The sequence below is a fragment of the Hemiscyllium ocellatum genome, chromosome 7, assembly GCF_020745735.1.
Source record: "Hemiscyllium ocellatum isolate sHemOce1 chromosome 7, sHemOce1.pat.X.cur, whole genome shotgun sequence".
In the NCBI taxonomy this organism is placed as follows: domain Eukaryota; kingdom Metazoa; phylum Chordata; class Chondrichthyes; order Orectolobiformes; family Hemiscylliidae; genus Hemiscyllium; species Hemiscyllium ocellatum.
Window position 1 is genome coordinate 92,033,131 of NC_083407.1, and position 288,358 is coordinate 92,321,488.

At 41.5% G+C, this 288,358-nt stretch overlaps 2 protein-coding genes across 6 annotated transcripts; one reads left to right on the forward strand and one right to left on the reverse strand.

Annotated features, from left to right (window-relative positions):
- Nucleotides 1-15,315: 15,315 nt before the first annotated feature.
- Nucleotides 15,316-31,866, reverse strand: LOC132817210 (atypical chemokine receptor 3-like). Of its 2 annotated transcripts, none has more exons than XM_060827504.1 (2): nucleotides 31,203-31,403; nucleotides 15,316-20,694 (listed from the first exon to the last, which is right to left on the reverse strand). In XM_060827504.1, exon 2 carries the CDS (start codon nucleotides 20,660-20,662, stop codon nucleotides 19,565-19,567), a length of 1,098 nt encoding a protein of 365 aa, XP_060683487.1. In that variant the 5' UTR covers nucleotides 20,663-20,694; nucleotides 31,203-31,403; the 3' UTR covers nucleotides 15,316-19,564. The 2 variants fall into 2 exon arrangements, with proteins under 2 accessions (XP_060683487.1, XP_060683486.1); XM_060827503.1 differs by lacking the exon at nucleotides 31,203-31,403 and adding an exon at nucleotides 31,659-31,866 and having other exon boundaries at nucleotides 15,317-20,694.
- Nucleotides 31,405-225,075, forward strand: iqca1 (IQ motif containing with AAA domain 1). 4 transcript variants are annotated; one of them, XM_060827500.1, is made up of 21 exons: nucleotides 31,405-31,766; nucleotides 32,057-32,275; nucleotides 42,037-42,080; nucleotides 88,877-89,204; nucleotides 91,966-92,082; nucleotides 98,792-98,983; nucleotides 99,567-99,638; nucleotides 114,089-114,294; nucleotides 122,462-122,546; nucleotides 123,656-123,763; nucleotides 143,972-144,047; nucleotides 152,990-153,096; nucleotides 167,159-167,245; nucleotides 172,630-172,685; nucleotides 176,530-176,612; nucleotides 180,773-180,880; nucleotides 185,761-185,960; nucleotides 209,393-209,479; nucleotides 212,816-212,993; nucleotides 222,108-222,346; nucleotides 224,618-225,075. In XM_060827500.1, the coding sequence occupies exons 4-21, from the start codon at nucleotides 88,890-88,892 to the stop codon at nucleotides 224,744-224,746; spliced, it is 2,445 nt and encodes an 814-aa protein (XP_060683483.1). In that variant the 5' UTR covers nucleotides 31,405-31,766; nucleotides 32,057-32,275; nucleotides 42,037-42,080; nucleotides 88,877-88,889; the 3' UTR covers nucleotides 224,747-225,075. The 4 variants fall into 4 exon arrangements, with proteins under 4 accessions (XP_060683483.1, XP_060683482.1, XP_060683485.1 ...); XM_060827499.1 differs by lacking the exons at nucleotides 31,405-31,766; nucleotides 32,057-32,275; nucleotides 42,037-42,080 and adding an exon at nucleotides 55,209-55,481; XM_060827501.1 differs by lacking the exons at nucleotides 31,405-31,766; nucleotides 32,057-32,275; nucleotides 42,037-42,080 and adding an exon at nucleotides 67,274-67,324.
- Nucleotides 225,076-288,358: the final 63,283 nt, after the last annotated feature.

A 288,358-nucleotide genomic window follows, 5' to 3' on the forward strand; every position in this document is an offset into this window, starting at 1 on the left:
GGATTTCAGTACATGAGTTGCAGCTGTCAGAGTGATAAAATTCCCTTGTAATAAAGTAATATGGCTGTACCTGTTACACTTTAAAAATCATGGCATTGGGTTCACTGAGATGTCAGGGCACGTGTTTCAGGGCATTTCAGACAAGACGTTCAGAGAGGCTGTTGGGGCAAGAGCTTCAAAGAGGATGTCAGGGCAAACGTTTAGAAGAGGATTTTAAAAATGTCTTTGGCATCTCTGGCTAGACCAGAATTAAATGCCCATCTATAGTAATCTGGAGAACATGGTGGTGAGCAGCCTTCATAAACTGCTACAGTTCTTGGTGTGTATGGAAGGGAGTTCAAGGCTATTCAAACAACAACAGTGAAGGAATACTGTTGTAGATCCAAACGATTTGGAGGAGACCTTGCAGGTGGTGTTTCTATCCATCTGCTATCCTTGTCATAGAGTCATAGAGATGCACAGCATGGAAACAGACTCTTTGGTCCAACTCGTTCATACTGCCAGATATCCTGAATTAATTTAGCCCCATATGCCAGCACTTGGCCCATATTCCTCTAAACCCTTCCTATTAATATACCCATCCAGATGCCTTTTAGATGTTGTAACCATACCAGCCTCCACCATTTCCTCTGGCAGCTCATTCCATACACGCACCACACTCTGCTTGAAAAAGTTACCCCTCAGGTCCCTTTTACATTTTTCCCCTCCCACCCTAAACCTATGTCCTCTCGTTCTGGACTGCCCCACTTCAGGGAAAAGACCTTGTCTGCTTACCCTCTCCATGCCCCCTATGATTTTATAAACCTCTATAAGGCCATCCCTCAGTTTCTACACTCCAGGGAAAACAGCCCCAGCCTATTCAGCCTCTCCCAAAAGCTCAAATCCTTTCAAGTCCTTCCAAAGGGAGAAGTTGCAGGTTGGAGGGTGCTGTCAGAGGTCCCTTGGTAAGTTACTACAGTGCATCTTGGAGATGGTAGACCCTGCAAATACAGTGTATTGATCTTGAAGGGAGTGAATGTTGAAGGTGGTATTTGAGTATAAATTATGTGGAATGCTTTGAAATGAACACTATCAAGCCTCTGCACCAAACCAGGAAAGTGGAAAGTATTCGAACACATTCCAGACTTCCATCTTCTGGATGATGACATGCTTTGGGCTAACAATACAATTTACTGACTGCATAATCCCTAGCCTCTGACTTACTCTTGTAGCCACAGTATTTACATGGTTTGTCCAGTTCAGCTCTGGGTAAATGGTAACTCCATGAAATTGATTGTGGTCTACTCAGTGATGGTAATATCATTGAACATTATGGGGTGATTGATAGATTCTCTTTTATTGAAGATTGTCATTGCCTGGCACTTGTGTGGTGCACTGTTACTTGCCCCTTATCTGCTAAGCCTAGATGCTCTCAATATTTTACTGAATGTGGATGGTGACTGTTTCAGTATCTGAGGAGTTGCAAATGGTGTTGAACATCAGCAAACATCTCATTTCTGCACTTATGATGGAGAAAAGATCATTGATGAAGCAGCTGAAGATGGCTGAGCCTAGGAAATCATCCTGAGGAATTTCTGCAGAGATTCTTGGTGCTTTGATGATTGGCCTTCAACAATCACAACTACCTTCCTTTGTTAAAAATCACACAACACCAGGTTATAGTCCAATAGGTTTAATTGGAAGCACACTAACTTTTGGAGCGACGCTCCTTCATCAGGTGATAGTGGAGGGCTCGATCGTAACACAGAATTTATAGCAAAAATTTGCAGTGTGATGTAACTGAAATTATACATTGAAAAATTGATTGTCTGTTAAGCCTTTCATTTGTTAGAATGCAGTGATAGTTTCACTTCTTTCATGTGTAAATCACAAAACCCTTCTTTTTAAAGTTGCATTCGCGGGTTAGCTGCTAACAATGATAGCTAGACAATATGTTGAAGGTGTTAGCCCCCTGTGTTCTCTGTCTATGACCTGATGTTTAGATTGATTCTAATCTAATAAGTGAGATAACACTGTTTTACATAAATTCCTGCAGTTTTTGAGCTCAGAGTTCTACATGAATATATGCAGTTTTTGAACTGAACAACCAGGAACACTATAGGCAACTACCAGCTGATCCGACAATGCTCCATTAGTATTGGCTGCCAAGCTCATTTGGTGATGGTTCCCTCATTCAGAGTATATCTGTGCCCTTGTCACTTTTGATGCTTCCTCCAAATGTTGTTCAATGTGGAGAAGTATGAATTCTTCAGCTTGAGGGTTGTGGGACGGAGTCAATAGGAGGTTTCCTTGCCTCTTTTGGATTTGATGCAAAATTTTCAGAGCGGAATGTCAAAATCATTATTTTGGAGAGGAATGTTGGGATGAGTTTTTCAGAGTGGAATGTTGGGATGAGTGTTTCCGAGTGAATGTTGAGGCTGCTGCCCATGGACAGTCGGATTTTTCCGGAAGCCAAAGCTAAGGTGTGACAACATAAGAAAATTGTGAATTGGTTGCTGGGTTATGCTGCTTAGGAACTATGTCAAAACATCTGGCAGGTGAAGTGCAACAGTAGAATTAACAGTCAGCCATTAGTGAGTAGTTGGTGAGGATTTTCTTTTAACTTTATTTTCAAAAAAAGGGTATTGCTACAAGCAAGAAAAGTTCAATTTAAGTCGGATTTATCAGTATTGATAAGGTTTATGAATGGTGGTGAGGCTTATTAATATTGGTAAGGTTTTGTTTTAGAAGAAACAAGTTTAGCTGATAAGTAAGTAACAGGGCTACGCCAGCCTCTAGAATGCATATCATATGCCGTGTCAGAAGAATGGCAGCATATCTATGTGACTGTGAACTTGGTGGATTCTGCACATATAGAGGTGGTCACCCCACAGCTTAACAGCATGGAGGAAGGGAAGCAGAGACCACATCAAATGCAATGTTTGCATTCATTTCAAGAGGACTAAATTCAATAGCAGTGAGGTAGTGCTGCTGCTGTATAAGGCTCTGGTCAGACTGTGTTCGGAATATTTTGAGTGATTTTGGACTCCATATGTAAGGAAGGATGCGATGGCACAGGAGAGGTCCAGAGGAGGTTTACAAGAATGACCCCAGGAATTAAAGGATTGTTATATGATGAGCAACTGAGAACTCTGGGTGTCTACTTTAGAAGCTGGAGGGGGAATCTGATTGAAACTTACAGAATATTGAGAGGCCTGGATAGAATGGGCATGGAAATAGATGGTTCCACTCGTAGCAGAGTCTAAGGGTACTGCCTTGGAGTGAAAGGGTGACCCTTTAGAGATGAGGATGAATTTCTTCAGCCAGAGGGTGATGAATAAGTGGAACTCATTGCCACCGAGAGTAGTGGAGGCCAAGTCATTGAGTGTACTGAAGACAGAGATTGATAGGTTCTTGATTACTGAGGGAATCAAGGGTTATGGGGAGAAAGCAAGAAAATGGGGTTGAGAAACATATCAGTCATGATCAAATGGTGGAGCAGACTTTATGGTCAAATGGCCGAATACTCCTTCTATATCTTATAGTCTAAGGGGTTATACTGAAATTTCATATGATATTAGCTGGGTCTCAGCTGGTTTAATGAGCATGACACATTAGGAAAGATATGAAGGCATTAGAGAGAGCGCTGAAAGGATTCAATTACAAAGATAGCTGGGGAAGTGAAGACTGTTATTCTTGGGGAAAGGAAGGCCAAGAGGAGTTTTGATAGAGATATTTAAAATTATGAATGGTCTGGGCAGAGTAAATGGAAAGAAAATGTTCCCACCCATGATAGGGTTAAGAAAGAGAGAACATTGAGAAACAAAGCAAATGCGACACAACGAAAAACATTCTTGTCCAGCAGTAGTTAAAGTGTGGAAACTTCTTCCTGAAATTATGGTGGAGACATGGTTCAATTGAAGCATTCAGAAGGAAATTAGACTGATATCCAAAAGGGAAGAGTGTGCAGAGTTGCAGGGAGAAGGAAGGAGAATTGCACAAAGTGAATTGCTAATTCAGAGACTGGTTCAGACTCGGGGCTAAGTGGTTCTCCATCTGTTCTGTAATAATCCTGTGACTCTGTGAATAGCTAACAATGTCAGCAAAAATTTGATCCATTGGTCATAACAACTAAAAATTGTGGGAACTGTGCATTGTGTTGGAATTGTCCTGTTGGTCATAGATGTTGCGGTACTTAGCAGATTGAGGGGCATATGAACAATGAGCTTGTAAGCATATCTTAAGTTGCTGTATTTCTTAAATATCCATAGCAAGACTGATATAGTCTCCATCTCTTAGAGCAAGCACATTGTTGCTCACAGAATGCTTGCTTTAAGCAGTAGGTAGTAAAACCATGAAGAATGAGTAGCCATTTTAGGTTCCAGCTCTAACCTTGTTAATATAACATTCATCAAAATCTGAAAAAGGAGAGGAACTACAGTTGTTTGAAAACAATAAAAACCTTTTCACTGTGTGAGGGTTGATAAATACTAATATTTAATTACTTATTTGAGTTAATACAAACAGTGTTGCTGTAGTACTGAAGCACGCAGCTTAGGTAAGTAGTACATAATACAATAACACATTGAGTAAGCACTTTAATTTACCTGATATCAGTGGATCTTTTAACAACAGGTAAAGATGATTATTATCACTTATTATTGAGGCTACTAATGAGGTGCAAAGAGCTTACTGTATTCTCTAAAATCTGTTATAATCTGAACGATTTCAATTGAAAAAGTTAATCAGCGCCATTTGCCTGATGTAGCAGTTGCCAATAAACACAAATGGTGTTCATGTTGGGGACTGTTCCTTACCATACAGGGTGATGTGTGACTGAGCTATGGCAGTACTTTCTGCATTAGTTTGTAGATATTTTTATTCAAGCAGTTCAGAAATGTTATTGTGCATGTCCGGAGGAGGTAGGACTTGAACTCAGACCTCCTGGATCAAAAATAGGATATTACCACAATGCCACAACAGTCCTGCAGTGATTTTTAATTATCTTTCTATTTAACCTTTTTTTTAATCAATCTGTTATTACACACCTCTGGAGCAGGGCAGACTTGAACCTAGGCCTCTCGTCTGCAGTGATTTTTACTTCATGGTGATGAATACACTCAGCTGAACACTGCTTAGACAGTAACATTGTTTTAGAGTCAGCAACGTGCAGAAGTGGAATTTTGAGGAACCTTGAATGGTGGCAAACTGGTTTCTGGCTGCTAACAGGAAATTATACGAAACTTCAACGCTCCCATGCTGCTTGTTCTGTGGACATAGAAATCACAGGAGGAAATGGTTGTGATTTAATCATTTATTCAGCAAGCAGATTTAATCCTCAAAATGAACTGTTATTAATGTTTGAAGGAAGTTTGACGAAAAAGACCGGTTGAAATTTGAGAGGTTGATACAGTCCATTGGTTAGATATTAAAGCTTATGGTTTGAATCTCTTCATTAACAAATATATTGTCTCAGTGAACAATACATCTGCATAAGGGTAAGTAACAAATTAAGAACACTTGCAAATGAAAAAAAAACTTTGAAACAGGAAATACTGATAACGCTTTGCCAGTATCCTTAGTAGTCAGCTCCGTTGGGGCATTGCAATGTAACCTGACAGATTTAATTCCATCTTAAGCATTGTCAGCAGGAAAACTGTTGAAATCTATCTTATAACATGATCTAATTCCATGGAGCAATTAAAATGGAGAACCGTGAGAGAGGAACTAATTTTTTTCTTTTATATAAGGTTGGTTGCAACTGGATAAGACAATCCACAGGAAATTGGGTTGTTCATGGACAAAATACAGAAGATTGATGCTTAAGAAAAATGTGAAGCACTATACCCTAAGAGGCAAGAACCCTGTCCGACAAAATGGATAGCCATGGAACAAGTAATGAGATAAAAGACAACAATAAAGCTAAAAAAAATTTCAAAATACAATAATGGACAGATCCTGGTCAAATGGGAAAGATACAAAGAACAGCAAAGGGTGACAAAACACAGTATGTACAATAAAAAGGGAGTGTGAAAAGAAACTTGAAAGGGATATCAAAAGCAAAACAAATTTTAATTACATTTGTAAAAAGGTGGTCAGGAGTGATGCAGCTGCTTTGTAATCTAATAATGGCGATATTGTCAATGAAATCAGAAAACTGATATTCGGAGATGTGGAACAATTACTTTGCATCAATATTTGCTGTAAAGGGGAAAGGTCAGCATGCCAGACATCAGGGATTGACAAACAAAGTAATAGTAATGAAAAAAATGGCACTAAACAATTACAGATCCCCAGAACCAGATGGCTTCAATCTCAGGGTTTTAAAGGAAGTAGGGCAAAAGCCTTAATTACAAATTTCCAAAGTTTTCTCAATTTTCGAGCTGTTCTTTCAGATCAGAAAATTGCATATTTCATTCTGCTATTTAACGAAGGTGGAAGAGGGAAACTGGGGATTTGCCGTGTTAAACATCTGTTGTTGGAAAATTCATGAAGTCTATAGTTAAGCATTGTGTGACTGAACATTTTGAACTTTTCAATAATCAGAGGGAATGTGGACTGGTAAAAGGTTGGTCATTCTTAATGAATGCGATTGCATTTTTTTGAAGAGTTGATTAAAGCAATAAAGAGTAAAATATCTCTGGCTATCATTTACATGAGCTTTCAGAAGGTATTTGGTAAAGATCCTCATAAGAGATTACTAGCTCCACTTCCTGTTCATGAAACTGAAGACAAATTTTTAACTGAGTGAGAAAAAGCCATTGATCTTCAGTTGTGGAATATCTTATGGTAAAAGATCTTTCAGTACAAAGGGAAATGGGGATAATGTGGAAAATACAATCAAGGGAAAAGATCAGCTCTGACCTTGTTGATTGGCAAGAGGAGACAGAGTGTCAGGATAATGGATGGCTGCTCTAATTGAGGGGATATGACCGAGTGGGAAGGAATTTTACACTAATCAGGTTAGTGATGGCAAGAGAAACTGAAATATGCAGTGTACATACTTGGCCCTGTTCTGTGGTCTCCCCCCTCCCTCACAATTATCCGCTGGATGGTTAATTCATGGTCGGCAAATTAGCGGCTCACATTAGGACAGGAACCAGGCAAAGAGACACAGATCAGTCAGAGGGAAGCTCTTATTTGGCGAGTTAATGGTTCTATCCAAAGAGCTGAGGAGAAAGTGAGGCCTGCAGATGCTGGAGATCAGAGCTGAAAATGTGTTGCTGGAAAAGCGCAACAGGTCAGGCAGCATCCAAGGAACAGGAGATTCGACGTTTCGGGCATAAGGCCTTCTTCAGGATTCCTGAAGAAGGGCTTATGCCCGAAACGTCGAATCTCCTGTTCCGATTTCTGAAGAAGTGCTTATGCCTGAAACGTCGAATCTCCTGTTCCTTGGATGCTGCCTGACCTGCTGCGCTTTTCCAGCAACACATTTTCAGCTCTATCCAAAGAGCCAACAGGGGGCCAAGGTCAGGACAGCAATGAGCATTGCAGACTCACTGACTGAGTAACAACTACAGACAAACTTTGACAGACCAAGTCCTCCTCAAGTGCTAACCACATTACATCCATTTCCACTTTATCAACCACTAGTCCAGTGAGCAAAACGTGCATTCAACAGTGTTCCTGGAGTAAAGGAATGTTGCAGTTATAGTCATAATGGAGTCATAGAGATGTACAGCATGGAAACAGACCCTTCGGTCCAACTCGTCCATGCTGACCAGATATCCTAACCTAATCTAGTCCCAGTTGCCAGCACTTGGCCCATATCCTCTAAACCCTTTCCATTCATATATCCATCCAGATGCCTTTTAAATGCTGCAATTGTACCAGCCCACACCACTTTGTCTGGCAGCTCATTCCATAGACGTACCATTCTCTGCGTGAAAAAGTTGCCCCTTAGGTCTCTTTTATATCTTTCCCCTCTCACCCTCTTGTTCTGGACTCCCCCACTGCAGGGGAAAGACTTTGTCTATTTATCCTATCCATGCCCCTCATGATTTTACAAACCTCTTCAGGCCAGCCCTCAGCCTCCGACGCTCCAGGGAAAAACAGCTCCAGCCTATCCAGCCTTTCTCTCGAGCTCAAATCCTCCTACCCTGGCAACATCCTTGTAAATCTTTATGAACCTTTCAAGTTTCACAACATCCTTTCGATAAGAAGGAGACCAGAAATGAACACAATAGTCAACTGCTTTGGTCCATGGTGACTCTCTGCATGTCCTCCTCCAGTTTGTGAGTAAACGGTAGGAGGTTCTCATTCCAAAAGGTGGAAAGAGGAGATGTCCCTGCCTGACCAAGAAGGCATGGGTAGAGTTGGCAGAGCAGATCAGTGGTTGTGGGGACATCTGTAAGAACTGGCTCCAGTAGCGCAAAAATTGACTGTCTCAAATTGAACTCAGATCAATTTCCACAGCTGCCTTGTGGATGACCTTTGTCTTCTCATTCAGCCTTATGTTTCACCTTTTGTGCTACTTGGTCAACGCTGTTGCATACCCTTATCCCAACAGCACCCACAATTGAGCTCATGAGGCCAGCATTAATGTTTTGAGAAGCAATAGTTTGTGATCAGTTGGGGTCTATAATTGACTCAAATGCTATTTAATTGGTGGGAAACAGCAATCTCCCAGCTTTATGGCCCATTTATCTTCCACATTTCAGCACTGGGAAATTTTATTCTACAGCAAGATGGAAAGCTATCTGAGTTCTGAATGTAAAAAAAAATCTCCCCATGGTGCCTCATGATGATTTGTGTTTCACCCTCAACTATGAGAAACAGAAATCATACAATATAGGAGCAGGAAGAAGACATTCAGCCCTTTATTCTTGCTGCACCACTCAATATGATCATTGCTGATCATCCAACCTGACTCCCTGTTCTTGCTTTCTCTGCATACTTTTTGATCCCTTCAGTCCTAAGAACTGTATCAAAGTTATAGTCATGGAGTCATAGAGATGTACAGCACGGAAACAGACCCTTCGATCCGACTTGTCCATGCCAACCAGATATCGCAATCCAACCTAGTCCCACCTGCCAGCATCCAGCCCATATCCCTTCAAACCCTTCCTGTTCATATACCTACCCTGATGTCTTTTAAATGTTGCAATTATACTCACCTCCACCACTTACTCTGGCAGCTCATTCCATACGGGTACCATTTCCGGCATGAAGAAATTGCCCCTTAGATCTCTATTATATCTTTGCCCTTTCATCCTAAAACTACACCCTCTAGTTCTGGACTCCCCAACCCCAGGGGCGAGACTATGTCTATTTATCCTAGCCATGCCCCTCATGATTTTGTAAACCTCTATAAGGTTACCCCTCAGCCTCTGCTACTCCTGCGAAAACAGCCCCAGCCTATTCAACCTCTCCCTATAGCTCAAATCCTCCAACCATGGCAACTTCCTTGTAAATCTTTTCTGAACCCTTTCAAGTTTCACAACATCCTTCCAATTGGAAAGAGACCAGAATTGCACGCAATATTCCAATAGTGGCCTAACCAATGTCCTGTTTAGTTATAACATGGCCTCCCAACTCCTGGTATTTAATACTCTGACTGATAAAGGAAGGCATACCAAACACTTTCTTCACTATCATATCTAGCTGTGACTCCACTTTCAAGGAGCTATGAACCTGCACTCCAAGGTCTCTTTGTTCAGCAATACTCCCTAAGACCTTACCATTAAGTGTGTAAATCCTGCTAAGGTTTGCTTTCCCAAAATGCAGCACCTCACATTTATCTGAATTAAACTCCATCTGTAACTTCTCAGCCCATTGGCCCATTTGATCAAGATCTCATTGAATCTGAGGTAACCTTCATTGCTGTTCACCACACCTCCAATTTTGGTGTCAACTACAAACTTACCAACTACACCTCTTATGCTCACATCCAAATCATTTGTATAAATGATGAAAAGTACTGATCCTTGTGGCACTCCATTGGTCACAATCTTCCAGTCTGAAAAACAACGCTCCACCACCACCCTCTGTCTTCTACCTTTGAGCCAGTTCTATATCCAAATGGCTAGTTCTCCCTGTATTCCATGAGTTCTAACCCTGCTAACCCATCTCCCATGGGGAACCTTGTCGAATGCCTTACCGAAGTCCATATAGATCACATCTACCACTCTGCCCTCATCAATCCTCTTTGTTACTTCTTCAAAAAACTCAATCAAGTTTGTGAGGCATAATTTCCCACGCAAAAAGCCATGCCTTTCCAAATACATGTACATCCTGTCCCTCAGGATTCCCTCCAACAACTTACCCACCGCCGACGTCAGGCTCACTGGTCTATAGATCCCCCAGCTTGTCCTTACCACCTTTCTTAAACAATGGCACCACGTTTGATCTCCAGTCTTCCGACACCTCACCTGAGACTATTGATGATATAAATATCTCAGTTAGAGGCCCAGCAATCACTTCCCTAGCTTCCCACAGAGTTCTAGGGTATACCTGAGCAGGTCTTGAAAACAATCAATGTTTTGGCCTTGACTACTTTCTATGGCAGAGAATTCCACAGGCTCACTTGGGTGAAGAAAATTTTCATCTCAGTTCCAAATGGCCTATCCCGAATCCATAATCCATCAGGAACATCCTGCAATTATCCTGTCCAGTCCTGTTAAAACTTTGCAGGTTTCTGAGATCCTTCCTCAATATTCTAAATTCCAATGAATATCATCCTAACCAATCCAGTCTCTCTTCATATGCCAGTCCTGCTATCCCAAGCATCAGTATGGTAAACCTTTGCTGCATTCCCTCCAAGGCTAGAAATTTCTTCCTCAGATTAGGAAACCAAAACTGGACACAATGCCCCAGGCGTGGTCTCACCAAGGCCCTGTACAACTGCAGCAAGACATCCCTGCTCCTGTACTCTAATCTTCTCATTATGATGACCAACATACCATTTGCTTTTTTTGTTGCCCATTGTAGATTTCTGCTTGCTTTTAGTATTTGATGTATAAGGGCACCCAGGTCTCATTGCACTTCATGTGGTGTGAGTAATAGGGAGGACAAAGAGGCTACAACAAAATTTAGAAAGATTGAGTGAATGAAGCATATACATGGCAGATGCAGTATAACATGGATAAATGTGAAGGTATCCACTTCGGTAGGAAAAACAGAATGGCATATTATTATTTAAACGGTAATAGATTGGGAAATATTGATTGTCAAAGGGACTTGGGTACCAGATACTGAAAGCAAGCAAGAAAGCAAGAATGCTACATTAGCCTTCATCAGAAAAAGATTTGTTTTGAGCATAGGGACAGGGACGTCTTGCCTGCAGCCTCACCAAGTCTTACCTTGGTGGGAACACACCTGAAGCACTGTGTGCAGTTGTGGTTTCCTTGCCTCAGAAATGATATACTTGGCACAGAGAAATGCCAGCGAAGGTTCACCAGATTGATTCCTTGCGTGAGACTTTTGTCATATGAGGAGAAATTTGCTGAGTGAACCTGTGTTCACTACAGCTTAGCGGAATCACAGGGGATCTCACTGAAGCATTTAAATTCTGACAGGGCTGAATTATCTGGATGCAGGGACAATGTTTCCCCTGTCTGGAAGTTCCAGATCAAGGGGTCACAATCTCAAAATATCCGTGATTTGAAGGAGTTGGTGTTGGACTGGGGTGCACAAAGTTAAAATCACACAACACCAGGTTATAGACCAACAGGTTTATTTGGAGGCAATAGCTTTCAAAATGCTGCTTTTTCATCAGGTGGGTGTGGAGCAGAATCATACAACACAGAATTTATAGCAACAGGATTGCAGTGTCATGGAGTGTAACATTAAACAAATTTAGCTCGTGCCTTTCATCTTTTAGAATTACTATGTTAGTTTTGATTCCTTCATAGGTAAATCCTGGAACTTTTTTAAAGTTACATTCTCAGGATAGCTTTTAATAATAGGTGCCATCTCATCTCAGCTCAGGTAATGCATTGAAGGTGTGGAGTTAAAATCTGTGTCCCAACTTTAGATCAGACTGATTCTATTTCTAAAGTTGGGTTACATGGATTTATGCAGTTTTTGAACAAATTAAAATATAATTCTGCAAGTACAAATTCACCCCACATGTGTGTACAGGAGAGACCGAGTGTGTTCATGTGGGTGTGTGTGTGTGTGGGGGTGGGATGGGGGTGTGAGTGTCTATGAGAGAATGTGTGTTAGTGTAATGGGGTATAAGTCTGTGAGAGGGTGCACGTGTGGATGTGAGTGGGGGGGTGTGTGTGTGAACATTTGAGAGAGCTTGTGTATGAGAGAGGGTCTGCGTGCTGTGTGCGTCTATAGGAGTCTGTATGTGTGCGCATGCTTGTGTGTATAGTGCAGTGGGGTCACCTGTGGTGTGACATGAACCCCTGACATTCTGACACTGCAATCCTGTTGCTATCAATTCTTTGTCATATGATTCTGCTCCACAACCACCTGAAAAAGAAGCAGCAGTTTGAAAGCTAGTGACTCAAAATGTACGACAGGTCATTTCTTCACCCAGAGTATGGTGAGCCTGTGGAATTTTCTACCACAGAAGGTGATGGAGCTAATGTCACCGAATTTAGTTAAGAAAGAAATACAGATTTCTAGAAGGTAAGGGCGTTGAGGGGTATGTGGAAAGTTCGGGAATATTACACTGAGGCAAAAGATCAGTCACAATCACACTGAATTGCAGAGTGGACTCATTGGGCCAAATGGCCTAATTCTGCTCTTTTTTCCTGTTTCATATGACTTGCACTTGTGACTTGTCACAGTCTCTACAGACACTGGGATAACACTGCTTCCAAAACAGTATTCAGTTAACTCAAAACCTTGCTGCCCAAACCCCATCCCACACTAACCAGAACCAGATCCAATGACTTTACCTACCTTAACATACATAGAACATAGAACAATACAGCACAGAACAGGCCCTTTGGCCCACGATGCACCTATCCATGTACTTATCCAATTGCCGCTTAAAGGTCACCAATGATTCATAGTCTGCCACTCCCACAGGCAGCACATTCCAAGCCCCCAACACTCTCTGGGTAAAGAACCTACCCCTGACATCCCCCCCTATACCTTTCACCCTTCACCTTAAATTTATGTCCACTTGTAACACTCTGTTGTACCTGGGGAAAAAGTCTCTGACTGTCTACTCTACCTATTCCCCTGATCCTCTTATAAACCTCTATCAAGTCACCCCTCTTCCTTTGCCGTTCCAATAAGAAAAGGCCTAGCACTTTCAACCTATCCTCGTACGACCTATTCTCCATTCCAGGCAACATTCTGGTAAATCCCCCCTGCACTCTCTCCAAACCTTCCACGTCTTTCCTAAAGTGAGGCGACCAGAACTGCACACAGTACTCCAAATGTGGCCATACCAAGGTCTTGTACACCTTGGTTGCCTTGTTCCCCAATATCCCCAGCTTAAAATTCTCATTCTCAGTTTTAAATTTACTTAGTATTGTTCTGACTCAAAACACTCTTGGCTGGCCTCCATTGTTGCATTCTCCTCCAATCCCAATTTCTGAAGAACTTTCCTGCATGTAGTTCGGCTTAGGCCTCACTACAGCTCTTGCTGACTTACTTTGAATTGATTTTGTTGTCTGCAGTTACTCACTTTGTTGCTAAGTTGGAAGGAGAGCTTTCAGCAGGTTCTTTTTTGTGCTGAAGTGCAGCATCTGTTATCCTTGTGTTTTTTTTCTATGAAATGCTTTGAAATGTTCTTTGCATTAATGGTACTTTAAAAATTACATTGATCAATAATAAAACTAATATTAAAACAGAACAGAAGCAGTAGGAAGTCCTTTTTTAAGAGCTATAGGAACAGAGGGACTCCTTGTTAGATCATTGTTTTCCGTCAGACTCCTTACTAGAGGTGGGAATGTTTCTAATTCTGTGGAACTCAAGCATGTAATGCCAAACTCCAGTTCCCCTGTTTAAGATTGTAATCTCATGCCTGCATATGCTGGTATTTATTATAAATTGTGTTGGAGATTGAAAGAAAACAAGAGACTGAGGCAAAAACACAGTGCTTGTCGTTTGCACAGGAATTCTTTGAAAGCTAGGCCATGATCCTCCAATGATTCCACAGTTTGTTGGGCTAGCTGATCCTAACCTGGATAATGGAATGGCCTCAGTGCCTTTTGTTGTTGAACGGAAAATTGGCCATGTTTTCTGTTCATCAATGATCATGGCTAGGAGGTTGATGTAAATAAAAGTTAGGTAACCTTATCAGAAAAAGAATAACGTCAAGGAAACTAAAAGAGGGAGGAAGGGAACAAGACTAATCCTGCACCTTAAAAACAGGACTGTCACAGGTACTGGGATAACACTGCTTCTACATCCATATTCAGTTTGCAAAATTGAAGATGATTGATGAATCAAGGAAAAAGGTGACAGTAAATCATAAATAATTGGGGTTAATCCATCATACTCCTCCATCCGTCCCATGAATATTTGCTTTCCTGGAACACGAACACTGCGCATGCAAAGTGGGCTTCCAGCAATCTACTCGCTGTTTAAGGTGCACCTGGTAAACTCCAGAAGGTCTACCGCAGTATTTGAAGAGGCAGTAAGGGACATTAAGTGGCAAGTTTCACTCCAAAGAGTGGATTCAGTGATTCATTGAAAGGTTTAGCCAAAACAAGATTAAATCTTTGAGACCAGCTGCTCCACCAAAGCCCCCACCCCAACCCTCACCACCCCTTTCTTTGGAGGAATTCCAGCCTTTACTTTCCAAAGACTTTCATAAGGCAGTTACAGAAAATTATGTCAAGTGGTGTAACCTTAAACTAGGATTTTTCAGCTACTAATTCCCCATATAATATGAAATCTTCCTAGAGTAAGATAAAGCCGTCAGGCTTATAACTGGAATTCTTGCACTCAGGTGGGAACAGCCATAATCTTTTTAAATGGGCTGTTAGAACAATAGAATTCTATGCTACCTTAAAATAGCCCAACATCCTCCTCAGAAGATGAGCAACAGATAAAAGTTAAGAGTTCCTCTTGAAAATTGTATTTTCTTCTAATTCAACTGAATAACGATACTCTTACAAACTATTCTCAAAGGTGAAATTATGAAGAATCACTTCTGTAATCCAACACTGCTAGTGGGAAGCTAGATTCACAAGCAGCAACTTGCAAGAAATTTGTACTAAATACTAGAAGGCGAGGTCAGAGATGTGATACATTCTTGCATATTATAAAGTGGAGGAAACTCTCTAGAAGCTTGTACTTGACACAGTGGGATTCATATTTGCATGGACAGTCATAATGACTTTATTAGGATGTTAGTTGTTTATAAGTTGGCAATAGTTCTTTAAAACTTAACAATGCATTTACAAAAATTAATTGCTGTATTGTATTATTTATTGAAAGACCACTTGTATGAAATTGGTACAGTTTATACATTTTAACATCAATGCAAGACAGACATATTAATGCATTGTCAGTGCAACTAATACCTTTACATTCAGTGATGTTTTACTGCAGGAAAATCTGTTTACCTTGGCAATAGTGTTTAATGAAAACAAAGACGGATTATGAATTGCTAAACTGCTACATGGATATATATTATAACATATTATGTATATTGAATACTATGGCTGTTAAATCCTGGGCTATCTTGAACAGCACAGCTTAAAATCAAAGTTCTTCGTAATTTACAGTGTTTCCAACACATCTGAAATCTTAGTCTGGATTCTAACCTCTTTATACCCCAAATCCATTATTCTCATTAGGATAAATCTTCCAAAGGTTTCTGCCTTTAGTTTACTCTGGTTTATCCAGTTTTCCATAGAGAAGCCATATGAACCCTTTGACATTAAAACGTAAGACAAATCTTAGACATGTGTAATTTTACTTACAAAAGTACAGCAGATTTTACAGTGTACTGTTCTCAACAAAATATGTTTTGATTGTGCACAGCAAAAATGATAAATAATGGAGCAAAGCCTGGACCCGCTAACAGAAAACATAATGCAGCTTTTTCACAATTGCAACTGGGAGATTTGTGCCGTACAATGTGCACTTCCAAAAATATGTCAGTGCAGTGATTCAGGTGCATAAAAGTTACGAGCTATGAACTTTTGATACCAGCCTCATGGTACAAGGCTGTGCAGCAAACAGAAACCAGGCCTTTTCCAATGGAGAATAAATCAAAACTGGGAGTCAAGATTCTATGTGTGAGGAATCAAATTGTAAGCAAATCAGCGCTTGCATTTATCTGGAGTATTTCAGAACCTCAGGTCATTCCAAAATTCTTTACAATCAACAAATTACTTTTGAAGTATAATCATTAGTGTAATATAAAAAACGTGTTGACCAATTTGCACTTAGCAATGCTCTGAAAACTGCAATAATGAGGACATGATCTGTTCTAATGATGCTGGTTGAAAAACAGATTTTGGCCAAGATAGCAGGTAAAAACCCTAATTCTTATTTGAACAGTACCATGCAAAATTTACACCATTTGAGGAGTACACCTAATCTCAGTTAACAGCTCATTGGGGTGGCATGGTGGTTCAGTGGTTAGCACAGCTGTCTCATAGCTCCACGGACCCAAGTCGAATCCCAGCTTCAGGCGACTGGCTGTGTGGTGTTTATATATTCTCCCTGTGTCTGTGTGGGCTTCCTCCCACAATCCAAAAATGGGCAAGTTAGGTGAATTGGCCATGCTAAATTGCCTATATTGTTCAGGGATGTGTAGGTTAGGTGAATTGGTGAAGGGTAAACATAGGATAGGGGAATGGATCTGGGTGGGCTACTCTTCGAAGGGCTAGTGTGGACTTGTTGGGCCGAAGGACCTGTTTCACACTGTAGGGATTATGTGAATGTCTCTAACTGTGCGGCACTGCCTCACTATTAAACAGAGGTGTCATGTAGTTTGCATATACAAGGATCAAAGATGTGGCACAAATCCATGACCTTCTGACATTGAAATGGGGGTGCTACCACTCAGCCACATCTCACACCTTAGGGAGTTGTGTTTCTTTTAGCTTTGGAGTATAGTTGCAGATGACCTCGTCCTAGAATCATAGAGCCCCAACAGCATAGATGGTAACTATCAGCTAAGCGAGTACATGTCCACATAGTAATGCAGTTAGTGCAAGTCCTCCATTCTATCCCCAGAGTTCTACAGGTGTCCCTCAGATGTCCTTACAATTTCTTTTTGAAATCATTTTATCCACTTGTAATCATTTTATTAGCAATAGGGATGATTGAAGCTTAAGGTTATTGCCAAGATTCATTACGCAACATAGTTATGTGTCCAAGGAGACATAAATAAAATTTCTGAGTAAGAAAGCAAGCTCTTTCAAACAAGAAAAGTTGTTGACTAAGTTACCGAAAAAGCCACTGAAGCGAGCAGTTCACATTACTCACTGCAACAATCATAATTTGCATTTATGTATCAACTTTATTTATAAAATCATGAGGGGCATGGATAGGGTAAATAGACAAAGTCTTTTCCCTGGGGTAGGGGAGTCCAGAACTAGAAGGCATAGGTTTAGGTTGATAGAGGAAAGATATAAAAAAAACCTAAGGGACAACTTTTTCACACAGAGGGTGGTGCACGTGTGGAATAAGCTGTTAGAGGAAGTGGTTGAGGCTGTACAATTGCAGCATTTAAGAGGCATTTGGATGGGTATATGAATAGGAAGGGTTTGGAGGGATATGGGCCGGGTGCTGGCAGGTGGGACTAGATTGGGTTGGGATATCTGGTTGGCATGGATGGGTTGGATTGAAGGGTCTGTTTCCATGCTGTACATCTCTATGACTTGATGACTCAAAGCATCTTTGGACATGTTGACAGGTTTGCCAAACCAAAGAAGAAAATGTTAGGAGGAGTAGCTGAACTCAGAAGCACTGGGTTTTGTGGAGGGAGTCCTGGAGTAGGCAGCCTTAATAGTTGAAAGTTTGGTCATCATTGTTTCTGTGAAAGGTTGCTGGAAGCACAAGAGGTTGAGGCCAGATGAATAAGGGTATCAGTAGAGTTATAGATCTGGACTAGGTGACAGTGGTAAGCAGCAACCCCATGGAATGATTTAACTGCAATAATGAGAGGTTAAAAGTGAAGGAATTCTGGGAGTCAGGCCACATAAGATATGCATGATAGTTGAATTGGGCAGTGCTTGCTTTGGGATAGGAAACTGGAGGCAGGGTTTTGAATGAACCTAGATTTCTTGTACCAAAAGATGAGAGACTGGCCAAGGGAACGTTGAGGAAATTGAGCTAGAAATGACAAAGAAGAGTTCCAACAGCACGTGAGCTGTCAGGGAAATGGAGCAAGTAATATTGCAGAGTCCGAAATAGGCAGTACTTGTAGTATAGTCAGTTCTGATGTAACGTGATGTTTCCTTCTCACGCAATGTCGCATTGTAAGAAAATCGTGCATTGCCATGCCATTAAAACTAATGAGTTTCAATAACTAATAACTAATAACTGTCTAAATTCTTCAATCGCGTTAAAGCCAATTTGCATTGAAGAAACACACGTTATAGCAAAACTGACTACACTGGGAATGTGGGGTTTGAGGCTGAGCTTAGGTCAAATTGGATATTGCATCATGTACATGTCAATGTGTGCAACAACACTGTCAACAAGAAGCAAGATGGGAACAGCTTATCTCCCTGCTCTTTTAACTGCCAAATGGAAGATGACACCACAGGAATCTGGAAAATCATAGATGCAAATACTTTTTACATGGTGAGAATTATCATTAAAATTCTCCTGTGGATATTATCTTCTGTGCTGGTGTTGTTTCAACATAAAAGGCTCCATTTGAATTCTTTACAGTTTTTTTGAGTTGCCTTAACTGAAATGTTATCATAATTTGAAAAAACAGAATAATTATAGTGATAGTTACCATAGTCCCATAAGGCTGCTCTCCTTTATTACAGAGAGATGGCAGGTGGTGCACTTAATCTGAGGGTCACCACGCTGCCGGTGATGGGCAGAGTCAAGACCTCAGCATTTGCAAGGAATTGAACCCCTACTTTTGGCATCACTCCGCCTCACAATCCAACTGTCCAGTCAGCTGAGGTCATAGAGTCCCATAATAATTATCCAGTGAGGTTTAACTGCAATAATGACAGTGGTAGTGTTCCCACCTCTGAACCAGGAAGCCTGGGTAAAACTCCCACCTGCTGCAGAGGTGTACAAAAATATCTTTGAACAGGTTGTTTAGAAAATATCTACAAATGCGAAGTCAGATTAGTACCACCACACTCAATATGAACTCCCTCATTACTGTGTAGGAAATGTTCAAAAGAGAAGATTAAACAATTATAGTCTACACCCCAAGAACATCTGATCTTATGCCTGTTTGAAAAAAACAGTTTCATGTGGCCCTATTATAATTAATTATGGGGCATATTTGTGCACACTAGGCTCACTGACTTTAAATCAACTTGCTCAATCCTACAACCTTGGAAGTCCAAATTCTCCCAGTTAGAAAAATACTTGCACCCAAAATATTCTACAGGCTCCACTGAATATTTAAGCACTTGGCTATAAGAGCAATTATACTATTTAATCAAACACTGCACTTGCTATTGCAGTTTAATAGGTATTTGAGAAGGTAATGCTTCTGCTCAAAAGAGTGGAGATTATATTAAGCGACTGCCTCTAACATGGAGCACTCTGTTTCTGTGGTGTCCTTAAGTCTCGTGATACCAGACTTCACAGAATATTTGACGATGAAAGCTTTCATGAGATCGTATCTATAGTTTTTATTGATGAAGCTATAAAGTATGGGATTGGCACAGCAGTGTACTAGGGATAGACACTGAGTGATATGGAAAGCCATATATACGAAATTTTCCAGTTCACAGCTGAAAGATAAAAAGTTTAGAAACCACAAAAAATCAAGAAATAAAATTGAGTGATAGGGGAGCCAACAGATCAGGAAAATAATCACATAGACAAATATTATCTTCCGGCTATTTTTTCTTTCTGGGTCAATTGTGACTGGAATGGCTGTTGCTAGGAGAAAGTAGAAAATTGCAATTATGGCAAATGGAATAATAAAGCCTACGATGATGCAGATCATTTCCATCCCAGCCATCCATTCTCTAAAGTTTTCTTCAGGATAAGCCAAATGGCAAATGGGTTTATTTTGATAATTGAGAGTCACTTTCAAGAAGAAGAAATCTGGAAGTGATATGAGAAAGGCAAAAATCCAAACAAACATGCAGATAATCTTACGGATCAAATCTTTCTTATGGTCAATGGAATCTCGGAACCACACCATTGATATGTACCTGTCCACACTCATGCAGGTTAGAAAAAAGATGCTCCCAAACAGATTGACACTGAAGATGAGGTGAGTACTTTTGCACATAAATTCCCCAAATGGCCATGTGCCGTGCTGAATGAGAGATGTGACCCAGAAAGGGAGAGTGACGACCACACACAAGTCTGCAATGGCTAGGTTTAGGATGTAGAAGTGGGTTTCGTATCTTGATCGTTTTGCCTTCACGTTCACGTAGACCACCACGATGTTGGCCACCAAACCGATGACAAAAATCAGGATATAAAAGAAAGATATGGTGTGCAGGATCGCATTCTTAGAGAAATTGTGCAGACAGTGGAAAATCTCCCAGGTCAAACAGTCAGAGTCATTTACACAAGTGGTCCAGGTCTGGTTCATTGTGGTGAGGTTTTGTTCATCCCAGTAATCCCAGAGGCTGATTAAATCAGCAGCTGTCATGGTGATCAGATATAATCAGATTTCAGAGAGATCTGTAAAAACAAAGAAACGTCTAAAGATTTCATCTTTTTGATTCACTGAAATAATTTTAAATGCTTAGCTCAATTACCAGCATTCCTCCTATATAATTTCATATCCCAGTCCTTAAGGAAAGCTGACAGGAGGGATGGGAGGAATGATAATGCAGTAGATAATCATGAACTGGCCCCCCCAAAAGTGTGACAAAATAGTGCAACCATCGTATATTATCTCACCAAAACATATCTTCAACCTGATCAGTGCAATTAGTTAGTAACATCAAATTTAAAATCTGAAAGATAAACATAACATTAGGTTCACAACATTCCAGAAACAAACTAGGGAAAAAAGCTGTTTTCAATAAGCCATGTCTCTGACTGGACTGAAACTCTTTCCAGACTGATTCTCATCGCTTTTCTTAAGGCTGACTTATTTCACTTTAAAAAGAAACCCCTAAATTTCTGTACTCTTTTTCAAAAAAAAAATTCTCTGGATGTGGGTGTTACTGGCAAGTCCAGAATTTGTTCCCAATTCCTAATCCCGAGTAGAGTTAACTGAGTGGCTTGCCAGACCACTGTTTAAAGGCAGTTAAGAGTCAAGTATGTTGTGCGGAGCTGTAATGACTTTTAGGTCAGATTAGGTAACGACAGCAGACTTTCCTCCTTAAAGTACACAAGTTAAGATGTTCTTTTTTCAGACAACTTAACAGTTTCAGTGTCAAGTTTATTGTTATCAACTATATCTTTCCTGACTTTTTTAAAAAAAACTTAACTTAAATTCTCAGACTGCAATGGTGTGATTTGAACACACATATCCTAAATAATTGGTTTAGGTCCTCTTGATTCCGAGAACCCTCCAGTACTATTTCTGCCTTAAAGAAAATGCAAAATTGGTTTCATTAGAAAATACTGTACAGTAGTTCTAACCACATATTATACCATGTTAATGTCCATCACAGTGGAACAATTTGCTTCATAGTATGTTTTGTTTGTGCATGTTAAGTTGATAAATTTTTAGTCTATTCTGTGTCAGCTTTAGCTTAGTTAGTGACTAAAAAACTGCAAATGCTGGAATCCAAAGCAGACAGGCAGGAGGCTGGAAGAACATAGCAAGCCAGGCAACATCAGGCGGTGGAGAAGGGTTACAGTTCTGAAGAAGGGTTACACCCGAAACGTTGACTTCTCCACCTTCTGATGCTGCCTGGCTTGCTGTGCTCATCCAGCCTCCTGCCTGTCTGCTTTGGCTTAGTTAGGAGCATGCATACTTGTACATCATAAGATCTGGGCTCAAGTCCCACCTCAGAGCTCAAGCACAGAAATCGAAGCTGGTGCTCAATTGCAATTTAAAGGGACTGCTGCAAGTTATTTACACTTCATTCACAAGATCAGTATTTATTGTCTAATTCTAAATGATTGGAAGTGATAGTGAGCGGGTTTCTTGAACTGCTGGCTTCCATGTATTAGGCATACCCATCGTGACATTAGGGAGGGAATTCCAGGATTTTATCCTGGTGATGCTGATTGAATGATTGCACAATTCCAGGTTAGAATGGTGTGCAGCTTGGATGGGAACTTTCAGGGGGTGGTCTCCCATGCATTTATTGTCCTTGTCCTTTTAGGTGGTAGAGATCATGGGTTTGGAAAATGTCATTGCAAAAGCCTGACTGAGTTAATGCAGTGTACCTTGTAAATTATAGGCACTGCTGTCATTGTGTGTCAGTGGTGAAGGATTGAATATTGAAGCTGGTGGACAAGATGCCAATCAAGTGGGCTGCTTTATCCTCGTTGTCATGCTACACTCATCCAGGCAGGTGGAGAGTATTCCATCACCCTCCTGACTTGTGTCTTCTAGATGGTGGACAGGCTTTCAGAAGTCAGGAAGTGAGTTACTCACTATAAGGTGTTGGTTAGCTCAATTGGCTGGAAACTGTTTTGCCAGCAGTGTGAGTTCAATTCCCACACTGACTGAGATTACTGTGAAGGACTTTCCTTCTCAATCTCTTCCTTCATCTGAGGTGTGGTGACCCTCAGATTAAACCACCACTAGTTTTTTCGCTCTTTAATGCAAGAGTCTGGTAGGACTATGCTGAATTTACCTTACTTACAATAGAATTTCTAGCCACTGTTTTAGACGGAACCTCCTGTTGTAGACACAATATTTATACTATTATTTCTGATCAAAGGTAACACCAACGTGTTGATAGTGAATGATTCAATGATGGTAATATCAGTAAATGTTAAGGGAAATGGTTGGATTCTCCCTTGTTGAAGATGGTCATTGCCTAACACTTGTATGGTATAAATGTTTCTTGCCACTTATCAGCCCAGCCTGAATTTTGTCTAGGTCTTGTTGTAATTGGAAATGGACTGCTTCAACATTTGAGGAGGAGTCACGAATGGTGCTGAATTTTGTGCAGTCATCAGCCCACCTCTGACCTTACGAAGAAAGGAAGATTACTGATAAAGCAGTTGAAGATGGTTAGGACTCAAACACAACCTGAGGACCTTCTGCAGTGATGTCCTGCGGATCAGATAATTATCATCCAGAACCACAACCACATTCCTATGTGTCACATATCAATAATGGGGAGTTTTTTCCCCTGATTCACATTGACTCCAGTTCTGTTGGAATAATTGATCTTACACCCTCTCAAGTGATGTCTTAATGTCAAGGGCAGTCACCCTCACTTTCACATTTGATATTAGCATATATTGCCTATGATTGGCCCAAGGCCCTTTCAAGGTGAGGACCTAAGTGGCCCTAGCAAGTGAGTTGCAGTGCCAAGATTATTACTAAGCAAGTGCCACTTGAAGACATGATCAATGACATTTTCCATTGCTTTGCTGATGCCTGAGGGAAGCTGGAACAGCAATTGGTCAGGTTGGATTTAAAATTAGAATTAGGTTTTAATGTCATATGTACTCAAGCACAGGGGCACATGACTGTGAAAGGTATACAAAGTTGCCATTTCCACGCCATCTTAGGCGCAAAGGTTCCTAGGTATCAAAAGCTTTGGTTTAAATTTGGAAAGAAATTAAGTTAAAGGTTGAGCATTGCTGGCCTAAAGCGGAGAAGGCGAGAAAATAAAAGCAGACAGAGCAGACAAGTCCACACTGGGCTCCAACTCAGATCTGCATTGGGGTTCATCTCAAAGCCGGGAGTGCTTAGGTCCATGCAAGGCTTCACCATGAGGCCATGCTGGCTTAACATGTCACCACCGATGCTGTCTGAGGACAGGAAGTAAGTAGAAATGGAAAAAAAAGCCATGAAAGGAGAATGGGGGATTTATCCTGCTTTTTGTGTATAGGATATACCTGACTAATTTTCCAATTGTTGGGTATTTGCCACAGTTTGGTAACTGTGCTGGAAGAGCTGGGCTGTGGGCATAGCTAGTTCTGGAGCACATGTTTTCAGATATTATTGCTGGAACGCTGTCAGGGCCCATAGCCTTTGCAGTATCCAGTGTCTTCAACTGCTTCTTATTATCAGAGGGAGTCAATCAAACATGAAGACTGGCACTTGTGATGCTAGGGACCTGAGAAAGAGATCAGCATGGATCATTCAGTTGGCAAATCTTGTTGAAGATGTATCCACTTCAGCTTTATTTTTTGCACTGATGTGCTGGGCTCCCCCATCAGGGACTATAGGGAATAGCAAAACTGCAGTGATTAGACCTGATCAGTTGTTTCAGGGTTTGCTTGTCCCGATCTATTGCTTGTTGCTTACACTGTTTGAATTACGTATAGTCCTGTCTCACAGTTTCACCAGTTGGGTGGAACACATTTTGAGAGATGCCTAGTGGTACTCCTGACATGCCTTCCTGCACTCTTTATTGAACATAGAACATTGAACATCACAGCACAGTACAGGCTATTCGGCCCTTGATGTTGCGCCAATCTGTGGAACCAATCTGAAGCCTATCTATCCCACACTACTCCATTTTCATCCAAATGTTCATCCAATGACCATTTAAATGCCTTAAAGTTGGTGAGTCTACTACTGTACTAGGGCTGATCATCCAGTTAGATGGTAAGGGCAGAGTGTGGGATTTGCCAGCCACAAGGTTGCAATTTGTGTTTGAGTACAATTCTGCTGCTGCTGCTGATGGCCCACAGCACCTCATGGATGCCAAATCTTAAGTTGTTAGTTCTTTTCAATGCCCATTCCACTTAGAATGGTAATAGTGCCACATAACATGCTGGAGGACTGTGCAGTCGTTAGTCCTAATACTGTCATGAGCAGATGCATCTGTAGCTAGATTGGTTAGGATGAGATCAAGCAAGTTTTTCCCACTTTTGTTTCCTTCACCACCTACCACAATAACCTTTAGCACCTAACCACTCCAATTGGGAGTGATGCTGCTGAGCCACTCTTGGTGATGGACATTGAATCTCCAACATGAAGGAGTGTTGCTGCATCAGTGGAGGGTGAGCGGCAGATGGCACTCAGTAGAGGATTTCCTTGCCCATGCTTGAACTGATACCTCAAGACTTTATAAGGTCCAGAGTCAATGATGAGGCAATCCTACTTGTGTTCCACTGTGCCAATGGGTGATCTGTCCAGTTCATTCATTTTAACAGATTTCATAAGGGTAGATACAACTAAGAAGTTTGGTAGGCCATTCCAGAAGGCATTTAAGTATCAACCACAATGCTGTGGACCTGGTGTCACATGTAAGTTATAGAAGGTGAGATTTTCCTTCCCAAATGGACATGACTGAAGTGATGGGTTTTATAAAAATCAACAATGGTTTCATTCAACCATACAATTTTTTTGTGGTCATCAGTAGGATAGCTTTTGTTTTAAAAGAAAAATCTAGACTAATTGAGCTCAAAATCTACCATAGTGTAATTTTAACCCTTTCTCACTAGCCAAGTGATCATACCGCAATACTACCTAAAGGGAACCGGTTAACAAATGGTTCTTTGTGACAGTAAATGATAGTTCCATGGCAATTACTTCTGATACTAGTATTCAATTCCAAATTGATTAATCAAATAAATTGCAATGGTTGGCTTTGAACCAATGCCCCAGAATATCAAGCTATTGATCTTCTAGTCCAGCAGTATTACCACTACTGCACAACCTTTCATTATCAATACCTAACGAATGATGAATGAGAGCCATTTGCTATAGGGAGAGGATGAATAGGCTGGGCTGTTTTCCCTGGAGCATCAGAGATTGAGGGGTGACCTTATAGAGGTTTATAAAGTCATGAGGGGCATGAATAGGATAAATAGACAAGGTGGGGACTCCAGTACTAGAGGGCATAAACTGAGAGTGAGAGGGGAAAGATTTAAAAGGGACCTAAGGGGCAACTTTTTCATGCAAAAGGTGGTGTGTGTAAGGAATGAGTTGCCAGAAGAAGCTGTGGAGGCTGGTACTATTACAACATCCAAAAGGCATCTGGATGGGTATATGAATAGAAAAGGTTAGAGGGATATGGGCCAAGAGTTGGCAAATGGGAGTGGATTAATTTAGGCTATCTGGTCGGCTTGGATGAGTGTAATTGTTGACAATTAATATTAATATTTGCTGTATATCTCTATAACTCTATGACATATATTGTAGTGCTTCAACAACTCATAAAAGCAAAATTCAATGACTATGTTCGGTAGGTAACAGAACAGACATGTCTTGCCTGCTGTGACATGTGAGATAAGTGGTTAGTGAGTTTATTCTTTTGTGAAAATATGAAATGGCAGCCAGGAATATTGCTATGGGAGTGTTTTAACCTTCACTTGAACCATTGGAGGAGACAAATTGAACCTCAGTTTAAACTTTCATTCAATGGAAGTATCTGCAGCATCATAGGACTCCCTCAGCTCTGCACTGTAATATCAACCAAGACCATGTGCTCAAGTCTTGGAATGGAACTTGAAACAATAAATATCTGATTTAAACATTTGGAAGAGAGGTAATGTGACCAAGGAAAAGCCAGGTAAAAAATGGTAGAATTAAATAGTTCCACAGACAGAAAAATCTCAAGTAAATTTACAATTAATTGTCATATAAACAATGGAAATGAAAATTAAAAATGCAATTTATCTGTTTATTGCACTCTAGAAAGAGTTAAATATGAATATGTCACAATAAATAATATATGCCATTGACAAATCACAAAGACACTAAATATTCTTAAGGATCACAGAATGATGAAGTGAAAAGATTTCTCAAGGGCAAATCAATAGATTAAAAAAATTGGGAATTGTCTTTAAAAGTCTTATCAAGAAAAAATAGAAAATACAAGCAGGTGTTCAACTGAGAGAATATGAGTATTTAATAATGCATATGATATTTCTGAGAATTTCAAAATGAACAGATGTGCGATGTAAGGGTACATTTCCAAATGTTTCAGTGCTCTGGCAAGCACACTGGAAATTTGGCTACAAGCCAAAGTTTGCATGGGTATGATTCTCCTTTCATGAAAAGCAATGGATAAAAAAAAATGTTTGCCTGTGAATTGGGTGTGGTCCCACATTCCTCATGTGGTGTTGACTTGCAATGATTTATACTAAGAGAGTCAAATAAGTATTTTAGAGTTCTTTTTATCATTCTGGTTGAGTCCGGTTGTCAGCATTTTATGGAATATATATCAAAGTGTCCTGAAAAAGAGTTATAGAGTCATAGATGCATCAAAATGTACAGACCCTTCGATCCAACTCGTCCATGCAGACCAGATATCCTAAATTAATCTAGTCCCATTTTCCAGCAATTGGCACATATTCCTCTAAACCCTTCCCATTCATATCTCCATCCAGATGCCCTTTAAATGCTGTTATTGTATAAGCCTCCAAAACTTCTTCTGGCAGCTCATTCCATACATGCACCACCCACCGCATGAACAAAATGCCAATTAGGTCCTTTTAAAATCTTTCCTTTTAAATCTCACTCTAAACCTATGCCCTCTAGTTCTGGACCCCAAAAAAGACTTTGTCTATTTATCCCATCCTTGCCCCTCATGATTTTATAAACCTCTATGAGGTCACCCCTCAGTCTTCAATGCTCCAGGGCTAGGAGCCCCAGTTTATTCGATCTCTCCCTATAGCTCAAACACTCCAACCATGTCAATATCCTTATAAATCTTTTCTGAACCCTTTCAAGTTTCACAATATTCTTCCAATAGGAGGGAGACCAGATGTACATGCAATATTCCAAAAGTGACCTAACCAAAGTCCCATACAGCCACAACGTGACCTATTAACTCTTATACTCTTTTTTATGAATGGCTAAGGAGGATCTCAACAGCAACCAATTAAGTGGCAAGTGCCAAGGCTGCCATTCTAGTATGGATGGTTGATGGACCAATCACATGTAAGTAGCTTCAGGAGCAACGTGAAGGAGTACACCTTCAGGATAAGGGTGCATTGACGGCCCTGCACATTCCAAACTGGTTAGACTAGGGTTGTGCAGACCTGGCTGGTGGACCTAGGTGATCAGGATGTGTGGGGGAGGGGCTGATTGAGGGCTAGCAATATTACTGATGTGGTGAATGCCACAACCATCAAGGAGCCCCTCTCTCAGCCGTGCCTCAACTGTAAAGAAAAGGGACCCCACACTCCTACCTATTGGGCCGCTGCCTGAGTCTCCTCAGGGAGCAGCGAAAGCCCTCCCTATTCCCACTTCAACACTGGCAGAGGTGGGAAGTGGTCCTTAATTGAGCATTTAACTAGCTCAAAAGGGCCCTTGGCGAGCAATGCTTCTGCCATCCATCCTACCATAACGCGACAATGCAAAAACATTATGTCGATCATATGCTGCTTTACTGCCCTTTTTTGACAATCTTCCTAACTCCCAGGCTGATCTCAAAGGAATGGTAAAATGCAGATTTTACTCGATTCTAACAAAAGCCCAAATTTTCCCATGAGAGCAGAGAAATCTGGGTTCAAGCTGGCACACCGCACACTGTAATTGTTGACAAAGTTGGGACGTCCGACAAGCTGATTTGCACTGTTCAGGATACTACGTAAAAGTCTCCAGTACTGAACTCAGGGTGAAAGACTACAGGTGGATGAAGGGACATACCTGGAAATGCTATGCTGGTTAACCTTTTGTCTAATTCAGAGATTTCCTGGTGTAAATGACTACCCTTACTGACCTGAACACACTCCAACTGACCATCAATGGCTGATGAGACCACAGCTCAACCCAACTGTTCAACTCATGCACCCACTCAGGCTGGATTTTACATTTCTCACTGGGGTGAGGGAGACCAAATGGAATATGAATGCTCCACTTGTTCCTTCTCCAGCCATCCCAGCTTGTCCACTCAGAAGTTAGATTGCTAATGCTGTCTTTCCAGTGGGAAGAAGGCCAATGTACAACAGCAAAACGTGGGTGGACAGACTCTACACCCCACCGGGATGGTAGGCCGGGACAGTCTGCAAAAGAGGGGTAATGTTGTCAACAAGGAAGTTGGTCAGTTACAAATTTAAGATCCACCTCCTCTCTAAATGTCTGCACTTTATCTGAAAGGTTCAAAGAAGCTCAACTTTTTTAAAAAAATTACAGATGTTATCACCTACCCTAATGGAATCCTCTATTACATGAAACCATTTTCCCAGCAGCCGTCATTATTTTGTCTTTGTGCTATCCTGCCATTACTGTCATAAATGACTTCCAAACTTTCTCAAATCCCATGCTTGGAAAATGCAGCAGGCAACAATTTTTTTTTAAATCCAGTTGATGGACCCATTGAGGAGCTAAGTGGCTCATTAACTGGTGATTTCAAAATGCTGGATGGGATGCCCATTTCCAACCTACCCCTCCCAACCCAACTCTCTCACCAATTTCACAGACTGCTACGATAACCTTGATCACAGCCTTTATTTTGTTCAAATGGGACGACAGCTGGTTCTGATTTGTGCACTGAAAATCCAAATGTGTCTCCTCACTCTTCCATATACATTCACAAAAAGAGTAGAGACCTTTATAAACTTAACCGAAAAGGCAACTCCATTTCCTTCAACTCTGCTGCAATTGTGGGACTGACCTTGGAGCGGCTGCATTGGTCGCTTTTGTGCTTCAACTGAGATCAAAGACTTGGCTGAAAATTGGAGCTGTTCCATCATGAAACAGAAAGCTTTGCAGTGTACCTATTGTTCGAAGAGAAAGTGAGGACTGCAGATGCTGGAGATCAGAGCTGAAAATGTGTTGCTGGAAAAGCGCAGCAGGTCAGGCAGCATCCAAGGAACAGGAAATTCGACGTTTCGGGCATAAGCCCTTCATCAGGAATGATGAAGGGCTTATGCCCGAAACGTCGATTCTCCTGTTCCTTGGATGCTGCCTGACCTGCTGCACTTTTCCAGCAACACATTTTCAGCAGTGTACCTAATGTACCTAACATTGTCATCAACATGGAAGATCTGAGCTGAAAAGTGGGAGTGGGAATACAAATACATTTTATATGTACTGTAAAACACAAGATAGAACTCAAGAGAAGCATATTTGCCTCAAGAACGGTTAGAAATTGGAACTCCTGACCACAAGGAGCAGATACTTTTTCAATGTGATGGACAGCATGGGTAACCAACCTTGTTTTGGCACTGCAGAGAGTAGTTAAGGGGCAACTATATTATTGAGGATCTGGAGTCACGTGCAAATCAAACTAGGCAGGTATATCATACTTCCTAGTTCCATGGACGCTAATTTGCATTTTGTAAAGTGCGATTTGAATTCCACCACCTGACATGTTGGGATTGCAACCCATGTGTGTAAAGCATGACGGCAGGCAGCTGGATGGCCTGTCTAGCGACATTGCCACTACTTCTGTGCTTTCCTTTAGGGCATGAATTCTTCTCCCTGAGCGGGAAAGGTTGTGCTAATCGTGTTGAGAAGGGATGAGAGAGAGAGAGCTCGTGCGGAGCCTAAGTCCCAACGAGAACCTGTTGGGGCCGAGTATCTTGTTTACCCCCCACCCCCATCGTTCAGTGCAATAAAGACTAAAATAATGCCTCAGTGAGACGATAGTGTTCCAGTTCCCCTTTACTGATCCCAGCAACAATGTAACCTTAGTCAGTCAAGGATGTAAAGAAATCAACTCTGCTCCCGCTCCCGATCAAAACTCACTGATTCTGACTGGAAAACGTGAACATCGTCTCAGTGTTGAGGTACAAGCAACTCGGAGATTTCAGTCGACAAAAAAAAGACTCCGGTTACTGGCCGGCACTTGTCTTTTCTTTCCTGGACTGTGGCACCCCACCCACATTTCATGAAGAAGCACTAAAGGAGAAAACACGCAAGAAGAGGTCAGGTCTCCGACCCCAGCAATTCCAAAGCAAACAGCAGAGTCTGTTTTTCAACCGACAGCTATATTAACCGTGAAGGAAAATGAGCCCCAAAAGTCCATGCATCTGAGAAACGCGCGATCGAACATTTTTACAAGCTATTAGCACTTGAATCCAAAACTTAGGTTCAGAAAGGGTTTGATCTTGAGCCTATTTGTTAATAGTGTAAACATGGTGTGGTGGCCTCAGGCAATGTGCTTTGGGCTGAGTCTGCACTGATGGCACAGAGATCTTACCTGGGGGGAGAGTACAGAGCCTGGCTTGTCTCTCAATAAGCCAGACCGGCTGCAGTTCAATGACTTGTTGACTGACCAAGAGCTTGCACATGAAGCATGGTAATTTTGCAGGAAGATGCCGACCGGTCACTTATAAAGCCCCAAGTTAATTACCGAGGAGAGAGGAGTTATCAGCTTTCACTCTCGCACGAATGAACCTGCAGCGCTTGATATCAGTCATTTCTGAGACACTTTTAATATCAATAAGCAGTCCAACTGCTGGGAGCTATCAAGGCTCGCCCACAACAGCTCCAGTTGATAACAGCAGTCAGTTCTACACAACTTTTCTTTCGCCGGTGTTTACACACAAGCAGGCTTTACACACACACAATGCCACGGCTATCGTTGAGGACGGAACATGTCTAGAGTTTAGTTTCGGTTAAATGGATCAAAGAAAAATAAAAGCTCACACGTTACCTGCAATTCGCCGCTCTCGCTCTTCAGAGCTGTTACTGGCAATTCCCTCTGCTGCGTCGCACGGATTCCGTGTTCCGAGGAAGACGCCTCCAAACGGAACTTACAGGGGTTAGTAAATGGGCAGTTCCCTCTTAGAGAAATTAGTGGATCTGGTTATCACGTTTTTCGGCATCCAGCAGTTATCCATGCTTGTGTAATATCCAGAGTTATTATTACGAACCGAAAACGCTGAAACTGTGTTTATCCACTCGGTTGTTATTTTAATGCAAAAGCGAACAGTTGAAAGATGAGTTCAAAGAAAAGCCTACTCATTTTACTTCTTTGCAAATTGCAGTGATAAATATGCAACTCGCTTGTAAAATTCCAGGTTAAAACGACATCTTCTTGTTATTATCTAGAGACAAACATAAAACCAGAAATGGAATCCCACAGGGAATGTCCAATTGAAAGGTTGGGAAGTTCGATGTCATCATGTTGTGACTGGATATTAAAGATTGGCATGAAGAGTTGACCGCTGGCCATTGTGAGGAACCCCAGCATAAATGTTGAGGAGAGAGACTAAAGGTGGCAATTTCACAAGCTGAGTCACCAGTGAGCAGGCCAGAGGACTTCTGAAGGTGAGACGCCTGGATAGGTCCTGTGGAGGAGAAAGTGAGGACTGCAGATGCAGGAGATCAGAGCTGAAAATGTGTTGCTGGAAAAGCGCAGCAGGTCAGGCAGCATCCAAGGAGCAGGAGAATCGACGTTTCGGGCATGAGCCCTTCTTCAGGAATTCTGATTCCTGAAGAAGGGCTCATGCCCGAAACATCGATTCTCCTGCTCCGTAGATCCTGTGGAGCTTGTCAGTATATCTCAATAAGGATCTTGCATTTACCATGATGGTGTGGCACAACAGCAAGGATAAGCCTTGAGCAACAGGACATTCAGGAGGGCACTGCCCCCTCCAGTGATGAGGATATGAAAAGAGAATGGTGACCAGGCACGATGGAATGAAGCTTCTGAGGGACAGCAGGCAATGTGCAGTGATATATGCTGTAATAGGACTTGTGCCGTAATACTGACACATTTCACCTCAACCTTACTCAAATACACCAATAAACTTTTCCCTTATCTGCTAACATCACCTTGATTGTCCTGATCATTTCCCAGGTGACATCATCATGGCAATGGTGGCGACCTCACTGAAAGTGCATCTTGCTATCATGACCTTTCTGAGAACCAGCAAACTGTTAGTGGTTCAGCAATGTTTAAAAAGCAAAGGATTCTTTCATTGGTACAGCCACACAATTCATTTCATGCAAATGTGACTTCCGATCACTAGATCTAACTTCATGCGACCTAAGTGCAACTAGGTGGACTTTTAATTATATATTGCTCCTGTGCATTGCTCCCCCGTGCCGTCAACTTTTGATGAGTATGATAGCCATCCTCAAGCTGTCTGAGGCCTGAACGATCAGAGAACCATAGAAAATAGGTGCAGAAGTAAGTCATTCAGCCTTTCCAGCCTGCACCACCATTCAATATGATCATGGCTGATCATGCAATCTCAGTATCTCATTCCCACCCTCTCCCCATACCCCTTGATCCCTTTAGCCACCAGGGCCACATCCAGCTCCTTCTTGAGTATATATCTAATGAACTAGCCCCAACAGCTTCGTGTGGGAGACAATTCCAGAGATTCACAACTCTCTGAGTGAAGGAATTCTTTCTCATCTCAGTCCTGAATTGCTTACCTCTTATTCTTAGACTGTGACCCCTTGTCCTGGACTTCCCCAACATTGGGAATATTTTTCCCACATCTAGCCTGCCCAATCCCATCAGGATTTTATATGTTTCCACAAGATTCCCTCTCATTCTTCTAAATTCAAGTGAATACAAGCCCATTCGATCCAATATTTCCTCATGTCAGTCCTGCCATCCCAGGAATCAGCCTGGTGAACCTTTGCTGTAAGTAAGAATGCCCTTCCACAGCCTAGAAGACCAAAACTGCACACAATACTTAGGGTGCGACTCACCAAGAACCTGTATAACTGCAGCAAGACGTCCTTACTCTGATATTCAAATCCTCTTGTTATGAAGGAGAGCATGTCATTAGCTTTCCTCACCACCTTGCTGCACCTGCATGCCAACACTCAGGTCTCATTGCACCTCACTTTTTCCTAAACTGCCATCATTCAGATAACATTCTGCCTTCCTCTTTTTTTGACCAAAGTGGATACCCTCATGTTTGTCCACTCAGTCAATCTGTCCACGTTGCCCTACAACCTCTTAGCATTCTCCTCATAGCACACACTGCCATCCAGCTTAGTGTCATCTGCAAATTTGGAGATATTGCTTCAATTCCTTCGTCTAAATCATTAATGTATATTGTGAACAGCTGCAGTCCCAGCACTGAACCCTATAGCACCCCACTCATCACTGCTTGCCATGCTGAAAAGGACCCCTTTATTCCAACTCTGTGCTTCCTGCCTGCCAACTAGTTCTCTATCCATGGCAATACATTACCTCTGATACCATGAGTTTTAACTTTCCTTACCAATCTCTTATGTGGAACCTTGTCAAAGCTTTTTGAAAGTCAAGATATACAACATCTACTGGTTCACGATTGAGTATTTTACTGGTCATATCTCAAACAAATCCAGAAGATTTGTCAAGCATGATTTCCCTGAGTGAATCAATGCCTACTAGATTCAATTCTGTTGCCATTTCCAAGTGTTCTGTTATTGCATCATTAATGATTAACTCCAGCATTTTCACCACCACCAACGGGATTAATGCTAACCAGCCTATAATTCCCCATTTTCTGTCTCCCTCCTTTCTTAAAGAGTGGAGTTACATTAGCTATCCTCCAGTCTATTGGAACTCTTCCAGAGTCTACAGAATGCTGGAAAATGATCGCCAGTGCATCTGCTGTTTCTCAGGCCACTTCCTTAAGTACTCTGAGATACAGAGCATCAGGCCCTGGAGACTTATTGGGTTTTAATCCCATCATTTCCCCAATATAATTTCCTGACTATGAAGGAGTTCCTTCAGTTCCTTGTTCATGCTTGACCCCATGTTCCCTCACATTTCCTGAAGGTTATTGGTGTCCTCCTTAGTGATAACAGATTCTAAGTATTTGTTCACCTGGTCTGCCATCTCTTTGTTGTCCATTATGAATTCACCTGATTCTAACTTTGTCTTCACCAGTTGTTTTCTTTTCACACATCTACAGAAATGTTTGCAGTCAGTTTTTATATTCTGTGCAAGCTTACTTTCATATTCTACTTTCCCTTTTTGAACTAATCGTTTTGTCCTCCTCTGCTGAATTTTAAATTTCTCCCAGTCCTTGGATTTGCTGCTTTTTCTGGCTAATTTATGTGCTTCTTCTTTGACTTTAATGCTTGTTTTCCCTTGTTAGCCATGGTTGAGCTAGCTTCCTGGTTTTACACTTATGCCAGACAGGGATGTACTATTCTTGAAGTTCATCCATGTGTTCTTTAAATGTCTGCCATTGCCTATCATCAACCGTCAACCCCTTAAGTATCCATGTCCAGTTTATCCTAGCCAGTGCATGCCTCATACAATCCAAGTTAGCTTTCTTTAAGTTCAGAACCCTAGTTTCAGATTTAATCGTGTCACTCTCCATCTTAATATTATGTCCACTCTTCCCCAAAGGATCTCACATCACAATGTTGCTAATTAATCCTCTCTCATTACACAAAACCCACTCTCGGATGTCCCCAACATCACAACTACTGTTTGGAGGCATGTACACAACGCCCACTTATGTCTATTTCCCTTTGGTGTTCCGCAACTCCACCCATACAGATTCCACATCATCCAGGCTCATGTCCTCCCTTACTATTGTGTTAATCTCCTCCTCAACAAGCAACACTATTCCCACCTCCCATTCCTTTCCATCTGTTTTTTTTTCTGAAAATTGAACAACCCAGGACTTTGAGTTCCCAACCTTGGTGACCCAAGTCTATTGAGAGCATCCAGTACAAATGCAGCAGTCCCCTATTTGCAGAATTGTGAGGCACTGTTGTCAGCATCAGAATGTCTCTGGGGCTGTGACCACACCAGGAGCTGATTGATAGGATTTCCAAAATACAGCAGATAACTATTTCTTCACACTTTCCCTGTTTAACCAAAGAGTCCAATGACACCAGGCACCTCATTCTCCTTTCACTCAGTTATTGCTCCACAAGCTCAAGGAGGTGGTGATAATATGCAGGTCCCTATATGCAGCCGGCATCAATAGGGTGATATCCTAGAAAATTCAACCTGCTGCTTCCATTTATATACTTGTTACAAAAAAGTACAGAATTGTTTTGTTGCAGCACAGGCTCTCTGAATGAGCATTGGGACTTGGTGATATTTTCTCACTCTTTCCCCATAACCCTGCCCATTTTTATTTAACTGATAATATAAAGTCTTTTTGAATGCCTCAATTGAATGTGCCTCCACTACAGTTCCAGATAGTACATTCCAAACCTGAACACCTCACAGAGTGAAAACATTTTTTTCACATTGCACGTGCTTCTTTTGCAAATCTGTGGCAATTTTGTTGTTACTCCATCTACAAGTGGGAACAGATTCTCTGGCTGCCTGTCCAATCCTCTGAGCACTTCGTAAATTTCCACCAACGCTCTCTGGTCACAGGATTGGCTGATCAGAACACTACTTTCCCTGTCTTTCTTTCCCAAGCTGCTTTCATTGGTTTGCAGGAGACAGAAAGTGACTTGTGATGATTCTGTCCATTTAAGAGGTTATGTTGTCCCGGTGTTTTTGTTTTGCAGAGATGTTGTAAGGCAGAGATGCTGAACTGCCTACTGAAGATGACTTGAGTAAACAAATTGGGAGGTCTTGAGTTTTTTTTAAACAGCCTGAATGAGTGTGGCCAGCTCTTACAGATCCAGATTTCTGGGTTTCAGCTTTTTCAGTAATATCAGAAGCTATTGGGGACTCAGAAAAGTTGGAATCTTCAGTGAATGCCTCCTGGCTGCCACACTCTCTGAATTTTCTCTTGACTTTTTTCCCTCTTGGATTGGAGAACTGCATATGAAAATCGGTGTCTGAATTTTCCTTTTTGCCAAGGAGTGTGTTTATGTGGTGTTACTATATTGGAACATTTAATTAGTAATGGGTACTGTAATTCTGTTAATTTTCCAATCTGTTAATTTACTCTAAATTCCTCTTTTTTAACTACAGTGTGTAAATAATTTGTGTTTTGCTTAACACCGAGTAGTTGACCAGTCATATTGCACCTGAAACACTTTACGTTTGCCTTTTAAAATAAGAAATAGTTAGGGTTTAGTCCACCTTCTTAAAATATTCGTGAGAAGACCTGGTCTGGTTCATAACAGGCAGGTTCACACTTATTAAAACTTATTTTAACTTATTAATGAAAAGCCTCAGCATACAACAACTGCTGACGGAAAGGTGAACTGTTTTCTTCAGACTTAAAGTGGCTTTTACTGCAGAGAGCAGAGAGAACACCTCAGCTGATGGAGATCTAATGGCTTCTCCCTGTCTTGTTCAGAGCCCTAGCTGTTCAGCTACCGGGAAACCAATCACATTGTTGTTTGAAAGCAGAAGGCCTTTGTTATCAATAAGTGGTTGCTAGTCCACAGATAAATTAGCAATTTGTTTTTGGATGATTCTCCAGCTGGACTGGCTCCACCTCCTCTCTGCCTTCTCCTCCTACAGCAGTTGTGTAAACAGTGTTTACTATGAATGTCAGGTTATTTTGCTTTTAAAACTTACAGTAATCTTTTGGCAATCTTTGGCATTAAAATAGTCCACAATTAAAAATACAGCAAAATAAAAAAAAGGCTGTCTTTCACTCCAGGGAAGATTGAAATATTGTGGCGAGTTCCTCTGAAATTCCACTCTGAGCTCATAGAACATATGTTCTATGTTTTAATCTTGCATTTTATCTGGTCATGTTGTCTTGTCAACCTCAAGTACCAACAGTTTACCTAATACCATCTCCTTATTAATTTTGAACCATTTTTGTAACTGAATTTCCTCCTCTATCCCCATGGGCTGAGAAACCTCTGCTTCCTTGGTAAAGATATATCCAAAACATTCATTTTGTACCTCAGCCATGCTGTAGCCTTCACGTGTAAATTGAAGTTTGGTCTGTAATCAATTCCACTCTGCCTTTCACCACTTTTTGGGGATTTCCCTTTAAGTTAACGCCCAGTCCTTTTTCGTAATCTTTCTTTACTTACCATTTATTTTTCTCAACTCCCATCTGTAGCTCACCAATCTTATTTATTATACTTGGTTCAGTCACATGCATGGAATGTAACCCTGACACAGAAAGTTTTAATTTATTCCTTACTTCAACTTCCTCTATTAATTTACTATTCTTTATTCTAGTGCTACCACCTGTCCCAGTACCCTGATATTACTATCTAATATTCTCTTCTAGTTCCCACATTCCAATTGTTAGTTTAAAGCTTCCCAAACAAGCAGAATTCCCTACCAGAAGCTCAGTCCTGGCTCATTTCAGATTCAACCTGTTTGGGTTGTACAGATATCATCTCCCTCAGAGCTAGTCTCAGTTCTCCAAGAATTTGATGCCTACACCACTGCACGATCTTTCATTCATCTGCCTTATTATTCTCTTCCTGGATTCAGTTGCATGTAGGGTGGCATGGTGGCTCAGTAATTAGCACGGCTGTCTCACAGCACCAGGGTCCAGGTTTGATTCAAGCCTTGGGTGACTGTCTGTGTGGAGTTTGCACATTTTCCCCATGTCTGTGTGGGTTTTCTCCAGGAAATGGGTCTGGTTGGGTTACTCTTCAGAGGGTTGGTGTGGACGTGTTGGGCTGAAGGACCTGTTTCCACACTGTAGAATCTCATCTAATCATAGCACAGGGAGTGATCCAGAGACTAGTACTTTTGAGGTACTGCTTGCTCATCTTTGACAACTGCTTAAATTGTGATTGTAGGATCACAGTCTCCTTCCTATCTTTATCATTGGTAATGTGTAGGAGATTCCGTACCTGACACCTGTATGACATCTTTTTAGTAGATGGTAGCCCAACCATAAAGAACTATAGTAGATTATTCAGCAAAATATATGGCTGCTCTGGTGAAATTGTGACATAACTATGATAGGAGCTAGATATCCCGAGTCCTGGCGGAGCATTTTCACTTTTACCTGCTGCATTAATTGGCACCAGTGCAGGAGGGGATTGGAGCTGGGACCTGATATGTTAAACAGGCAGACCTTCAGCCTTCAAAGAAGGACTGTTGAGAACAGGCATACCTGATTGATGATTAGAGTGGAATTTGGTTTGCAGACCTGCGTTATAGCCTTGATCTAATGAAGTTTTAAAAAAATGAAACTTAAATGACCTTATCTTTACTCAGAGAGTTGTGGGTGTACGGAATGCAATGCCAGCAGTGGTTGTATAGTCAGATATATTATGGTCTTTTAAGTGACTCTAGGATAGACACATGGAAATTAATACATTGAAGGGTATGTAGGTTAGTCTGATCTTCGTGTGGGATAAAAGGCCAGCACAACATTGGGGGCCAAAGGGCCTGTACTATTCTGCACTATGTTCCTAAGCTTTCTTTTAATCTATATCCGGAATCCACGTCTTTCCTAGACATTACCAGCTAGTTGGAAGTGCAATACCTCAATGAGCAAATTAGATATTTCTTTCTGAACCTGTACAAATTCATGGGGTTATGGTTGTGGTGGTGTTGGGAGAGAATGGAGACAGATAGAGAGTGAGAGTGAGAGTGACAGGTCTTGGTTCTGAGATTTCTTTTTGCCCTGAAGTTATGAAGAAAAGCTTATACTGATTTTGTCATCTGTAAATGAAAAAAACAGAGAAATTAAGCTAACTAGAATTAGCACTAACATGTAGTGTTTAAGGTGTTTTCAGCATAATATCAAGTGGTGCTACACAGTAATAATTGGCTCACTAATTCTCAGTTGAGGTGTTGCCTGGGATACTCAGCTTCTGATCTCATTACTACCTTGGCCCAAGCACAGACAAATGAGCTGAACTCGGGAAGTGAGGCAGAAATGACTGTCTTCAACATCACGGCAGGCATTTGACAGAGTGTGGCATCAAGGAGACCCAGCAAAATTCAAATCAATGGGAATTGGTGAGTGGGGTCAATTCTCCACTGGTTTGAGTCTCTAGCACAAACGAAGATGGTTGTAATTATTGGAGATCAATGATATTAGCTCCAGAAGATCACTGTAGGAGTTCCAACCATCTTCAGTTACTTAATCAATGACACTGAAGTCTGAAGTGAGGACATTCACTGACTACAGTATTGAGTACTACTCATAGTTCTTCATGCAGCATGGATGACCTGGACAACATTGAAGCTTTGGCTGATAATGGGCAAGTAATATTCATGCCACACTATTTCCAGACGGTAATAATTTCTAATATATGAGAATTTAACAATTTCCATCAATATTCAATGACATTATAATCTCTAAATCTTCAGCTATGAATGTCCTGTTGGGTTACCATTGACCAGAAAATGAAGTGGACCAGTCAAATAAATACTATCATCTGGAATTGTGCAGTGAGTAACTCACCTCATGACTCTCAAAGCCAGTCTGCCATTGACAAAGCATATTTCAGGACTGTGATTGAATATTCAACACTTATCTTTATGAATATAGCCGCCACAACATAAAAAAAAGCTCAATACAATCCAGGTCAAAACAGTCTGCTTGAAAAGTGTCTCTACGACTGAGTGGCAGTTATGTATATAATGTACCAGGTGCACTGCAAAAGCTCACAATGTCTCCTACAACAGCACAGCAACATAATTAAAAATGACAGCCCCACTAAAAGGCACTGCAACAAAACATCGACAGAAACATATCAAATTAAATGAAAATGTTATCTTTGTAGGGGATGCTTGCACTCTTGTCAAGTAACCCCCCGAAAAAGATGCCTACCAGTCACAGAAGGCAACACGGCTACTGGAAGACACAGTGCGCTCTGTCTCCATAGGCAACTCGGTGCACAAAACTAAAGAAGAGAGGTCAATCTCATGCTGCCTGAATCTGTTAATGGTTTCTTTGGCAAGACTCCCCAAATTATATACTCAGTTCTGTCTTGCATTTTTTACTGTTGTGCGATAGTTAGCCTTTTTTGTTCAGAATATCAATCCCAATGACCGTGTAAGGAGTACTGTACTATTTGTCACTGAATGGTTGGAAAGATAAGTTGTTCTTAACTGGTGTATGGAGCAATGAATAGGTAGATAATACTCTGAGGTCATCTGTGATGTCACTTTGACAGCAGTAATTACGTCCCCATGTCCTACTAAGAGGCTGGCCCCTGCACAGATCAGAGCATGTTGTTCTATCGCCTTATCATCATGTACAGTGTAACAATAAACATAGATTAACAGTTCTATGAAGTCTGACCAAAGCTTGTATTACAGTACAACAAAATCATACTAGATGCAAATGAATCAACTTACTAAAAATTAGTTTAAAAATTCAGTGGGTCTGGCAGCATCTATGGCGAGAAAGTGGAATTAATGTTTCTCCTCTCAGAATGTTCTGAAGAAGAGTTGTTGGACCCTAAACATTAACACTGCTTTCTCTCCACAGATGCTGCCAGACCTGTTTTTCCAGCAATTTGTATTTCTGATTTCCAGAATGCACAGTCCTTATTTTTGCTTAAGAAATGTTAATGATCAAAGTGCCTTGCAATGTTCCAGTATGTTGATTCATTGCCCTCTACTGGTTATTTATATGAACACATAGGACAAATATTACAATATCCTTTCAAGAACTTCATCTGTTAGAAATACATGCTGGGAGGTCAATACCTTGAAGAGTAAGTTTGCTTTCTTGAAATACATGACTAGTGAGTCAGATTGAGTGACAGAAGCCTGCATTTGGAAAATCTGAATTAATAGCTGATCTTATGCATGAACTAAAAATGAATGAAAGCCCGGTCAGGTAAAGAGCTTTGACAGCTATCTTGATGAGCTGAAAATGTATTGCTGGAAAAGCGCAGCAGGTCAGGCAGCATCCAAGGAACAGGAGATTCAACATTTCGGGCATAAGCCCTTCTTCAGGTTCCTGAAGAAGGGCTTATGCCCAAATTGTCGAATCTCCTGTTCCTTGGATGCTGCCTGACCTGTTGTGCTTTCCAGCAACACATTTTCAGCTCTGATCTCCAGCATCTGCAGACCTCACTTTCTACTCGAAGAGCTATCTTGATGAGGTTGGTTTCAGCAATGGATTCTCCCTAGGGCCACAATATGTTAAAAATGATCATAGGTGAAGCAAAACAAGCTAAGTAGGGCTGCATCGTTTACTAAGTTTACTGCTCGGATTTCCTGTGGTCAACCCTGATTACTTATTCTCAATTCATTTCAGCATTGTGTTGGGCTGGACGTGTCAAAACAAAGGCAAGAGTTTGGGTGAGTTAAGAGCTGCTGAATAAACCATGACATTCTGTTTGCACTTAACGACCAAGTGGCAAAAGATTCTGTTGTATATTTTTGCCTTTCATTTTATTTTATTCTCTTGTGGGATATGGATGTCACTGGCTGGCCAGCGTTAATTGCCAGCCCCTAATTGGTCTTGGTGAGCTGCCTTCTTTAACCACTGCAGTCCACATGGTGTAGGTAGACCCACAATGTCCTTAGGAGGGGAATTCCAGTAACTGGACTCAGCAACAGTGAAGGAACACCAATTATTTCCAAGTCAGGACGTTGAGTGGCTTGGAGGGGAACTTGCAGTTGACAATTTTACCATGTACGTCCTGCTCATGTCTTTCAAGATGGAAATGGTCATGGGTTTGGATGGTTTTATCTCAGTATATTTTGTGAATTACTTCAATACATTGATTGCTGTTTAAGAACAAAGCCACATAGCTTATCTATCCTTAGCCACATCCCATCTTACAACCCTGTCTAAGTCAGTGCTACTTTTTCCCAATAGCCTGTGTACCTCAGCACCTTGTCACTATTCAATGCGGGACTGTCACGTACAGGAAATCTTTAAAATGCTTCAATGCATTCATGTTCATTCAGCAAACTGAAGCTGCCTTTGATGTCAGATCCAAAACAGACTGCTAAACATTTGGACAAATATATTGTCACTGAATCCAGCTCTCATCTTCTACAACTGGGTGTGAATTAAGTCCCATATAGCTTGTTATTTTTTTTAGATTAGATTACTTACAGTGAGGAAACAGGCCCTTCGGCCCTTCAAGTCCACACCGACCCGCCGAAGCGCAACCCACCCATACCCCTACATATACCCCTTACCTAACGCTACGGGCAATTTAGTATGGCCAATTCACCTGACCCGCACACCTTTGGACTGTGGGAGGAAACCGGAGCACCCGGAGGAAACCCACGCAGACACGGGGAGAACGTGCAATCTCCACACAGTCAGTCACCTGAGGCGGGAATTGAACCCAGGTCCCTGGCGCTGTGAGGCAGCAGTGCTAACCACTGTGCCACCGTGCCGCCCAAATGTTATGCTTAACATTGCTGCACTGTATCATGCAGGGTTAATGTTCCTCCTGCTCAATGTCCTCATTTTCCTCTGCAGAATACTATTCTTGCTCTCATTACTCTTCAGCTTTAATGACATCTCCCACTTGTCTGTTGCAATTGTGAAGAGCACAGCATGCATTGATTATACAGCAAGGCTGCTGAGACACATCCAAGCATCTGAAGTTTATCTTCAGCACACCTCTCTTTCAGTCCACTATGGTCTTTGTTGAAGAATAGGCAGTGTTGCATCTAATTTTGGATTCAGTCATGCAATTGTGTAACTGAGTCATCAGCCATAGTCATCAGCCTTGTCTCCCAGTCACCATCCATATAAGAAATCGAGCCCTTTAGGTGCAGCAGGATCATAAAAGTTCTCAAGAGTATGGACATCATAACAACTCCCAGGCTACCTTGTGCAAACTTCTAATAAATGATCACAGATCATTTGCCCCTTTTCTAGTTATGCTATGATATGGCCCTCTCAATGAGATGTGTATACAGTCTGTCCCACCTTGTGCCAGGGAGAAAGCAGCTATGTTGCCACAGTGTACTGTCAGGGCTGTAGCAATGACTTTGCCATGAGGATATGTGATAAAGTTGAATGATCTGGCAGAAATTGCATCAGTGTTGGTCTTTGTATACTTGTGGGTCGAGGACTGAGAAAACCCACACAGGGGCCAATTATGTAAACCATTAGCACACTTGTCACCCAGCTAGGATAGTCACCTACTCCTTCCATGTGCACGCCCTGCTTCAGCAGTCGGTACAGTCCTGTGATAGTGTATTCCTACAGTGGGACGAGGAACACTCTGACAAGGACAGCCATGGAATACTTCTGCATGGAACTGCGACATGGGACCTCATTCTGATGAATGCAGCAGTCGTCATGTCGCAAAGAGATAGTAGGAGATTGTAAATGCTTTGTGGTACTGAGACCTTGCTCTCCTAGCTCCACATTGCCCAAGAAAGACATCACTGCATGTTGGTGAATACTAATAGGTCAAAGAGAGAAGGAATTATTTCCAGGCCTTTGTGCAGCCAACTGCAGAGATACTGCAGAATCTTTGTGCTTTATGCTCTGAAAATGCTACTTTCGAGGTCACCACTTTCGAGGTCACTTCTATTCCACAGAGATTAGACCTTCTATCTGCAATGGCTAATTACATGGTGAAGTTTGCTTGTAACCAGCATTTGCATCCCACACAGTTTGACATTGCATACATTTCACATGCATAATGTGATGATTACAGATGACCTCAATCTGTACTGTGAAAGAGACATTGAAAGTCTCAGCTCAGCCTGGTAAAGAAGTTCAACCCTAACTGACTCCCCTGACTGTAGTGCTGGTAATGTCCATCCCAAGCAGTTGATGGACTGCCCAAGGCCCTGTAATGAGATTGAATAATGTCCTTTATTTATTGTATCAAGATGCCGAGGCTGGCAGCAAACCACGCCCCCCCCCCACCCCCACCTTGATTTAACTGAGGACTGCTCCCCTTAGACTATGAGTCTGAGGCATTTGGTTGATGCATGTGGAATGTGTTTCCGATATTGGTTTTTGGAATATGCTGTAGCTGTGAGATAGTTGCTGTACCGCATGACTGACAAACATGATAAGGTGAGTGTGTTAAAGAGCAAGGTCAGATGGAATTACTGAGACGTAAGATCTGGCTGAATGGGCAAAGTGCCAAAGGACAAGGCAAGGCAGCGATGCTGTGGGCATCAAAAGACTCACAAAGTGAACAGAGTGAACGAGCAGTCCTGAGATGCAGCATCGAATACATGAGATGGGTGCCTGTGTGCAAAATGTCCTTGCAGCAGCATTCTAATAAAAAGCGCCAGTGTGCTCCAAAGTGTAGCATTTAAATGAAAAATCTTACCGTAAGTGGATCAGAGATTTGCCATGATGCTGTGTTGAGGCTAGCATGTGTCAGATGCAAAAGTCTCTGGGTGCCAGATGTGTACCGCTGCTGCCTGTGGAGTCTGCTAGGAGATGTTGGTGCCTGGTGTCCAAAATGGAGATGTGCAGAAGCATGTGGTGAGATGGCATAGCCAGGTAACTGTTTTGAATTTCGTTTTCAGAATTGTTGCTCTTTCATAGCTGTCCGGAGGATGGAAGCATGGGAAACTGCATATTAATGAAGCAAGATTAATTAATAATGCAATAACAATACAGAGCAACCTCGGTTATCCGAAAGTCAATTGTCTGAATTTCGGATTATCCAAACCAGATCTCAAGGGCTGATAAAAAATGTTATCTGTTATCTGAACAATCAGTTAGCCAAACAAAATACTGTTCGCCCATTTCATTCAGATAATCGAGGTTGTTCTGTACATGCAAATAGGCCTCTTGTGCTCACGTGTAAGAGTTGCTTTCAACACTTAGTTTGAAAGTGGGACTTCACACTCTTCACATCGAGAAGCTCTTCACTGGCAATCTCATGAGTTTTTCCAATTTCTTAGCCATTGCCTATATCCTTTACAATTTCCTTTTAGCCGTATGTACAAAATCTTTACTGAAAATTCTCAGTTGTCTATTCACAGCACAACTTAGTGTAACTTGAACTACTAGCAAACACACTAACCCGTAAGGGTCACAGTTGGTTTGTAACCACCCTGCTTGTGTATGCAATGTCAGGCAAAACACAAACATGTTTTTGTTTTGCCCAGAGCTACCTTTCTTTCAAATCACATCATATTTTTAATCTGGGACACAACCCATAGGACATCAACATTCAGCTTTTTGAACAGCATCCTTTCCTTTGAAGTGACGCTGCCTGATGTTCCCTTGACATTCTGATGTGACACTTCCTAGGGATTTTAGAAAGCCATTGAATTTACATTATCAGCCAGTGTTTCATGTTGTTTCCTTTTTTTAAAAAAAACACATGTTTCACTTAAAGTTCAATAATCCATAAGTAACTTGAGGTTGTGGTCCGTTTTCATAACTGTAGCCAATATTTACTTAAAGAAACTGATGGAAAATGCACTATGGTGATTGGAAACAACCCATCACTAGTAGCTGCTGATTCCTCTTCATGCTTTTATTAACATTTGTATCTATCTTGCATGAAATACGATGATTGCAAAATTTCAAAAGTAATGCCCAATATTCACTTGCTGGTTTACATGGGATTTTGACATAGATAACCCATGAAAGTTTGAGTTGTAAGCACTTTTACTTTTTTTTAGTTCATCCTGTTGTGCTAAAATGCCTTAAAATTAAAGTTGGCTTTGTCTTTAATTCACACACAATATTTCACAATAGTAGATATCACCCAATCTGTTAGGAGAAAAAGAAACATTGAAATCAACTATAATAAGTCTGTGGTAAACATCTGCTGAAAAACAACAAACAATGAAATAACAAAATGTTTCAGCCTCTTTAAGAGCCACAAAAGTTCTCTAATTTCTCTGTGGTCCATTCCAGATGGGAAAAGTAAGGAGCCAGCTTAGTTCTTACCTTCTATTTGTCTGAGAGTGGGACTCATTCTGAATCATACTATTTTGAAACAATCTAAAATATCAGCCTCAATCCAGGATTTCTAATGAAATGGATGAGGTCAAATTTTCCAGTTTTCAGTGTCTGCCCCGAGCCATTGGCTTCGGGTTTTGTGAAATTTCTGCTTTGTGACACTGACAAATGCATTCCTACCACATGCTAAAAAAAGCCAGATGTCCAAAGTTGAGCTTAAAATGTAGATGGACAAAATTTCCATTAATTGCAAAATTGCATTGTCAAATATTTTGGATTGTTCTTCAAGCATCTTCAAGCTCTGATAAAACCTGTGACAGATGAGGCCTCTGACCTGACCATACAATGTGCCAGAACCTTTCCCGTTCTTTATCTGATGTGAAGCCAGTTTACCATCTCAAACTGAAACCCAGATGCTGCAGCAATGAGCAGTGGCTTTAGTATCTGGAGGGAATTGACAATTTTTGTTGTCCAGTTGTGGAGAAAATTTTTGCAATTCTTTCCATGTCATATTTTAAAAAAGGGTGGTTGCAGTAAATAAGAAATCACAGTCCCAGTAATAACACTAATTTATTGCCAAAAAGTTTGGCAGCTTTTCTTTAGCATGTGTTGAACAAACACAAGAAACTGATGGAAAATGCGCAAGATGATTTTTTTTTCATTTTGTTCATTTTTTTTCTTGACACAACTGGCATTTATTGCCCATCTTTAATCGTCCTTGAAATAATGGCAACAAGCCGCTGCCTTGAACTGTGAGTCTATGTAAGGTTACGGTACTCCTAAATCACTGTTAATTAAGGAGTTACAGGGTTTTGATCCGACGACGATGAAGGAGTGGCAGTGATATGCTTCCAGGAAGTCAGGAATGTGTGTGATTTCAAATTATGATGTCTCTAATTTCCAGCTGCCTTGGTCTTTCTAAATAGCCAAGGTTGTGGGTTTGGAAGACGTTGTCAAAGTAGCCATGGTGAGTTACAAAAACATTAAGAATTGCAAAACATAAGGGCACCGTTTAGTCTGTTTCTTCCAATGTTGTTTCTTTGCAAGAGTCAGGTCGAGCCTTCCATGATTCTCTGTCAAAGGAGCTGTGGCGATTGCTGCAATAGGTCTGAAAGATGCTGTCGCTGCCAAACCACTGGCCAACCCAAACAGATTGCTTGATAAACAATACAATCAGAAAAAAGAAACTCAGAGAAACAATTGTGAGTAGTCCCATTTTGAGAAAACTTTACCTTTGTGGAACTGGCTGTTGGTCTCGAACCCTAGAATTAAAAATGGGCAAATCTGCCAGGATGGATAGCATCCCATCAGACTTTCTGGACCAAATTGGCCCATTGGCAAAACAATAGCTGGAGAATGGCCAGCTAGATGGCTAAAATCTGGTGCAAGGCAATGCTAATAGCCAGGCCTAAACCAAGAAAGTCAGAAAATGACCCTGGGAGCTACATTTTGCTGCTTTCTGCAACTTATGTAACCTTCTTAAATGGCTCATCCTTTTAACAATTCAATGGCTTATGAACTCTTGCCTCTCCTAAAAGTAGGCTGGCTTTACGCTCTACTGAAGATGGGAATTCCAAGTACTACTGGCCGTTTGAGAGATGAAATCCTTTCTAATTTCCATCTTAAATGTTACACTCCTTATTTTGAAAATATGCCCCTAGTTTCTCCCATAAGGAGGTACTTCTTCTCAGCATTTACTCTGTCAAGTCCCCTTCAGAATCTTATATATTTCTGAGTGCTGAAATGACTAAATAATCCAATGCTGGATCCATAAGTGCTGGTAAGGGTGGGACAAGTGGTGTTCGTTTAAGTGTGTGGGTAGAATATTTGGGGTTTTGCATGCTCCTTCTGCTGTTTGCATTTGGTGTCCATCAAGGAATGTCGGAAACGTTCAAAATGTTGGTTCCTTCCTCTTCAGCTTGGGTGGTCTTGGATTTGATATTCCCACGAGTTACATATTTCCAGAGAGGCCTTGAGGATATCCTTGAAGTTTTTCCACTGCACTCTCAGTAACCACTTCATTTGCTGAAATGGAACAGCTTGTTTGAAAGACTTGTGTGAGGCATGCAGATAATATGGCTTACCCACCAAACACAATTGATCACAACTGGTGCCTAATGCTGAGGCTGTTGCCTGAAAAATGACACTGATGTTGAAGTAGGAGATAGTGAGGACTGCAGATACTGGAGATCAGTGTCGAAAGTGTGTTGCTGGAAAAGCACAGCAGGTCAGGCAACATCCGAGGAGCTGGAGAATCGACATTTTGGGCATAAGCTTTCATCAGGTCTCAGCAGGAGAATCAAAATTTTGGGCATAAGCCCTTCATCAGGATTCCTGAAACATTGATTCTCCTGTTCCTCGGATGCTGCCTGACCTGCTGTGCTTTTCCAGCATCACACTCTCGACACTGATGTTGGAGTGCCTACATAACCCGTGGATTTACAGGATTTTGCAATGCCTTTGCAAGTGATATTTCCCAAGGGGTTTAAAGTATCTGCTGTACATTGATTATGTGGGACTCAGGTGGAAGGGTTAGTTTGTAACACTACTATTCCTGAAGATCATGAACTTTGTGACAGTTTTAAGGTCTTTGTCATCATTTTTGTCCTCAGATAGACAAATGGAAGCAATGTTGAATGTCATTGTTGATGTCTACTAACTAGGGTGAGGGGAGGTTCCTGATATTTGGGAATTAGTCTACTTTATCCAGTGCTGAAAATGTGTTGCTGGTTAAAGCACAGCAGGTCAGGCAGCATCAAAGGAACAGGAAATTCGACGTTTCGGGCCAGAGCCCTTCATCAGGAATGAGGAGAGTGTGCCAGGCAGGCTAAGATAAAAGGTAGGGAGGAGGGACTTGGGGGAGGGGCAATGGAGATGTGATAGGTGGAAGGAGGTCAAGGTGAGGGTGATAGGCTGGAGTGGGGTGGGGGCGGAGAGGTCAGGAAGAAGATTGCAGGTTAAGAGGGCGGTGCTGAGTTCGAGGGAATCGACTGAGACAAGGTGGGGGGAGGGGAAATGAGGAAACTGGAGAAATCTGAGTTCATCCCTTGTGGTTGGAGGGTTCCCAGGCGGAAGATGAGGCGCTCTTCCTCCAACCATCATGTTGTTATGTTCTGCCGATGGAGGAGTCCAAGGACCTGCATGTCCTCGGTGGAGTGGGAGGGAGAGTTAAAGTGTTGAGCCACTGGGTGGTTGGGTTGGTTGGTCCGGGCGTCCCAGAGGTGTTCCCTGAAGCGTTCCGCAAGTAGGCGGCCCGTCTCCCCAATATAGAGGAGGCCACATCAGGTGTAGCGGATGCAATAGATGATGTGTGTGGATCCCTCTATGACCCCCACTTTAATGAATTTCAGGCATGACGTAATGTCAAACTCTTCCTCAGTTGTCTTCACCTCTGTGCCCATTTCTTTGGACAAAAGTCCTCTCCCTGTCCCACAGACTTCTTTGCCCAGCTCCAATACTCTCCCTCCACCTGGATGCCTCCCTCTGGCTTTTTACCTGCACTCAATCTGTTCATTGAGAACTGTTGATGTGACATTGGTTCCCTCAATTTCTCTGTCCCCATCACCCAATCCAACCTGTACTTACTTTAAACTGACTGCACTCCATGTGCTTAGATACAACCCTGACTTTGTTATTAAGCCTGTTGATAAGGGTGGTGCTGTTGTAGTCTGGTGTACTAAACTCTACATTGCAGAGGCTGAGCGCTAGCTCTCAGATACCTCCTCCTATCTTCCCCTGGACCATGAACCTAGCATAGCACATCAGTCTACCCTATCAACTACAGTCACTCACCGCATTTCATCTAATCATCTCCCCCCAACTGCCTCTAAGCTGATAGACCCCAGACCCACACAGCTCACATTTACCTCCTTCCAAAAATTCATAAACAGGACAGCCCGGGCAGACCCACTGTTTCAGCCTGCTCCTGCCTCACAGAACTCATCTCTTCTCACCTTGACTCAGTCTTTTCTCAGAGGAGAAAGTGAGGACTGCAGATACTGGATATCAGAGTCAAGAGTGTGGTTCTGGAAAAGCACGGCAGGTCAGGCAGTATCCGAGGAGCAGGAGAGTTGATGTTTCAGACATAAGCCCGTCATCAAGAATCCTGAAGGGCTTATGCCTGAAATGTCAATTCTCCTGCTCCTCGGATGCTACTGACCTGCTGTGCTTTTTCAGCACCACACTCTCGACTCAGTCTTTCCTCCCCGATACAGTCCCTACCCATTGCATCCATGATTCCTCTGACACTTTACACCAGTTTACAGTTTCCAGCCGCCTCCTCTTTACTATGGACGTGCAATCCTTTTACATATCCATTCCCCATCTGATGGTCTCACAGCTCTCTGCTTCTTCCTGGAGCAAAGGCCAGATCTGTCCCCATAACAATCCTCCTCCTCTACTTGGCTGAGCTCATCCTCACCCTCAACTACTTCTCTTTTAACCCGTCTCATTTTCTTCAGGTCAGAGGGGTGACCACAGCCCAAGTTATGCCTGTCTCTTTGTGGGGTATGTGGAACATTCCTTATTCCAGTCCCATTCTGGCCCCACATTCACAACTGTTTTTCCAATATATCGATGATATAATCAGTGCTGCTAAGTTGACCGATTTAGCTTCCAATTTCCACTCTGCCCTCACCTGGTCTATCACCGACTCTTCCCTTCCCTTCTTCGATATCTCTGTTTCCATTTCTGGGGACGGGCTGACTACTATTATCCACTATAAACTCACCAACTCCCACAGCTACCTGGACTATACATCCTCACACCCCGCTTTCTGTAAATATTCCATTCCATTCTCCCAGTTCTTCTGTCTCTGTCACATATTCCAATGAGGCCAACTTCAAAAAGGGAGCCTCCAAAATATCCACCTTCTTCCTCAAACAAGGATTCCCAGAACTGTTATCGGTAGAGCCTTCAATTGGGTCCGACCCATCTCCTTCACTTCTGCCCTCACACCCTCTTTCCTTCCACAACAGTGATAGGGTTCTCTGTATCCTTATCTACCAGGATCCACATTCAGAAGATCATCAGCCACTATTTCCACCAACCCCAGCAAGATGCCACCACTAGACACATATTCCCCTTCCCTCCCTTGTCCACTGTCCACAGGGATCATTCTCTCTGGGACACCCTGGCCCACTCATCCTTCACTCCCAACAACCCCACACCCCCCTAACATCCCCACAGTGCTTCCCCTTTCAACCACTGAAGGTGTAGCACCTGATCATTTACTTCCTCCCTCTTCAATATCCAAGGGCCCAAACATACCTTCCATTTTACATGCACTTCTCACAATCTAGTCTACTACATTTACTGCTCACAATCTGGTCTCCTCTACATTGGGGAAATGAAGCATAGACAGAGTGACTGCTTCACAGAACATCTGTGGTCTGTTTGTAAAAATGACCCTGAGCTTCTAGTTATCAGCCACTTTAACACATCACCTTATTCCCTGATCATCTCTGTGTCAGACTTGCTGCAGTTTTCCAGCAAAGCTCAGCGCAAGCTGTAAGAACAACACCTCATTTTCCACTTGGGGACTCTGCAGCCCTCTGGACTCAATATCGAGTTCAATAATTTGAGGGCCTGAACTTTCCCATATCCTAGCCTTCCACCCCACACACCAGGTCTTGATATCACATAGTCTGCCATTACACACTACCTATTGTTAGCCACTAAGAGCCTCCATTAACAGCTATTCGGCCTCTTTGCTAGATTGTTTTTGACTTCTTTTTCTGTCCAACTGTTCTTCTCTCTCTTTGGGCTCTTTCTCCATCTATTGTTCACTCCTCACTCCCTCCCTCCACCCTATCTTCGGCGTATTTCTACATTTTCTGAGCTACCATCAGTTCTGAGAAAGGCTCACCAGACCCGAAACTTTAACTCTGAGTTCTCTTCACGGATACTGGCAGATCTGCTGAGCTTTTCCAACAACTTCCGTGTTTGTGTTTGAGGTTGAGGTCTCTCATGTTGAGGACTTAGTTTTGTTTGAAGATATTCTTGAAGTGCTCCTTCCAAGGAGCATTCATTGTGTTCATGTCCTTGGCAATGTCATTCCATTCTTATCTCTGTTTTCCTGCTTTTTGTCTCCTTCTTTTCTTGAACAAAAGTGCAATATTTACAGTTTTCCATTACAATGGAACCTTTTCAGAATGTACGGAATTTTGGAATACAGCAACTTGTGTCTCATTGAGGAAAAGCTTTAAAGAGTCAGAAGATAAATCACTCATGACAGAATAACCAAGCTCTAACCAAAACCTGTAGTCACGGTATGTTAAACCCCTGGTCAATAGGGACAGCCAGGTTGCTGCTAATGAGGCATTCTATGATGTCAATGCTAAGGGAAAGTGGTTAAACTCTGATTTTTGGAACTGGCTATTGCCTGATATGTATGTGGCTCAAACGTTATCAGGCAATATCACCATCTTATTGTCTTAGCATTTTCTAATTTGGCAAAGTTTAATCTCTGATACTCTGCAAAATTGTATTTTTCTGCATGCTTGCAGGTTAGGTAAGTGTTTGTACAGTTATAAAGAGACAGGATACGTTTCTACATTTTAGTATTTTTAATATTTTCTGTATGATTTTAACATAATGGAACAAACTGTTTTCATAATAACTGAGAAATACTTGTCTGGGTTAATTCTTCCAAATGGCACAAAGCCAAGTACATACTGAATTACAAAGAGAGCATCCTATTTAAAAATAAAAAAAAACTTGCTGTCAAACAAGGAGGTGGAGAAGACGAAAGGGTTACTTCTCTTCATTAGATTTAACAATAACAACATTCACTCGTCCTTTGCCTTTTTAATAAAAATATGGTTTACCATTCTTATTAATTAAATTGTTAATTTCACTTGCTGCATTATGCATGATCTGCTGCAGTCTCACCCAATTTTCTGGGCAAAAGTGGGGACTACAGATGTTGGAAATTAGAGTCTAGATTAGCGTAGTGCTGGAAAAGCACAGCAGGTTAGACAGCATCGGAGGAGCAGAAAAATCGACGTTTCAGGCCTTCAGGACTTCATCAATTACGAATCTGGTCCATCTTCTTTTGCATACTCCTTCAGATGAAATTTCCTTGATGGAGATAGCTTTGAAAGTGGGGGTTGTGGGGGTGGAGGCTTTGTAGGAAATTTAAAAATTGGTACAAATCCATCTTCTGCACATGTTCCCAACTCCCTGGTCTGCCAATCTAATTGGAAGTGACAGGGAAGCCATGAGAAGCTTGTAACAAGCCACTTACATTCCACTTCACAGCTGATATTCTTTATTTTCCTCACCCCCCTCCCCAACTAGATATATATAAATACCGTCTTGTAGGTCTAAGAGATGCCTTTGGTTTTTTTGGATAGAGTCAAGCTCCAATGTTTGTTTCCTTGATATGCCACTATACAGAACCGAACTGCGTTTGTGACTGGTTATATATACTTTATTTTTTTAAATAAACAGAGTAAATTTTTGAAATAAACTACAAAGTATGAGTCAACGCGATGTGTCAGGAATATGAACAAATCCTCTGGGTTTCCCCCCACAATCCAAAGATGTGCAGGTTAGCCGAATTGGCCATGCTAAATTGCCCATAGTGCTCACGGATGTGTAGATTTGGTGAATTAGAGTCAAGATTAGAGTGTGCTGGAAAAGCACAGCAGGTCAGGCAGCATCCAAGGAGCAAGAAAATCCTTGGACATTTCGGGCAGGAGCCCTTCATCAGGAATGAGCTTCATTCCTGATGAAGGGCTCAGTAAGGCATTCGAAAAGGTTCCCCATGGGAGACTGGTTAGCAAGGTTTGATCTCACAGAATACAGGGAGAACAAGTTGTTTGGATACAGAACTGGCTCAAAGGTAGAAGACAAAGGGTGGTGGTGTGGGGCTGTTTTTCAGACTGATGGCTCTATGACTCCTGCCAGTGACCTGCTGTGCTTTTCCAGCACCACCCTAACCTGACTCTGATCTCCAGCATCTGCAGTCCTCACTTTCGGTGCAGGCTCGGTGCATTAGTCAGGAGTAAATGTAGAGTAATGGGGCAGGGGAATGGGTCTGGGTGGGTTACTCTTCGGAGGGTCGGTGTGGACTTGTTGGGCTGAAGGGCCTGTTCCCAGACTGTAGGGATTCTGTGAAACAGATGAGAGGCCACTTGGCTGCAGGAGGTTCAAGTTGCAACTCATCCTGACTGTGGTGCAATGGTAGTGTCCCTACCTCCGAGTCAGGAGGCCCGGGTTCAAGTCCCATCCGCTCCACAGGTGTGTAATAACACCTCGGAGCAGGCTGACTGGTGAGATCTCGGCCGACAACGATTCAAAGTGAGATGGTCAAAACCTGGATCAGCCCCTGGTTGCCTAGGCGATGCTGAAATGAGCGGTGCAGAGCACGCATGCGTCTCCTGGCCATTCCCTCAGGCTGTCCATCGGTGCGAAAACTGCGCATGCGTTGTGTGGCCGTACCCCCATGCCACCCGCTGCGCATGCGCATTACGGCCGCATCTTCACGCCGTCCGTCAGCGCTGGAACCGCGCATGCGCCAGCGTCCTGGTTGCCCTGGAGTTTGGAGGAGCAACTGGGAGAGACACTGAGCTTTGAAAGAAAGTTCAAGAGCTCCTAAAAACAAAGCCAAAAGGCACGCACACGATTGTTTCGTAAATCAGTAAAATTTGCTACAGGGAGATTGGAAGAGTGGGTGTCCAGGCTTGCAGGAAACCCACCTGGAATTCCTGGAGGATCTGATACAGTGTGGAGGATGAAATCAAACAGTCTGTAACACCGACCACCCCTTCCAGCTCAGGGGAAGTCCAAGCACCCATAAGCTACCCTTCCCACACTGCTGGCATCATGTCAAACAGGTAAGCAAGGAGTTAATTTGTGTAGATTAAATATGCATCAAAGTATGTAGCGAGAGGAAATAAGGGAAATTGAGCATTTCAACAGAACATATTGCAATGCTATAGACTTCGTTAGAAATAGTGATTGAACTAAGATTAGATTATGCCCCAGGCTGAACAGGATTGTAGCATATTCATTTAGTTGTAGCATGATATTCTGAAGTTCCTTTTGGACAGAAAATCAATCTTCACTGAGCTTTTTAAAATCAGAATTGCATGTTAATTGAAATTGATTTGCAATAGACCAGTCGCATTATTGCTTTTCAATTGGGCGGCACGGTGGCACAGTGGCACAGTGGTTAGCACTGCTGCCTCATAGCGCCAGGGACCTGGGTTCAATTCCCGCCTCAGGCGACTGACTGTGGAGTTTGCACGTTCTCCCCGTGTCTGCGTGGGTTTCCTCCGGGTGCTCCAGTTTCCTCCCACAGTCCAAAGATGTGTGGGTCAGGTGAATTGGCCATGCTAAATTGCCTGTAGTGTTAGGTAAGGGGTATATGTAGGGATATGGGTGGGTTGCGCTTCGGCGGGTCGGTGTGGACTTGTTGGGCCGAAGGGCCTGTTTCTACACTGTAAGTAATCTAATCTAATCTAATTGTGAAATGGAAGTAATTTGTAATGCGAATTACATAATGCAATTATCAGTGACCTCAAGGTACAATTAAAAAATGTGAAATGGGTTTCCAAATTTTAGAATTAAGATTCATTAGTTTTTTCATTTTTGTTTTGAGCCAAAATGTATTCCATTTGGTGATTTGAGTAAAAACAGAAACATCATCATAAAAATCTAATATCCCTCTTTAGTATTACTTTATTTATAAAATTGTAATACTACAGTGATCCATTCAAGTTTTGGGAAAACCTTCTAAAAGTGATACAATATTCTAGAAGGTGCAAAAGTCAGTAATCTGAATATTGCAATCTGTCAGATTTTGCACTGCAGTATTGCACTGTAGCTTGTTAAGTTACTTTGGTGTTCTACTGTCTACAATAACACTACAATTGAAAGGAGAACACATAAATGATGCTGAGCACAGGTTAATGATAGCTGGCATAACATGAGGTGTAGTACAATTTGACATTAGAGTCATAGAGATGTACAACACTGAAACAGACCCTTCGGTCCAACTCGTCCATGGCAACTAGATATCCTAACCTAATCTAGTCCCATTTGGCAGCACTTGTCTCCTATCCCTCTAAAACCTTCCTATTCATATACCCACCAGATGACTTTTAAATGTTGTTGATGTACCAGCCTCTACCATTTCCTCTGGCAGTTCATTCCATACACACACCATCCCCTGCGTGAAGAAGTTGTCCCTTAGGTCCCTTTTAAATCTTTCCTCTTTCACCTTAAAGCTATGCTCTCTAGTTTTTGACTCCCCCACCCCAGTGGAAAGACCTTGCCACTTTACCCTATCCATGCCCCTTGTGATTTTATAAATCTCTATAAGGTCACCCCTTAGCTTCCAACTTTCCAGAGTAAACGCTCCCTGCCTATTGCTAAGTCATTATAGAAGAAACATCTCATCCACTCTTGGATACTTAAATGAGACCTCATGGAAAGTAAGAATGCCTAGAAATAGCGGCACGGTGGCACAGTGGTTAGCACTGTTGCCTCAGTGCCAGAGACCCGGGTTCAATTCCCGACTCAGGCGACTGACTGCATGGAGTTTGCACTTTATCCCCGTGTCTGTGTGGGTTTGCTCTGGTTTTTTCCCACTGTCCAAAGATGTGCAGATCAGGTGAGTTGACCATTTAGGTTCTACATAAGATATCTATAGACAGTATCAAATTCATTTCATGTTTTGTCTAAGTGATGCCAATTAATGCAGTAATAAATCCAGCACAATTGATCGGAACAAAAATTCATCCCATAATAACCATCCATTGGCCCATTGACTGGAAAGGTGTTTGTGTGATGAAGACAGTAGCTAAACTACGCTCAATCTTATTGTCAAATAAGTTGCCAGCTTTTACCCATTTATTGAAGGGTTACCACATGGTTATTAAACCTGACTAGAACAATTAAAAAATGTGAATTAAAATATTTTCTGTAATGCTTAAAAAAATGAATGTGTTGTCATTTCTCCAAATAGTGACTTACTTGACATTGAAATTACTATGAAGCCAATATTGTCATAACTTTAATAAATCTTAAATTGTATGGCATGGCAGACAGTTGGTACATAAGAACAGAAGTCGGCCTTTCAGCCAGTTGAGCCTGCCAAACCATTCAATCTGGTTATGGATGATAGAATACTTCGATGCTTTTTACCCACCCCATTGCTGTCAATGTATTTTGTAAGTTTCCATGAGATCACCACCCCACATCCTTTGAAACTCTAGGGAATACAGGCCCAGTTTACCCAATGTATCTTCACAGGACAGTCCTTCCATCTCAGGGACAAGTCAAGTGAACCTTTGTTGCACTCCCTTATGGGAATAATATCTTTCTTGAGATAAGGAGATCAAAACTGCACACAGTACTTCATGTGCTGTGTAACCAAGCTCCCATGCAGTTGAAGCAAGGCTTCATTACTCCTGTACTCAGAATCTTTTGCAATAAAGACCAACTTTCCAAGAGCTTTCCTAATAGCTTGCTGCACTTGCACGTTAGGCTTCAGACATTAATTGACAATGATACCGAGGTTCCTTTTTACATCAACACATGCCAATCCCTGCCATTTAAGAGATATTCTGCGCATCTGTTCCTCTTACTAAAGCGGATAATTTCACTTTTTTCTATATTATATTCCATCTGCGGTGTTCTTGCCCCTTCATTAAACTGTTCAAAGCCCCATGATACAACTTTACATCTTTCTCACAACACACATTCTCATTTAGCTTTGTATCGCTTGGAAATACTATACTTAATCCCCACTTCCAAATCACCCTCATATTTGTGAGTGACTGGGGAACAACTACTGATCCTTGCAGTATCCCACTAGTCATGGCTGCCTAAGAATTCCCCTCTTGTTTCCACTCTGCTTTCTGTTTATCAGTCAGTCATTAATTACATTACCTCCTATCCCATCTGCTTTTATTTTTCTGAACAGCCCCCTATGGGTGACTGCATTAAAATCCTTCTGAAAATCTAAGTAGAATATGCAACTTGATGCACTTGTATAGTATGATCTGCTTGTAAAGCTCGTAAGACAAAACTTTTCATTGTACCTCAGTACACGTGACAGTAATAAATCAAATCAAATCAAATCCATCATCTCTCGTTCATCAATTTAGTTTGTAACAATTTTAAAACAAAACTCATTGGTGCATCAAACATGATTTTTATTCATGAACCCGTGCTGACTATACCTAATCAGATTTTTATCAGCTTGGTTGTTTATCACAGCCTTTATAATCGATTCTAGCCTTTTCACTTCTTCTGATATTAGGCTAATGGTCTGCAATTCCCTGTTTCTCTGTCTGACTCCCTTCTTCAATAATAGGATGACATTTGCTAACTTTATTATCCTCAGGAAGCATTTCAGAATCTGTACAATTTGAGAAGATAACCATTGGTGCATTGTCTGTTTCTAAAGCTAATACCATCAGAGACTTATTAACTTTCAGTCCCAATAATTCCTCCAGTTCAAACTTTTATTGATGCTAATTTCCTTCACCTCTTCATTCTCCCTAGTTGTTTGGATACTGAAGAAGGACATTCAACCCCTTGAGCCTGCATCACCATTTAATACGATCATACCTAACAAACTCTTCAATTCCTTTTACCCACTCTCCCCCCACAACACTGTACATCATGCATAATTGGAAATCTATCAATCTCTATGTTAAACATATTCAAAAGACTGAACTTCCACAGTACTCTGTAGTAGAGAATTCCAAAGGTTCACAATCCTCTGAGTAAAAAAAATTCTCCTCATCCCATAGTATTTTATATTTATACAGTTCTACATATTGTAGCATATGTTTCTTATACTGAAGCTCAAAGTGAAGATTTTAAGTTATCCCATCTCATCCATTCCTTCCAAAACAGTTGTTGTCCAGACCAGTGACAACAAAAAATATTTTGCCCTCGTTGCCTATGAAATTGTGATAATGAAGACAATCTTACTGCCTTCTACAATCCTCAAGGGTGAGACATGTGTTGCATGGGATGGCATCATTAGGCAGGATGGGAAATGTTAATTTCCCGAAGTTGGGTTGAGATGCAGAGATTTAAGTTGCTTGTGTGCTTTTAGTACATCGAGGATTCTGCGAGCTTATAGTGGAGTCTTTTTTTGTATTCAGTACTCATGATTGTAAACCCTTTTGTTATGGTGAAAATCACAGCCTCAGAGTCAGAATCGGGATTCAACGACGAGTTTATTGTACAAAGAAACCGGAGCTCTGGGGAGAGAGGCAACTGCCAGCACGGCTGTCAGTAGCGAGCCTTCTCTCACCCTTGGAGCATGTCATGATATTTTATACATTTCATGGTATAATATTTCAAGTATCGAGTCTTTGTTTATACAGCATGATTTGTTTCCAGAAAACATTACAGAGTCATTGTCAGGTTCAGCAGCTACTCGGAAGTCGATTGTTGCAGTAATTGATCGTGATCGTTTTTCCTGAGAAGGAAAATCGTTTTCCATTACTGCAAATCTGAAGTATGAACACCTATTTCCAAGCAGTCTTAGGTAGTTAACATTTCAACTGAAGGTGGTGGCTGGACTCAGACAAGTTTGCTGATGACACCAAAATTGGAGGTGTAGTGGACAGCGAAAAAGGTTACCTCAGATTACAACGGGATCTTGATCAGATGGGCCAATGGGCTGAGAAGTGACAGATGAAGTTTAATTTTAGATAAATGTGAGGTGCTGCATTTTGGGAAAGCAAATCTTAGCAGGACTTATGCACTTAATGGTAAGGTCCAAGGGAGTGTTGCTGAACAAAGAGACCTTGGAGTGCAGGTTCATAGCTCCTTGAAAGTGGAGTCGCAGGTATAGGATAGTGAAGAAGGACTTGATATGCTTTCCTTTATCGGTCAGGAGTTGGGAGGTCATGTTGCTGCTATACAGGACATTGGTTAGGCCACTGTTGGAATATTGGGTGCAATTCTGGTCTCCTTCCTATCAGAAAGATGTTGTGAAACTTGACAGGATTCAGAAAAGATTTGCAAGGTTGTTGCCAGGTTTGGAGGATTTGAGCTATAGGGAGAGGTTCAATAGGCTGTTTTCCCTGGAACGTTGGAGGCTGAGGGATGACATTATAGCGGTTTATAAAATCATGGGGGGGGGCTTGGATAGGATAAATAGACAAAGTCTTTTCTCTGGGATGGGGGAGTCCAGAACTAGAGGGCATAGGTTTAGGGTGAGAGGGGAAAGATATAAAAGACGTAAGGGGCAACCTTTCATTCAGAGGGTGGCATGTGTATAGAATGAGCTGCCAGAGGATGTAGTGGTGGCTGGTACAATTGCAACATTTAAAAGGCATCTGGATGGGTATGTGAATAGGAAGGGTTTGGAGGGATATGGGCCAGGTGCTGCCAGGTGGGACTAGATTGGATTGGGATATCTGGTTGGCATGGACGAGTTGGATCGAAGGGTCTGTTTCAGTGCTGTACATCTCTATGACTCTATGACCTCGGTGGGAGTGGACGTTACTGATGTGTATTCTCTCCCCACCCGCCTTAAACTAATCATCTATGTTCTGTGTCTTTTGCTGGCATCCTGTTAGCCTCAGGCAGTATCTGTGTATGCTTTGCTGTAGTTTTCCATGTAATGGCTCAGTAGCCATCTTGTGTGCTAAGTGACCAACTTATGGCTCAGTGGCTATCTTGTATCTGTGTGCGCCATGTCAGCATGCCCTGTGTCAACTCCCACTTCACTCCCCACTTTGTGGTCAAGGAGGCGACTTTAGAGATCTCCAATAGACCACCCAACTCACATCTAGACCTTTGTTAAGGTCTCCTCATCCCGAGGGGTATCAAGGAACGTGAGTTTCGTTGAGGGCTCTTCTGTGGTGACTCTTGCTCCTGGCATGGCCCACATCAGTAGCACCTTACCGCAAAGCGTTAAACACCCGAGGCCTAGGCAAAATACCAGTATGAGTGAAATAAGGAGAACAATCCCGTGTGTCAAATAGCGTCCCCAGGATTTACCTACCAGCCATTCTAGCCAGCTATCTCCTCCTGTGGCACCTTGTCTGAAGTCATCTAGCTGGTCCCGAATGTTTTTGATGTCTGTGTAACATTGTAAGCATCGTTAATGACATAGGTTATACACTTGTCAACAATGATTGCACATACTCCCCTTTGCTGGGCTAACTGATAATCCACCACGTAATGTGTCTGAAGTGTGTAAAGTCTGAGTTCAGCCAATTCACCATTGATTGCTTGTAGAGCCTTTGATGTATTGTTCCTGATGAAGGGCTTATGCCCGAAACGTCGAATTTCCTGTTCCTTGGATGCTGCCTGACCTGCTGCGCTTTTCCAGCAACACACTTTCAGCTCTGATCTCCAGCATCTGCAGACCTCACTTTCTCCTGTTCCCTGAGATTGTCAATCCACACACAATATAGTTTTGATTTAGTCCCTGCCCTCCCCTTCACTGTTTGATCAAACAGCATTGCCCTTTGAGATGTGAAGGGCACTGCTTGTCACAGGCCACTCCGGTGGTTCTTTTCTTCCTGGTGGTGAAAATTTGAATAAAGATTTGTGCACTTTGTGTCTTTCACTGTCTCACACCTGCACACACACCACATGGGTGCTGAGGGAAAAATAACCACTACCGCAGTTAGGCTTAGTGTGTGTGAGGGCGCGGGCGGGGGGAGGGGGGGGTGGTGTTGGAGGGAGGGTGGTAAAGCAAAATGAAAAGACTGTCAGAGGTTCTGTTCACTTTGAGAGCTGGCTCTTGAGCGAGCTGGATCAGTGTGTGTGTGTGTGTGTGTGTGTGTGTGTGTGTGTGTGTGTGTGTGTCCAAGGACTCTCCTCCTTGACTGTGTCAGAGGGGAAGTGGGAAAAAATATATAGTTTTGGTTTTTAGCGCTGATAACCCTTGCCGGCCCCTCAAAGACAGAGATCCCCAAAACCCGTACTGCAATGATGATCTGCCAATCAGCGCAGGATTCCTGGCTGATGGAGCGGGTCACTATCCTTCTCCGAACATATCCCCTGCTGGGGCATGGTACAGCGAGGAGTCCTATCATTCCTACTGCGAAAAGATTCAGGAGGTTTGGTGTGTCAGGAGTGTAAATCCCCTTAAAATAAGAAAACGAATCCCCTCCCTGCCCAAATGCACACAGTGTCCTGTTCCTGTGCCTGCTTGTCTTTCCATCTTGCCTCTGACTCCCCGTTTGCTCCCCCCAGCTGGTAGGTATCAAACTGGTATGTCCATGTGGCAGAGTGTCATTGCACTGTCTGCATATAAACTGCCTTCCCGCGGTCACGTTCAAGCATGCCTGTTCGCTGCAGGTGCAGGTAGGTTGTCTCTGGGTGATTGTACAGTGCTGGTGAGTACGTTGTGTCTGCACACATGAACTATTTCTCGGTACCAGGGCATAAACACATCTCCATCCCTGCCCCGGTGAAACAGAGTGGGTAATCAGCGATGTTTAAGTAGGTCTTCCCCCCCGTTGGTGTGCCCAACCCCATGGGCCGGTGGGTTTGACCAATTCCACACACCTACCCTGGAGTCCCCTTTTGTATTTCCCTGGCTGTCCCTTCCATGGCACGCCCGAGCTGTCTATTGTGTATAAGTCGTGAGGGGTCCACACAGGGGTGGCCACAAATATGGATTTGACTGATTGCACCAGTAGGTAATTCCCATGTCAACTTAGCTGGGTTTTTAAAAGAGGTTGTTCTCAAATCCTGACAGGCTTCCGAAACAGTAGTACATACTCTCGTATGTACATGATTAAAGTTAAATGATGTTAATAGTCAGTGTCCCTTTTTTTTAAAACAATGGTACCCGGAGGTAGGCAACCGTAGGTGATTTCTGTGCCTTATCAGCAGTTTTACCCATGCCTCTGGGTGGTTTGCTTGGTTGTGGTCACGGTGCTCTCCCCTTGGTCACTGTCTTGCTCTCAGTTCCTGTCTGTGCCTGGGGTTATGGCCAATCATATTAGTTCGTTCATAGGAGTCCTTATACGGTTCGAGTTGGGTCCGGTGATTGACTCCACGTTCCTTTTTCCCTAATGTCTATATAGGCGCAGAGGTGTCACCACTGATTATCACTTTGTACGAACGATTCCATTTTGGGGAAAAGCCGAGTTTGTCAGGCCCGGTTTGTAGGAGGATGCGGCTCCCAGCTGCTGGGACCTCAGGGAAGATTTTGAGTTCCCCTGCCTTGTCCTTTTGGTCTTGTCTCTCATTTACCAATTTACCATCTCTTTTAGTTGGGTGCTTAATTCTAGTACATATTTTAGCGGTACATATATCGGTCCCACCCATTATAGTGGTGTTGGTAATTGCATTGCTCGCCTAGTCATTAATTCGTAGGATGTTAGTCTGGTTGGCCTATTCGTGGTGTCTCTTAATTTCATTAGTATGGCTGGCAGCACTTTGGCCCATGTCCTCCCTGATGTCTGCATGGCCTTAGCTAAAGCATTTTTAAGGGTTTTCTTCATTCTCGTTACCATCCCTAAGCTCTGGGGGTGATAGAGGATACAAAAGTTTTGTTTTATCCCTATTAGCTGGCATCCTGTTTTCATAACTTTGCCTGTGAAACGTATCTCTTGATCGGAGTTGGTCTGTAGAGATACTCCACTTCGGGGTTACCTCCTATGCTAGAATCCTGGCTCCAGTGGCAGTGGTACAGTTCTTGGTGGAGAATGCATCTGCCCATCGGGTGAACTGGTCTATGATGACCACGCAGCACATTTCCCACGGGAAGGTGGTAGTTGGTGTTCCCAGGGTCCCCTTGACCTCGGTTGGTGTCCCATCTTAACTTTCATGGGCCTACCTGGGTTGTGTTGTGTGCAAATCATGCATCTGCGGCAGTGTTTGGCTATATCTCTTCCCATTCCCTTCCACCACCACTCTCCCTAGACTTGCTATCATAGCTTCCCTGCCTGTATGTGAGAGCCGGTGGTGCAGCTCAAACAAGGTGTTTTGTATGCACGCTGATGCTACCATCTTGTCTGCTTTCCTCCAGGCACCATCCTCCCCTTTAAGTGCTCCCTGCATTTTCCATCTCTCTCTCTGCCTGTGGGGTGTCCTCCTGCAGCTGCTGTATGTGAATCGCATCTTCCGTTAGTTCAATTGTCGCTGTTGGAACCTCATCAATTGTTTCCTGCTCTAAGGTTCTCTGGGCTACTCAGTCTGCGGCTTGGTTCCCTTTGAATTTCAGCCATCCTGGACTATCCTTCCCTGGCTCCTTTGGTGCGCTTTGATTTTTATTACTACAGCCTGTTTTGGCTGTTTGCTGGTGCTCAGCAGTGCGTGGATTCTCAACTGGTGTTTGATGGGGGTTCCCCATGCTTTTCCCAGCGCACTGCCTCTGTATGACTTGCTCTATTTCAGTGGCTGCAGTACTTTCCTTGTCCTATTCCTTGCCTGTGGGGCCCTATAGTCTCTGGCAAGGTGTCCCTGTCGGCCACAGTTGTGGCAGAATAGTTTGGTTCTGCCTTCGCCTCCATTCCAGTTGACTTCGCTGTTGGGTTTTGATTTCATTGTGGGAGCTTCTGCCTCCTGCACCCTGCTAGGCCACTCTACCAGGTCATCATAATTTTGGGGCATTATCACTCCCATTTTCAGGCTGGATTAATGGGTGCCAGAAAGCCCGTCTCTAAACGCCTGAATGAATGCCTGGTCCCCATGATCTGGGTTTGCTTGACCTGAGCACTCCTGCTATACCCTAAATAATCATTCCCTGTATTCAGAGGCTCCTTCCCTTTTAGGCTGTTGAGTGATTGTGATTTTGCTCTAGCTCGTGAGAGCATTTCCTCATACCCGCTGGATCTCTTCTTTAAAATAGGCGAAGGGTGCCTGCTGGCCATCTATCTCAGCTGTAAGGGCAACAACATGTGTCCACCCCAAAAGTCACGGGCTGCTGTGGCTTCAGGTCCGCCAGCTCCCTGTCTCCATTTGTCTGCTGGGCAGGCTGCCAGGACCAGCTGGTGCATATCCCTCAAGTGCAGTTGGTGCTCAACCCATATACTGTCTAGCTCTTCCCAGGATCTTGTGTTTGCACTTCGGGGCTGTAATTTGCTCACGGAGGCCATGATCGGTTGCCCTTCTCCCAGGGTAAAGGGTTATACTTTGCTTTTGGCTACAACTCTGTTCCCCCCTCTAGTGACTGGCGCTAGATTATATTCTTGCACCCTCTGCTGAGGGAGCAGTTGATCCCTGCTGTACAGTTTCGTAGGAGGGGAAAAAGTCAGTCTCCCTTTCCTCCTGTACTTTTTGTAATCTTTGTTTCAGCTGCTTTATCCCATCCCCCAGCTCCTCATTTCATTCTTGGCCTTTTCTCCACCTGCTAGTGGAGGCACCTACTTGTTCAGTTAGGCCTGCTAATTGGTACACTGATATTACACCTTTTTAGTTTTCTTTTGTTTTGCTTTATTAATCAAATTCCGCTGCTGTTCTAATGTCTGGGATGGGTCCCAACCCCTTTTCTTCATCTAGTCTGTCAGCACTAGTCTGTTTGTTTTGTATTTCTCAATAAGGGTACCTGCAGCATCCCCTTTAAAATCTTGATCTGCCATCTCGGCGATTGTGTACCCCTGGATACCACCAACAGTAAAGTGTCCTTATCCAGTGGGACTTCTCTACCCACTGACCACTAAGACTGCCCCAGCACCTGTGTGGCCGTAGCAGCCTCCTAGCAAGGTATGTTCTCTGCCGGCGGGACTTCTCTACCCTCCTGGCCACCACTACTAGTTGCTACTTACCAATCGGCTGGGAATTTTGATTCATTACGGTGTGCTGTCTACTAGCACTCCTCTACCCTCCCGGCCACCTCTACTGTTCCAATGCCATCCGATAGGCCCAGAAACCTACCTCTACCCCGGTGTGCTCTCTACTGGGGGGATTTTTACCCTCCTAGCCACTGTCGCTATTCAAGCTCTGCTGTTCTACTACAGACTGACAGGATATGATGGTTACTCACAGTGTCCACACTTCCCACCTCAGCAACGTGCTGCTCCACTGGAGGTTTGGTCAGAGTGATCAGCTTCTTTTCCTCACCACTTCAATTGAAAACACAATAACAGATAGCACCTAACCTTCGACTAGGCTCTAACTGGACTCTGCAATTCTCACCCCTACAGAGTCCAACATTACTCGCATTTGCCACTTGTGCTTCACAACTCCTAGTGCCCTTGATGCTTCAATTCCCACTTCAATTCCCAACTATCGTGTGGGGGGCTACTCCTCTGAACAACCATTTGGGGCAGGCAGTACCTCGTCCTCTGGTCGTTTCAACACAAGCAGCTGGTTATCACGCCAGTTAGTACACTTTCTCACTTATGCTCCACGGGCATGCACTTATACACAACCCAGTACTATCGCACAGGTTATACGTCACAATGGTATACCCTTTTAAACTGTGTCTTTGGCCCGATCTGACTCTTCCCATTTTCAAATTCAAAGTGTTTCTTACACTGGCTCCCTGATCACGCCCTTTGATCAGAGCACCAGGAATAGGAGACCCTGCTAGCAGTGCCAGTTGTTGTGGGGAATATCACCAGCATCAGAATCAGAATAGGGAATCATCAACAGAGTTTATGGTACAAGGAAATACTGGAGCTCCGGGGAGAGAGAGAGAGAGAGAGAGAGAGAGAGACGTCCGCCAGCACAGCTGTCAGCAGCGAGCCTTCTCTCCCCCTCGGAGCACATGTCATGATATTTTATACATTTCATGGTATACTATTTCAAGTATCGAGTCTTTGTTTGTACAGCATAGTTTGTTTACAGAAAACATTACAGAATCATTGCCAGTTTCTGCTACTCGGAAGTCCATTGCTGCAGTAATTGGTCGTGATTGTTCTTCCTGAGAAGGAAAATCGTTTCCATTACTGCAAATCTGGAGTATTAACACTTGTATACAAGCAGTCTTAGGTAGTTAACATTTCTATTGGAGGTGGTAGCTGGACTCAGAATCTTTGGCGGGCAGTAGACATTACTGATGTGTATTCTCTCCCCAACCGCCTAAACTAATCATTTATGTTCTGTGTCTATTGTGCTGGTATCCTGTTAGCCTCAGGCAGTATCTGTGTATGCTTTGCTGTGCTTTCCTAAATAATGGCTCAGCGGCCATCTTGTGTGCTAAGTGACCAACTTCTGGCTCAGCAGCCATCTTGTTTATGTGTGCCCATGTTATGTTATTCAGGTGGATATCCTCAATAGGTATGGGTTACTACCGGATTAAACTACAGTACCTCGGGCATATACCTGAGGCCGTTACCTGTCAAGTTTACCAGTGGTCCCTATTGACTGTATGGTCCTGATAGCTACAAACTCGGCTGGGTTTATCGCAGGTCTCTAGGTCCCTTCAGTTTATCCTTTCACCTAGGAGTGAGAGGGATTCACTTTAAGTCAATCCTAATGCCTTCTCAGCTAAGTTCTAGACTTAACATACCAACACAAAGGTAAACATATCTTATCAAATAAAGGTTCGGCGAATACGAAGTGTGTGGTGTAAAATATAATAGAAATTTATCAATATAATAAGTTGAATACTCACAATCAGATGTTTTCAGTTAATCACAATCGTTACAGCCTTTTTGAATGTTCTTAAAAGATACCTAGGATAAAAGCAGAGCTTAATACCTGAGTGTCCCAAATGGGATCTTCTTAGACTAGTGTGTTTCAGCTAGTTGGTTCAGATTGTATCTTCTTCAGGCTAGAATGCAGTGCCTCAACCGAGAATCTTTTAGGCAGGCGTATTTCAGCAAGCTCTTAGCCGTTCGTATGTTTCATCCGATCGGTCCGTATTTTGCACAAATGTGTCTTTTCTGCAAGCCTGGTGGTTCAGAGGATGGTTGGGTGACTCATTGTCTGTGTTTCAAGACAAGAGTGAGTTCTGTCTGTTTTAGCTCTGCTTTTATATCCCTTACAGTCTAAGTTAAGCAATTACATCATTTGTTTAAAGAACTGGAATCTCAAACTGTGCCTCGGTCAGCATTGTTTAAAGGTCGCGTTAAACACTTAATTAGCTGAGAAAACAATAAGTAGCTGATAAGTAGCTGGTAGAGAGCAGTTGCCACATAGTCATAGTTATACTTAATTGTTGCTAGGCTAAAATACAATAAAGAGTTAATAGTATCATTGTTGCTACAATCTAATATAATCAGGTAAAATTCCACAGAAGAATTGAGTCTTTTCATGAAGAAGTAGACAGATCCCATGACACTTAACGAGTTAATAGCATCATTGCTGTTAAGCTTAATCTTATACAATATAATATAATCAGGTAAAATTCCACAGAGGAATCGAGTCTTTTCATGAAGAAGTAGACGGATCCCATGACACTTAACGAGTTAATAGCACCATTGTTGTTAAGCTTAATCTTATACAATATAATATAATCAGGTAAAATTCCACAGAGGAATCGAGTCTTTTCATGAAGAAGTAATGGATCCCGTGACATCCCCCTCTTGAAAAGCGAGATTTCCCCATGTGTCTTTAAAAAGTTCAAATGATAGCTGAACAGAGTTCTACAATGATTGTTGTACCAATAGCAGCATGTATCAGGAGTTTTTCGTTTTTCTGCGCTCCATTATTATTATCTTCACTTTATTCATCAGCGGTGTAGTTTGTTGCAGTTGACGCTCTTATTATGAGAGCTATTGTGAGTAAAGCAGAAAAGGCAACATTAAATCAACGCATACATTTCATTTAATTATGCGAAATTATTCTGAGTCAGACTTCCCATGGCGGGTTTCATGATCAGATTCAGTTGTTGGGGTTCCGACGAATTTCATCAGTGGATTTCGTTTCCAATCATGTTGGTGGTCAAAGAGCCGGACCTCTGGTTTCCATGTTGGTTTTGGTTCGGGGCCTTGACAGCCATCGTGTTTCCAACTGTACCATGAAGTTTGTTGGACCATCCGTTTTGGTCTTTCATTCAGAATCCTCATTTTGTACTCATGGTAGTCTTTGGGATCCTGTTTGCGGTCTCTTTCGCATGCCATGTAGGGGGATATTTTGTGTTTTCTCCGGAGTTCCCTCAGGAGGCAGTCATTGTATCCAGGTGGGTTCTTATATTCTCTTTCCGTCCATTTCCAATCATGGGTCGGTGATGTATAAGTTACCACCGTTTCTATGGCTTTAGGTGACCATGTCCATTTTGACCATTCGGTTATCATATCGATTTGTGGATGAGGTAACGGTCTGTTGGCTTCTCTGGTTACGTAATTAAACTCGTCTTGTTTTATGTTGGATCGGAGCATGTTTAGGTCAGTTAGGTTTTCTTCATTCCGCTTTTGTAGTTTTGCAACATAGTTCAGACAGTCCACAAAGGTATATTTTCCTTTGGAGAGTATCATTAAGTGTTCAGCCAGGTTATGGCCTCTTCTACGGTCATACTGTACCATATATTCTTTTGAAAGGGGTGTTTGTCGAATGCGTTCCCCTTTGATCAAATCTGGGTCTGGCAACATCTTTGTTGGTTTGCATACAGAAAGTAATATGTTCATATTCAATTCTTCGAATAGCATTGAGCAAAATGTGCATATTAGTCTCTGTGCCTTTTTACGTCCATTACAATTTAAACATTGTCCAATGTTGTGTTCTTTTAGAACTGTTCTTGGCTCAGTCCACCATCCGTATTCCGTGTGGTGTTGGTTTCCTTCTTTCTAGTTACCCATTCTTTAATTTTTGGATATTGATAAAGGAATATTGAGGTTGTTTTTTTTTCGCATAGATGCAGAGGGTTTGTTGAGTTCCAGTAATGTAAGTTTTTGGTTCCATTTTGGTACGCAGGTTTTCTGTGGTTTTGGTTTCTTCCAAGGTGGTAGCTGCTTGGACTTATTTTGTTTTTCTGATTTAGCGTCACCCAAAGACGGGTCGTGTCTGTGTTTCAAAGGTTTGGTTTGGTTTTTGGTTTGGACAAACGAAGGTTTATCCTGGTTTGAGGTCTGTGTTAAGACCGAATGACAGACAATTAATGTCTTTAGAATCAAGTGAATGGTAGCACAAGAAATGGCCCATTCTGGTTCATAATTAAAAGATATGATTATGGTTGAGGAGATCAGTGTTAAAAACGATCCCCATTCTCCCTTAGTAATTTCAAATTTTCTTCGTTTAAATTCAAAGCCAATCATAATTGTGAGAATTAGTCCTATACCTAGGGTCAAATGGACCCATTTATATTCTACCAAGCCCCAAAGGAGCTGGAGTCCTTTCAGAATGTTTCCTCCTATAATGGGTAGGTGGTGGCAGTAGGCGTCCCATAGACTTACGGGCATGACTACAGGGCTAAATTGTTCTTTCATGTGGGAGAAAATATCACATTGGTTCGAGAAATTCCCGTTCCTTCACAATAGTTCAGAGTCCCAAGTAAGTCTTGGTTTTGTTTTCCCAGGAAGTCTAGGACTTCTTGGTATTTGGTTGTGGTTTCATCCATGCTTGCCGGTCGAGGAAGCAGAATGTGGTTTATTTTCGTTCTGGAATCAATCCTTTGATTAATGGCTTGAGAAATGGCCAAATTACGACCACAAACACCCAGAGTAGGATAAGTCCCACTAAGAGCGGTGTATATTGTTCTAGGCCAAGTCATGATAGAATCCAAATGTTTGCAGTAGTTTGTAATACTGACATAGTCCCTGCATTAATATGCAAGTTATCATACCAATTTTTTCTTGATTCTTCTACACATATTTTTATCTCTTCCTGTAGAGTTTTTTGGTCAGCCTTCCTTTCTTTTGATATTAGGTTCTGGAGGGTCTTTAGCTTCTCGTCATCCGTTGGGCCCGAGAAGGTTATCTCCATCCATTGCTTTTCTGAATAGATGGTTAGCATTCTTTCAAAATGTTCTAGGTCAGGTTTGGGTTTTTCTATTTTTAGATTAATTTTTTTCTGCCGGGTTCTTATAAGTTTCTCTGTTTTGTCTCATAATTTTGCCATTACATCCGACATGTCCTGTCGTAACATTAAATTCTCCTGACTGGTTTGTTAGCCAGGTATTTCCAGATGGGAAGTACTCTATCTGGCAATCTTTTTTTTTTAACATATTGAACCGTGTTATTATCACAGGGTTTTAATAGGATTAAATTAGAGAATTCGATCAGTTGAGGCTGATTGTTAATTTGAATACATTTTTCCTTTTTCAGCCACCCATTTTTTAGGCTTTGCCAAATTGGTTGTTTTATTTTAGTTTCGTAATTTTCGTTTGCGAGGATGGATTTGATCTCTACTAGTGAGATCTTTAGTTGTTGATCTTTGTTTTCCACGTGGGATCTGTATACCCTTGAGGTTAAATCAGCTATTGTCCTGTTTTCTGTTCTTACGGTGTTATGCAACCATCGTCTAGTTATTACATTTAATTGATTTCTAAGGTCATTAAAGGCAATTTGCCAGGCTTGGTCTTTTTTGATTGTTATCACTTCTATTATTAGGTTTTTTGAGTTTTCCCATTGTATTTTCTGATTTTTGAATAAATCCTTAATATATGCTTCTGCCTGTTGTTGTCTATTATTATTATTATTATTATCATTATCGTTGCTGTTACTGCTTTTTTTGATTTGTGGTTATCACCAGCCATCTATCAGGAGAAGATTGTTCCCAAAAGGTGGCATTCTGCTTTGTTTTGTAGCAGTACATCCTGCCCCAATGGTAGCAGTACAGAGTTGTATTTTCTACTTTTATTTCAGTTCCCTGTCTTTGTGGGTCTTTTAAGAAGTATTTTAATTTTTTCCAGTCTTGATATACTGATTTCCATTTAGATGTTTGATTTCCATCTGGGTTTTCTGCCTCAGTGTTATACTTTTTGGTATTATTTTCATAGTAATTATCCTAAGGAACTTCATAAGTGTATCCACATTTAAATCTACCGTGTTCTATATATACTACTTTTCCTGAGTTGGGAATTTTTGCAGGACCATGGTCCATGGGTTTCATTTCTTTTTGCTCTATTATCATTTGGGCAGTTTTGGAGGAGAGCGGTATTGTATCCTGATGGGCTATAACATTGTGTGGCTTTATCGGTGCATCCAATTATATGGGTGTTATTTTTATAATAATAGGATAGGAGCAGTTATAGTGGTTTTTTGATCCTGGATCTGATAGTCTGAACGGTTATACGTTTTGTATAAACAGTAGAGCCATCTATCTCTCTCTGAGGTTTCTTCATTTGTTGTAACATTTTGTATACTATAAGATAGTAATTCGTCTATCCAATTTTGTATAAGATTATCTATTCTTTGATCTTGTTCTTGGTTTTCATTCACAAGCTCCTGTTTTAAGACTATTATGTCTAAGGTGTATGTGTGTCCTATAATTTCTTCTCCTATTATTTCTGCTGAGGGTCTTGGATCTGTCCAAGTTTCATATTTTTGAGCTTGCGCAACATTTATCGTAATTAGTCCTAACATTACTGGGGCCATGTTGGATAGGGTTAATCCTCCTATTATTAGAGGCATTCCTGCTGAATTTGTCGAGTTACTGTTGCTGTCGGGGTTATTACCTGTGTTACATTCCAGGCTGCGCTTTATTACTGCCTGAAGTATCCATCCTATAGTTAGAAAGGCTAATACTATAAATAGTAGGGTGTGTTGAACTATATTACACTTAGAGCAGCGTTCTGCCGTGAGTTTCTTTTGTTTAATCGTCTTAGTCTCTTCTTTCTTGGGTTTTTTTTTAAGTTTAGGAGGGTTTTTTACTTTTGGTATCCTTTTGCCTTTCCCTAATTGTCCTAACTCCATATTGTTCTGTTTTTGTTTTTTTTTCTTTAAATATTTGTTTCCAATTTTTTTTCATTTCTGCTGTTTACATCTCTCTTGGAGGTTAAAAATCCCTCCATTTGTTCCCTGTGTTTCTCTTCTTCTCCTAAATATACAGCCATCCAATCTGCCATGTTCTTAGTCTTTGTTAACTGGTCTTATATTATCTACAGATAAAGTCCTTTCTTTACCTTCCTTCCCGACTGTCACTGTCCTATTTCCTACTTGGATTATCTGTTGAGGCAAATGATAGCGGGCTTTAAAGGCTCTTCCTGATTTATTTTGTTTTTTCTCTTGTACCCAATCTCCTACTTTAGGTTGCCAAAATTTTCTGTCTTCTTGAATTTTCTGTTCCCTTTGTTGTCTTAATTCTTCTTTTTTAGTTTTTAGGAGATCTATCTATTCTTTTTTAAGTTTAGTTTGGGTTTCTATTTCAGGCTTATTTTCTGTATTCATTTGTACTCCATATCTCAAATAGTGCGGAGTTATATGGTTCTCTGCTCCTAAGAGATCTATGGGTGTGTTATTGATGGCCAGCTGCACCTCCTTCAACCATTGACTCCAACTACCACCGCGAGTGCACAATAATTTTGCCAAGGCTAGTTTGACATCTTGGTTTCTCCGTTCTACCTTTCCTGCCGATTCAGGATGGTAAGGTGTGCTAAACTCAAGCTGTATCCCATGAGCGGTACACCACATGTTAAAGTCCTGGTTTTTAAAGCCAGGTCCTTGGTCTGTATGAATTACTCTGGGAGGCCCGTTAGCGACCAGAATCAACTCACTAGCTTCTATAGCATCTTGTGTCCTACAACTCTTTGTTGGGATCAGGGTGGTGAATCCGGTACATTCATCAATACATACTAGGCAATATTTATTCGGTCTTTTAAATGGCTTTTTCCCGTGAGAGGTCGGCAATGGGCCGATAAAATCCATTATCCATTTATCCCCGGGCTCCATATTTTGTGACTGAATAATTTTCGGTTCTTTTTTAGTTCCTCCCTTGATATTATATTTTAGGCAAGTTTTGCATTCATTACAATATCTTTTAACTTCTGCATTCATCCCAGGCCACCAGTATTTCTGCTTTAGGTGTGACTGAGTGGTTTTTATTCCTGGATGCACGGCCCCTAAGCCTTCGTGGGCCGTCTTGATAAGTTCTCTTCTCCCTTTTCTAGGGGGTATTATCTTAGCCTGTTCTGTGGTTTGATCTTTAAATTTGGTTTTGACTACCCCATCAGATTCTTCCCAGTAGTCCTGATTTTTAGGGTATCCTTTTACTTCCTTGCCCTGAAGTAAGTCTTCCAATTCTTTGTCCTGATTCTCTTTTTGCATTTGCCTAGTTATTACTCTTATTTTATATTCTTTTCCCAAACTTGCGGCTTTGGCTGCTCGGTCAGCTAGATCATTTCCTTTTTTGTGTTCACCTTCTTTCTGGTGTCCTCTGACATGTATTACTTTTACATTTGGGAGGTTTTCTTTTAATCTAGCTATTTCTTCCCATATTTGTCTATATTGTATGGGGTGATTCCTACAATCATGGAATCCTTTTTCACTCCATTTATCTAGTTCCTCGTTATAGCCTCTACTGGCATAAAAGCTATCTGTACAAACGAGAATTTGGAGTTCTGCAGGAAATTGGCTTGCTTCTTTTAAGGCTAATTCTAACGCCTTTACTTCTGTTTTCTGGGCTGAACCTCCCAGTGGTCCTTTTATTTCTAAGACCTTTTCTTCTTGGAACTCATTGTTTAGTTTTGTACCAATTACTATTCCTATTCCTGTTAATTTTTCTTCTTTACCTTGTTTATCCAGGCCTCTTTGGGCACTACCATCTGTATAGATGTACATATCTGGATTGAATTCAGTTTTTTCTTCAGTAGCAGCTAGTTTATATTTCGGTGTCCACCAAGTATCTGTTTTTCCTGTAAGGGGCTATATTTCTATAGTGGGGTCAGCTAGTAGGATATCCCATTTTTCATACCTGGCCGAGTGGACCCTTTGGCTCCTTTCTATTTTTTGTTGTTTGGATTGTAATTCTGCCAATTCCGTGAGGATAATTATCTTTCCTTCCCCTTGGATTTTTCTGATGGGTTCCACTGCTCTAGTTATGGCTACCCATGTTTTTTCTATTTTTGGGTATTTCCTCTCTGTTTCTGTAAAGTTTAAAGAGATATATTGGAAGGGTTTGTTCTGTCCTTGACTGGTTACTCTTACGGTGGCACTTTCTTGCCCTATAATTACTTCTAGTGTAATGTGTTTCCCTGGTTCATGCTTTCCCATGTTTTCTGCTTTATTTAATTGGTTGATTAGTTCATTTAGGTTATTTTGATCTTCTTCAGTCCATGAGAATACTTTCTCGGTTAGTTTTTTGTACAGGGGTTTAGATATTTCTGCATATCCTGGGACAAAGTCTCTGGCATAGTTACATAGGCCTAATATTGCTTGTAATTCTTTAATTTTGGTAGGAGGTTGAATATCAGCTATTTTTTCACTGTATTCTTCCGTTAGTCCTTTTCCTTCATTGGTTAGTTCCACTCCTAAGTATTTTACATTTTCTCTGGCGATCTGGGATTTTGCTAGTCCAATTATATATCCCTTATGGTACAGGTGTTCCATTATTCTATGTAGGCAGGCAAAATGTTCTTCTAGGTCACCATGAGTGATATAAATATCATCTACATAGCATTCTATTTGTCCTGGCGGAGCTAAGTTTTGTACTGTTTTTCTGACTTCTGCAGAAAATATTACTGGGCTGTTTAGGTATCCCTGAGGGAGTCTGGTCCAAACTAATTGTCTCCCTAGGGTGTCTGTTATGGCTGTATATGGCCACTCTTCTTTTGGGATTGGATGACTCCAAAATCCATTTGATAAGTCTAGGGTAGTTTTATATTTCTCCCTTCTTAAGGTATTCAATGTAGTCTGAGCTCCTTTAAAGTATGACAAGAAGGGCACTGATCCTGAATTCAAGTCTCGGTAGTCACAGACAAGTCTGTACTTTCCTGGCTTATCAGGCTTTGGTATTCCAATTATGGGTGTATTGTATGGGGATCCTTTTTCTATTAGGACTCCCTGTTCCTCAAGTCTTTCTATGACTTTTTGGATTTCCCTAGCTATCTCTGGTTTGTTGATGCCATACTTCTTTTTGATTTTGAAGTGTCCCATTCCTGTGGGAGTGGGATCAATGTTTAGATTACCGCAATGGTATGAGTCTTTTTGCCAGATTTCCCAGTGAGTTTGCACTAGGTGTTTTATTTTTGCTCTGATTTTGGGGTTGCTTTCTTTATCTAAAATTTCTTTTAAGTCTTCTGTTCTTTTGTCTTCTGTTTGTTCTAGTAGTTTGTGTCCTTTAATGTCTTCCCATCCTAATATTACTGGTTCTCCCTGGTCTTTTAGACCTTCTATAATTAGAGCTTTAGTCTCTATTTGTTTTCCATTTTTTAGGATTAATTTGATTTTTCCTACATCTGCCCATTTTACAGGTGCTCCTATGCCCTGATAAGGTTCTGTTCCTACTTTTGGTATGTTTAGTTTTTCTGCCAAACTTTTGTCCATTAATGACATTTCTGCCCCTGTGTCTAGCATTATTGTGAGCCATTGCTGTCTGTGGGGTTTATACCCCTCTATTTTTCCTTGTTCTTGAGGGTAGCATGGTTCTGCTGCTGTCTGTCTGGGTTTTCTCACCATCCCTGTCTGGTGGATTCTTTGCCCTTCTGTATTCCTTTCGTCCCCTTGTGTTTGCACTCTGGCTGATCCAGAGGTTATTGCTTGTCCCTGACTGTTTCTGGGTCTCAGGTTGTATCGTTCTTGTTGAACTTGTCCATTTGGAGGCCTAGGTCTAAAATTTTGTTGGGGTGGCCTATATTCCCGAGGTTGTTGTGGTTGCTGGGCTGGCTGTAGTGGAGGTTGGTATCCCCCTCTAGCTCTTGGGTCTTGATAATTCGGAATGGGGTTTCTCCCTAAATAGTTTGGGCTTACTCCTGGAATTGGTCTAGGAGGTAGCTGCTGTCGGGGAGGTCCCTGGTTTCTGGGTTGGACTTTTTCCACTACCTGAACCAATGGTTCATATTGGGGTCGGTATGTCCATGGTTTTCTTTGGTTTTGTTGGCGTCCTTGCGCCTTGGATTTCTGGGTTTCTGATTTAGGTTTTTCTGATTTCCTTTCCTTGGCTTCTGGTTGAGGTCCGTGGGGATTTTGTTTTCCTATTCTATCTAGGGATAGATTGAGGACTTCTCCTAAGTTGATTAATTCTTGTCTGAATACTTGCCATGGGTTTTGTCCCTGTCCTAGTGCTCTGTTTGTGGCTTCCCTGAGCCTGTTTGCATGGCCTTCATTCTGGAATTGTCTGAATAATTGCGACCTGACTTGGACATAGTTTATTTTTAGATCTTCAGCGGATTGTGCTACCTGGAGCATTGTTCTCCCTGATTCCAGGAGTGTTTTGAATATCTTGTTGGCTGCTTCTGCTCTTTGGGTTCCATATACCCGGTTGTGGGCTTCATGGAGTATGGTAACTAGATTTATGGTGGTGTGCGGTTCCTGATCTAAAGCAGGACAATCCAGGGCTTTAAATAAATCTGAATTTTCTTGGGGGGTTAGTCCTTCCAAGAAGGCTTTTAGTTTTTCGAAATGTTGAATTATATATTTTATTGCTGCTCTGTCATCTGAGGGAAAGTCTAGGAAGCAGATTTTAAAATTCTTCAGTGAGGGATCACCGTACACACGGCGGGCTGCTACCGGTTGTGGTGCTTGTCCGGCTTGTCCGGGCCTGGGATTATTGATTAGCCATCGGGCTTTTTCTACAGCATGTTGCGCCACTAGGACTTGTGCTGCTACTCTATTTAGTTGGGGTATTTGGAGCACTCTGTCTGCTGCCACTATAATTTGCTGAGCTATATCTTCTGCCCAGGCATGTTCTGACATGCCTGGTACTAGCGGTACTTCTCTTCCCCTTAGGTCTGTTTCTCTTCTAATTACTGTTACCGTATGTTGAGCTGGTAGAACGCCAGCGGTATGCTGGTGGGCTGGTTCTAGGGGGTTTCCAGTTCCATCTGCTGGTATGCATCCATCATAGTGATGGTGAGTTCCATCTACATATTCTATTCTGAACCTGTATCGGAGTCTTGCTGCTATAGGTTCTCCATTGAGTCTGTTTAGTCCTTCTAGGACTGACTCATCTGCCCTCAGTCTTACCTCCTGACCTCTTAGGTTAGGTGGGGAGACTATATTGTCGTTTCCTGCTGCGACTATTTCTGCCCAATCATTTCTAAAATAACAGGCAGGTATATTGGCCATTTTCTTTTTCTTTTTGAGGGGCTTTTATTTTTTTGTACTATTCGCTATATCCCTACAGAAGGAGTTTATTTGGTGACAAAGATAATATTTACGCCGTGAGGTTCAAGATAGTGCAATCTCTCGAGCCCCACGTTGGGCGCCAATTGTTATGTTATTCAGGTGGATATCCTCAATAGGTATGGGTTACTACCGGATTAAACTACAGTACCTCGGGCATATACCTGAGGCCGTTACCTGTCAAGTTTACCAGTGGTCCCTATTGACTGTATGGTCCTGATAGCTACAAACTCGGCTGGGTTTATCGCAGGTCTCTAGGTCCCTTCAGTTTATCCTTTCACCTAGGAGTGAGAGGGATTCACTTTAAGTCAATCCTAATGCCTTCTCAGCTAAGTTCTAGACTTAACATACCAACACAAAGGTAAACATATCTTATCAAATAAAGGTTCGGCGAATACGAAGTGTGTGGTGTAAAATATAATAGAAATTTATCAATATAATAAGTTGAATACTCACAATCAGATGTTTTCAGTTAATCACAATCGTTACAGCCTTTTTGAATGTTCTTAAAAGATACCTAGGATAAAAGCAGAGCTTAATACCTGAGTGTCCCAAATGGGATCTTCTTAGACTAGTGTGTTTCAGCTAGTTGGTTCAGATTGTATCTTCTTCAGGCTAGAATGCAGTGCCTCAACCGAGAATCTTTTAGGCAGGCGTATTTCAGCAAGCTCTTAGCCGTTCGTATGTTTCATCCGATCGGTCCGTATTTTGCACAAATGTGTCTTTTCTGCAAGCCTGGTGGTTCAGAGGATGGTTGGGTGACTCATTGTCTGTGTTTCAAGACAAGAGTGAGTTCTGTCTGTTTTAGCTCTGCTTTTATATCCCTTACAGTCTAAGTTAAGCAATTACATCATTTGTTTAAAGAACTGGAATCTCAAACTGTGCCTCGGTCAGCATTGTTTAAAGGTCGCGTTAAACACTTAATTAGCTGAGAAAACAATAAGTAGCTGATAAGTAGCTGGTAGAGAGCAGTTGCCACATAGTCATAGTTATACTTAATTGTTGCTAGGCTAAAATACAATAAAGAGTTAATAGTATCATTGTTGCTACAATCTAATATAATCAGGTAAAATTCCACAGAAGAATTGAGTCTTTTCATGAAGAAGTAGACAGATCCCATGACACTTAACGAGTTAATAGCATCATTGCTGTTAAGCTTAATCTTATACAATATAATATAATCAGGTAAAATTCCACAGAGGAATCGAGTCTTTTCATGAAGAAGTAGACGGATCCCATGACACTTAACGAGTTAATAGCATCATTGTTGTTAAGCTTAATCTTATACAATATAATATAATCAGGTAAAATTCCACAGAGGAATCGAGTCTTTTCATGAAGAAGTAATGGATCCCGTGACACCCACTGTCAACACCCACTTCACTTTTTTTGATACATCTTATCTTCAAGACAAAGTTGATGGCACACGAGATTCCTTTGGCACCCATATCTCACAGAGTGGAGAAAACAGCACTGGCCAATAACACAAACATTCATAGAGCTATAGAGTCATACAGCACGGAACAGACCCTTTGGTCCAACTAGTCCGTGCCAACTAGGTTACCCAAATAAACTAATCCTGTTTGTCTGCATTTGGCCCGTATTCCTCTAAACCTTTCCAATTCATGTTCCTATCCAAATGTATTTTAAATTTTGCAACTGTACCTGCACCTACCACTTTGTCTGGCAGTTCATTCCATATATACACCATTTTCTATGTGAAATTGTTACTCCTCAGATCCCTTTTAAATTTTTTCTCTCTCACCTTAAAACCATGCCTTTCAGTTTTGAATGTCCCTACCCCAGAGAAAAGGCATATGCTGTTCACCTTATCTATGCCGCTCGTGATTTTATAAACCCCTATAAGGACACTCCTTAGCCTCCTTTGCTCCAGTCTCCCCTGATAACTTCAACCCTCCAGTCCAGTAACGTCCTTGTAAATCTTTTCTGCACCCTTTCCAACTTAATATCTTTCTATAGCAGGCAGCCAAAACTGTATACAGCATTGTAACGTGGCCTCAGCAATGTTCTATACAGCTGCAACATAACATCCCAAGTCCAACATTCAGTACTCTGATCAATGACTGCAAGCATGCCAATGCCTTCTTTACCACCTTACCTATGAAGTTACTTTCAAGGAACTATGTACCTTAATCCCTATGTCTGCCTGTTCGACAACATACCCTAGGGCCCTACCATTAATTGCATAAGTCCTGTCCTGGTTTGTCTTCCCAAAATGCAATACCTGACATTTAGCTAAATTAGACCCCGTTTGCCACTCCTCAGCCCCATTGACCCAGCTGATAAGATCTCATTGTACTCTTCGATAACCACCTTCACTGTCCACTATACCACCAATTTTGGTGTCATCCACAAACTTACTAACCATGCTTCCTGTAGTCTCATCTAAATCATTTGAACAATGATAATTAACCATGGTCCCAGCATCAATCCCTGATAGCGAGTTTTGAGAAGATTTGTAGCTCAGGTTGAGGTTCTGGATGTATGTTTGCTCACTGAACTGGAAGGTTCATTTCCAGACGTTTCATTTCCCTGCTAGTTAACATCTTTAGTGGGCCTCCGGGCAAAGCACTGTTGATGATTCCTGCTTTCTGTTTATATGTTTGGATTTCTTTAGGATCGTGATGTCATTTCATGTGGTGATGTCATTTCCTGTTCTTTTTCTCAGGGGGTGGTAGATGGGATCTAACTCGATGTGTTGGTTGATAGAGTTCTGGTTGGAATGCCATGTCTCTAGGAATTCTCGTGTGTGTCTCTGTTTGGCTTGTCCTAGAATGGATGAATTGTCCCAGTTGAAGTGGTGTCCTTCCTCATCTGTATGTAAGGATACTAATGAGAGAGAGTCATGTCGTTTTGTGGCTAGTTGATGTTCATGTATCCTGGTGGCTAGTTTTCTGCCTGTTTGTCTAATGTAGTATTGTGTCAGTCCTTGCACAATATTTTGTAAATAACATTAGTTTTACTTGTTGTCTGTATAGGGTCTTTCAAGTTCACTAGCTGCTGTTTTAGTGTGTTGGTGGGTTTGTGGGCTACCATGATGCCAAGAAGTCTGAGTAGTCTGGCAGTCATTTCCGAGATGCCTTTGATGTAGGAGAGAGTGGCTAGGGTTTCTGGACGTTTTTTTTTGGGTTTGTTGCTGAGAAATCTGCAGACAGTGTTCATTGGGTATCAGTTCTTTTTGAATACACTGTACAGGTGATTTTCCTCTGCTCTGCATAGTTCCTCTATGCTGTAGTGTGTGCTGGCTTGTTGGAATAATGTTCTGATCTAGCTTCGTTTGTGGATGTTGGGGTGATTGCTTCTGTAGTTCAAATTTGGTCCATATGTGTTGTTTTTCTGTTTGAAGTTCGCCATTGGCTGTCCACTTTACTGTGACATCTAGGAATGGCAGTTTGTTATTGTTTTCCTCCTCTTTAGTGAATTTTATGCCAGTGTGGGTAATATTGATGGTCTTGAAGGTTTCCTCTAATTTGTTTTGTTTAGTGATGACAAAGGTGCCGACCAAAGTTTGGGTTGGATGGTTAGCAGAACTATTTATTCGAGTCTTGCATTGCTGTCTCTGCTAAGAACGCGGATATTGGAAATCCCATGGGTGTTCTGTTGGTTTGTCTGTAGGTTTTGTTATTGAAGATGAAGTGTGTGGTAAGGCATAGGTCCACTAGCTTGACAATGCTGTCTTTGCTGATGAAGATAGTGGTGTTTGGTGTATGTGTCCTTGGGTCTTCTAATAGTGTAGGCAGTGTTTCCTTGGCCAGGTTAATGTTGATTGATGTAAACAGGTCTATTACATCAAAGGTGGCCATTATTTCATCCTCTTCTATCTTAGGAATTCAGGAATTCTTGGGTGGAGTGGATGGAGTGGTGTGAGTCTTCTACTAAGTGTTTTAGTCTTTGGTGTAGTTCCTTGGCCAATCTGTAATTGGTGTTCCAGGGAGCGAGACTAGGGGTCTGAGAGGGGGGGGGGAGTGGGGGGGGCTCCTGGTTTGTGAATTTTGGGTAATCCATAGAAGTGTGGTGTGTTGGATCTGTCTGGTCTCATTTTTTGGAAGTCAGTCTTATTTATTTCTCCAGATTTCTGAGGTTTTTTGAGTAGGACTGTGATTCGGTTCTCTAGTTGTAGGTCAGGTCTATCACCACATGTTGGTAAGTGTTGGTGTCTGTAAGTAGTGCGTTCGGTTTTTCAATGTAGTCTCTTTGATTTAGAATGACTGTCAAACGTTCTTTGTCTGCAGGTAGATAACAATGTTTTTATCTCTTTTTAGTGTTTCCTTCCTTTTTTCTGCTTAATGTTGGTGCGACTACCTGTCTGATAGTTTGCTGGGTTTCTTCTGTGAGTTGGTTGTCCTTTAGTATTGTTTCTAATGCTGCTAAGAAATCTTTCTTGTCCGTATCCTGGCAGTTGTAATTTAATCCTCTTACTAAGACGGCTTTTTCAGTGTCTGTTCAGTCAGATAAGATTTTTATCCATGCTTCTGTATTGTCAGTGTGATTACTTTGTGTAAGTTTGTCTAGTTTTTTTTCTGCAGGTCTAGTTTTTTTCATTTTCAGTGTTTGTCACTGTCTAATATCATTGGTTTGTTGTACTGTGTCTGTCCTTTTATGGTCTGTTGTATTAATGAGTGAAGATTTTTGGTGCAAAATTTCCCAGTTATATTTACGGAGACTGTTGTGGGCATTATTACTCATTTCTCTAATCATTCTGCAGCTGTTTTGCTCTGCTATTCTTTTGTTTAGTGGGGTGTTAGGGGGAGGTTTGTATTTAAGATATTTAGGTAGTACCTGTTTTCTTAGGCATTCATGCAGGAAGTACATCTGTTCGCAGGTGGCACTCTGTCGGATGGCATTCATTTCCCATTTTCGGGCCATTTTTAGTATATTGCACCCATAGGTCTTAGCGGATTTTAAGAAGATTTGTAGCTCAGGTTGAGTTCTGGATGTAGGTTTGCTCGCTGACTGGAAGGTTCATTTCCAGATGTTCGTCACCTTACGCAGTAACATCTTCAGTGGGCCTCCGGGCGAAGCACTGCTGATAATCCCTGCTTTCTACCATGGTAGCCCACAAACCCACCAACACACTAAAACAACAGCTAATGAACTTGAAAGACCCTATACAGACAACAAGCAAAACTAATGTTATTTACGAAACAGTGCAAGGACTGTAACAAACACTACATTGGACAAACAGGCAGAAAACTAGCCACCAGGATACATGAACATCAACTAGCCACAAAACGATATGACTCTCTCTCATTAGTACTCTTACATACAGATGAGGAAGGACACCACTTCATCTGGGACAACGTATCCATTCTAGGACAAGCCAAACAGAGACACACACGAAAATTCCTAGAAGCATGGCATTCCAACCGGAACTCTATCAACAAACACATCGAGTTAGACCACATCTACCACCCCCTGAGGAAAAGAACAGGAAATGACATCACCACAGGAAATGATGTTACCACATGAAATGACATCACCAACCCAAAGAAACTCAAACATATAAATAGAAATCAGGAATTATTAACAGTGCTTTGCCCGGAGGCCCATTAAAATGTTACATAGTAGGGTGATGAAACGTCTGGAAATGAACCTTCCAGCTCAGTGAGCGAGTCTACATCCAGAACCTCAACCTGATCACAGATCTCCAGCACATCAAACAATCTTCCACCATCACTGCTAGTCTCCTACCTTTGTGCCAATTTTGTATTCCATGTGTTCTAATCTTACTAATCAATCAACCATACAGAACCTTTTGAAGGCCTTGCTAGAGTCTAAGTAGATGATGTCTACTGCTCTGCCTTCATCATTTTCTCGGTCACGTCTTCAAAAAAATCAAATTTATGAAATAAAATTTCCAATGCGCAAAACCATGCTGACCATCCCTATTCAGTCTTTGCCTGTCCAAATGCATGCAAATCTTTTTTCTTAGAATCCTCTCCAACAACATACCCACCATTGACATCAGACACACTGGTCTGTAGTTCTGTAGCTTAAATAAAGGCACAATGTTAACCACATTCCAGACTTCTGGAACCTCGCCTTGGCTGTACATTATACAAATATCTCTGCAAGGGCCCCCACAATTACTTCCCTAGCTTCCCACAATGTCCTGGGATCCACTTGATCAGGTCCCTTGGGGTTATCAACTTTGTGTTTTAAGACTCCAGCACATCCTCTTCCATAATGTGGACTGATTTCAAGGCATCACTATTTATTTCTAAATGTTCTCTCGCTTCAATGTCATTTTCCAAGTAAATACTAACATGAAATATTTATTTAGTATCTCGCCCATGTCCTGTGGTTCTACGTATAGACGGCCTTGTTGATCTTTAAGGGGCCCTACACTCTCCCTCATTGTTCTTTTGCCCTTAATGTACTTGCAGAATCTCTATGGATTTCTCTTAACCTTATCGACCAAAGCTATCTCATATCCCCCTTTTGTCCTCCTGATTTCCTTTTTACATATGCCCCTATTCTCCGCAAGGGATCCACTTGTCTTTGTCTGAGGTGCCTCCTCCTTTTTCTTGATCATAGTCTCAATATTTCCAGTCATCCAGTGTGTTCTACTCCTACCAGCCTTGCTCCTCATTTTGACAGGAACATACTAAACTCTCGTCATCTCACTTTTAAAAGCCTCCCACTTCCCAGTCGTCTCCTTATCTGCGACCAGCCTACCCCAATCAAATTTCAAAGTTCCTAATATGGTCAAAGTTGGCAATGCTCAAGTTTAGAACTTTTAACTTTTATAAACGGCCAATTCTTTTCCATAACTATTTTAAAACTAATAACATTATAGCCACTGGTCCCAAAGCGCTCCCCCACTAACACCTATTAGTCACTTGCCTATTTCCCGAGAGAAGGTCGAGCTTTGCCTTTTCTCTCGTAGGGTACATTTTGGTAAAGAAAATATTCTTGAACACACTAAACAAATTCCTTCTCATTCAGGCACTGTGGCAGACCTAGTCTGTGTTTGGAAAGTTAAAATGCCCTGCAATTACAACCCTAAAGATATCTGAGATCTCCTGACATATTTGCTCCTCAATTTCCTTCTATTGTGGGGGCTATAGTACAATCTCATCAAGGTGGTCAATTCCTTCTTATTTCTCAGTTCCACCCACATAGCTTCACTGGATGATCCCCCAGGAATATCTTCTCTCAGTACAACAGTAATGTTTACTCTGATCTAAATTGCCAATCTCCCTCCTCTCTTGCCTCCACTTCTATCCTTCCTATAGCATCTGTACCCAGGAACATTGAGCTGCTCGTTCTATCCCTCCATCAGCCATATTTCTGTAATAACTATTGCTATCCCAGTCTCATGTTCCCAAACACGACCTGAGATCATTTGCCTTCCTTGTCAGGTCTTTTGCACTGAAATGCATCGGTTTAGTTCTTCAGTCTTACCTCATTCTCTGCCATGCTCTTGCCTGCCTTGCCTATTTAATTGGCACACTTTAACTTCTGAATCACCCTCAATCTTCTCTCTTTTCTCATGACTGCTTAGGATCCCTCCATCCTACCTTCATACTAGTTTAAAGCACTAGCAAATTTCCCTGCCGGGATATTGGATCCCCTTGAGTTCAGGTGTCACCCATCTCTCTTGTAGAGATCATTTCTGACTCACAAGAGATCCCAATGTTCCAAAAATCTGAATCCCTGCCCCCTGCACCACCTTCTCAGCCACTCGTTAATCTTCCCTATCCTCCAAGCATGTGGCACTGGATGTAATCATGAGATTGCTTTTTAATCTCCTGCCTACCCTCCTATATTCATTCTACAGAAGCTCATCCATTTCTCAGCCTCTGTCATGGGTACCAATGTGTACTACAACGGCCTCTAGCTGCTCATACTCCCCTTTGAGAATTTGCAGCAACTGTTCCGAGAGATTCATGAAAAGCAAGTTAAAAATCATCAGCCATATAGTCAGATTGAGACTCTGTTTCTGTTTTCTTTTTTGTTACCACAGTGCTCTGCATTTCTAGCCCATAAATCTGGTCCTGGTTCCTTCAGAAATGGAAAGTGTACTTGAGATTGAATAGTTCCTTTGCAGTTCAGGAAGTTGCAGGAAGTCAAACCATGCCCCCTTGTGTTGGCCCGTTGAGTGTCATGAGAAAAACTTCATGTCTTGTCCTCTTCACAAAGATTCAATTATGTACTTACAAATGATTGTTTGCTCCTAAACAGTTCTGAACATGTAATTTATGCATTGAAGTAGATGTGGATGGATATTTCATGAAGTTTAAAATGATAGAGCAAGTAAAGAGAAATGGTTTCCACTGGTCTAAGTGTTGATACCTGGAGGGCATCAATTTACAGAATTGGCAAAAGAACCAGCGGTGTGACAATGATTTTATAAATGTGATGAATGTTCAGGATTTGGAGTGCACTGGTGGATACAGATTCACACTCAAATTCAACAATTAATTAGATACATACTTGAAGAAGAAAAATTTCTGGAGACATATAAAAGGTGAAGGGATTCCTGTACCAAAGAGCACATTCTCAAAGGGCTGAGTGACTACTTCTTGTTCCGATATATATGATTTTATAAATTATATCTAACACATTTACTGTACTTAGTGGTTAGTGTTCTGAATATCTAGTAGTTAATTTAGATTTTTCAGAATATAATTGGTTATTAATATCTAAGCTGTAGAAAATAGGACATCTGGCTGAGAAACCGGTATTGAACTAAGACAAATTCAAACAAGCTTTTAATTTATTATAGGGAGAGAGGTTCATGTTGACTTGAGATTAATTGCTAGAAAATTCAGATGATCAATAGAGGATGGGCATATTTAACTGAAGAACTAGAAACAATCCAAACTAGAAATTATTTAATATAGTTTTTAAGAATTAACTAAAGTTTTGCCCATACCTAAAAAGGGGGAGGGGGCAGGTTTAAAGGAGATGTAAGAGGCAAGGTTTTTAAACAGAGGGTGTTAAGTGCCTGGAATGCACTATCAGAGGAGGAGGTGGAGGTGGATACAATAGCAATGTTGGAGAAGTATCTTGACAGATATATGAATAGGCAGGGAATAGAGGGATATGGACCACTTGGGATCAAAAGGCTTTTGGTTCAGAAATGGATCGTGTGTGGGCGCAGTCATGGTGGTCTGGAGGGCTTGTTCCTATACTGTGCAGTTCTTTATTCTTTGGAGTTCAAAGATAATTAAATTGCATTATTATCTGGGAATAGTATGTGTGTCCCATTGCTACGAAGATCAACGGAGCTTAGAGAGATTACTTTTTGAAAAGTTTTTTTTTGAGATTCTTTATTGTGAGTTACCTCTCTGAATTCAATGAGGATGTAACCAGCAGCTATGACTAGGTGTGGGAAAGCACCTAAGAGGCTGAATGTGATTTGAATTTCATGTGGCTTCTATCTCCTTGGAAGTTGAGAGATAAAGCTGGACCTACATCTGAAGCAGCACAAATCTCGATCTGTTGTTCATTATGAAGTCTGTGGTTGGGAATGGTATTCAGTCTAAGACAAATTTGTTCAAGGAAAAATGACAGGAATATTTGTTTACCTGGAAGCCCATGGAAGAAATAAACATAATTTCTCAATAAGAAGCATTTAACCTTTTTGCAGCTAAAGATATAATTAGTTTGTTTACCACTTGAAACCAGAACAGTGGGCTATTGAAAACTAAGTGTGTTTACTGAGGGTTTGAACCTATGTGTAGAAATTGTAGAGAGCTGTAGCTGTGGGATCCAATGTTTGGAAAAGAACTTGGATAGTTGCTTAGCTTAAAGCTATAGGAAAGACCCCCATTAAAACTTACCTTGGCGAATGGCTGGAACTTTGTAGAGAAATATGAGTGAATTTCAGAGAGTGATTTATTTAATTATGAGTTGCTCCCAGGAAAAGTGAATGAAGTTTACAGATTTCATGAGATAAGGCAACGTGTGTTTTTGTGTGTTAGTAAATAGAAAGTTTATAGTATAAACCTTTATGATCAAGGTGTTATGATAATAATGCTTTGTTTGTATAATGCTTGTTGATATACAATAAAATTTATTTCTTTAAAGAACTTGAAATCCTGTGCCATAATTCTGCCAGTTAATTGTTAGGTCTTAGATTTCTCCTTTAATTTAAATGTTTCCCAATCAGATTATAATATTGTTTAACTTTTTGTATCTGCTTTCTTTCATTGTAGCACTTACAATAAGATGTGGGTTGATACCCATGAGGACCTGGAATACCTTCTGAAGCAGGAAATCAATGCCCAGGTTGCTAAACCACAGACAGACCGTGTGATAATCTTTCAGATGCTGGTAACATTCTATGTTAAGTACGTGCAGATTTTCCGTAGTATGGAAGTTCTGTATGACCAGATTGTGCACCCTCAGAAGCGAAGAGTTATTCATCATGTGCTGGATGGGGTTATGGGCAGAATCCTGGAGCTAAAGAATGAAATGGTGAAGCTGGAGTTCTCAGAGTACCACTATTGTGACGATGTCCTGCAAGACCTCAAGCTAACCCCAGTAAGTGTGGTTCCATCATGGATTAGAGATATAAAGAAATGCAATGGATTTGATGTTGGTTTGAGAGTTACAGAACGTTCAATTGGATAGTCGCTGAAAGTGAGCTAAGAGTTTACCAAGGGAGATGACTAAATTGAAATGGTGTTGGACGGGGAGGTAATGCATGCCAACGCAAAGTGCCCACCTCTGTGTAAAAGCTACATTGGTGCTGGTGGACATCTCATGCTCTCTCTCCAAAGACACTTGAGCATGGACATAGCCACGAAGAAAGGCAGGCCATTGGGAATTACAGCATTCTCTCTCCACAGCTTGATGTCTGGACATGTTGATCGTTGCCTTAGCTAGACCCTGGCCCATGAGGCCCCCCCGACCTTTCCCTCTACCCAACCACCCATCACCACATCGGGTGGTCAAAAATCGACAAGAATTCAACTCTCTTGTTCTTTATTTCAGACACCCATCACTAATCAAACAAAACAAATTACTATGAGCACTATCTATCATGTGCAGTGAAATGATCAAAAATTCAAGAAAACAGGTCGGGACTTCTGGGTGAACAAAGCAGAGGATTAAACCAGAACAGTATTAGATTTCAACTCTTCTCATAAATCCACCACTAGTCACCCAATTAACTGCCTAAACAAATAAAAAGTTCAAGTGCTGGTACCAGGCTAGTGTAATCACAATGCAAATCAAAAAGGTGGGGAAATAAGAGAGGAACAAATTCAAAGTAGAGTCAGAGGGGGACTTAAAGAATTCAGCTGTTCAGCGCAATCAACTCTGGAGATGTATTGAAACAAAAATATATTGCTGGAGAAATTCAGCAGGTATGGCAGCATCTGTACTGAGAAAGAGTCACACGGACTTGAAACTCTGCTTTTCTCTTCACATATGGTGCCAACCTGCTGATTTTCTCCAAAACTTCCTATTTTTGTTACAGATTTCCAGAGTCCACAGTTCTTTGTTTCTGTGATTCTATTACATTTGATTGGTTGACCCTGAAAGGGATCTGCGTTCTTAACACGAAAGGCACATGCCCTTATCTTACACCTTGCATCCACTGCTAGTAATCGGATAATATCACTCAAGTGTATTGCAACTATGATCAGCAGAAGCCAAATAGGCAGATGGTAGCATAGTGGTATGTCATTAGACATTAATCCAAAGATCCAGGCATTTCATCATGCTACCTGGTGGAATTTCAAAAAATGATAAATCTGAAATTGAAAGCTCATCTAATTAAAGTGAGCAGCATTTACATAGGTGCCAAGTATTGGCTGAATGGTTGCGGTCTGATTGCTCATCATAATCCTCACATCCATTCTCAGGTGCTATTTAATTTAAAACCCTAATAATTTGCACAAAGGTTGTAAGTTTGCTCACTGAGCTGGAAGGTTCATTTTCAGACATTTCGTGACCATACTAAGTAACATTACCAGTGGGCCTCCGGTGAAGCACTGGTGTTATGGCCAACTTTCTACATATGTGTTTAGGTTTCCTTGGGTTGGTGATGTCATTTCCTGTGGTGATATCATTTTCTGTTTTGGTGATGTCATTTCCTGCTCCTTCTCTCAGATGGTGGTAGATGGGAACCAAATCGATGTATTTGTCGATAGAGTTCTGTTGGAATACTATGCTTCAAAGAATTCTCGTGTGTGTCTCTGTTTGGCTTGTTGTAGGATGGATGTGTTGTCCCAGTCAAAGTGGTGTCCTTCCTCATCAGTATGTAAGGATACTAATGATAGTGGGTCATGCCATTCTGTGGCTACTTGATGCTAATGTATCCTGGTGGCTTGTTTTCTGCCTGTTTGTCCAATGTAGCCCACAAACCCACTAACACACAAAAAAGCAGCTAATGAATTTAAAAGATCCTATACAGACAACAAGCAAAATGAATGTCACTTACAAAATACTACGCAAGAACTGTAACAAACACTACATTGGACAAACAGGCAGAAAACTAGCCACCAGGATACATGAACATCAACTAGCCACAAAAAAATCCAGTATCACTAGTATCTTTACATTCAGATAAGGAAGGACATCTACTTTGACTGGGACAACACCTAGGACAAGCCAAACAGAGACGTGCAAGAGAATTCCTAGAAGCATGGCATTCCAACCAGAACTCTATCAACAAACCCATCCATTTGGATCCCGTCTACCATCCTCTGAGAAAAAGAACAGGAAATGACATCACCATTGCAAGGAAATCTAAACACATAAATAGAAAGTGGACCATAACACCAGTGCTTAACTGGAGGATCACTGAAAATGAATCTTCCAGCTCAGTGAGCAAACTTACATCCAAAATCTCAACCTGAACTATATATCTTCAAACTCGCTAATTTGCTCAATATTAAAAAGACTACAATAAATCATACTGTATTCCTGATGAAGGGCTTTTGCCCGAAACATCGATTTTCCTGCTCCTCAGATGCTGCCTGAACTGCTGTGCTCTTCCAGCACCACTAATCCAGAATAAAATAAATCATAGTACTAGTTATGATTAGTTTGCAATTGATTTCAATTACTCTTGCCATTAAGACATAGCTCTGGGGGAAGTGATATCATTAACATCATTCTGACAGTTGCATTGAATTATGCCACCTCACATATTAATTTTTAATGATTTCTAACGACTACTTAAGCTTCAAATTACATCAAAGAGATATAAAAAGATGTCCTGAGCAATGAATACATTTTCTGAATTTCTTAATTCAAACCTTTTTTTTTACTTTTCTCAAATTCAATTTCACAGGAAGATCTAGAGATCCCCATCCCTGGATACTTTGTCAAAGATAGACTGAAAGTCTTGAAGATCAGGCAAAACATTCTCGAGCAGATATTAGCTGAAGCCTCACTTCCAGTGGAACAAGTTAGTAGTACATAAACAAATATATACATCATTACTTTTAATATTGAAAGTGTTTTTGTGTTTAATTTCTTATGTCTTGAGAATGTAAATTAAAACTGCTTTTTACAATGTTAAAAGTGATAGCCTTCTGTCTATTATATGTCCAAGTAATATGTCCATAAAGATATAAATTGGATACGTAAAAAACAGAATGTAAAATATCAATTTACCTTGACATGAAATGGAGCCCAGTAGGTCAGGTGACCTTTTGTGTTTCTGAGGCATTCTATACAGATCCATGCCTAGTCATGTCTCTGGGAAGGCACTTACCACACAGCCAACCTTCCCAGATGTTGATCACCACTTGTCTCCATTTCAATTTGACCCAGAATCACAATAACTGATTGACTTGCAGGACATATGGAGATAGGAAATATAAATAAAGATACCTGGGAACTATTCATAACTGAAACGCTGAAAAAGTTATCAAATATTTCCATTGCAAGACATTTGTTCAGCCTACCAAATGATTCTTGTGGACAATGGGAACACCAATAATATAGTCGTATGATAAAACTCACAACTGCAAAAAGCAACTTCTTAATTCTGATCTTTAGAAGGTGAGGGTCAGTCAGGATGGGAGGCAAAGATACCAGTGTAAGCCAGCAATGTTTAATCTCTATTGTCTTTAGTGAGCCAAGAGAGATTATTCTGATCTGAAATGTTTCCAGTTACTGTCAACAACTATTAATAAAAGTGACTTGCAACGGTACAACTTCTGTCATCATTTTTTCTTGTCTGTGTGATTTGTGTGAATGAGTGTTGCTGCACTTTTATTTCAGGGACTAAGCCTTTTTTAAAATTGAAACCTGTCAGAAAGTCTGACCTGTTTCTGATCTTTAAATTCTCAGCACTCAGAGTGTTAAAACATTTCTGCTTTTAAAAGCTAATTGTTGTAGTTAGTCAAGTGGTGGAAAAGGAGGGAACCATTCTGCCATTTCCTTTCTGTCTGTTGCTCATTTTGTTCGACAATGGGTTACCTCACAGCTCTATATTAAGCATCATCTGGTGTAACATTGGCTGCAGAGGAATGTGTATGGTTGGCTTGTTTTCTTGTATCCCCTTCTTCACTAGGTAGATTTTTGTTTCTGCTTGCTTTTTTCAATACTGTACAATAGCATCAGCCTCAAGAGATCAAGGCTGTCAATGACTGTTTCCGAGATGTCAGTGTCATTCTTTGACATTTTGTTTTGCAGGATCCTAGTAGTGAAGGTATGACTGTTCAGATGGATTACTGTATAATGGCTGTCATCCATTTTCTGAACTCAGGAAAGGCAGGGTATAGGTTATAGGCATAGCATTTAGTGTAGGCTAATGGTATTAATATGATCCATGACTACTTGAGTTATTGACCTTGTTCTGTTGAGAGCTGCCAAGGATATATCTAAGAGAGTGAAGATGGAAAGTGCTCAAACTTTTCCTGCAGTGTCTGATGTCCAGGTCACACCACTATTACAGGACTGTACTGAGGAGTTGGTTTTGGTCGACTTATCTTCTGGTGTTCTCTGTTAGGTTGTTATTGTTTCATGCTCTCTTATTCAGCTTGGACATAACTACTGCTTTTGCAATGCTTGTATGTGATTTCAGCATCGAGTGACAGGGAGGAGTATAAAGGCTGCAGGGGAATGGTTAAGAGGGAAATCAGAATAGCAAAAAGGGGACCTGACTTGGCTTTTAAGTTAAGGAGAATCCAAAGAGATTCTATAAGTGTGTTAAGAACAAAGGAGTAACCAGGGAGAGAATAGGACCATTTAATGATCATCAAGGCCGTATATGAGTGGAACCGTAGGAGACAGGTGAGATACTAAATGAATATTTTGCATCAGTATTTACTATGAAGAAGGAAATGGAAGCTAGGAAACATGGGGAGGTAAATATTGATCACCTGAAAGAATCCATATTACAGAAGAGGAAATGCTGAGGTCTTAAAATGCATAAAGGTAGGTAAATCCCTGGACCTAACCAGGTGAATCCCAAAATTTTGTAGGAAGATAAGGAAGAGGTTTCTGGGTCCCTTGCTGAGATATTTGTATCATCGACAGCCACAGGTGAGATGCTGGAAAACTGGAGGGTGGACAATGTGGTGCCATTATTTCAGAAAGGTGGGAAGGAAAAGCCAGGGTGGTATAGTCTAGTGAGCCTGATGTCAATGGTGAGTAAGTTGGTGGAGGGGATTATGAAGGACAGAATTTACATGCATTTGGAAAGACAAAGACTTTGTGAGTGGGGAATCATGTCTCACTAACTTGATTGCATTTTTTGAAGGAGGTGACAAAGAAGCTTGAGGAAGGAAGGGCAGAAAGACATTTGAGAAGGTTCTGCAGGTAGACTGCTTAGCAAAGCTAGATTACTTGAATCTGAGAAACTAGCCAATAGGATGCAAAACTGACGTGAAGGTAAGAGAAAAAAGCTGGTAATGGAGGGTTGTTTTTCAGACTAGAGGCCTGTGATCAGCAGTGTGCTGCAAGGTGTTGAACTGGGTCCACTATTTTTCATCATTTATGTAAATGATTTGGATGTGAATGCAAGTGGTATGGTTAATAAGTTTTCAGATGACGCCAGAATTGGTGATGTAGTGGACCGTGAAGGTTATCTCAGAGTACAATGGGATCTTAATCAGATGCGCCAATGGGCTGTGGAATGGCAAATGGATTTAATTTAGATAAATGTGAGGTATTGCATTTTGATGTGCTAAATTAGGTAGGAATTGTACAGTTAAAGGTTGGGTCTTGAGTAGTGTGGCTGAACAGAGAGACCTAGGATTGCTGGTATAGAGTTCCTTGAAAGTGGAATAACTGGTAGACATGGTGGTGAAGAAGGGTTTGGTAAGCTTGCTTTAATTAGTCAGTGCTTTGAGTGGAGGAGTTGGGACCTTATATTGCAGCTGTGCAGGGCATTGGTTCAGCTACCTTTAGAACATATGTTCAATTCTGATCTCCCTGCTGTAGGAAGGATGTTGTGAAACTTGAATAATTTACAATGATATTGCCAGGGTTGGAGGGTTTGAATTATAGGGAGTGCTGAATAGGCTGGGGTTTTTGTCCCTGGAGTGTCAGGGGCTGAGGGCTGACCTTACAGAGGTTTATAAAATCATGAGGGGCATAGATAGGGTGAATAGCTCAGATCTTTTTCCCAAGGTAGGAAAGTTGAAAACCAGAGGGCAGAGATTTAAGGTGAGTGGAAAAAGATTTAAAAGGGACCTGAGGGGCAGCTTTTTCACGCAGAGGGTGGTGTATGTATGGAGCAAGCTGCCAGAGAAAGTACATGAATACTAATACTAGAGGGTTTTGGACCAAATGCTGGCAAATGGGATTAGATCAGTTTAGGATATCTGGTTGCTGTGACGATTCGGGCTGAAGGTTCTGTTTCCATGATGCATAACTCTATGACTCCATGACAGCCGGTGAACATAGAGTCCAGATATATGAAACCACCAGCATCATAAAGTCAGTTCTGGAAGATGCTACCACAGCAACATGCTGCACTTTAATGTTTATCTTCCTGATATTGATACCAGTAAAAAAATTATAGAATCTGTTTTTAGTTGATCACAACCTATTTTCGCAAAACAGATCTGAAGAAACGTATATGTCTGGGAAACAGCATCGTGGATTAGTTTCCCTCGTTTTTCTTCTGCGTCTGCTGTTACTTTGGAGAGATTCAGAAACACTTCTCTCTGAAAAGTATTGCCTTGCAGAAACATAAATTTCAACATGATTGATATACATTCCCATACATTTGTGACCAAAAGAGATTGTTTTTAAAAAACATTGAGATCAACTTTCCAGGTGTGGGAGAGTCCACTCTGACAGCTACATTTCCCAGCCACTTTATCATTACGTATCCCACCTTTAACCTTTTTCAGTACAAATCCACCAAATGACAAGACTGGTTTTTCTTTGTCTGGTATCACGTAATAAACTTGAAACTCTTTCCTCTTTTTATTTTAGCTTCAAGTTTTTTGGCATCCACCAACAGCTCTCAATGAATGGGGATGTCTGATTCAGATTCTTTTTAAAGACTTTTCCGTGGTTTTCATTTTATTGTGCAATGTTTTCTAGTTATGGCCTATACTTGCAATTTAATGTCTGTCTAATGCATGTACTGCAAGATCTCCCAATTGCTGCATTGAATACCCATACTCTGGGATGTGAACTTGTTCTGACACAAGTGGTTATTTCTGGACCCACTTGGGATGTTCTTTCATGCTCTCCACTTTTTGTTCATTCTGTCAGAAGCACTCATGGTGTTTGACAAGGTGCAGTCCTTCCAGGTAGGCTAAGGTTTTCACCAGGTAGCACATGATACTGGCCTCCTCCAAGAAAAATCCCACCGCTGATGGGAGTAGCCTTTAGATAGCCTGAACTAATTCGTGGCTGAGCAGGTCTTGCATTTGAATGGTTTTGTTGAAGGGGACTTAGTGAGTTGCTGTAATGTATCTTGTAGATTATATAATTGCTGTCACTGTGCATCAGGTGGAAGGATTGCATGTTTAAATTGGTGGATAGGGTGCCGATCAAGTGGGCTGCTTTTTCCATGTATTTAGTCAAATTTATTGAGCGTTGATGGAGTGCATTCACCCAGGCAAGTAGAGAGTTCTGTCACATTCCTGACTTGCGCCTTGTAATCGGTGTACTGACTTTGAGGAGGCAGGAGATGAGTTACTTACTACAGAATTTCCAGCTTCTGATTTGCTGTTGTAGCATCAGTATTTAAATACTCGTCCGGTTGAGTTTTCTGGTCAATTAATTCTGAGAAGTTATGCCACTAAATGTCAAGGAGATATGGTTAAATTCTCTCTTGTTGTGGATGGTAATTGCCTGCTAGTTGTTTGGCATGAATGTTATGAGTCACTTATCCATCCAAGCCTGAATGTGGTCCAGGTCTTTCTGGATATGGAAACAGACTACTTTGGTGGCTGAGGAGTTGCAAATGGTATGAACATTATACAATCATAAGTGAACTTCTGATCTTATGATGGAAGCGAGATCCCATTGATAAGGTAGCTGAAGGTGCTTGGGTCTAAGCCACTAACTGGGACATTGGGTAGTACAGTTGACTTTCCATGTAGTGCAGTGATTGTATACCTCCCTCTGAGCCAGGAGGCCTGAGATCCTGTCCCACCTCCTCCAGAGATGTATGTAACATCTCTGATCCAGTTGATTAGGAAAGAAAATATACCATGAGGAACTGCTGGAACTGAGAGACCCTCAGCAACCACAACCATCTTCCTTTACACTAGGTATGACTCAAAGCAGTGGATAACATCTGCCAGCTTCAGTCGATTTTAATTTTGCTCAGGCTGTTTGAGTAGACTCAGTGTAATGCTGCCTTAATATCAAAAGGCAGTTGTTCTCATCTCACTCTGGAGTTTCATGTTTTCCATGCATGTTTGGATCAAGGCTGTAATATAGTAGGGAGCTAAGTAGCCCAGTTAGAACCCAAACCAAGTATTAGTGAGCATGCTATTGTTTTGTAAGTGCCAGATGATAAAAATATTGACAACTCCTTTTTTTCACTTTACTGACGACTGAGACCACACCTGGAGTATTGTGTGCAGTTTTGGTCTCCAAATTTGAAGAAGGACATTCTGGCTGTTGAGGGAGTGTAGCATATGTTCACGAGGTCAATTCCCGAAATGGTGGGACTATCAAATGTTGAAAGATTGGACTGACTGGGCTTGTATACACTTGAGTTTAGAAGAATGAGAGGGGATCTGATTGAGACACATAAAATTATTGACGGATTGGGCACTGTGGAGGCAGGAAGCATGTTTCCGTTGATGGGTGAGCCCAGAACCAGAGGACACAATTTAAAAATTGTGAAGCCATTTAGAACAGAGTTGAGAAGAAACTTCTTCACCCAGAGAGTAATGGCTATATGAAATGCTGTGCCCCAGAAGGCAGTGGAGACCAAGTCTCTGGATAATTTCAAGAAAGAAATGGATAGAGCTCTTAGAGATAGTGGAATCAAGGGTTATGGGGGATAAGGCAGGAGCAGTATACTGATTATGGCTGATCAGCTATGACCATAATGAGTGGTGGTGCTGGCTTGAAGGGCCGAATAGCCTACTCCTGCACCTATTGTCTATTGTCTGCTGAGAGTTGACTGCCGAGTGGTAGAGAAAGTGAGGTCTGCAGATGCTGGAGATCAGAGTCGAGAGTGTGTTGCTGGAAACGCACGGCAGGCCAGGCAGCATCCAAGGAGCAGGACCTGAGTGGTACTTGGCCAGATTAGATTTAGATCAGTCAGCCCAGTTGGCTGGATAGTTAGTTTGCAGTGCAGAGTGATGGTAACCTTATGGGTCAATTCCCGCACTGGCTGAGGCTACCATGAAGTTCTTTACCTTCTGAACCCCAGACCTCACCTTGTAAAACTCATCACCACTTCTCTCTCTCTGTCTCTCTCTTTTGAGAGAGCACCCCAATAATCCTTTGAGACCATGGCAATTTTACCTTTTAAACAGAATTTACTGAAAATGTTTTCTGTTCATTTCAAACCTGGATGTATCTAGTGATATTACGTCAAATTTAATCTGTTATTAATTCTTTATCTTTGACTATCTGAGAACATAATTATAAGTTTGTTTTGATATCTGATGAAATAATTTATTCTTTTACCAAGTTGAAGCTGCCTTCTCTCACTGTAACATATTCCTTACGCATTTTAGAAAAAAGTTGTCAAAGTATTGACGCTGGAAGAAGCCATTCAAATTATTCAAATTTCTGAGCGTGCTCGACAGGGACGGCTACGGGCCAAGTTTATGCTGGAAATCCGAATGCAAGAGGAAAAGGATAGATTATCTAAATATCGAGCAGCAAGCACACTGGCTCCTGAAATAGCAGCTACTCGGATCCAAAAGGTTTTTAATATCATACAATCTTGACTTAAGAGAAGAACATAAGCACAAGGATTAAGAATGAGAAAATGATAATTAATAGGCAACTTGTCAAATATCATTGGCATTACAATAATATTATTGGGATGAAGGCTATCTCCAGTCCAAAATAATTTATAATATTTAGTTTTGTTATCCTGGAACGTTGGTAAAAATCCCAATTTCTTCAATTTATGATCACCACACAAAGAAAAAAAATCACTATGTGTCAGCAATAAAACATTGTTCAATTTCTGTGTCATGACTTTAGGTTAAACAAATCCATCATACACATTATGGTTAGGTAAAAGTTTTGTTTTTAGCAAATTATTTTCATTTGTCTCTTTGGACTGAAGAATGTTACTAATGTAAATAATAAACTGCGAGTTTATTATTGACTTTTATTTAGCATATGCATTTATCATTTATGCTTGTACTTAACACTTGAAAAGGTCGCACTCAGTCAAATTCATAGTTACGTTTCAATTTCTATCATGTAAGAAAATCACCTAAAAATCATTCCTTTCTACACAGAAGCTGTTCACAGTAACTTTATTTGATTTTGTAGATGTGGCGTGGATATACTGGGAGGAAAATAGCAAAGAAAGAACGTGCTGAAGAAATGATATTTATTGAAATGGTGAGTCCTAGTGATGCAATTGACAAGTAAGCATTGTCAAGTTGATATTGAGGTGAATTGCCAGTCAGTTGATTAATGAATCTGAAATTGGGTCTTGGGAGAAGATTAGGTTGCAATTCTCCAAAATAGCACGATACTTTTGAACTCTGAGCTACAATAAAACACAGTCTGAAACCATCCAACAGCTCTCTCTCTTCATTTCCTGAGATAAATGTGTAAGGTTAACTGTAGGTGAAATGATCTATAAGTTCCAGCAGTATTTGAAATCCATGCCATTCTGAGAGAGGGAGTCAAATGCTGGATATGGGCAGAAGATAACTAAAATTACTTCCTTTTATGCTTCTAATATTTGCAGACCCTAAATCTAATGTCAACTGCTTCCACAAAAGTTTCACCAAAATTCCCCGCCAGTTTTGCATTACAATGCAGAGCTTTACTTGCATTACCAATAGAAATTGTGCTAACAATTCTCTTCATGTGAATAAACAAGAAGTGAAACGTAACAATGATCTTGGAAATAGATTAAGTAAATTTGCCAAGTAACTAAATTAAGGGCTAAATCTAACCAAAATTTTAATTGGTAACTTATTATCTTGTTTAATCCCCACTTGAACCTACTAAAGCTAAAATAATTAAGAAGCAGAATTAACAAAAGCTATAAAAACATTTCCAACAGCTACCACATCTTATGCATTCCATAAGGAATGACTTAATTTGCAGTATTCTGGCTTTTCATGGATCTATATAAGAGAAAGTGAAAGCTTTTTTTATGAAAACCTTGTCAAGCCATTCATAGATTTCAACTGCCTCTGAATTTCTGCCTTCCTTACAATTAGTTTGGCTTCCGGCAAGGGGTAAAGGAGAAACGTGTCAGTGATTTCAGGGTTTCCTGCATTCTGCTGGGCCCCCATCTCCAGGTTCCAGCAGGCCAGGTGCCACACAAATGAATAGATGATAACCCTGGGTTTATTTTCTGTCTCTGGAGTCATGCAAATCTTAATTTAGTTCCCATTTTTTGCTCAGTAAAAATTAAATCAGTCTGAAACATTGAAAATTTCATAATATTGTTAGTCAGTTATCTTTTCGTTAGTACCAGTTTAAAATTCACATTGAGAGTAGGGAATCTGTATCAGAAACAACTATTTTGATAAGGGCGGATTGGTCAGAGTATCGAGTACAGGAGTTGGGATGTCATGTTGCTGCTGTACAAGACATTGGTTCAGCCACTTTTGGAATACTACATTCAATTCTGGTCTCCCTGCTATAGGAAAGATGTTATTAAACTTGAAATGGTTCAAAAAATATTTACAAGGATGTTGCCATGATTGGAGGGTTTGAGCTATAGGGAGATCTAATTGGCTGGGGCTATTTTCCCTGGAACGTCAGATGCTGAGGGGTTACTTAAAGATGTTTATAAAGTCATGAGGGCTATGGATCGGCTGAATAGCCAAGATCTTTTTTGCAGGATAGGGGTGTCCAAAACTAGAGGGCATACCTTTAAGGTGAGAGGGGAAAGATTTACAAGGAACCCAGGGGGTGCAATGTTTTCATGCAGAACATACTGCCAAAGGAAGTGGTGGAGGTGGGTACAATTGCGACATTTAAAAGACATCTGAAGGGGATAAGCCAACCCATATGGTTGATCAAAGAAGTTAAGGATAGTATTAACTTGGAAAAAAATACAATGTGGTGAGCCAGAGGAGCAGGAAATTTTTAAAAACCAACCAAAGTAAACAGATGGAAAAAAAACTTTGAGGGTTAACTGGCAAGTATTATAAAAATAGATAGTAAGAGCTTTATATATAAAAAGAGAGAGGACAAAGTGAATATCAGGCCTTTGGAGAACAGGCTGGGGAGATAATAATGAGGAACCAGGAGCTGGCAGAAGAATTGTTTAATTACTTGTATCAGTTTTCAGAGTACAAAATATTAATAGCAATCCAGAAGTACTAAGTAACCAAGGGTGTAAAGGGGAATAAACAAATGTGATAACTATCACCAGAGAAAAACTACCAGGGAAACTAATTGAGCTTAAGGCTGATAAATACCCTGAAGCTGATGGGTTGCACCCTACAATATTAAAGGAAGTAGTTACAGTGAGAGTGGATGCAAAGATAGTGATCTTCCAAGAATTCTTAGATTCTAAATAAGTTCCAGAGCATTGGAAAATTACCAGTTTAATACCCTTATTCAAAACAGAGGAAGACAAAAAATGGGTAACTCTTGGCTAGTTAGTTTACTATCATTGTGAAAATTATTGACTCTAAATTGAAAGTTGTATTTGTTGAACAATTAAAAATATGTAACATAATCAAACTGAATCAGTATGGCTTCACGAATGGGGCTTGACCAAATTTATTAGAATTTTTTAAGTTAACAAACTTGATTGATGAAGGGGAGCTATTACATTTAATATATTTGGATTTAAAAGGCATTCGAGAAGGTACTACACATAAGCCTTCTCAATGAGGTAAGAGCTCATGGTGTTGCTTGGATATTAGCATGGATAGGGGATTGGCTAAATCATGAAGTTGGGTTAAGGAGTGCATTTCAGGATGGAAATCTGAAACTAACAGTGCCATTGGGATCAATGCTGGTGCCAATATTACTTACAATATGTCCTAATGATTTGGATGAAGAAAGTGAATATAATGTTGCCAGGTTTGTAATGAAACAAAAATAGATGCAAGGGCAAGTGGTGAGGTTGATACAAAAATCCTACAGAGGAATATAAGCATGTTGAGTGAGGAGGCAAAAACTTGGCAGATGGAATATAAAATGAGAAATGTGACATTATATAGTTTGACAGAAATAAAAGAAGAGCTGAATATAATTTAAATGGAGAGAGACTGCATATAATTGCATCATAGAGAGATTTAGGAATTGTCATGTATAAATCACAAAAAGCCACCAAATTGTCCAGCAGGTAATTACAAAGCCAAATGGACTATTGGCTTTTATTTCACAAGGAATAGAGTACAGGTCATTCTGCTATAATGCGCGTTTCGTTAACGCAAATTCGCTGTTACGCAGTTGATGAATTGGGGGCTCTGTTTCTAAAGTGTGAAGTTTTAAAATGTGTTTTGGCTTTAACACGATTACATTGACAACACTTTAGGTCCTGTGTCTGAAGAGCAATTTTTCTATAATGCGGGGTTGCACAAGAATGCAACCATTGCGTTATAGAAGAACTACCTGTATAAAAATAGGGATGTTTTGTTAAATCAATGCAAGGCACTAGCTGAAATACACCTAGTAATAGATGTAAGAATGTATCAGCTAAAAGATTTGGTAATATTGGAGGTAATTCAGAGAAGGTTGACCAGGTTGAATCTGGGTATGGAGTGATTTTCTCATGAGGAGGGGTTCATTAGGTTGGATCTGTATTCATTGGAGTTTTTAAGAATGAGCGATAATCTTGTTGAAACTTAGAAGACTCTTACGACTTGGGAGGATGTTGGAAATGCTTCAATTAAACAAGTTCCAAATTCTGTCAGAGGTTTCGGCCCAAAACATTGACTTTTCTGCTCTTTGGATGCTGTCTGACCAGCTATACGTTTCCAGCTTCCCATCCATGGACTCGAAATTCTGTCAGACTTCAGTAAGAACATATGCAAATAGTGGAGTGTGTCAAGTATAGATGCTGTTCGAATAGCACCATATTGCTGCCACATTTCCTATCCCAAGGCCTAATAAAGGTTTGACAAACCAAAAAACCTCCTGGAAAGATGCTCGCTATTTAAGTAGGTGTTAACCAAACCTCTTTACAAATGGCCCCATTGCATGCATCTTTTGCTTTGAGAGGTTAGGCCGGGATCATGTTGTTCTGTCTACCTGGTATCACATTGGAATTGGCCTCCATGTTGGAGCAGTGCTTGAACACACTGGTTAGAAGGTTCTCCTCAGTTCTTTTGGACATTACCTCAGTTTTAGAAACCGTTGGGACTGTGAAGCCTTTTCCCTATCCACTCCCATGCCCCCTCTATTGCCCCTCCATTCTCCAATGTCATCTTTGTGCCCCATGACAATTGCAGGCTGTTCATTTCCACTCACCAAGGAAGCTGTACGCACAAAATCATTGTCAAAACGTGGACCCTGCTGAGCTCATCGATTCAAGAGCTGTGGAGCAATCAAGTATTCGGAATGAGACCATTTGAGAGCTGTTTCAATGGGGACAAATAGCCAGACATCTGTTTCTCCCAATGTGCTCATACTGAATGCGTGGCAAAGCTCCAAGTGGGTTTGTTCAGCATGGGTTCTGTTTTAACAGGTGGAAGTGGAGTGTTTTCCTTGAATGATTGATGTCTTTATGAGGCTTTCATAAGTCATTCTTTCTTATTCTGTTTTGTCAATGTCTGCATATTTATTTGGACAAGCTTAAGACGTGTGAAGTGAGGGAAAGCTGATGTTGTTGATTCTACTAATGTCTGACACATTTATAATATTGCAAATTTCTGATTTCTTTTTCAATTACTTTTCTCTACTTGTCATTGGTAATAAATGGTGCATTGGCCTGCGCTGGTTGTATATGAGATGTATTGTCATGGAGTGGCTATGAAAGGGATTTGGAATGTGCCACGGAATGCATAGAAAGAGCTTGCGGAACATGAAGGGGCTATTTTTATGTTTCAAATGGCCCCTGAATCCAGACTGTGATTAGTTTTTTTTTCCCTGAGGGATCATGAATCATGAGCCATCAGAAGCTGTCCCAGCATTACAGTGGAGCCGGCCAGGATAAGGAAGCAGGTGGACTATCAGGACCCTTCTCTAGTGCTGGTGAGGAATGGGTGGGGCATGAATCTCAGAAGTGGGTTGTGTCACCATTTTAAAATGTCTTCCTTATCTGCCTCTAAAATAATACAAAGACCTGCAGATGCTGGAGATATGAAACAAAATTGCTGGCTAAACTCAGTAGGTCTGGCAGCATCTGTGCGAAGAACTCTTTGAGTCTGGTGACACTTCAACAGAAATTCAGACATTCCATGTGCTATAGGAAAAGTGGTTTGCTCGTAATCTCTCAACGTCATTGATTGTCAATGAATTGCTGTGCCCTCCCATCCCAACATGACCATTCAGTAAAATTATACAGTTATAAATTACTGTAAAATGCCAACTATTGATTGTACTTTTCTGTCTGTGCTTACATTTTGTTTCATTATTGCTTTGCTTGAGATGACCTGGGCAACGGCAGTCTGCTGGACCAAGGCCTTGCCGAGAGGTGCTGGTACAGCTTCTTTGCTCTAGTCTATTGGAGGCTGTGGGGCTCACTGGCAGAAGGGATGAGAAATGCTGACTCACTCTTTGTGCACTCAGATGTCAGTGAGTCAATTTACAGGTGCTCCTCCTCCATTTCAGTGTAATGGCTCTTCTCTGCTTCCCAGACATACATAAGGGATATCATCCAAAGTACATGAATAGTCCATTAACATTCTGAAATAACTGCACAGAGGCCAGTATACTGTTGCTGGGTCACCCTTTATTTACGTGGGGACAGTACACTGGCTGTGGCCAGCCAGCTCGGAGTTAGTCTCTGAATCCCCTGTTTGCATCTGTCAGGTAGGGCTCCCTGATTGGTCCAGGTTAACAGCTCCAGTTAAGAATCTCAAAGTCAATAAGGTTCTAATCATGACACAAATACATCAATTTGGTGGGGAATATTCTAGACTTACTTCTAGATTTATCAATCTCCTCTGATCAGTGAATGGCATTTCCAGTCTGAAGCAGGTTTGGAGTTAGCATCACCATAATGGGAGCTGTATAAATTGCACAGGCTGCATGCCTGCAGGATCAGGAGCAATATCATTGTAGAAGTGTTCACTCGTGCAGGGGGGGAAGGGATTAAACTAGAGTGGCAGTTAAACGTGAACTTGAGTAGGGCAACAAAGGAGAAATGAAAGGTAGAAAAATAGAAGGCAATGATATAGTTGCAATTATAGAGACTTGCCTGTGGGGTGATTAATGCAGGGAAGTGAACATCCAAGGGTATTCAATCTTTAGGAAGGTCAGAAATAGGTAGTGGGATGATGTTGTTAATTGAAAGATTAACTCAGTTCAGTCATGATAAATGAATTGGCTCAGGAAATCTAGATGTGAACTCCATCTGGGTGGATTTATAATGTAAGAAGGAGTAGAAAACTTCTTAAAATGAAAAAATTGGATAGCTTAAACCCTTAATTTAGTTGCTTGGTTAATTTAGTTAATCTATTTTCAAGATTATTTCTCATTTTCACTTATTACTTGTAAGAGGAGAATTATTAGCTGAATTTGGAATGGTGATGCAAGTTTTACTGAAAAAGCCGCACATTTTTGAACAAAATTGGCGGCACGGTGGCTCAGTGGTTAGCCCTGCTGCCTCACAGTGCTAAGGACCCGGGTTCAATTCCCGCCTCAGGCACATTCTCCCAGTGTCTGCGTGGGTTTCCTCCGGGTGCTTCAGTTTCCTCCCACAGTCCAAAAATATGTAGGTTAGGTGAATTGGCCATGCTAAATTGCCCATAATGTTAGGTGAAGGGGTAAATGTAGGGGAATGGGTCTCGGTGTGTTATGCTTCAGCGAGTCGGTGTAGACCTGTTGGGCCGAAGGGCTGTTTCCACACTGTAAGTAATCTAATCTAAGAATTCTGGTGGAGTGGATAGGGAAACTTTGTGGAAGCAGTTGACATTTAAGGTCTGCAAATATTAGAAGCATTAAGAAAGTAATCTTATTTGAGTTCTGTCCATATCTAGCATTTGACTCCCTCTCTCAGAATGGCACAGATTTCAAACAGCATTGGAATTTGTAGGTCATTACATCAACAGTTAAATGTATGTATTTAGCCAAGCAGATAAAGAGAAAGAGGTGGTTTCAGCCAGTGTCTATTGCAATGTTTAGAGTTCAAAAGCAATTTATTTTAGAGACTTGCAACCTAATCTTTTCCTGGAACCCAATTACCAAAATCACAACAAATGTTTTATTAACCAGCACCTATGCAATCAGGAGTGATCAAATATTCCAGTTGATCAAGAGATCCACATAATTAATGTAAATACACAGACCAAAATATATGTAATGCAGTGTGTATATACATCACTGATATACTTTATTTACAGCATAAATCACTTAAATAATAATGTAACTTTACTTTAAGTAAAATTTACTGGCAGAGAGCTTTCTCATTTGCACCCTCAGCTGACTACTTGGACATTGTGGAGATTGTGACAATACAGTAAACCTCCAATATTTCAGGGATATTATTTTCGCTAGTTCATAAGGTGCCATTTTTCAAATGAGACATTAAACCAATGTGCTGTCTGGCATCTCAGGAGAATGTTAAGGATCTCATGGCTTTTTTCAAAAGGAGTAATCCTTGATGTGCTGGCCAATATTTATCCCTTAGTCAATTGCACAAATGGTCAGTATCACATGTTTATTTGTGGGAGATTCCTGTATCCAAATTGGTTGCCACTTTTCTGATATTTACACTTTCTTAGTTAATTTTGTATTAGCTGTAAATCTTTGGAATGTTCTTTGGTCCTTGAAGGAGTCATATCCTGCATTCAATTTTAGGAAATGGGACTGTGAAGAGAACAACAGTGTGATTTCCAATAAATTTTTAAATGCTTAAGTCACATACAGCAAAGTATCTAAGTGTTCACTACTCTCGTGGAAGTTTGAAGTCCCAACTTAAATTAATGGCTACTTACTTGGCAACATGGTTTTCCTTCTGGGGACCCCTCAATTCTCAGTCATGAGTGAAGGGAATGAGGTAACATTTAAGAAGGATGAGACCAATCAGATTATACACATGTATACAATTATACATAGGGCACACAGATATTAATGAATTTTGAAGCATGTTATAAGCTGGGGTTACTGTTGGGTGGTGGTGCTTGCCTGCTGATCGCAAAATGAGATGAGACTGATTATAGTACCCAGATCTAATTGGCTGATTTATTCTACATAGGTAGTCAGTGGGAAATAGCAGAAAATCATGATCAGTCGCAAGAAGAGTCGTGATTGGAAGCAGGAGGGGACTGTCCCTGATGGAGGACTCTTCGGCTGTTTTTTCAGAATTCATAGCCGTACCCCTGCCTACGCTGACTCCAAACAGAAAGTAGTGATACCTGTTTGTAACTCTTTGTTTTATCCTGGTCTTCTCCTTTTCTGTCATCACCTGGCAGAAAAGCCCTGTCAATATAGTTGTATAAGGAAGGAAGTGAGCACAAAAAGGTAGAGATTCTGTCAGACTCCTAATGAAAACGTCTTATACTGTCTTCCGCAGGTGGTAAAATTGAGTTGTGAGGATGACATCCAACATCCCTTTCAATCTATTTAGTTTAGAAAGTGTGCAGAGCAGTCTTCATTGGTATTAAATTGTGAAAATTAGTGATTTTAGATGAGGAACATGTTAGGTGGATTGGCCATGCTAAATTAACCTGTCATGTCCAGGGAGGTGCAGGCTAGTTGGATTAACCATGTTAAATGTGAGATTACAGGTTCAGGGTTGGGAGGTGGGTTGTGTCTGGGTGAGGTGCTGTTTGGAGGTTCGGTGAAGACACAATGAGCTGAATGACCTCTATCTGCACTGTAGGGGTTTTATGATTCTGTCAACCAAGCTGAGTGCTCCTTTTCAGTCAAACAATAATGAAAGTGGTTGGAAAAGTTGAGCAATTGTTATTAACATTTCCCTGGATTGTGTTCAGTGCTCAGTGTTGGTTCATCAACTGTTTCTTTTTTTCTTTGTAGAAGCTGCATGTTTAAAGGTGCTGTCAAAAAAATACTTGGCGAGTTACTGCATTACATCTTGTGCATCTAAGTGCTGGTGCTGTACTTAGGTACTGGTATTTAGCGGTAGGGAACAAATATTTATGTTTAGCATTTGAATGCTGTTGAATCTGTACTGGCAATATTTAGAATCGAAAGATTGTCCTTATCAGAAAAAGCCAAAAACAATGGATTTATTTTCCCCAAAGTCCTGTAGTCTGATAGATGCCTTATGATAAAGAAAGACTATGGAGGGATGCCAAACTTCGTGCCATAAATTTAAGATAGTCATGAATAAATGCAATTGGAAATTCAGGAGAAAAGTTACTTCCCACAGAGTGGAGCTTGTTGCCACTAGCAATAGTTGAAGCAACTAGCAAAGATATACTTAAAGAAAAGTTAAATAAGTACAACAACATAATAGAAAGAGATGTTGGTATGATTAGTTGAAGAAAAGTGGGAAGGGGCTTATAGAGTCATAGAGATGTACAGCATGGAAACAGACCCATCGGTCCAACCCGTCCATGCTGACCAGATATCCCAACTCAATCTAGTCCCACCTGCCAGCGCCTGGCCCATATCCCACCAAACCCTTCATATTCATATACCCATCCAAATGCCTCTTAAATGTTGCAATTGTACCAGCCTCCACCACATGCTCTGGCAGCTCATTCCATACACGTGCCACCCTCTGCTTGAAAAAGTTGCCCCTTAGGGGAACATAAATTCTGCCAAAGACCAGTGGGTCACATGGTGCGTTTTGGTCTGTAGATACTGTCTGCACAATAGACCATGCTAAAATTTAAGAAAAGTCATCTCTAGATATTTTCAGGGTTAGTAATTATGCTAGAACTGGGAGAAACTGCAGGCAGGATTGAAATCTCCCCAGGAGTAGCAAAGAAACATCTGCATTGTTTTTTCCAGCAGATAGTAAATTACTGCGAGAATTGTAAATGAATTTCCTTTTGCTAGCCTCAAATTAATCCTGCATGTTTCTCAACAATTACTCAATAATGATTGACAGGGGAGTGGAAACAAGTTGTCTATAATTCTGATAGCTGTGCTAAGGTATGGATTTTTTTAAAAAAAGTTTTTCCAATACTCTCCACTGACAAGTACTCCATGTGGTATTGTATTGAGCCTTAGCGATAAGGGACAGGCTGGATTTGGTTTATGACGTTTTGAAAAGGAAGTTGATTTTGGGCTCAGCTGCAGTACTTTATTTGGCTTTAGTACTGTTGGGCTGGGTAGTTTAGAAATCAGTGCTTGATTGCTGTCGAGTGAAAAGTAATAGAAACTTTGTGCATGAAGGCTGGGTGAGGGTAAAATTGGCTTCATTTTGGAATCCCATGGTGGCTGAATCAATGTGTAATCTCACATGCAAAGAATGAAAACACACTCCAGTGGTAGCCAATATTGTCAAAACAGCTGTGTGGCATAAAACTGAAAGTAATGGAACGGGAAAATAACCAATACAAAATGCCTTGGCTGAACAAAAATGTAGAATTCTTTGAGCTGTAAAGAAGTTTTGGTTTAGAAATTTCGTAGTCCTACACCAAATTTTCAGATACTAAAGGAGCACCTCCTGTTTTGTTTGAAGACCGTGATTGAGACTGCCACCATGGTTTGATCTGTCTTTATGGATACATGTCATAGGTAATCATTCATTATCAGTTCGGCTTTATGTGAGATTTAGGTATCTGGGTTTTATTTTCCTAAACTATTGAGAGACTTTCTCCATGGTTATATTGACCCACTTTGAATGCAATCTATCACTGCCTCCACCTTACCTTAGAGTGACTAGTTTCTGACTTTCTGGAGTTCCAATGAACTCTTATTTATGCTTCACTTAACATAATGTTGATTTTTATATTATAGCCTCTCTACATTTATTGAATCCTCTTCTAGACCTCGAGAATATGCAACTCCTGATGTCTGTATTACATCGTGTCATATATTATCATATCGTTAACTTATGCATTCTCATTATACTATAACTCCCCCCGTTTTGCTCAACGTTTACATTTCCAGTATTTCAACAACTTCTTCAAACTCTTTAAATTCTCATCTTCTCTTGAAAGTCTGAACTTCAGGGACTGAGTTTTTTGTGAAATTTTCATAGCTTGTACTGAACTTGTTCACCTGTGATGTGAATGACGGTGATCTTCCACCATTTCTGTAGTTCAAGTTTCTTGCGGCAGTGTATTTGATGCCTGTGTATTCTCATTATTCCCAATTCTGTGATAGTTTTACTATTTCGTTGTTGCCTATCTGTTCCTTATGAATATTCCTACGAGAGTTCAAATATATAATACCAGCTCTAATGAAGGATCACTGGACTTGAAACATTAGCTGTTTCCTCTCCACAGGTGCTACCAGACCTGTTGAGTTTCTCCAGCAATTTCTGTTTTCATTTAAGACCGTGTGGCTGATCTGATTTGCTGAGAACTGAACCCTGCTGATGTCTTTTCTCTGATCTAAATCTTCTAGTTTGGCATCAAAGCTGACAATGTCTTTGCTCTGTGCCTGAAACTATGCCATTTCTTTCTACCCTCTGGTGGTCATTCTGAATTTCTGTTCCTGTCTCATGGCCTAAAGATATAATATTTTGCCTCTGGTTATATATGCCTTAATACTGGAATTTCTGCTTTGAAACTTCTGCCCGTAAGTAACTCTGCCAGTTAACGGTCATGATTCAAATGTGTTATTTTGCTGTTTAGTAAAATTAAATCTCAATAGCTATTTCTGATAAGTAATGACAATTTGGCTTTTATTGCTGTCTCGGCATCTTCATTGGTCTGTGAGTGATGAGGAGAACTAGTGAATGTAATTGATACCCAATTCTGCTGTTATCTACTTGAAGTATTAAATCACAAATTAAGTGGCAAGTATACATTCCCTTGATAGTTGGATAGGTATAGTTCCCGATCTACCGAGGAGACATAAACAAAGTAGTGCCTGACAGTTGATTGACCTATATTGCAGGATAACATGAAATTTTCAGTTTCTTTTGAGATGCCTGCCCACAAGAAGATTCTTGTGTACAAGCTTCACACTTGTTTATTCTGAAGTAACCTCCATGGATATTATGGAGAATCTTTGCATTCATAGTGTTTTGCGATGCAAGTCTATGATTGAAAACTAAAAGGTCATCTATTATAATCAAGTTCCTCCTTTGTATATGATATATTTGAAAAAAAACTAGCCTGTTGATTCCGTTTTGACTGCCTTAATAGAACTTCTTGATTCGTTATCTGATGCCATACTATGGATTTGAGTTTGAGATAGACCTATTGAGGAGGATGCAAAGACTTAGATTTCAAGTAACACTCATTTTCTTTCATACCAAATACTGCTACACATGGTAATCATCAATATATCAGGCACTGATTTATAGCGACGTTAGGTAAGGACTAAACCATCTTTGTATGTTCATGCCCATGTGCTGTCTCAGCTTCTTCTAGAGAAACTCACACCTTTGTCTCTTAACGTGTCCTTATAGTGTGATCTAATTCACCCCACATTGTGTACAATTTGTACTCAGTGAGGTGCAGCTCTGTGACATCACTACAAGGTTGCTCCAAGGTCCTGAAGCCATAATATAACATTTACTTCTGCTTTTTGAACTTCTCAATTTTCCTGTAATTTCCCAGAGGCAGTAATGACTTCATTATAACTGGTAGAAATGTTTTTACATCGTCAGTAAGGACTAAATCTTTTGCTTCAACTTGATCAACTGTAGTTCCAGATAATGCATCAGCTATGACCTGGGTTTTCCATTTCATAGACTGTCGTTTAATCATAATAACCTGAGGCTGAACTTTGGATCATAATAACATTTGGACTATCTCCTTGCATTCTAATAATGTAAATATTGGATTGTGGACTGTTTCTATTTGAAAATTCTCTGCCATCTAGAAATCTGAGAAACATTTACAGCCCTTTGGTTATGGCTAAATATTTTTGTGCTATGGATGCTAAACATTATTCTCTGTTCCTGTTAATGTCCTGATGTGAAATATACAGGCTTCCTGCTACCAAATCCTGCACCTGGATTAATACTATACCTAATTCTCTTGAAGTTGCATCTGCATCCATCAGTGATGACAACCTTGGATTGTACTGAGCTAACAGAACTGAAGAAGGCAGTTTTGTTTTTATCTTCAGAAATGCTAAGATCTGCCCTAGATTACAAAACCATTATTGACCCTTTCCAAAAAGATCTTTTTAAACGTGTGTAATTATAAACATATTTAGAATCAATTCATCTACCTGATTGACCGTTCCTGGAAATTGTTGAACAGCATCAAAATTCCCTGTGGGAATTCCCTTCTTGACGTTGCCTTCCACAGATCGACCATGGTTCCACTCTCTGGAATGACATGGCATAAGAATGTAATTCTTGTCCTTGCAAATTGACATTTTTTATTTAGCTTAAAGCTGCATTCTACAATGCTTTAGGAACTTCATGAACTCTGTGACAATGTTGTCATGCTGTGCATAAGTATGTCATACATATGACAAATTACCCCTTTGTTACCCTCTAGGATTTCAAAGTTTGCATGTTGAAATATTTTGAGAGCTCATGGTATTCCAAAAGGTAGACAATTATAACAAAATTACCCAAAAGGTTCTGATGAATGTGATTAACAACCCTATTAGTCTAGGGGCATTTGTCAACTGTTAGTATCAAATTTCATAAAGTATGCTACTGTTTTTAGTTTTGCCAGACTGTCAGCCACAGAAGACATTGTGTGGTTTTCTCTCTGGACTGCTTTATTCAATTGTATGAAGTCCACACCTAACCTGAGCACACCATTGCCACCCACGAACAATGATTTGTTAGCATTGTTATCCTAACACTGTTTAAAGGTGTATCCAAATTTTATGTTTTATTAAACAAAGTAAACTGCTTCACAAAAAGGAATCCAAAATGTGAAGGTTACCTTTTAAATGTTAAAAGTGTTGTCAGGTTGCTTAAATTTTTGAAGTCTTTTTAATCTGTTGACATTTGTTATTAATAATACATCATAATGTGCTTACGTTATGAATGTGTGTGACAATGAAATTATTGAACTCATTATGCATTGTGCATAAAACCTATAAATTGTTTGATCTGAAATGCAATCCTTCCAGGTGTCTTGCTGAATTTGATTGAGACTTAGAGAATTAAAATTTTAGTTTTTGTTTGGTACAAATTTGAACACATTGCTTATTTATTTATTCATTTCTAACCACAGAAACTTAAAGGTAGATGATGCACACAGAAGGACGAGTATTTTGAAAGTAGTATTGTCATGTTATGTAGTGTTACCAAAGACACTCTCCCAATCTTTAGGTCCCCATCCATTTACTGGATTTACAACAACTTTCCTTTTCTTAATTTAGTTTTATGTCTTTTTCCCTCTTTGTCCAATTTAGCTTCCTTTGGAATATTAATTGTTTGTCCCATATTTGAATGTGAGATGTTTTCTTTTTTGAGCCAATCTCTTTCAAATGACAGTTTTGCAGAGTATCCTGCTCAAGAGATGTGGTAGGACAATTTCAAGCTTAAAATTAAGTGATTCCTAAAAGTCTGCTCTGATAGTTGTTTTCGCTATCAGTGGCACAGGCATTTTCAGTTTTGCTGTCTGACATACATGCCAATGTTATTATTGCAAGCTAGGTTACAAATACTATCCTGACAGATGGTTGATTTCTTTTCTCAGGCACCACCACCCAATTTTGAACAGCTGAGCCCTGCTCATCTGCAAGCTCAGAAAACAGTTCTGCAAAGGCATGTAGTGCAGGAAGTACATGAGGTGGAATATCAGGAAGCTTTAATCACGCTAAAAGAACAAGTACGAGCAGTGGAGGGAATGGATATTAAGGAAACTCTGCAGGACCAGATCCGACAATGGTTTATTGAGTGTCGGTAAGGAAAACAGATTCATGAATTTCCTGGAGCCACCCAAGCTTCTCTTTCAGATCTTGTTTAAATCTAGTCACAGTTGAAATTCTCAGTACTTAACCAGACTATCCTTAGCTGATATTGTTGCAACTCTTAAACATGTGGTGTGAACACTATTGTTTATCACAAGCATGAAATGAATAAAATTTAGTTTCCAAATGCTGATGACACCCAGCCCTATCTCCCCATTACCTCTTCTACATTTGCTACGTTATTGGAATGCTTATAGCTATGTTTTGTACACAAACTTGCTGTAGAAACTCAGCAGGTCTTCACTGGTCTTCAAATATTAACTCTGTTTTCTGTCAACGATGCTGCCAGCATTTCTACCAACTTGCTGAGTTTCTCCAACAATTTGTTTCTGTTGAAATTCTTTCACCTTGTTTAGGATGTGATTGAAGGCTGCAGGTTGGTGACCAACTATTGCACCATGGATTGGGGCCTGAAAATTGAAGGGTATAGGACTAGTAGACAGAATAGGAAGCTTGAAAATGTTAGTATGGGGATAGGTTTCTTTGTTTGTTAATCATCGTATTCACAGAATAGAGGAGTGGTCGGTATTAACATAACCAACACAGAATGTTTCCTTCACTAGTTTTACTGGTTTTTCTTTCTGTAAGATAGAACATAAAGGAAGAAATAAGTGGGAGCTTGTTCGACAGGAATGGCAGTAATCATGATTGATTTTAATCTGCATATAGACTAGAAAGGTCGGAAATGCACAGAGTGCGTAGACGAGGAGCTGATTGAATGTTTTTGAATAATTTCTTGCAACAGCATGTTCTGGAGATAATTGAAGAATAAGCCATACTAGACCTGGTATCATGAAATGAGATTGAATTCTTTAATGACCTCACACTGAAGGACTCCCTTCCCATTAGTGACCATAATATTATTAGATTTTACATTCAGTTTGAGAGAGAAGAGTGTGTCTGAGACTATTGTTTTAAAAACTTAAATAAAGGCAATTATGTGGGCAGAAAACCTAAAATGAATTGACAAACTAGGTTAAGGAAAGGCCAAGAGAGATTCAGTGGCAGACAGTTAAGCGAATACTTCAGAATGTGAAAAATAGACACATTGTAATAAGTAAGAAAATATTCTATGGATCGATGTACCATCCATGTATAACTGGAAAATTTAAAGAAAGCGTCTAACTTAACAAAAATGCAAACACAAGTGATAGAATAAAAAAAGCAAAGAATGACTAAAATAATTATTAAGTGAGAGGAGAAATTTGAGTGTGAGAGGAAGATAACCAGAAATATAGAGATAGTAGGTCTTGTATTAAATGTCGAACAAGCTCCCATTATTTATTCCTTTATGTTCTACCTAACAGAAAGGAAAACCAGTAAAACTAGTGAAGGAAACATTTTGTGTTGGTTATGTTTGCATTAAATGTTTGTATTATAGAAAGTCTTTTGGAGAACTGATCACAGTAAATAAACAGGTAGCAGCTGAATTGAACAGATATTTTATGTTTGTGTTCATTAAAGAGGATACAAGGAATCCAGAATAGTTATACATGAAAAAATGGAAGGAAAGGAGGAAACTAAGAAATTTACAATTACCAGAAAAGTGGTACTGTAAGTATTTGGAACTGTAGGCTGACCACTGCCTGGTTCCTGAAACATCCTGGAGTCTCTATAGAAATAGCCGTAGTTGATACATTGTTTTTCATTACTCTAACTCTATAGATTCAGAAAAAATATCCCATTAGATTTGACGATAGAAAATGCAACTCTGATCTTCAAAAAAGAAGGGGACAGAAAGTAGGAAACTACAGGCCAATGGGGTTAACATCTGTCATAAGGAAAATCTAAGAAGCTATTATTAAAGACATCATAGCAGCACACTTGAAGAAATTCAAGGTAATCAGGCACAGTGAATGTGTTTTTGTGGAAGAGAAATCATGCTTAGCAAGTTCATTGGAGTTCTTTGAGGAAGTAACATATATTGTGGTTAATGAAGAACTGATGAATGTACTGAATTTATATTGCCAGGAGGCATTTGATAAAGTGCCACTTCGAAGCTTTTAATGCAAAGTAAAAGCTCATGGTGTAGGAGATTAGTATATTGGCATGGATAGAAAATTGGTTTGCTAACAGGAAGCATAGACGAGTTATAAATGTGTTTTTGCAGGTTGGAAGGACTTAATGAATGGCGTGCCACAGGGATCAGTGTTGGGCCTTCAACGTTTTTGCAATTTGTATAAGTGTCTTGGGTGAAAGGATAGAAGTGGGCAGCACAATAGCTCAGTGGTTAGCACTGCTGCCTCGCAGCGCCAGAGACTGGGGTTCAATGCCTGCCTCGGGGGACAGTCTATGTGGAGCTTGCACAATCTCCCCATGTCTGTGTGGGTTTCCTCCCGGTGTTCCAGTTTCCTCCCACAGTCCCAAGATGTGCAACTCAGGTGAATTGGCCATGCTAAATTGCCATAGTGTTAGGTGTATTAGTCAGGGGTAAATATATGATAGGGGAATGTGTCTGGGTGGGTTACTCTTCGGAGGGTTGGTGTGGACTTGTTGGACTGAAGGGCCTATTTCCACACTGTAGGGATTCTAATTCTAATTCTAATGAATGCCAAATTTGTTGAGGCTAAACAAAAAGCAAGGAAGTAAGCTGTGAAGAGATTATCAGGATTATACAGAGGATATATATGGGTTAAGTAGGGGCAGTACAGTGGCTAGCTGTGGGCAATGTGAAGCCTTAAAAGACAAAAATGCCCTGAAAATAAATTCCATAAGGGGAAGAAATACTTTTTGAAACATTGATTCAATTTGTTGAAAGGCATCATTACACCTTACAAGAGGCTATGCAATTGCAGATTCTGTACTGTAATCAAGAAAAACAGAAGATAAATTTGCAAGTTGAGATAAGGAGTTTATTCAATAAGTCATCTTGTGCTCTCTTGCATTGAGACCCTTCGCATATAGGATAATAACACTTTTACAGTAAGTCTTTCCTTAACAATGGACCAAACCCACACACACTACTTCAGTAGTGGTTCTACTAGAGTTTGTAAAATTTTAACAAGTTCCTATTCTTGCCCTCTTGTCGTCCTCCAAAAAAAAGTGATCCATGCCATTTAACTTCCTAATTGCTTACTATACCTCCTTGCTAACTTTGAGTTCCTCGTATGAATACACTAAATCCCTCTGAACATGAATATTTATAAATCCTGTGCATCTGACTAGCCAAGTGAATAACCTGACACATCCCACATTAGATTCCACATGCCAACTTTTTGCCCACTCACTTAACCAACCTCCTGTTTCACTTTGAGGTTCTTTGTGTCCTTCGAGGATTTTTTCACATCTAACATTGTATCATTTGCAAACTAAGTTACATTTCTTTCGCTGCATCTTTGGTTATTAATGTAGATTGTAGCTAGTTGAGGTCACAGTACTGAGCCCAGTGGCACCACATTAAGAAGAACCATCACAACTCAACGTTGACAAATCTCTTTTTTTTTTGACGAATAAAGGTTTATGAACCAATTGCAGTTGATTTTAATAAAGCATTTAACAAGGTACTGTAATGTTAAAAGATTAAATGGGACTATCTCTCTGAACCTTAACATAATATTGAAGAGTTAAACTGCACTGACTGAACATTCTGAGTGGGGATGACATTCATGCAAGAATGCGGATGACTCCCAGTCCATTCAAACAGTCATTTGCTACTATTCCCCTACTATTACCAAATCAAACTCTCATTCAATCTCTTCCATTCAGAAACACTTTCTAGCCATCCCCTGAAGCTAGGTATGTCACACCTACATTGTCTTGGGGAATCACTGAGTCAGGAAATCGTCTGCATAATAATTCTCCAGGATTAGGGAATTTACATTTGCATTATCTCTGACGATGATCTCATCGTACCACGGTACTAGGGATAGCATATGGTTATGGGGAGGAGTGGGGTGTGGCCAGAGTATCTGTGAGCATGACCAACTGACCTGTATAAAGGGGATGTGCTTCCTTTTTTCGGTGCCTCACTTTGCCTCTATTTTAGACAGCCAATTCCCAACAAATTCTCCAATTTAAACAAATGCCGGTGTTCCCCTCCATTCCTGAAGAGTTTCAAAGCCCCTTCTGAGGATGAAAAATATTCCTACTCTCTCAGAAGTGATCCCCGAACTTTAGACTGTCACACTGACCCACCTAAGTGAACATTCTTTCCACATCCATCTTGCCAAGACCATTGAGGATCTTGTACGCTTCAATCAATTCAGCGCAGATTGAGGAGCAACTATGTAAGGAGATCACAGTTAGGGCAAGAATAATAGAATTGTAATAAGGAATTTCAACTTTCCTAACACCGACTGCACAGGTCATTGTTTAGGCCACTTTTGGAATATTGCGTGCAATTCTAGTTGCCCTTCTATCGGAGGCATGTTGAGAAACTTGAAAGGGTTCAGAAAAGATTTACAAGGATGTTGCCAGAGCTGGAGGGTTTGAGCTATAGGGAGAGGCTGAATAGACTGGGACTGTTTTCCCTGGAGCATCGGAGGCTAAAGGTGACTTTATAGAGATTTATAAAATTATGAGGGGCATGGATAGGATAAATAGACAAAGTCTTTTCCCTGGGATGGGGGAGTCCAGAACGAGAGGGCATGGGTTTAGGGTGAGAGGGGAAAGATATAAAAGAGACCTGAGGGGCAACTTTTTCATGCCGAGGATGGTACGTATATGGAATGAGCTGCCAGAGAAAGTGGTGGAGACTGGTACAATTACAACATTTAAAAGGCTGGGTATATAAATAGGAAGGGTTTAGAGGGATATGGGCCAAGTGCTGGCAAATGGGACTAGATTGGGTTAGGATATCTGGTTTGCGTGGATGAGTTGGACCGAAGGGTTTGTTTCCGTACTGTACATCTCGTATGACTCTATGACCAGTGAAGAGGATGAAAGGGGTCACCTAGCTTGTACAGGCTTTAATAAACTTTAACTGTTTGCAGAATTTGGTGTGTGCAAATTACATCTCGTGTAAAAACTCAGGAAAAGAAAATAACAGTATCAGAAAAGGTAGATTAATAAAACTGATGCTCATAGACTACAAGAGTCAATGGTCTAAGCACATTTAAGTTTAGAAAACAGTGAGCTGAGGTAAGTGGTTGTTTTCCGATTGGATGATGGCAGTCAATGATGTTCCATAAGATTCCAGCTAGGACCACTAATTTGCATAAATCACTGGGATTTTGGTATACAGAGTAAATTTTCATAATTTGTTGATGGTACCAAAATCTTCATGCTATAGGAAACAAATGGATGTTAATCAACTGACATAGGCTGACCGATTGAGCACATAAGGGCAAATAGAAAACACAGACAACTTTGAGGTGATATATATTGGCAGGTGGGATAGGAAGAGGCAAAGTGGACATAAGAGCACGGTCCTGGTACTTCATGGGATATATTGAGAGTTTATGTCTTGTTGGCTTGATGTGCCCACAAAACATAAAATGATCTAAACTATTTCAAAAAAATTATATTTTTTAAGTAGGTGTGAGATTATCCATTTTGGACCAATAAAGTATAGATTAGGGTACTTTCTGATTGGTATGAAGTCAAACAAAGTGCATGTCCAAAGAGACTTGGGAGTTGGGGCATGGAAAGTAATTGAGAAATTAATGGAATGCTGGCCTTTCTTTCTAGAGAACTGGAGCAGAAAGGCACAGAAGTTATGCTGCAGTTGTACAAAACCCTGGTTAGATCCCACGTGGAGTACCGTGAACATATCTGGCCACCACACTTTCAGAAGGAGGGAGTATGCAGCGCAGGTTGACAAGAAAAGATATCAGTACTTAAGGAGTTAAGTTATGATGAGAGAATAGACAGGTTAGGCCTGATTTCTTTAGAATTTAGAAGTCTAAGGGATGAATTAATCAAAGTCTTCATGATATTAACCAACAAAGACACTGAAGATAAGGATAAACAATTTCCACTGGTTGGAGATTCTGGAACTCGGGGGCGTGACTTAAAAATTAAGGCCAGACCATTGGGGAGAGATGTTAAGAAGCACTTCTAGTACTACAAAGGTAGAGATTTGGAACTCTCTTCAACAAAGGCCAGTTGATGTCAGATCAATGATTAGTTTTAAGTCTGAGATAGATAAAGTTTTGGGTCAAGATATTAAGGGATATGGGACATTAATCGGTCAGACAGGCTTGAGGGGCTGAATCCTGTTCCTCTGATCCTACACAACATGACCTTGTTGGACTCAAATGGCTGCTACTGATCACATAATTTTCAAGTTGGCCACATCTCCAGAAATTTCTGGCAGTATAACCACAAGATCAAAGTTAAACCATCACCTTTGTGAAAACTTGCACCTATTATTGTTGGGTCACATTGCAAGAACAGTAAAATAAATAGAAGTACAAAGCTTCAGTCTTGAAAATAAAAAAAAACAAATTGATAGTCAGTATGTCTATAGAGACACTAATAATAACCATCTATCTCCTTGAACTGAACCGTGAATTTTGACGAAAAGCACAAAGTGGCATCTTTAATCTAACTGACTCACTCCTGGGCAAGGTTACATCAAAATTCCTCTGGTCTTTGACAGGCTTTAATTGTTCATTTCTGAATCCTTGTCTCAGTCTTTTTTTTAAACTTCCAGCATGAATAAAATGCCATAAACAGGCTTAAAGCTATGTTCCAATCTCTTTGAATCTATTTCCAGAGGAAAAGTAAGTCGGTTCCCTTTAAATCAACACAACCTTGCTGTGTCATCACCAACCTGAAATTCTGCAACTCTTACCTTCAGCTATCTGGACATACCTGAACATTAACTCCTGGGTGAAGGAACCCTCATTGGGCTTAAAATTTTCCTGATGAAGGGCTTTTGCCCGAAACGTTGATTTTACTGCTCCTCGGATGCTGCCTGAACTGCTGTGCTCTTCCAGCACCACTAATCCAGAATTAAAATTTACATGCAATGTAAGAAAGAGTGAGGGAGTATGTATGTGTGTTGCTTTAAAACATTTTAAAACAGATGACATCATGAATGGTGACAAGTACAAGAGTTCAGTCTGCCTCAGCCCCTGATCTGTTATACAGTAATTAGCATTTGGGATCTTGGGTTTCATAAACAGAGTTCTGAGTATAAACGCAGTTATTACAAGACAGTTTACAAAATCATAAGGGGTCTGGACATAGTAGATCATAAAAAGCCATTCCTTGTTTAAAAGCATAGAGAACCACAGGCACAGTTTTAAACTGCTTTGTAAGTGTGAGGTAAGGAGAATTTATTTCACACAGCGAGTAATTAGGGTCAAGTGAGTTATTTTAGAGGGCTTTGGATGCTTTAAATAGTGCACAGTTATAAGGAAGTGGCAGAAGATTGGTACCAAGTTAAAATGTTCAGAGAGTCAGTGCAGGCACGTTGGGCTGAATGGTCTCCTTCTGCATCATGGCAAGTCTGTGGTTTTGTAATGCCAATAAAATTCTGATTAGGCTCCAATGAGCGCACTGCATCCAGTTCTAGTCACCACACATTCAGAAGATTGTGAGTCATAGGGTCGTACAGCAAAACCAGACCCTTCGGTCCACCATTTCTATGCTGACCTGTAGAAAACCAAACTACATTAATCCTATTTTCCGGCATTTGGTCCACAACCTATTATGCCTTGGCATTTTAAGTATTCATCCAGATGCTTCTTAAATGTTGCGAGAGTAAAATGGTGGAAACACTCTCATCGATAATTTCGAAAGGAAATTAAATGGGAATTTGGAGAGCTGCTCTTGCAAAATCACAGGGATAGAGTAGGACTTTGGGACTGACTTGATTGCTTTATAGAAAGCCAGCATCCCTTCATCTTGTAATTGCTCTCTGATTCTGCGCCATGCTGTCAACATGACACTGCTGTGTTCTGCACAAAGTGAGATACAGCTGGCAGTTCTGGGTCCACCGGACCCAATGCTGCTGTCTTGAATGAGATGACAGCACCAAATTTACCTCTACCTTCCTCTGCCTGAATTGGCAGGAGGGTTAGGTGGAGATTGGTCATTGTCAGAAAACAGCACATCCAATTTTACCTCCTTGCATACACCATGATATTATATCGTGATTAATTTGGAGAATTGCTGCTTTTTAAGTGTCAATGTTTTATTCTTCAATCTAGAAACACAACTGGGAGGTTTCCCAATTTCCCTGATGCAGAGAAAGGTGGTTCTGCAGCTATTTTTGCTACAAAGACTCCAGAAGAGGTAATTTTCAAGACGAATCGAAGGGTTATATTCAGATGTTAGTGATACATAATTCGACTATAAACTGCAATTGTTTAAATGCCAGTATGTTAACTTTTGTTAATGTGTTCTACCATATAACTTAAAATTTAACATGTACGCAGATAGTATCAGTGGCATTTTTAAGCAAGCTATAGTTTTCAGATTCGAACTCTCACTTAAAGAGAGAAAAAAGTCATCCAAGTTTCTTGGTAACAATTTCTATCCATTAAACCTTTTTGAGGAGGGATTGTAGCTTTGGAGCAGTGATTCTGTGATTGAGATAGAGCTCCATCCTGTTGCATGTTATTGTCTTTTCTAGATTATAACATTTTATCTGAATTAAGATAGCAACTGCACTGTAGAGTTTCAGTACTGTACTGGACTGACTATTGTAAATTGAAGTTCAAGCATGTGATTTGAATGTAATGGCCTCAAAATTCACAGGGAATTGTGCAAGGGAAGCCAAAAAGATTCAAAGGTCCCAGCAAAGCCATGGGTGCACAGGTCCTGTCAACTTTAATCAGGACCTCATTATCATTAATAAGAAAGACTGCTGGAGAAACTCAGCAGCTCTGGTGGCATCTGTGAAGAGAGAAACAGAGTTAACATTTTGAAAGTGACATGACTGTTTTTCAAAACCATAATAATTTTATTGTTATCGTATTCCGATGAGTCAAACGGATAGCTAGAGAGTGGAGAAGGGAGTACCTTCAGTACAGATGTCATGGTGTCTTCTTTTTAGTAAATCAACTAAGGCCTCCTTTCATTCCTCCAGTTTAGTTGGCACTAGAAACAATGACACAGCCTTCTTATATCTGTTGTAGTTGTAGCAATATCTTTTAAGACATAGTAATGATAGCAACCGGCATGGAAAATGCATAGTGTTATCATTGAATGCTGGTATTTGACTAACATTGCATGCCTAGTTCATATGCTTTCATATATCCACATGTTTTGCTTGAAGGAGACAGAATGCTCACCCTTGTTTTTTCCCTTCCTTCCTGCACAGTCTCTAATATTTTTTACAAAAGCAGATTTTCTAGCTGAATAAGTTAGCTTGTGCTTTAATAACTTACAACTCTCCTCAGGTGCTTCAAGAATTTGTTACACAAGGTGAAAAGAAAAAGAAAAAGAAAGAGAAAAAGGACAAAAATGGAAAGAAGAAGAAAAAGAAGAAAGGGAAAGCCAATAAAGAGGTAATGTTCCAAATGTTGGGTTTTGTCTTAAATTCATCTTCCATTCAGTGGTGTAAATCTTTCTCAAAAGAAGGCTCAGTCTTCCTTGTGCTCAGGAGTCACCTGTATTGCTTAATAGCTAATTGTATTTTGTCAGTTGTGATTTGAATTAGATAGTTTGTCCTTTGTATTAGCTGTCACTAGCATTTCTATGATAGTCCAGTAGACAACACTGATGAAAATTCTGAGATGAGTTCAAAGTCCAACCAAATAGTAGCTTTCTTCTACATGATACATGCAAACAGGACAGTAATTACAGCCCTTTTTCAACTGCTATAACCCTTCCTGCAGTATATAAAAGAATAAAACTGTTACATTGTCCCTAATGTGGCCGCACTTGGAGTATAGTGTACCGTTCTGGTTGTGGCATTATAGGAAGGATGTGGAAGCATTGGAAAGGATGCAGAGGAGATTTACCAGGATGTTGTCTGGTATGGAGGGTAGGTCTTAAAAGGCTGATGGACTTGACACTGTTTGTGTTAGAAAGAAGAAGGTTGAGAGGTGACTTAATAGAGGCATACAAGATGAGCAGAGGATTAAATAGGGTGGTCAGTGAGAGCCTTTTTCCTTGGATGGTGATAGCTAGCAAGAGGGGACATAACTTTAAATTGAGGGCTGATGGATATGAGACAGATGTCAGAGGGAGTTTCTTTACTCAGAGAGTAGCAAGGGTGTGGAACGCTCTGCCTGTAGACTTATCAACTTTAAGGGAGAAAGTGAGGCCTGCAGATGCTGGGGATTAGAGTCAAAATTAGAGGTTTTCTGGAAAAGCACAGCAAGTCAGGCAGCATCCGAGGAGCAGGAAAACCGATGTTTCAGGCAAAAGCCTTTCATCAGGAATGAGACTTCTTTTTTAATTTTTCTTTTTATTCCTGATGAAGGGCTTTTGCCTGAAACGTCGGTTTTCCTGCTCCTCGGATGCTGCCTGACCTGCTGTGCTTTTCCAGCATAACACTCTAATCCTGACACTTATCAACTTTAAGGACATTTAAATAGTCATTGAATAAACATATGGGTGATAATGAAATAGGGTAGGTTAGATAGGCTTCAGATTAGTTTCACAGGTCGGCACAACATCGAAGGCTGAATGGCCTACACTGTGCTGTAATGTTCCATGTTCCAGTGGAGAGCAGAGCATTCACTTCTGAGTTTTTTCTTTCCTTCTGTACAGACCCGAGTACTTTGAAATTGACTAGCTATTAGCGAGTTTTGAGAAGATTTGTAGCTCAGGTTGAGGTTCTGGATGCAGATTTGCTCGCTGAGTTGGAAGGTTCAGTGAGCAAATCTACATCCATTAACTAACGATATCTAAATTTCTCCCTCAGCTCAATGACACCCATTCAGAATGCTCTTGAAACTGACTTTATTGAATCAACTGAATTATAATTAGAACTCTCTCCTGAAACTTCCATGGGAAAATGATGAGCAAGATACTAAAGAGATCAGAGGGATCTTGTGTTGATTGTTCACAGATCCTTGAAGACAGCAGGACAAGTTAATAAGGTAATTAAGAAGACATATGGAACACTTACCTTTATGAGTCTTGGCATAGATTATAAGAGCAAGATGGTCATGTTGGAGCTGTACAAAACTTCAGTTAGGCCACAGTTTGGGTACTGTGTACAGGGCTGCAGAGTAGATTTGCAAGGATATTGCCTGGCTTGGACCATTTTAGCTATGAAGAGAGGCTGGATAGGGTCGCATTGTTTACTTTTGTGCAGGGAAGGCTGATGGGGGACTTGTTTGAAATGTACAAGATTATAAGAGATAAGGACAGAGTAATTGGAAGCAGCACTTTCCCCGTACCTGAAGGGTCAAAGACGAGTGGGCATAATTTTAAGGTAAAAGACAGGAGGTTTAGAGGGGAGTTGAGGAAAACATTTTTCACTCAGGGTGTGGTGGGAATCGTGAATATACTACTTGGGATGGAATACCTCACAATGTTTAAAAAGTATGCGAATTAGCACATAAACTGTCATAACATTCAAGGTGATTGGCCATGTGCTGGAAAATGGAACCATGCAGATAGCTTGGCAGAGACTCAATGGTAAGGTATAACTTACCATTATAAGGTATGTTCTATGGCTAAAATGCTCAAAATTTGAAGGGTTATGAAGGGATTAGGTAGTGAGAAGCTTTTTTCCTGGTAACCAGAAGAGAAGAATGTTAAAACAATTCTCAGTGATTGTTTTATTACTGAGAGATGAATGTTTTTTATAACGCAGTGAGTTGCTATGATTTAGATTTTGATAGAAGTTACTTGCACACGAGTATTGCATTCACATGTACTCTTTCGTCATTTGGCAAGAATCTCTCTCCCTCCAGGATTGTGACTATTTTTGCTGGAGCCTTATGTTGTTGATTACAATATTGCTTTCTTCATTGTTTTGCACGTCTTTGTATCCATCTTAAATTCTAACAGCCACCTTACTATTTTAGAAAGTTGATTAAATCTAGAAACTTGCCAGTCGTCCTCCTATGCAGTGTTCTTCCAGTAGCTGCAGCATGGCGAGAAGAGACTGCTTTGAAGGAGAACTTCTCAGCTTTGGGTCTAGAAAGTCTCGCTCCAAACCCTACTGCCTTGACATATTTAGCAAAAGGGTGGGATGGTTGGCTAAATGGCCACTATGAGGGAATTTATTGATAGAGTGCAGTGCTAGAAGGTTGAGAGACGACCTGAAATATCATGCTGCACAGACCCAGTACCATTCCTCAGAGTGCTACCTCCATTGACCTAGCAGTCTAATGGAATATAGGTTTCTGGACTGCTGTGAGACTTTTCAAGCCCCTTTGAGCATGATTATCCATTGTTATGAAGATGTGGGTGTACTGTACCTTTTAAGAGAGTAAAAGCTAGCAGTGACAGCATCAAGTGTTCTCAATAAGACACAATGTAACAAGTGCTCCGGCTACTGGGGTAACCAGTTGCCTGGAAACGACAAAGCAGATTCGAATTAGGCCAATCAGTTTAAATTATACCCTGAAAAATACCAAATTCCAATCTGATGCTTTGGGGTATAAGACCGGGGAAAATTAAATAGTTGGAAGGAGAACTGCCACAGGAGACCAACAGCTGTAGACTGCTAATCAGAGCTCTCTGAGTGGTACCTATCTAGAGAAGGAGTTTGCACTGAGAAAAACGTCAACACTGACCTGGGGAGCAAATTACTGACAAAGATAACGAGAAGATTTGACTGCTGGCTGGTTTTAAAATTAGAATTTTTCTGTAAATCTTAATTGGGAGTATTATTGGACTAGTGTTATGGAAGGGAAGGTAAAGGATAGGTTAGAGGAAGGAATTGTAAATAGTCGTTAGTTAATTATTCTTTGTTATACTATAAGAAATAAAGTTGTTAATTTTTACTTTAAATAGTTCTTGGCCTCTCGAGTTTTCATAGATTACTGCACGGGATACATCTCTTCTGTGTTGCCGGTTTAAGTTAAGCAGGAGGGATTACCCCGTGTCGTAACACCATAACAAAGACAGGAGTAGTCTGGTAACAGGATTTCATATCCTCAGTGTGACTTTTCACCACAACACTCAGATATTGGTTGCCTTCTATTTGCGTTTCAATGGAAGCTGATGCAATACCACTAGATGCTGCATCATTACCGGGCCTGCGACTGTTCTCATTAAGTTGGCATCATTTCCATGCTAGAAGGCATGGTCTCCAAACTCTGTACAAAGCCCTGTGCCAAGTTGCAAGAAACTCCTTCGTGATCCATGACAATTATAGCAGGCTTTCTGCCAAGTTAAACAATATACTAAGCATTTCTGTGTGTCGGTCCATAAAAGCTTTTACTGTCTCCATCAAAATTCTCATCCGAGCCCTGTGCAACAGAACCTAGTGTGCGATCCCACTGTCTATGGAGCTGACACGTAAGCTATCCCTTTCCCTTGTCTTGGTTGTGTCTGCTCATAATAGGTGAGCCATTGGACAAGATCTTGTGGAAGTCCATGGCTGTTAGCGGGGGAGGCAGTGAAAACCACATGTCACCTCTTTTTTGGAAATCCTACCATTCATGTGTCAAGCAGGCACATGACAGGTCAGCAATGGGCCCAAGCCTAGGATCAAGGGTGCGAGGTAGAGTGTGCGCTGAGTGTTGCTGACCACCCCGAGGCCAATGGCAGTGCTGACAGAGCAATGGCTGCTACCAATATGGCATCTGCCGGAGAATTTGTGTTTCTGATTCCAGACCTCTCCCTATTTTCCTTCCAAAATACCGCTATTTTAATAGCATCAATTAAACTGAAGTTCGCTCCAACTTTATTGTACTCCAGTCTGAATAGCGTTATTCAAATGTGAAGCAAAAACGCTCTAAAAAATCTAAAATTGGATTAAATCATGAGAAGTCTCAGTGAGTTGTTTAGAGCCTGAATTGCTGCAATAGTCAGAGAAAATGTCTGGTTTTCAAAATAAAGTCACACAGTTATTGAGGTGCTCTTCAGCCTATTACAAGCAAAATCCTGTGGAGGGTAAAAAACAGTCATGTTGGACTCAACACATTAACTCTGTTTCTCTCTCCACGATTGCTGTCAGACCTGCCGAATTTCATCAACACTTTGTTTTTGTTTTATCTTTCATACTGTACCGTTGAGTCAGCCTATTACTTTAACAATTAGTCTGTGCAAGGATCTGAATGCAGTAAAAAAAAATTGACATCATCTGGCTTTCTTGTTTCCATTTCTAGCACTTGTCATCGTAAAACATTGGTAATAGTTATGATTTAATCCATCCCATTAAGAGAGATATATGATGAGTATGGCTTACGGACACACACACGCACATTTCTTTTTTGCAATTCAACTGGAGGTTTAACTGAGCAAGATATTGGATAATTTTAACCCTTTATAGAGCAAAGAGGAATGGGTGTAGATCAGATTAGATTCCCTACAGTGTGGAAACAGGCCCTTTGGCCCAACCAGTCCACACCGACCCTCCGAAGAGTAACCCACCCAAACCCATTCCCCTCTGACCAATGCACCTAACACTATGGGCAATTTAGCATGGCCAATCCACCTGACCTGCACATCTTTGGATGTGGGAGGAAACTGGAGCACCCGGAGGAAACCCACGCAGACATGGAGAGAATGTGCAAACTCCACACAGACGGTTGCCCGAGGCTGGAATCGAGCCCCTGGTGCTGTGAGGCAGCAGTGCTTGAATATGCGTGATGTTGAAGAGTAGGTATGTTAGATTCTTAACAGGAACCTACTGAGTGATTTAAATAGGTAGAAAAGCAACTGATTGAGGATTTAACTATACATTCTGTTCTAAAATCTGTGCATGTGCCTGAAAATCTCGTTAGGCAAAAGTGGGGACTGCAGATGCTGGAAACCAGAGTTTAGATCAGAGTGGTGCTGGAAAAGCACAGCAGGTCAGGCAGCATCCGGGGAACAGGAAAATCGACGTTTTGGGCAAAAGCGAATAGAGGCAGGAACCCTCCAGGGTGAAGAGATGGGTGGGGGTAGGGTGGGGGGGGGGGTGGGGGTGAGCTGGGGAGAAGGTAGTAAAGAGTACAATAGGCGAATGGGGGTGGGGTTGGAGGTGATAGGTCAGAGAGGAGGGTGTAGCGGATAGGTGGGAAGGGAGATTGGCAGGTAGGACAGGTCATGAGGATAGTGCTGAGCTGGAAGGTTGGAACTCAGGTAAGGTGGGGGAAGGGGAAATGAGGAAACTGACGATGTCCACATTGATGCCCTGGGGCTGAAGTGTTCCAAGGCGAAAGATGAGGCGTTCTTCCTCCACGAGTCGGGTATGAGGGAGCGGCGGTGTAGGGGGCCCAGGACCTGCATGTCCTCGGCAGAGTGGGAGGGGGAGTTGAAATGTTGGGCCATGCGGCAGTGGGGTTGATTGATGCGGGTGTCCCGGAGATATTCCCTGAAATGCTTTGCAAGGAGGTGTCCAGTCTCCTCAATGTAGAGGAGACCGCATCGGGAGAAACGGATACAATAAATGACTTTGGTGGATGTGCAGGTGAAACTTTGATGGATGTGGAAGGCTCCTTTAGGGCCTTGAATGGTGGTGAGGGAAGAGGTGTGGGCACAGGTTTTGCAATTCCTGCGGTGGCAGGGAGTGTGCCAGGACATGAGTGTGGTTTGTTGGGGGACGTGGACCTGACCAGGTAGTCACGGAGGGAACGGTCTTTGCAGAAAGTGGAAAGGGGTGGGGAGGGAAATATATCCCTGGTGGTGGGGTCCGTATGGAGGTGGCGGAAATGTCGGCGGATGATATGGTTATTGCGAAGATTGGTAGGATGGAAGGTGAGGACCAGGGGGTTCTGTCTTTGTTACAATCGAAGGGGTGGGATTTGAGGGCGGAGGTGCGGAATGTGGATGAGATGCGTTGGAGGGCAGATACGGCAGAAGCAGAGGAATTGGGAATCCAGGATGGCATTTTTGCAGGAGGTAGGGTGGGAAGAGGTGTAATCTTGGTAGCTGTGGGAGTCGGTGGGTTTGTAAAAAATGTCAGTGTCAAGCCGGTCACCATTAATGGAAATTGAAATGTCCAGGAAGGGGAGGGAGGTGTCAGAGATGGTCCAGGTGAATTTAAGGTCGGGGTGGAATATGTTGGTAAAGTTGATGAACTGCTCAATCTCCTTGCGGGAGCATGAGGTGGTGCCGATGCAGTCACCAATGTAGCGGAGGAAGAGGTGGGGAGTGGTGCCGGTATAACTACAGAAGATGGACTGTTCTACGTAGCCGATAAAGAGACAGGCATAGCTGGGGCCCATATGGATGCCCTTGGCTACCCCTTTGATCTGGACCAAATCTTACATAGCTCTGCCTCGCATCTCTGATCAGGATCAAGAGCAGTAGCAATCTAAGCACTGGCAGTAAAAACTAGCTCCCAGGAACAGAACAAAACCCCCCAGCAGCAGGAGCAACACCAGCAAGTGCAGCAGCTTCTCTTCTGCAGCTGTCTGCTATCTAACAGGACGCACACTGTAGACATGGAACTAGCCCCAGCACGTAGACAGTATGGCCCCAGTACAGAGTTTGCTGGCACAGGATCAGTTTATTGCACGCCAGTAAGCAACAGTACCTTGTAAGACTTAGACTTTGGCAGCAGGTCATTGCTTATATCAGCAGCATCCTGAACAAGAAAGGCCTCCTTCTCAGTGGACTGGGTGGGTACATAACTGGGTGGGCAAAGTCACTTCTGCCTGAAAATTGTTTGCTTCCTGCCCCACCCAGTGATTTGCTGATGTAATTTATAAGATTCGACAATGCTGCCCATGATTGCTTCTCTGGGTGATTAATGCCAGTTTACGAGAGTATGTTCACTTCTTACAAATCGTTTCACAGGGTGGCAGCTCAGCATCCTTGGATATAAGAGTTTACATGCAGGATATGAAAGGGAATAGAGAACGGTGCAGATGCAGCATTCTTGGCTGAGAATAAACTGCAATTGTCATATACAAAATAAAGCATCAAATGAGGCCATATGCATTGAGCTTAAAAACAAAAAAGGGGCAGCCACACAGCTAGGTTTGTACTATAGACTCTCAAATAATGGGAGAGAGTTAGGTGAGCAAATATGTAAGCAAAAGTCCAAGTGCAAAAAACAGCGGGCATAGTTGGGGACATCAATTATCCAAAGATACAAACAGCATAAAAGACACAGAAGGCATAAGATTCTTGAACTGCATTCAAAAGGATTTTTCAGCCAGCAAGTGACAAGCCCCATGACAGCCGGCCCCATTCTAGATTAAGTCTTCGGAAATTAGACTGGGCAGATAGATGAAGTAGAATGGAAGACTATTTTGCATCTGGTGATCATAATTTACCATCATTTTAGAAGGTAGAATGAGAGTAAAAGTGCTAAATTGGGGAAAGGAGATGTTACAAAATGAGAGATGGTCTGGTTCAATAGTTACTTGAAGGAGAAGTAGCGCCAAATCAGTGAGAGGTGTTCAAACACAAAATTCTAATGCCACGGGGTGAACACATCTCCATACAGCATAGAAGAAGCATAGAGAGCAAGAGAAAGAAGAAAAATAGAGCTGTGATAATTTTTTAAAAATCGTAATTTAGGAAACTTATTGGAGTATAGAAAGTATAGGGGGTGAAGGGGAAAACAAAGGAAAAGATGGTTTATCAATATATTAAGAACAAGTGGATGATGAAGGAAAAGGTAGGCCTTCCTACATTTGAAGCTGTCAGGCAATTCGAGCTATTACTTAAACCGGCTGCTGGAGAGTTGTCTGAGGAATTCCAAGTGCATAGATATAGCATCCCTATGTGTTGTTGTAGGTCCAAAGGTGAGAAGATGGTCTCATGACAGGTATGGTCTCCATCTGAGAACCTGTCTCCCTAATGGCCACCATCTCAGGCAGACCAGGCTATAGTCGCTGCGCATGATGAATGAATTTGTGCATTCAACAGAAGCACAGTTAACCATGCCAATATTTAGACGCATTTAAATTATTTCGTATATTTGCCAGCTGTTTTATGCATGGAAAGCAATCTTTCCTCAAGTGTATTTGGAAAGGCAAGGACTGTTTCAGGATAGAAATGTGTTTCTGGAAAAGGGCTTATGCCCAAAACGTCGAATTTCCTGTTCCTTGGATGCTGCCTGACCTGCTGCGCTTTTCCAGCAATACATTTTCAACTCTGATCTCCAGCATCTGCAGACCTCACTTTCTCCTGTTTCAGGATAGGCAACCTGGCTTTGTGCGTGGGAAATCATGTCTAAAAAACTCAATTGAGTTTTTTGAAGAAGAAGAGGATTGTTGAGGGCAGAGCAGTGGACATGACTATATCGATTTCAGAGAGGCTTTTGACAAGGTTCCTCGCAGTAAACTGGTTAGCAACATTAGATCACATTGAGTACAGGGAGAACTAGCCATTTGGATACAGAACTGACTCATAGGAAGAAGACAAGGTGATAGTGGAGCGTGGTGTTTCAAATTGGAGACCATGACAAGTGAAGTGCCACAAGAATTGGTGCTGGATCCACTACTTTTTGTCATTTATATAAATAATTTAGGATGTGAAACTAGGAGGCATGTTTAGTAAGTTTGCAAATGACACTAAAATCAGAGGTATTGTGGACAGAGTAAGGTTACCTCAGAGTACAATTGGATCTTGATCAGATGGGCCAATGGACTGAGGAATGGCAGATGGAGTTTAATTTAAATTAATGTGAGATGCTGCATTTTGGAAAGGCAAATCAGGACAGGACTTATACACTTAATGGTAAAGTCTTGGGGAGTATTGCTGAGTAAAGAGACCTTGGAGTGCGGGTCATTGAAAATAGAATCACAGGTAGATAGCATAGTAAAGAAGGCATTTGGTGTACTTTCCTTTATAGGTCAGTGCATTGTGTATAAGAATTGAGAAGTTATGTTGCGACTGTATAGGACATTGGTTAGGCCACAGTTGGAATATTGTGTGCAATTCTGGTCTCCTTCCTATTAGAAGGATGTTGTGAAATTTGAAAGGGATCAGAAAAGATTTCCAAGGATGTTGCCAGCATTGGAGGATTTGAGCTATAGGGAGAGGCTGAATAGGGTGGGGCTGTTTTCCCTGGAGCTTTGGAGGCTGAAGGGTGACCTTAAAGAGGTTTATAAAATCATGAAGGGCATGGATAGGGTAAAGATACAAGGTCCCTTCCCTGGGGTGGAGGAGTCCAAAACTATAGGGTATAGGTTTGATGTGAGAGGGGAAATATTTAAAAGGGATCTAAGGGCACCATTTTCATGCAGATGGAAGTGTGTGTATGGAAGAAGCTGCCAGAGGAAGTGGCGGAGACTAGTACAATAACAACATTTAAAAGGCAACTGGATGGATATATGAATAGAAAGGGTTTAGTGGGATATGGGTCATATGCTGACAAATGGGACTAGATTAATCTAGAATATCTGGTCGGTATGGACGAGTTAGACTGAAAGGTCTGCTTCTGTGCTGTACACCTCTATGACTCTATCAAAGATGTGCATGGTAACTTGTGAGTGGATACAGAAGATGTGAGCGAGGTTCAAAATGAGTATTTTGCATTTATCTTCACAAAGGAAAGGGATGATGCAGAAACACTGTTAGAAATTTCCAGAAAAATTCAGCAGGTCTGGCAGCAGCTGCAGAGAGAAAGCAGAGTTAAAGTTTCAGGTCCAGTGACCCATCTTTAGAATTGGCCAGTTTTCTCTCCGCAGATGCTGCCAGACCTCTCTGTTTTTACAGCAAATTATGGTCAGTGGATCTTTTCTTATGGAATGTGGCTTCCACAGGTGTTCCATGATACTCAGTTCAGCATGCTGACTATCTGTCACATAATTGTTGGCAAGCAAAAGGCCTTGCCATCGATAACTGGCCACTAGTCCACAGATCAATCAGCTACTTGGTGCTGGCTGAATCTCCACTTGTACACATCCTTGGCTTCAGCTCATCAGCACCACCTCCTAATACTTCTTGAACTAGCACCTCTACAAACAGTGCTTACGGTCAGTGTTAGGTTCCTTGCTTTCAAAAACTTAGTAATCTTTTAGCAATCCTTGAATTTTGCGAGTTATTTAGTCCATAATCAGAAAAACAGGAAAAGAAAAATGCATGGTCTTTTCAAAACCAGAAACAGGACTAAGGCATTCAGCCCCTTCTGCCTGCTTTGCCGATCATGGCTAGTCAAACTGTAACCTCAAATCATTATTCCCACCTAACCCCAACAACCTCTCACCTCGTTGCCCACCAGAATCCCTCTACTTCAGCCTCAAAAGCACTCCAGTCTCTACCTCCATTACTTTCCCAGGAAGAGAACTCCAGAGACTCACCTTGGGGTCAGAGACTTACTTTGCTCAACTCTCAAAACCCTCAAGAAGGAAAGCAATCACTTTGTCTGTCTCCTAATTTTCCAACCCAAAATGACCCCTCATTATAGAAAGAAAGGTACCTTGCTATCTGTCTCACCAACTGGCTTGAATTTGTTTTGACATTGCAAAGATTTATCCATAACTCCAGGTGATTTTCTAGTTTTAAGGTCATTTATATTATCTTGTCGTGTTTGCTATGAGGTCTGCCTAGGGGAAGAGACTGGTTGTGACAAGACTGGGAGATTCTATCCTGCTAATCCAAGGCTGGTTTAAAAACAATTAACACCTTCAACATTTTCACAAATCCAAATCTTGGTGAGACTTGTCAGAGCCCATCCCTAGTGGTTGCTTTGTGAAACCTGTTGCAACAAATTCTTAATGAACCACTGATATTATCTACAAATGGAGGGATATACTTTGAATTTTGTGTTTCCGTCATTTAAATATCATTGAAATAATAGAACAAGTGCTCAACTATACTTCCATCCCTGTTCCAGTTCTTGCAAAAAAAAATGTGCTTGAGACAAAGCTTCTGGCAAATGAAATGAATTCAGGCAGAGGTGGAAACGTTGTTCATAAAGGAAAATAAATCGCCACAAAAAGAAAAGTTCAGGAATTTTAATGATCCCTGTTTTATGTAAAGTGAATAAGTCCTTTTGTTGTTTCTCATTAACCCACATAGATTTGTTTACTTTTAAATCCAGATGTGAAATATTTATAGCAATGCCTCCAGTTGGAAAATTAAAGCAGTGTTTGTAATCTGGTTTATAAATCATGATTTCCATTTCAGACAAATATTTTAGTTTGGGATGTGGTAATGTTCCCATAGCAGCAACATTAAATGCTCCTTTATGAGATTTATGCCAGGATATCTAGTCATGAACAACGCCGACTCATCATGCTCTTTAAATAAAACAGGTTGCCCAAGGCAAGATTTATTACAAGTAGGTAACATTGTGATTCATTGGTCTAGATTGTGTTGGAAAATTAATGAATGTTCAAATTTATTAATGCACAAATCAGAAAGTAAGTTCTGAAAAAACAAAATGTGCATGATGTGAGGTGCAATTTGTATAACTTGCAGACGGATACATGCAATTTCACTGTTTGTGTATATTGCTAAACTTCACCCCGAATGTTGGCGATGGTACTTCATGGCCTAAAGACATTTTTAATGACTTGGCAAGTGTTTATCCAATGCCAATTAGCATTTCTGATGTTTAAAGTGAATTGCAAATTTTCATTCTTACATGTAATCAATTCTTAAAAAATTAAAGGAAGAATTGATTTTTTTCTTCACCTTACTGCCTACTTTTCTTGCTCTCTCTCAATCCAATCTTTCTTTCCTTCTCTTTTTTTTGTCTCTCTACCTGATCCTGCTTAATGACCATTTCTTTGTTGCTATCCCAGTTCTTTAATTTCATTGCTGAAGGCAATAGACATTGGGTTCTGTCAGTTTCCAAAATGCTGCGTGTCTTGGAACTTTTGCTATGCCATCATCAGTTTCAGCAAAAAATAAATTTCAAGGTCAGGAGTAAATGAAGATACCTTACTCGCAATTATAATGTCGCACGATTTTAGCTAAAACAACCCTATTACTTTGCCTTAAAAAAAATCTGACAAACACAACAGTGCTACCAGCAGGAATGTTTTCTGATGTTTAGCTCTCTTTCCCCTCCTGGTGATCGCCATATGCAATGCAACATCTGAATGAGAAAGTAGGCACAGAGTCTGTTCCTCATACTCTACTACTTGTGCAATTAGCAAGGAGTAAGTGGGCAATTGTATCACTGCTTGAGAAAGTGGTTGAATTGTGTTCAGTGTTTTTTTCCCTCATTAGTCAACTGAGTCTGATAGATTACAGACATTATGTTTTGCCACTGTGGTCCAGTAGACATCTGCATTCCATTGCCAGGACTTTTTTTTATTGTGGATGTGTTGAGGGAACTATGCTGCATTTTTCCATAAAGTTGTTATCTGATCTCATTTCACAGACAGCTAGGCCTGGAATTTCCACAAAGGCACTTGCATTCTGCTACTGTTAGTTTGCTATAAGGGCTCTAAAATTCTAGAGGCATGCTAGGTCCTGGATATTGTATATGAAGTGCACAACATATTCTTTGATAATTCTGTCATGGAGGAGTTGGACTGGAAGGTCTGTTTCTGTGCTGTATATCTCTAAGGTACTATGACTCTATATGTCCTTTGCACTCTTCGACGGGGCCAGTCATCCAAGCTCTCCCATCATACACACTGGCCATCAGTTTGGATTACACAGCCTCTATTTCTTCAAGTTCTGACTTGAAGACCCACCAATCAGCACCACACAAATCGAGCCATGCTTGGACTTCATGATTACTGGCCAATCAGATTGACTGGTCACTCTCCACAGTGAGTCTTCCTCTCCAATTAATGCCCTGCAGAGCATAAAACAGTTTTAGACAGCCAACTTTGTGGTGGGTGGCTTCTAGACTGACCCTTTGTTCAGGAGTACAGCACCCTGTAAAGTCATGTATGGCCTGTCCTTTTTCACTGTCTTGCTAGGAGTTAGCCCTTTTGAAGTAAATTTAAATGATAGAAGCGTGATATTACGAACAAAACTGATATGCTTTAACAATAGTACTCACCTGCACTGCAAGGTGGAAATTGTCATGTGTGAATGTGGTTGCTTGTGTTGAAAGAGACCAAAGTCTGGGAAAAAGAGAACCCAGTGAGTATACAGCTAGCTTTTAGTAATGGAAATAAATTGGGATTGGCTGTACCTGTGTTTTTGTACATAAGAAGTGTTGTTAAGCTTCGAAATTGTATCTGCAGTGTGTGCATAAACATTTGGGTTGTATCATATCTGATAACACATGTTGGTCATGGCCTTTGCATGCTATGAATGGCAAAGTATGTACATTATGAAGTCCATGACATCAAGCAACTTGTGATGTTGATTTGAGACCACTCAACTCAATGCTCCTGTTAACATTTTCTCTAATTGAGAATAGATCAATGCATGTGCAGCAACAAGAAGGACCCCATCAGCACTCTTTAAAGTGATCATCATCCACTAGCTCCTGGTTAATTTTTATCCAGGCTTCAAATCTACTAGTTTATAGAACATAGAACATAGAAAAGTACAGCACGACTGGCCCATTGGCCCACGATGTTGTGACGTGGATTAATCCTAATGTAAGATAAAATAACCTAACCTATGCACCCCTCAATTCACTGCTGTCCATGTGCATGTCAGCATTCACTTAAATGTCCCTAATTATATTAAATACAATTAAAGCCTGGAGGATAATGTGGCAAGATGAGGGTAACTTACAAAAAAAACCTCTCCTTACACTCCTACAGTGGGAGCATGGGGTTTTAGCCAGGGCAGGTAGATGCTATATTCAAAACCTGGAGGTCCAGAGGTGTCTCTTGCTTAGGGGACCTGTTTGATGGGGAGGTTATGATGTCTTTTGATCAGCTGCACCAGAAGTTTGGACTGCCTAATGGATACCTTTTTCGGGATTTACAAATACGAGATTATATACAGAAGAAGACCACATTATTAGACAGTCCCTACAAATCGGATAGGGAGAGAAGAGTACTATGGCCACTGGGTCCATCCTCATTGCATAATAAGGTATCGAAAGATATGGAACGACTGTTTAAAATATGGAACCAGGAATTGGGGTTAGAAATCCCTTCAGAAATGTGGGAGGGCATCTGGGAAAATGCCAGAAAGATCTCTATTTGTAATAGAACTCAAGCTATTCAATTAAAGACACTCCACAGGGCTCATACAGCACAGGAGTGGCTGGCAAAATTTGGGTTGGAACATCCCCAATGTGTCCTCAATGTAAAATAGAAATGGGCACTCTTACGCACGGTTTATAGACATGTCACAAGATCCGCAAATACTGGGACAAAGTAGCAACCGTTCTGACAGAAATCTTGGGAATGGAGATTGGATTGGATCCAGAATCTCTTCTCCTGGGCTTTTCAAATCTGCCTTCCCCGAATGTGCACGGGAGGAAATTATTCTCCATTCTCACTTTTTGTGCAAGGAAAAATATCTTAGTTAATTAGGGAGCTGAGGGCCCTCCAGGACTTTCGAATTGGCACAGGTTAATCATGGAATATATCCCCCTTGACTTCCCCAAACATGGTGCACTAAAAAACTGAATTATTCTATAAAATATGGCAGCCCTTTTTGAACTATACAGACACAGATATTTTAGCCATATTGTCAAGGGCTTTTGTCTAGCTGTGATAGTGGTTCTAGCTGGTCCGGGCCTCCCGGGGGAGGAATCCCACATAAATATGGGTTTTATTATGATTTGATGTTAATCCATTTTGCGTACATATTTAATTATTACGTTATTTCTTACTAGTAATGTAAGATATCTTATTTTATGCTTTGGTTGTTTGTAGGATACATATATATATTCCTTGGATGCTGCCTAACCTGCTGTGCATTACTTTGTTTGTATTACTTTGTAATTTTGTAAAAATTGTTTTAAAAATCTCTTCTTTCTTTCAATAAAAATACCTATTAAAGAAATGTCCCTAATGACTCTGCTTCCACCACAACCACTGGTAACGCATTCCATTCATTCACAACTCTCTGTGTAAAGAACCTACAGCTGACATCTCCTCTATATATTTCTCCTAATATCTTAAAACTATGACCCCTTTTGCCAGTCAGTCCTGCCCTGGGGAAAAGTCTCTAGCTATTGACTCTAGCCATGCCTCTCATTACCTTGTATATCTTGATCAGGTCACCTCTCTTCCTCCTTGTCTCCAGAGAGAAAAGTCCGAGCTCTTCATAAGACAAGCCCTCCAGTCCAGGCAGCATCATAGTAAACCTTCATTGCACCCTCTCCAAAGCCTCTGCATTTTTCCTATAGTAGGATGACCAGAACTGGACACAATATTCCAAGTGTTGTCTCACTAGGGACTTGTAGAGCTGTAGCAAAACCTCGCGGCTCTTAAACTCAATTCCCCCTGTTAATGAAAGCCAAAACACAATATGCTTTCTTAACAACTCCATCCACTTGGGTGGCAACTTTGAGGGATTTATGTACTTGCACACCCAGATCCCTCTGTTCCTCCACACCACCAAGAATCCTGTCTTTAATCCTATATTCAGCATTCAAGTTCCACCTTCCAAATGCATCATTTCGCATTTATCCAGGTTGAGCTCCATCTGCCGTTTCTCAGCCCAACTCTGAATCCTGTCGATGTTGCGCTGCAGCCTGCAATAGCCCTCAATACTATCAATGGTACCTCCAACCTTTGTGTCATCTGAAAATTTCCTAATCCACCCCTCAACCCCCTCATCCAAGTCATTTATAAAAGCTACAAAGAGCAGAAGCCCAAGAACAGAGCCCTGTAGGACACCACTCAACACTGACCTCCAGGCAGAATACTTTCTATCTACAACCACTCTCTGCCTTCTGTCAGCTAACCAGTTCTGAATCCAGACAGCCAAATCTCCCTGTATCCCGTACCTTCTGACTTTATGATTAAACCTACCGTGGGGAGCCTTCTCAAATGCTGCATCCATTGCTCAACCTTTGTTGAACTATCTTGTCACCTCTGCAAAGAACTCAATTAGATTAGCTAGGCATGACCTGCCCTTCACAAAGCCATGCTGACTGCCTTTAATCACATTATGCTTTTCCAAATAGTCATAAATCCTATCCCTCAGAATTCTTTCCAAAACCTTGTTAACCACAGATGTAAGACTGACTGGTCTGTAATTGCCAGGGATTTCCCTCTTACCTTTCTTGAAGAAAGGAACAACATTCGCCTCCTTCCAATCCTCTGGTATGACTCCTGTGGAGAGTGAGGAAGCAAAGATCTTTGCCAGTGGCTTAGCAGCCTCCTTTCTTACTTCCCGGTACAGCCTGGGATAATTCTGGTCTGGCCCAGGTGACTTATAAATCTTAATGTGTGCTAAAATTTCCAGTACATCATCAATCTTGATCTGTTCAAGCTGTATCCCAGTAACTCAAAGTTTTCTTTCACAACAAGGTCCCTTAGTGACAACGAAACCAAAAAACTAATTTAGGGCTTCCCCTATCTGCACGCACAAGTTCCCTACACTATTCCTGATTGGCCCTACCTTCTCCCTGATCACTCTCTTATCTCATGTATGAGTAAAATGCCTTTTGGGTTCTCCCTAATCCTTCCTGCCAAGCCTTCTCGTGCCCCCTCCTGGCTCTCCTCAGCCCATTTCTGAGCTCCTTTCTAGCAAGCCTACAATCCTCTAAAGCTGTGCTAGACCCTTGTTTCCTCCACTTACGTAAGCTGCCTTCTTCCTTTTGATGAAAAGCTCCTCTGTTCTCATCATCCAAGGCTCCTTAATCTTACCCCTTCTTACCTGTTTCGAAGGGACAAATTCGTGCATCACGAGCAAAAACTGCTTCTTAAACAGTTTCTATAAGCCTGTTGTGCCCTTTCTGTGCAACAATTGCTCCCAATCTATACTTCCCAACTCCTGTCTGATAATGTCATGATTTCCTTTTCCCCAATTAAATATCTTCCCATGGTAATGGCTCCTTTCCCTGTCCAAGGCTATGGTAAAGGTGAGGCAATTGTAGTCACTTGTCACCAGTGCTCTCCCACCGCGAATCTGACACTTGTCCTGGTTCATTGCCGGGCACCAAATCCAAAATGACCTCTCCCCTCGTCGGTCTGTCTACATACTGAGTAAGGAAACCCTCCTGAACACACCTGACAAAAACTGCTCCATCCAAACCACTTGCACTAAGGAGATTCCAGTTGATATTGGGAAAGTTGAAATCATCCATCAAAACAACCCTGCAACAGCTACATTTTTGCATAATCTACCGGCCTATCAGTTCTTCAATCTCTCTCCTGCTATTAGAGGGTCTGTAGAAAACCCCCAACTAGGTGGCTGCTCCCTTGCTGTTCCTAACTTCCACCCATACTGACTGAGTAGACAAACCTTCATCAACAACCTTCATTTCTGTACCTGTGATGCACTCTCTGATTAGCAATACTCCACCCCCTCCTCTTTTTCCACCCTCCCTGTTCTTTTTAAACATTCTAAACCCTATAGCTGTCAACTATATTGGAATTAAAACATCCAGCCTCAATGGGACCATTGATAGGGAATCGTGCAGATTCTTGCCAGGTATTATGGTCATAGTGATATCTTTAATCTGCAGTTGTCCGCTGGGCTAACTACATTCAGGTCATTGCAGCAAACAGAAATTAAGCAACAAGGGTTATCTGGTGGCCACATAACTGATTCTGATATGCAGTCCATGCACACGTGTAACATATGCATGCACATTGTTATGTCCCCAGCTGATGGTAACACTGGGCAGTCAGATTCCATTGTGGAAACTGGCTTGTTTAGACCAAAGCTTTATTTTTATGTTTGTTTACCATGACGATCAGTTTCTTGTGGATATGTTCATGTACTTTTTACAAACAAATTGTAAAAGTTTATGACACAATTATTTTTAAAAAATGACACAAATGAGAGCCATTGTAATGATATTTCTACAAACAGTAAAAAGAAGAATTCTTCCATTTTCTCTGAGCAATACCCTTACCTGTACTCCAATCACAGTGATGAGCCACTCTAAATCTTTTCTTTCTGGATAATTAGTTTCTGGATACATTTCTGTACACTCTGTGCTATTTTCTTAAATGTGTCTCCTGGAGACCCTATAAACAAACTGGCAGCTCACCTTACTTATTCATGAACTTGGGTGTCTATACTCGAGCCTTCAACAGGCTTGTAGGACGTCTTTCTCTCTGATATGTTCATAGCCTTTTGCTTCTGGATTTTTATTCTCACAGCCATCTAAGCATCTCAGGACTTGTTCCAGCTGTGGCTGCTTGGAGACTGCGAATAACATCCCTTTGCTGTTATAGACCTCTTTGCTCTGGATGGAGCTGCTTCTTTATGCAAATGGGAATATTTGCAATGTCTCCAATCTGACACAGCGTAAAGTGCCCAGATATCCTAATTTTAATTTGGGGTAGTGGGTGCGTGGATGAGTTAGTGGAAGCCATGCCCACCTCCTCTGGACACCATTCCAAGGTATCGACTGAGCTACAGGTTCAGAAACATGCTATATAAAAAGCCTGTCACTGTGATCCAGAAGAAATAAGCTGTAAAAATGTTGCCTCTAGTATGATAACAATAGGATTACTGTACTAACAACCTATCATAATAACTCTTAGACTCATTGCCAACAACCATTTATAGAAATTGAAAACAGTCACAGCAGACTTCTAAAGAAATGAAGTAACTTGAGAATTTAAATATTCTGACAGCTTCCAATGAGTCTATTTGCTTTTTAGATGTACGATCGTGACTACTTTTAACATTCAATTTCCAACACTGGTTCGAGGTTACTATGAAGGTCTCTCCTTCTCCAACTCTTCCCTCGCCTGAGGTGTGGTGGCTCTTAGGTTAAATCACCACCAGTCACTTCTCTCTAATGGGAGAGCAGCCCCTCTAGTCTGGTAAGACACAACACAACAACACTTTTAACAATCCCAAAGACCACGTTATGTCTCCCCATATGGGTCCCTGGAACTTTCCCAAAGATACACTTGGACCAATCTAAGATGTTGCTCAAATTCTCCAAATAATTCTGCAGGCTTTAGATCTTTTTGCTCAAATGGCTAAAATCCATCAGTGATATTTTTTATATTGTATTGGTAGAACGTGTATCTGATTGAACTTGTACAGCACTTGGTCTTGGATCTAAAAACTGCAATTTCCACTCCTCTAGTGAAAATGATGTGTCCTGCGTTCAGAAGCTGGACAATTTAAATCAGGACTCTGGTGCCATTCTGGTTGCGTTGCAATCCTCAACAAAAAAATACATGGGAGTTGTATAATTGTTCAGCCCTGATATAGCAAATGGGAGATCAAAACACTGCTAAACAAATTTACGGTTCTGTAAGATTGCACTGTTTTGCTTCAGAATCTGGAAACAAAGGAAGTTCTGCACATTCAGAATAAAAGTTTGTTTCAAGCAAAAACACTATAAAATCTTTGGATTTTATCCTTCAGTTTGTTAAGTTAAATTTCTCCTTTAGATTTTTTTACTTTGCATTCAGTTGTACAAAAATGTAGGTCATTTTATTTGAAGCTGTCGAACAATCAGCACATTGAGTCCGGTTCCATGTTCCACTTCAAATTTTACAATATTGCAATTTCAGCTTTATGGTGAACTGTTTTGAAAAGCAAAACAATAAAAGACACAGCTTGCTTTAGACTTCCGAAGCAGGAAATCAAAAATCAAAAACGTAAAATAAGCCTTGACTTGTGTAATGTGACCCTGGCAAAATTCAAAAACACGTAATTATGTTTTTTTTCTCACATAGGTGGAAGAGGATGGTTGGAAAATAGCAGAGAGTCATTTCCTCCCCACAATCAAAGAAGGTCAAAACACATTCGAAGGTGGGGAATGTGATGATTTAAGTATGTCAGTAACATGTTTTGGATAGTGATATTATAAGTAGTATTTCTGAAAAATGGAAGAAAAACAAGGGTATTATTAAAGTTACCAGTTTAAGCATGGTTCTGTTTGGGAGTATAGTTGTTTATTACACCATAAATGTGTGCCTGAGACCTGTTATTAGCAATTCTGCACCATCTTCACCTGTCTTTGTGACCAGGTGTACAGGAAGTGTCATTTGCTGCTCCAGATCATTTGGCTTTTCCAAACGTGAGAGACAACTGTGGAGCATCAGGGAGCAAGAGACTTTTCTGCATTGCACACTGTATCTTCGAGATGGTGAGGGGTTACAATAAAAGGTGGGTGGACATCCAGAGAAGGACGTAAAGGCTGGTGGTACAGAAGTCTTGCTTGTGTATACTACTGTTCAACAGGCACTCAGCATTATAGGCTGCGAACAGTGATGATAGCCTAAAGGAGGACTGTAGCACTAATGCCCAAGGGACTGGAGAGGAGGGAACAGCAAAATGTAGACATACAGTTTTCAAAGAAGATTCTATTGTTGGGGCAATTCTGCCACTGTCATTGTATGATGTGTTCATAGAATCCCTACAGCATCGAAGCAGGCCATTTGGCCCATTAAGTTCACATCAACCCTCTGAACAGCATCCACCCCCCCACCTATCCCTTTAACCCTGAATTCCACGTGGCCAATCCACCTAGCCTGCACACTGTGAGAAATTTAGCATGACCAATCCATCGAACCTGCACATCTTTGGACCATGGGTGGAAACCAAAGCACCCGGAAGACTCCCACAGAGACATGGAGATAATGTGCAAACTCCACACAGTCACCTGAAGTTGGAATCAACCCAGGCTCCCTGGTGCTGTGAGGCAGCAGTGCTAACCACTGAGCCACTGTGCCACCCACTGTGTTGCCTCCTTGTTGCCAGGGAAAAGGATAACACAGACAGCATGCAGAATATTCTACTAGGGAGAATGGGAATGTTTCAGAAGTTGTGGTACACACTAATATTAACAAAATAAAGAGGGCCATTATTGAGTTCCAAAGGTCAGTTCCAGGGAGGAAACTTAGAGGAAACACAACACTATCTGGAATTATCGCCCCCCCCCCCCCCCCCATCCCAACTCTGTGCTTGTTTGGGATGGGAAACAAATATTGAGCTAGCCAATAATGCACATAAACCGTGAAAGAATGAGCATTGGCGAGTAATGGTGGGTTAAGAGTTTATGAAAGGTTGGTTGCGTGGGAAGAGAATCACCAGCAAGGGCTGGAGGAGGGTGGGGGCTACTATTCAGCAAAGAGTGGAATGCTGATCAGAGGGTCAGTGTGGACTGAATGGGCCGAATCGCTTGTTCCCACATGTGGGGATTCTATGATTATAATGTGTGTTGAGAGTGACGTATCTAAATTACCCAAATATTGTTTGGAATAATATTTGACTAAAGGGTAAAGAGTGTTATCAGTATTTTCATGAAAGAAGTGCTCTGAAATGAGGGATAGAATGGTGTGCCCTCTCCTGTAGCTGGTGAAATTGGTGGCAGGGATATCTAATCAGGTGGGCAAAAGTGAGGACTGCAGATGCTGGAAATAAGAGTCTACATTAGAGTGGTGCTGGAAAAGCACAGCCGGTTTGGCAACATCCGAGGAGCAGGAAAATAGTCGTTTTGGACAAAAGCCCTTCATCAGGAATGAAGGCAGGGAGCCTCCAGGTAATACTCTAATGTATTTAATCAGGTGTCAGAGTGGTGGATATGTTGCCTATAAATGTTACCCTGCCAGTTTGATGCCCTTAGCTGGTGATTAATGCTGAACAATCCTCAAACTTTGCTTGTGGCTCCCCAACCTCACACCACTACTCACCTGTGTCTGTTTCCCTGCTTGATTTAAGGCCTTATATGGGTGTGATACCAGCAGTGCCAGCATTGTTCCCAGTGGACAATACTTCCTCATATACTTGTCTAGCTTTCCTTCAAATGAATCAATATTGTTCTCTTCAACTACTCCTCATGGAGCGAATTCCAAATTCTTACGATTCTTTGGATGACAAGTTCCTTCTGAATTCCAAATGGATTTCTTATCGACTATCCTATATTAATGGCCTCCAGCTGCAAGTTAAAATATTGCACAAAGTTTCACTGACCCTCCCATAGGTTCTGCTGACAGGACCAAATGCAGGTCTGAGCCAACATTAATAAGTGTGTGAAAATGATGAAACTTTTACCAATTGTGAGGATTCTGCTATGTATGTGTCTCCTGTAGGCTTCCCTTGGGATTGAGGATCACTTGCCTCCACTCTAGCTTGAGTTCAGGAATGGTTGATAAGATCAATGTGTGATTGGCAAACTTTGCCATGTAGACAATAGACAGTAGACAATAGATGCAGGAATAGGCCATTCTGCCCTTCGAGCCTGCACCACCATTCATTATGATCATGGCTAATCATCCTCAATCAGTGTCCTGTTCCTGCCTTATCTCCATAACCCTTGATTCCACTATCCTTAAGAGCTCTATCCAACTCTTTCTTAAACGAATCTAGAGACTGGGCCTCCACTGCCTTCTGGGGCACAGCATTCCACACAGCCACCTGGGGTCTGGCTGGTAAATGAAAGGTTGGAAGATGGGTTGTTTGGAGGGCTGTGCAGTGCCTCCAATACTTCGACTTCACCTCTGCACATTGCTAACAAATTATTTCAATCTGTTTGGTGACTTCCCAAATGACATTGGGTTCTTGATCAACTGGGAGTGAAGTGAAAATGGTGGATGGATTTAATTTAGATAAATATGAGGTGTTGCATTTGTGAAAGACTAACCAGGGCAGGACTTACACAGTTAGTGGTTGGGCCTATAGACATGACCCATGACTTTCATGAAAAGTACTGATCAACACATCTCAGTCTTAAAATCACTAATCCTAAGGAAAAGACACCTACCATTAACCCTATCTATACCCCTCATTATTTTATAAACTTCTATAAGGACAGCTTTCAACCTCCTACACTCTGGTGAAAAAAAGTCCCAGTCTATCAACCCTTTCTTTATAACTCAAACCTTCCATATCCAGCAACATCCTGGTAAATATCTTATGAACCCTCTCCAGCTTGATAATATCCCTTCTATAACTGGGTGACTAGAACATTGAAAAGCTTTCCCATGAAAAGCAGCATAAATAGGCCAATGTGTTAACCCAAAGACAGTGAAATGAAATCAGAGAATGTGTTTACAAATGAGATGCTTGTATAAGCAAAACACAGTTTCAGCCATGCCTTAAAAAGATGAATTATGCAGAATGTCAGAGCGACAGCAAATTTAACAGACGGCAAAACAAAAACTTCTGATTGGACAGCAGGTTTCATAAACAGTGGATGTCTTCAAGCAGTTAATCACTTTTGAAATGTATGAATAGTTATACCATAAAAAAGCAACTGATTTACACACGAGTAATTCCCACAAACAGCCATTATTAACGATTGGATAATATTTTTTGGGCATTGTGGCAAATATTGGACAGAATACCAGGTTGAACTCCCTTGCTTTTCTTTGAAAGATGTTATGTTGATCTGAAAGACATAACAGTGTCAGGTTAACTCCTCAATCAAACGACAGGACATCCAACAATGCAGAGCTTCCTCATGCTGCAGTGTACTGTCAGTCTAGATTGGTCTCCCAGTTTCTCAAATTCAAAGACAGGAGTTTATCAAGGGACTATCGCTGACACTGTGTAAGGGAGTTCAGAGCGTGCATCGCCAAGGGTCATATCCAGCACCTCAAGAACAATGTTGGAGTTGAAGTGTGGTTACAGGTTTCTTGCAAGGGCTTGAGTAGTACATACAATACACTTGATGCAAGTAAAGAAGTAAATTTAAAATATAAAATTTTGAGCAAATTACACCTGAAATGTTGGGTAACTGAGAGTTTGAGAGGACAACAATATGGGTTGAAGAACAGAAAAGAGGAAAAGTACAGTCATTCTTCACACCAGAAGACATTGGGGGTGCTCCCCAAGCTTTGATTCTAGCTACATTGCCTTTTTGATGTAAATTAATTGCTTAGATACTCAAATACAGAATAAAATTTCAAAATTTGGCAATGTTATTGAACTTGCAGGTATGACACATGTTGAGGATGATGCCAATCAATTACAATAAAATAGCGATATGTCAGTAGAATGGACAGAAAAAAGGAGGAACAGAATTTAATGCAATGAAGTGTGAGATGGTGCATTTTGGAAGAAGGGATGAGGAGAGGTGAGATTGGCACAAATCTAAAGAGTGTGCAGTTGTTTGTGCATTATTTCTGAATGTGGCAATGCAGAGAAAGTAGGAGCAGGAGTAGGCCATTCAGCTTGCTGTGTGTTTCAATATGGTCTTGGCTGATTATCTAACTCAGTGCTCTGTTCCTGCTTTCTCCCCATACCCTTTGATCTCTTTATCCCTAGGAACTATATCTAACTCCTTCATGAAAGCATTCAATGTTTTGTCCCGAACTGCTTTTGTAGCAGAGAATTCCCCAGGCTCACCAATCTCTGGGTGAAGTAACTTCTCTTCATCTCAGTCCTAAATGGCCTTCTCTCATGTTAAACTGTAACTCCTGGTTCATGACTCCCTAGTCGGGGAGAACATCTTCCTATCGAGTCCTGTCAGAATTTTATTGGTTTCTGTAGGATTCTTTTTCATTCTTTTCAACTCTTTTAAACTGAATATAGTCCTAACTGATCCAGCCTCTCTTCATATATTAGTTCTGTCATTCTAGGAATTGGTCTGTTAATCCTTTGCTGCATTCCCTCAATACACCAGGTATGGTCTCACCAAGGATAATTGCAGCAAGACATCCCTGCTCTTGCACTTGAATCCTCTCACTTTGAAGGCTAACGTACCATTTGCTCTACACAGCGAGAGAGTAGAACATAGAACAGTCCAACACAGTACAGGCCCTTTGGCCCTTGATTTGTGCTGACCTTTTATCCGACTGTAAGATCAAACTAACCTACATACTTTTCATTTTACTATCATCCATGTGCCTTTCAAAGAGTTGTTTAAATGTCGCTAATGTATCTGACTCTACTACCACCGTTGGCAATGCATTCCACGCACTCACCACTCTCTGTGTAAAGAACTAACCTTTGAAATCTCCCCTAAAACTTTCTCCAATCACCTTAAAATTATGCCTCCTTGTGCATATCATTTCTGCCCTGGGAACAAGACTCTGACTATTCACCCTATCTAAGCCTCTCATCATCTTTTACACCTCTATCGAGTCACCTCTCACCCTTCTTTGCTTCAGTGAGAAAAGCCTTAGCTCCCTCAACATTTCTTCATAAGACGTGCCCATCAGTCTAGGCATAATCCTGGTAAATCTCCTCTGCACCTTCTGTAAAGCTTCCACATCCTTCCTATAATGAGACAATGAGAACTGAACACAAAATTCCAAGTGTGGTCTGACCAGGCTCTGTAAGGTACAGTAAAACCTTGCAGCTCTTAAACTCAATCCTCCTGCAAATGAAAGCCAACACAGCATATGCTTTCTTAACAACCCTATCAACTTGGGTAGCGACTTTGAGAGATCTATGGACATGGACCACAAGATTCCTGTTTTCTTCCACACTGCCAAGAATCCTGCCTTTAACCTTGCATTCTGTATTCAAATTCCACCTTCCAAAATGAATCACTTCACACTTTTCCAAGTTGAACTCCATCTGCCACTTATCAGCTCAGTTCTGTATCCTGTCAATGTCCTGTTGCAATCTACAACAGCTCTCCACACTATCCATCACTCCACCAACCTTCGTGTCATTGGCAAACTTACTAACCCACCCTTCGACTTCCTCATCCAAGTCATTTATAAAAATCACGAAGAGCAGAGGTCCCAGAACAGACCTGTAAGGAGCACCACTAGTCACTGAGTTCCGGGCTGAATACTTTCCATCTACTATCACTCTCTGTCCTCTGTTGGCCAGTCAAATCTGTATCCAGATACCAAATCTCCCTGCATCCCATGCCTCCTTCCTTTCTGAATGAGCTGATAATGGGGAACGTTATCAAACATCTTACTAAAATGCATATACACTACATCCACTGTTCTGCCTTCATCGATGTGTTTTGTCACATCCTCAAAGAAGTCAATAAGGCTTGTGAGGCATGACCTGCCCCTCACAAAGGCATAGCAGAAGATTTGGGTTCTTGAGTTTTATAAATAGTCATATTATGCACAATTTTACAAACCTCATGAGAGCAAGAATGGAGGCATGTTCCATGGCAAAATAGCATGGACCCAATTTAGATATTCTTTCCAACCTCTCCCTCCTAACAACCGATGCTTTTTCCACTTGTGGCCAGTACAGTTGATTAGTGACAGACTAAATGGAGAGGATGAAGGGCTGAACATAATTAATGAGCCAGTAGAACAAACTTCAGCAGATATCTGCAAACTCACCCCCCAGGGGCACATATAAAGCATGGATTATTGGATAGTCATGAACTGCAATAAGCCAAGAATTAGTCAGCAGAGTTGGAGGGTATATGCAGGTTTATGAGTGTGTCAGCTGCATGTGTCATCAACCAAGGCGTCAGGACCAGTGTTGTGGTTCTGCAGGGGGTACAACCAAAAACAGTTTCTACTACTGGAAAGGCCAAATAGTATGGTAACAGATGCCATGGTTGTTCCCTACAAAGATATTGGAGTATAGAGATGAAGGAGTTTCACTGTAATTATGTATGGCCTTGATGACCCTGCATCTTGAGTATGTGTATAGTTTTGGTCTCCTGTGTTAGAGGATGGCAATACAGGTTTAGTAGTCAGGTTTCTGGGATGAGGCAGTCATTCCATAAGAAGATCGTGAGTAGACCAGGCTTGTATTCCTGAGCATTCAGGAGAATGAGAGGTTTTTTCCCCATTGAACCATGCTAAGCCTTGAATGACAAAGCAGACTTGAAGGTCAAGTTGCTTACTCCTGATCCTTTTTCTTATATTCTTATGTCTTTTTTTTTATCAGGCTTGCTGTAAACTGGAATGTGAAGTTTGCCTTTTCCGTGTGGTGGGCAGATGATATTGTTGGTTGCCATGAACTGGAAGCTCATTCACATGCTTTTGCATTGGCGTACATTGATGTGTTCAAGGAAATTTGCATGAATCCCTGCAATATCATAGATAAGCAAGAGATCTCAGTTGTACATTTCAAAAAGCATGTTGGTTTGCATATGTAATTCCAATGATGATGTAAAGGTGCCAGTGTTGGACTGTGGTGAACGGTTCAGGACTCACCAGGTTATAGACCAACAGGTTTATTTGAAATCACAAGGTCTTGGAGCACTACTCGTTTGTCAGGAAACTTGTGATTTCAGATAAACCTGTTGGAATATAATCTGATGTCCTATAATACTGTACTGATGAACTTAACTTGCAGTTAGGCACCAGAGACATTGGAAGTTTACTGCACTCTGAGGTGTATATAGGGATCCTTTATAGTTCAGTTCATGTATTTTCACTTGAAGTTTATTTGATAATTTTACAAATAGTACAGCCACTTTGCTGGAACAAAACAATATTCTCTTCCTTGATTTTGTAAACATAACTAAATGATCTAGTCTACAGATTCTTCAGCCTCCTGAGGCATCCAATTCAATTCATTCTAGTGAAGTCAAATTCCTAACTATTCTTTTCAGCTACTTGACAGTGTTATTGACGGAGTAATTTAGGTGGGTCTGAGAAATAAAAATGCTAGTAAAATCTTATGCGTCAAGGATTTCTGTTTCCTAGAATAGCGTAAATACTTTTGCAACTGGTATCCTGTCTTTTATTCAGAGGAAAGTGGGAGAGGACCATAATAAGATTGTGCAGGAACCCTTATGACATTGTGAATGGATGGCACACATCCTAATTACCAAGGGGTTAATTCAACTTGCTTCCTGATATTATTTTTCAAATATCTGGAGCAAAACAATGTGTCACTTCCACTACTCCCACCAAGATTCTAATTGCATTTTAGATGCTTTTTTTACTTTTTTAACACATATGTATACATTTAAAAAAAAATTGACTATACCCATTTGAGAAACAGACATTGGCTAGCCGTGTATACTGGCTCAAATACATAGAATGCTGAAGAACCCAGCAAGTTTGGCAGTATCTGTAGAGTTACATTTCCTTTTAGCTCCAGATACTGGACTCGAAACATTAACTCTGGTTTTTCTCCACAGATGCTGCCTGGCCTGCTAAGTTTCTTCAGCATCCTGTGTGTTTGTTTCAGATTACCAGAATTCATAGTATTTGATTTTATTTGAATAGACTGGCTCTCCATTTGTCCTGTGATGATATTGAGACTTTTTTAACTTCTCAAATCATTATTTTATGATTCCTGTCTTTCGGGTAAACTAACTGTAGATTTTATTGTATAAATTGATGTGAAGAAAAGACACTTAGATAATCACCTGAATAGGAAAGGTTTGAAGGTATATGGGCCACGAGCAGGCAGGTGGGACTAGTTTAGTTTGAAATTATGTTTGGCATGGACTGGTTGTCTGTTTCCGTGTTGTATGACTATGATTACTTATATTGAACCAACTAGGGAACTTGCTGCAAAACAACTGCCAACATTGCTGGCTTATCAACTACCAGACAGGGTGGGGCTAGAATAGGCTAAGTTATCTGCCTTTGATATTTTCCTTCACTCTGTGGTGAATCCAGACCTCCTTAAAAACAGAGCCTTTTACACCTTCAGTCTACAATGCTGCAGTAAATGCTCGATCTAACTTGCTATACAATATGCATTAACAGAAAATGGGAGCCCTTTTGTTTTTCATCTCGTTTCCTGTTTCTGCCTTAGGGGAAAAAAACAAACAAGAGCCAATAGTAGCATTTGTTAAACTGTTGACCATCTGCTCTGTCAATAAAGTCTCAACTTCTTTTCCTCTTCTTGTGCTGCAGCGACGTGGAAGAACCGAAATGAGGACACAAACTTTTCCCAGAAGTACGTTGCTGAACTCATCAAGGAAGAGAAACGCAAAGAGGTGGAGGAGGAAATCAGGGTGCAGGTATTGAAGGTGTAGTCCGAAAACAAAACAATCTTGAGTTGTGGCAGTGGTGCTCAAGGTCACAAACACAACAAACTCTAGAAAAAGTATATAGATGGCCTTAGAATTTCCTCCTCTCTACATCGACAGTATAAATCAAGATCAACTGTATTGTTTTCCACTCTGCCTCATTCTTTCCCATTAGACTGTTCAGCACTTAACCTCCATCAATCATCTCTACCTCCTACAGTCCAGTTGTTAAAATCTCCAACTTGTGACACCCAGTCGCTGGCTCTTCATCCACTCTATATTCCCTCATGTTTTTTTCCAATCTTGACGTGGCTTTTTTTCTTCTCAAAGCAGTCAAGAAATTTCCTGACTTCCGAACCCAAGTCAGGAGACACTGCTGAGGTTTATGTCTGAGGGTGGGAGGTGCATGGTGGAGTCAGGCCTGGTGACCCGAGAAGCAGTGCACATTACAGGGACGGGCCTTGTGTGGGGGAATGCATCTCAGTGCAGGTACAAAAGCAACACCTGTAAGGAATTCCTGCCATGAGAAGGAGACAGCAATCAATAATAATCAATATTGTGATAGTTATCCAAATGGTAGTTGATATTAGAAGAATGTTTTCCAGAGGATCACATAGTTTATGCTATTCGTTGTATTCACGTTGTAAAGAAGGATTACATTCTACAATGCTAATGCTGGAAGCACTTCACAAGGTACTGTTATCACTCTGATAGGAAGAGTACATTGGCAATCAAGCTCCACTACTCCATGAATTTTAATGAAATGGTTTAGCAAATCACCCAAAATAAAGTTATAGAATTGTAAGAGTCATACAGCGTAGAAGCAGACTCTTTGGTCTAACTCTTTCATGCTGACCAGACATTCCATTCTGACTTAGTCCCATTTGTCAGCGTTTAGTCCATGTCCCTCTAAACCCTTCTGATTCATATACCCATTCAGACACTTTTGTCTAAATATCTCGTAAATATTTTGGAGGTATTTGCCTCTACCAGTTTCACAGGCATTGAGTTCTGGAATCCCACCAGCCTCTGAGTGAAAAAGATTTTCCTCACCTTCCCTCTAAACCTCTTGCCCCTTATCTCAAATCTATGACCCCGGTCATTGATCCCTCCACAAAGGGGAAACATTTCCTTCCTGTCTATCCTGTGTGTGCCCTCACAATCTTATATGTCTCAATCATGTTCTTCCCTCAGTCTTCTCTGCTCCAAGGAAAATAGCTCCAGTCCAGCCAATCTCTCTTAACAACTAAAACTCTCAGCCCAAGCAACATCCTGAGAAACCTCCTCTGCATCCTCCCAAATGTAATCCACATTATAGGAGAAATGTGATTCCAGAGCTGGACACAATACTCTGTCTGTGGCCCAAACATCATTTTGTACAGTTTCAACAGAATGTTGTTGCACTGAAATGTTAAATTTGTCTTTCTTTTGTTTTCAACAGTTAAGCAATGTCCACCAGGCTTCTCTAATAAATTTGAATAACTGCCATTACAAGCCAGACTGATTATTTATGAAAGTGGCAAAACAAAAGAAAATGAGAACTAAACCACTATTCAGAATTCAATTATTTCCCATTAATCCCATATGTACATAATCATGCACAGACAAAACAGTGCAATACCATCTGCAGTGATGTTACAAATTTGAAAAGAAATTGACCAAAAGAGTAAAAGGATCCCTTTTGATAAAGGTATGAATTCAGAAGGTGGCATGAGTTAACTTCTCGTAGTTCTTTAGGCTCCCTGTTTATAAAATCAAATTCGTGACAGTAACAGATCTTCAGGTTAGATTTCAGATTCACTTGGGAAACAGTTCGGTCCTGATGTTTGAAACTTTTTCAGGCTTTCAAACTACTTCACTGAGAGAGCTTTTAGCTAGTTTTGCTTTAAGATTTGCCTTTTTTGACTGAGAGAAAGAGAGCTGCTTTCTGCTGCTATCCTGATCAACAAATGTTCACATCTAAGCCTGTAAAGCACAATGCAGCCTCAGTCCAAAGGCCATTGATAGGCCACAAAAATCACAGATTCTTGGAACGACTATGGGTTGGGACAGCACACTGATAATGAAGCACCAGTACTCCCAGGACCTCCACAAAATTTAAAGATTTAATCAAATTACTCAAGGTTCTCAATGCTCCTGTGTGATGAACTCAGCTTCATGGAAAACTTGGACCAGAGTTCTATACTTAACAACAGGCTATTATTTATTACAATTAAATACATTTTAATTGCAGGCAAACAAAATAAGAATTACCAACTTATAACTTTCTAACTTAAATTCTACTCCTGCTTAAACCCCTACATAAACGTACAAACATTGACAAATTAAAATGTCAATGTTATAGGTGGAGAGAAAAAAATATTTGGGGAACACAGTTAAATAGCATTAGTACACAGGATTGCTTCATCTGTGTCCTTCTGATCTCCTATCAATTTCATCCCAAATCTACTTGGTTTTTCACTGAAGATATAATGCAACTAGCACATTAAATGTCCAATCTTTCAGTCACTGATTAGAAGCAGCATCTTTTATATTGTAAGTGAGAGCAACCACCTATCTTCCAATTCTTTGTTACTTCTCTGCAGAGATAAAGAATGCCACCTTTTTTATATTCTGAAGTCTTTGCTGCTGTATTGTCCATTTGCCCAGGAGCCAATCAAAGCAAATCACGCACAACATTCCTGGCTCACACAGCTGGTCCTGATTGAAAAACCAATCAACAGCCTGACTCTTGGCAAAGCTGCCTTGAACACACACCATTATCACTAATTAGTTCAGCAATCCTCCCCAACTGCTTCAATAGAGCAGCAGTGTTGTTGCAATTCATAATGAGTTCCCTAGCTTATTTTAAAGCTGCAACATCGCCTTCCATACTCTGTTTGGTTTAAATCCGTTTCTTTTTCCCATTTTGGTCCATAATCTAAAAGTAAAGCAAATTAACAAAATGTGGTCTTTATAAGAATCATTCAGTGTACCTCCTATCTCTCTCAAATGTTCCACTGAACTGTTCTCTTAAAATCCTCAGTGTTACATGAATCATAGCAACTTCCAGGGTGCTGTGCAGAAATGTCATGGTGTAGTCATTCACCAACTTCTCATTCAAGAAATGGATGGATGTGGTGTTTATGAAGGTGTCAACTTGAAGATTCAATGGTCTTTTTATAGTAGCAATAGTCTTGTTCGGTTTCATGCCTTTTTCGCAAAACCCTTGATTCCCTTACTGATTAAGAATCTGTCCGACTCAGCCTTGAAAATACTTAATGACCCAAGCCTCAACCGCTTTCTTCAGTCAAGAATTCCAGAGGATTTACAACCTTCTAAGAAAGAAATTCATCCTCATCTCTGTTAAATGTGTGACTCCTTAGTTTGAGATTATGCCGTCTCCAGTTCTAGACTCTCCCACAAGGGGAATGAACTTTTCTGCATCTACCCTGTCAAGTCCTCTAAGAATCTTGTATGGTTCAGTAAGGTGACCTCAAATTCTTCTACATTCCAATGAATAAGCCCTATCTACTCAACCTCTTCCCATAAGACAGTTCCTCCATTTCTGATATTAGCTTAGTGAAACTTCATTGGACTGCTTTTCATGCCAGAATATCATTCCCTAGAGAAGGGACTCAAAGCTGTCAGTTGTGGTCTGAATAATGCCTTGTATAGTTTTAGCAAAACCTCCCTAATTTTAAAATCTATTCCCTTTGAAATAAAGGCCAACATTCCATTTGCCTTCCCTATTACCTGCTGAACATGGATGCTAGCCTTTTTGTGATTCATGGCAAAGAGTCCTAAATTCTTCTGTTCTGTAGTATTTTGCAGTCTTTCTCCATTTAAATAATATTCAGTTACTCTATTCCTGCCAAAGTGCATAACTTCATATGTTTCCAAATTATTTTCTATCTGCCAAGCTTTTGCCGACTCTCTAACCTGTCTGTGTCTCTCTGCAGACTCTTTCTGCCATTCTTCCCACCTATTTTTGTGTCATCCGTCATCTAGGTTTCTGTGCATTCACCTTCCTCTTCAGAGTCACTAATATATATTGCAAGCAATTGTGGCCCCAGCATGAATCCCTGTGGCACACCACTAGTTACAAGTTAGATGGGTTACACTTAATATAGAGGGGCACCAATGTCCTGGGTAGACGGTTTGCTAAAGCACTTTGGGAGGGTTTAAATTAGTTTGGCAGGGAATGGGAACCAGAGCTACAGATCAGAAGAGAGGGTAGTTATTGATCGGGCAGAAATAGAATGCAGAGAGCCTATCAGGAAGGATACACAGTTGATAGAACAAAAGGATGGGCTAAAGTGTGTCTGCTTCAGTGCAAGGAGTGTCAGGAATAAGAATGAAGAACTTAGAGCAAGGATCAGTATTTGGAACTACAATGTTGTGGCTTTAAGAAAACACGGGTTCTGAAATGTCTGGGTTTATCTACTTGAAGAAGCTTTTAAGTGTTTTTTTTTAAAACATACTTGTACAATGAAAGGGTAGTGACCAGATCTATAAGCTCAGCTTTTCTCTGTTTGTTATGGTTTGGTTTTAGGAAGCAGTCAGTTTTTGAGGCTGCTGGTGAAAGAAACAGCTCCATGCTAGCTCTCCCTCTGTCTAACATCTCTCCTGTAATAACCTGTGTTTGATTTTACCTTTCTTTGCCAACGGGGGCTTTATGAGGCTGTTGCAAGTATTTGCAGCAGCGTCATTAAGGTACAATAGAGTTTTAAATAGTTAACTTATTCTATGTTCTCTTTTGTTTGTGTTTCATTTGGTAATATTGCGAATAAATTCTGTCTTGTTTAAAACTAAGTGGTTGGGCCAGCTGCATCCCTCCTGGAATATCCACTGTACATCTGCTTAAAACATCTCGAAAAGTTAGGGTCTGGCCTACCTTCTTGAAATGTTTTGAAGAGATCTGGCCTAGTCCAGATTCCTTTGGTTGTGTATTGTTTATGGCAATGTGCAGCGTGATCCAGGTATGAGAAAACATTGGCCTACAAATACAAAAATAAATATATTCTTGCTCTACATAAAGATTTTGTTCAAAGATAATGACATGAGACTTCTCCTATCATGTTAGCTGTTCTTAGTCCAAAGGACGTAAAAGTATAGAAATGATTTAAATGAAAGAAAAGCAAGACTGATCATGCACATTCTCATGAAGTATTGGATAAAATGTGCTACTGTCATAGCTTGCTTATTATTTCCCCAATTAATAAATTAGTCAATTTGTGAATTTCTTTTTGAATTAATTAATGATTCCTGAACAATGATCTGGAGAAAGCAATAATCTGCTTGTGCCAATAGCTTTTACTCCTGTTCTTAAAAATCTTCAGTTCTTCCTTTCTGACTCGTATACACAAATTCTTGAGCCCCAAACTCAATTGTCTAACAAATATTTATTCATTTTCACAAATATTTGTGAAAAAGCGTAATTTGTTAGCTCTCAAATTGTAAACCTGACATGGTTGTTTAATAACACAGATTGCCAAATTGGATCTATTGATAAGTAGCGCAGCTTAAATCCCACAGGAAGTGGCTTCAATTCTATTTACCATTTACAGCTTTTAAATCTGTGTAAAATTTCAAGTCTAATCTTGTTTACCTTCAGCTGCCATCTGCAAGGAATAACAAGATAAAGGCTTCTTTTTCCCACGTTTTAGAGATATTTTAATTTTTTGATTCAAAATATACATCTTAAGCACATATCATTATTCTAATGGAGTCATCTGAAGTCACTTACAACATTGTTTCCTTACACACGGTACTGCTTTTAAGATTCTGATCTTTATTTACCCTAGCATCTGCTGATTTCTTTTAAAGTAGCGGGTGGAACATATCAATATCTGAGTCATGAGCTGAAAACTTGACCTCAGTGTGAGAGGACAGCCGTAAATATTTTCAGGACAATACTGATCCAAAATTTTAGCCTAACCCACCCAAAAGGCTTGGATTTGCTGACCATTTTACAGCCCACCAGGTTTGGGTGGTGTGTAAAATAGGTGGCTGTAACAATCCTATTAGCTTAATCTTGGATTAAGTTGAAATTGCTTCCTAAATAGATAGAAATAGTAATGACTTTGTGGCAATTCCTAACCCTATCACTTTAAAGAGAACTTGAGGATTTGTTGAGAAAATATGTGAGCTGAATTGTTTTCTTGATTTATTTTTCTTTGGCACATTAATCAAAATTTGGAGATCGTGAAATTTTAATTGGAACTCACTTTCAATGCAAGTTGAGTTTCTGCAAACTGTTGTACAAATTTTATAAATGTTATGCTAAGAGCTTACCCCACCCAAAAAAGTAGGAGGCACACCCAGAATATCAATGAGCCCCCACTTGCGCTTTCAGACATGAACTAGACATGATGAATGATCTTCTGTGCTGATAGTTCTATTACGCAATGGCTTGTTATAACTGCACCCTAATAGAACTAGAAAATGGTTTTGTATATTTTTTTAAAAGTCGTGTCCTATAATTTAAAACCAGGTTACTCTCCAATTGTGGAGTATTAATATTGCGTATTTTGGGAGATAAACCCATTTTCAATCACTATTTAAGTTGCACCAAGCAAAACAGTTTTGAATATTTTGTAATAGTCACATTCAATCATTTAAAATCAGTGTTGAGAGATGTGTTATTGAGATATGCTGTTGCAGCATTTCAACTTACACTAATCAAGATAGATGCACGTATACAAACTTTTAAAGGGGCAACAATTTATACTGAATGAAAAAAAGGATTTTTCTTGATGGAGGCTTTGCCATAGAGAATGTATCAGGGAATAATTGTTCCCCAACTTGCATTTAAATTTAAAAAGGCAACTTGATTAGTAGATGTATTGCCATGGGTAATGCTCCAGAGAACAGTTGTACCCCAAATTTTTGTTTAATTGAAAGAACACAATATTTGGATACATTATTCTTCTTAACAGTAATGTCATTGCAGGTATGATGCCAGAATATGTCCTCATGACTGTTTGATCATCGCAAGCAGTATGTCACTTTGTCTGTTTGCAACAGGCAGAATACTGATCATTGTCAATCAGCGTGTACTCACAGACTTCAGAACATCTCAAACACTAGACATGATTCTGGGAATTGTAAGCACTTATTGAACACTCCTGAATCGATTCAGAATTGAAAAGAAACAATTCAGCTTATCAGTTGAGCTTGCGCATGGCTGAATTATGCTGAATTCAGCACATTGTTCCTTGCAAATACCACTTTGTAATGTGGAGTTCTAACCATCTGCATATAAAGTGTAAAGGTGAGAATTTGTGTGACAGCATGTCAAATACTATAAGCAGTTTTCGTTTCCTCATTTACAAAATGCTTCCAATTTGTCAGGCTGTTCTGTTGAGATTTACTCGATTGATCACTGAAATTAATGGATTATCTTCTGTGGAAAGATTTGGTAGGCTGGGCTTATTTTTACTTGTGTTGAGAAGAGTGAAGAGTGATTTGTCTGAATCATATCAAACCTTAATGGTCTTGATGATGTTTATTCATGTGGGTGAGTTCAAAACTAAGGGGTACAGTTTTAAAATTAGGGTCATCCTTTCAGGACAAAGATGAGGGATTTTTTTTCTCTCTGAGGTTTGTGCAGTTTTGGAAGTCTGTCTCAAAAGGCAGTGGAGATAAGATCATTGATTGTTTTTGAGGCTCGGGTGGAGAGATTCTGAGTGATTACTCAGGGTAAATGGGAATGTGGAATTCAGAACACAAACAGATTAGCTGTGGTCTTACTGACTGATAGAGCAACTTTGCAAGACTGAATAGCCAACTTCTGCTCCTAATTCATATATCTGTATAAGTGCAGGGCATTAGAGGGCAAAATCGACATCGCAAGACCTGATTACTATGTTAAAATATTTGTGAACATTTTAAGTGTAAAATACATTTTAGATATAGAACCCTTAGTGGGGAAACAGGCCCTTATGATCAACAAGTCCACACCGACCCTCTGAAGAGTACCCCATTCAGACCCATTCTCCTACTGCTCTACATTTACCCCAGACTAATACACTTAATCTACACATCTCTGAACACTATGGGCAATTTAGCATGGCCAATTCACCTGACCTGCGCATCTTTAGATTGTGGGAGGAAACCGGAGCACCTGGAGGAAACCCACATAGACATGGGGAGGATGTGCAAACTCCATCCTGTCACGTGATGCAGGAATTGAACCCAGGTCCCTGGCACTGTGAGGCAACAGTGCTAACCACTGAGCCACTGTGTCACCTAGATTTTTAAAAAAGTTTTCTGGCTTGTTTTAAACATCTCCAAAAATCTGTTCTGCACAAATTGGACACATTTTCCCTGCCTTCACTCACACCCCTCACAAATCCAGCCTGTCAAGGAATGCCTGTTTTGTCTTATAGTCTTACAATAAATTAATAGAAAGGACAGAAGGAAGTCATTTGGTGTTTTGACTGACTTTCTGCCAAAGAAGCTCAGCTAGCCCCATTCAACATGACCTTTTCCTTAGCTGTGCAAACGTCTCCCATCAGGTGCTTATCCAGTTTCTTTTTGGAAGTCATGATTGGACTCCCAATCCTAACCACCCATTTCTGTATACGGATCGACTACAGCCATATACCTTTATGTGGAGGCCCACCTCTTCCGCACTTATAGTCCTTCTTTTCAAACTTGCTGTCTACACCCTGTCAGGAAGACCTCTATTTTGACGTGCTCCAGATCTCGCATTGTTTGAATGATGATCACCTCTCCTATTGGCATCACCAGTTAGCCCTATGACACAGGTATGCCTCCCATTATTCCAGTTTATTAGATGTCAAATGCAGAGGAAGCCTGTTAATCAGTTGCCCTGAAGATGATTGCTTCAGGTGGGCAGACCACAGTCAGGGCCTCTTCAGGATCTGCAAAAAAAGTCCCAATGCCATTAAACTTTAAAATCCAGAAAATTCCTGCCAACACATCAGTTTCAGGTTTTGGTTTTATAAGGGTGCTTATAACTTCCTTGCTTTTGTGCCTCTGTTTATAAAACTTATGATTTTTGATGCCTTTTGAGCCACATTCTGTCACCTTCAATTGTAACGGCTACAATCTTTTCAGCAAGCTTCCTTTCAAATGCCTTTCAAATGTTTTTGTGTGCAACACAAACATTCACGGAACTATTTTTATCACCTTTCTCTGTTTCTCCATCAAAAGAGTTTGAAAAGCTTGTTGAGCGCATACTTTTCCAAATGAAAGTTTCTTTCATTCTTGATAATTAATTTCCAACAACCTCCTCATCACCAACAGTCAGCTGACTCACCTTCACATTAATGTCCCTATTATACTGTACCCAGATATCCAGAACTCTCAGACAACCCGTATTCAGAAAGGTGTCTCCCTGCTTCACGAGGTAGTTCTCCAACATGCCAATAGTCCAAGATTCAAAAATGAAAATAAGAATTGTGTTTTCCTGAAGATATTACAAGCAAAGGAACTAACTTATCATGGGTCGAGGGTGTGGTGCTGGAAAAAGCACAGCAGGTGAGGCAGCATCCAAGGAGCAGGAGGATCGACGTTTTGGGCATAAACCCTTCATCAGGAAGGGCTTTTGCCCAAAACATTGATTCTCCTACTCCTCAGATGCTGCATGACCTGCTGTGCTTTTCCAGTACCACACTTTCGACTCTAATCTCCAGCATCTGCAGTCCTCACTTTCACCTAGCTAACTTATCATGACTGGGTAGATTCCCTCACTCCTGAAACTGTTTATTTGGTTGCCTCTCCCTCTCTCTGTCCTTTTGATCAAAATCTCATTGATGGTAATTATGAGCGGTCCTGGCTGCTTGTTTTTAAAATGCACTTTTATCTTGTGGCAGTGATAAGTTGAGTTTTTTAAGTTGCTGTAACATTTCTCACGTAACGACATCCTCCCATTTCCCATGCATGTTGGACACTGGGAAGATTATTGTAATTTCCTAAGTTGTCTCTTTCTTGGACAGAGGTATGATAACGACCACTGTCCTCCAGTGTCACTGATATACCCAATGATAATTTCTCCTTAGCTTCTTTCAGCAACCTAGAATACAGATCTTGTCCAAGTGACTACTGCTGATCATTTTGGTACACCTTCTTTATTTGTAACAAGTCTGTCCATTTCCTCTTAACACAATCTTCTCTTCATTTGCTTGATAAGTGGTTGAATACACACACTGATCTCTTGGGTTTATAAATAGTGCAGTAACATATGGAAGCAAAGATATCAAGTCAGAATGTTTGAAAACATTGCTTAGGCCTCATGAGTGGTACTGCAGACAGTTTTCGATTCCGCACTTCAAGAATAAATGAAAGACTTCAATTTTGAGGAGAGGTTTGGACATGTTAGAACCATTCATCTCAGGACAGGGCAAGGTTAAGAAGTAATCCAGTAAAGATTTTTAAGGTAATGAGGGAATTTGCAAGCATAAATATTAAAACTAGAACTAAAGGTTACAGTTTCAGACTTACCAGCAGAAGATTTCAGGGCGTAATGAGAAATCTTTTCAAACATCAAGTTGTCAGGATCTGGATAAAATCTTCCTGAAAAGTTTGTGAAAGCTGATCAAGTAATAATTTTAAAAGGGAGTTGGACAAGTCTTTAAAGATAAGGGAATCACAGAGTAAGGGAGAAATCTTAATACAAAATGGGATTAAACACAGCTGCTTTCTCACAAATCAATGGCATTAGTAAAGTTAAATATGTTTTTTATTCTTTCCCGGATTTATTATGTCAGCCAATCCTTAAGGTTCTGTGTTTTAGATATACTGCAACCTAACAGACTGTTAAATTGCAAAAATCTTCACTTAAACTTGATAAGAGCATTTTAACTACTTTATTCTCCAGACTGCACTTGAACACTTGGAAGCATCCAAAATAGGTTCCTTTCAACATTAATAACGATCCCCTCTTTCTTCTCCCTATAAAGTCCAGAATTTATTGTGGCATGCAGGAAGCAGAATCAAGTTGCATAATTCAAATCTCTGCTCACAAGGAGTGCCATCAGTATGGATGATTCCATCTTCTGCAGGGGGCCCTTAGTGGTGTCTAACCATTTCCTGCACTTCCCTTCCCTCAGAGAGGATTCCCCTTGTCCTCAGTAACCACTCCAACAATATTCACACCCAAAGGATCATTCGCTGCTATTTCTGCCAACTCCAGCAGAATGCGATCAGTGGACACATTTTCCCCTCCCCTCGTTTGTCAGCATTTCACAGGGGCCTTCACCTCTAGGACACTCTGGTTCATTCCTTCTTCACTCCCAATACCTCCCCACAGCACCCAAGGCACCTTTCCATGCTATTGCGGAAGGTATGACACCTGCCTGTTTACCTCCTCTCTCCTCACTACCCAAGACACACCTTACAGGTAAAGCTCACAATGTGATCTGCTCTACATTGGGGAGACAAAGTGTAGATTGGACAACTACTTTTAGGAACACCCACATTCTGTCCTTAGAGAGTGACGCTTCACATGCCATCTTGTTCCCTGGCCAACATCTCTGTCTCAGGCTTGCTGCAGTGCTCCAATGAGGCTCAGTGTGAGTTGGAAGAACACCATCTCATTTTCCACTTGAGAGTGCGGCAGCCTTCAGGACTCAGTATCGATTCAATATTTTTAGGACCTGAACACCTCCTCCCATGTCCTTCCTTCACCTGCACCTACCAGGCCTTATTATCACATGGGCTGCTCTCATCACATCCAACCCATTTTCACTCACTAATGGTCACTATTAGTAACTTCTCATTCTTCTTGGCTCACCATTACTCATCGCTTTGTCTGCCCAGTTGCTGTTCTCTCTGGGGTCCATCTCCATCTATTGTTTACCGACAATGAAGAAGGTTACCCCACAATACAATGGAATGTTGATCAGATGGGCCAATGGGCCGAGGAATGGCGATGGAGTTTAATTTAGATGAATGTGAGGTGCTACATTTTTGAAAGGTAAATCAGAGCAGGAATTACACACAAAGTGGTAAGGTCCTAGGGAGTGTTGCTGAACAAAGGGACCTTGTAGGGCAGGTTAATAATTCCTTGAAAGTGGAGTCACAAGTAGGTAGGATAGTGAAGAAGGCATTTGGTATGGTTGTATTTATTGGTCAGAGTATTGAGTATAGGAGTTGGGAGGCCATGGTGCAACTGTACAGGATTGGTGAGACTACTATCGGAATACTGCATGCAATAGGGAAAAGCTGAAAAGGCTGGGGCTATTTACCTTGGAGCTTCAGAGGTTGAGGGGCAACCTAATAGAGGTTTATAAAATCATGACAGGCATGGGTAAATAGCCAAAGTCTTTTCCTTGGGATGGGGGGATCCAAAACTAGACAGCATAGGTTTGATGTGAGAGGGAAAAGATTTAAAAGGTACCTAAGGGCAACCCAGAGGGTGGTGCAAGTACGGAATAAGCTGCCAGAGGAAGTGATGGAGACCGAAAGAATTACAACATTTAAAAGGTATCTGGATAGGTATATGAATAGGAAGGGTTCAGAGGGATATGGGTCAAATGCTGGCCAAAGCAACTCGATATATTTAGGCTATCTGCTCGGCATGAGATGAGTTGGACCAAAGAGTCTGTTTCTGCGCTGTATATTTCTATGTCTCTACTCCTCCATCCCCTGTCTTCAGCACCTTTTCCTAGCTACAATCAGTTCCAAAGAAGGGTCACTGACTCAAAATGAAAGTGGAGTCGCAGATGGATCAGATAATGAAGAGAGTGTTTGCTATGCATTCCTTTATTGGTCAGAGTACAGGAGTTGGGAGGTCATGTTGCGGCTGTATAGGACATTGGTTAGGCCACTTTTAGAATATTGCGTGCAATTGTGGTCTCCTTTCTGTTGGAAGGATGTTGTATATTCAGATGCTACCTGAACTGCTGAGTTTTGGCAATTTCTGACTTTTTTTTTCTGTGCTCACAAACTTAATTCTTCATTTATTATCATAAGCATATCATGAAATGTAAAATAAAAATAGAAAATGTTGGAAATGTAATTGGTGTCAACAACTATAAAGACAAATTAAAGACCTACTAATACTTCAAGCTTTTCTTAAAACAGTTGCATTCATCAAAACTTGAGTCCTTCTATAAAATAAAGATGGGACAAAAAAAATCAGGTAATGATGCAGTGTCATAGGAGTCAGGTTTCCTATCACAATGTAGCAAACAATTTTACAATTTATGGAATGTCCTTTTCCCTCACCAAGGTTTGCTGTTTCCTGTGGTCAGCTTTCCTTGATTGTATCTGTCCTGTGTAAGCACACCTCCACTCTCCTGCTTTACAGTGACAGAGTGTCTCTTATTGTCATTTTCCAAGCACATCTCCCATTTCTATTATTTACAATGTAATTCCATTATTAAGTACACTTCTTTCCTCCATTCCCTTCTGTGATTCTGCAGGAAACGTTCCAGTAACATTAGACCTCCTGATTTTCCGGTTTCTCTTATACATCTTCAGTTCTGCTGGTTTCATTTAAATTTTGTTTTTCCTAATATGTTTTTGATGTTTTATCAGATTATCCTTTCTTATCCCTTTTGCATCTCTATAACTTGATTCTGAAAGCCTTTTAGGAGCTATTCATAGGGGCCCTCTTGTGGTGCAGTGGTAGTGCCCCTACCCCTGAACCAGGAAGTTTGCGTTCAAGTCTCACCTACCCCGAGATGTATGCAATAGCATCTCTGAATAGGTTGATTAGAAAAGTAATAGTTAAACTCTTTTAAATAACTATTGGTGATGAGTAAACAGACTTTAAAATGGGCTTTTACCCATTTGTCTTCCCTTTTTCATTGTTTAAAAGCCAGATGTTTGAAACATGTAGAATTTACATGTGGTCTTTTTCTCCAGGTGTTGATTGATTTTAGTGTATTCCTAACAATTTTTTTGCTTTATTTAGTTTTTTTTAATCTATTTAATATTGTATGCAAGCTTAGATGTCTTTTTCAATGTTCATTTATCTATATATGCATATGTGGAATGTAATCTTACTCTGAAGCAGCTCAATCAGGACTTATGTATGAAGACCCAGTGATCAGGTGAAAGTTTTAATTAATACCATATATGCTCTTTCATATTACAGGTAGATGAGCTAATGAGACAGGAACTGAAGAATTTAAAACTAGCAGTGGACAGGGATAAAGGTTCGAAGAAGAAAGGTGGGAAGAAGGTAAGGGAGTGTTGCTGAACAAAGAGACTTTGGAGTGCAGGTTCAGAGCTCCTTGAAAGTGGAGTCGCAGATGGATCAGATAGTGAAGAGAGTGTTTGCTATGCATTCCTTTATTGGTCAGAGTACAGGAGTTGGGAGGTCATGTTGCGGCTGTACAGGACATTAGTTAGGCCACTTTTAGAATATTGCGTGCAATTGTGGTCTCCTTTCTGTTGGAAGGATGTTGTGGAAATTGAAAGGGTTCAGAAAAGATTTACAAGGATGTTTCCCGGGTTGGAGGATTTGAGCTATAGGGAGATGTTAAATAGGCTGGGGCTGTTTTCCCTGGAGTGTCAGAGGCTGAGGGGTGACCTTACAGGGGCATGGAAAGGGTAAATTGACAAGGTCTTTTCCCTGGGGTGGGGGAGTCCAGAACTAGATGGCATAGGTTTAGGGTGAGAGGGGAAAGATATAAAAGAGATCTAAGGCGTAACCTTTTCACGCAAAGGGTGGTGAATGAGCTGCCAGAGGAAGTGGTGGAGGCTAGTACATTTATATCATTTCAAAGGCATCTGCATGGGTATATTAATAGGAAGGGTTTGGAGGGATATGGGCTGGGTACTGGCAGGTGGGACTAGAGTGGGTTGGGACATCTGGGCGGCATGCGCAAGTTGGACCGAAGGGTCTATTTCCATGTTGTATATCTCTATGACTCTATGACTGTAAGTGTCCCAGTACCTACATGCATGAGATACCAAAATTAAGCTGCAATAAAGTTTCTATGAAGAACTATAAGCCCAAGTATAAACTGTCTTATAAACCAAGAGAACTGAGCAACATTATACATTGTAAACAGTTTGTGACTGAAGCAGGGCAGTCTCCAGAAGCAATGGGGGAAAAAATGAACAAAAAGCAGTGGAATTTCCAAGACGTGAGCTCTTTTTCAGTTGGCCATTTTGCAATCTTGATCGCTTTTTCATTTGGCTTTAATTGACTGCTAATCACGGGCCTTCTATACCTCTAAATTGACTGAATTTGGCTGATTTAAACTGAATTTCATAGTTTGCAACAGCATCTGGAGGGAAATCACTCTCTATTGAATGCTGGCCAATAGCAATTTGTTAGCAGTGGATTCATGTAGTTATGGATATCTGTCTGCAATGAAATAGTCACCATCCCTGCTACACCCATACATACTTAACAGTCATATACTTCTGGGTGAGTTACTATTTTCGGAGGGTTGGTGTGGACTTGTTGGGCCGAAGGGCCTGTTTCCACACTGTAGGGAATCTAACCTAATATGCTCATCTGTCTGACCTAGAGGTGTTACCGGTTTTGTGGGCAAGGATTGTTCCACATGACTGGATGTTTGCAAAAGCATGAAAAGTTATGTGTGCTCCAAAGAGGTTGTGGGTTATGTTTGTGTTTAAAATTCTTTGAACATTTGCATTTTTCCATTTGAATATGCTCAGATCATGCTGATATTTGGTATATAAGATCTTGGACCTGAAAGGATTAATGTGTAAACTGCATGAAAATCTATTCAATCAAATGGCGAAATATAGGCTTGATTGGGGATGAGATAGAACAAGTCAGGGGTTTGAAGGCAACAGATTCATCATTTAAATCTCCCAATAATCTTATTGGCTATTATAAATCAACCTGTTCAGCGATGTTATTACACCTCTGGAGCATGTGGGCTATGAACCTAGGGTTGTAATTCATCAGGTAAGGAAGAGTATACATCACTTTGTTGACAGTCACTTCAGATTAACTAGTTCACAATTTGGTAAATTCAGTTACTCATACTAACATGCAGTTAATCCAGCTGGCATTTATTTCCTTTCTAGCCTTTTTACCTGTACTTTGTCCCTGATGGGTTCAATCCCAACCCCTACAATGTTTGCTATGTAAATGCTAATAGAATATTTTGGTTCATTTTTATGTTAGCTGTCATTCTATTCTCATTGGGCTGGACTTTATGCTCCCCTTCTTGCATCCTTGATGATGAAGGGGCTTATAAAATTCAGAGAGTGGCTTGCCCACTGTCTGCATGCCTGCCTGCCCTGGAACTGACTCTCAATTTTATGGGGAGTGGTGGAACCTTCAAGTTGGCCCACCAGCTTTGGGAATATTGAGCCCTTTAGTAATTTGTTAATCATCACTAAAGGAAGGCCTAAACCATGTGGGAAGCCTGATAATGTTAGCTATGTAGGCTGGCATCTGACAAGGGGGGAGGTGACAACCTGCCCTGATCCCTTGTACCTTTGGAAGTTCACCTCCCAATATCAATTGTCTCCATTCACCTGCTCCATCAGTCTCTTCAACCTGAACTCCAGCCATCCTCAACCAGACCTCATCAGGAACCGCCAGTGCTCCTCCTTGCCAGAACTGCCTAGAGTCCCAGCATTGGCTGTCATTGCCAACCAGTGCTGCTGGGTGAATGGAATTGCCAGGTAATTTATTGGCCAACAATTCTCCATGGCAGGAGTCTTACTCCACTGCCTCCCCTCCCAGAATGGGGCAGAAATCTCCCTTAAAGCCATTATGGTTGCTCTGAGCAGCAGCCATCACTGTGGGGGTGGATGGTGCAGGCTCACCACAGACCTTTGTGCCAGGTGGTTTGGAGCCACATTTACACATACAGTCTGTAGTCACTCTTTGCCCGTCTTATTTTACCCTTGACACTCCCTCTCAACTTCCCTCAGAGGGTGGAGGGAATCTGGAATTCACTGTCTGTAAGGCTGTTAAAAGCAAGAACCTTCAGAACATTTCAGAAGTATTTAAATTTGCACTTATAATGTCAATGCAAACAAGGCTATTGATTAATTGCTAGAGAATGGTATTAGGATAGTAGGGTAATTGTTTTTGAGGGGCCAAAGGGCCATTTTTTGTGCTTACTGTATTTGGTCTGGTTCTTGCTTGAATAATTTACATGATATTTGTCATGTTTTTTTTCTTGTCTCATTGTATTCTCTTTCTCCCTGACCATGCAAGAATACTGGCTTTGGGGTTTAAATCTTGAATCCTTCTTGAACTGTGTGTGGCTTGTATTTAAAAGATATCCTTTTAAGGATCACCCATTGTTACCATTTTTCTGGTCAGTTTTTGGTTCCATTTTACCCTGGCTATTAGCCCTCTCAGAATTGAAGCACAGACACTTTGTGCACTTGGCTTACTTTATCCCCCAGAAACAGATCTCGCAATTTTCCCTTCCTTGTTGGACTTAGAAAATACTGGTGAAAGACGTTCTCATAAACATTTTTCAGAAACTCCTCCCCTTCTCTAACTTTATTCCAATTGATTTTTATGCAATTAAAGTGCTTCAATTTAGCCGCACTTCTGTGGCTGCAGTCTGCTTTAAAAAAAACCACACCCTCTTCCCAGAAAAATACCTCTCTCGATCATCTGCTTTCTTTCCTGGTCATGTTTCCAGCCACAGTTGGGTCAGGTCCACTCTGTCAACACAAACTACCAAAAAAAAAGCAGCACAATATTTTCACAAGCTCTGTCTGTGTGGGATTATGTGTCAAACATTAACCTACTGAATTGTATTGAGGGATCTTTTAAATAGCACTGATGCAGGGACAATCTCACAGCTGAAAACCTGAACTTTGAAAGGCATGCAAATTTATTTAACGAACCATTATGGTCCACGTTTGAAATGGGGAAGCAAAGCTTTTACAGCATAGAGGGAAACAATGTAGTTTTGGGCATTTGGTAGGCATCATCTCAATAAGTTAGACCTTGTGACATTGTGACAGTGCCCCTGTTGCAAAGTAATGCACCATACAGCCCATGCTGGATGCTGCTGGTAGCACAGCACACACAAGTTCAACTTCCATGGCATTTTTTGCAACAGCTCTACAAACAGAAAATCCACACCCATGACATTTACCTTTACTTATTTGCTCACGCAAGCATTTATAGCCCATCTTTAATTTTCCTGGAGAATGTGGTGGTGAACTGTCTTGAACTGTTGTAGTCCATGGAGTTTAGATACACCCACAGTGCTGTTCGGATGAGAGTCCAAGAATTTTGATGCCGTAACCTTGAAAGAACATTAATACAGTTATTATGTGGCTGGAGTGATTGAGTTTTTAAACCTCTGCTGTGCCTGACCTCCCAGGTAATAAAGATCAAAGCTTAGGAAAGTGTTGTTGAACGATTCTGAGTGAATTGCCACCCTGCATCAGTAGCAAAAGGAATGAATGTTGAAGGTGACTTACATGGTGTCACCAAGGAGGCTGCTTTGGCTTAGATGGTTTTGAAAATCTTGAGCATTGCTGGAATTGCAATCAGGAGGGAGTGAGGACTGCAGATGCTGGAGATCAGAGCTTAAAAATGTGTTGCTGGAAAAGCACAGCAGGTCAGGCAGCGTCAAAGGAACAGGAGAATCGACGTTTCGGGCATAAACCCTTCTTCAGGAATTGCAATCATTCAGGTAGGTGGGGAATATTACATCACACTTGAGCCTTGAGACAGTGGGAGTCAGGAAATGAGTTACTGTTGTGGTTCTGTTCGCCGAGCTGGGAAACCATTCTAAAATAATCACTTTGTATATCACGCAAACCGATTTAAAAGAAAGTGATTCTGCTTCTTTTGCCTATTGCTGCTCTGGAATAAACCTCCCCATGTTACCGGGCAGATTTCTGAACAGCAGCAACAAAAGCTGGCTAACTGCACAATAGTGGGGTTGATTCAGCCAAGTCAATGGCTTTCCTGATGTAAGTCTTATGATTTGTGAGGTGTTAGCTGATAGAGCTCTATCATTAGCTTTGGTACAGTTGAGCTAATTATGCCCAGAAAATTATCTAGTATTTCCATTCCCAGTTGATTTTGAGAAATGTTTGGCTGGGTGATGACTCCGAACAGGATTAAATTGTACTGAAACATTTTCTGCAATTTAATGATCTGCTGATAACTTATGTAAGCTTTTATAATGGGAAAACCCCAGGAATAAATCAACAGGATATTTTATTTGTTTTGGTTCTTGGGTGATGGTGCAAAGCAGAGTTTGGCTTATGTGTAGTTTCCTTTGGGGCATTAATAGTCATTCATGTAGAGTGGTCTGAACTACAGTTCTAATTGGCACATTATTTTTCATTAAGGACATGTAATAAATAATTTGAGTTCTTTTTATGACCATTTGGCAACTTTCAAGGTGAATATTTATAACATTTGGATAGAATCTGGACTCATTGCTCCCTGGTGTCATAAACTTGCACAATTGTACCCCAGATATTGATGGCTTTGTAAATAAATTCTACAGATTTAACCTTTATTTCGGTAGTTAATAAGACATATTTTTTTAAAACAGATGTTTGCACATTGAATTATTTGCATAGAAATAATGTTAGTATTTTGAATTCTATTAATGCATTGTGTTTCTGGGTTCAACACAGAAAAAAGCCAAGAAAGGAAAAAAGAAGAAAAAAGAAAAAGATTTGACATTGCACAGGTAGCAATCAAACTTGGAAAGAGCCATATTGTGATTCAATATTTTGCAAATTAATTAGACTTTCATCTCGACAAAATTGTAAGTAATTGACTGGATATTACATTCAGCACCCAGTGTGTTTTGTTTAGTGGGGATCATATAGAATAGGGTGAGTGCACGGTCCACCATCTTTCTACGCATTCCTATGTTCAACCCACAGTATAGTGGGTAGGTAGATATAAGTGGACTAGAAAGCAAGGGGACAAACCAGTCCTAGTCTCTGCAATTACAGGACCCAACTGATGGGAGCATTATACACTCTGTGTTACAGAGAGTCAAGAGGGAGGCAGTGACGTAATGGTAATGTCACCGGAGTAAATTGGACTGATAATCCAGAACCCCAGATTCATGTTCCTCATCGAGTCTACACTGACCATCTGAAGGGCACCCCATCCAACCTGACCAATCCCCAAAACCCCACACTTATCATGGGCAATCCACCTAACCTGCACAGCTTTGGACTGTGGGAAGAAACCAGAGCACCCGGCAGAAACACATGCAGATAAGGGGAGAATGTGCAAACTCCACCCAGAAGTCACCCAAGGGTGGAATTGCCCTGAGTCACTGCCAGTGTGAGGCAACAGTGCTAACTGTTGAGCCACCATGCTGCGTGTTCTGAGGATAGGAGTTCAAATCTCATCATGGCAAATTATAATGTTTGAATTCCATAAAAATCTAAAATCAATGATCAATGGTGACTGCACAATCACTGTCATAAAATGGCGATATGATTTTAGACCCACAGCAATGTGGTCGACTCGTAACTGCTCTCTGAGCAATGAGGGGTGAATACGAAAGCCTTGGTGCGGCTATCCCGTGAATGAATGAAAGAAAAGGGAGTGCAGAAGAGAGACCATTTCAGGCCTGGATCAATAGCTGAAAACAGACCACGACAGACTGTAAGGACAGAATGTTATGGAGCTCTGAGTCAGTCTTTTAGACAAGTTAAGGGAGATTGGCTGTACTTGGGATCTTGGCACACAGCCTCCAGCACCTATCCAGGAGTTGGACACAGGCAGTCAGAGTTAGGGTCCCCTCTTCATAAGAGTGAGATGTGGATTGTTGGGCAGCACACCACCCTGCCCTGACTCTTTCTGCCTTATTGTGGACTCCCTCCTGGAATGAGAGTAAGACAGAAATTAAAGACATAGAAAGAATTTAGAAAATCTGTCCCTGTTGTTGTAGGTGAAAATGTGTCCTGAGTGGGTGGATAGACAGCAGATATGGCATGCAGTGATGGAAATATGAGGGATTGGGGTGGGTGACAGTAAAGGAGTGAAGAAGTTGCAGGCAGTAATGAGAGTAGTGGAGCATGAGCATTGTTGGGAGGTGAATACAGAAGCAGGGAGTGAATGCCTGAGTATGTGAAGGGATGATGGTGGCATTTACATCGGCAGAGTAGAGAGGAGCATTGATGTTCTGTCCACATGACTGGTCATCCCTAAGTTAGCTGACACTGCACTGACCTGTCAACCTCGTATCAGGCTGGTATGATCTGACGTTGTAGCCACTAGTGCTGGCCTTGGAGGAATTGGTCTGGGTGGGTTGCTCTTCGGAGGGTCGGTGTGGACTTGTTGGGCCAAAGGGCCTGTTTCCACACTGTAAGTAATCTAATCTAATCAAAAGAAAAGAGGACATCCTGCATCTGCACCAGCCTGCCCAGCAAGTCCTCCACGTTGATGGAGAATGCACTTCTAAGATGTCATGGTGTTTGGTTAGAGCTTGGCTCTGGTCGTATATAGCATAGTAATAGTGATAGATCTGCATCATGTTGATATCAACACCTGGGGAGACACGAGAAGATCAAACGAACTAACATAGGAAAGGTTGATGTCTCTACAGCTGAGCACATTCCCTTCCTATGTTTAGGAACATCATGCATCCTTAGGTGCAGCAGTTGGTGTGTCTGGAGAGCAATAAGTACACAGAGACCTGTCCTAAGGTTACTGTGTGACACTTACCTTAACGGAGCTAATAAGGCCATTGAACCTTTTCCTGCATTGGATGACGTTCCCCTGGGTGACACCCTGTCTGCTCATTGTGGCTCTGACCTCTGCCTAAACCTGTTTGGTTTGGAACGATGGCTTTCTCCCTCCCTCACTGTGTCCAGAACCTCTGGTTTGGCATCGGCAAAATGAGAACCTGTCCTGCCCCAGGTTCTGAGCCACTGCCAGTTTGGTTCCGTCTCATGCCAGGAATGAATGCAGTGAAATGGCAGCCTTGGTGGATTGAAATCAAGCCTGCTCTCTTCCTTTCCACCATTCCTACCTCCACGCCTTCTCAGTGTCCACCCACCCATCCCATCTCGTCAATCAATAATCCATCGCATGAAAATCGACGTTATGACTTTCTTTCTGGGACTGGGATTAAAACTCAGAACCAATCCCAGTGTCCAATACCTGGAAATCCCACCTGCTAATTGGTTACTAATAAAGTGAAGTGTATCTTTGCATGATTAAGTGTGTGAATTATGCATGCTAGTATGGTGTAAATGATCTGTGGCTCAAAGACTTACTTTCTGCCCTTTAATATTTGGAGTTCACTTTTAACTAAGCTAATCATACAACTGAAAGGACATGGATGTTACCTCTCACTTCATTCAAAGAAACATAATCTGGAGAGAGCATTTTTATATTAAACCTTTTGATTTGCCCAGAGTTATTATACACCATAGGTTTAAAACAGTCAACCCATAGTTTCTAACATCAGGCTCAATCAAAACAACAGCAGTAAACATTGAACAGGCTGTATATCACACTGACTTGTATGGACATTTACAAAGTGCTGCTTTCTCAGGGTCAAACGTCACACTAAATACTAAACATCCAATGGAGTGAGTATCAGACATCGAATAAACAGAGAGCAGCTGGAAGTTTCTGCCTTGAAAACAAGGCTATGTATTTAAAAGGCATGGGGGAAACCAGATAAATGAGATTCTCACAATCCTCTTGCAAACAGCACACTTACAATGGGTTGAAATCATTGCAAAATGTCTCAAGATAATATTATTAATTTATTGGAATGAGTTTTTTTTCGGTTGAGATGTTTCTGGAGTGCTCTGGATAACTCTGTTCACCCTAAATCAATTAAATTAAAAATTGCTACGCAACTGAAATATCATAAAAATCAAAGATCCATCCCAGGCAGTTAAAAAGAGAAAAGGAAAAAAAAAACAGGATTCATATCCATGTAAGTTTGTTAAAGCATCCTGAGTGAGAGTTTCTGTCACATTTGCACTGGCTAGTTGGGTTCATTTATTCAACTTTTCAGCTTATATTGATTCTGGCTGACTTGTGCAAGGTCAGTGAATTCTCAGACCTCTGCCAATGGCTTTGCATTTCTTGTCCAGGAGACATACGTAAACAAAAAGGGTGAAAAAATACCGGGCAAGCCAAGTGGCTGGATGCAGCCAAACTGCTATAAACACAGCTTTATCCTAACCTGAAAGGACCTGTGCATGAGGTCATTTCTTGGCAAGATGAGTCTGCAATATATAAAAAGAAGTTCATGATGACCCTGTTTGTTATGATTATTTTATGATCTTTGATTTTATGTTATGAATGTATGTACATAGCCAGTATGGGAAAAGAGCTGTAACCGCATTAAAGAATGGCAGTGTACAGAACGAAACCATTCAGCACATCATATCAACATGTATACCCTGTAAATTGGTCAAGTTGCACTTTCCTGAGTACATAAAACATCAGGGGAGCAATGGCCAATATGTGATCAATGAACACAGAGACCTGAATCATAGTAGAAACAGAGACTGTATATACTAAAAGTTAATCTTGAATTTACATAGGACAATTAATTCCCTCTATGAAGAATTAATACGTGAAGGTCTACTGATACGACCAAGAAATGTGCGACTCTCTGATTTTATAGGTATGGAGAAAATCTTTCTACTTTTGCAATTGATATATATAAACTGAATACGTTGATCTGTTCAAGCAGATTCAGGGCAGCCTATGGATAGCTCAGGAATCTTTTTTAATATATATTTATTGCATCTTTCATAGGTTGTAACCAATTTTTAAACATATTTTAATGTATTAATCAGTACCTTGAAGGAAGAGGAAGCCTTATGAAGCTACATTCCAAACATTCTCAAGGGCTGGAATCTAGTAAAGTTCCTGGGAGCAGAAAGTTCGGCAAATGGGGCATTTAACCCTGTGAGAAGCGAAAGATCAACTTCCCACCAGTTAGATAAAACTTGGGAAATATTTTGGTGGCAGATTGTGATTTTCCAAAATATTAAAATGTCATACACGCCAGATTAAATTGTACCTTTGCAATTAATTTGCCAGAAAATATGCAACATAGACTTTCAGATTGATGGCTGGTTAAAAATGATATGCAGCAAGCAAGGTAGTCTTCCTGGTGAATTTGGAGTGAGTAGGGACTGTTTTTCTTCCATGGAAATCCTTGTTGGGCCCAGGAAAAATAGGCTGAGATGTTGCAGGGAGCTTAGGTGGTTTCTGTCCGTTAGCTGGGGAATGGTTGTCCAAGGGACTGAAAGCAGGTCATGTGTGACAGTGAAAGGAGTTAGATTGTAGAGAGAGTCAGTCTTTACTGAAGGCAGAATAAACTTGAGAAGGATTGATCAAGGATAATTGGGAGTATTTCAATAGTGATTCTGGAAGAACTGAGGGAACCAAAGTTGAATCAAGGCTGCTGAAGGGTGAGTCAAAGATAATTGATGGAAGGTTGGGTATGACTGAAAGAGGATGTGGGATGATGCTTGCAGCTCCAGAGGCCAGGACTGTCTGTAGTCCTAATGCCTCACAATCACGGTCTATAGAACTGGGGATCCAACAAAAAGAAGGTACATAAATTTTATACTCTTTTCTCCTGGCCTGCGGTGGGTGTGGGGGCATGTACAAAGAGAGATAAGAGTTGTAATGGGGGCTTTCAAATGTAGTTGTTGGGAAGAGGGCTGGAACGGTTCAAGTTTAAATTCCTCCTTTCAGACAGGCAAAATGGCATTGCTGGCTCGAAGAGAGTGCATGTTGTCTCAGTGCCATTTAAATGTGTCTGGACAATAGGCTATTTTGAGGCAATGGCACAGTCAGTGACTGTCTGCCTGCCCCTCCTCACAACTGGCTAGGCCTCTCAATTGTGTGTGTTGCTAATTACTGGCCACCACACATCCACGGGGAATTCCCACTTACTTCCAGGCCTAGATTCCATCCGAAGTCTTGGATCATACAGGTAGCGATTACTTTGCCAGATACTTTCAGAATACGTACAATATCAAGAATGTTCACATACTTTAATCCATCTCACTCTTCCATCATGTTGAAGATAAGTGTTAATTCTATAGTTAATAAGGAGATACTAAAGACTTCAAATGACCCCTTCTGGGCAACATTATCTCAAATTATTTGTAGTTTTCAGGCTCAAAATCTCTTGTGTTCTACCTATCTCAGCTGATCCTGTCATCACTGGACCTTATATTTCTAATTCATCCTTAGTGCACCTTTACTTAAATCCAGGAAATTTGACATTGCTTTACAAATAAGGATATTAATGTATAAAATGATGAAGGAACTAGAGATGGCAAGAGACTGAGGAAAGAGCGAACTCGTGCATAGAAATTTGGGGAAGGCCCAGTTCTGAGTTGGAAAATCGGTAGAAGCAATTTACTTTATCATCAGAAAAGGATGTCACAATTTTACATGCAAGTACATTTTAGATCAGTGATTTAGAATGGAAACAAAATTCTGGGCTGTATTTTGAATGGAAAAAAAACATTAGACTCAGAACAACTTTAAATAACATTTCTGAGAAACATTTTTAGATGGCACAGAGGCAATATGTTTTTTTTAAAACAAATAATTGGTCAAAATGATTCAGTTGGTAATATTTACTGCTCTTAAAATTTTGTCTTGACTTCTGTACCATTTAATATTCGTCACTGAACTGCCAAAGAACTAGTAGTCATTGTTTCCTTGGCCTGATTTGGAGATGCTGGTGTTGGACTGGGGTGTACAAAGTTAAAAATCACACAACACCAGGTTATAGTCCAACAGGTTTAATTGGAAGCACACTAGCTTTCAGAGCGTCACTCCTTCATCAGGTGGTAGTGGAGGGCTCAATCCTAACACACAGAATTTATCACAAAAATTTACAGTGTGATGTAACTGAAATTATACATTGAAAAATTGATTGTCTGTTGAGTCTTTCATCTGTTTGAATACCATGATAGTTTCACTTCTTTCATGTGTAAATCACAAAACCTTCTCAGGTTAGCTGTTTACAATGGTGATAGCTAGACAATATGTTGAAGGTGTTAACCCCCTGTGTTCTCTGTCTATGCCATGATGTTTAGATTGATTCTAATCTAAAAAGTGTGATAAGAGTTTTACATGAATTCATGCAGTTTTTGAGCAAAGTCCAATGTAACCCTGCAAGTGCAAATTCACCCCACAAAATATATGTGTGCATGTGGATCTTTGTGTGTGTCTGTCTGTCTGTCTGGGTTGGGGGTTGTGAGTGTGAGAAAGTGTGTGTGTAGTGTGTAGAGTGTCTTAAGTCTGTGAGGGGGTGCATGTGTGAGTGTGGGAGTGTGTGAGGGCTTATGCCCGAAATGTTGAGTTTCCTGTTCCTTGGATGCTGCCTGACCTGCTGCGCTTTTCCAGCAACACATTTTCAGCTGTGAATCTGTAAGGGTGTGTGTGTCTGTAAAGGTGTGTGCGCTTGTCTGTGTATATATGTGTCCGTGTGTATGTGTATACATGAGTATGTGTGTGTGTAGGAGTGGCTGTGTATGTGTATAGTGCAATGGTGGTCACCTGTAATGTGACATGAACCCAAGGTCCCAGTTGAGGCCCACCCTATGGGTATCAAACTTAGCTATCAGCCTCTGCTCGGCCACTTTTCGCTGCTGCCTGTCACCCCCAGAGAAACAGACAATCAATTGGTCAATATACAATTTCAGTTACATCACACTGTAAATTTTTGCTATAAATTCTGTGTGTTAGGATTGAGCCCTCCACTATCACCTGATGAAGGAGCGACACTCTGGAAGCTAGTGTGCTTCCAATTAAACCTGTTGGACTATAACCTGGTGTTGTGTGATTTTTAACTTTCCTTGGCCTGGCTGAGTACTTAATTGAAAAAAGCATTGAAGAAATAAAATTACTGACGAGATCACAACTTGTGTGGATTTAGAAATTGGCGCAAGAAAGAGATTGCCGGATTCGATTAGTTCCTCAATGAAAGCCACATTATGTATTTCCACCCCTAATCTATCTTGATCCAAGGGCAAATGTTTTATTTGTTGCTGTGTTGTAGAGAAATCGAATTTGTGATAATGCATTGCTTCACTACCAGAAGTGGATTATTTGCAACTCTTGTTGCTCCCTGTGAGAAATCACATCTTAATAATATGATCAAATTACATCACCTCGATTTTGAGTTTACTGTATTATACACACAATTGACATTCATTTAGGTGATGAATACCTGTACAGAGCACTTGTCCATTTTTTAAAAAATCATTATTTTCAGCAATATGTATTTCAAAACCCAGTTTGACTGAGGTATAAGAGAAATTTCCTCTCCAAGGCCCTGTCAAGCATGCCCAAGTCAGATGTATCATTGTTTAAAAGCAATGTAAAGCAATCTCTATAATGATGGAACAAATCCACTGAAAGGATGTATTTGAGTGGTCAGAGAATAAAACCATTTCAATTCTATCCAGTCAAGAATTCTCAGTTCAAGTCTATCTTGATCTGATACAGAATAAATCTCTCTTGAAGTTGCTGTCTTCAAGGAACACAATGTTTTAGACACAATCAAGTTCTTTCTGTTTGCCTGAGAATGTTACTTAACTCTGTTATTACATGAGCCAACAGAGAAAGAGATGTTTATTCCATCAATCTGAACTAAACTTTAATGTAGGTCCAACTATACTATGAAACAAAACCATCAAATCCGTCAATCTAGAAATTAAGCGGAGATTAGTACCCTCATAAAAATGAAAAAATAAAGATTGACTTGCTTGATTTTAATGTTTGATTACTTTTGCTTTTCTTACACAGGTGAGTACAACTATCTGGGAACCACACTACGGCAAACTGATATCGAGCCAATGCCTTCCCTCTCAGATGTGAGGCAGCTGATTTCACTCTATGGGATTCTGCCATTGGGTAAGAGCCTAGACACGAGAATTGGAACAATATACTCCATTTTTAAATGGAGAAAACTTCCATTGTGTTTCTAATCTGTTGAAAAGGAAGAGAAAAAGGTTTTGCAACACCTTTCATAGTCACAGGTCCTCTCGAAGTGCTCTATTGCCAATTAAGTCTTTCTCTGATGTAGTAACTGTTTTAGTGGAGGAAATGCAGCAGCTAATTTGTAAATAGTCATTCTCCTACACAACAATGTGAAAATGGCTGATTTGTTTTGGGAGAGGTGGTAGATAGTCAGTGACAGATAAATAACTCACCTGCTCTTCTTTGAAATAGTTCCATTTCATACCCTCCTGAGAGGGCAGTCTCATCTAAAATATGGTACTTTGACAATGCAGTACTCCGTTGGTAGCACATGGAATGTTAGCCTTAAAGTTTGTGCTCAGATTCAAGAATGGGACTTAAATCTGAAATTTTCTGACTCAGAGTCAAGAGTGCTTCCAACTGAACGACTGTCGTCAGATGCTTGTGCACAAAACAAAATAAAATAGAGTTACAGAGTCATTATGGCACAGAAGGTGCCTTTTGGACTACAGGCTATCCCAACTCCCTGGAGAGCAGTGTTAACTAATATGTTCAACATTCGGCAATCTAGCCTCTTATGCATGTCAAATTGTCAACCTTCACTTTTAAGAGTCACTCAGTATTAAATTACATTAAAGGTGCAGCAGGGGGTATGAGTATCATTTTCATTGTCCAGATCACTATTTGTCATCTGTTCTTAATTATTTAAGGAACAGTCAACCATTATGGCTTGCCCATTGAAGCAAAGGAAACAATACGCCATTTAAAAAAATAATCCATCTTCCTATTTTCTCTCAATGCCTCAAAAAGATGATATATTTATACAGCCAGGATCATTCTGTGAGCTATGAAAGCAGGGTTAGCTTTTTGAACATCAATTTTTCTTCCAATTTTCTTGGGAAATTGAGTGATTCAGGTGCAAATTGAAAAGAAATTCTTTCAGTTTAGCCGGTAGTAGATGGGCATGCTCAACAGACAGCATTATGTTGCATTGATGACACAAATACCCATGGCACAGTTGGGAGGAGAACTGCCATCAGACCAACAGCTGCAGACTGCTAGTCAGAACCCTGAGAGGTACCTGTCTAGAGAAGGAGTTTGCACAGAAAAAAAGCCTCAAGATTGACCTGGAGAGCCAATCTACTGACAAAGATAAAGAGATGATTCGACCACTGGCTGGTTTTTAAATTTGAATTTTCCTGCAAATCTTAATTGGGAGTTTTGTCAGACTAGTATTATAGAAGGGAAGGTAAAGATAGGTTAGAGAAAGGAGGTGTAAATAGTTGTGAGTTAATTATTCCCTGTTATACTTTAAGAAATAAGGTTGTTAATGTTTACTTTAAATAGTTCTTGGCCTCTTGAATTTTCACAGATTGTTGCACAGGATAAATCTTTTCTGTGTTGCTGGTTTAAATTAAGCAGGAGGGTTTACCCCATGTAATTATAGAGATATTGATAGACTAGTTGAATGGGTAAACTATAGTGGATAGATTTTATTTTAGTCACTAATGGGATATGGCTTGCCAGCATTTATTCCCTGTCCCTATTTGCCCTTGAGAAGGTGGTGATGAGCTAACTTCCTGAACAGCTGCCATTCATGTGCTGTAGGCTGACCCACAATACCCTTAGGAAGGGAATTTCAAGATTTTGACACGTTTTCAAGTCAGGATAGTGAAGGGCTTAGAACATAGAACGTAGCACAGTAGAGGTCTTTTGGCCCTTGATGTTGTGCCGGCCCTTTATCCTAAAATCTCTGGCTAACCTCTCTATCCATGCTTCTCATCATCTTGTAATTCTCTACCAAATCGCCTCTCATCCTTCTTTGCTGCAATGAGAAAAGCCCGAGCTTCCTCAACCTTTCTTCATAAGACATGCCCTCCAGTCTAGGCAGCATCCTGGTAAATCTCCTCTGCACCTTCTCTTAAGCTTCCACATCCTTCCAATACTGAGACGGCCAGAACTGAACATAATATTCCAATTGTGGTCTAACCAGGGCTTTGTGGAGCTGCAGCATAACCTCACGGCTCTTAAACTCAACCCCCCCGTTAATATAAGCCAACATTCTGAGGCAGGAAAGTCATGAGTATAATCAAAGGGACATGAATAGAGAATAAATAAAATGTTAGGGGAGGGAACATTCTATGGAGTAGAAGCTGATTGGCGAATTTGAAAAAAAATTACATCAGGCAATCCAAAAAGTATGATAAATAGTGTGGTAGAAGGGAGAGAGAATTTGAATAAACAATGGAATTGGAAAACTGAAGTGCATTTGATTAGTACAATTAATAAAATCGCTGATGATTGCACAGTGTATGGCTTAGATGCTGAAACAGTCCATGCCCACATGCAGCAAGACATAGACAACATCAACACTTGGCAGATGAACCAAAAATAGCATCCCCAATAAGAAACAACCCAACCATCTCCCCTTAACATTGAACAGCATTGCCGAAACCATCTGCATCAATGTCCTGGCAGTTACCACTGACTGCTGGCTAAGCTGAATCCACATTTAATTGCTATGGCGTTAACAGAGGCTAGGAATTCTGTGGTAAGCATCTTAATTCCTGACTCAGGAAAGCCTGCCCACCTATTTGAAGCCAGAAAGCAGGAGTGTGATGAAAAAAAAAAGCAGCTTCTCTGGAAGGTAGCTCTAACAAAAGTAAAGGAGTTCAACTCCATCCAGCACAAAACATAGTTTGTCGCTCCACATAATCTTAGATTTTTAAGGAAAGGGAATTTCGTTCTGTTTTAATCTCACATTATTAACAAAGCATTTTATTTAATGAGACTGTTGTTTGCTGAGCATTCAATAAGTATTTGCTAAGGTAAACCAGTTTACCACGAGAACAGGAAGCTTGTATTTTCGACGTAGCAACACAGTTGAGTCCCTTGGGAGACAGAGCGGCCTGGGAAAAGACCATTTATTAAATCATTCAGAATTCAAAGTCGAACTTCCTGCTGTTTCCAGTGGGAATGCCAGCTATCTCAAATGGAAGAAGACAGAGTTCTCATGCTCATTGATTGTTATATTTAAAAAGCCAATTAAATATCTGAGATGCCTGACATTTTACTTCATGTTTAGTCCGACCGTTGCTAAGTCTTTCCAACAATGGAACACTTCTAAAGATAAGAAAACGTATCAAATGTGATCTCAATTATTACAATCTTACATGAAATATTAAGACGATGTAAAACACTCCATGTAACATTGTTTCATGTGCGAGGACATCACAGCCATAGCTAATTGCATTATCTCCCAAAATCTAAATGTGTTGACAATAGTTACTTTTCCTCATCAAATCCAATTGTAGCCTGTGAACTGCTATCTCAGCTGAGATTCAAGAAGTAGTCTCATGTGAACTCCCAAAGCATCCCTGATAAATAGTGCTGCAGCATCTGGTGTACTATATACAGATTTAGTCCACCACTGTTCAAAATTTTAATAGTTGTGCAATTCCATTGCAATACTGCACTGTTGTACAGGTTAATTCAGCATGGGTTCATCTGATACACTTTAATCAACCGACAGGATCTTTTGATGAAGATAGGAATGTGGACAAAAATCTAAGATGGACATCAAGACCTTCAGGTTCTAAGAGACAATAAAAACTCAGGAGCTGGGGGCTTGCAGGGAAGAGAACTCCCCCATTGTCCTGATTTGGTAGCAGTAATAATTGCTTTAAGATGGGACTTCTTCCCTCTGTCAGGAGGAAGGCCTCCCTTAAGAGTTGTCAGCTAATCTGATGGCTGGCACGCTATTAATACCAGTAAAGTCAGCTGGCCATTTTTGGAACTACAGGCATTCCCAAGGAGGCCCGATAATTGACTTCTCAGTGGTGGGGGTCCTGGACTGGGTTCCAGAGGCTTTGCAGGGTGGGTTAAAGGAAGAATGATTTTTTAGAGGGTGGAGCACTTTAGATGGATTTACAAGATCTGTAAAGGATGTTAACTGTGCAACCTTCCCCCTCACCCCACCCCACACCATGGCCATCACATTCCCCATATATAGCTATTAATAAGTTAATAGGCCCAAGGATGGCATGCAAGATCACCGATTATATTTCCAAAACCATCAAACAGCAATACACAATCAAGCCCCGTGACTCCACAACAGAGTGAAAATTACACTTCCATGTATGTGTATGCAACATAGAGGAGACTTTGAAGTCCCCGCGCAGAGTACATTTTGTTCACTTTTCAACCTCAGTGCTTCCTCCAAGTGCTGTTGGATATGAGGTGTACTAATTCATCAGCTAGGGGGCTGTACATGGTAACCTTTTGTTATTTCGTTTATCAAATGTTGTCAAACCTCTCCTATATCTCTGATCAACATTCTTTTCTTTCCAGACAGTGGACAAGGTACACCAACCCTGTCCTCATAACTTGTTTCCTATCCTTAACTTCATCCTGGGGAGCCGACAGTTCATTTTCATGGCTTTATCATCCTTTCTATACTAAGGCAACCAAACTGCATCTATTATTTATCTGTGATATAGTTGCAGTCTTATATAAATTCATCAAATATCAATTAACCCCAGTCTTGAAACACTATGAATTGTCAAGGCATCTATTATCTTTTGTGAGAAGCTCCTGTGCACTTCTGATTTCAGTTTAGTTCCACTTTCAAGATTATGGTCTCTTGTTCCAGATTTCACCTGCCAACAGTACAGATTCTCACCAACAATGCTGTAAAATAACAGTCTTTTTCAGCTTTCACCAGACCTTTACCTTTTAGAAAGCAGGATTTGGTTTTGTATCACAAGTAAATTCCTGTGGGAGTCCCAGATTGATTCCCTGTATTCTTGTTGCAGGTTCTCAAGCTGTCCATGAGAAAGCTCCATTGGTGAAATCTTTGCTGTTGGCAGGACCATCTGGAGTTGGAAAGAAAATGCTGGTCCACGCTCTCTGTACGGAAACCGGAGCCAACCTGTTTAATTTGTCACCTCATAACACTGCAGGAAAATATCCGGGCAAGATTGGTCTCAAAATGATGATCCACATGGTATTCAAGGTAGACTGTCTGATAGGACAATCAGATTATATTAGATGCACAAACGATGGTAAATGTTGAAACACTTCAGTGTCGCTGCATTTTTCCGGCATGGTTGGTTTTCATAGAATCCTGATAGTGTAGAAACAGGCCATTCAGCCAATTGAGCCCATACAGCCCCCCCCCCCCCACCCAGCCTCTCCACCCTATCCTTGTAACCCTACATTTCCCATGGCTAATCCAACTAGCCTGTAAACCCCTGGACACGACAGGACAATTTAACATGGCCAATCCACCTAATTTGCACATCTTTGGACTCTGGAAGGAAACCAGAGCACCCGGAGGAAGCCCACACGGGCACAGGAAGAATGTACAAACTCCACACAGACAGTCGCCTGAGCCTGGAATTAAGCTTGGGCCGTTGGCACTGTGAAGCAGCAGTTGAGGTCCCAGCACTAATCTTGGTGTCACACCATTTATTACATCTTACCAACCAGAAAATAACCCATTTGTGCCTATTTTTCATTTTTCTTACAGCCAGCCAATTTTCTGTCCATTATGTTATCCCTACACCTATATTGTTTAATCAATAACAACGTCAATAAGCTTTGTGACAATTTAACAAGTACCTAATGAAAATCAAGTTCCATACAGTCATTGCTTCCTCCTTATCTGCAGCACATTACTTACTCAAAGAACTCTGGTAAATTGGTTAAACATAATTTCCTTTAACAAAATCTTGTTGACTCTACTTGATTACCTTAAACTTTTATAAGTGCCCTTTATGACGTCTTTAAATAAAAGCTCTAAATATCTTACCAATGACAAATGTTAAGCTAACTGGCCTGTAGTTTCCTGTGTTTTATTTCCCTCCCTTTTTGAAGAAAACAGTTATATTTTGCAGTCTTCAACACTAATGGGATATAACTTGAGATATAACTTTCACCAATCTAGGAAATTTTAGAGAAGTGTAATCAATGCCGCATCCATATCACAATTCACTTATTTTAAGATCCTTGGATGAAATACATCAGGATTAAGGACTTGTGCATGGTGACACAGTGGTTAGCACTGCTGCCTCACAGTACCAGGGACCTGATGTCAATTCCAGCCCTAGGCGACTATGTGGAGTTTGCACATTCTCCTTGTGTTTTTATGTGGGTTCCATTGGGTCCTCTGGTTCCCTCCTGCAATCCAAAGGTGTGCAAATTAGATGGTTTGGCCACACTAAAATCGCCCATAGTGTGCAGGGATTTTCAGGTTAGGTGGGTTAGCAATGGTAAATGTGGGGATAGGGTCAGTGGCTGGGTCTGGGCAGAGTGTTGATGAAGACTTGATGGGCCAAATGGTCTCTATCTGGACTATAAGGATTCTATGAATTGTCAGCTGCAGCTCCAACAGGTTGTTTAGTAACACTTCCCTGGAGATCTCAATCTTTCTGAGTTCAATGTTCCCTTTCATTTCCTGATTTACAACTTGTTTGTGATATTACTTGTAATATCTATAGTGAAGACTATGCAAAATACCTATTCAATTCATCTGCCACCTTCTTATTTTCCATTAATCCTCCAGACTCACTTTCTACAGGACTAATGATGAATTTATCTCTTTTCTCTTTAATGTATCTGTAGAAAATCTTGCTATCTGTTTTTATATTTCTAGCTAGCTTTCTTTTAGCCTCTGACCAGATCCAAATATACCACCACTCTTTCCACCCTGACGTGACTGCCCCTTGATGCAATGTGTCCCATACCGACCTTAACCAATTGCTATTTGACTTCACTAACCCCTGACTCAGCTACTGCTCTGACTAAACTCAACGACCCACCCCACCCACCCATTCATCTACCTACCTATCTCACTCACTGACCCTCCTATCAACCCTCACCCATCAATGCACCTCACCTACTTAGCTCTCCTCTCATTCACCCACTCATCCATTCAGCCACTTGCCTACACTCTCATCCACTCACTAACACTCACTGGCACTGGACCTTTAAAATATTTACCACAATATGGCAGCAAGTGTCGTAAATAGGAGGAGGGTCCTGACTTCCCCAACTCTACATGCTTAAAATGTTGCAGAGAGATGCAGTGCTGTGAATTTCTTTGACCGTTGGAATTAGAAGATTCTGGAAGAAATGTAGAATGTGTTGAGTCAGGAGATTTTACAAAGGTCTTACTAAAACTATAAAAGAAATAGCTCAGAAGAGTCAGAGGCACTTATTTCTTGGAATCCATCAGACTCCTTTGTGAATAAAGGAGCTGGAGCAGTTTGCATAAAGATCAATGAACCTAAGCGTGGGTCTTGTTGAGTATTTATCTTTGAGTATCTGCTATGACTCAGTGGGTAGAAGTGTCACTTTGGGTCAGAAGGTTTTAAGTTCAAGTACCACTCCAGCCTTGAGGATAAAAATCAATGTTGACATTCCAGTGCAATACTGAAGGAATGCTCACTGCTGGAGGCATTCTTTTGAATGTGATAGCAAACTAAAGCGCTCTGTAGCTGTCCTCTCATGTGGATATAAGAGATCTGTGGTACTGTTTCAAATAAGAGCATTGAACCTAACCTGTAGTGCCGTTATACATCTATTCCTTAATGTAAAATCACAAATTGAATATCTAGTTGATATTATGTTATTGCTTTTGAGAGATCTGCTGCTTCATTTTCTACATAACAGTGACTATAGTGCAGAACTATTTTATTGGCTGCAAAGTGCTTTGTGGTTTGAATTGCAGGTGTTTCTTTTATTTATGAAGTGAATGGATGTGCCAACTATAGGAGAAATTAACCAAATTCTTTCCCTGTGTCCAAATGCACATATGGACTGAGAAACTAGGAACAGGAGTAGGCTACTCTGCCCTTTGACAGTGTTCCATCATTCTACAACAGCTAGTTTATTTCATTCAAAGTGTAAATATTGCAGAGAATTATGGAATGGTGAGAGCACATAAGTAGGTAATTTCAGTTCTTCGAGTTTGTCCCAGCTCTTCTGCAAGAGCAATTCATCCAGTTGCATTCTTAAGGTTTCCCTGTACCACTTCAGACATTTTATTTCCCAAGCTCACTTAATCCTTTTTCAGAAGTCACAGCTGAATCTGCCCTCAACTCTCTCAAGCACATTTCAGATCCCAACCAATCGCTGGAGGACCGTCTGGATGGTCTCAATCCAGACCTTCTGACCCAGAGAAATGACACGACCACTACACTGCTAGTTGATCCTTGTACACAAATGTGTACCACAGCACTTTTCCCATCTTCTTGCATCATCCTGTATTTATGTGGATTGAAAACTTATGGTCAATACATCCACAATTCCTGCCTTATTTCCTTCTGTATAGTCAGATGCATTTCATCTAGTCCAGATGCCTTATTAACTTTACAATAACTAATGCTGCTCATTCTAATCCTTCCTTTTTATCTCAATTGCCTCCTTATTCATTATCAAAGTGGTTATATGCAAGCCTACGGAGATTTAATGAAGCATTTTGGCATGGACCAAGGAAGCCGTCGTTGCTGGTCTTTTGTTTATGCTTTTGTTTTGAACAGGATTGTCACTTTTGCAATTCTCCAATCTTCTGGCACTAATCCTGAGTCTGAGAAAGAATGGCATATTTTGGTCTGAGTATTTGCAACATCCATTGTCACTTAAAATAAAAGAACAAAGAAAATTACAGCACAGGAATAGGCCCTTCAGCCCTCCAAGCCTGTGCTGATCCAGATCCTCTATCTGAACCTGTCACCTATTCTCTAAGGATCTGTATTCCACTGCTCCCTGCCCATTCATGTATCAGTCTAGATACATCTTAAGTGACATTATTGTGCCTGTCTCCAGCACCTTCGCTGGCAACACATTTCAGGCATTCACCACCCACGTTTCACGCATATCTCCCTTAAACTTTTCCCCTCTCACCGTGAACTCATGACCCCTAGTAATTGAGTCCCCCATTGTAGGAAAAAGCCTCTTGCTATCCACCCTGACTATACCTCTCATGATTTTACAGAACTCAATCAGGTCCCCCGTCAACCTCTGTCTTTCTAATGAAAATAATTCTAATCCACTCACCCTCTCTTCATAGCTAGTGCCCTCCATACCAGGCAACATTCTTTTGAACCTCCTTTCACCCTTTCCAAAGCATACAGATCCTTTTTGGTAGTGAGGCAATCAGAACTGTATACAGTATTTCAAATGTGGCCAAACCAAAGTCTAGTACAACTGTAACATGACCAGCCAACTCTTGTACTCAGTGCCCCATCCGATGAAGGAAAGCATGCCATATGCCTTCTTGACCCCTCTATCGACTTGTGTTACCATCTTCAGGATACAATGAACCAGATCTCCCTCTACATCAATTTTCCTGGGTTTTTTTTCATTTACCGTATAGTTTGCTTTTGATTTGTATCTTCCATATGCATCACATCACATTTGTCCAGTTGAATTCCATCTGTTATTTCCTGCCCAATTCTCCAATCTATCTATATTCCACTGCATTCTTTGACAGTACCTTTCAGCATCTGCTACTACACCAACCTTAGTGTCATCTGCAATCAGGCCACCTATATCTTCCTCCAGATCTCTTATGTATATCACAAACAACAGGTTCCTTGTGGAACACCACTGGTCACAGTTCTCCATTTTAAGAAACTTCCTTCCTCTACTACTCTTTGTCTCCTTCTGCCCAGCCAGTTCTCTATTCATCTAGCTAGTACACCCTGGACCCCATGCAACTTCACTTTCTTCATCAGCCTACCAAGGGGACCTTACCAAACACCTTACTGAAATCCATGTATATGACATCTACAGCCCTTCGCTCATCAGTCAACTTTGTCACTTCCTCAAATAATGTCTTCCCTCTTCCAAATGTAAATAGATTCTATCCCTCAGTAACTTCTCCAGCAGCTTCCTACCACTGATGTTGGGCTCACTGGTCTATAATTACCTGGATTATCCCTGCTACCCTTCTTAAACAAGGGGACAACATTAGCAATTCTCTGGGACCTTACCCATGTTAAAGGATGCTGCAAAGATATCTGTTAAAGCCCCAGCTATTTCCTCTCTCACTTCCCTCAGTAACCTGGATAGATCCCATCCGGACCTGAGGACTTGTCCACCTTAATACCTATTAGAATATCCAAAACTTCCTTCCTTCTTGTGTCGAGTTAACCTGGAGTAATCAAACATCTATCCCTAACCTCAACATCCATCGTGTCCCTTTCCTCGGTGAATACTGACGCAAAATACTCATTAAGAATCTCACCTATTTTCTCTGAATCCATGCATAACTTTCCTCCTTTGTCCTTGAGTGGGCAAACCCTTTCTCTCGTTACCCTCCTTCTCCTTATATATGAATAAAGGGCTTTGGGATTTTTCTTAACCCTGTTTGCTAAAGATATTTAATGATCTTTTTAGTCCTCTTAATACCTCGATTCAGATTGGTCCTACATTCCCGATATTCTTCCAAAGCTTCCTCTGCTTTCAGTCACCTAGACCTTATGTATGCTTCCTTTTTTCTCTTAGCTAGTCTTATAATTTCACCTGTCATCCATGGTTCTCTAATCTTGCCATTTCTATCCCTCATTTTCACAGAAAATGTCTGTCCATCACTCCCTTTAAAAGCCTCCCACATATTGAATGTGGATTTACCTTCAAACAGCTGCTCCCAATCCACATTCCCCAGTTCCTGCTGAATTTTGTTATCATTGGCCTTCTCCCATGTTAGGAATCTTCCTTTAGGACCACTCTCATCTTTGTTCATGAGTATTCTAAAAGTTATGGAATTGTGATCACTATTCCCAAAGTAATCCCCTACTGAAACCTCAACTACCAGGGCAGGCTCATTCCCCACCAGGTCCAATATGGCCTCTTCCCGAGTTGGACTATTTACATACTGGGAGAAAGTGAGGACTGCAGACGCTGGAGATCAGAGTCGAAGAGTGTGATGCTGGAAAAGCACAGCTGGTCAGGCAGCATCCGAAAAGCATGAGAATTGACATTTCGAGCATCAGTTCTTTCTGATGAAGAGCTTATGCTCGAAACGCATCTCTCCTGCTCCTCAAATGCTGCCTAACCAGCTGTGCTTTTCCAGTACCACACTCTTCAGTTATATACATAATACTCTATAAAAGCCTCCTGAATGCTCCCTGCTTCATCTAGACCTCTAACACTAAGTGAATCCCAATCAATGTTGGGCAAATTAAAATCTCCTATCACCACCATCTCCTACATCTTTCTAAAATCTGTTTACCTATCGGAACCTCTATCTCACACTTGTTGTTGGGAGGTCTGTAGTCCAGCCCCAACATTGTTACCACAGCCTTCCTATTTCTGACTTCTACCATATTGCCTCACGTACATGGAGGTTTGCTCGCTGAGCTGGAAGGTTCATTTCAAGATGTTTTGTCACCTTACTAGGTAACATCTTCAGTGGACCTCAGGCAAAGCAATGCTGAAAATTCCTGCTTTGTATTCACATGTTTGGGTTTATTTGGGTTGGTGATGTCATTTCCAGTGGTGATGTTATTTCCTGTGGTGAAGTCACTTCTTGTTCCTTTTCTCAGGGGGTGGTAGATGGGATCTAACTCAATATGTTTGTTGATAGAGTTCCAGTTGGAATGCCATGCTTCTAGGAATTCTCGTGCATGTCTTTGTTTGGCTTGTCCTAAGATGGATATGTTGTCCCAGTCGAAGTGGTGTCCTTCCTAATCCATATGTAAGGATACTAGTGAGAGATGGTCATGTCTTTTTGTGGCTAGTTGGTGTTCATGTATCCTGGTGGCTAGTTTTCTGCATGTTTGTCCAATGTAATGTTTGTTACAGTCCTTGCATGGCATTTTGTAAATGACATTAGTGTTGCTTGTTGTCTGTATAGGGTCTTTCAAGTTCATTAGCTGCTGTTTTAGTGTGTTGGTGAGTTTGTGAGCTACCATGATGCCAAGGGGTCTGAGTAGTCTGGTAGTCATTTCGGAGAAGACTTTGATGTAGGGGAGAGTGGCTAGGGTTTCTGGACGTGTTTTGTCTGCTTGTTTGGGTTTGTTGGTAAGAAATCGCCAGACTGTGTTCAAAAAGAATGGGTACCCAATGAACGCAATCCGCCGATTTCTCAGCAACAAACCCAAACAAGCAGACAAAGCACGTCCAGAAACCCTAGCCACTCTCCCCTACATCAAAGACATCTCAGAAACGACTGCCAGACTACTCAGACCCCTTGGCATCATGGTAGCCTACAAACCCACCACCATTCTAAAACAGCAGCTAATGAACTTGAAAGACCCTATACAGACAACAAGCAAAACTAATGTCATTTACAAAATATAGTGCAAGAACTGGAACAAAACTACATTGGACAAAAGGCAGAAAACTAGCCACCAGGATACATGAACACCAACTCGCCACAAAAAGACATGACCCTCTTTCACTCGTATCCTTACATTGGGCAGCACGGTGGCACAGTGGTTAGCACTGCTGCCTCACAGCGCCAGAGACCCGGGTTCAATTCCCGCCTCAGGTGACTCACTGCGTGGAGTTTGCACATTATCCCCGTCTCTGCGTGGGTTTCCTCCAGTGCTCCAGTTTCCTCCCACAGTCCAAAAATATGCAGGTTAGGTGAATTGGCTCAATTGCCCCTAGTGTTAGGTGAAGGGGTAAATGTAGGGGAGTAGGTCTGGGTGGGTTGCGCTTCGGCGGGTTGGCGTGGACTTGTTGGGCCAAAGAGCCTGCTTCCACACTGTAAGGAATCTAATCTAATCGAATCTAATCATATGAATGAGGAAGAACGCCACTTCGACTGGGACAACACACCCATCCTAGGACGCCAAACAAAGACATGCACGAGAATTCCTAGAAGCATGGCATTCCAACCAGAACTCTATCGACAAACACATCTAGTTAGACCCCATCTACCACCCCCTGAGAAAAGGAACAAGAAGTGACTTCACCACAGGAAATGACATCACCAACCCAAAGAAATCCAAACATATTAATACACAGCAGGAATTTTCAGCAGTGCTTTGCCTGAGGCCACTGAAGATGTTACCTAGCAGGGTGACGAAACATCTGGTAAGAACCTTCCAGCTCAGCGAGCAAACCTACATCCAAAACCTCAACCTGGGTTACAAATCTTCTCAAAACTCGATATTGCCTCACTGCTCAAGTCTCCCATAATGTCCTCCTTCAGCACAGCTGTGATATCCTCTCTGACCAGCAATGCAACTCCTCCACCTCTTTTACCTCCCTCTCTATCCTGCCTGAAGCAACTATATCCTGGGATATTTAGTTGCCAGTCATGTCCTTCCCTCAACCAAAGTCTCAGTGATAGCAATAACATCAAACTCTCAGGTACTAATCCAAACCCTAAGTTCATCTGCTTTACCTACTACACTTCTTGCATTAAAACAAATGTATCTCAGACCACCTGTTCCTTTGCGTTCATCATCTGCTCCTTGCCTACTATTCCCTTAGTCACGTTAACTTCAGTATCTAGTTCCTTACAGGTTTTAGTTACAATTTCCTTACTGTCCACTAACCTCCTCATTTGGTTCCCATCCCCCACCTCATTAGTTTCCTTCAGTATCCTTGAATATGTCTTATTTAGTTTTGGTGCTATATCACTTTTAAGGACAGACAGCCAAACAGACAGGTCTGAATTCCATCCCTTTCAAACCATGAACTGGGCAGAAGCTACTTTCTTGATAAGAGCAAATTTAAAAACCTCAATTTAATACTACCAGTTATTCGGAATTAAGGGCTATGAGGAGAGTGCGGATAAGTGAAGTTGAAATGCTGATCATCCATGATTAAATGGCAGAGTGGACTCAATGGGCCGAATACCTTTACTTCTACTCCTATGTCTTGTGGTCTTATGGTTTCATTCCATCCACTTCATGCATACACTTCATCTAGCTCCTTTTTGAACCCACTCCTCCTTTTGCTTTTTGTATGCCAGAAGAACACTGCAGGAATACCTTTTTATGTCAGTATCTCTTGTTTATTCAACGCTCCTCTGTACTTTCTATAAATAGCCTGGTTCTCAGTTGTATTATCCACATCACATCTGTTTTAACGCTTTTTCTACTTTATCTTAATTTCTGTATCTTGTCTTCCAGGAAGTTACAAATTTGTTTGTCCTATCATTCATCTTTGCAGGATTGCTCCTGGAATATGCATCAGCAAATTTCCTCTTAAATGTAACACATTGGTCAGTTCCTGTTTTTCACACCAATCACTGATTGCAGTTCTCAGGCCCAAGACCATTCTGAGCCCATTGAAGTAGATTTCATTCCAGTTACTTTTTCTTTCTCTGCGTTATTCTCTGTACCTTTTCCATAACCGATCCAAACCTTATGCTTTAATGATCACTGTCCCGAAATGTCCCCTACCTACACTGTTCTACTTTTTCCACCCTCATTTCCATGAACCAATGGTCAGCGAACTGGCAACATGCTGCTGTAGAAAATTCTCCTGAACATATTCTAGGAACTTGGGTTCCTCTCTGCCCTTTATATGACTACTGTGACAGCCTTTAATTCGGATGATTAAAGTTCCCCATTATAACAACTCTAGAATTCATGCATGTCTCTGTAATCTCCTTTGTTCCTTAATAACTTTCCTACATTCTCTCCTTTTCCTGCTCCTGAGCTCCATAGTGACATGGGTTGTGCTATCATGATGACCACTTTATGGAAGATACACCATGAACCCACTTTGGTGAGAGCTGAAGGGCTGCTGTATACTCACCCCAGTGATTTGCTTGAGATTGTTTCATATGCCAGAATTGCTCACATCATACGTACTAAGCCACATGAGATTGAGTTCCCAAGCTGAATCATGAGCTAAACATTAATATTCTAGCAGTGACTACATTTCAAACTGCAAGTCTTTCATTGGATGAGGACATCACCAGCTAGGCCAGCATTTATTGCCTAACCTTTATTGCCCAGGGGCAGTTAAGAGTCAACTACATTGCTGTGGTTCTCAAGGCCAGACCAGGTATGGAAGGCAGTTTCCTTCCCGTAAGAGCATTAGTGAACTAGATGGGGTTTTTTCAACAATTAGCAATGGATTCACAGTCATTATTAGGCCCGGAGTTCCAGATTTTTATTGAAGTCAAATTCTACCATCCTGTGATATCAAATCCTGTGATAGGATTTGAACCAACGTTCCCAGAACATTACTTGGGATTTTGGATTAACACTCCAGGATCTCTAAGGAGGGTGCCTGTAACCAGAAGGGTGGATTGAAGTGTGTATACTTCAATGCCAGAAGTATAAGGAATAAGGTAGGTGAACTTGCAGCGTGGGTTGGTACCTGGGACTTCGATGTTGTGGCCATTACAGAGACGTGGGTAGAACAGGGACAAGAATGGCTGTTGCACGTTCCAGGGTTCAAATGTTTTAGTAGGATCAGACATGGGGGTAAAAAAGGGGGAGGTGTGGCATTACTTGTCAAAGATAGTATCACAGCAGTGGAATGGACGATGGAAGAGGACTTGCCATCTGAGGTAGTTTGGGCTGAGGTTAGAAATAGGAAAGGTGAGGTCACCCTGTTAGGTGTTTTCTACAGGCCTCCTAATAGTCCTAGAGAAGTAGAGGATAATATTGCGAGGATGATTCAGGAAAAGAGTGAAGGTAGCAGGGTGGTTGTTATGGGGGACTTTAACTTCCCAGATATTGACTGGGAGAGCTATAGCTCGAGTTCATTAGATGGGTCGGTGTTTGTACAATGTGTGCAGGAGGGTTTCCTGACACAATATGTCGACAGACCAACAAGAGGGGAGGCTATATTGGATTTGGTTCTAGGTAATGAACCAGGCCAGGTGTTAGACTTGGAGGTAGGTGAGCACTTCGGGGACAGTGACCACAACTCGGTGACTTTTACTTTAGTGATGGAGAGGGATAATCGTGCGCCGCAGGGCAAAGAGTTATAGCTGGGGGCAGGGAAATTATGATGCAGTGAGGCATGACTTAGGATGTGTGGATTGGAAAAACAGGCTTCAAGAGAAGAACACTAATGAGATGTGGGGATTGTTCAAGGAGCAGCTACTGCGTGTCCTCGATAGGTATGTACCAGTCAGGCATGGTGTAAAGGGCCTTGTGAGGCAGCCGTGGTTTAGTAAGGAATTGGAGTCCCTTGTGAAAGGGAAGAAGGCGGCATATGTAAAGATGAGGCGTGAAGGTTCAGTAGGGGCGATTGAGAGTTATAAGGTAGCCAGGAAGGAGCTAAAGAGGGAGCTAAGAGAAGCGAGAACGGGACATGAAAAGTCTTTAGCTGGTAGGATTAGGGAAGACCCAAAGGCTTTCTATAGGTATGTCAAGAATAAAAGGATGACTAGGGTAGGTATCGGTCCAGTCAAGGATAGTAGTGGGAAGTTGTGTGTGGAGGCGGAGGAGATTGGAGAGACATTAAATCAGTACTTTTCATCAGTATTCACTCAGGAACAGGACACTGTTGCTGATGTGAATATGGAATCACAAATAATTAGAATGGATGCCCTGGAAATATGCAGGGAAGAGGTTTTGGGAATATTGGAAAGGATGAATATAGATAAGTCTCCTGGGCCTGATGGCATTTACCCCAGGATCCTATGGGAAGCTAGGGAGGAGATAGCAGAGCCATTGGCCTGGATTTTTATGTCGTCATTGTCAACGGGAATAGTACCAGAGGACTGGAGGATAGCGAATGTGGTCCCATTGTTCAAGAAAGGGAGTAGGGATAGCCCTAGTAACTATAGGCCAGTGAGTCTGACTTCAGTGGTGGGCAAAGTCTTAGAGAGAATGGTAAGGGATAAGATTTATGAACATCTGGGTAGGAATAACGTGATCAGGGATAGCCAGCATGGTTTTGTGAAGGGCAGGTCGTGCCTCACAAACCTTATTGAGTTCTTTGAGAAGGTGACTAAGGAAGTGGACGAGGGTAAAGCAGTAGATGTTGTGTATATGGATTTTAGTAAGGCGTTCGATAAGGTTCCCCATGGTAGGCTAATGCTAAAACTACGGAGGTATGGCATTGAGGATACATTAGAGGTTTGGATTAGGAATTGGCTGGCTGGAAGGAGACAGAGGGTAGTAGTTGATGGATTATGTTCATCTTGGAGCGCAGTTACTAGCGGTGTACCACAAGGATCTGTTTTGGGACCATTGCTTTTTGTTATCTTTATAAATGATCTAGAGGAAGGACTTGAAAGCTGGGTAAGCAAGTTTGCGGATGACACAAAAGTCGGTGGAGTTGTGGATAGTGAGGAAGGAAGTGGTAGGTTACAGCGGGATATAGATAAGTTGCAGAGCTGGGCGGAAATGTGGCAAATGGAATTCAATGTAGCTAAGTGCGAAGTCGTTCACTTTGGTAGGAATAACAAGATGATGGATTACTGGGCTAATGGTAGGCTACTTGGTAGTGTGGATGAGCAGAGGGATCTTGGTGTCCATGTACACAGATCTCTGAAAGTTGCCACCCAGGTAAATAGTGCTGTGAGGAAGGCATATGGTGTACTGGGCTTTATTGGCAGAGGAATTGAGTTCCGGAGTCCTGAGGTCATGTTGCAGTTGTATAAGACTCTGGTGAGGCCTCATCTGGAGTATTGTGTGCAGTTTTGGTCGCCATACTATAGGAAGGATGTGGAAGCTTTAGAATGAGTGCAGAGGAGGTTTACCAGGATGTTGCCTGGAATGGTAGGAAAATCTTATGAGGAAAGGCTGAGGCACTTGGGGCTGTTCTCATTGGAGAAGAGAAGGTTTAGGGGAGATCTGATAGAAGTGTATAAGATGATTAGGGGTTTAGATAGGGTAGATACTAAGAACCTTTTACCGCTAATGGAGTCAGGTGTTACTAGGGGACATAGCTTTAAATTAAGGGGTGGTAGGTTTAGGACAGATGTTAGGGGTAGATTCTTCACACAGCGGGTTGTGAGTTCATGGAATGCCCTGCCCGTATCAGTGGTGAACTCTCCTTCTTTATGGTCATTTAAGCGGGCATTGGATAGGCATTTGGAAGTTATTGGGCTAGTATAGGTTAGGTAGGATTCGGTCGGCGCAACATCGAGGGCCGAAGGGCCTGTACTGCGCTGTATCCTTCTATGTTCTATGTTCTATGTCCAGCAATAATATCACTAGGCCATCACCTCACCTGTTATATAGTTCCCATTTAGCAACCTATCTCTGTGTTTGACGTTGCTGAAACACTAAAGGAGCAGGAAACTGGCTGGTAGAATTCCTGAGGTACAGTGGAATAATCATACACTAACTGCATGTTCATCAAATATGAACTGTTATATTGTGGTAGATTTCAGCATTTAGATGTGTGTCCAGTTGATAGCACCCTGTAATATACGGAAGGACACACCACTGCTTTCATTTGTTCAGGGAGAACACAATGAGCTCCCTTATCTTGGCAAAAAGAAAACCTTTCACCTCTCTGATGCTGCAGTGGATGGTGAACTGGGAGATGCTACATGTGCCATCTACCCAGGTCTGAAAAGATCCCAGCCCAAAGAAGTTGGGGGTTATGGTCATCATTACAGCCTCTGGCGCCACCGTCTTTGAGATTGCAGGTCTGGTTGCAAGGGGTGCCAGAGTTCCATCAGCACTTCCTTCGCACAAGTGCCCAAAAGGCATTCAATGCTCTTGATTTAGGCAGAGAGAAGGAAAATGCTTCCCGAAGCCACAGCATCGATAGGCCTTCTGCAGTGAGCCCTTTTCTCTCTGATCTACTCTCTCTTCTCCCTGTTCCATGCTCTCCTCCCTCTGTGTAGCTTGTCCTTTACTGCATCTACACCTACTCCCTTTCATGCACAATTATCACAAGTAGGATAAGTAGAGCACAATTATCACAAGTAGAGCCTCAGACAGATAAGGATTAAACATCGTACATAAACTGATGAACATTTATTAATCATTTCTACTTTTACAAAGGTATGATTGAGCTGGAATTCACTAGAATCAGTCTCTATCAGATCGCTGTCCCATGTAGTTTGATCGCACTGATGATGCAGTCCAGTTGTAGTGATCAGAGCCATGCCTTTAGCTGCTAAACAACATTCAGCATTGCTTGTAAAAGATAGAGCATTAGATGGAGCAGCAAGATTAAAAATGGGAACACTACAATTAAATCTGCTTTAAGCTCTGACTGACATTAGAATTTGTCAACACTGCATACTTTTGGAGAACATTGTCAACGTCTGTTCTACCGTTCTCCCCAAGACAATGTGTTGTGTGGCTCATGCCATTAATGTACATGGTGCAGATAAACAATACAACTTTCTGACTAAAATATGATTCACAGTTTGGTACTCAATTTTTCAGTTTGCGTTTGCCTTGTTGGCAAGTCAATTGTGACGCCATCCCAAGATGTGAACAGGCATGTTTTTTTGCCACTAATCTCACCCTCCATAAGAGGAAATGGTTAAGAATAGACTCCAAGCACACTTCCTTTTGACCCAAACTCCACAGAAATTCCATGCATAAAGGTTAGAATGTCAAAGTCATATAGTGCAGGAAATTAATATAAAATGTTTTCAATCTTCTAAAATGAAGGAGTTTAACTCTCTCTGTTGACCTTCAGGTATAAGTTCTTCTCCTTATTCATTTTATCTTAATAACATGGTTATTGATTATCTGGCCTTTAATCTGTTTATATGTGAACTCTTAATTAATACAGTTAGTACTAATAAATGCCTACGTTATGTGAAATCAGTCAAATTTAAAAAGCTATCTGAAAAGTGAACAGTTCAAGGAAAATCCACTCATCCATCCAGTCAAAGACTTTCCTGGATGGAACACAGATATTAGGCATTTATTTCCCCCACACTAACAGAGAATCAAATTTCAATTTATAAAGCTCATAATTCACTTCAGAAGTTAATCTAATGTTATAGGTTTCATAACTTCTTGGCAGGATAGATTATTGTTATCTTCACAATTGCACTTATTTCTGTCTTGTGTTTTTTTTTCTGTACTTCTTTTTATGTGTATCTTATGCTGTGATCTTACTGAGGTCAGACTGTTTGGGCTGGGGATAGGAGAATTCACAGTGGTATAGCCAGTATTATTAACATTCCTGTGTTAGATGTGATATGTTTGAAATTGCAACCGTGATGAGACCTTGCCCATAAGCACATGAAAACTCCATAGTCAGCAAATAGAGTACAGTATCCTTGTATTCAATCAAACTGGACTGAATTAATCTTCAATTTTAGAGGGCAAATATCAATAGTGTTCTTAATAACTATAATAACATACTTTCTCATTAGTAAGGTAGAAACCATCGCACCATTTCTGCTAAATATTGCAATAGGCTGTCTGTATTGTTTCTTTGTAGGTAATGACCATAATTCTTGCTAGAGTAATATCTTTTTTTTAACAATGTTGAAGCACCTAAATTGTTGCAAGAGAAAACATTTATAAACCAAGCTGACAAATACAAAGATTGATACTGCCTCAGCAATTGAAAGTTATTTTTATTTAGTCTTTTCAGTAATTGTAATATTTTTAAAAATTAACCTATTTTCCCGAATGATTCTGATCAGAGATGTTATTATATATCTCTGGAGCAGGTGAGACTTGAACCTAAACCTCTCACTCTACCTCTGCATCAAGAGACCCACTAGTTGTAACATAAGGAGTTAATAGCTGTTATACAGATAGCTAGAATCCCTCACTGGAGGTGTCAGATCCCAATGAAATGGAACGAGGGGAAGAAAATTTGGCAGGATTTTTGTTAATATCTGTGCCTGAGGTGTAAATGTTCATTCATTTGTATTGGTGCGGTGTCCAGTCTCTCATATCAAATGGAATTATTGGGATTCCGTATTGAGATTAATACAGTAATCAGAGTTTTGTTTAAAATTTGTAGTCATCTCAGCACAATTCTTGATGATCTCAAATTCACAAGTTATAATTGATCCTTAAACTGGCTCTAATTCGACAATTTAGCAATTCGCATTTGGAGACCACAACAATGGCTGATATGATCAAAGGATGTTATTGCACTATTGAATATAGTTCCTGATATACTTAGTGAGTATTTAACACATTAGATTCACATTTTTTAAATTTTAAAACAGGCATCAGTCAATGTGTTTGAAACAAAACAGTAGTCTTTTACTGTTGCCGGCAGAATAGAGAAGTATTTATTTCTGTGGGTGTCTGAGCAGTAGCTACTGTAATTACACCTGATCTTAACACGGGGATGAGGGGGCTGGGGGCAGTGTTGGACGGGGATGAGGGGGCAGGGTCAGTGCTGGACGGGGATGGGGGTGTGGAGCAGTGTTGGACGGGGATGAGGGGGCTGGGGCAGTGCTGGACGGGGATGAGGGGGCTGGGGGCAGTGTTGGACGGGGATGAGGGGGCAGGGTCAGTGCTGGACGGGGATGAGGGGGTGGGGACTGTGCTGGACTGGGATGGGGGGCAGGGGAAGGGCTGGATGGGGATGAGGGGGCAGGGGAAGGGTTGGATGGGGATGAGGGGCCATGGGCAGTGCTGGACTGGGATGAGGGGGCAGGGGCAGTGCTGGATATGGATGGGAGGCAGGGGCAGAGCTGGACGGGGATGAGAGGGCTGAGGCAGTGTTGGAAGGGGATGAAGGGGCAGCGGCAGTGCTGGACGGGGATGAGGGGGCTGGGGCAGTGCTGGATGGAGATGAGGGGGCAGGGTCAGTGTCGGATGGGGATGAGGGGGCAGGGTCAGTGCTGGATGGGGATGAAGGGGCAGGGTCAGTGTCGGATGGGGATGAGGGGGCAGGGTCAGTGCTGGATGGGGATGAGGGGGCAGGGGGCAGTGTTGGACGGGGATGAGGGGACTGGGACAGTGCTGAACGAGGATGAGGGTGCAGGGGCAGTGTTGGACAGGGCTGACAGGGTAGGGACAGTGCTGGACGGGGGATGAGGGGGCCGGGACAGTGCTGGATGGGGATTAGGGTGCTGGGGCAGTGCTGGACAGAGTGAGGAGGCTGGGACAGTGTTGGACGTTGATGAGGGGGCTGGGACAGTGCTGGATGGGTAGGGGGTGGACAGGGATCAATGTTGGACGGGGGCAGGTTGGGGTGAATTTTTGGGCGGGGGCGCTGGTTATGGAGGATGGGAGACAGAGGGGGAGGTGCGGTGTGTGGGGGCGGTGTGGGGCCAGTGGGTGGTATTGGACGGTTTGCGGTTTGGGCAGCGGTGGTGTTGGGCGTGGGCTCGCGCGCTGTGTCACTCAAGACAAATCATGCTTGCTTTCCTGCCATATCTTGTGAACATTTGTTAAGCTAAATAGCAGTCATAGGTGAACTAAATACCAAACTCCACCAGGATCACCCAAGGGTTTCAAGATGAAGATGCTTGCAGGAAGCTATGTCTGGCGGCCAGAGTAGGATGCCAACATAGTTGCATTCGTGGAGCCGTGCCCAGAGTGCCAACAAGGACAAATATTGCCATAGTAGCACCCACACAAGGACAAATATTGCCATAATAGCACCCACACATTTATGGGAACGGCCAGGTAAACCCTGTCAACTATGTCAGTCTTTTCATGGGATCAATGGTCCTGGGCACCCATTCAAAGCCGTTGGACATGCATAAAGTTTGTTCAGCAAACTCAGGGATGACAATTGAGAAGGTGTGAACATTGTTTACAATGCTCCAGGACGTATTGGCCACGGATGTCATTTACCAGCAGGGAATTAAAATATTCCCTTAAGTCAAGTGACATTCAGCACATAAGGACAGCTCCATACCATCCACCAGTCAGTGGTCTAGTGGAAAGAGCAGCCCAAATGCTGAAGGCAGGCTTAAAGAAGCAGTCTACTGTGTCACTTGATACAAAGGTGTCCCAGTCCCTGTTCGATTATAGGACCACCCCACACGCAACAACAGGGATAGTTCCAGCAGAGTTGCTGATGGGGAGAAGATTCTAACCAATTTAAACTGATATTTCCACACTTAGTGGGAGGGGATGGAATGGCAGCAGGAATGTCAATGCAGGCCACAGGCCTTCTCTAAGCAAAAGAGACAATTTAATTTGTGGGATGAAGTTTGGTGCCAGAACCATGGAAATAGCCTTGTATGGATACGATGCAAGGTTGATGTGACTTACACAGTTTGGGTAGGTGATCGAGTCCTGAACAAACACGTGGATCACCTGAAAGCTGTTACCTCGCAAACGAGGCAGGAGTAAAACATACCAGGTCCCTCAGAACAGCAGAAACTGTAGGTTTTCTCCCTCTGTCTCATGATAAGAAGACCTCAGAGTCCAAGATGGATGCAGCCTGGATAACATTATGCTGCCCATGTCTGAGCCCAAGTCAGCGGAACTGGGTCTGACACCAAAACATCGCAGGAAAAGCTACATGAGAAAGACCAAGCCTACATCCTTGGACTTGATATGGGGGTTGGGGCGGGGGGTGGGGGTGGGGGGATGGGGGGGGTGGCAGGGTGGATATTTTTGGCTCGATATACAAAACAACTAATAACTGTAACAAACTGAAATGATGGCAGCCCAGGAAGGATGACTACCTGAAGTGCTCATTAATTTACCTCCAAGTGGCCTTAATTTGTGGTGGGGCGCAAAAATGGAGCAGAAGCAGGAAGGTGGCAGATGTACCATCTTAAATAATCTTTCTGCTGGCTGTAAGGTCACCACCTCTGGGCCTGGCAGATTGTGTCCAACAACTGAGCTTCCACAACCCTCTGAGATAGAGAATTTTAAAGATTCACCACCCTTTGAGCGAAGAAATTTCTCCTCACCTTAGTCTAAAATGGCTTTTTTACAGTCTGAAATTGTGTCCCGTTGTTCTAAATCTCACAGCAGCGGAAATATCCTTTCTGCATTTCCTCTGTCTAATACTTTTAGAATTTTATAAGCTTGAAATTCAATTGAACAATTCAAATGGTTTTATGTAAAATATATGACTAAATATCTGTAAGTGAGCATCATGTTAGAGTCTGATTGTGAATGAGAAGGACTTCTGTGGCATTGTTAGCAGTGAGTCCAAAATATTAGAATAGACTCAAATCACAATGGAGTTTTTTTTAATAACTTGTTTTGGTTTAAAATGTCAATTTGAAGTATGTCAAGAACAGAATAATAAATTATAAACTTAGTGCTTGTTGAAAATGGTATAATCAGATTTGTAGAATTCAACGGAGCCTCAAGGTTTTTGATTGTTTGTCGTTCTTCCGATCTGTCTTTGCTCTTCTGAAATCCTATCCATAAATGGACACAGTAAGGTTTATGAGAGATAACATCACTTAACGGGAAAAGAATTGTGGAAGGTCACCACCTTTCCTTCATTGCAAAGGAATGTTTTCATAGCTTTTTTTTTACACAGGTTACTGGAAATAGAAACTTCACTTTCAGATCCCCTGCATGTGGCAAACTAAGTTTTCTTCCAATCTTCCCATGCCTCTCAGCTTTTAATAGGCATTCTAAAGGTTCTTTTCCTTCCCCTTTTCCAATTATTTTTGACGGAAAAATTCAAGCAGTCTGTTTGTATGCCTCTGTCATTACTGTTCTAAAAGTGATCAGAAGTAACTGTAGAAAACTGTATTAGATCAACTCCTCCATTCTTGAGGCACATGCCACAAATTCTATGTAAAAGCCTAACCACAATAAAGAAGCATGCTATCTGGAGACAAAGGTGCATAATTCATGTTCTACTGGGCAGTGTCAAAGAATGTTAAACATGTTAGTTTTTCAAATAATAGATATTTACAGGGAGGTCCCATATTTACATCAGAGTTTGTACCTGATCCCAGCAAGGCAATTGTAGAATAGAATGATTGCTCGACTACTCTAGGTTTAAGGATGACCAACACAAGGCCTGGTAGGGTGGAGCATTTAAGAATAGTAAAGATCTGATTTATGTCCAAAGATCTGATTCTGTGTGTGTCAACTTTTCTAACTGCGAAGGGAAAAGTGATCTTCATTCAAAGCCAAAGTCAAAAGCCAAACTTCTCAACATCAGCTTTTGATTATTAAATGTTATTGGGCAGTCGTCCCAGAAAGTAAACACTGGTTCACACTGAGTTGGTTGCACCAGACAGGGTTCCCACTTATTGATACTATTCAGGGAATCACATTGCCCTGTAAAGCAGCTAGCTGTCATACTTTAACTCCAGGTCTCCTGCTGACACCACAGAGTGGCCACTTGGATCAGGGTCTGGAATATAGCAGGTACTTAAAATCACAGAATGATTGCAACATGGGAGTAGGCCATTCAGACTGTTAATTCCATGCCAGTTGTCTGCAAAGATAACATAGCTTGTCCTACTATTTTTTTTCCCATTGCCTTCCAAATGTTTCCATACTAAATGCTTATCTGATTTAATTTTCAAAGCCATGTTTGATTTTAAATTCACCATCTTTTCAGGAAAAAAATACTCCAGTTCCTAGCCACACACTGTCCAAAGCAACCTTTCTTCACCTGTGAATATTTTACAAATTGACAGCCCTCTGGTGCTGAGTCCTTCTGATAAAAGGAGCAATTTCTTTAGATGTACTCTGTCAAGATCTCTATTGATGTTGAAAGCCTCCAAAAGAGAAAATTTGGTAGAGGCTTTCAAAAGCACTGGAGGTCTTGATTAGATCAACAGGGAGAAAATGTTCTCACTCGTAAAAGGGTGAATAGCGAGAGAGCATAAAATGATTTAAAATGATTTGCAAAAGTAGCGAATGTGATTTGAGAAAACTTTTCACACGATGTGTGGTCCAGGTCTGGAATGCGCTATCTAGAAATGTGGTAGAGCAGGGTCATTGTGGAACTGAAGAGAGCATTAGATGATTATTTGATGAGAAAATAGATACAAAGATATAGACACCAGCTAGGGAATAGCACAAAGACATAATGCTCATGTGGAGAGCCAGTGCAGATACAGTAGGGTGAACTGTCTCCTCCTGCACCATAAGGTTTCTGTGATTCTGTCAAATTCTCCTGTCAACATTCTCTGCTCTCAGGAGAACAACCCAAGCTTCTTCAACAACGTAAGTGTAGCCCCTCATCCTTGGACCCATTCCAGCAAATCTTTCCACACATTCTCTCATACCTTCTCCAACAGTGCCCGGAAGTGCCCAGTTGTGACTGAAACAGTGTTTTATAAAGGTTCGTCATGATTTCCTTGCTTTCATGCTGCACACCTCTATGTACAAAGCCCCGGATCTTGAGTAATTTTTAGAATTGCTTTCTCCACTCTCCATTTGGCGACCTTCATTGGTTGTGTGCACATGTACCTTTGGCCTCTCCATTCCTATACCTCTTTCAAAATTACGCCTTCAGCTTATAATGTTGTTCCCTTTACTTCCAACAGAAATATCTCCAGAGAGGCTGGTATTCCTCCCCTAGTTGCCCTTTATTTACACATGAACAGTCCTTGACTTTAATACTGCCTCAATCAGAGTCTCTGGCATTCTCCTTTTCTTTTGTCAGCCAGGGCTCCCTGATTGGACCAGATTAACAGCTCCAATCAGGCAACTAATTTTCTGAGGTCCAGCTTGCTGACCTTGTTACAATCACTACACAATCAAAATGGATCATTCACAACTGTCTGTATTATATTTTATCATTCACCTAATTCATTCAAGTGTTGTGGGGGGTGGGGGGGAGGGGTCGGGCAAAAAGTGGAGTAAAAGAAGCAATCAAATCAGCTATGATATTAATAAATGGCAGAACAGGCTGAATTGGTCTACTCCTGCAGTTATTTCTTACAATTTCATGTTCTAGCTGCTATTTATGGAACTCTATTCTAGTAGCAATCTGCTAGTTGAAGAAAATTGGAAAATAGGCAAATACTTAAAGGCACAATATACTGTATTCTACAATTGTTTACAATTTTCCTGAATATAGTGCAAAGCATAGAAAAATACTTAAGTGCACAATATATTTGATCATTGTTTACAATGGTCCTGTAGGTAGTACACAGCAGAAGTGATTTGAAATGCTGGAAATTCTCATTTCTAGGCCAAACACGTATTCCCTGATAACACTATTTGGTAATACGTGACCTGATCACAGGCATCACGTTTGCAGCTAATCCAGAAATTTGACATTCTGTGAGGAGTTTGGGTTGAAAAAAATCATAATGGCACTAATACAAATTTATTGAAAAAAAAATATGGCTCAAAATGTCACCCTTCATACTGCCAATGTGTACAGGATCAGGGATGTCACCTGACTTTATAATTATCGGAAGGATGTGGAAGCTTTTGAAAGGGTTCAGAGGAGATTTACTAGAATGTTGCCTATTATGGAGGGAAAGTCTTACAAGAAAAGGCTGAGGGACTTGAGGCTGTTTTCATTAGAATAAGGTTGAATGGTGACTTAATTGAGACATATAAGAAAATCAGAGGCTTAGACAGGTTGGACATTGATGGCCTTTTTCCTCAGATGGTGATGGCTAGCACAAGGGGACATAGCTTTAAATTGAGGGGTGATAGATACAGGCCAATGTCAGAGGTAGTTTCTTTACTCAGAATAGTAGGGGCATGGAACACACTGCCTGCGACAGTAGTAGACTAGCCAACTTTAAAGGCATTTAAATGGTCATTAGATAGGCATGTGGACGAGAATAGAATAGTGTAGATTAGATGGACTTCAGATTGGTTTCAATGGTTCGTGCAACATCGAGGGCCAAAGGGCATTACTGTGCTGTAATGCTCTGAAATTTCAGTCAGCCAAGCATATATTTATGACAAACTGACTACCCAAGAGATAAAAAGGCAATATAGCATTTATTTGCCATTTTCATGATCTCAAGACATCTCAAAGTGCACTACAGTGTAGTAATGTAGGCTATGTGGCAGCTCAGTTACACACAGCAAGCTCTGGCAAACAGCAATGTCATATTGATTTTTAATAAGCTGGCACTTGTTTCCCATCTTAATTTCCTTTGAGGAAGTGATGGCGAGCCCTTTCCAGCAGTCCACCCAATGCAAATACAGCCACAGTAATATTATCAAAGAAGTTCCAGGATTTTGATCCAATGATAGTGAAGGAATGGTGACATATTTCCAAGTTGGTTGGAGGGGAACTTGCAGGTTTTAACATACTTGCAGGTATGTTGACCTTCATTGCAAGAGGGAATTAGTACAGGAGCAACAAAGTCTTCCTGCAGCTGTACAGGGCTTTGGTGATACCACAGCAGAAATATTGTGTGCTGTTTTTGTTTCCTTACTTAAGAAAGGCCATACTTGCTATAGAGATAATGCCATGATTGTTCACCAAACTGTTTCCTGTGCTAGACTGAGGTGAGAAATTTCTTCATTCAGAGAGTGGCTTTGGAAACCAAATTACTGAAGATATTTTTTTAAAAAACATGGATTTCTAAAGGTGCCAAGTGCTATGAAGAAGATAGAGGATCATCTACAATCACGATAAATAGCAGAGCAGGCTTGATAGACTCACTGCTCCTATTTTCTATATTTTTAAAATTTCTCTAATGTGTGTATTTATCTGTTCTAACTTTAACCCTACTGATGGTTGTGATTTACCTAGGTTGCTCGTATGTTACAGCCTTCTGTTGTATGGATTGACAATGCAGAGAAAGTCTTCTACAAGAAGGTTCCAAAGATGGAGAAAGAGGTAGGAGCAAAGTAGTTTTGTTCAATGGTATTGAGGCAGTTAGCTGACCCAGGTTATGAAGTCAGTATTTGTTATAGGCTTGGTTCAGTTGTTATTTTTTGTTGTTGTTTCATGAATGCGCATACATTTTAAAACTTCTTTTATGGGATGTGGACATCATTACCAGGACCACCATTTGTTACTCAGTTGCCCTTGAGACGGTGTTAGCAAGCTCCATGTCATAAATTACATAAAACATAGAACATTACAGCGCAGTACAGGCCCTTCGGCCCTCGATGTTGTGGCGACCTGTCATAACAATCTGAAGCCCATCTAACGTACACTATTCCATATACGTCCATATGCTTGTCCAATGATGACTTAAATGTACTTAAAATTGGCGAATCTACTATCGTTGCAGGCAAAGCATTCCATACCCTTACTACTCTCTGAGAAAAGAAACTACCTCTGACATTTGTCCTATATCTAACAACCCTCAATTTAAAGCTGTGCCCCCTCGTGTTCACTGTCACCATACTTGGAAAAAGGCTCTCCCTGTCCACACTATCTAACCCTCTGATTATTTTATATACCTCTATTAAGTCACTTCTCAACCTTCTTCTCTCTAACAAAAACAGCCTCAGCCTTTCCTCGTAAGACCTTCCCTTCATACCAGTAAATCTCCTCTGCACCATTTCCAAAGCTTCCACATCCTTCTTATAATGTGGTGACCAGAACTGTACACAATACTCCAAGTGCAGCCGCACCAGAGTTTTGTACAGCTGTAGCATAACCTCATGGTTCAGAACTCGATCCCTCTATTAATAAAAGCTAAAATACTGTATGCCTTCTTAACAACCCTGTCAACCTGGGTGGCAACTTTCAAGGATCTGTATACCTGGACACCAAGATCTCTCTGCTCATCTACACGACCAAGAATCTTACATTAGCCCAGTACTTCGCATTCTGGTTACTCCGACCAAACTGAATCACCTCACACTTGTCTGCATTAAACTCCATTTGCCACTTCTCAGCCCAGCTGTGCAGCTTATCTATGTTTTCTGTGACATACAACATCCTTTTTCACTATCCACAACCCCACCGACCTTAGTGTTGTCTGCAAATTTACTAACCCACCCTTCTACGCCCTCATCCAGGTCGTTTATAAAAATGATGAACAGCAGTGGACCCAACACTGACCCTTGCGGTACATCACTGGTAACTGGACTCCAGGATGAACATTTCCCATCAACCACCACCCTCTGTCTTCTTTTAGCAAGCCAATTACTGATCCAAATTGCTATATCTCCCACAATCCCATGCCTCCCGATTTTGTACAATAGCCTACTGTGGGGAACCTTATCGAATGCCTTGTTGAAATCCATATACACCACATCAACCAATTTACTCTCATCTACCTATTTGGTCACCTTCTCAAAGAACTCAATAAGGTTTGTGAGACATGACCTACCCTTCACAAAACCGTGCTGACTGTCCCTAATCAAACTATTCTTTTCTCGATGATTATAAATCCTATCTCTTATAACCTTTTCCAACACTTTACCAACAACTGAAGTAAGGCACATTGGTCTATAATTACCAGGAGTGTCTCTACTCCCCTTCTTGAACAGGGAACCACACTTGCTATCTTCCAGTCTTCTGGCACTATTCCTGTAGACAATGATGATTTAAATATCAATGCCAAAGGCTCGGCAATCTCCTCCTTGGATTCCTAGAGGATCCTAGGATAAATCCTATCCGGCTCAGGGGACTTATCTATTTTCACACTCTGCAAGATTTCTAATACTTCTTCCTTGTGAACCTCAATCACACCTAGTCTAGTAGCCTGTATCTTGGTATTCTCCTCGACAACATTGTCATTTTTTAGAGTGAATACTGTCAAAAAATATTCATTTAGTGCTTCCTCTATTTCCTCTGACTCCACACACAATTTCCCACAACTATCCTTGATTGGCCCTAAACTTACTCTCGTCATTCTTTTATTCCTTAAATACATATAGAAAGGGTTTACTCTAATCCTATCCGCCAACAACTTCTCATGTCTCCTCCTGGCTGTTCTGAGCTCTCTCTTTAAACCTTTCCTGGATACCTTGTAACCCACAGCTTCCTCCCAGCCTGACAGGTACATACTTATCTAGGACACACAGGAATGTTTCCTTGAATAAGCTCCACATTTCTAACATGCCCATCCCTGGCAGTTCCCTTCCCCTATGCTTCCTAAATCTTGCCTAATCGCTTCGTAATTGCCTTTCCCCCAGCTGTAACTCTTGTCCAGTAGTATACAGCTATCCCTTTTTATCACTAAAGTAAACATAACAGAATTATGATCGCTATCACCAAAGTGCTCACCGACTTCCAAGTCTAACACCTGGCCGTGCTCATTACCCAGTACCAAATCAAATCTAATCTAATCTAAATAAGTAGAAGGGATAAATGTAGGGGTATGGGTGAGTTGCGCTTCGGCAGGTCAGTGTGGACTCGTTGGACCGAAGGGCCTGTTTCCACACTGTAAGTAATCTAATCTAATCTAATCTAAATCTAACGTGGCCCCTTGTTGGCCTGTCTACAAATAGTGTCAGGAGGCCCTCCTGCGCACACTCAACAAAAACTGACCCACCTATAGTACTCGTACTATGGTGTTGCCAGTCAATATTTGGAAAGTTGAAGTCCCCCATGACAACTACCCTGTCTTTCTTACTCCAATCGAGAATCATCTTTGATATCCTTTCCTCTACGTCTCTGGAGTTATTCGGAGGCCTATAGAAAACTCCCAACAGGGTGACCTCTCCTTTCCTGTTGCTAACCTCAGCCCATATTACCTCAGTTGATGAGTCCCCAAACATCCTTTCTGCAACTGTAATACTGTTCTTGACCAACAATACCACCCCCTCCCCCCCGACTTTTACCATCTCTGTTCTTACTGAAACATCTAAATCCTGGAACCTGCAACAACTATTCCTGTCTCTGCTCTATCCAATTATCTGATGCAGTCTGATAGAAATTTAATTTGTGTCCCTTTCAAGTATGTTGAATTTACCAAGTGGAAGGCTATATATAGGTACAGATTGATAGCAAATCTTATTCATCCACTGCAAATGTTCCACTGTAGCATTATGAAAAAAACTTCTGTGCCCGACAAATAATCCATCTACCTATTTTCAGTTATGGAATAAAGTGCTTGGTAAATTATCAAACCGTCCCTGACAATCCTTTTAAAGCAAGGGATGTACATTTTATCAGTTTCCAAAAAAGGTTTGTGGGAAATTCAGTCGATTCGTGCTAGCCATCTGTCCAATACCTGGAACATCACATTTCTCCTTGTCTCTCCTTGTACAGCTGGAACCGAAGCGGTTAAAGAAATCTTTCCCACAAATACTCAAGTCCATTAAAGCAGAAGATCGTGTTCTGATTGTGGGCACATCGCGACGACCATTCGATGCAGAATTGAAGACTTTTTGTCGAGGTTTCCAGAAAATTGTGCTCATCCCTAGGCCAGATTATACCTCTCGATTTGGTGAGTATAGGTTACAGTGATCCTGTTGTAGAAGAAATGTTTTTGGATCTATGCCCCACTTTTATTGGCTTGCTGCGGTCCAGTGGATATTGAAAATCTATTGGACCAAAAGTCATGGCTGCGGGCAAAAAAAAAGATTATCTGCATCTGTTTGAATAATTGGAAGGAAATTCAGGTGAGTGCCTGAACTAGCTCAGTTGTCTACTGCTTGCTGTGTCAAGGTGATCCAGTGCACCTTGCGCCATTTCTGTTTAGCAGAGAAGCGAGCTCAGCACGGGAGGCTTGTCGACGTTGTCAACATGCCTCAGTCAGATCAAGAAGATTAGTTTTTGGTTGACAGGGCTCGTCCTGGTACACAAAGATGGCCTGGGATCAAGAGATGCTGGTCTTCTGGTGAAATATGGCTGAATGGTAAGTTGTTTGGGAACAGTGGGTGGTTAGCTGGAGCTGCAGTTGATGCAATGGATGCCAAAGGGGCATGATAGGAAATAATAATGTGTGTTTGGTAAGACACAGTAAGAAAACTAGTTTGGTCTCAAGGTGGAAATGCTGCCAAAAAGATTCAACTCCAAATTAGCCAAAAGAAGTAGGCCCAATATTTCTGTACATGGAACGATTGGTAAAACTGGTCATCAAAATGGCCACCTGTGAATGTGGAAAAGGGCATGGTGACAACAGACTTCCTAAAGCCAGAAACAACATGTATGAGCACTGCCTTTCTCACTATGTCCCCTGCGTAATAAAGTCGAACCAAATGCTCCTGTATATTTGGCCTTACTGAGCTGAAGTTCCAAAGATGAGGGCAAAGTACTGGAGCAGGGGCAAATGCTGGGAGCAGGGAGATAGACCATGAGAGAGGACAAAAGTCACAAAGAAGCATGGTTGTTGCTAAGAACTTACTCCAACCTTGCAGTAGCCATCACTAACTCACTGTACACTAGCATCTACTTAAATGTTTCTCATTGGAAGGCAACTGTGCCCATTGTTTGGCTTTGACATAGCACTGTCAGGTAGAGTTTCTGTGCCCGTACACTCCTTCTGGCATTTTCATGAAACAAGCCTCGTCACTTTACAATAGAGACAAATTCTAATAAAATGAATCTCTGGTTTTTGTCCAGGTTGTCAGCCATTCCCACCAGCAAAATAGGAAGTCCAATAGAAGCATGCCCATCAAAAGCCGATGTTCGGGATCCTTCATTCTGGGTTAGCCAAACTCATGCTTGTTGTAGACTATGCAAACCAACTGGGGTAGATTTAGCACATACAATCACATGCAAGCCATTGTGATCAAGTTCTCTGTGAAAGTCAGTTCAAACCCAGTAAGTTTGGCTAAACCTGTGCGAAAGTCAAAATGCTTGGAGACAGAAAGATCAGCAAGTGGAAATCTTGGTGCAAAGTGGGAGATTCCAACAGTGAATTTGAAATTACCATGTACAGTCCTTGCTAAAAGTCAATATCTTGCAGCCAGTGGGGTGGTACTGCAGAGGAGCACTAGGACAGGCAAAGACACAGGAAAAACAGCTACTCAGTCAGGGAAATTCCCAGAATGATTAGTTAACATTTAACTATGATAATGGGACAGTTCATGGGACTGAAATGTTTGTTTTATGATGGATTTTGTTTTTGTATTGTGGCCAAGAAATAATCATGATTGTCATTAATGGGAGTTCAGTAATGTGTAGAGTTGGAGTTGAATGCTGGAGGGTGATTGCCTTTACTGATATTGCAGATGGATAAGTTGACCACAGATGGCTGGTCCAGAAAGGGGATGTGTTGCATATTCTCTTCCCTTAATCCTGCTCCTGAACGGGTCACCATTTAAGGAAGCACTGTGTCCTCGTGATGACAGAATTTTACAGTGTGCAGCAGACCACCACAATCATTGACATGTGCTCCTGCCTTCTCGAACAGTCTCCCATGCAAGACTTTGTCAAAAACCCATGTAGACTCCGTCAACTACGCTACCTTCATGTACACACTTAGTCAACTCCTCAAAGAATATCAAATTTGTTGGACATGATCTTCCTCTGATAAAACCATGCTGATTGTCTTTAATTAATAGTTGCCTCTCTAAGTGGGGATTAATTTTGTCCTTTGGAATTTTTTCTCGTAGTTTCCCAACAACTGATGTCAGGCATAATGGCCTGTAGTTTCTGGTTTATCCCCAGTATCTTGAAAATTGGTATCACATTAGCTGAATCCAATCATCCGGTACCCCTACTATGGCCTTGAGGATTTGAAAATTCATGTCAGAGCACCTGCAATCTTCTCCGTTGACTCCCACAGTAGCCAGGGATATATCTCTGTCGACAGTGTGGTGCTGGAAAAGCACAACAGGTCAGGCAGCATCCGAGGAGCAAGAGAATCGACGTTTTGGGCAAAAGCCTTTCGCAGTCCATCCGTAGTCCTCACTTTTGGCTGGGATATATCTCATCTGGACCTGGGGATTTATCCATTTGCAAGTCTGCTAAAACTGTTAATCTCTCTCTCAATACCGATCACAGTCTTTCTCCCTGATTTGAGGCCTACACGAACCTTCTCTATTGTGAAATTAGATACAAAGTATTCATCTAAGATCTCAGCTCTGTATCTGGCTCAATACACAGATTGCCATGTCGGAGCTCGTGGGATCGAATGCAATTTGGCAAATTGAATCCAAACTCGACTTTGTGGCAGGAGGCAGAGAGTGATGGCCAAAGAGCATTTTCATGACTGGAAACCTGAGTCCAATCACAAAGCACAATGTTTGGGGCTGATTCCCTTACTATTTGTAGTATATGTTAATGGCCTAGATATGAATGCAGGAGGTATGATCACTAACTTCACAGATGTCAGAAACATTGGTGGTTTGGAAATAACAATGAAGAGAGCTTTGGATTATAGGATGTCATAGATGGGCTGAGTAATGGTAGATGGAATTAATCCTGAAAGGTGAAAAGTGATCCATTCTTGGAAGACTAACGAGGTAAGGGAGTACATGTTGAAGAGTAGGACTCTAGGAAGTGCCAAGGATCAGAGAGACCTTAGTGTGCATGTCCATAGATTCTTGAAGAAAGCTGGACAAATTGGTAAGGTGGTTAAGTCAGCATATGGGATATTTGTCTTTATTGGTTGAGGCATTGAATACAAGAGCAGGGAGGTTATGATGGAGTAAAAAGTGAGGTCTGCAGATGCTGGAGATCAGAGCTGAAAATGTGTTGCTGGTTAAAGCACAGCAGGTCAGGCAGCATCCAAGGAACAGGAAATTCGACGTTTCGGGCCAGAGCCCTTCATCAGGATTCCTGATGAAGGGCTCTGGCCCGAAACGTTGAATTTCCTGTTCCTTGGATGCTGCCTGACCTGCTGTGCTTTAACCAGCAACACGTTTTCAGGTTATGATGGAGCTCTAGTTAGGCCACAGCTGGAGTATTGTGTACAGTTCTGGTCATCACATCGTATGAAGGATGTGATTGAACTTGAGAGGATGCAGGGAGATTCACCAGGATGTTGCCTTGGCTGCAGTGATTCAGTATACTGGGTTTGGTTTGCTTAGAGCAGAGAAGGCTAAGGGGGGACCTAAATGAGGTGTACAAAATTCTGAGGAATTTAGTTCGGAGAGCTAGGACGCAACTTTCAGAATTTGTAGTTCACACAGTTCATTAATGTCCAAGGCTACCATCCATCGTAGGGTGTTCACACATGTCTTTCACCTTTACTCTTTGTATTGGATGGTGCTATGACTGTCAATGCCCAGTGTGAGTTATCTCGGGTGATCACATATATCTCACTTCTTTATCATGGCAGGTTACTCGGTGAATGGGGTTGAAGGTTCTGGCAATATGTTATCAAGCCAGTTGAACACAACTTGAGATGCTGCAGGCCAGGAATTTCCCCACAGCCTGTGAGATCACTCCCACAAGCCCAGGGATGACAGCCAAGAAGGCTAAGATGGTTCCCCAGTTTTCTGAGCTGCCCTGCAGTCACCACTACAGATGGGGCCTTCAGCAGAAAAGTCATCATTTTCCTGTGTGACTATGCCAGAACGATGTCACAAAAGACCTGTAAAGCCTGGGCAGAGATCACAGAGATCTTCTTGATGCAAGAAGAGTTGGCTCAGCATCAAGTATTTTCTGCAGTCCATTAGGAGAAGTGACATCTTCTTCTCTCTGCTATCCCACTCTTACACGGGTATAGCTAACTCTGTTACTGCACAGGCATCTCACAAAGCCTCATCCTCTACAAGCCTTAACATCACAAACAATCTGGTGACACAGGTCTGGCAGTAACACCACTGATGTGTGTCTGCAGCAAGTGAAGGAAGAAATAGCTGAGGTCTAAGACCAGGCACCTGCGCTCCACCGTGCTGAAGGCGTATCTTTGTACTTAGTCATAAGGGACATAGTCGACCTGCAGAGAAAGGCTGAGGGACATTAGGCAGATTTGCTGAAATGAAAGAGGAAGGAGTCTATCCACATTCTCATTGTCATGGTGCTGGTGTGCAGCTCACTCAGCAGAAGGAGTGGCAGTCATCTTGGAGACCCAGCTCCAGTAGAACGCTAAGTGGCTGTCGGATCTGTGCTAAGTCCTGTCGTCCATTGCTCTGGTCATAGGTTCTGAGCATCAGCGAGAAGGGACAGGGTGTGAGGCACCTCAGCCTCACTCCAGGTGACCTCTAGGAGACAGGGTGGTACCTACTGGCACCAAGTGGGAGGAGGAGTGAGACATAAGCATCCCATGTGCTTCATTTCAGTATACTCTAACGGTGTCCAACCCTTCCCAACCTCCCTGCTGCCTCTGCATGCCTTAGTTCTAGGAGTTCAGGCTGAGGAAGGTGATCCTGCCCCTGTGCAGGAGACTCTCAGCAAGCCCAAAGCCCACAAGAGCAACCGGCCAAATCTTCAAGGTCATCAGGACACACAATGCAGCATGCTCCCTCCATCCCAACTGAAACAATCTCGTCTGCACCGAGATACAGTGAAAACAGAGGGAACAAATAACCTTCTGAAGACACATTGGTGGCATGGGTTTTCAGCCATTGTACATAATGTGCACTTTGGGAAATAAGTACTCATTGGTGTTGTTCTAGAACTTACTGTAGTTTTATTGCCTCAACTGGACTACAGTAAATTATCAAATGTGAAAAATGTGGAGCATCTTCAACTGACGAAAGGATGCATTGTGTTGCAGTCACCATACCTTGGCTCCTCTCTCATAATCAGCAAGATGGGTGACTGGCGCTAGCCTCATCTGTCAGGGAGCTGCAGCCCTGTGCGTTATAGGTGACTAGGCACAGCTGATGAATCCTGAGGATACTGGGGCGAATGTTGAGTACTGTTGGAAGAAGCCAGGCTTTAAGGGAGTGATGGCAGAATCTGTCATGTGTCTATAAGCTCCAGGAGGGAAAGCCCTGACTCAAGTCTGGAATCCTTAAAGCCACACTACAACATTTAACTCTGTGAGGAGGCCAGTGGGCAGCTCGCATATTCAATTAATATAATGGCAGAGTGTGATTCAAGGAGTAAATGCACATTTGGCAGCTAATAGTACAGGATGTGTTGTCAGAGGGGACACTCAGCATTGAAAGGATGCACTATAAGTTCATTACTTTCTGAAATACTGCAAGAAATAAAGATGCATAACGATGAGTCTCAGGTCAAGGTACAAGCTCGTCGCCCTCATGAGACAGTAAACTGCCTGATGTGACTCATGACTTTGGTGACCACTTTTGAAGAAAGATCCAGGAGTGCCTAATACTGAAACTGTTCTCTGCATCAGAGCTGTTTCAGCACTAATCTCAGTCCAGATCAAGTTTTGCACACGTACTGTAGCTTTTACAGACATGAGGATTTCACAATTAGCTGAAAGCAAAAGTCAACTAGTCAATCCCTGGGGAACATTGTATACATCAAGGGGAGGGCTGACAGCAAATTGCACAAATGAAATAATAACCTGAACAGACAATTCTCAACAGAGCTCAGTCATCCTGGAAGTGGGTGATTATAAGGTTCCCTCTGGCCTCTCAAGGTCTCTCTGGATCATTACCCTGTTTTCCTCTCTTTGACAGGTCATCTGGTCCAAATCAGGATTCTAAACCTCATCTTCTCCCTCAGAGGTTTCCTCTCACTGCCAGTTTTCTTGATCATCTTACAAATTTCATCCCCATTTTAGTGATTAAGACTGTGGAGAGTGCAGTGCCCCACCATGATGTGGGACAGCCTGTCTCTCGTTTTCTGTATCACACTGCCTGACTGGTCCACACATTGGAACCTTAGCTGCAGCAGGTGATATCTGTTCCTTTTTCAGTAGGAGGCTGAGGGGTGACCTTATATAGGTTTATAAAATCATAAGAAGTATAGATAAGATTCTACATTAGAGTGGTGCTGGAAAAGCACAGCCGTTTAGGCAGCATCCGAGGAGCAGGAAAATCGATGTTTCGGGCAAAAGCCCTTATAGCAAAAGTCCTTTCTCTAGGGTAGGGGAGTCTAAAACTAGAGAGCAAGGTTTAAGGTGAGAGGGGAAAGGTTTAAAAGAGACTTAAGGGGTAACTTTTTCATACAAGCAATCATTTATGTATTGAATGAACTGTCTGAGGAAGTGATAGATGCAGGCAGTTACAATATTTAGAAGATATTTGGACAGGTACATGAAGTGGAAGGGTTTTGAGGGATATGGACCAAACTAAACTAATTTGGGAAACCTGGCTGGCATCAATAAGTTGGACTGAAGAGTCTGTTCCCGTGCTGCATGGCTCTATGACAACAGAGTGAAAATTACTTAGCGGGTGTCATCAGTCCATCAAGAATCCTTGTCTGGTCCAGGGTCTTTAAAGGCGGCTGGCAAATGTGCACAGCCCAGGATGAACAGATTAAAGCAGTTCCCATGATTTCTAGTGCCGAACAGCCAAAATCTCATCATTGTGGTTACAAATAATCTAAGCATTGAGGGAGTGGAATTCCTTTCTGTTCATAAAGGCTGCTGATTCATGTTGAGTGCTCTGGAAGCTAGCTGGATATAATCGATGACAGCCTGAACCTGTGGGAGATCAGGAGTGGCTCCATTGGCTTGTTGCTCTTGCTGTATAACTCGCTACGTCAAGCCAGAATAAAGTCAGCCCCTGTGAGAAAAGCATCAAAGACATCCTCGATGCACCGATGAGTTGGTGACTATGAAATGCCACAGAGGTCCCTGAGACAATCCTCTGGCAAAAGATTTCTGGCTACCAGGCTGGGATTGCCATGTAAGCTTTCTGATTGCAAGTGTTTATCAATTGGCATTGATCTGACACAATTGCTCAATCTTCCTGCACTGGCCGTCAGTCATTTGCAGATAGCTATACCTAAGGTAATAAATCCCGTTCTGTGCCACAGCTGTCCTCTGCTGTGATTGATCTTACTCTGCTGCATCTTCCTCTGAAGCTTATGCAATGGCTAATGGTGTCTGTTTTGTTGCAAACTGAATTGGCTGTGCTGTCTTCTGAGGAGGATCCTTTGCAGTCTTACTACTGCAGGACTCAGCTCTGCCATTCTGTCTTAACTTGCAACAGGCAACAGTAAGAGAAAATACACGGCCTTAGTAAGACTACACCTTCAGGAAGTAAGTTTGCTCGCTGAGCTGGAAGTTTTGTTTTCAAATGTTTCGTCACCACACTAAGTAACATCATCAGAGACCCTCTGGTGAAGCACTTGTGTTAGTGACCCACTTTCTATTTATGTGCATAAATACAAAGTGGGTTATTAACACAAGTGCTTCACTGGAGGCTCACTGATAATGCTACCGAGTGTGGTGATGAAAGGTCTGAAATTGAACCTTCCACCTATGCGAGTAAACTTACATTCAGAACCTCAACCTGAAATCTTCTGCAAGCTCAAGGACATCCTCATCCCTGACATCCTTCCCGAAGAGTCTTCAGTTTGTGACCTTACAAAGGGGAGTGTTCCACCGGGACAAGGTCCCAAACATGTGCTCCATTCAATCCTGTGAGAGGACAACATTGTGCCATGACCCTTACAGGAGCTTGCAGGTAGTTACTGCAGCAGCATTTCCTTCCAGCCTGACAATACCCCTGAACATGCACATTAGTCATCCTGAGTATTTGCAGCATGGCCGAAGAAAAAGGATTACATGGCTTTAGCGTGAAGTAGCTGTCTGCTTTTTTTTGACAAAATCAGTAATATATTCGGTGCTATTTCTTTAATATCAAAACCCTATTGCAACGCTGACTTTTGGATCAATAGAATGTGGTTTCAGTTTTGTGTTCTCTGCAGTTACTTGCAGGCTCTGCTTATGGCTTCTTTGAGTCTGCTCTTGTTTTGTGCCCCTGACAAGCCTTCACCTTCCCAGCCCCTCCATTTCGGTAGAGCCCCTTTAACCTGAGCATGAACGTCCCTGCTTTACCCTGGAACCTCAGACCATTGATGTACCTTTTCTGACTCTGCACTGCATCCACATCATTTCAAGGCCTGTGTGACCATGACTTGTTTTGAACACCTCCCGCCAGCGCCTCACAGAAGCATCAACAATATGAGGAAGCACACATTCATACAGTGAGTTGCAGTTCAGATCTGGATTGGATTGCCTGAAGGGATCTGACGTTGGTTCAGTTGGAGCTTGCAGAAGGAAACTGGATAAGCACTGAAGAGAAAACAAAGTGCTGGGCTACAGGGAAAGGGCAGTGGGACTCAATGTTCTGCTTGCATGGATATGACAAACTGCATGGCCTCCTTCTGTGTTATAGATTTCTATAAGTCTGCATTTTTACAATGCTACGCCCAAAATCCCACAATCTTTTACACCATGTCATTTGATTATGCCAGTTTGCAAATGTTGAAAACCCTATGCCTACCTGGTTAAACAGAAGTAAAATTTACCGGGTGCCATTGACTTTTTGAGCATGTTGCTTCAATCCAAAAATTACTAATTTAAATATTAGCAGGTGAATACTAAGGCATTTTCACAAACTTCAAGCATATCCTAATTTTAACAATTCGCATTTAACATCTTTGGTAAAATAACAGTCAACTAAACACAGTGCAAATATGTATTCTTCTGATATCACCAACAGTAAATTTAAACCTTCACGTTGTGCTTTACAATGTTATTTTCAGTGAGAAACTAATTAAAACTCTCACCTTTCAGTGTTATGGCGGAACTTCATTCAACAAAATGGTGGGATTCTGACCCGTTCGTTGGACTTGAGTTCCCTAGCTAAGGTCACTGATGGTTATACCCAGGGGCATCTTAGCCAAGCGGCAAAATATATTCTAACCGAGCAACGCATAAAGCAGCTACACACCAAACCCCTAACCGCAGTGGAGTTTATTACTCCTTTGGCCAGGCTAGATCCTGTATTTAAGGAGGAGGAGGAAACATTCAAGGTAAGGAGCAACTTTTCAAAAGGGCACAGTTGATATCCACTTGATAACTGAAGTGATCAAAAGGATGTGTTGGTGCTTTCAGAGAGAAGCCTATCCCGTGTAAGTTACTAAGCAATAACAAGCTTTGGTCAGTTTGCCAGGGAAGAGGATAATGTTTTACTCTCCAAACTCTGCCTCGTCGTAATGGGAGAGATTTGAAACAGACATTTGTTAATTTTCCACATAAACACAAATCAGCCTCACCAAGTCTGTGCAATTTCTGGTGGTCTACTCAAGCTTGCTATTAGTTTAACCTTGGCACCGGTAAAACTTTGAAGGTACAAAAACAAAGTTCCAGTTGTTTTTTTTTTCCCGGCAGCTCTATGGGGATGTTATGTAATTCTAGGACAATTTCACTTATTAAGTATTTGAGGAGCAATTTTAACCAAACTCTTTGGGGATCAGTCAGACTGCTGGCTTGACAGTTCACACAGTCATCATCACTGGGAAGTCAAATTGTTCCAGGTGTTACGTTCCAACCTGTCAGTTTCCCATCAGCCTTATGCAATCTAGGCAAACTGTCGGGGCATTCCATAAGGGATGCTTGGTCAACAAGGGAGTCAAGGGTTAAGGGTCCAGAAAGTGGAGTTGAGACCTCAACCAGATTAGTCATGAACTTATTGAATGGTGGAGCAGGCTTGAAGGTCAAAAGGCCAACTCCTGCTCATAAATCTTAAATTCCTATGTTTAGACAGGACCGTACTAAGGCCTTTTCTCGAACAGGAGAAAGTGAGGACTACAGATGCTGGAGATCAAAGTCAAGAGTGTGGTGCTGGAAAAGCATCCGAGGAGCAGGAGAATCAATGTTTTGGGCATAAGCCCTTCATCAGGAATGAGGCCTCAATTCTCCTGCTCCTAGGATGCTGCCTGACCGGCTGTGCTTTTCCAGCACCATACTCTCAACCCAAACTCTCACAGCAGCGAAATTGTCTCCTCTTTTCAACACCTTGATTTACTTTGGCACCCGCTACTACCATGCTTCGATGGCCGTCTCTCAAGGAAAAAAGCCTCAAAATCAGTATTGGCTAATAAATTGTTCACAGAAACTATGAAGAGGTAGTCTTCTGTCCCTGGGGTCCTTGATCCAAGGAGAAGTCTGCTGTCAGCTTATTCAATACTAATTTGGAAAAAGATACAGCTAGCTTTCTGTAAAGTAGGTGACATAGGGATCATGTTCTCCAGCTGATAGGATCCCTGCTATCTCCACAAGATTGAATCCATCAAGTTCCATTCGTACTCTCAAACCATTCCATGGTACTGCACAGCTAATAGTCAATGTTATAACATAAGTATGTTATAATATTAGTCACAGCTATACCATAGGTAAATAAGTACCATACAACACTGTTATGCAATGACTAAATAGGTAATAATAGTCACGGCTGTAGAGTTCAGGTAAATTTGACAGCAATCATACGGACACTCATGCGTCACAAACAGTCATTTCCTCAGTTTTGGTGGTATTGGTTGAAGTCATTGGAAGACTTTCTTGATGTTCTGTTATGGGCTTTTTGAATTTTTATACTAGCTCAGGCTAGATTTCTGAGTTAATTTAAAAAAAAATCTGTTAATTGATTGTATGTAAAAGTAAGGTTTCCATTTTTATACTTTGTACTGTACACATTCCAACTTTCTAGCAGGGTACTAACACATGACTACTGAAGTCACAGCTACAACACAGGTTGCCTTAGGGCCTCTGCATAGTCATTAAACATATCTCTGCTTTCTGCTCTGATAGTTGTAGCATATGATCCATTACATCTACCTTGTGGGTTGACTGAGCCTAGGTTTTGTGACTTATTCAGAAAACTGCATTTTTGGCAGTGCAGCACTCCCTTAGCATGTGCAGAAGTATTGCTAGGTTACAGACTTAAGTCTTTAAACCAGATCTTGAATCTGTGAAGTCCTGATTCTGAGATAAGAGGCATCACTGAGTAACAGGTCCTGGGCCACTTATGTGTGATCTTCAGTTTGAGAATAAGACCAGGCTGAATTTTGTTGGATTGTCAGTCTCATGAAGTGTAAAGGGTGGACGTTCATCTTAACCAATTAGTTGAACTGGTTATTATGACATGACCCACTCACATTACACTCCATCCAATATTCAGCTCTCAATGGAAGTGAAAACAGATGGATCAGCTGTGACCAGGGATATGTGATATTTAAACATTGAAACCTGTATGAAGCAGCACAATACACCTCAGGCATAACTGCTTGTCTGTTTTACTCTAGGATTGGTATGCCAAAACACCGCTGGGCAAGAAGAGAGCCAAAGCTGCAAAGGAACAAGGAAGCGATAAAGGAAAAGAGAAGGGGAAAAAGGGAAAGAAAGAAAAGAAAAAAGGAAAGAAGAAAAAATAGCAAAATATTGAAGTTCTTGAAGTCAGGTGTATATTTATATTGAATTCAGTCAGTTGTAAGTATTGAGACAGGTTTTGAGAGTGCCGATTATAATTAAGTTAATCAAAAGAACAGTAATGGTTACGGCACTAAATAGTTCCCTTTCAATCAACATAATTAAATCATTCGCAATGCACAATTGTATGATGTCATTTCCTGCAACCATTAACTTTGGAAATAACAGCAAAAGCTTGTGATTTTCTTAGGAGCAGAAAGCATGGCGTGAATTCTACCAAATGGCAGCTGTAGTTGTGAGGAAATGACTCAGTTCATCTTTTTGTGATGCTAAGGTGGTGTATATTATGTTAATAAAAATAAATTTGAAATATTGGTTTGACAAAAATCATTGAATTTCTGAATCATTGCTAATGATGCATGGTCAAGGAATTTCTAAAATAATGTGGTTAGAATTTACACTAACACTTTTTAATGAGGCATATTACTCTCAGTAAAATATCACAGATTCTCCATCAGATTGTCAGTATTTTTTTTAGACCATGATACAGATGCAAAAGAAACTCTCTGCTGGTTGTGTTGTATTCCTATGGTCTCTGTCTGAATAATGGTTGGCACTTTCATCATTGGTTTTGTTTCCAGTTAAACAGTTAGTTAATTTATTTTGTGAATGTGTTAAATGGATCCTGAACTGAGTAATTTACTGCCTGATATATTCTATTTTTCAATAAGTCAGAGGTTGTTCCTCCAGGTTTTATAACATGTTTTACCTAAAGATGGTGGTGTTGATCACAAATCATTTGCTCTGACTTTTTAAGCTAGTTTTTCAATCTAAGTAAAAGTTCTATCATAAGAAAATGTGATCTAATAATGTAAAACTTCAAATATTGATGGTTCAGATCAGATTTAGAACCACAGAGTCAAACCAAACAGTTTCATTGAAAGAGAAGTATATTTAGTAGAGTTTTAATATCCATGGAGTTGGAAGTGTATGTAAAGAACAGACTTTTTAAACCCAGGTTCAAATACACGGTTCCATTACCAAGATTAGTTTGCTAATTTCAATACAGTTTTTTACAAAATTGTTCAAAAACCTAAATATTCTCACCACATTCAACAGACCTTTGCAACTTTGGCCGTTTGGGGTGGCACAGTGGCTCTGTGGTTAGCACTACTGCCTCACAGTGCCAGGCTGAAAATGTGTTGCTGGAAAAGCGCAGCAGGTCAGGCAACATCCAAAGAACAGGAAATTCGTCGTTTTGGGCATAAGCCCTTCATCAAGAATGAGGAAAGTGTGTCCAGCAGGTCAAGATAAAAGGTAGGGAGGAGGGACTTGGGGGGGGAGCGATGGAGATGTGATAGGTGGAACGAGGTCAAGGTGAGGGTAATAGGCCGGAGTGGGGTGGGGGCGGAGAGGTCAGGAAGAAGATTGCAGGTTAGGAAGGCGGTGCTGAGTTCGAGGGATTCGACTGAGACAAGGTGGGGGGAGGGGAAATGAGGAAACTGGAGAAATCTGAGTTCATCCCTTGTGGTTGGAGGGTTCCCAGGCGGAAGATGAGGCGCTCTTCCTCCAACCGTCGTGTTGTTATGGTCTGGCGATGAAGGAGTCCAAGGACCTGCACGTCCTTGGTGGAATGGGAAGGGGAGTTAAAGTGTTGAGATACAGGGTGGTTGGGTTGCTTGGTCCAGGTGTCCCACAGGTGTTCTCTGAAACGTTCCGCAAGTAGGCGGCCTGTCTCCCCAATATAGAGGAGGCCACATCGGGTGCAGCGGATGCAATATATGATGTGTGGAGGTGCAGGTGAATTTGTGGCAGATAGGGAAGGATCCCTTGGGGCCTTGGAGAGAAGTAAGGGAGGAGGTGTGGGCGCAAGTTTTGCATTTCTTGCGGTTGCAGGGGAAGGTGCCGGGAGTGGAGGTTGGGTTGGTGGGGGGTGTGGCACTGACGAGGGAGTCACGGAGGGAATGGTCCTTTCAGAACGCTGATAGGGGATGGGAGGGAAATATATCCCTGGTGGTGGGGTCCGTTTGGAGGTGGCGAAAATGACGGCGGATGATATGCTGTATATGGAAGTTGGTGGGGTGGTAGGTGAGAACCAGTGGGGTTCTGTCCTGGTGGCGGTTGGAGGGGCGGGGCTCAAGGGCGGAGGAGCGGGAAGTGGAGGAGATGCGATGGAGGGCATCGTCGATCACGTCTGGGGGAATCTGCGGTCCTTGAAGAAGGAGGCCATCTGGGCTGAGAGATATTGGAACTGATTCTCCTGGGAGCAGATGCGGCGGAGACTAAGGAATTGGGAATATGGGATGGCGTTTTTACAGGGGGCAGGGTGGGAGGAGGTGTAGTCTAGGTAGCTGTGGGAGTCAGTCGGTTTATAGTAGATGTCTGTGTTGATTCGGTTGCCCGAGATAGAAATGGAAAGGTCTAGGAAGGGGAGGGAGGAGTCTGAGACGGTCCAGGTGAATTTGAGGTCGGGGTGGAAGGTGTCAGTAAAGTGGATGAACTGTTCAACCTCCTCGTGGGTGCACGAGGCAGCGCCAATACAGTCATCGATGTAGCGGAGTAAGAGGTGGGAGGTGATGCCAGTGTAGTTGTGGAAGATGGACTGTTCCACATATCCTACGAAGAGGCAGGCATAGCTGGGGCCCATGCGGGTGCCCATGGCAACTCCTTTGGTTTGGAGGAAGCGGCAGGATTGGAAAGAGAAGTTGTTCAGGGTCAGGACCAGTTCAGTCAGTCGAAGGAGGGTGTCAGTGGAAGGGTACTGGTTGATGCGGCGGGAAAGGAAGAAGCGGAGGGCTTTGAGTCCTTCGTGATGGGGGATGGTGGTGTACAGGGACTGGATGTCCATCGTGAAGGTAAGGCGTTGGGCTCCGGGGAAACGAAAATCATGGAGGAGGTGGAGGGCGTGGGTGGTGTCCCAAACGTAGGTGGGGAGTTCTTGGACTAAGGGGGACAGGACCGTGTCGAGGTATGAGGAGATGGGTTCGGTGGGGCAGGAGCAGGCTGAGACAATGGGTCGGCCGGGGCAGTCAGGTTTGTGGATTTTGGGCAGGAGGTAGAAACGGGCGGTGCGGGGTTGTGGGACTATGAGGTTGGAGGCAGTGGATGGGAGATCCCCTGAGGTGATGAGGTTATGGATGGTCTGGGAGATGATGGTTTGGTGGTGGGAGGTGGGATCATGGTCAAGGGGGCAGTAGGAGGAGGTGTCCGCGAGCTGGCATTTGGCCTCAGCGGTATAAAGGTCGGTGCGCCAAACTACTACCGCGCCTCCCTTGTCTGCCGGTTTGATGGTGAGGTTGGGGTTGGAACGGAGGGAGTGGAGGGCTGCACGTTCCAAGGGTGAGAGGTTGGAGTGGGTAAGAGGGGTGGACAGGTTGAGTCGGTTAATGTCGCGGCGGCAGTTGGCTATAAAGAGATCGAGGGCGGATAAGAGGCCAGCACGGGGTGTCCAGGTGGATGGGGTGTGTTGGAGGCGGGAAAAGGGGTTGTCAGAGGCTGGGCGAGAGTCTTGGTTGAAAAAATAGGCACGGAGGCAAAGGCGGCGGAAGAATTGTTCAATGTCTTGCCGCATGTTGAACTCGTTAATCCGAGGGCGTAGGGGAATGAAGGTGAGGCCTCTGCTGAGGACTGAACTTTCAACCTCAGAGAGGGGGAGGTCTGGAGGGATGGTGAAGACACAGCAGGACTGGGAGCTAGGACCTGCTGTGGGACTGGAGCTGGGAGTGGGGGCGGGTTTAGGCGCGGGGCAGGGACAGAGATCGGCGTGGGGGCGGGGTTAGACGTGGTGACGGAGATCGGCATGTGGGGGGTTAGGCATGGTGACAGAGATCAGCGTGGAGTTGGGGTTAAGCGTGGTGACGGAGGTCAACGTGGGAGGGGGGTTACGCGTGGTGACGGAGGTCGGCGTGGGCGCGGAGACACGTGAGGCGTTGTAGTCGTGCAGGTTAGTGATGTCACTGTGGGCGGAAGTGGCTGCGGCGATGGCAACCGAAGGGGCGGAAATGGCTGTGGCGATGAAAGAAACGCTATTATTCCCGATAGCCGCGGGGGTCACAAATCTGTCGGCGATGGTCTTCCTGGTGATCGTGGAGGTGGTTGTCTGGGCGGCGATCGCGGAGGCTGCGAGGTCAGTGGGGGCGGAAGTGACATCACGGTCGGCGGCGGCGGTTGGTGCCACAGGTGCTGTAGCGGCCGCGTGGTTAATGGCGCCCGACTGATTACGGAGGCCGATGGAAGATTCTGGAACAGTTGAGGAACCCGGAGTGTGGGAGTAAGTACGTGAAAGTTTTTGGTACTTACTGTCTTTAATTTTTGATATGGCTAGGAAGAACTGTTTGTTTAGTGTATGGATTCTACTGTAGATGAAGAACAGTAGAGGTCCTTTGCAAGTCTGTGAGAGTGTTGTCCTGAGCTGGGGTAGGTCTAATTGCAGGGAATGTAGGTGGCGACGCATGGCTGCAAGGGTGGAGTGGAGGATTTGTTGTAGGTACAGGTTGTCCTGGTTGGGACACCAGGCACCTGGGTTCAGTTTCAACCTCGCATGACTGTCTGTGTGGAGTTTGCACATTCTTCTCATGTCTGCATGGATTTTCTCTCACAGTCCAAAGATGTGTATGTTAGCTGGATTAGCAGTGGGGTTGCAGGTTTAGGGTACCGGAGGGGGAGAGCCTGGCCGGAATGCTTTTCAGAGAGTTGGTGTTGACTTGTTGGGCTGAATGGCCTCTATCCACACTGTAGGGGATGCTATGGATTAATCAGATCCTGGACATTTGTTTAAACATGTAACTTTGTAGTTGATAGATTATAGATCATAATTGGAATTTGTATCCCCCTGAAAGGAACAAGATCCCTTCTGTCCATTTGTTAAAGGCATGTTTGTTACTTCACGGTTAATTGATGTAGTTTAGCTGAATTGGCTTTTGGCCTCTTTGCAAAATTGACCTTAATGATAGGGTAATAGTCTGTTCAATGTCTCCTTAGACTGATTTTGAGCACACATCTTCTTATTAGTTTTATAAATGTTAGTCTCAAGACTGGTAAGTTGCATTTTGTTGAATCATGTTACATTTCCTTGCAACAATTTTGTGTTTTCCAATTATAAAATTTGATTCTAGCTTAAAGTACATGAAAAAAAGTTTTAGATTAGCCTTTACCAGAAACACTATACATAAACACATCTAGTATAAATGTGTGATCTTAAAGCCAGTCCTTAAAATAGAACAAATTATTATTATTAATCGTTCAGCTATACAAATATAACTGAAGCTAAAAGTATAGTGAATTATATGTATCTCAGCTAGTACCTAACTAACTTCATTAGGAAACTGTCAGTCATTTGCTCGTAATTCATTGTAACCCCGATGTGGAGGTGCCGGTGTTGGACTGGGGTGGGCAAGGTCAGAAGTCACATGACATCAGGTTATTGTCCAATGGGTTTATTGGAAATCACAAGCTTTTGGAGTGCTGACCCTTCGTCACAGCAGCATTCTGAAAGCTTGTGATTTGACATAAACCTGAAGGACTATAATCTGGTGTTGTGTGACTTCTGACCTTTAACCCCAGCAGTGAGTATGTCTTGCTGAACTTGAGAGCAGTTTCTAACTTTTTTAAATTATAGTAACACAAATATTTTAACAGAAGATTCTTTGAGGAGTTTTAATTTAGCCAACCCTTTTAGAGTAACTATTGATTCAAATATCTAAGATCTTCAATTAAAATTTGTTGAGATTCACTCTCTTGAAATAATTTCATAATCAAAGAGGTTTATAGCATGGAAACAGTCCCTTCAGCCCAACTTGTCTATGCTGCCCAGTTTTCACAATTTAAAGTAGTCTAATTTTCCTATTTGGTCCATATTCCTCTATACTTATCCCATCCATGTACCTGTCTAAATGTTTTTTAAATAATTAAATTGTACTTGCCACTACCTCTGGCAGTCCCTTCCAGAGCACCCTCTGTGTGAAAACATTGCCCCTGTGGATGCTTTTGTAAATCTCGTCTCTCACCTTAAGCCTAACCATCTAGTTTGAGACTCCTACCACAGGGAAAAAAAACTGTTGACTATTTACCTTATTTATGCTTCTCGTGATTTTTCAGACCTCTATAAGGTCACCCCTTTGTCCCTGGCTTGCCTTACTCATTGTCATTATAACTTTATGAAATGGCTGACGACCAATATTCACAGATTGCTTCCAAGGTGGCTCCCTGGGGCATGTTAGCTTATTCCATATGTCTATTTGGAGAATTTATTCTGTTATAACTAAAAATCAGCATCTTACCTTACTTTTATTCATTTAATTGAGAATCGAGAGTGTGGTGCTGGTAAAGCACAGCAGGTCAGGCAGTATCCGAGGAGCAGAAGAATTGACCTTTTGGACAGAAGTCCCTCATCAAGAATTAATTTAGAAATCCTTTAATTGATGTTGAAATATATTAGCAATGTTTAGCTTCTATCTTCAATCTACATATATGTGAAAATGAATTGTTTTGTTATTTAATAATCTCAACTCAGATAAAGGCTACAAATTTTGTGATTTAAAGTAATGAATAGAGTTTTTTTAGATTAGATTACTTACAGTGTGGAAACAGGCCCTTCGGCCCAACAAGTCCACACCGACCCGCCGAAGCGCAACCCACCCACACCCCTACATTTACCCCTTACCCAACACTACGGGCAATTTAGCATGGCCAATTCACCTGACCTGCACATCTTTGGGCTGTGGGAGGAAACCAGAGCACCCGGAGGAAACCCACGTAGACACGGGCAGAACGTGCAAACTCCACACAGTCAGTCGCCTGAGACGGGAACTGAACCCGGGTCTCTGGCGCTGTGAGGCAACAGTGCTAACCACTGTGCCACTGTGCCGCCCACTTGTAACCTCATATAGAATCCTAGTTTGATTATATCCAAATAGTTCATGAAAAATTGTTTTAATGTTTCTTAACTCCAACTGGAGGTTTAACATTTTTGTTTGGTGTTGTACGACAGAAAAGTGTCAATTAGAAGACTCAGTCCTTCACATCAAGCCTGTCAGATACTCAGGCAATGGAATGATAACATATCTGAATCTGCTAACACATTAATGTCACCATTCCTTTAAGTCATTTTAACTCTGATCTTTAATTGTTGTTGATTGTAATTCTTTTTGATTCATTCGTTCACAGAATATGGGTATCTCAAGCTAGGCCAGTTTTTATTGCCTGTCCAAATTACCTTTGAGAAGATGGTGGTGAGTTGCTTTCTTGAACTGCTGCAATCCGTTGGATGCTGGTAGATCCACAGTGCTGTTCAGGAGGGACTTCCAGGCTTTTGGCCCAGTGACAGCAAGAGCATAGTGAGGGAAGGTGATGGCCTAGTGGTATTATAATGAGACTATTAATTCAGAGATCCTTATAGTGTTCTGGGGACCTGGGTTCAACTCCTGCTATGGCAGTTTGTGGAGTTTGAGTTCAATAAATATCTGGAATTGGGAGTCTAATGATGACCATGAAACCATTGTAGATTGTCAGAAAAGCCCATCTGGTTCACCAATGTCCTTTAAGGAAGGAAACTGCTGTCCTTGGTCGAGCCTATATGTGGCTCCAGACCCACAGGAACGTGGTTGGAACTCTGAGTAATTAGGGATTGGCAATAAATGCTGGGCCTAGCCAGTGACACCTGCATCCGTGAAAGAATGAATGAATATAAAACATATAGTTCTAGTTCAGAGTAGTGTGTGACATGGAAGGAATCTTGGAGGTGGCGGTGTTCCCATGCATCTGCTGTCCTTGTTCTACTAGTAGTAGAAGTCATGGGTTTGGAAGGTACTGGTGGAGGATCCAGATAAGTTACTGCAATGGATCATGTGGATTGTACAGACTGCTGTCATTGTCTGACTGAGGTGGAAGGAGGGAATGTTTAAAGATTGGGTTCTAATCAAGTGGTCGGTTTTGGCCTTGGTGATGTCAAGTTTCTGAATTGTTAGTGGAGCTGAACTCATCCAGGCAGGTGGGGAGTATTCCAAGATTTGTGAATGGTAAAGAATGGGCAGGTATAGAGAACACAGCAGGTCAGTTACTTAGTGCTGAATTCCTAGCCTCTGACATCCTCTTTTAACTACAGTACTTATAAAGCTAGTCCAGTTTAGTTTGTGGTCAATGGGAAGCCCTAGGATGTTGATTGTGGAGAATACAGTGATGCTAATTTTATTGGATATTGATTAGATTAGATTAGATTCCCTACTGTGTGGAAACAGGCCCATTGGTCCAACAAGTCCATACCAACCCTCCAAAGAGTAATCCACCAGACCCATTTCACTCTGACTAATGCACCTAACACTATGGGCAATTTAGCATGGCCAAGAGGCAATGGTTAGTTTCTCTCTTACTGGAAATAATCATTAACTGGCATTTGTGGTTTGAATGTTATGTGACACTTAGCAGTCCAAGCCTGGATATTGTCCAGGTCTTGCAGCATTTGGACATGACCTGCATTGTATTGGAGGAGTCACCAGTGGTGCTGAACATTATGCAATCATCAGTGAATATTCCCACTTCTGACCTTACGACAGAGGGAAGGTCATGTAGAGCTCCTGTTTCTATCTAGGCCAATTTAACAGGGGCGAAGCGAAGGTTCCTGAGTTGACGTGACAAATTAAATAAAAATATTTGAAACTCACAAATGAGGACTAGCAACAGAATAATCTGCTAGTCGGTCAGGTCTGTAGGTGATTTGCTCCCCTTGTGGCCATCATTAATTATGTTTTGCTCAATTTCAAATAAGCCTCCATAATCAGAAAGTGCTGTGGAAATACAGCCGGTCTGGCAGCATTGATGGGGAGAGGAGAAACAGTTAACATTTCGAGTCCAGAACTGGCTGGATTAGTGTGTTCAGTCACTGCTGTATCCTGCTGACTGGCAAAGAAGGCCGTGCCACTAGCCCCAACTAACATGGACCCAGACAGTGGCACGGGTCAGTGCTGCGTCCAGGATGAAATGCAGGAAGAAGGTCAGTGGTCTTCTACACTCTGCAATAGTGACTACTGTTATCTTCTCTCTGCTGCCTCACACTCCCAGGGCACCCACCCATTCTAACTGCCACTGCACTTGCCTCAGACCAAGGCTCTCACTATTGCACATATCATCTCCCCCACCACATCATCCCAAAGTACCAATCCATCCTGCCCTCTGCATTTTCTGCTCACTCACTTATCTGTTTCTTAGCACTGACTTGATTCATGTTATCTTTCCTTGTTCGCGTTATCCTCGGAATAAAACAAAAACACATTCAACTTCCTTATCGTTTATCATAGAATACCTACAGTACGGAAGAGACTATTCGGCCCATCGAGTTTTCACTAACCCTCCAAAGAGCATCCCACCCATGCAGCTTTGGTCTCCTTTTCTGCGGAAGGATGCTCTTGCTCTTGAGGGAGTGCAGCGAAGGTTTACGAGGCTAATTCTGGGGATGGCGAGACTGACATATGAGGAGATTAACTAGGTCAGGATTGTTTCTGCTGGAGTTCAGACGAGTGAGGTGGGATCCCATAGAGATTTATAAAATTCTAAGGGTAAATGCAGGGAGCATTTCCCAATGGTGGGTGTGTTCAGAACCATTTAAGATGGAGATAAGAAGATATTTCTTCACCCAAAGAGTGGTGAGCCTGTGGAATTCATTGCTACAGGAAGTAGTTGATGCCAAAACATTGAATGTATTCAAGAGGTGGCTAGATATAGCACTTGGGACAAATGGGACTATGGGGTTATGGGGAGAAAGCAGGATTAAAGTATTGAGTTCGACAATCAGCCATGACCATGCTGCATGGCAAAGTAGGCTCAACAGGCTGAATGGCCTCCTCCTGTCCTTTCTTCTATGTTTCTATGTCTATGTTTCAATGTTTCACCCAGACCCATTCTATCCAAGTATTCCTGCATTTCCCATGGCTAATCTACCTAGCCTGCATATCCCTGGACACTACAGACAATTTGCCATGGCCAATACACCTAGCCTGCATATCCCTGGACACTACGGACAATTTGCCGTGGCCAATCCACCTAACCTGCACATACTTCTCCTGTTTGTACAACATCACAAGCAACTCTTCCATCCATGCTTAGCATACTCACTCCTTCCTTTTGTATCATTGATGGACAGGTCAGGCTGGCTCCAGGACTAATATCTCCACAGCCTCCTGACTCATCTACCTGTAATCCCCAAGCTGCTTACACTTTATCTGCATGACAGATGGCAAGGAGCCGCATCCCTAGACTGGAATCAAACTCGGCCTTTAACTGACTGTAGTCCTCTTTAACTCCACTAAGGACTGCTCCCCTTGGAATTTTATACATGCTTATGTAATGGAAGCATATGCAGTGTGGTTGCCACATAATCTGTTGCCTCATGCTATAGATTTAACACTGATGTACCACCCAGGAACATTCCACCCCAATGACTATTCAGTCCTGTAAGCCCTGGTAAGCTCTCTGCCTCTCCCACTTCACTGAAGAACAGTGCAAGCTGCAGAGGCTGGAAGCCTGCATGTCAATGCAAAGTGAGTAAATGCTGCAAATTAGCGTTGAGTCATGAGATGTATCCTGTGTAGTTGCAGGGGATGCACCTATCCGTGCAGAAGACAGATGCATTCAAGTCATCAGTGTCTCTGAGCTGCGAAGTGTAATTCTGAAGGGCTGGAATGCTGTCAGAATTGAAATAAAAGCATCCATGATGGTCTGGTGAAGTTGTTTTTTCACAATGACAAATTGCTTGAACAAAGAGTTCTGAAGTAGAGTCATATCAGACTCGAAACATTCACTCTGTTTCCCTCTCCACAGGTGATGTTGAATTTCTCCTGCATTTTCTGTGTCTCTTTCAGATTTCCAGTACCCACAGTGTTTTGCTTTTATTTAAAGAGATGAGATGAGTTGGTCTAATAATGAGATGCAAGTGCATGAAAAACAGCTTGAATGAGATTCTGAACCCTAAGGGGAACGATAGAAATTACCTTCTCAATGTTGAGATTATAATGTTTGCAATCTTTATGTATTTCCGCAACTTTCGTGTCATTGCCCACATCATTCAAGAGAGCGGAACCTTTGCCCTTCCTCTTTGTGTGCAACCTTTAGATTTGGTGCTATCAAAGTGACTCCATTAATTGAGGATCTATATTCTGGATTATTTTGGAATTGGAGAACACTACCTTGAGGCATGTCCATAAGGGCCCTCACTAACTTTTACCGATGCACCATAGAATGCATACTGTCCAGATGCTTAACAGCCTATTACAGCAACTGCTCTGCCCAGGATTGTAAGAAACTACAGAAGATTGTGTGCACAGCCCAGACTATCACAGAAGCCAACCATCCATCCATCCCATTCCATTCACACTTCCTGTGGAAAGGTTGTCAACATCATCAAAGACCCCTCCCACTCCAGTAATGCTCTCTTACAATCTCTTCCGTCAGGCAGAAGGTACAAAAGCTTGAACACACGCACCAGCAGGTTCAAGAACAGCTTCTTCCCGACCCTTATTGGACTAATGAATAGATTCTCTAACTTCAAACAATGTTGATCCTGTTCATGTTGATCCTGTTGATGTTGATCTGGCTTTGCATACCTCCTGTGCAGCTATAACCTTCATATGTTGCTCTGTCTTAGCCCCCTATGATCTATATTTCCCTGTTTGCACTGATCTGCCTGTACTGTTCACAAAATAGCTTGTACTAAGGTACGCCTGACTACAATAACTCAAATCAAGTCAAAATCTCTACTCCAGTATTCTCAATGCTGAACAGAGGATTGGGTTTTCATGATCTCCCAGCATAAAGTGAAATACTACCAGTCTGACTACTTTCCCTGCATTCTCCTAAATAACATGTTTAACTGGATAAACCTGTACTAGATTCCTAGATGTATGGCTGGTATGGCATTCATAAATGGACCTGATCCTGAGATGTACATCTATTACCCACCAGGTTCCTTTATCCTCTATCAAGATCTTGATCATCTGTTTGGCATATGTTTTGAGCAATTCTATTATGTATTGTAAATTGATTATCATATGTGATCCTTAAAAAAACTTTCTGTAATCGATACTATTTATCCTGCCCATATCCACTTTAATCTATTTCTAACAGTTTCTTGACAGACTAATCTAGACCGCTGAGTGTAACCTAGTTATTCCCATGCTGAATGTGTTTTCTGCATTGGTAATTATACTTCTTGTTAATTTTTTTTATGTTGAGGACCAGAACCTATTGTACGGAAGTCTATGGCCATGGTATTGTATCCCAATTATTAACTTAATTCTTCAGCCACTCAGTATGATATTTTTCCCTCAAAGGATATCCCACTTCCCCCTCATGCAACAACCAGGACTTGGAGTTGGGGACTGGAGGTTCACCTGACCCAACTTTCCTGTCTACTCCCCTGTCGTGATACTCGAGAATTGGTGTGGAAGACTGAACAGAGGTCAGATGTGTTTTTGGTTTTCTCCAGAGGGAAGATGGTAGGAATCTGAGCAGGTATTCAGAACCAAGTAACAGACAAGTGACAGATGCCTCATGTGTAGGATTAGTTGCCTCAGCGTTTAAGCCACTTAAAAGTGAAATTAAATAAGCCAAATCAAACCAAATTTAACCAGTTGAAAGGGTGTCAGTCCCATAATAGGGCACTGTGACATTGCTTCAGCATTAATATATGGGGGCCAATATGGAAAAGTTTCCCACTGTGTGGCAAGGTTATTGGTTGACCTAAAACAGTTGAACTAGTTGGGCTGTTAGCTACAAAGGGATGGTGTGGAGTCAGAGGTGCCTGGATTATTTGGAATATTTTTATCTATAAAGTCTTCACATGGTGCTATTGGGAAAATGCCAAATAATTCACATCCCCAGAGGCTCCCTCAAAATGGCTCCTCTCTATTCACTACTTTGCTTCCATGTGTGTTATTTCTGTATTGCAGGCTGTACTAAAATGCAAAAGAAAAGGCAAAAAGCAGCAGTCTGCTCGTCACTGTCCATCCACATGTTTGAAAGTGCATTCTTTCTGACAAAGCAAGGTGAAGGTGCAGTGGCTCATTGGTTAGCACTGCAACCTAACAGCACCAGGGACCTGAGTTCAGTTCCAGCCTCAGGTGACTGTATGGAGTTTGCACATTATCTCTGTGTCTGTGTGGGTTTCTTCCGGGTGCTCTGGTTTCCTCCCACAGTCCAAAGATGTGCAGGTTAGTTGGATTGGCCATGCTAAATTGCCCTTAGTGTTAGGTGCATTAGTGAGAGGGAAATGGGTCTGGGTGGGTTACTCTTAGGAGGGTTGGTGTGGACCTGTTGGGCTGAAGGGCCTGTTTCCACACTGTAGGGAATCTAAACAAATGAATATGACAAAATCTTTTCCTTTGAACTTTTCAGCCATTTGGAGAGATGATTGTTCAGAGTTTGTTCTCTTCCAAATATACCTGACAAATATTTACAGTCACCTGCCTCAAAAGGGACAGCAATTCAACCAAAGTTCTCATCAGCAGCTACAGCAATGGCTGCTGACATACTCCTATTTATCCTGCTCATTCTGTCAGCAGCTTACTCTCTTACAGCCTCATTGGATAGTAGACCTGGTCTTTATCCAATTAAGGTCCAGACTCGGGAGGAAAACTGATGCCAGATCCAGTTTCACAAAGGAAACACGTACGCCACCCAATCAAATCCATCTTCCAACTTCTCCAGAAAGGTGCAACCCAATGTGTGTGTAGGATCTCCCCAAAACCATCAGCAAATTTATTTGTATACTTCACCTTCTAACGACAGGGAATACAAAGCTGTTTCCAGGAGGGATTTGGCGTGACTTTACCTCTAGCAGTGTGCTTCTCCTGGTGCAGCAATGCTCATGTTATCTTCTGTAACATTAAAACAAAACTGAGAATGAATATCAATGTATTTGAGAAGCCAACAGACGTTTATTACAACTATTCTGTTCAACCATAATATTCATAGGCATATAAACGTTCTTGCTAATATGAAGCTATTAATTTGCCCAGGCCAACATGCTTTCAATTGCAATCATGCTTGGGAAGGCTTGATTCTGTCAGGTCACATGTTACAATGCAATGATCGTATCATGAAAGGCTTTATTCTGTCAGGTCACACAGAGTCATAGAAATGTACAGCATGGAAACAGATCCTTCGGTCCAACCTGTCCACGCCGACCAGATATCCCAACCCAATCTAGTCCCACCTGCCAGCACCCAGCCCATATCCCTCCAAACCCTTCCTATTCATATACCCATCCAAATGCCTCTTAAATATTGCAATTGTACCAGCCTCCACCATTTCCTGTGGCAGCTCATTCCATACAAGTACCACCCTCTGTGCAAAAATGTTGCCCCTGAGGTCTCTTTTATATCTTTTCCCTCTCACCCTAAACCTATGCCCTCTAGTTCTGGACTCCCTGACCCCAGGGAAAAGACTTTGCCTATTTATCCTATCCATGCCCCTCATGATTTTGTAAACCTCTCAGCCTCCGACGCTTCAGGGAAAACAGCCATGTTACAATACAGTAATATTGTCTTTTAAAGGAGACTGACATATTAACTGTGAGACATAACATGACAACCCCCTTTTTCCAAAGATACATGTATCCCAAACATATACACATGGTGTAAATAATTACAGGATATTTAATAATTATGCAAACTGGTAAAACAGTGTTTACAAGACTAATATTTCATACTTCATTGTAACACCTTGAAGGTTTGCTGATTGTCTGGCTGAGTGGAGAGTTATGCTTTGATATTTGTTACACTTGTTTGGCAACTTGATTGTCTTCCTGCTGTCACTTAGCACACTGCACAATCATTGTCATTGGACCAGGCTTCTTTACTCTCTCCAACACACTACTGATGTGTCATACATTGATCAGTAATGAGCTCCTATGATTGGGACTGGTTGCATATATTTGAAAACTTTACTGGTGTCCAAGTATTTGCAATTGTATTTCCAACTCTCATTCTGTGCCCAGTGTATAGTTTTGGTCATTCTTTACCTGCTCACTGATGGTTGTCTCTTCCATCCTCCTCTGTCTTTGAAGTAGAATGTCCTGTATCACCAAATAGTTAAACAATTGGTTGCTGGATAAGGGTGTTTGCACTTGCCATCTGAGTATAATTTGTGCTGGGGATGCTAATTCCTTCTGCATTGATGTGGTTCTGAAATTCAGCAATGCAGTGTGAAAATCATGCCTTGTTGTTCCACAAATAATGAAAACTGATTTGACATTTGTTCTGATGGACCATTTGAGCATGGATACTGGGGTGATTATGTGACATGGATCACTCCCCAATTCAGTATGTCACTTTAAATAGTTTATTGATTGACTGCAGCCCATTATCAGGTCTTACCTGATTTTGAGCACCAGATAATCTGAAAATAGTGCACATTGCGTCAACGTCAGTCACATCCTTTTTTTTAATTTGCTGGCTTGTTGAAGAAGGGATGTTTAGAGAACCAGTCCATCACAGGACTATAATCTGCTCTGTGAACTGTGAATAGGTCTTTTGCTACTTTCATCCAAGAGCCGATGGAACATTGTGTGGATGTAGACTCCCCCTGCTGTTGATGACACACCTCACATCCTATCTTTTCACTGACTCATACACAGAATAACCAGCTAGCCATCATGTGTGTTCAATACCCATCAATATATGGTATAATGTGGATGTAATACTTTGGAGTGGTGCTTTTGGTATTAGAACTTGATTGCACTTAAAAATGACTTACTGTGATACACCAAGTTTGACTCTGAACTAATCTTCCAAGTACTTCTTTAATGCTATCAATCCATCTCCTGAATGATTATCTTTGACAACTCCTGTAGTTGTGCATTTTCAGGAGATGCTGATTGCAACCTGCTCACACTGGCTCTGGCTAAAGTGTAACAGATCAACCTCAAGAACACCTTCAGCTTCACTGTATCGAACGTCCACGTGTAAATCAAGAGAAATATCTTGCTCTTAGCGTGTGGGTTGATAATCTGCCCAGTGTGTCTGATGTGATCCTGGTACCTGGCTCATATCTCACTTCAAGGTCATAGCCAACGTTGAGGAGGGAGACTCTGAAATGTCCACCTTCTTCCTCAACTGAGGATTCCCCAGCATTGTGGTCAACAGGGCCCTCAACTAGATCTGACCCATCTCCAGCTCTTTGGCCCACATCCCCTTTTCCCTCCGACAACAGTGATAGGGTTGTCCTCACCTACCATCCCATCAACACCCACATTGAAAGGAGCATTAGGTGCCATTTCAGCCACGTCCAGTGGGGTATCACCACTAGACACGCATTCACCTCGCCTCTCTTGTCAGCCTTCCATAAGGAGCATTCCCTTTGGGACACCCTGGTTCACTCCTCCTTCACTCTCAGCGTATTCCCTACAGCCTCACCACACCTTCCCCTGCAAGGGCCTGTTTACTTCCTCCCTCCTCTGTATCCAAGAGCCCAAACACACCTTCCAGATGTAGCAGTGCTTTATCTGTACTTCGCTCAATCTAATGTAATGCCACTTGCTGCTCACAATGTGGAGAAATGAAGTGTAGACTGGGTGACCATCTATGTTCTGTTCACAAAAATGACCCTGAGCTTCTAGTTGCCTGCCACTTCAACAAGCCCCCTGTTCCCTGGCCAGTATCTTTGTTTCAGGGGTGCTGCAGTGCTCCCCAGTGAGGCTCAGCACAAGCTGGAAGAACAACACCTCTTTTCCCTCTTGCGAATGCTACAGCCTTCTGAACTTAATATTGAGATCAGCAATTATATGGCTTAAGCTCTTTCCCCATGCTTTCCCCTACCCCCATAAACAAGGCTTTGTCATCACATGTTCTGCTCCTATACTATACCGACCATAAGCCATATATTGCCCCTGTTAACAGCCTTTCATTCTCCTAGATTAGAGTGGTGCTGGAAAAGCACAGTAGGTCATCTGAGGAGTAGGAAAATTGATGTTTCGGGCAAAAGCCCTTCATTCTCCTAGGCTAACCGCTATCCACTCCTTCGTCTGTTAACCATTCTTCTCTCTTTGGGCTCTATCTCTACCTATTGTTTGCTCCTTACCCTGTCCCTCCACTACATCTTATGCATAAGACTCAACTTTTTTCCTAGCTTCTATCAGTTCTGAGGAAGGGCCACTGGATCCAAAAAGTTAACTCCAATTTCTCTCCATAGATGCTGCCAGACCTGCTGAGTTTTTCCAGCAATTTTTGTTTTTGTTACTAACTTCTAGTTCTCTTTCAATGATTGTGAATAATCTTAGATCTGCCAAGAATTCTGTATTCTAATATAGATTCTGTATACTACCATTGTCACATACTGAGGGACAGTGGTTGCTGGATCTACAGAGAATATATCTATTCCAAAAGCCATGAAATAAAGTAAAATTATATTTTTTATGTTGCCTCTTGTGATATCTGGATCTTCAAAAAAGGAATTTTCAGTGACTGAGTTCTACAAGAGCAGAGACAGGAGAGAGGCATTTTCATACAGAGTGTTGTAGGCTAATGAGACTGAACTAGAGATCACAACAACAATTTTAACCCTAACATGACCTGGTGCTGATAGTTTCAGATGTGCAACAACTTTATGTAGCAAGTGACAAGGCAGGGTTATATTTTGTTGCTGCACTTTGGTAACATTTTTTGACCTGATCAATTTTACAACAATTGACCTGACTGGGAATCCACTGGTTGTTCCCCGTGGAGTAACCTAGCTGGGAAAACATCCAAAGTTTGAAAGACTTAGTTTTTCTAATGTCTTCTGGAATGGAAGCAGTAATTGTCCCAACAATAAAGGTTAGCTCTCCTCTGCCGAGACACCAGCCTCCCCACAAGATCCTCCTGAATCGCACTGGCCATGATGTTGCTTCTTGCTGGTAACCTCTCCTCAGGGGCTGCCTGAGCATTGCCAGACACCCTCAGATTTTATTCCAAGTCAGGAGTGAAACTGACCAGTAGATTACAGATCTGGCTGGGGAGTTAAAGATCAACTTCTCCAAGTTAAAATTCCCACTATTCACATCCTGAAGAATTCCAATGATTCCACAGAGTGAGACACTCTTGTCTCTCTGACGATGGCTAATTTGCTGATCCCACACTCATTATAATAGATATATTTATGATCACACACCCCACTATCAGAAAATCACATTTCCACTATTTTCAGAATGGAAAGTTAGATATAATATAGAAAGGATTATTCTTAATGTTGTTGTATAACTTGTGGATGCCACCTGTTTAGAGAGCTTCTGTTGGATGAGTGAAGGTCTAATTCTAACACAAGTTTGTGTGTGGGTACTTTATCAGTGCAGTGAAAATCAGCAGTCAGTTTAAACAGCAAACCCACTTAAAATAACCATGAGGAAACAAAATGAATGTAAACTCATACCACTAAAAGTAGCAAACGCAGAACCTCTGGAGTTTTCAGCTGTGGTATATAATAGTCCAAAGCTTATCTCCGATATGGAACAACTGGTGACTGCTCAGGTCTGTGGAGGTTGTGCTAAAATTTAACAGCAGGATTTCATTCTCATTTTTCTGACTGGTTCCCATCCAGCAGCTAACAATTTTGATGTGAGTGTACTGACACTTCCACATGACTAAAAAAACATTGTACCAGCTTCATTGGTGCAGTAAAAAGGGATTTACAATTAGGAACAGGGGGTCATGACTGAACTACTAAATAAATAGTTTATATCTGCCTTTACCAAGGAATAAGACAATGTGCAGAAAATAGTAAAAGAGATCATTTGAAGATTTAAAATCGATAAGGAAGTATTGAATTGCCTGTACGTTGAGAACGCACCAAGACTGGTTGAGACGCATTCAAAATTATTGAGAGAAACAAGAGTCGCAATTACAGAGACACTGGCCATAACTTTCCAATCTTCTTCAAATATAGCAGTAATGTCAGAGGATTGGAGGATTACAAATATCACCCCCTTGATGAGCAAAGGCTGCAAAAATAAACCTGTTAACAACAGGCCAATCAGTTTTGCTTAACTGGTGGCTGTGACTCGAGACATGATAATTTGGGGACAAAATTAATAATCACTGAAACAAGTGCAGCAAAATTGAAGCAACCAATGAGGAATTGTTAAGGACACATTTGTTAAACTAATTTTCTTGAGGTTCTTGGTGAATTAACAGAGATGATTGAAGTGAGCAATGCTGTTGATGGAAGTGTGTAGAGTGTAGACTTCTATAAAGCATTTTATAAAGTGCTGCAGGACAGATGTCTTAATTAAGTTATATCTCATTCAGTGAAAAGGACAGCGGTAAAGTCTGTATGAAATTGACTGAGCGACAAGAAACAGTGCTAGTGAACAGATTTTTCTCGGACAGGTGAAAGTTTGTAGTTGAGTTCGAAGGTAGTGGTATTCCTTCTCCTGACATATATAAATGACCTAGACCGTGTTGTACAGAGTAAAATTTCAAACTTTGTAGATAATACAACATTTGGAAACATGGTGAAATGTGAGGAGGACCTGAGGTTACAGACAAATTCATGAAATGGAAAGACAAGTGGCAGATGAAATTTAGTATGTATGAAGTGATTTTATTTTGTAGCAAGAAGATATGGAGACAGTATGGAATAATAATGGTCAGAATTCTGTCTTTATTACCTGGCCTGGCCTGGCCCACATATGACTCCAGATCTGCAGCAATGTGACTCTGAAATGCCCCTGTGAAAATACCTAACATTTCATTCAGTCCAAATGTAATTAGGGATGAGCGACCGATGTCAGCATTGCCAGGAACACAGGCATCCCATTAATGAATGAGAAAAAATTTTGGTTATTGTAATTACCACTCTCTGTCATTGATTAACTGCCTAAAATGTAATTATTTCTTCATGATTGTTTGTTTTCATGGGCATTGTAGTCCCAAATATGAAAGCAATGTTTTAACTGATGTTGACATAACTGAGCTGGCAGATCCCTCTCTGCAAGTTTCTAATTGTGATTAGGAAATATTTGGTCATTTTCAACATTCTGTGATTAAGGCATTGTGACTGCTTGGAACTGGCTTTTATTCTTGAATGTGACAGAAGCTTCTGTTCTCCTTTGATTGATAAATTGTCCATTATGATCCTTTTTGTTTGGAAACTGTACAAATTTTCAGAGTTGTTAACACATACCTGGTAGGCAGACAGCAATTGCCTAGAAACTCAGCAAGTCTGGCAGTATATCTGAAGATAAATCAGTATGAATGTTTCAAGTCGACAGACTCTTCTAGAATAAAGATATTGGCCATGCTAAATTGCCCGTAGTGTTAGGTGAAGGGGCAGAGTGTCGGGAAACGGGTTTGGGTGGGTTGCGCTTCAGCGGGTTGGTGTGGACTTGTTGGCCCGGAGTGCCAGTTTCCACACTGTAAGTAATCTAATCTAATCTAAACTTTGAGAATTCGCTGTAAGACACCCGATGTGGGAGATCATAGCACAGCATGCGAAGGAGACCAAAATCCTCAGCGCTGAGACTGAAAGCTGGGAAAGATTCACTTTTTAAAGATGTGTGGAAATTGGATATGGAGAAACTACTGTCTGAAGGAATTTCAGGCCTATCGTCTATATGAATAAAGGAACATAGCTCCAATATTGAAGCTTCATCCCTATAGTAACCACAACCATAGTTGAACATCATAGAAATAATGTATTACACAAGGCTATTCCCCCTACCACCACTACCCCATTTCCAGAAATATTTTTGGTTTAATTTAATTTTGGCTCTAAAGAGACCTTGGTTCATCACAGATCATCAAATTGCTTTAGCACTGCATCTCCAGTTGTAATGGCTAAGCTGCTGGCACTAATCATAGTTGCTATCTGCTTGGCCCAATAAGAGACAGAGGCCAGAAATAAAACCAAATATTGCTGGAAAAACACAACAGGTCTGGCAGCATCCATGGAAAGAAAGCAGAGTGAATGTTTCAGGTCCAATGACCTTTCCTGAGAGCTGATTGTAACCAGGAAAAGGTTAGTATTCATGCTGAAGATGGGCTGCGGAGATGGTGGGGAATAAATAGTAGATGGAGATGAAACCCAGAGTGAGAGAGGAACGGCAGTTGGACAGATGATGGAATGGGGAAAGGGCAGTCTGGGAGAATGAACAGCTGCCAATGGAGACAATTAATGGCTGACAATGGGTTGTATGTGGTAAGCAACCCATGTGATGACAAGGCCTGGTGTATGAGGTTGGGGTAAGGACATGGGATAAAGGTACCTCAAACCCGAAAATTATTGAACTCGATAATAAGTCCAGAAGGCAGTAAAATGTTTAAAAATGAGGTGCTGTTTTTCCAGTTTGTGCTGAGCTTCGCTGAAGCACTGTAGCAAGCCTGAGACAGCGATGTTGTTCACTGTGGTGTGTTGAAATGGCAGGCAACTGGAAGCTCAAGGTCAATTTTTTGGGAGTAGAAAGTAGGTGTTCTGCACCTAGTCTACGTTTTGTTTCCCCAATGTAGAGGTGACCAGACTGTGAGCAGTGAATACAGTCAACTAGATTCTGTGAAGCAGTCCATTCACCTGGATGATGTGTTTGGGGCTTTGGATGGTGAAGAGGGAGAATGTACCTAGGCGGTTGTAGGGGAGGATGACATGGGGCTACGGAGGGCTGTTGGGAGTGAAGGAGGAGTGGACCAGAGTGTTCCAGAGGGAACAGTCCCTGCTGACAAGGGAGGGGAGGGGAATATGGCAGTGACATCCCCCTGGAGGTGGTGGAAATATAGCTAATTGTGGATGGTGGTGGTATGGTAAGTGAGGACACGGAGGTCCCTATCGCTGATATGGGCCCTGTCAACCATGATGGCAGGGAATCCTCAGTTGAGAAAGAAGGTGGACATTTCAGAGGCCTCTGGCTGAGCAGGCATCACCAAAGAAATGTATTGAAGGTGTGTTTTGAATCCACCCAGGATCACAGGTATCTCCATGATGTCCAACACTCCTCAGGCATCATGAATGGTAGTGGACAATTAAAGGTCTTAAATATTCCCATCCTCAGTGATAGAGTAGTCCAACATGTAGAGTCATAGAGTCATGGAGATGTACAGCATGGAAACAGACTCTTCGGTCCAACCCGGCCATGCCGACCAGATATCCCAACCGAATTTGGTCCCACCTGCCAGCACCCAGCCCACATTCCTCAAAATCTTTCCTATTCATATACCCATCCAAATGCCTTTTAAATGTTGCAATTTTACCAACCTCCACCACTTCCTCTGGCAGCACATTCCATACACATACTACCCTTTGTGTGAAAAGATTGCCCCTTAGGTCTCTTTTATATCTTTCCCCTCTCACCCTAAACCCTTGCCCTCTAGTTCTGGACTCCCTGATCCCAGGGAAAAGGCTTTGTCTATTTATCCTATCCATGTCCCTCATAATTTTGTAAACCTCTATAAGGTCACCCCTCAGCCTCTGATGATCCAAGGAAAACAGCCACAGCCTGTTCACCTTCTCCCTATCGCTCAGATCCTCCAACCCTGGCAACATCCTTGCAAATCTTTTCTGAACCCTTTCAAGGTTCACAACATCTTTCCGATAGGAAGGAGACCAGAACTGCACGCAATCTTCCAACAGTGGCCTAACCAATGCCCTGTACAGCCACAACATGACCTTCCAACTCCTGTACTCAATACACTGACCGATAAAAGAAAGCACACCAAACACCTTCTTCACTATCCTACCTACCTGCGACTCCACTTTCAAGGAGCTATGAACCTGCACTCCAAGGTCTCTTTGTTCAGCAACGCTCCCTAGAACCTTACCGTTAAGTGTATAAGTCCTGCTAAGATTTGCTTTCCCAAAATGCAGCACTCTACATTTAACTGAATTAAACTCCATCTGCCACTTCTCAGCCCATTGGCCCATCTGATCAAGATCCTGTTGTAATCTGAGGTAACCCTCTTCACTGTCCATTACACCTCCAATTTTGGTGTCATCTGCAAACTTACTAACTGTACCTCTTATGCTCGCATCCAAATCATTTATGTAATTGACAAAAAGTAGAGGAGCCAGCACCGATCCTTTTGGCACTCCACTGGTCACAGGCCTCCAGTCTGAAAAACAACCCTCTACCACCACTCTCTGTCTTCTGCCTTTGAGCCAGTTCTGTATCCAAATGGCTAGTTTTCCCTTTATCCTGTGAGACCTAACCTTGCTAACCAGTCTCCCAATGGGGAACTTTGTCGAACGCCTTATAGATCCATATAGATCACATCTACCGCTCTGCCCTCTTGGTTACTTCTTCAAAAAATATCAATCATGTTTGTGAGACATGATTTCCCACGCACAAAGCCATGTTGACTATCCCTAATCAGTCCTTGCTTTTCCAAATACATGTAGATCCCGTCCCTCAGGATTCCCTCCAGCAACTTGCCCACCACCGACTTCAGGCTCACTGGTCTATAGTTCCCTGGCTTGTCCTTACCACCCTTCTTAAACACTAGCACGTTAGCCAACCTCCAGTCTTCCTGTGAATATCGATGATACAAATATCTCAGCAAGAGGCCCAGCAATCACTTCTCTAGCTTCCCACAGAGTTCTAGGGTACACCTGATCAGGTCCTGGGGGTTTATCCACCTTTATGCATTTCAACACATCCAGCACTTCCTCCTCTGTAATATGGACATTTTGCAAGGTGTCACCATCTATTTCGCTACATTCTATATCTTCCATATCCTTTTCCACAGTAAATACTCATTTAGTATCTTCCCCATATTCTGCAGCTCCACACAAAGACTGCCTTGCTGATCTTTGAGGGGCCCTATTCTCTCCCTAGTTACCCTTTTGTTCTTAATGTATTTGTAAAAACCCTTTGGATTCTCCTTAATTCTAATTGCCAAAGCTATCTCATGTCCCCTTTTTGCCCTCCTGATTTCCCTCTTTAGTATATTCCTACTGCCTTTATACTCTTCCAAGGATTCACTCGATCTATCCTGTCTAAACCTTACATATGCTTCCTTCTTATTCTTTACCAAACCCTCAAATTCTTTAGTCATCCAGCATTCCCTATACCTACCAGCCTTTCCTTTCACCCTAACAGGAATATACTGTCTCTGGAATCTCGTTATCTCATTTCTGAAATCTTCCCATTTTCCAGCTGTCCCTTTACCTGCGAACATCTGCCTCCAATCAGCTTTTGAAAGTTCTTGCCTAATACCATCAAAATTGGCCTTTCTCTAATTTAGAACTTCAACTTTTAGATCTGGTCTATCCTTTTCTATCATTATTTTAAATCTAATAGAATAATAGTTGCTGGCCCCAAAGTGCTCCCACACTGACACCTCAGTCACCTGCCCTGCCTTATTTCCCAAGAGTAATTCAAGTTTTGCACCTTCTCTAGTAGGTACATCCACATACTGAATCAGAAAATTGTCTTGTACACACTTAACAAATTCCTTTCCATCTAAACCCTTAACACTATGGCAGTCCCGGTCTATGTTTGGATAGTTAAAATTCCCTACCATAACCACCCTATTATTTTTACGGATAGCTGAGATCTCATAGAATATAGAACATTACAGCACAGTAGAGGCCCTTCAGCCCTCGATGTTGGGCCGACCTGTCATACCAACCTGAAGCCCATCTAACATACACTATTCCATGTACGTCCATATGCTTGTCTGATGACAACTTAAAATACGTAAAGTTGGTGAATCTATTACCGTTGCAGGCAAAGCATTCCATACCCTTACTACTCACTGAATAAGGACTCTCCATACAAGTTTGTTTCTCAATTTCCATCTGACTATTAGGAGGTCTATAATACAATTCCAATAAGGTGATCATCTCTTTCTTATTTCTCAGTTCCACTCAAATAACTTCCCTGGATGTATTTTCAGGATTATCCTCCCTCACCACTGCTGTAATGCTATCCCTTATCAAAAACGCCACTCCCCCTCCTCTCTTGCCTCCCTTTCTATCCTTGCTGTATCCTGGAACATGAAGCTGCCAGTCCTGCCCATCTTGAGCCATGTTTCTGTAATTGCTATGATATCCCAGTCCCATGTTCCTAACAATACCCTAAGTTCATCTGCCTTCCCTGTTATGCCCCTTGCATCGAGATAAATGCAGTTTAATTTATTAGTCCTACCTTGTCCCTGCCTGCCCTGACAGTTTGACTCGCTTCTGTTCTCAACTTTATCAGTCTCAGATTGACTTCTTTCCTCACTATCTCCCTGGGTCCCACCCACCCACCCCCACCCGACTAGTTTGAATCCTCCCAAGCAGCTCTAGCAAATTTCCCTGCCAGTATATTAGTCCCCTTCCAATTTAGATGCAAACCATCCTCCTTGTACAGGTCACTTCTACTCTAGAAGAGATTCCAATGATCCAAAAATGTGAATCCTTCTCCCATACACCACCTCCTGAGCCATGCATTCATCTGCTCTCTCCTCCTATTCCTGCCCTCACTGGCTCATAGCACTGGGAGTAATCCAGATATTACTACTCTCGAGGACCTCCTTTTTAAATTCCTGCCTAACTCTCTGTAATCTCCCTTCAGAATCTCAACCTTTTCCCTTCCTATGTCATTGGTTCCAATGTGTACAATGACCTCTTGCTGGCCCTTCTTCCCCTTGAGAACATTCTGCACCCTCTCTGAGACATCCTTGATCCTGGCACCAGGGAAGCAACACACCATTCTGATTTTTCACTACTGGCCACAGAAACATGTGTCTGTACCTCTGACTATAGAACCCTAACACAATTGATCTCTTGGAACCCGATATACGCCTCGTTGCATTAGAGCCAGTCTCAATACCATAAACTTGGCTGTTCGTACTATGTCCTCCTGAGAATCCATAACCCCCTACATTTTCCAAAACAGCATACTTGTTTGAAATGGGAAAACCCACAGAAGGCTCCTGCGGCACAGTGGCACAGTGGTTAGCACTTCTGCCTCACAACACCAGAGACCCGGGTTCAATTCCCACCTCAGGCAGTTGTCTGTGTGGAGTTTGCACATTCTCCCCGTGTCTGCGTGGGTTTCCTCCGGGTGCTCAGGTTTCCTCCCACAGTCCAAAAATGTGCAGGTTAGGTGAATTGGCCATGCTAAATTGCCCGTAGTGTTAGGTGAAGGGGCAAATGTAGGGGAATGGGCCTGGGTGGTTGCTCTTCGGAGGGTTGGTGTGGACTTGTTTGGCCAAAGGGCCTGTTTTCACATTGTAAGCAATCTAATCTCTAGCTGCCTACCACTCTTATCTTTCCTGGAATTAACCCACCTATCTCTCTTTATCTGAGACTTTTCCCCCCTTCCTATAACTGCCATCCATCACATACTGTTGCTGTTGCAAATTCCTCATTGCTTCTAACTGTCTCCCCAACCGATCCATTCGATCTGATAAGATTCACAACCAACAGCATTTATTGCAGATATAATCTGAAGTAGCCTTTAAACTCTCTTTAAACTCCCACATCTGACAAGAAGCGCATATCACTCTACTAAAGGCCATTTCTGCTCCTTCACAATCTACAGACCCAGAAAATAACACCGTCATATTCCTCTACAAAACACTGCCCCAGGTTAAATTAATAATTATGGCTTGTATTTTAAATTTAATCAAGACATATATCCCAAAAAGCATTTAATCAAATTAGCTTGACAGTAGGTAACAGAGGATGGTGGTGGGCGTTGCTTTACAGACTGTATGCCTGTGACCAGCAGTATTCCATAGGGATGAGTGCTGAGTCCACTGTTGTTTGTCATTTACAAAAATAACTTGGATGAGAATATAGGATGCATGGTAGGTAGGTTTGTGGATGACACCAAAACTGGTGGCAGAGTAGACAATGAAGAAGGCTATCAGAAAGCACAGTGAGATCTTGATCAACTAAGTCAATAGGCTGCAGAGTGACAAATGGAGTTCAATTTAGGTAAATGTGAGGTGTTGCATTTTGCGAAGACAAACCAAGGCAGAATTTACACAGTTAATGAAAGGGCACTGAGGAGTATTGTCAAGCAGAGAGACCTAGGGGTTCAGGCGCACAGTTCCTAGAAAGTATTGTCCCAAGAAGACAGGGTGGTGAAGAAGGTGTTTGGCATGCTTGCTTTCATTGGCCAGATTATTGAGGACAGGAGTTGGGATGTCATGTTGCAATGGGACTGGACATTGGTGAGACTGTTCTGAAGTACCGTGCACAATTCTAGTCGCTTTACTATAGAAAGATTATTATTAAATTGGAAAGGATGCAGAAAAGAATTACAAGGATGTCATTGGCACTGGAGGGTTTGAGTTATAAAGCTGGGATGTTTTCCTTGGTGCATAGGAGACCAAGCAGTGATGTTATAAAGGATTATAAAATAGAGGACATAGATAAGGTGAAGAGCAAAGATCTTCTCCCTGGGGTAGGAGAGTCCAAAACTAAAGGGCATACGTTTAATGTGTGAGAGCAATGATTTAAAAGGGACTCAAGAGACAATGTTTTCACTCAGAGGGGAGTGTGTACATTGAATGAACTGACACAGGAATTGGTTGAGGCGAGTACAATCGGAACATTTAAACAAAATTTGGACAGGTACATGGACAGGAAAGATTTAATCGGATATGGGGCAAACATAGGCAAATAGGACAAGTTCAGTTTGGGAAATTTGGTCAGCAAGGAGGAACTGGGCCAAAGGGTCTGTTTCCTGCTGTATGACTCTATGACTGTATGGCCTAGGCATTCCTACCTTGACCGGCTGCAGAGAGGTTATGGTGAAAGTCTAACCACCACGTGTTCCTGATTCGAGTCGAAAAGATGTGTCTAATCAGCTGTCAGTCTCTGAGCTGGAGGAGGGTACCACAGCCAGCCTTGCCAGTGCTTCCTCTGAGGGATCTGTAGCTTCACGCTGTGAGGTGGAAGAGGGGACAGTCCTGAGCACTGTCCTCTTGATTGCAGACATCCCGCTGGTACCTGCATGGCACAAAAGAGAAGGAAGGTGCGCGCGGCCAGGGGTTATACATTGTAGAAGGTGAAAACAACATTGATGGTAAGGTTAATGAGAGAGTTGCACCACAATGAACATCGCTTCTTACACAGTTAGTGAGACCTGGATCGTTCAGCAGGAATTGTCCCAGTGCCAAGAAACACCCTTAATAGGGAGTAAGGAAATGGATGTCAGGCATTCTACTACCCATCCTGGATCCTTCCTCCGTCTTCTGGGCCATTTTCTCCTGGGATGAGAGAAAGGGAGGGACTGAGTGAAATGCAATGGCACAGCTGTTAGTGCTGGTACAGTTTGGGGAAAGATGATAAGTGAGTGAATAGGCAGCACAGAGAGCATTCAGGATTAGTAGTGTTGTGTGGGGAGCTGGGGTGGTTGAGAGAAGATGCTGCCTACAATACTAAGAGTTGTAGAGTGTGTGCCTTATTGAGAGGTGGGTGTAAGAGGAGAGGTAGCGTGAGTGTGCAGTAGCAGTTGTGGTGGTACTCACCCTGATGGGGTGGGAATGATAATTGTCCTTCTTACGACACATTGGGCATTACACTGTGCTGTGGGGACAACATTGACATGGGGTGTCAATCTCAGACCAGGCTGATAACAGTCTGGTGGTGTGGCATTGTCTGTCTCTCTTCAGGGAACGGGGCAGCCCTTCCTTGGCACCGCTCTGAACCTCGAGGTCACTGTCTGTGAAACCCAGTCTCAATATTCCTTTCACGTCCATGGCAAAATTGAGCTGCCTCTAACTCCGGAATACCAGCCGTTGTCCAGACACACAAATACAGCTCCAACGGTAAGGTGTCAGGGCAGCGGCGAGTAGTCCCAGCTACAAGTGGTAGAATCTGCCTAGCATTGGACAAGGGGGCACCATTGGGGTAGTGTGCATAATCAAGGAAGAGCACTGGAGACAGGAAGGCTTCCAAGAAATGCTCAACTAAAATGACAGTTTGCCAAAATATCGAAAGATTCAGCCCTTAGTGTTCAAATCCGAGGACAGTGAGTGGGAATGGAAGTAGGGCAGGGGATTAAAATCTAAAGAAACTAAAGGTCACCTTGTAGTCTGATTGGTGGAGCTCAGGAAAGTGACACTAATTTGTGTGGAGAAGATCACACTGTGAGAAGCAGGAGGAGTATAACAAATGGGAAAAGTACAAATAAATTGCTTTTTCACTTGAAACTGAGCATGGGCTCTTAGATAACCAGAAGGGAGAAGTTAAAAGCCAACAGATGCTATACCTACCCCGTTTTATCTATGTACACATCTCTGAGAATTTGTAGACAGTTTTCAGAATATAAGAGTCATGATGGACAGTCAAAGGAGAACAGAAACTCCTGACACCAACAAATGTGGGAATCAGTTTTTGACAGCAACAATACCTTAAACACACAAAGCTGAGGATGAACAAGTTCTTGCTAGCAACAATTAGAAAATTGCAGAGAGGCATCTCGAGCTATTGTTGGGCACACCCTGATGTGGTGTTGCTTCATATTGGTAAAGTGCCGGAGCTTATTTCTGTTACACCTTTGCTTAACTTTGGTTTTGCATGTGTGGCTTAGAATGAAGATTACAAAGTTTGGCAGGAAGTTAAGTTTAAAAATTGAACCTCTTACATCAGAGCTCAATTATCCCACAACATTGTACAGAATCATAGACACAGACAAAAGAAACAGTAACATTCTCACCATTCATCTTGGGGCACACTGGCACCATTCACTGCCCTCTGTTAAAGACTGGAAACCAAAAAAAAGCGAAGGGCAGCTGACACAACACTCCTAATTCTGACACATTTCTGTTGCTCCCCAGTTTCAGAGAGGTCATGTGATGATACCAGAGAGGTTTGCTCTCTTAGAACCTGTCACTTCAGTGCTACAGCTGCTATTTCTGCCATCTCCAGATACACATGCCCCTCTCCTCAATGTCAGTCTTCTGTAGAGACGATGAGCTTCAGGACTCCCTAGCCTCCTCCCAACACACCTCCACAGCACCTTTCCCAAAACCACAGAAGGTGTAAAAGCTTCCCATTTACTCCCTCCCTCCTCAGGATCCAAGGTCCCAATGCACCTTCTAGATGGACTAACAGTTTTTCTACAGAATCTGGTCTGCTGCATTTGTTATTCACAATGTGGTCTCCTTTACATTTGAGAAACAGTGTGCAGACTGGCTGACTGCTTCACAGAACACCTACTGACCCTGAGCTTCCACTCACCTGAAACTTCAACACACCACCCTGTTCCCTGGCTAACATCTTTGTCTCAGGTTTGTTGCAGTGCTCCACCGAAGCTCAGCATAAGTTGGAAAAACAGCATCTCGTTTTCTGTTTGGGGACCCTGTAGCATTCAGGCCTCAACATGGATTTCAATAACTTTAGGGGCTTGTGCCCTCCCATGACTTTACCCCAACTCCCATACACCAGGTCTTTTATCACCTAATCTTCTATTAAACACAACCCATTCTTAGCCTCTAACCATTCCCATTAATGGCTATTTACCCTCCTGGCCAGATTGTCATCCGCTCCTTTGTCGGTCAGACTGTTCTTCTCTCTCTTTGGGCTCTAACCCCACCTATCATTTTCTCATTTTCCCTCCCCCCCACCCTATCTTCTGCATGTAAACCAACATTTTCCTAGCCACCATTAGTTCTGATGGAGGGTCACAGGACCCGAAGCGTTACCAAGAGGATAGAGGAGGGTAGTGTAACGGGTTTTGTTCACATGGACCTCACTAATGCTTTTGACAAGGTTCTGCATGGTGCTGCTTCGTAAAGGTATATCACATTGGATCCAGGGAGACCTAGCCAATTGGATACAAAATTGGCTTGTTGTCAGGAGACAGAGGAAGATGTTAAAGGGATGTTTTTTAGACTGGAGGCCTGTGACCAGCAATGTTTCACAGGGATGAGTGCTCAGTCCACTGTTGTTTGTCATTTGCAAACATCATTTGGATGAGAATATCAGAGGCATGGTTGATAGGTTTGAAAATAACAGCAAAATTGGTGGCATTGTGGAGAGTGAAGAAGATTATGATAGAGTACAGTGGGATCTTGATCAACTAAGTCAGTGGGCTGAGGAATGATAGAGTTTGATTGAGATAAAGATGAGGTGTTGCATTTTGGGAAGATAAACCAGGGCAGGATTTACATAGTCAATGATAGTGCCCTGGGAAATGTTGTCAAGCAGAGAGACGAAGGGGTTCAGGTACATAATTCCTTGAAAATGGTGTCACAGGTAGACAGGGTGATGAAGGCGGCATTTGGCATGCTTGCCTTCATTGATCAGAGCATTGAGTCTTGGAGTTGGACATCTTGCAGCAGCTGTACAGAACGTTGGTGAGGTCACTCTGGAGTACTGAGTGCAGTTCTGGTCACCATGCTATAAGAATTATATTATTAAATTGGAAAGGGTGCAGAAAGGGTTTGCAAGGATGTTGGCAGGACTGGAGGGTTTGAGTTACAAAAAGAGGCTGAATAGACTGAGTCTTCTTTCGGTGGATTGTAGCTGACCGAGGGGTGACCTTATCGAAGTTTATAATTTCAAGAGGGACACAGAGTAGGTGAATAACAAAGGTATATTTGTTATTTTTGGGTAGTGGAGTGCAAAACTAGAGGACATAAGTTCGAGGAGAGAAGGGAAAGATTTAAAAGGGACTTGAGAGGCAACGTTTTCAAAGAGTGCTTTGTGTATAGAGCGAACTGACATTGGAAATGATAGTGGCGAGTACAATTACAACATTTCAAAGACATTTGTACAGGTATGTGGATAGGAAAGCTTCAGAGGGATATTGGCCGAATGCAGACAAATGGGATTAGTTTAAATTGGGAAATTTGGTTGGCAAGGATCAGTTGGACCATAGGGTCTGTTTCCATGCTATATGCTCTCAGTCTATGTAAATGAATTGACTATGCTTAAATACTATATAATCAATGCTATAGCACTGATTACTACAATGAAATCCAGAATTGCTTCTTATAATAAACATTCTTATTCAATTATTAAATTGTTGCAGTTTTACACTTTCTTTCTCAAGACCTTTTTTCACTGGAGTGTAGGAGGTTGAGGTTTATAAAATCTGATGTGAATAACATTTCCTTTGGGTGAGGGATTTCAAGAGTAGGGGGCATATTTTTAAGTGGTCCATATGTCGAATGAACTTCCAGAGGAAGTGGCGGATGTGGATACAGTCACAATGTTTAATATACATTTGAACAAGTACATGAAAAAAAGAAAGGTTTGGAGGAATATGAGCCAAGTGCAGGCAGGTTGGACCAGCTCAGTTTGGAATTATGGTCCTGAAATAAATGGCACACCAAGAAAATCCTCCCATCCTTACTTTATCCAAAATAATGTCTTTTCACTAACTATCTGATCATATAGCGTCTTAAATCGGAGGGAATTTATAGTGAAGATTGAGGCCCTTCTGCCCTTCAAGTCCATGCCAACCTTTTGCAGAAATCCCATTCCTCCAGCTTTGGCCCTTGTGTCAGCATGTTTTTCTTCTTTTAGATAATGACGCAAATCCTTTTCCAATACTATGATTGAATCTACTTCCACTGTCCTCTCGGGCAGTGTATTCCTTTACAGGAATGTATTGCTGTGTTGAAGAAAAGGGTTCAGACACCTTGCCATTGCTCCCTTTGCCTTCAATCTGTTATGAAAAAGGGTCACTTGATTCAAAGCTTCTTCTGTTTTCTTTTTACAGGTGCTGCCAGACCTGCTGAATCTCTCCAAACATTTCTGTTTTAGGTTTGCTTTAAATCTGTGCTTGTAACTCTTTCCTTATGTGAACTGATTGTCTGGTCTGGCCTACACGTGACTGCAGATCCACAGCGATGTAGTTGACTCTTAAATGCCTCTTGATAAGGCCCAGTAAGTACTCAGTTGTGCAAAACAGCTGCAGAATGGTTGATGGCACTGTACCCACAATACACAGACTGGAAATGGTTCAAGAAGGCAGCTTGCCATCACCTTCTCTAGAGGCATTAGGGATGGGCAATAAATGATACCAGCCAATAGCCAGTGAAATTAAAATAAATTGCGATCTCAATCTATATATCTGTCGGCTGGTAATTAATGACCTCGGCCTGAGCTTTCACTGCAACCCTCTGACATAATGAGGCTCCTGCAGTGGAGATTGTGACTATCAGTTACCGTACCATGGCAGAGTCTGCAAGTTCTGTCATGGAGTTGACCAGTACTTTCACCCTGGAAAGATCAAACGACAAGTTCAGCATGAAGCCTTTTGCCAAGTTGGAGTCAGACAGCTCCATGCTGCTTGAAGGTTGTGACAGGGACTCTGTGATGTACCTGACAACGCATAAAGCTTTTCAGCATAGATGCCCAACAACCTTTGTTGCACATAGCTCCATCACAGTCCTTTGTCAGCCCGAACAGGGACAGTTGCTGAAAATCTGAAAGACAAAGGCACAGATGTACGGTGATGCCAAGGTAAATAGAGAAGGTGAGAGGTTCATGTTTACACACTCTGTAACTTGAAACACACAAGAGATTGTGGATAGAGCAGTGGGATATGTGAAGGTGGGTTATGAAGGTGCTCTTGCCATCGATTGTGGCATACGCAACACTCAGTCAGAGTCATGCCAAAGACTGACAGCTCCAGTTGCACCACATTAATGACTTGGGGCTGATTGTCTTTCTGAGAATTCAACAGCCCACATTTGTTTAAACTCACCACGAGGGACGTTTCTCAACTGCAGAAATTACCTTAGAACACATGATGAAACTGGACATTGAGAACACGTCACACATTGCAAAATATGCTTCATAAAAATGATCACAGAGCATGAGTGTTTTGGGAAATCATTATTTTAACTAATGGTATGCTCCCAGGTAATTAGCAAGTGCTGAAAGTAGTCTGATTAATCATTGCTCAATAATTTATGGTGTGTACATGCATAGATCTATATAAGCCCAAAGTGCAGGGACAAGAGCAGCAGAAAGGTAAACAAAGGAATCGCATCCACTGCCACTGTACACAGACAGAATGAAGGCCATTATCTTCATCCTTGTTGCAGTCCAGATTGCCTACTCCTACGGTAAGCACTGATATTATGTTACACATGCCTCTAAAATCATTTTAATTTAGCAATCTCCATGTGTTTCAGAATTCTGCCAACCATTGTTCATCTCGCACCATAGTGCCAGCCTCTACCCTGGCAGAGACGAATGGCCTTGGAAATCATTTAAAAGAGGGCCAAGCGATTGATATCTCTCCCACAGTTACCAGGGCAGAGAATTTTTCCTTGAGAAAAATGTCAAATTAAAGAAGATATGATGGCAAGCATCAATATTATTTGACTTGTCTCAAGGGACTAGACTATCTGAGTTAAATAGGAGAAAATGAGTACTGAAGATGCTGGAGATCAGTGTCAAGATTAGGGTGGTGCTGGAAAAGCACTGCAGGTCAGGCAGCATCCGAGGAGCAGGAAAATCAACGTTTCAGGCAAAAGCCCTTCATCAGGAATGAAGCTGGAAGCCTCAGGGGTGGACAGATAAATGGGGGTGGAGGAGGGGGTGCAGTGGGGCTGGGGGGAAGTTAGCTGTGAGTGCAAGAGGTGGATGGAGGTGGGGATGAAGGTGATAGGTGAAAGGGGAGGGTGGAGTGGATAGGTGGGAAGGAAGATTGACAGGTGGGACAGGTCATGAGGACAGTGCTGAGTTGGAAGGTTGGAACTAGGGTAAGGTGGGTGGAGGGGAAATGAGGAAACTGGTGAAGTGCACATTGATGCCCTGGGGTTGAAGGGTCTCGAGGTGGAAGATAAGGCATTCTTCATCCAGGTGTTGAGTGGAGCTCAGCACCGTCCTCATGACCTATCCCATCTGTCAATCTCCCATCCCACTATCTCCTCCACTCTCCCCTCTGACCTATCACCTTCATCCCACCTCCATCCACCTATTGCACTCTCAGCTACCTCCTCCCAGCCCCACCCCCCCTCTCAATTATCTCTCCACCACCACCACCACCCCCACCCCCACCCCCACCCCCACCCCGAGGCTCCAAGCTGTATTTCTGATGAAGGGCTTTTGCCCAAACATCGATATTCCTGCTCCTCGGATACTGCCTGGCCTGTCTGAGTTAAATATATGAGTGATGACAGAGGAACATTATATGAAGTTTTGTCACAATGCATGGAAGGAGCTAGGTTAAATATTCAGTTATCACTTTTTTTTGAGAATGAGTTTGAGAATTTATTAAAACACACCGAGTATACAAATTCCAAAAGAGAGCTGTATTAATTCCTCAGAGTGATGAATAGCTAGAATTTATAAAACACACACCATAGTTTCCTGGTACTGATTTAATGACTTTGAGGTATGGGAAAGGAATGTTTTTGACTGACTGAGAAACTTTTGCCCCCTGCAATTTTTAAATCTTCCCCAAGAAATTTGTGGCTCAGGTAGGATTTGAACTGTTGCTGGAGTTCACACAATGTCAGAATGTAATTTAATGGTACTTGTTCAACTTGTTTAAAATGTTTCATATTACAGCCCTCACAGACAATGGGCTGCAGCTAGCTGTTAGAGCTAAGCGCACAGTCAGTATAACATGCAAAAGTCCAAACAGGTGAAAATAACTTGTGTTTTGCATTTCTAACTAAATGTATCCCAAGTACTGAACACGGTTCCTCTTCCCTCATCAAATTACACTTTAAAATGCACCAATGCAGATTTTCCTCTCTCATTTTGCCTGCTTTTGGGTAAATATCAATGATGCTAGAGGACAACTGGGCAAGATGTATACTGGCAGATCCATAGCAGCAGCCCTTGGAATGCTATGCCTGGAAAAGTGAAAATTGGGTCAGAAAATATTCACAATACAGCAACATTAGATGTTAGTCAGTAAATTGTTAAGTTGGGGAGCACTGACATTGATTGAAAATGTGGTTAAAAGGTCTGGATATTTCACCACTTTGCTGTTTCATTCAGGGCAATCACTTGAGCAGGCTGTAGATGATGCAATTGATCAGCTGAATGAAGACTCGATAATCGACAATCTTGTTGCTGTGGTCAAACAGATCTGTGTAAAAGTGAGTCACATCAAATATTGTTATAACCCACGTTCCTTTATTCCAATTACAGAAGTGAAATCTTCTAGTAATTGTGACATTTCTTCTTTTTTGTTGGTATCTAAGCAATTTAATTCTTCCTCTTGAGAGTGTGTTGTATTTTTACAGTTGGGGAGAGGTGGTCTGAAATATGCACAATGGTAACAAGTTATTATAAAGACCTGTCATTTCCCTTTGCTTACAACCATGCCCATTCTATTAATGCTCCCACTGACTCAGTATCTGTCATGTCCCTCCTGTTAAATGTTCAACATTGTTTACATATTCAACACTGATTCTTCCCTTCTAATCCTATTCTTTTGGCCAGGTAACTCTTAAGAAGCAAGGTCTGATGGTAAAATTGAAGTTGCAGGTCCAGGAAACTAACTGCTCAAAGGAAACCACAGACCTTTTCTCAATTTGTGTGCCAACACCTGAAACTGTAAGTATGACATTTATGATAATTTACTCAGGTATACCTGTTTGCTTCTAATTCTTTTATGTCTAGGTGAGCGTGATAGACAATGCAAGTGAGAGGGTGTCTCTCACCTGGAACGAGGCTTTTTTTTGGATGATGAAAACATGAAAGTCATAAGTTAACAGCAAAATCCCAGGGCAGGGTATACACTCACTCTGTGGGGCCATTTAAACCACAATTAATTTTGTCAGGGGGTATTTAAATGTTTCGAATCAGTTCCTCTGCTAATATCCAACTCAGATTCAAAAGGCTTGACTCAGTTTGTTTCGGTTAGAGAGTCATTGGAGAGGTGCTGCTGCCTTGTGGCTGCATCACTCCCTCTGAGCCAGAGGTTCAAGACCCCCTCCAGGACTTGTTTCTTAGCAAAGGACAGGACTCGTTGCTTGGGTTACCAGCTTGCTAATCAGCCTTCCATTCAATTTAATATTCCTCACTCTTCTCTCGAGGAAAAAGTGTGTGAAAACTCAGAGCAAAGCAAAAGGATTTCTATGTCATTCACCATTCAACAAGGAGCTTTGAAAGACAACCTGTTCAGCAAAACTACCTATGTATTAGAATGAACAGGATCTTCATAAACCAAACCACCCTGCCTCCACCAAACCCCTCCCCGTGAATTACTTTAGATCAGGAAGCACAAGAGGATTTGGTGCAAGCGAAGACAAGAGCAGTGAAACTTCGGATAATCTTGGGTACGAGATGGTGCAATAGTGAGATCAGCCAGGAGTGTGTTGGAATAGTTAAGTCCCTAGGGAGTGAGGGAATAGATGAGACTTTCTGCATTGGAAGAGTTGGGGTAAAGTCTGGCCACGCTGGAGAGATGAACCATAAAATTGGAGAAATCTGTAACATAGAAGAAGGCTATTTGATTTCAGATTAGCCACCGGATAACCGTCCAGCCTAATCCTCTATTCAGCTCATGGTCCATAGCATTGTAGGCTATAATATTTAAGTGCACATCCAAACCATTTTATATTTTATGATGCATCATACCCCAAACACACTTTCAGACAGAGAAATCTCAATTCCCATCTCCCTCTTTGGGGAAAAGAATTCCCTTTAATCCCCCTTATTCTTGCTAACTTTTACTTGAAACTTCTCATTGTAGATTATTCAGTCAGGGTTAATAGAGTTTTTCAAGTCACTCTATTTAGAAACTATATTATTTTACTTACTTCATAAGGCCATCAGTATTTTGAACATTTGGTCAGAGCTGTAAAAGTACAGTGGTGTCTTCTAAGAGGGCTAAGGGGAGGGAGCAGAAACAGGGTCATCCTAGGACAATGGCCAATGGATGTCAGAGGGCAGTTGTAGATTAGTTCGTGGGTGTGTGAGGATATCGAAACAAAGACAACCGTGACATACAGCACATCTCCGGTTGGATACACACAGCAGTGATGGTAATGAGGTCTCCCTCGCATCACATAACCCCCACCACCTCTGTTCCAGAGAAAATAGCCTGAACCTTTCCAATCTTACCCCATAATAAATCCCCCAGTCCAAGCAACACCTTCACAAATCGACAGCAATATTCCCTGATGATAGAACACTTGCTTTGAGGAGTCCCCATGGTCCAGGCTCATTGTGATTTAAGTTTAATAACACAGGGAGCATTGGTAGCACAGGTCACAACAGATTTGAGAAGAGTGTCATAAATCATAGAGAAAAGGGTATGTTGCAATGTGCATACTAAATTAATTGTGTGAGGAATCAGACAGTAAATGTTAATGGATATTTTTCAAGTTGGAAGCAAGTTTGTAATGGAGTTACCCAGTGGTTGGATTTGGGACCCTTGATTTTCCTGATGTATGTTAAGGATCTGTATCTTGGTATCCAGAGGGCAATTTCAAAGTTTGCAGATGATACAAAATGTGGAAGAATTGTAGAATGTGAGGAGGGCAGTGTGGACCTTCAGAAGGACATTGACAAGTTGGTGGATTGGGTAGGTAGGGAGCAGATGAGTTCCAGCGCAGAGAAGTGTAAGGTGCTGCATTTTCATTGGAAGAACATTGGAAGGCAATATAAATGAAGGACTTAAACATCATGAGTAAGCTGGGTAGATGAGATAGAAAAAAACTGTCCTTGCATATAAAAGGAACAAATGGACATTCAATGTGATTTAAAGAGAATATAAGAGCTTTGAAATGATCTGCAAAAGAATCCAGGGTAGAGAATGAGGTAGAGAGTGTTTCAGATATGGAATTCCCTGTCTGGAAATGTTTAATTAAGGCTTTAAAGAGGGAATTGGATAATTATTTGGATAAAAATAATGTGCAATGGGATGGGGATAAATCAGGAGATTGGCACTCTAATGAATCCTCATTTAATAAGCTGGAGTGGGTGTTATGGCCTGAATAGATCCATCTGTGCTGTAATTCTTTCTTTATAGAATCCCCACAGTGTGGAGGCAGGCCATTTGGCCCATCGAGTCTACACCAACCCTCCAAAGAACATCCCACCCAGCACCCTGCCCTGTCCTTGTAATCTTAATGTCTGTGATTCGAAGATTAGTAATGTCAAGCAAAACTTATTTTATAAATGAAAAGCTGTGAATAAATTTGATTGCAGTTGGTTTATTTCTTGACGTATTTTCTATCCGTAGAGTAAACATGATTGTGAGTTTGTGGTCAACTATGAAAATTGTGTACTTAAAAGCATTGACATTGAAAAGTGTATGGATTTGCTGCCTGATGAAGTTGAAGAGTCAATTCTTGATCCTCTCAACATGTCCTCAAATAGTTCAGTAAGCACGAGCTCCATGTCAGATTGAAAACCAAGGTGAGAAACTGTTCTTAAGGTTACTGTAGTATGGTTTGATTAGTCCCTGGTATTGATGGGCGTGGGTTATTATTTCCTGGCAATAAATACAGGGGGTTACTGTGCACAGGAATCTCTAAATCTGGTGTTCCCAATCTGTGAAGAACATTCCCCCTCCCCCCAACCCCACCCCCCACCCCTCACTCCACCTAGTCTGCCCACACACACTGGCATCTTTCATTATTGACTCCATCTGGGAATCAGCTGGACCTGACAGATCAGCTCACTGCAGTCTCGCAGTGAAAGCTCTGGAGCTTTCAAGACCAGGTCACTCTGATTCGTCTCACTGCAGCAAAGGGGCTGATCTCCCCTCCCCATCTTTACTAATCCAGGCTGAGGGTGAGGAATCCAGGCTGGGCCGATTTGAAATGGGAGCTTCTTGGGAGTGTGGTTGGTCTTAGGAAACATTCTAAATCCTCAGAACCCACAGCAAGGACTGCACAGACATTGCCACTTCTCTGAAAAAGTCCTCAACTCTCTCCAGCAGTGGGGATTCCAAAGGACTGTGAGATTCGACTATCAAGGATGGATTCTATCGGGCAGTTTAACTACACGGTTTGCTGACTCACTACAGTATTGTTGACATGCCTCTGCTAAACCCAGAAGTGACTGGGTTTGACGTGTGTGATCTATTTCAATTGTAACATCTGTCCTGATTCTAACCCTCTTGTTTTCTTTGGGATAAATTTTCAGCCTAAATTATATTGCATGCATCAATTTTAATACAAGTTATTGGTAATGTCAGCAATTGCTGCCAATCCCCAACTATCCTTGATGTGGTAGTGATAAGTGACTTTCTTGAACTGTTGTAGCCTTTGTTGTGGTTCTGTTTGCCGAGCTGGGAATTTGTGTTGCAGACGTTTTGTCCCCTGTCTAGGTACACAAAATCCCATGCAAGGACTGCACAAAACACTACTTAGGACAAACAGGAAGACAGTTAACGATCCGTATCCATGAACACCAACTAGCCACGAAACAACACAACCAGCTATCCTTAGTAGCCACACACGCAGATGACAAGCAACATGAGTTTGACTGGGACAACACTACTATTATATGACAAGCCAAACAAAGAACAGCCATGGAATTCCTAGAGGCATGGCACTCATCCACTGATTCTATCAACAAACACATCGACCTGGACCCAATATACCGGCCACTGCAGCGGACAGCAACTGACAACCGGAAACGGCAGAGAGAAACCACTATAAATGCCGGAGGAAACATCACAGAAGCGCTTCACAGGAGGCTCTCAAGCACTGAGGATGTCACCTAGACAGGGGGCGAAACGTCTGCAACACAAATTCCCAGCTCGGCGAACAAAACCACAACAACGAGCACCCAAGTTACAAATCTTCTCACAAACTTTGAGTAGCCTTTGTGCTGCAAGTAGGAGTGCATTAAGGGAAGAATGTGGAAAATATTTTCCCAGTACAGGATATGTTTGAGCATTTTTTAATCAAAGTCCTTCAGGGTATTGGGTGCAGGCACTTCCAGGATTGAATAATTATTGATAGTTGCGTCATATACACCTGAGGCAAATAATTGAACTCTTTGATAAATTGCCTTTCAAGTAATAACTAAATTTTTTTGATGACTTTACCAGTTAGACTGATTGAGCTAATATTTAACTGAGACACCATGGAAGATTTACCTTATTCTTCTTTCAGTTGCAGGATTCTAAAGTTTATCAAGAAAGCTGGAAAAGGAAGGCAAAACCAAACACAAACCAGAAATGGAATTTCCGCAACGCATCATTTTCATTTCCCAATATTGCTTTAATACAACAAGGAAGTAACTTGTTTCTCAACAGTTAACATTTCCTGACTATACCTTAACATACTGGTGTGAAATCTTCATTATTTCTTTGAGCAAGGTGTTACTTCTCTCCCATTAATTCTTCACCCATGAATTGTTGAGTTGTCATGAACATCAGCCCTGAATCTATTCAGATCTGGCATAGGCTACTGTGGGTCTCTGATGAAAGTTTTCAAAGTTGTGAGGCATAGGAGTCCTGTCCAATTGGTCACAAATGATCTCTGGCCTTGAAATGGACCAGCAGACCACCATCTCCCCCCTCCCCTGACCTCCCAAGTGGGGGAGTTTACAAACAGCGATTCCTTCCCCTTCAACTAGTACGTGTGCTGCAGATTTTGGTCATAGTGGATAAGATGCCCCAGCAGACTTGGAGGGCTGGAACAATTTATCAGAAAGCTTAGCAGCAGACTGGAGGCAGGAACTTGCCTTCTACAGAATTCCTTGCTCCCTCTCCAGCTCCATTGGTCACTATTCCCACCTCCTAAATGAACCCTTCAGTCTCCCCCCATCTCAAACACAGCCTCTCTCTTCTGGAAAATACAATTGGCTTCTCCCTCCCTTGTAAAACCCTGATCTGTCCTGCTCCTGATTAACGGGAAGTGTTCCTGGAGTCCCTTCATTGAATTTCCGGGTGTCATGTTGTCAGGGTAGCCTGCTGTGCAATAGCCAGAAAAATGAGAATGAAGTCCCGCTGTACATTTAGCAGAAAGGCCATATCCTCTGTTCATTCTCTGCTGAGTCTTAAACATCAAGATCAAGCACCTGACTCCTCACAAACTACAGCTGTAAACCTCTCTGAGTGTTACTATTTAACATTCACTCTAGTTCATCCTTAAGCAAGTTTACTGTGCAAGCTAAGTGCTGACCTTCACTGCATTAATAAAGTACCTGCAAAGCAATTCTGTCTTAGAATTTTATTTTCATTCTCCCACCTGTAGCTCTTTTCAAAGGCATCAACCAGAAGTCAATACTTCAGTATGAAGAATGACCCTTTCTTGTGTCTAATTTCCCATTCTTGCAACCCTCAGGCAACTGACTGTGTGGAGTTTGCACATTCTCCCCGTGTCTGCGTGGGTTTCCTCCGGGTGCTCCGGTTTCCTCCCACAGTCCAAAGATGTGCGGGTCAGGTGAATTGGCCATGCTAAATTCCCCGTAGTGTTAGGTAAGGGGTATGGGTGGGTTGCGCTTCGGCGGGTCGGTGTGGACTTGTTGGGCCGAAGGGCCTGTTTCCATACTGTAAGTCTAATCTAATCTGTAAGTCTAATCTAATCTAACAGTGGAAATATGACTTACTGATAGCTGCTCTGTCACAGTGCTAGTCTCTCCTGGTGCAAACATGGCCTGTATAAAAGAGACAGGTTGCACCTGAACTGGAGGGGGAGCAATATCCTGTCAGGGAGATTGGGTGGATCTACTTGGGAGGGCTTGAATTAGTCTGGCATGGGTGTGGGACCCAAAAAAGTAGTGAGACAAGGGAGAAGGTTGAGGCTAATATAAAAGTTAAAGGGAGTAAGTTAAACAGACAAGGCAGGGAACAGCATGGCAGGGAATGGGGGAAATAAATTGTTTTCTTTTAAATGCAAGAGGCCTGACAGGGAGGCAGATGAACTCAGGGCATGGATGGAAAAATGGGACTGAGATATCACAGATATTATAGAAAAAGGGCTTAATGAGGGACAGTATGAAGGCTCAATGGTCCAGGGTACAAATACTACAAGAAGAATTGAAATGGAGACAAGAGAGGAAGGGAGTGGTGTTTTTAATTAGGAAAAATGTCACTGCTGTATTAAAAGACTATATTCCTGCAGAATCCTTCAGTGAAGCTATATAGATGGAACTGAGAAATAAGGAGGTGATAACTTTGGTGAGATTGTGCTATAGGCCCTGTAATGGTCAATGGGAAATTGAGGATCAAATATATAGAGTGATTACAGATAGCTCTAAGAATAATGGCATTGTAATTGTAGGAGATTGTAACTTTCCAAACATAGACTGGGATGGCCAATGTATTAAGGGCTTGGGATGGGGAGGAATTTGCCTGGTGTGTTGAAGCAAACTTTCTCATTCAATATGTGGATGGCCCTACTGGAGAAGGGCAAAACTCAAACCCCTCTTGGGAAATAGGCAGGGTAGGTGTCGGTGGGGGAGCACTAATGAACATAAGTTGAATAGTTTTAAATAGCTATAGAAAAGCTAGGCCTGGTACACAAGTTAAAGTTCTAAACTGGGACAGTGATACTTCTATTGGCATTAGATGGGGAGTTTCAAAAGTTAATGGGGGTAGGCTGTTTTTAGGTAAGGGGATATCTGCCAAGTGGGAAGCTTTCAAAATGAGATAACAAGAGTTCAGAGACAGCACATTCCTATAAGTTTGAAAGGTAAAGCTGGCAGAAGGAGGGAACACTGAATGACTAGAGACATTGTGGATCTACTCAAGAGACTAGTGGAGTCATATGTCAGATATAGACAGCTGGGATCCAGTGAATCCCTTGAGGAGTTTAGGGAGGATAGGAGTACACTTAAGATGTAAATCAGGAAGACAAACTGAGAACCTGAGATTGTATTATCCTTTATCTCCTCTGCCAAAACTAAGAGATTATTTAAATACTTTAAGGGCAAATGAGTGGCTAGGGTGAGAATAGAGTCCCCTAAAGATTGATACTACTGACAATGTGTTGAACCATAGGAGTTGGGTGAGATCCTAAATGAATATTTTGTATCATTATTTACCATGGAGAAAGATCGGGAAGCTAGGGAAGTCATGGAAGTAAATAGTGATGGCTTGACAAGAGCCCATATTACTGAAGAGGAGGTGTTGCAGGTCTTAAAATACATAAAGTTAGATAAATTCATGGGACCTTATTAAGTATATCCCAGAACCTAGGGAAGAAAACATAGATATTTGTATCGCTGAAAGCCACAGATGAGGTACCGGAAGCTGGAGGGTAGCTAATATTGTGCCATTATTAAAGAAAGGCTGAAAGGAAAAGCTAGAAAACTATCAGAAAGTAATGGTGAGCCTAATGTTACAGGGGTAAGTTGTTGGAGGGGATTCTGAGGGACAGGAACTACATACATTTGGAAAGGCAAGAATTGAGTAAAAAGTGAGGTCTGCAGAAGCTGGAGATCAGAGCTGAAAATGTGTTGCTGGTTAAAGCACAGCAGGTTAGGCAGCATCCAAGGAACAGGAAATTCGACGTTTCGGGCCAGAGCCCTTCCTGATGAAGGGCTCTGGCCCGAAACGTCGAATTTCCTGTTCCTTGGATGCTGCCTAACCTGCTGTGCTTTAAAGGCAAGAATTGACCAGGAATAGTCAGCATCTGGTGACTGATGTTCTGAAGAAGGGTCACCAGACCAGAAATGTTAACTCTGATTTCTCTTCACAGACACTGTTTTTCCAACAACTTCTGTGTTGGATACAAAATTGGGTTGATGGTATAAGACAGATGGAGATGGCTGAGAGTTGTTGTTTTGACTGGAGGCCTGTGACCAGTGGTGCACTGCAAGGACTGGTCCCAGTTCCACTGTTGTTCATCATTTGTATAAGCAATTTTGTTGACAATATAGGAGGCATGGCTAGTAAGTTTGCAGAAGACACCAAAATTGGTGATAGAGTGGACAGTGAAGAACAGTATCAAAGAGTACAAGTTAATCTTGGTCAATTGGGCTAGCAGGCTGAGGAGTGGCAGATGGAATTTTATTCCAATAACTCTGAGGTGTTTTATTTTGGTAAGACAAACCAGGGCTGGACTGGCAATGGTAGTTCCTGGGGAGTGTTGTCTAACAGAGAGATTTAGGGGGTGCAGGTGCATTGTTCCTTGAAAGTGGCTTTGCAGCTAAACAGGGTGATGAAGGTGACATTTGGCATACTTGCCTTCATCAGTCACAGCATGGAGTACAGGAGTTGGGGCATCATTGTATGGCTGTACAAGACATTGTTAAGGCCACATTTGGAGTACTTAACTCTGCAATTCTGGTCACCCTGCGATGGAAGGATGTTATGAAACTGGAAAGGGTGCAAAGATTTACAGTGGTGTTACCATGACTGGGAGGTTTGAGTCATAAGGAGAGGCTGGATAGGTGTCTTTATTTCTGGAGCATTGGAGGGTTACGGATGACTTTATAGAGATTAAAAAAAATAAGAGGGCATAGATAAGGTGAATAGCCACGGTTTTTTTCCCTAAAGTAGGGAAGCCAGAACGAGATAGCAAAGGCTCACGGTAAGAGGGGAAAGGTTTAAAAGAGACTTGAGGATCAACTTTTCACATAGACGGTGCTGAACATAAGGAACAAGCTGCCAGAGGAAATAGTAGAGGCGGGTACAATTGCAACATTCAAAAGACATTGCACAGGTTCGCAGATATGAAAGGTTGAGAGAGATTTGGGCCAAATGAGACAAGTTTGGTTTAGGAAATTTGGTTGACATGGATGAGTTGGGCTGAAGGGCCTGTTTCCATGCTGTATGTCTCTACAACTCTAGTGTTGTGTGATCAGAGATGAAATTTTATTACACTTAGCATGGGATCTGCAAATCAGCCATCAACAGGCAGATGTTAATGTTTAACATAATGTTTATCATAAATATATCATCTATTATAAGCAGCGTGCGATCAGCAAATTAGCCATCGTCAGACAGACAAGAGTGTCTCACTCTGTAGAATCATTGGAATTCTTCAGGATGTGAATAGTGGAAATTTTAACTTGGAGAAGTTGACCTTTAACTCCAGATCTGTAATCTACTGGTCAGTTTCACTCCTGACTTGGAATAAAATCTGAGGGTGTCTGGCAATGCTCAGGCAGCCCCTGAGGAGAGGTTACCAGCAAGAAGCAACATCATGGCCAGTGAGATTCAGGAGGATCTTGTGTGGGAGGCTGGTGTCTCGGCAGAGGAGAGCTAACCTTTATTGTTGGGACAATTACTGCTTCCATTTCACAAGATATTAGAAAAACTAAGTCTTTCAAACCTTGGATGGTTTTCCCAGCTAGGTTACTCCACGGGGAACAACCAGTGGATTCCCAGTCAGGTCAATTGGTGTAAAATTGATCAGGTCAAAAAAATGTTGCCAGGTCCCAAAGTGCAGCAACAAAATATAACCCTGCCTTGTCACTTGCTACATAAAGTTGTTGCACATCTGAAACTATCAGCACCAGGTCATGTTAGGGTTAAAATTGTTGTTGTGATCTCTAGTTCAGTCTCATTAGCCTACAACACTCTGTATGAAAATGCCTCTCTCCTGTCTCTGTTCTTGTAGAACTCAGTCACTGGAAACTCCTTTTTGAAGATCTAGAGATCACAAGAGGCAACATAAAAAATATAATTTTACTTTATTTCATGGCTTTTGGAATGGATATATTCTCTGAAGATCCAGCAACCACTGTCCCTCAGGATACAGAATTCTTGGCAGATCCAAGGTTATTCACAATCATTGAAGGAGAACTAGAAGTTAATAACAAAACAAAAATTGCTGGAAAAACTCAGCAGGTCTGGCAGCATCTGTGGAGAGAAGTCGGAATTAACTTTTTGGATCAGTGGCCCTTCCTCAGAACTGATAGAAGCTAGGAAAAAAGTTGGGTTTTACACATAAGATGTAGTGGAGGGACGGGGTAAGGAGCAAACAATAGGTAGAGATAGAGCCCAAAGAGAGAAGAATGGTTAACAGACAAAGGAGTGGACAGCAGTTAGCCTAGGAGAATGAAGGGCTTTTGCCCGAAACATCAATTTTCCTGCTCCTCAGATGACCTACTGTGCTTTTCCAGCACCACTCAAATCTAGGAGAATGAAAGGCTGTTATTTGGGATTATTTGTAGCTTACAGTTGGTTTAGTGTAGGAGCAGAACATGTGATGACAAGGCCTCGTGTGTGGGGGTAGGGGAAAGCATGGGGAAACAGCTTAAGCCATAAAATTACTGAACTCAACATTAAGTCCAGAAGGCTGTAGCATTCGCAAGAGGGAAAAGAGGTGTTGCTCTTCCAGCTTGTGCTGAGCCTCGTTGGAGCACTGCAGCACCCCTGAAACAGAGATATTGGCCAGAGAACGGGGTGGTGTGTTGAAGTGGCAGGCAACTGGATGCTCAGGGTCCTTTTTGTGGACAGAACATAGATGGTCACCCAGTCTACACTTCATTTCTCCAATGTAAGGAGAACACATTGTGAGCAGCAAATGGCATTACATTTAATTGAGTGAAGTGCAGTTAAAGCACTGATTCATGTGGGAGGTGTTTGGGCTCTTGGATATGGAGGAGGGAGGAAAAAGACAGGTGCCATATCTTCTGCACTTGCAGAGGATGGTGCAGTGAGGCTGTGAGGGGTATGTTGAGAGCGAAGGAGGAGTGGACCAGGGTGTCCCAAAGGGAATCCTTCTTACGGGTTACTCCAAAGGGGAGCAACCTATGGGATTTCCAATTAGGCCACTTGTTTAAAACTGATCAGATCATATAATGCTACCAGGTTCCAAAGTGCAGCAATAAAATATAATCCCGCCTTGTCATGTGCTACAAAAAAGCTGATTTATGTCAGAAACCATGAGTTCCTGGTCAAGTTAGGAACTCGACATCAGTCTCATTAGCTCAAAAGACTGCATCAAAATACGTCTTTGCTGTCTGTCCTGTCTCTTTTGCTAGACCCCAAACATTGGAAATATTTTGGAATCCTGAGATCACAGGAGGCATTATGAAAGTATTAATTGTTTTGTTTCATAGCTTTTGCAATGGATATATTCCCTATAGATCGAGCAACCACTGTCTCTCAGCATGTGATGTGGACTGCTCATTTTGGGATACTGGGTTGGAAATTTTCATGTTCGGATTCAGAAATCTTGGCCTATCCGAGATCGCTCACAATCATTGAAGGAGAACTCACCATTCCTTCCTGGTTTGTTATGTCAATGCCAGGGATGCCTGAGCAGATCCAGTAAGCTCATTGTGTGACTAGCCTCATTCTGCTTTTAAACATGACTTCTTGAATGTCTGTCTCATGATGGGTGTTTCTCTGCAACACAGGGAACATTGCATTGAGAAGAGAATTCCACATCATCTACTGAGGGACAACTGGGGATGGACAATAAATGTTAGCTTTATTGCAATACTCACATTGCCTGAACAATTTAACAAAGGATTCAGTTAGTTATTAAAGAGGAAGAGACTGACCTGTGACATAAGCCACCCATGTTCTTGTTGACCAACATTATTCATCAATGTGTCAAAATTAGAATTTTGTTCCTCACTTTCAATTTACTACATAACCTCATATCATCCTGACCCAAATTACCAGAGGTGAGGATGTGTATCATAGGAACATAGATTGATAAGATTTAGGAGCTGGAATAGATCATTTGGCTCTTCGATCCTGCTCCACCAATCACCAAGGTCATGGCTGATTGGGTTGAGATCGCATCTCCATATTCCTATCTTCCCTGCTTGACAATTGACTTTCTTGTCGATCAAACATCTGTCTCACTCAACCTTGAGTTATTTTGTAGACTCAGTTTCAATTACATTCGAGTAAAGAGGCTTATGCATTAGCAACCCATCTGAGAGAAAAACATTTTTCTTTACCTCTGTCTTAAAATAGGTACCTCTTGTTAAGCTATTTCCATTAATTTTTGTCCCCACGACAAGAGGAAACAATCTCCAGATAGCTACTCTATCAAAACCCTTGAGGATCTTGCATATATCACGAAGATCATTTCTCATTCTTCTAACGTGCTTTGGATATTCACTCAAACTGTTCAACCTTTCTTTAAAAGATAACCCTTTCATCCAGAGTTGTATTTAGTGAACCATCTCTGAGCTGCTTCTCAATATATCTCTTTCAAATAAGAAAACCACGACTGTCCATAGGACTCTGAATGTGATCTCACCAATGCCCTGTACAGTTACAGCAAAAGTTACCTACTTTGACATTCCATTCCCTTTGCAATAAAAACCAATAGCATTTCATTGTCCCACTGAATCTCTTGCTGCTCGAGTATATGTTAACGGATGTGAATCATGTATCAGAACATCCAGAACTCTGTACAAGCAGTTTCTAATACCTTCATTTGAATTGGATGGTACTTTTCTATTCTTCCTACCAAACTGACAAAGTTGACATTTACCCACTTCATCTTCCATCTGCCAAACCTTTTGTCCACTCCCTAAGCCTATCTATAGAGCTTTATTGATTCACTTCCTCTTCTCGACAAGTTACCTTCTTGTCTATCTCAGTGTCATTGGCAAATTTGGCTCCCATTCATTCAATCCCCTCATCCAAATCATTGATAAAAATTATAAATAGTTGAGGCTGTAACACTAAATCCCCATGGAGTTCCGCTAATGACAGCTGACCAATTTAAAACATTTATCCCTTTATTCTATTTAATCCCTTTTATCCCCACTCTCTACTTCCTATTATGCAATTAATCTTCTATCTGTGCTGATATTTTAATCCTTTACATTATATGCTCTTATCTAATGCAATAATGCCGTAATACTAGAGGGCACACATTTAAGGTGAGAGGGGAAAGTTCAAAGGAAATGTGAGAGGCAATGTTTTTACACAGAGAGTGGTTAGATTCTGGAACACACTGCCAGGGATGGTGATGAAGGCTGATATGATAGAAGTATTTCAGGGACTTTTAGATAACCTCATGAATATGCAAGGAATGGAGGGTTATGGATCAAGGACAGACAGAGGGATTAGTTTAATTTGGCATCATGTTCGACACAACATAATGGGCCAAAGGGCCTGTTCCTGTGTTGTACTGTTCTATGTTCTAAGTGGCATCTTATCAAATGCCTTCTGAACAACCAAGTGGGATAAAGGATTAGATTTCTTATTATTTGCTACCAGGGATTCCCAATATTAATCTAATGGATCTACTCAAGTTGAATTGCACTGCATTATACATTACATTATATATTCTTCTGTACTAAGTCATATTTCACTTTCAATGAACTCCTTAGAACTAACTAAGCAGTTTGGTTTAACTCTGTGGATCTCAGTTTTGTTTGAGCCATAAAGATCTGGAGATTTAGTTGGCGAGGTTACGGTATCTTATTAGAAAGAATTTCACAAGTCAAAGCTTCCATGGCCAACATTGCCATCTAGTGGCAAAACACAGTATGGGACAAGTTCTTACCTGATTGGAAACACAGCACACTGTAGATTATTCAGTTGGAACCCTGAACAAATCCCTTAACGTTCTACTCTGATTTCATGAGCACTGCAGGAAAGAGCTGGTTAGTATTTTCCTCTACATTTTTTTCCTATTATAAATTCTGTGTCCTGCAATCTTACACTCCACAACCACCTGATGAAGGAGTAACATGCCGAAAGCTAGTGGTTCCAAATAAACCTGTTGGACTATAACCTGGTGTTGTGTGATTTTTAACTTTTTGCATCACTGAGGTGCTGCACATCAGCGATGTGGCTGCGCCTGTGGAAGTCTATGCATTGGCTCCCAGTGCTGCCACACAGTTTAAAGGGAATGTTGGTTCTGGCATTTCGCAATCCATTCCCCACGAGTGTTTTAAGGGCCTTCTTCACTCTGACAACATGAATACAGCTAGCCACCAGAAAGAAGTAATGACAACAGTGGTTAGCATGGCTGCCTCATAGCATCGGGGACTTTAGTTCAATTCTAGCCTTGGCCAACAGTGTCTGGGGAATTTGCATGTTCTCCCCGTGTCTGTTTGGGTTTTGTCCTGGGTGCTCTCATTTCCTCCTGCAGCCCACAGGCATGTAAGTTAAGGTGAATTGGCCAATTTGGTTGTGGGTCTGGGTGGGATGCCCTTCAGAGGGTTGGTGTAGACTCGATGGGCCAAATGGCCTCTACTTGCACTGTAGGGATTCGATTAACATTAAAATATGCAAATTATAAATACTCATTGATTACTTCAAAATAGAACTGCAGCAATCCCAATGGATTTGTTCTCCAGTGTTGGTGTTGTCTCTTACTGGTCTGTCCTTTTTGCGCAAAAAGTAGAGCAAGCCTTTTGGTATGATCCATATAGCGCTCAGAGAGGTTGAGAGTTGAAACCAGCCAAATAAAGTTTTCAGGGAGATTATATTCCTGCAGCTTGGTCTCTGTTGTCGTATTCATAATGATATTTTAAACAGAGAAGGAACATCAAAATTTATTACATAAAAATGGAAAGAAAACAACTGTATTTAACTATACCAGAACTATTTGGAACATTTCTATTCCAGATACCAGAAATAAAATCAACCATTTTACCCCCCCCCGTCAATAACCTTGCAAATACTTAAACCTCGGTGAGGGTCACCCTGCTTCTACTTTAAAGTTTCTTATTGAACTTTACATGGTTTCTTTCTGGCAAAATTTGACTTTTACTTAACGCTAGCTTCGTTAGTTAACAGCTCATCACCAGATCACTTCAAAAGAACAGATAACCCAGCTCAGGTCTTCCTTAACAAATTCCTTACAACCAAGCATTCAACAGCCCTATAAGATGTCTTCTTGCAAGATACTTTAATATCTTCTGTTTCTTGAGTTTTATCTCTTGATAACTTGTAAGCCAATTATGAATTTGTTTTAGCCCAAACTGCTTTGGAGTTTTTTTAAAATTTGAATTTTTAAATTTGAATTTTAAATTTCTATTTTTAAATTTATGTTTTTTTCTCAATTATACCCCTGCTTTTACAGGCCTTTCCTTCCCAGATGTTCTGCGTGTTCCTGAAATAAGCCTATCTATTCACTAGCTCTCACTTTCTAAAAAGGAACTTGGTTCTGTCTCTGTCTCACTGTGCGATAGCAGCCTATTTTGTTGCCTTCTTGTACACTTTATTTTCTAAAGTACTGAACAATTCGCCTCAAGATTTCTTTTGAAAGATCTAATTGAAAAATGAGACCACCTGGAACCACTCACAGAACTAGTCTAACATGGAACTAAAACGATGTCCTTCCCTTCTGAACAGGCACAATATAGAAATATAGATCAATCTTACAGCTATACAAATCTCTGTCCATTTTAGAAACTGAACTTCGAAATAGTATTAATGTTCATTACAAGCCATGGATGCTATCAACGTCTTATTTTCAAAATGTAGATTCCGAACTTTAGAGCTTGCAGAGTTGAGGATAAGCTCGGAGAATCTTAAGATTGAGCAACAAAAGAGCTTGAACAGTTCACTAATAAGTGATAGTTGAAGCAGTCTAACTACCTGAGGAGACCAATGGTTTGAAATTCCCATTATAGATAGTAATTCATGCACTTCAACAGCGTACGGTAACTTAACAAGAATGGCTTATAGAAAAATAGAAAGAAACTTTGGAAACTCTTCAAAGAGTCAGCAAGGCAATATAGATGGGTTAATTATATTTTCCAAAAAGAGGAAATTGGTATTTAACAAGGGAAACTTTGAGGAAGTTTTGTCCTCTTTATTTAAGCAGGGATATCATTGTATTGGAAACAATTCAGAGAAGGTACCTGAGATGAATTATGAGGAAATTATGTCATGAGAGGAAAGATTAAGCAGGTTGGAGTGGATAGTTTGGAATATTAAAGAATTGAGAGGAGTCTTGACATAATAAATACTGAGTGTAAAAAATGAGGTCTGCAGATGCTGGAGATCAGAGCTGAAAATGTGTTGCTGGTTAAAGCACAGCAGATTAGGCTGATGAAGGGCTTATGCCCGAAACGTCGAATTTCCTATTCCTTGGATGCTGCCTAACCTGCTGTGCTTTAACCAGCAACACATTTTCAGCATAATAAATACCAAGATAATATTTCCTCTCCTACGGAATTAAAGATAAACGGCATGTAAGAGATGAGGAAGAATTTCTTCTTTTGATGTCATTAGCCTATGGAAAAGTCTACCTTAAAGTGTATTGGAGGATTGTTCATTGATTACATTCAAATCCAGTTCAGACAGAGTTTTGTTTCTCATGGGGTAAAGGGTCATGGGGATGGACAGGAAAGTGGATTAGAGGTCACGGTCAGAAATAACCATGATCTTAATGAGTAGTAGAGCAGACTCAGTGGGCTGAATGGCCTACACTGCCTCTATTTCATGCTCTTATATCTTCAGACCACACAAATTAATATTTTTAATACAGAGATTACTGGAATAAAATCCATCTTGATTAACCAATCAGGGCTGACTTGTGGACAGACCTATTAATTGGCCAGTTTTAGATTTCAATCTCCATTTCTGCACATACACACACATTTTAATTTATTTCCTTCCCTGGAGCTTTAGGATTAGCCCCATTGCAGGAACAAAGTACATAATGTAGTTTCAGTGTGGTACTGAGGGATTGCTGCTTGGTAAATGGAGCAGATTGTCAAAAACGTACTGGTCATGAAGGTGAACAGAGAAGATCCCATCTTGTTATCTAAAAAGTAAGTAGCAAGCTCTCCTGGTCAACATCAACCTCCTTCAACCAACATCACCAAAACCAGATTATTTTCAAATTTGTGGGGTCTCACTGTGAGGAGGTTATTTGTTTGGTTAAAGGAGGATTGTGTATTGTGGGCTTGATCAGTTATAGACATGACCTCCCAACTACTGTACTCAATACTCTGACCAATAAAGGAAAGCATATCAAATACCTTCTTCACTATCCTATCTACCTGTGACTCCACTTTCAATGAACTATAAATCTGCACTCCAAGGTCTCTTTGTTCAGCAACACTCCCCAGGACCTTACTATTAAGTGTATAAATCCTGCTAAGATTTGCAATCTCAAAATGCAGCACCTCACATTTGTGTTAAATCAGTTCAGTTTGCATTTTGGCAATTTAAATTTTAATAGCTCCTTCTCAAAACATGAGATGATTCCCATGAATGGCCTTTTGTTTAGTGCTTGTGGAATTGAATCAAATTCCCAAACTACCTGGTAGTTACCTGGTATGGCAACTTTACCATTTGAGATTGGAGACAGTTACAGAGAGTGGTGAACTTGGCCCAGAAAATCACAAAGGCCAACCTCCCTTATAAACAATCCATCTACCAGGCCCGCTGTCAAGGTATGGCTGCCAGCATGCTCAAAGATCCATCCCAACCTGGCAATGTTTTTCTACAACCTCTACCATCAGGGAGAAGGTACAGAAGCCTGAACACATGCACCAGCCAGCTTCGAAACATTTTCTACCCTACTGTTGTTAGAATACTGAATGGACTCACAAACTCTTAACATTTACTTGTACCTGTGTTTTGTTTTGTAGCGGTTTACCTATTATTTACTTATCTATGCTATTTAACTCTGTGATCTGCCTGTATTGCTCACAAGACAAAGCTTTTCACTGTGTCTTGGTACACTTGGCAATAAATTTAATTCAATTCAATTCAATTCAATCTGAGGAGCAGGAAAATCAATGTTTCGGGCATAACTCCTTCATCGTTTAAAGACTCCCATTTATTAGCATTCTCATTCCAATACCTATTAGTCACTTCCTTAAAAAACCAGAAGTGTCTTACCTCGGACAGATAGTGACTGACGCAAGGCAGCTGTAACATTCCACTGGAAAGGAAAACAGTAGTATTGGAAATGAAACCATATGTTACTGTTAGAGGGGGTGAGACATATCTTAGAACTATTTAGTTACTGCAGGAACTTTGTAGAAAATTATAGTGAACCAGCCAGACCCTGACAAACCCTTACAAAAGTAGAGGGTGAGCGATTTAAGGAAGCCACAAGCAGGAGATGACCTTTGTCAAAATCATACAGACACTCGCCTCCACACTATCACAAGGGCTCCCTGACCTGAGAAGGCTTTTCTCCTTATTTTGCAGTGAAATCAATGGCAATCGGTCTGCGCTGATACTACAGAGTTACTGAGACAAATTCTGACCTGTGGGATAGTGTTCAGGCAAAATGGACCCGGTGATGATGGGTCAACACTTGTGTTTTCAAGCCAGCCAGTGTGCTACCTGGGCACTGATGAACATCCTCTCCTAACACAACTGGGGAAGGAGATATTACGATCCTCGTATTGTGTAGTCCAGTTATTGGATGCTGGCAGACTGAGGTGTTACAGGCGGGCGTGAGACCAATGGGAGGCTGCACAGTTGCCAGGAGATAAGCATGTGGAAGTCGTTAAAGATAATAGAAGGCCCAGCAAGCCGACTGAATCAGGAAGGAGAGACACATGATTGTATTCTCCTCATGGAACAGGAAGAAAAGGGAGAGGATTGGGTTAAGGGAGGAGCCATTAGAGGGGACAGATGTAAAATGGAGATGAAGTCTGTAATAGGCCTGAATGGGATGGGCCATAGGTTAATTTGAAAGAGGAGCTTTTAGCTGGAGAAAGGATAGATGGGTTTCATTTTGCCCAGGTAGCCAAACTAAAAGCACTTACTGCAACCATCCAGCTAGGTAAAGGACAATGGGTTAACATCTACATAGGCAGTGGATATGCATTTGGGGTGGTCCACAGCTACTTGATGGTATGGGCAAGGCAAGATTATATTACCTCGAATGCTAATACAATTCAACATTAGACCCTACTCAAGGGCCTAGTGGAAGCTGAACCAAAAGAGGCGGTTGTAGTTAAAATTAAAGCACACAGAAAGACCCAAACACCAGAACAGAGATGAAACAAATACACAGATAGCACAGTAGTAGCAATGTTAGAACAGGAAGTGCTAACAGTAGCAACTGTGAAATAACAAATAGCCAAAGATTATACATGGAAAATTTTCAATTTATAAGCAGCAGTTACTTCAAAAGGAAAAAAAACCAGAATGAATAAAAGATGGGGCAGTGTTAGGAGCAGATGATACTTGGAGGAAGGAAAGTAAGGTAATAGCTCCCACATACTGTCAACAGATGCAATACAATATTGATCATGGACTATCATATGCAGGGAGGAATAAAATGATACAACTGATACCCAACTGCTGGCCGTGGAGAGGAATGGCAAGAGATGGAGCTAAATTTTGTCAGAGATGTACTACATGTGTGCAGACAGAACCAGGGCAGGAATTAAAATTAAAATGATCCACCAGCCCCATCTATGGGACAATAGAATTACATCCAAAATGGACTTTATAGGACCGCTTCCACAAAGTCATAATAAAAACAATCTGCTTGGCCTTGGTTAACCAGTTCACCAGATGGGTATAGGCTTTCTCCACAAGAGACTGTACAGCAGCCACAGTAGGTAGAATAATTACCACAGAAATAATAGCCACTTGGGGAGTTCTCCTCCAATTGGACTCAGACCAAGAGACCCATTTTATTGGCAGTTGCCAGAAAAAAAACAATGCAAACTCTTGCGAGTAACACAAATATCAAATCCCCTACCATCGGCAAAGCTCAGGTTTAATAGCCAGAATGAATAGATCTTTGAAAAATGCCCTAATTAAAGCAACGATAGGAGAAGGGTTAAATGGATCCTATCCCTATCAGCTATTTTAATAGCCCAGAGAGCAACAACCTCAAGGATTACTGGACTAACCCACTTTGAGCTCATGACAGGATGGACAATGTCACTTCCCCAGGACCTGATCACTGGGGGAGCAGAACTCGTTTACAGCAAGGGACAAGTCTGGGATTACATAAAATCCCTCTGTAAGCATTTGCACATACTTTATGGGCAAGCGGGAGACCCAAGAAGGTTGTCAGGGATTGGGAGTCTGAGGGAGGCACGGGACAAACAGGAAGGCCATCCCTAGGATCAAAGGTCCTGGTTGAAGTAATTTCCAGCAAGAGAGCACATTACTCTCGATGGGATGGACCTCAAGAGATAATATTAGCAATATTAATAGAAGCAGGCTTGTTAATGAAAATGAAATTAGTAAATAGAGACATTCTGTTCAGTTAAAAGTATATGAGAATGAACACCTCAGGAAGTCTGGTAAGGTCTCTCTCTCTCTCTCTCTCTCTCTCTCTGTTTTATAGATCCTGAATGCCCTCCAACAACATCATCTTAGAACGCCACCAACAATCAGCATAATTCCAAAGACATCGAGAAACATTGTGACCAGGTTGCGCAGTAATAATTGTAACACTGATAGTAGCATAATCATGAAAATATTACTCCTCTGTGGGATCCTCCCGATTTTGATCCAAGTGGGAACAGATAGGCATGTGATAAAACAAGACTTATTGTTATCATATACTTATGCCAAATGTACTAATGGCTGCAGTTGCTGGGTTTGTTCATAAATTCCCCTACATTTAAATGATGGTATCTAACTGAGACCTATTCCTCTTAATCCATCTGAAATGGCAGAACCGATCACTCACCAGAACAAATCCCTAATGGCTAGGATTCACATGGCTGACAAATCTTCTGCAGAGACTGGGTCATGTTGGGTGGACATCAATGGTACCTGAATCAGCAGGGTACAGCTTTTCTGCTTTTGAAAGCTGGTACCAACCCCAATTTAATACCTCCCACATACCATCATTTGTTACTATTGTCAACACATCAAGGCTTCTATTTGTCTTATTCGATCTGAGCCAGGGAGTTGGTCTGCAGGTCAGAATAGTTGTGCATTCAGGATATTTATGTCACTTAGCCCACATCTAAACCTAATTTTACCAACCTCTCATCAATAGGAACTTTTAATCCATCTGGTTTTCTGAATATATAATTCATTTTATCCCGTACAATGGTACTTATTTTGTGCGTGGACACAAAGCATGTGCGTGGCTACTGCCATCTTGGACAGGGTCATGTTACCTAGGTTACGTGGTGCTATTTATATGCCATACATCATCCCTCCTGGAAAGACAGCACAAATATGCCTTTACAAAAACATCAAGGGTTCTTTGCCATTGTGTTTCCTTGTAGCCTTGCTAGAGAATCTATCAATATGGCAGCTTTCATAGAACAGGTAGCATATGACACCTCTCAGGCCCTCAATAAGATTAATGCTGAAATGGGCACCATATGAACCACTGCATTATAGAACAGAATGACACTTGACTCGCTACTAGCCGAAAAAGGAAGTACATATGTACTCATTGCCAAAGAGTGCTGCACATATATCCCAGACAACTTCAAGAAAATTTCTGATTTGGCTGATCACATTCAAAATGAAGTAATCATGCTTAAACAACCCCAGTCTCGAACCTATGGAGTTGGGCCACAGGGTGGCTGGGATCCCTGGGAACACCCTTGGAACAAGGAATAGTGGTCTTGGTTGTTAACATCCTTATTTGTTACTTTGCTGTCACAATGGTTAAGTGTTGCTTACGGCAGTTACTAAAGTCTGGCAGAGCAGTTTGATTATGACCTACACATTTCTACGTGTATGAAGGAATGAGCAACAAGAACAAGCCAATACCACCATCGTTACTGGAGAAGTCTGGATCAAGCATAGCAAAGAAATGGAAGAAATCATCAAACAACTGAATATTAAATCCAAAGACGTTTTAAAGACTTCTTATATTTGAATGAAGCACCTGTATTCTTGCGGCCTGAGGGGATTGATGGGAAATGAAAGGTCCCATGAGAAATATTTCTGATTCAAACTTCCAGCAGAAAGATAGAAGCAAATGCAAATCTAACAGTCAGAGGGAAATTGAGAAACAAACTTGTAAGGAGATCTCAGCTATCTGGAAGAAAGATAGGGTGGTTATGGTAGAGGATTTTAACTTTTCAAACATAGACTGGGGCTGCCATATCATTAAGGGTTTAGGTGAAGAGGAATTTGTTAAGTGTGTACAAGACAATTTTCTGATTCAATATGTGAATGTACCTACTAGGGAAGGTGCAAAACTTGACTTAATCTTGGGAAATAAGGCAGGGCGTCAGTGGGGGAGGTGTCAGTGGGGGAGCACTTTGGGGCCAGCGACCATAATTCTATTAGATTTAAAATAATGATGGAAAAGGATAGACCAGATCTCATAGTTGAAGTTCTAAACTGGAGAAAGGCCAATTTTGATGGTATTAGGCAAGAAGTTTCGAATGCTGATTGGGGGCAGAGGTTCGCAGGTAAAGAGACAGCTGGAAAATAGGAAGCCTTCAGAAATGAGATAACGAGGGTCCAGAGAAGTTATATTCTCATTAGGGTGAAAGGAAAGACTGGTAGGGAATGCTAGATGACTAAAGTAATTGAGGGTTTGGTTAAGAAAAAGAAGGAAGCATATGTAAGTATAGACAGGATAGATCGAGTGAATCCTTCATAGAGTATAAAAGCAGTAGGAATACACTTTAGAGGGAAATCAGGAGGGCAAAAAGGGGACATGAGATAGCTTTGGCAAATAGAATTAAGGAGAATCCAAAGAGTTTTTACAAATACATTGAGGACAAAAGGGTAACTAGGGAGAGAATAGTACCCTTCAAAGATCAGCAAGGTGGCCTTTGTATGAAGCCGCAGAAAATGGGGTAGATACTAAATGAGTACTTTGCATCAATATTTACTGTGAAAATATAGACCATAGGGAAATAGATGGTGATATCTTGCAAAATGTCCATATTACAGAGGAGGAAGTGCTGGATGTCTTGAAACGCATAAAAGTGGATAAATCCCCAGGACCTGATCTGGTGTACCCTAGAACTCTATGGGAAGCTAGAGAAGTGATTGCTGGGCCTCTTGCTGATATATTTATTTGTATCATTGATAGGCACAGGTGAGATGCTGGGAGACTGGAGGTTGGCAAAAGTAGTGCCACTGTTTAAGAAGGGTGGTGAGGACAAACCAGGAAACTATAGACCACTGAGCCTGATGTTGGTGGTGGGCAAGTTGCTGGAAGGAATCGGGATAGTCAACATGGTTTTGTGCGTGGGAAATCATGTTTCACAAACTTGAGGTTTTTGAGGAAGTAACAAAGAGGATTGATAAGGGCAGAGTGGTAGATGTGATCTATATGGACTTCAAGTAAGGTGTTCAACAAGGTTTCCCATGGGAGACTGATTAGCAAGGTTAGATCTCATGGAATACAGAGAGAACTAGCCATTTAGATACAGAACAGGCTCAAAGATGGAAGACAGAGGGTGGTGGTGGTGGGTTGTTTTTCAGACTGGAGGCCTGTGACCAGTGGAGTGCCACAAGGATCGGTGCTGGGTCCTCTACTTTTTGTCATTTACATAAATGATTTGGATGTGAGCATATGAGGTACAGTTAGTAAGTTTGCAGATGACACCAAAATTGAGGTGTAGTGGACAGTGATAAGAGCTGGGTGCAGCAGACCATCATGGATGATAGAACAGTCATCTTGCCAGTACATTGTCAAGGCAACCTGCAGCCTCTGTTTAGTTTGTGTTCATCTTTGCTGAGAGTAAATAAAAGTTTGTGTTAGGAATTGTCTGAATGGTTGCTGAGAAATGATGTTCATCTACTGAAGAAAACACAAGCTAAGGGCATTGGGAAGAGTAGCAGTGACTCACAGGGTGTTCAGATAAATTGTAGCTACAGACTGATCTGCTGGTTAAACAGTGTCAAGGGTGGGGGAATGGAGTTGTACGTGTGAGGATTGTCAGCTAGATTATGTGCCATGGTTTGCATGGCTTTATGGCTTTTGTGGCATTATGTTGCTGGATTGCCAACACTTTGCCAGGTGCACAGTAACCTTTCAAAGATGGCACAGGCTCAAGGGATCTGGTCATTTGGTGAATATTTGCTGAGTGGTGAGTTGTTCTGGGAATAGCGCATGATAATTTGGGGATGAAATTGGATGTGGAGAATGACAGAGGGTGGGGTAGGTGGTTAATAAGGTGAGTTTTGTACGACATGGTGAGAAATCCTGGGAGATGAACAACGCTCCTAAAAACTCTACGTAACTCACAATTAGTCAAAATTTAGATTTAGCAAGATTTACCCCAAAGCCTCTCAATCCCACAGCACCCTTTAGCTCAAAGGTCTTCTTTTTCTATAAACCGGAAGCTGTATCAAATTTGCAGTTACTTGCTCATGTCCTTCGTAGCATCAGTTTCTGCATTCATTGCACTAAGAACAGGGATGATTATCTTCTCGCCACCATTGTAACCTTGTTCAAGGCAGCATGGTTCAGCTGTCAGAGAGATATCAGAGGATTGAAAAGTGGCAATCATGGTATCGTTACTCAAGGAAAGCTCTTAATGCAAGGCTCTTTCTGGTACATTCCAGGCTATTTAATTTAAATTAGCCAAAAAAGGCTGGTCATACAGTGATAGGTTTAAGGCTGTGGGTGAGAGATACCGTTGAGAAGGTGGATGCGAGGAAAGTTTTTGCCACATAGTAGATGTTAATTATCCAGGACTCACTGTCCAGAAGGGCAGTGGAAGCAGGGATAATCAATAATTTCGAAAGGAAATTTGATAAGCACTTGATGGATAATAAGCTTGTAGATTCACTGGGATAGAGTCTGAGAATGGGGCAGCATTGAATGCTCTAAAGAGAGCCAGTATGGTTTCCTTCTGTGTGAACTGACTCTACAGACAACACATAGGCACTAACGTTGAGGAATGGATTGAAGAATGTTTACTTTGCTGATCAGCATATTGAAACTATCTTCCCACTTGCCTGAATAATGCTTTCAGCTTCCATTTGCTCCAAATACCAAAGTGTGCAATTCAGGCCAATATGTCTTTCCTATATTGGTCTAAACTAAGTTCCAATGATGATATCAATATAACTCACATTGCTATGACACCTCCAATGTAAACAAAAAGTGAGTAAATGAGCTTCACAGATGCTTGACAGGAACTAACATTGAGCTGAAAATGATATGTTGTAAGTGGTCAGTGAAACATTGTTAATTAGTGGGGCTTGATGATGTTGAGGAAGTGGACAGACAGGACAATTCAGGGATAGAATTCCAGAGGATAGGAATGGGGTGGCTGAGGTTACTGCCAGCAATGACTGAATAAAGGTGCAAGACAATTGTTGTTTAGAGCTGACTAACAGCTTCTGTTTGGACTGATGCTGAGTTTGACACCAGGACGGGAATTAGAGATAGATTAATGATATTGCTACATACTGAATAATCAGGTCACGGTGACATACATCAAGCTTCATGTCTCTCAGCCCATTTATTTAATGTGACAATTCACCACCTCTTTACACACTGACATTCACCATAAATAATTGACAAAGTAATCAATATTGTAGCCTGGTTTATTTTATGACACTGGAAATTGACATACATCACTCTATGCAAAACACATTGCAGCACGCCGTGTGAAGCTATTGGATGTATAATTCCCAAGACTTTGAAGGAATTGGAAGGATCAGAATTATTGCTGTGATTATGGTGGAATTGCATCATTGCTTTGTAATGTGCACTATTTCTTTGCAATATATAGAAATACTGAATCGAAGCAGACAACAGGCAGAGAGAAAAGTGGAATTGAAGTGTCTTTCAACTTATTTACACAGACAAAATGAAAGCAATTCTCTTCCTGTTTGCAGCAGCCCAGATTTTCTACTTTTCTGGCAAGTGTTGAAATATTCTAAGGAACAGGTTTTTTTTGCATTATTTGTTGTTGACATGATTAGATGTTAACTCAAAGGCTAATTATCCAAAATATTTTCATCCTTAAAATCCGGTGTGTTTTGATTTAGGGGAAATATGTGAAAATACTACCTTTGCAGCCATTGGTATAATCAAAGTTGCAACAATTACAAAGTTGAATGAAGACTTTGCGATGAATTTTTGCTATTGTGAGGTGTGCAGTAACAAATGTAAGCTACACCAACAAAACTGACTCCTTTTCGGTCTTTTTCCTCATAATAAGAATTACCATGGTGAATTCCTTCTGTTGACTGCGCAACTATATTACTGTCAAGAGATAAAAAAAAGTCCTATGGCATATGACATAATTGTTGTTTATGATGGGAGATTTTATTATATTTTATCAAAAATTAATATCTGATTGTATTTTCTGTGCATCTAAGTTACTTTCTGTTGTCATCATATTTCACAAATTGCTTTAATTGCCATGATCGAATAGCAGAGTAGTTTCAATGGATCAATTGCTCTAATTCTGTTCCTATTTCTTATGGTTTTAATGTAACAATGAGCCTTAAGTGTGTTTTGTTAATATTATAATGGGATATCCTGTGCAAACACCTATTTAAATTAGTTGTGAACCTGCAGTTTGACTCCAGAAGGCAGTAATAACAGGTTCTGGTCACAAGACACTACTGAACAGCAAATCCCAGTTTGTTCACATTGAATTCTATCTGCCAGCACAACAATGGCAAAAAACTGCAGATGTTGAAAATCTGGTGTAAAGACAAAGGTGCTGAAACTGAGCAGGTCAGGTAGCATTTAGGCAGAGAGAAAAACAAAATTAATATTTCAGATCAAGGACCATTCTCTCCATTGTCCTCATCTTCTTGTCCACTTACTTTTATTTTCAAACTTTCCCTTTGTTAATGTTATTTTTACACTTAACTCTTTCTGGCAAGACAATGATCTCATTCACGTCCTTACTTGCAGCCTCCACTCAGAGACTGTATTAACAGTTGGAGCTTTCATTTCTTTTACGCATTAGGGAGAAATGTTTTCATTCCTTTTACCTCAAAAATATACTTCATTGAAATCCGATTCAGTAAATATTTGAGCCATTTATTTAATTAATCTGTACTTGGGAATTACATTTTAGCTCTTAATTTTAATCAAATTTTTATTTGAATCAAACGA

Bases quoted from the DNA above. Each gene is read 5' to 3' on its own strand.
- LOC132817210 (XM_060827504.1), bottom strand. From the start codon at position 20,662: ATGACAGCTGCTGATTTAATCAGCCTCTGGGATTACTGGGATGAACAA.
- iqca1 (XM_060827499.1), top strand. The intron at 122,547-123,655 runs GTAATTTTCAAG...AACTCTCCTCAG, and splicing joins CTACAAAGACTCCAGAAGAG to GTGCTTCAAGAATTTGTTAC. The intron at 212,994-222,107 runs GTGAGTATAGGT...CTCACCTTTCAG, and splicing joins AGATTATACCTCTCGATTTG to TGTTATGGCGGAACTTCATT.